This window comes from Populus trichocarpa, chromosome 10 (assembly GCF_000002775.5).
Source record: "Populus trichocarpa isolate Nisqually-1 chromosome 10, P.trichocarpa_v4.1, whole genome shotgun sequence".
In the NCBI taxonomy this organism is placed as follows: domain Eukaryota; kingdom Viridiplantae; phylum Streptophyta; class Magnoliopsida; order Malpighiales; family Salicaceae; genus Populus; species Populus trichocarpa.
Genome location: NC_037294.2, coordinates 19,713,533 through 19,988,723, shown reverse-complemented (window position 1 = coordinate 19,988,723; position 275,191 = coordinate 19,713,533). Strand labels below are relative to the sequence as shown.

General features: G+C 35.2%; 40 protein-coding genes, 3 long non-coding RNA genes, 3 other non-coding genes and 3 pseudogenes across 86 annotated transcripts; 25 read left to right on the top strand and 24 right to left on the bottom strand.

Moving 5' to 3' along the window:
- Window positions 1–1,106: 1,106 nt before the first annotated feature.
- On the top strand, window positions 1,107–11,125 carry LOC7458609 (protein transport protein Sec24-like At3g07100). 4 transcript variants are annotated; one of them, XR_002984277.2, is made up of 14 exons: window positions 1,107–1,391; window positions 3,209–4,323; window positions 4,430–4,568; window positions 5,386–5,576; window positions 6,293–6,400; window positions 6,501–6,704; window positions 7,220–7,451; window positions 8,143–8,292; window positions 8,412–8,568; window positions 8,910–9,037; window positions 9,137–9,459; window positions 9,542–9,730; window positions 10,053–10,524; window positions 10,647–11,125. XR_002984277.2 is itself a non-coding variant. In XM_024610368.2 (14 exons), the coding sequence occupies exons 2-13, from the start codon at window positions 3,265–3,267 to the stop codon at window positions 10,284–10,286; spliced, it is 3,114 nt and encodes a 1,037-aa protein (XP_024466136.2). In that variant the 5' UTR covers window positions 1,107–1,391; window positions 3,209–3,264; the 3' UTR covers window positions 10,287–10,319; window positions 10,647–11,125. The 4 variants fall into 4 exon arrangements, 3 of the variants coding, with proteins under 3 accessions (XP_024466136.2, XP_024466135.2, XP_024466134.2); XM_024610368.2 differs by having other exon boundaries at window positions 10,053–10,319; XM_024610367.2 differs by adding an exon at window positions 2,374–2,485 and having other exon boundaries at window positions 10,053–11,125.
- Window positions 11,126–11,450: 325 nt separating this feature from the next.
- Window positions 11,451–11,522, bottom strand: TRNAH-GUG (transfer RNA histidin (anticodon GUG)). Its single transcript has one exon. It is a non-coding gene; the product is annotated as a tRNA-His (tRNA).
- Window positions 11,523–14,889: 3,367 nt separating this feature from the next.
- Window positions 14,890–22,024, top strand: LOC7458608 (beta-hexosaminidase 1). The gene is made up of 15 exons (XM_002316279.4): window positions 14,890–15,393; window positions 15,567–15,650; window positions 15,956–15,991; window positions 16,546–16,657; window positions 16,768–16,838; window positions 16,971–17,101; window positions 17,425–17,441; window positions 17,677–17,725; window positions 18,018–18,118; window positions 18,469–18,528; window positions 19,311–19,344; window positions 20,339–20,437; window positions 20,632–20,691; window positions 20,786–21,036; window positions 21,564–22,024. The coding sequence occupies exons 1-15, from the start codon at window positions 15,079–15,081 to the stop codon at window positions 21,737–21,739; spliced, it is 1,596 nt and encodes a 531-aa protein (XP_002316315.1). The 5' UTR covers window positions 14,890–15,078; the 3' UTR covers window positions 21,740–22,024.
- A 6,014-nt stretch (window positions 22,025–28,038) lies between these two features.
- On the top strand, window positions 28,039–33,452 carry LOC7458607 (protein-tyrosine-phosphatase MKP1). The gene is made up of 4 exons (XM_002316278.4): window positions 28,039–28,318; window positions 28,595–31,289; window positions 32,200–32,382; window positions 33,244–33,452. Exons 2-3 carry the CDS (start codon window positions 28,782–28,784, stop codon window positions 32,254–32,256), a joined length of 2,565 nt encoding a protein of 854 aa, XP_002316314.2. The 5' UTR covers window positions 28,039–28,318; window positions 28,595–28,781; the 3' UTR covers window positions 32,257–32,382; window positions 33,244–33,452.
- Window positions 33,453–36,157: 2,705 nt separating this feature from the next.
- On the top strand, window positions 36,158–46,569 carry LOC18102738 (uncharacterized). The gene is made up of 10 exons (XR_008060349.1): window positions 36,158–36,956; window positions 37,091–37,163; window positions 39,258–39,802; window positions 39,922–39,993; window positions 41,762–42,138; window positions 42,229–42,451; window positions 42,571–42,621; window positions 43,464–43,571; window positions 45,435–46,078; window positions 46,199–46,569. It is a non-coding gene; the product is annotated as an uncharacterized LOC18102738 (transcript).
- On the top strand, window positions 39,071–40,240 carry LOC18109473 (uncharacterized; annotated as a pseudogene).
- Window positions 46,570–48,755: 2,186 nt separating the features above from the next.
- LOC7489596 (60S ribosomal protein L23a) lies at window positions 48,756–50,422 on the top strand. 2 transcript variants are annotated; one of them, XM_006378674.3, is made up of 4 exons: window positions 48,756–48,860; window positions 49,095–49,141; window positions 49,473–49,833; window positions 50,183–50,422. In XM_006378674.3, the coding sequence occupies exons 2-4, from the start codon at window positions 49,126–49,128 to the stop codon at window positions 50,265–50,267; spliced, it is 462 nt and encodes a 153-aa protein (XP_006378736.1). In that variant the 5' UTR covers window positions 48,756–48,860; window positions 49,095–49,125; the 3' UTR covers window positions 50,268–50,422. The 2 variants fall into 2 exon arrangements, with proteins under 2 accessions (XP_006378736.1, XP_002316310.1); XM_002316274.4 differs by having other exon boundaries at window positions 48,822–48,933.
- Window positions 50,423–50,843: 421 nt separating this feature from the next.
- Window positions 50,844–53,656, bottom strand: LOC7458603 (psbP-like protein 1, chloroplastic). 2 transcript variants are annotated; one of them, XM_002315210.4, is made up of 8 exons: window positions 53,453–53,649; window positions 53,233–53,341; window positions 52,553–52,633; window positions 52,319–52,401; window positions 52,041–52,163; window positions 51,824–51,895; window positions 51,467–51,563; window positions 50,844–51,198 (listed from the first exon to the last, which is right to left on the bottom strand). In XM_002315210.4, exons 1-8 carry the CDS (start codon window positions 53,513–53,515, stop codon window positions 51,095–51,097), a joined length of 732 nt encoding a protein of 243 aa, XP_002315246.1. In that variant the 5' UTR covers window positions 53,516–53,649; the 3' UTR covers window positions 50,844–51,094. The 2 variants fall into 2 exon arrangements, with proteins under 2 accessions (XP_002315246.1, XP_052312556.1); XM_052456596.1 differs by having other exon boundaries at window positions 53,233–53,656.
- Window positions 53,657–58,280: 4,624 nt separating this feature from the next.
- On the bottom strand, window positions 58,281–58,567 carry LOC127905811 (uncharacterized). The gene is made up of 2 exons (XR_008060230.1): window positions 58,467–58,567; window positions 58,281–58,375 (listed from the first exon to the last, which is right to left on the bottom strand). It is a non-coding gene; the product is annotated as an uncharacterized LOC127905811 (long non-coding RNA).
- On the top strand, window positions 58,509–66,568 carry LOC7489595 (ABC transporter B family member 20). Its single transcript, XM_002316273.4, has 11 exons — window positions 58,509–59,123; window positions 60,149–60,203; window positions 60,306–60,481; window positions 60,576–60,776; window positions 61,424–61,683; window positions 61,763–62,073; window positions 62,184–62,404; window positions 62,499–62,839; window positions 63,012–63,793; window positions 63,926–64,167; window positions 64,720–66,568. Exons 1-11 carry the CDS (start codon window positions 58,749–58,751, stop codon window positions 65,947–65,949), a joined length of 4,194 nt encoding a protein of 1,397 aa, XP_002316309.1. The 5' UTR covers window positions 58,509–58,748; the 3' UTR covers window positions 65,950–66,568.
- Window positions 66,569–67,053: 485 nt separating this feature from the next.
- On the bottom strand, window positions 67,054–69,161 carry LOC7458602 (photosynthetic NDH subunit of lumenal location 1, chloroplastic). Its single transcript, XM_002315209.4, has 8 exons — window positions 68,982–69,161; window positions 68,784–68,883; window positions 68,370–68,453; window positions 68,208–68,281; window positions 68,002–68,124; window positions 67,851–67,922; window positions 67,385–67,481; window positions 67,054–67,251 (listed from the first exon to the last, which is right to left on the bottom strand). Exons 1-8 carry the CDS (start codon window positions 69,033–69,035, stop codon window positions 67,148–67,150), a joined length of 708 nt encoding a protein of 235 aa, XP_002315245.1. The 5' UTR covers window positions 69,036–69,161; the 3' UTR covers window positions 67,054–67,147.
- A 2,981-nt stretch (window positions 69,162–72,142) lies between these two features.
- Window positions 72,143–73,717, top strand: LOC7458601 (aquaporin TIP1-3). The gene is made up of 3 exons (XM_002316272.3): window positions 72,143–72,392; window positions 72,775–73,025; window positions 73,146–73,717. The coding sequence occupies exons 1-3, from the start codon at window positions 72,260–72,262 to the stop codon at window positions 73,518–73,520; spliced, it is 759 nt and encodes a 252-aa protein (XP_002316308.1). The 5' UTR covers window positions 72,143–72,259; the 3' UTR covers window positions 73,521–73,717.
- Window positions 73,718–74,555: 838 nt separating this feature from the next.
- Window positions 74,556–77,123, bottom strand: LOC7458600 (pectinesterase inhibitor). The gene has a single exon (XM_002315208.3). It carries the CDS (start codon window positions 76,984–76,986, stop codon window positions 76,456–76,458), a length of 531 nt encoding a protein of 176 aa, XP_002315244.1. The 5' UTR covers window positions 76,987–77,123; the 3' UTR covers window positions 74,556–76,455.
- Window positions 77,124–80,821: 3,698 nt separating this feature from the next.
- LOC18102736 (phragmoplastin interacting protein 1) lies at window positions 80,822–83,384 on the top strand. The gene is made up of 4 exons (XM_006378673.3): window positions 80,822–81,438; window positions 81,752–81,923; window positions 82,436–82,482; window positions 82,578–83,384. The coding sequence occupies exons 1-4, from the start codon at window positions 80,876–80,878 to the stop codon at window positions 83,125–83,127; spliced, it is 1,332 nt and encodes a 443-aa protein (XP_006378735.3). The 5' UTR covers window positions 80,822–80,875; the 3' UTR covers window positions 83,128–83,384.
- Window positions 83,385–83,407: 23 nt separating this feature from the next.
- LOC18102735 (protein SOSEKI 5) lies at window positions 83,408–87,843 on the top strand. Of its 2 annotated transcripts, XR_008060405.1 has the most exons (5): window positions 83,408–83,541; window positions 83,634–84,734; window positions 84,890–84,959; window positions 85,121–86,279; window positions 86,871–87,843. XR_008060405.1 is itself a non-coding variant. In XM_052456713.1 (4 exons), the coding sequence occupies exons 2-4, from the start codon at window positions 84,518–84,520 to the stop codon at window positions 85,500–85,502; spliced, it is 669 nt and encodes a 222-aa protein (XP_052312673.1). In that variant the 5' UTR covers window positions 83,408–83,541; window positions 83,634–84,517; the 3' UTR covers window positions 85,503–87,843. The 2 variants fall into 2 exon arrangements, 1 of the variants encoding a protein (XP_052312673.1); XM_052456713.1 differs by having other exon boundaries at window positions 85,121–87,843.
- Window positions 86,680–87,843, top strand: LOC18102734 (protein ALP1-like; the record flags this gene model as incomplete). Its single annotated transcript, XM_024610719.2, is given in 6 exon segments — window positions 86,680–87,106; window positions 87,109–87,339; window positions 87,342–87,395; window positions 87,398–87,481; window positions 87,484–87,675; window positions 87,678–87,843. Coding segments are annotated over 6 exon segments (1,047 nt in total), but the record flags the coding sequence as incomplete, so codon positions are not given.
- An 852-nt stretch (window positions 87,844–88,695) lies between these two features.
- On the top strand, window positions 88,696–92,244 carry LOC112328866 (uncharacterized). 7 transcript variants are annotated; one of them, XM_052456864.1, is made up of 4 exons: window positions 88,696–88,864; window positions 89,011–89,096; window positions 89,997–90,056; window positions 90,971–92,244. In XM_052456864.1, the coding sequence occupies exons 1-4, from the start codon at window positions 88,787–88,789 to the stop codon at window positions 90,972–90,974; spliced, it is 228 nt and encodes a 75-aa protein (XP_052312824.1). In that variant the 5' UTR covers window positions 88,696–88,786; the 3' UTR covers window positions 90,975–92,244. The 7 variants fall into 7 exon arrangements, 2 of the variants coding, with proteins under 2 accessions (XP_052312824.1, XP_024465758.2); XM_024609990.2 differs by lacking the exon at window positions 90,971–92,244 and adding an exon at window positions 90,823–90,964; XR_008060448.1 differs by having other exon boundaries at window positions 88,725–89,096; window positions 90,971–91,058; window positions 91,375–92,244.
- Window positions 92,245–98,987: 6,743 nt separating this feature from the next.
- LOC7458597 (zinc finger protein ZAT11) lies at window positions 98,988–99,824 on the top strand. Its single transcript, XM_024609993.2, has one exon. The coding sequence runs from the start codon at window positions 99,122–99,124 to the stop codon at window positions 99,659–99,661; it is 540 nt and encodes a 179-aa protein (XP_024465761.1). The 5' UTR covers window positions 98,988–99,121; the 3' UTR covers window positions 99,662–99,824.
- Window positions 99,825–105,515: 5,691 nt separating this feature from the next.
- On the top strand, window positions 105,516–116,849 carry LOC7489593 (uncharacterized). Of its 7 annotated transcripts, XR_002984426.2 has the most exons (8): window positions 105,528–105,670; window positions 105,941–106,122; window positions 112,179–113,708; window positions 113,817–113,882; window positions 113,971–114,169; window positions 114,276–114,379; window positions 116,356–116,481; window positions 116,560–116,849. XR_002984426.2 is itself a non-coding variant. In XM_024610975.2 (7 exons), the coding sequence occupies exons 2-6, from the start codon at window positions 106,120–106,122 to the stop codon at window positions 114,344–114,346; spliced, it is 1,869 nt and encodes a 622-aa protein (XP_024466743.2). In that variant the 5' UTR covers window positions 105,528–105,670; window positions 105,941–106,119; the 3' UTR covers window positions 114,347–114,379; window positions 116,599–116,849. The 7 variants fall into 7 exon arrangements, 6 of the variants coding, with proteins under 6 accessions (XP_024466738.2, XP_024466743.2, XP_024466741.2 ...); XM_024610975.2 differs by lacking the exon at window positions 116,356–116,481 and having other exon boundaries at window positions 116,599–116,849; XM_024610973.2 differs by lacking the exon at window positions 116,356–116,481.
- LOC112328977 (WAT1-related protein At5g13670-like) lies at window positions 115,532–117,412 on the bottom strand (annotated as a pseudogene).
- A 1,987-nt stretch (window positions 117,413–119,399) lies between these two features.
- LOC7489592 (WAT1-related protein At2g39510) lies at window positions 119,400–122,112 on the bottom strand. The gene is made up of 7 exons (XM_002315207.4): window positions 121,842–122,112; window positions 121,623–121,685; window positions 121,416–121,532; window positions 121,019–121,256; window positions 120,364–120,525; window positions 120,049–120,200; window positions 119,400–119,722 (listed from the first exon to the last, which is right to left on the bottom strand). The coding sequence occupies exons 1-7, from the start codon at window positions 122,039–122,041 to the stop codon at window positions 119,509–119,511; spliced, it is 1,146 nt and encodes a 381-aa protein (XP_002315243.2). The 5' UTR covers window positions 122,042–122,112; the 3' UTR covers window positions 119,400–119,508.
- A 1,925-nt stretch (window positions 122,113–124,037) lies between these two features.
- LOC127905910 (uncharacterized) lies at window positions 124,038–125,395 on the bottom strand. The gene is made up of 2 exons (XR_008060447.1): window positions 124,849–125,395; window positions 124,038–124,676 (listed from the first exon to the last, which is right to left on the bottom strand). It is a non-coding gene; the product is annotated as an uncharacterized LOC127905910 (long non-coding RNA).
- Window positions 125,396–127,931: 2,536 nt separating this feature from the next.
- On the bottom strand, window positions 127,932–129,801 carry LOC18102733 (uncharacterized; annotated as a pseudogene).
- Window positions 129,802–132,403: 2,602 nt separating this feature from the next.
- Window positions 132,404–137,569, bottom strand: LOC7489590 (uncharacterized). Of its 2 annotated transcripts, none has more exons than XM_002315206.4 (9): window positions 137,403–137,569; window positions 135,266–136,933; window positions 134,872–135,098; window positions 134,452–134,784; window positions 133,982–134,228; window positions 133,540–133,668; window positions 133,242–133,457; window positions 133,020–133,143; window positions 132,404–132,749 (listed from the first exon to the last, which is right to left on the bottom strand). In XM_002315206.4, exons 2-9 carry the CDS (start codon window positions 136,814–136,816, stop codon window positions 132,511–132,513), a joined length of 3,066 nt encoding a protein of 1,021 aa, XP_002315242.2. In that variant the 5' UTR covers window positions 136,817–136,933; window positions 137,403–137,569; the 3' UTR covers window positions 132,404–132,510. The 2 variants fall into 2 exon arrangements, with proteins under 2 accessions (XP_002315242.2, XP_024465420.2); XM_024609652.2 differs by having other exon boundaries at window positions 137,298–137,537.
- Window positions 137,570–139,018: 1,449 nt separating this feature from the next.
- LOC7458596 (ras-related protein RABE1c) lies at window positions 139,019–143,942 on the bottom strand. The gene is made up of 9 exons (XM_002315205.4): window positions 143,799–143,942; window positions 143,622–143,707; window positions 141,251–141,323; window positions 140,749–140,849; window positions 140,481–140,546; window positions 140,017–140,114; window positions 139,715–139,777; window positions 139,540–139,632; window positions 139,019–139,398 (listed from the first exon to the last, which is right to left on the bottom strand). Exons 2-9 carry the CDS (start codon window positions 143,692–143,694, stop codon window positions 139,315–139,317), a joined length of 651 nt encoding a protein of 216 aa, XP_002315241.1. The 5' UTR covers window positions 143,695–143,707; window positions 143,799–143,942; the 3' UTR covers window positions 139,019–139,314.
- A 4,287-nt stretch (window positions 143,943–148,229) lies between these two features.
- Window positions 148,230–150,021, bottom strand: LOC7458595 (40S ribosomal protein S15a-1). Of its 3 annotated transcripts, none has more exons than XM_006378667.3 (4): window positions 149,877–150,021; window positions 149,100–149,243; window positions 148,847–149,007; window positions 148,230–148,542 (listed from the first exon to the last, which is right to left on the bottom strand). In XM_006378667.3, exons 2-4 carry the CDS (start codon window positions 149,230–149,232, stop codon window positions 148,444–148,446), a joined length of 393 nt encoding a protein of 130 aa, XP_006378729.1. In that variant the 5' UTR covers window positions 149,233–149,243; window positions 149,877–150,021; the 3' UTR covers window positions 148,230–148,443. The 3 variants fall into 3 exon arrangements, with proteins under 3 accessions (XP_006378729.1, XP_006378730.1, XP_002315240.1); XM_006378668.3 differs by having other exon boundaries at window positions 149,100–149,240; XM_002315204.3 differs by having other exon boundaries at window positions 149,100–149,237; window positions 149,877–149,976.
- Window positions 150,022–157,145: 7,124 nt separating this feature from the next.
- LOC7458594 (transcription factor bHLH113) lies at window positions 157,146–159,403 on the top strand. Of its 4 annotated transcripts, none has more exons than XM_024611259.2 (7): window positions 157,146–157,338; window positions 157,475–157,569; window positions 158,081–158,269; window positions 158,473–158,553; window positions 158,679–158,744; window positions 158,892–158,951; window positions 159,058–159,403. In XM_024611259.2, exons 2-7 carry the CDS (start codon window positions 157,528–157,530, stop codon window positions 159,154–159,156), a joined length of 537 nt encoding a protein of 178 aa, XP_024467027.1. In that variant the 5' UTR covers window positions 157,146–157,338; window positions 157,475–157,527; the 3' UTR covers window positions 159,157–159,403. The 4 variants fall into 4 exon arrangements, with proteins under 4 accessions (XP_024467027.1, XP_024467026.1, XP_024467025.1 ...); XM_024611258.2 differs by having other exon boundaries at window positions 157,156–157,338; window positions 158,072–158,269; XM_024611257.2 differs by lacking the exon at window positions 157,146–157,338 and having other exon boundaries at window positions 157,346–157,569.
- Window positions 159,404–160,014: 611 nt separating this feature from the next.
- LOC7489588 (actin-depolymerizing factor 1) lies at window positions 160,015–162,119 on the top strand. Its single transcript, XM_002316265.4, has 3 exons — window positions 160,015–160,212; window positions 161,281–161,546; window positions 161,661–162,119. Exons 1-3 carry the CDS (start codon window positions 160,210–160,212, stop codon window positions 161,809–161,811), a joined length of 420 nt encoding a protein of 139 aa, XP_002316301.1. The 5' UTR covers window positions 160,015–160,209; the 3' UTR covers window positions 161,812–162,119.
- Window positions 162,120–162,816: 697 nt separating this feature from the next.
- LOC7458593 (elongator complex protein 1) lies at window positions 162,817–168,590 on the bottom strand. 2 transcript variants are annotated; one of them, XM_024611253.2, is made up of 7 exons: window positions 168,439–168,590; window positions 168,240–168,405; window positions 167,819–168,158; window positions 164,606–167,666; window positions 163,952–164,050; window positions 163,546–163,864; window positions 162,817–163,234 (listed from the first exon to the last, which is right to left on the bottom strand). In XM_024611253.2, exons 2-6 carry the CDS (start codon window positions 168,396–168,398, stop codon window positions 163,549–163,551), a joined length of 3,975 nt encoding a protein of 1,324 aa, XP_024467021.2. In that variant the 5' UTR covers window positions 168,399–168,405; window positions 168,439–168,590; the 3' UTR covers window positions 162,817–163,234; window positions 163,546–163,548. The 2 variants fall into 2 exon arrangements, with proteins under 2 accessions (XP_024467021.2, XP_024467023.2); XM_024611255.2 differs by lacking the exons at window positions 168,240–168,405; window positions 168,439–168,590 and having other exon boundaries at window positions 167,823–167,971.
- A 1,546-nt stretch (window positions 168,591–170,136) lies between these two features.
- Window positions 170,137–171,391, bottom strand: LOC7489586 (CASP-like protein 2D1). Its single transcript, XM_002315202.4, has 3 exons — window positions 171,010–171,391; window positions 170,635–170,746; window positions 170,137–170,525 (listed from the first exon to the last, which is right to left on the bottom strand). The coding sequence occupies exons 1-3, from the start codon at window positions 171,144–171,146 to the stop codon at window positions 170,262–170,264; spliced, it is 513 nt and encodes a 170-aa protein (XP_002315238.3). The 5' UTR covers window positions 171,147–171,391; the 3' UTR covers window positions 170,137–170,261.
- Window positions 171,392–172,489: 1,098 nt separating this feature from the next.
- LOC18102732 (uncharacterized) lies at window positions 172,490–183,667 on the bottom strand. 8 transcript variants are annotated; one of them, XM_024609739.2, is made up of 11 exons: window positions 183,403–183,667; window positions 182,029–182,140; window positions 180,263–181,222; window positions 180,043–180,185; window positions 179,674–179,811; window positions 178,605–179,547; window positions 177,031–177,549; window positions 176,641–176,960; window positions 175,749–175,847; window positions 175,523–175,648; window positions 172,490–174,844 (listed from the first exon to the last, which is right to left on the bottom strand). In XM_024609739.2, exons 1-11 carry the CDS (start codon window positions 183,484–183,486, stop codon window positions 173,066–173,068), a joined length of 5,223 nt encoding a protein of 1,740 aa, XP_024465507.2. In that variant the 5' UTR covers window positions 183,487–183,667; the 3' UTR covers window positions 172,490–173,065. The 8 variants fall into 8 exon arrangements, with proteins under 8 accessions (XP_024465507.2, XP_024465511.2, XP_024465510.2 ...); XM_024609743.2 differs by having other exon boundaries at window positions 177,031–177,438; window positions 179,674–179,814; window positions 183,403–183,666; XM_024609742.2 differs by having other exon boundaries at window positions 179,674–179,814; window positions 183,427–183,666.
- A 5,140-nt stretch (window positions 183,668–188,807) lies between these two features.
- Window positions 188,808–190,786, top strand: LOC18102731 (phenolic glucoside malonyltransferase 1). The gene has a single exon (XM_006378665.3). The coding sequence runs from the start codon at window positions 188,876–188,878 to the stop codon at window positions 190,310–190,312; it is 1,437 nt and encodes a 478-aa protein (XP_006378727.3). The 5' UTR covers window positions 188,808–188,875; the 3' UTR covers window positions 190,313–190,786.
- Window positions 190,787–191,346: 560 nt separating this feature from the next.
- Window positions 191,347–194,488, top strand: LOC7489584 (THO complex subunit 4A). The gene is made up of 4 exons (XM_002316263.4): window positions 191,347–191,739; window positions 192,457–192,525; window positions 192,608–192,798; window positions 194,025–194,488. Exons 1-4 carry the CDS (start codon window positions 191,434–191,436, stop codon window positions 194,209–194,211), a joined length of 753 nt encoding a protein of 250 aa, XP_002316299.1. The 5' UTR covers window positions 191,347–191,433; the 3' UTR covers window positions 194,212–194,488.
- A 1,317-nt stretch (window positions 194,489–195,805) lies between these two features.
- Window positions 195,806–208,121, bottom strand: LOC7458591 (uncharacterized). Of its 4 annotated transcripts, XM_052456858.1 has the most exons (19): window positions 207,519–208,121; window positions 206,492–206,571; window positions 205,435–205,485; window positions 204,291–204,800; window positions 203,920–204,181; window positions 203,510–203,571; window positions 202,868–203,047; window positions 201,867–201,918; window positions 201,490–201,777; window positions 201,218–201,328; window positions 200,491–200,682; window positions 200,103–200,378; window positions 199,108–199,731; window positions 198,110–198,624; window positions 197,964–198,024; window positions 197,799–197,867; window positions 196,812–197,466; window positions 196,529–196,697; window positions 195,806–196,350 (listed from the first exon to the last, which is right to left on the bottom strand). In XM_052456858.1, exons 1-17 carry the CDS (start codon window positions 207,735–207,737, stop codon window positions 197,389–197,391), a joined length of 3,630 nt encoding a protein of 1,209 aa, XP_052312818.1. In that variant the 5' UTR covers window positions 207,738–208,121; the 3' UTR covers window positions 195,806–196,350; window positions 196,529–196,697; window positions 196,812–197,388. The 4 variants fall into 4 exon arrangements, with proteins under 4 accessions (XP_052312818.1, XP_052312816.1, XP_052312817.1 ...); XM_052456856.1 differs by lacking the exon at window positions 196,529–196,697; XM_052456857.1 differs by lacking the exon at window positions 196,529–196,697 and having other exon boundaries at window positions 195,806–196,286.
- Window positions 208,122–211,196: 3,075 nt separating this feature from the next.
- Window positions 211,197–212,168, top strand: LOC7489583 (enoyl-CoA delta isomerase 1, peroxisomal). The gene has a single exon (XM_002316262.4). It carries the CDS (start codon window positions 211,245–211,247, stop codon window positions 211,950–211,952), a length of 708 nt encoding a protein of 235 aa, XP_002316298.2. The 5' UTR covers window positions 211,197–211,244; the 3' UTR covers window positions 211,953–212,168.
- A 3,175-nt stretch (window positions 212,169–215,343) lies between these two features.
- Window positions 215,344–222,045, bottom strand: LOC7458370 (ACT domain-containing protein ACR9). The gene is made up of 6 exons (XM_002315198.4): window positions 221,596–222,045; window positions 221,214–221,441; window positions 221,006–221,111; window positions 216,559–216,910; window positions 215,868–216,152; window positions 215,344–215,790 (listed from the first exon to the last, which is right to left on the bottom strand). Exons 1-6 carry the CDS (start codon window positions 221,747–221,749, stop codon window positions 215,644–215,646), a joined length of 1,272 nt encoding a protein of 423 aa, XP_002315234.3. The 5' UTR covers window positions 221,750–222,045; the 3' UTR covers window positions 215,344–215,643.
- A 4,364-nt stretch (window positions 222,046–226,409) lies between these two features.
- On the top strand, window positions 226,410–226,866 carry LOC127903893 (ATP synthase small subunit 6, mitochondrial-like). Its single transcript, XM_024609737.2, has 2 exons — window positions 226,410–226,623; window positions 226,820–226,866. The coding sequence occupies exons 1-2, from the start codon at window positions 226,503–226,505 to the stop codon at window positions 226,864–226,866; spliced, it is 168 nt and encodes a 55-aa protein (XP_024465505.1). The 5' UTR covers window positions 226,410–226,502.
- A 1,063-nt stretch (window positions 226,867–227,929) lies between these two features.
- LOC7489582 (uncharacterized) lies at window positions 227,930–228,443 on the top strand. Its single transcript, XR_002984034.2, has 2 exons — window positions 227,930–227,975; window positions 228,171–228,443. It is a non-coding gene; the product is annotated as an uncharacterized LOC7489582 (long non-coding RNA).
- An 851-nt stretch (window positions 228,444–229,294) lies between these two features.
- On the bottom strand, window positions 229,295–231,045 carry LOC7489581 (F-box protein CPR1). The gene has a single exon (XM_024610418.2). The coding sequence runs from the start codon at window positions 230,564–230,566 to the stop codon at window positions 229,421–229,423; it is 1,146 nt and encodes a 381-aa protein (XP_024466186.2). The 5' UTR covers window positions 230,567–231,045; the 3' UTR covers window positions 229,295–229,420.
- Window positions 230,972–233,667, bottom strand: LOC127905870 (F-box protein At3g07870-like). Its single transcript, XM_052456495.1, has 4 exons — window positions 233,350–233,667; window positions 233,137–233,256; window positions 232,851–233,041; window positions 230,972–231,080 (listed from the first exon to the last, which is right to left on the bottom strand). Exons 1-4 carry the CDS (start codon window positions 233,665–233,667, stop codon window positions 230,972–230,974), a joined length of 738 nt encoding a protein of 245 aa, XP_052312455.1.
- A 1,168-nt stretch (window positions 233,668–234,835) lies between these two features.
- On the top strand, window positions 234,836–241,352 carry LOC7489580 (methionine--tRNA ligase, chloroplastic/mitochondrial). The gene is made up of 12 exons (XM_002316260.4): window positions 234,836–235,277; window positions 235,551–235,694; window positions 235,795–235,944; window positions 236,024–236,191; window positions 236,828–236,952; window positions 237,137–237,230; window positions 238,180–238,278; window positions 239,298–239,478; window positions 239,591–239,706; window positions 240,333–240,488; window positions 240,780–240,908; window positions 241,016–241,352. The coding sequence occupies exons 1-12, from the start codon at window positions 234,975–234,977 to the stop codon at window positions 241,181–241,183; spliced, it is 1,833 nt and encodes a 610-aa protein (XP_002316296.1). The 5' UTR covers window positions 234,836–234,974; the 3' UTR covers window positions 241,184–241,352.
- A 2,870-nt stretch (window positions 241,353–244,222) lies between these two features.
- LOC7458154 (UDP-glucuronic acid decarboxylase 6) lies at window positions 244,223–248,294 on the bottom strand. 4 transcript variants are annotated; one of them, XM_052456853.1, is made up of 13 exons: window positions 248,188–248,294; window positions 247,415–247,517; window positions 246,858–246,944; window positions 246,561–246,648; window positions 246,349–246,440; window positions 246,122–246,186; window positions 245,946–246,034; window positions 245,541–245,618; window positions 245,366–245,459; window positions 245,184–245,250; window positions 245,010–245,073; window positions 244,863–244,903; window positions 244,223–244,637 (listed from the first exon to the last, which is right to left on the bottom strand). In XM_052456853.1, the coding sequence occupies exons 2-13, from the start codon at window positions 247,502–247,504 to the stop codon at window positions 244,452–244,454; spliced, it is 1,041 nt and encodes a 346-aa protein (XP_052312813.1). In that variant the 5' UTR covers window positions 247,505–247,517; window positions 248,188–248,294; the 3' UTR covers window positions 244,223–244,451. The 4 variants fall into 4 exon arrangements, with proteins under 4 accessions (XP_052312813.1, XP_002315231.1, XP_006378724.1 ...); XM_002315195.4 differs by having other exon boundaries at window positions 248,085–248,292; XM_006378662.3 differs by lacking the exon at window positions 248,188–248,294 and adding an exon at window positions 247,692–247,856.
- A 2,930-nt stretch (window positions 248,295–251,224) lies between these two features.
- Window positions 251,225–252,792, top strand: LOC18102729 (dolichyl-diphosphooligosaccharide--protein glycosyltransferase subunit 4A). Its single transcript, XM_024609969.2, has 2 exons — window positions 251,225–251,401; window positions 252,463–252,792. The coding sequence occupies exon 2, from the start codon at window positions 252,463–252,465 to the stop codon at window positions 252,574–252,576; it is 114 nt and encodes a 37-aa protein (XP_024465737.1). The 5' UTR covers window positions 251,225–251,401; the 3' UTR covers window positions 252,577–252,792.
- Window positions 252,793–253,523: 731 nt separating this feature from the next.
- On the top strand, window positions 253,524–253,595 carry TRNAH-GUG (transfer RNA histidin (anticodon GUG)). Its single transcript has one exon. It is a non-coding gene; the product is annotated as a tRNA-His (tRNA).
- Window positions 253,596–254,792: 1,197 nt separating this feature from the next.
- Window positions 254,793–254,906, top strand: LOC112328837 (dolichyl-diphosphooligosaccharide--protein glycosyltransferase subunit 4B-like). The gene has a single exon (XM_024609845.1). It carries the CDS (start codon window positions 254,793–254,795, stop codon window positions 254,904–254,906), a length of 114 nt encoding a protein of 37 aa, XP_024465613.1.
- Window positions 254,907–256,036: 1,130 nt separating this feature from the next.
- On the bottom strand, window positions 256,037–257,604 carry LOC7489578 (CASP-like protein 4C2). Its single transcript, XM_002315194.4, has 3 exons — window positions 257,117–257,604; window positions 256,609–256,744; window positions 256,037–256,498 (listed from the first exon to the last, which is right to left on the bottom strand). The coding sequence occupies exons 1-3, from the start codon at window positions 257,323–257,325 to the stop codon at window positions 256,283–256,285; spliced, it is 561 nt and encodes a 186-aa protein (XP_002315230.1). The 5' UTR covers window positions 257,326–257,604; the 3' UTR covers window positions 256,037–256,282.
- A 2,919-nt stretch (window positions 257,605–260,523) lies between these two features.
- Window positions 260,524–264,282, bottom strand: LOC7489576 (dephospho-CoA kinase). Of its 3 annotated transcripts, XM_024611306.2 has the most exons (5): window positions 264,089–264,282; window positions 262,307–262,463; window positions 261,932–262,077; window positions 261,050–261,119; window positions 260,524–260,956 (listed from the first exon to the last, which is right to left on the bottom strand). In XM_024611306.2, the coding sequence occupies exons 2-5, from the start codon at window positions 262,412–262,414 to the stop codon at window positions 260,684–260,686; spliced, it is 597 nt and encodes a 198-aa protein (XP_024467074.2). In that variant the 5' UTR covers window positions 262,415–262,463; window positions 264,089–264,282; the 3' UTR covers window positions 260,524–260,683. The 3 variants fall into 3 exon arrangements, with proteins under 3 accessions (XP_024467074.2, XP_024467073.2, XP_024467072.2); XM_024611305.2 differs by having other exon boundaries at window positions 260,524–261,119; window positions 262,307–262,536; window positions 264,089–264,267; XM_024611304.2 differs by having other exon boundaries at window positions 260,524–261,119; window positions 264,089–264,249.
- A 602-nt stretch (window positions 264,283–264,884) lies between these two features.
- On the bottom strand, window positions 264,885–267,855 carry LOC7489575 (ubiquitin-conjugating enzyme E2 7). The gene is made up of 6 exons (XM_002315191.4): window positions 267,592–267,855; window positions 267,393–267,495; window positions 266,697–266,794; window positions 266,490–266,590; window positions 265,394–265,471; window positions 264,885–265,118 (listed from the first exon to the last, which is right to left on the bottom strand). The coding sequence occupies exons 1-6, from the start codon at window positions 267,635–267,637 to the stop codon at window positions 265,041–265,043; spliced, it is 504 nt and encodes a 167-aa protein (XP_002315227.2). The 5' UTR covers window positions 267,638–267,855; the 3' UTR covers window positions 264,885–265,040.
- A 1,601-nt stretch (window positions 267,856–269,456) lies between these two features.
- Window positions 269,457–272,974, bottom strand: LOC7458153 (ubiquitin-conjugating enzyme E2 7). The gene is made up of 6 exons (XM_002315190.4): window positions 272,763–272,974; window positions 272,573–272,675; window positions 271,802–271,899; window positions 271,541–271,641; window positions 270,217–270,294; window positions 269,457–269,789 (listed from the first exon to the last, which is right to left on the bottom strand). The coding sequence occupies exons 1-6, from the start codon at window positions 272,806–272,808 to the stop codon at window positions 269,712–269,714; spliced, it is 504 nt and encodes a 167-aa protein (XP_002315226.1). The 5' UTR covers window positions 272,809–272,974; the 3' UTR covers window positions 269,457–269,711.
- Between the last annotated feature and the right edge of the window lie 2,217 nt (window positions 272,975–275,191).

Genomic DNA, 275,191 nt, shown 5'->3' with positions numbered 1-275,191 from the left:
TATTTTTTTTTTTTTAATGTATTAATGTCAAAAATAAATAAATAAATATTATTTTAATATATTTTTAAATAAAAAATATTTTAAAAATCAATATTCAGCACAGATTCAAACAATAAAAGATGAAAATAGATAAAAGTACTGAGCAGGTGAACATGATTTTTAAAATAATAAGTGATGTGAAGTGAGATTAGCTGGCATAGATATGCTCAAGACTTTCTTGTTTATTGTCGAGTGTGAATTGGACTTTTCTTTGATAGAGCCTGTTTTGGGCTGGTACTCGTTGGCATCTCGGTGGGCAGTATTTGTCTTTCGAAGGCTCGAGTACATGCTTCTTCGAGTGCAGTCCACAGCCCAAATTTCGCAGGCCTGATTCGCTCAAAAAAACTGTAACAAGAGGCAGTGAAATTCGTAGCAATGAAGGCCGAACCCAATCCCATGACGTAGGCTGACCTGATGCAAGTACTGTTTAGGAGCTTAATGTAAACCGTGCTCTATAAAATTTTAATTTTTTTATATTTTTAAATTATTTTAATGTGTTAATATTAAAAATAATTTTTAAAATTAAAAATGTTATTTTAATATATTTTTAAATAAAAATACTTTAAAAAATAATAGTTATTACATTCTCAAATATTCTTATAACTGTCCTTTTTTTTATGTTTTCATTAGACTAGGTTGTGGGCATTTTACTTCTCACAACTTGTTTAAGGTGTAAATAGTGATTCGTGAGGCTAATTCTCTCACATTAATGAAATCCCGATCCTCCCTTTTTTTTTTTTTTCCCTGTTAGTTAAAAAATGTATTTATGAGCACTATGCTGGCTGAATAAACAGCACGCACAGATTTCATAAAGCAAAAACAAACCCTGGGCTAACCTCAATCGGGTCTATTTACAAATTTATTAAATAATATATCGCGGTTTTGGCACAATTAAGCCGTCAACGAATACGTATGGGGTGACTCAATCGAGGATTGTTGATACTTTGAGAAATAAACTGAAAGAAATTCTAGTTTTAGAATCGATTTAAGTATTAGTAGATAGGTGAGGGACTAAATTGCAGGTTTGCTAAAAAACTTTGTTTTTCGGGGGAAAAATTTGGAAACCCGATTCGGGTTCGGAAATCCAAATCAGTCTCCCATCGCTAATGCACGCTCTCGCATGAGTTGTGTTTTTATTCCTCTCTCTCTCTTAATTCGAAATTCCTTCTTGTCTTCTCTGCGCTTCTCTTCCCTCGCCTCTCCCTTTTTTTATTGGATCTATCCTGAGTTCCTTCTCACAATCTCTCGATCCAAGCTATCTCTCTCTCTCTCCAGCATCGCGGATTTGGTGCTTGAATCCTGCTTGATCGAGATAACTGCCCTCCATTGCGATCAAAAGCTTGAATTTTTCGGTAAGGATCTCTATTGCCGTCACTTAATTTTGAAATTTCTAGTGGAACTGGAAAAGGTGGTTGCTATTGGGTCTTTTGAAAGATGTGAAGTAATTGACCGTTAATAGCAATTTATTAGTTTGTTTTTGTTGTTTCAAGTGTGTATTGTTGTGATCTTGAATTGAATTGCAAATAGAAACGTGCAATTCTTGCTCTGATTTGTAAACTGTGCTGTTTTTTTAATCGAGGAAAGATATGTAATTCTTGCAGAACTTTCTATTGCATATGTTTATCGGTATCTTAAAGTAGTTGGGCTCGCTAATTATCTTTTGTTTTTATGTAATTGAGGTCTGAATTACGAAGCTTGAGCAAATATTAGGGCGTGAGTGGTCATCTGCTAGAACTTATCCTTGTGTTTATTTATTTTTTAATTATTAACCAAGTGGGCGATGGGAATGTGGCTTTTGAGATCGTAGGTTTGATGCATAATCACGAGTTACAAGATTTATGACTTCCATTGCAAGAATCTGGTCCAACTTGAAGGTGTAGCTAATGGAAACGTGATCCTTGTTAGAAAGAGATTTTTTTACTATCTTACCTCTGGATATCTTGATTTAACTAGTCACTATTGAGTATCCCATCTCGTGATGCATGTTGAAGTATGCCAGGTTACTAAGAAATCATTAGGAAAAGGCAAGAACATGTTATGTTAGTATTAACTCTTTATAACCCAAACATTTTTCATTTATCTAGTAAAAGAGAGAAGAGGTAAAACAATTGCAGTAAAGAGATGGAAGCAACAAGAATGCACAATTATGATTTTTAACATAAACTTGGTTGGCGGGGGACTAGGAAAATAAAGAGCTCATACTTTAAAAGCTGTTTGAATCTAATACATTAAAGTGAGTCATTTCTTGCTACATTGTTTGATTTCTGGGACATGTGGATAGTTTTTTCTTTTAATATTTCCTGAGAGTGGTCGTTATCCCTAATTGTGGTGCAGGATTCATTGACTATGCATTTATTCAGTTGCGGATGTCACGGACCATAATATCATATTGAGAAGTGGCATTTGGAGTATTTGGGTGGAGTGGAATTTGACAGTCAGTAAAAAAGTAAAAACTTTGTGCTTGTCGAAGTAATTCTTATGCCGTAGGATAATTGTTTTTGGCTTCTTCATCATGCTTCAGTTTGGCTGTGTTAATGGCAGTGTGTTTCTTTCATATTATGCAGGATTGCTGTGCCCTTTTTGATGCTGGACAGCGTAGGGAAAGTCTTTAGATGATCTATTTTAGGTTTAGGGTTGTAGGATCAAGGGGTTCAGGGATTCAGGATTTGAAATGCAGATCTAAACTTGTAAACTATGAATCAATGAACATTAAGCATTGCTAGCTTCATGTCAATAGACTTAAGGAATCGCTCATTGGAGAAAGCATCATACTTTCAACTATCTGAATTACTCAAACGCAAATAAGGAAGTCTAATTAATTCTCTCTATAGTTTATAAAATAAGGCAAATCTCACATCCATCTCTATAAATTTGATAATTGGATCAATCAATTCTTTGCAAAATTATTAGTCTAAAATTTGTCATTTGCAGTTTTTCCCATATGCAGTGGTTACAGTATTTCAAATAACTCTTTGCATGGCCTCTTGTGCTGCATGACATAGATGTTTGGTCTTCCGGTTTTGTCTGACTTTGATTGATGCATCTCAATTTCATCAACTGCATTGCTTGTTCTTCAACATTTCTAAAGTGCGATGTACTTCTATTTTAGCTGTGCTGCCTTTTGTGATTCTGTTTGATTATCACAACCTTCAACTACTTGTTTTGGCAGGTTTGGCTATGGAAACATAATCATCCTGGGCAGATAAAGTTATTTTGTTGAAAATCATGGGGACTGAAAATCCTGGCCGTCCAAATCCTGTGACTGGTTCACCATTTGCTGCTGCTCCTCCTACAGTTACACCATTTTCAGCATCTGGCCCGGTGGTGGGATCAGAGGCCTTGGGCTTTAGACCCCCTGCTCAACCTCCCCAAAACACCATGCTTTCTATGTCATCTGGGCCTGTGGCTGGATCACAAGCTTCTGGGTTCAGGCCTAACAACCCCCCAGCTAGGTTTAATGATCCTTCCGTGGCTTCTTCACCAACAGCATATGTCCCACCCACCAGCGGACCCCCCTTCCAGCGCTATCCAACACCGCAATTTCCCTCTGTTCATCAAGCTCCACCGATCGGTCAACCACCATTTCAGCCTCCTGCAGGTCAATTACCATCTCCAGCTTCCTTTCATCCACAGCCACAAGTACCTGTAGTGCCAATGGGATCTCCTCCATCAAGTTTGAATGTTCCTCAATTGTCATCGGATTCATCGTCTTTTGCATCCAGGATGAATTTTCAGCCATCTTTCCCACGTATGGACTCATCTTATTCCGCTTCTAGGGCCACTTTGCAGCCATCCTTGCCAGGATATGTAAAGCAGGCAAATGCAATTTCACAAGCTTCTCCAATGACGCCCTTTCAAGCTCAACAGGGAAGTTATGCAGCATCCACACCAACACCACCTCCCCCCTTTCTTCCTCAGCAAGGAGGTTTTGCTCAACCTCCACCAGTAGGCACCCCCTTTGGATTGCATTCCAGGGATCAAATCCAACATCCAGGCTCTGCACCTCCTATAGGTGGCATCCAAGGGTTGGCAGAAGACTTCAGCTCACTCTCTGTTGGATCTGTTCCTGGATCAATTGATTCAGGGCTTGATCCAAAAGCATTACCGAGGCCATTGGATGGTGATATGGAGCCAAATTCATTGGGAGATGCATACTCCATGAATTGCAATCCTAGATATCTTCGGCTTACCACTTCTGCTGTACCAAGTTCACAATCTTTGCTTTCAAGGTGGCATTTTCCTCTTGGAGCAGTTATTTGCCCGCTTGCAGAAGCTCCTGATGGGGTTAGTGTCTGTGAAATTGAATTCAACTGACAATCTGGACATGCTTTGTTTACTGCTTGTCTGATATCCTTTAATCTGACTTGTTCGTTGTTGTTCCTTTATTCAGGAGGAGGTACCAGTAATTAATTTTGTCTCAACTGGCATTATTCGTTGTAGAAGATGTCGCACATATGTAAATCCCCATGTGACATTTACAGATTCTGGAAGAAAGTGGTGTTGCAACATCTGTGCTCTGCTTAATGAAGGTAAATCTCAAGTGCGTTCTAAAGGAAACTGATATGATATTTATGGTAGTGTTAGGGGCCCCATAGAGAGAATCTGTTCGCAATCTGAGTCTACGTGTATCTTGTTAGATTTTGCCGATGGCTAAATGTGGATACTATCTATATGCTTTAAGATTTTAGTCTTCTAGAACACCTTTGCAAGGAATATGACAATAAATTGTGGGCAATGAATTCTACACGTGCTGTTTGAATGACCAGTTTCAAAATTCGTACAACTCAGCTGCTTATTTGTAATGTGAAAGGAAAACTATGTTTTTTTTTGGTTCATTTGGTATAATCATTGCTGATCTTGTATCCTGGGGTTTTTAGCTTTCCAGCTTATTGTTGGGCTTACCTCACCCAACTGCTTGTTTTTTAATGTTGTTTAGGTGGTCCTTTACTGGGAGTAGTATGTCTTCAATATATGCAAGTAAAATGCCATGAATTCTAAGACTGGGAATTGAAAAACTGTTCTAGCCAGCGTGCATAATGCATCAATTCTTCTGTATTTGGAACTCTTAACTATGACTTAGCCACTCTCTCCTTGATGTTTCTTTTCTTGGCCTTTGGAGACTGGCTGTAATTGCAGAAAATGAAAAAAATGCACTGGCTAATGGCTATTTCACAACTGTTTTTTTCTTCCTTTTTGTGAATTTTTTAAAATTTATTCCCCCCTTTCTGATCATGAGACACTTTCTTTTCAATTTTGATATATGGCTGCACATGTTTTCTTTCTAGCTTCTTCATTTATTTATTTTTGCTAATGGAGTTGCTGACATGGTTTAACTCTCATATTCAGTTCCTGGAAACTATTTTGCTCAGCTAGATGCCACTGGCAGGAGAATTGATTTGGACCAGAGACCTGAGCTTACAAAGGGTAGTGTGGAGTTTGTTGCTCCGACTGAGTATATGGTGCGGCCTCCAATGCCACCATTATTTTTCTTTCTCATTGACGTTTCAGTATCTGCAGTTAGAAGTGGTATGATTGAGGTAAGCTCTTGCAGCTAATGCCCTAATACATCTATATTTCTTTCTGATTGACATTTTAAAACTTGAAGTTAGAAGTGTTGTTATTGAAGTCAGTTCTCTCAGATAATGCCCCATGGCTTCTTGCCTCAGAGGACTAAATTTGTGTCTGTACCAGCAGATTCTTAAATTCAAACAATAAATTTGGATGCTGTTCTGTCTCATTTATGACATGCATGCATATGAGGAGTCTTATGCAGTCCATTTATCGGTCAGCCTCCAGATCACTGCTACATCCTCTTTGTGGATTCTAGAATTTGTGTAGTATGGCCACTTCAAGTGGTTTAATGCATGCTCTCTTAGACATGACTCATAAAGTCTTGGGTCAGAATTGTGGGGAATGTTTTACATATGTGGCCCATGATAATGGGGAATGATTTAGATATGGTTTTTGTCAGAGAAATGATGAGAGTATAAAAAAGTGAAAGTAAGGTTTGCAAGAATCCTATTTAAAAAGCAGTGATTTCATAGCATGACTGATTGATAAGTATTGGCCATTTTCTATTGATTCTTCTAATTGATGTATTCAAAATATATATTTGGCTTTTCACCCTTTCTTTTTTGGGGTAATTTTGAGGGAGGCCTGACCTGAGAACTAGGGCTACCATTGGGCTGTGTTTGTGTGTATACTTGCTTGGCTTTAATTTAAAACGTACATTCACCTTAATGTCCCTATGCAGGTTGTGGCCCAAACTATTAAGTCCTGTTTGGATGAGTTACCAGGCTACCCCAGAACGCAGGTTGGGTTCATCACCTTTGACAGCACAATACATTTTTACAACATGAAGGTTAGCTGCTGTGTGATCAGATTAAAGCTTATGCTATTGAGATTTTTTATTCTTCTTTCCACTAACAATTAGCTGATGTCTGTGAGATTTTTTGGTGCAGTCATCATTAACACAGCCTCAGATGATGGTGGTCTCAGATCTTGATGACATATTTGTTCCCTTGCCTGATGATCTCCTTGTTAACTTGTCCGAGTCAAGATCTGTGGTGGAAGCTTTTCTTGATAGCTTACCCTCCATGTTTCAGGACAATGTGAATGTGGAGTCTGCTCTTGGCCCTGCTGTAAAAGCAACTTTCATGGTTATGGTGTGTTATTCATTCTCATGGTTCATAACTTAATTTATATATATGTTGGTTTGGTGCTTAATATTCAAACACGCTGTTCGAGTTCCTATTGAGCAAGAAATTGCTTGAAAAAGCGGCAGAAAACAAGTTGATGATGAGGGTAATGGGGTTCACCAATGATTTGAGCTGACCGAACTTGACAGCAGTTATGATCTTTGGGCCTTATGATATTATTTGTTTCTTTCCTGTTCAATTAATGGAGAGATAATGTGGTGGTTTTTTGCAGGGATGAAAATATTTTCATTTTAGAAACCAACTTTGATTAAAACTCTAATATGTGTCAGCCTATATTCTTAAACTAGTTTTTGAGTAGACATTTGTGCTCACCTTCCTTTTGGTCACCTTCATAAGATATTTATTAGGATCTCACTTAGTTTGCTGTTGCTGGGAATGTAAGTGCTGCATGCTGTTACTTTCTCAACTCAAGTATTTTGGTCATCCATTCATTTTTCATTAATACCTCCGTCTCTCTGCAGAGCCAGCTTGGTGGGAAATTGCTGATATTTCAGAACACGATTCCATCTCTTGGTGTTGGCCGTTTGAAGTTGCGTGGAGATGATCTTCGTGTTTATGGAACTGATAAAGAGCATGCTTTAAGAATTCCAGAAGATCCATTCTATAAAAACATGGCTGCCGAATGCACCAAGTACCAGATAGGAGTTAATGTGTATGCCTTCAGTGATAAATACACTGATATAGCCTCCTTAGGTACAATATTTATCTTACATTGCTTGTTATCAGCCAAAGAAAAAAATGAAATGAAAAGAAAATAAATCTTGCTTGTTTATATGATTTACTTTGATGGGGCCAACAAAACTTCTTTTGCATCTCCTAGATTTTCCTAATCAATCAATTTCTTTTTAAAAATGTTTACTGTTGGTTTTTTTTTATTTATAGCAAGAGAACTGATTTTTTTTTTAAAAAAAAAAAAATCATCACACACAATCTTCTCTGGAGTTATATTCGAGTATGAGATGCAGTTTTAGAATTTTTGCCTAATGAATTTGAGCTTTAGCTCTTCTGGCGAACAGAGATTGATGAATTCATTTATGGCATTCTGCACTGTTGGTGTTAGCACAGTTCTCTAATTCCATACCTTCTGGTTTCTATGCTATTTAGCTGAAGAGTCAGTGTGGTGCATCTATGGGTTGTTTAGTTAGGTTGACACTTGTTATACAGAGGGTCTCATTTTTTCCTTTTATTTGATATGCCTTACGCCTGTGCTTAGCTATGCTGTGAGTGTCTAGTGCTTATGTAATGAAACATTTTTTAATTAATTTTAAAGTGAATCTTCAGATTTGTAATCCTGGTCATTTGTTCTTAAATGATGCTTTCAACAGTTTTACAATGTTGACTAAATATTAACAATTGTTATAAATTAATTTCATCTTTTTTACAGGAGCTCTAGCAAAATACTCCGGAGGGCAGATATATTACTATCCAAGTTTCCAATCAGCCACTCATGGAGAGAAGTTGAGACATGAGTTGGCTAGAGATCTTACAAGAGAAACTGCTTGGGAAGCTGTCATGCGCATAAGATGTGGAAAAGGTTTGTCCTTTCACGTTTCTTCTACAACCTTCTATATTTTAGAGCAGACACGTACAAGCAATACGAATATGTATAGGAAGTTGATTCCCCCACCATCTTCTATTGCTCTATGCTTGCAGGTATCCGGTTTACATCTTACCATGGAAACTTCATGCTAAGGTCCACTGATTTATTAGCACTTCCAGCTGTTGACTGTGACAAAGCATATGGGGCACAGTTATCACTTGAAGAGACATTACTTACAAGTAAAACAGTATATTTCCAAGTTGTTTTGCTGTATCCTTTTGAGCAGAATTATATAAAGCTAATTTTGCATCTACACTTGTAGTGCACTTCTGTTTTTTATAACTATGAACTCCAATAGGATATTTTGTTATACATAGGTCATTTCCTAATTTGACCACTTGTTTTATCACCCAAGAGTCAATTCTCTCTTTCCCCCTCCTTCCCTCTCTCTCTCTCTCTCTCTCTCTCTGCTGTTTGCTGATTCATCCAAGGTGGTCAAAATATTGAGAAAAGAGATATTGGATATACTTTTCCTCGTAGTCAAATATGGTACATTAAGGTTATTGAGTATGAAAGAACAGGTTTATGGAAGTTCTCTTAACTGTCTAAAGATACACTGCTTCTTGTGGAGAGAGGCGTATCAGAGTACACACAGCAGCAGTGCCTGTAGTTACAGATTTGGGGGAGATGTATCGCCAGGCTGATACTGGTGCTATTGTGTCTTTGTTTGCCAGGCTAGGTGAGTTTGAACTGGACATATTTCATTGATAACTCTGATTTTAGATATTGGGATAAAGGGGGCATTATGATTCTTCTAACGAAGTTAATTAATTTGCAGCAATCGAGAAATCATTGTCCCACAAGCTGGAAGATGCACGAAGCTCTGTACAGTTGAGGATTGTGAAAGCTCTTAGAGAATACCGAAATCTCTATGCCATGCAACATCGCTTGGGAGGCAGGATGATATATCCAGAACCTCTGAAGTTTTTGCCTTTGTATGGATTGGCACTTTGTAAATCAGCGGCTCTTCGAGGAGGGTATGCTGATGTTCAACTTGACGATCGCTGTGCAGCAGGATTCACTATGATGGCATTACCTGTAAAAACAATGTTGAAGCTTTTGTACCCTAGCTTGATACGAGTAGATGAATATCTTTTGAAGGTAAAAGTACTTCATGTATTCTGCAGTATCAATGATATTTTTGCATTGCACTAATGGTCAATCTCCCATCTAATTTATGCAGCCATCTGCACAAGCCGACGAATTCAAAAACATCATGAAACGGTTACCATTGACCTCCGAGAGCTTAGACTCCAGAGGCCTTTATGTATATGATGACGGTTTTCGCTTTGTTGTATGGTTTGGTAGAATGTTTTCACCTGATGTAGCAATGAATTTACTTGGACAAGATGCTGCTGTTGAGTTTTCCAAGGTGTGTGCACTGTCTCTATCTTAGTTTAAGTTACGTCATGCCCTTTTTTCACAATCATTCCGAGCTTGCATTATTTACCATTTTGTGTAAAGGGATGCTGTTGATCTTCAACATTGGTTTGAGGGTTTAACATGACCTTGTTTTAATTGAGCTTCAATGTGTGTACGCAGATCCAAAAATGTCTGCCAAATTTAGCGTGTGGACAATAAGCCGCTGTTTAGTTTGTAGATTAATTTTTAAACTGTTCTATAGTTGACCTTTCATTTGCTAGCTGCTTCATTTTGAGACTGTAATTGGTCCTTATATGCTCTGTGCTAACCAGGTTGCTCTCGGTAAGCATGATACTGAGATGTCAAGAAAGCTAATGGGGCTACTTAAGAAATTAAGAGATAGTGATCCTTCATATTATCAGCTTTGCAATCTTGTAAGACAAGGTGAACAGCCCAGAGAAGGTTACCTTCTTCTCACAAATCTTGTGGAGGACCAGATTGGGGGTGCCAGTGGTTATAGTGACTGGATGGTGCAAATACATCGGCAAGTCCAGCAAAATGCATAAATTGAAGCCAGTGTTGCTTTGTGCTGTTTCATCGTAAGGTCAATTCTTTGAAATTATTTGAACATAATTTACCCACCCCCGCATACACAGCAGTTCTCATTTAGGACATACATGAGAATAGTGGCTGCGTATGTGTGCTCATGTTCAATATGGCAAAAGAAAAGGCTTTTTGAATTATGCAGTTGTGTGGTGCTTCAGATACTTTTTTCCAGAGTGATCGTTCTGCTTAGTGGAATATGTAATGTTTCACCCCCCCCCCCCCCCTTTTGTTTTTTGAGATCTTGAATTTCTTGTGTTCATGGGTTTTCTAAATTTGACGGCTGTCATTCCTGCAAAAACTCGACATCTTTCATTATGCAGGCTTCTTTTTTTGATGGCTTGCCTGTCCCGCACCTGTAGAGTGAAACATGTTTTGTTAAAAAAAGCATAAATAATCAGCACTTGACCATGGCTTCCCGTCGATATTGTGGATGGTTGAGTTTGGACTGATCGCCCAGATGGACTTTGAAGCTACCATTTGGTTGGTCCTTAACAAGATTCGATAATTAAGGGAGATTTACTTCAGTGATTATTTTGGCGCTGCAGTTTTCATGTTGAAAAGCAAAACAGTATCAATATTTTTTTTTTTGTACTTGATGACAGTAATTATCATCAGTAATTGTTATATTTGTGTTGTATCCCGAGTCTTTTATGCACAAAATTTTTGAATGTCCATTAGGCATTTATTTATTCAGAGAGAGATGTTTTATGTTTGCTTAACGAACTGCTGTAGCATCATCTCTGAAGCTTTGGAATAATGTTATGTTTTCGTTATTGGAAGGCAATGCTTTTTACTGTTAGTCTGATGATTGTCTTTTTATTGATATATTTAACAAATGCAATTTACACTTTCTGAAAGAGGCTGGTGAATGTACTAACAACAGGAGTTGATTCAGGTTTTGAGAAGCCCATCAAGCTGTGAAGTTTATTTCCTGCCGAAAATCTTGTTCATTGCTGCTCCTTGCCGGGGGGGTAAATAAATAAATTTTCTTTTAATTTACAATGCAAACGAGGAGCATGCACGTGGACTGGTAAATTCTCTTCCTATCTAACATTTTTAGCTGTAGCAGACGAGAGAAAAAAAATGTATATTAGTGTGAGTAAAAAAGGAAAAATGTATTCAAGTGTGGCTGCTGGGATTCGAGCCCAGGTCTCCACGGCCACAACGTGGAATTCTTACCACTAAACTACAGCCACTAGATAATAACTTTCTCTCAGAATTATATATTAGTATAATATTAATTCTGTTTTTCTTTTCTTGAGGGTTCGCCGAGCTATTTCAAATTGCAAAAAACACTGCCGGACTCTTGACACGCAACTATTCTCTGCCATACATATTGCCTGAAGCGAGCAAGATCAAGATCCACCATTGTCCTGTCCCGTTGCCATCCCTCGCAACCAGCATGATCATACGATTCATTTCTGCTGTCATCTTAGTACCATGCAAGGTTGTCCCAGCTGAAGCTATCTGTTTCCCCATGTGGGATTTACTCGATGGTTAAGACGTTCTTTCTTTATATGTAATATATATGTCTATTGATATACAAGAGGCAATAAGTAGATGCCTTTTTGGCAGGTTCATAAGGTGCAGGGCTGTTTTGAAGAAACATAATGAGAGAAAAGCAATGAGAATAGTGTTTAAATTTTATGTTTTATTCAAGAGCATTGACCATCGTCTTTCACCAGCTGGTTTTCATTGTAAATAACTTAGGCATGTTTTTGTTAATTACTGTTTCAATCAGTAAAATATTCAGTCACAGGAATTATCCGCTTTTAATGTATTTTCAGGATTATTTATGCACCTGAGATTATCTGATTTTATTGAAAACATGCGCATGATGGGCGTTATTTAATATTTTATATCACTATCTGCCTATGGATTCTCATAGCTTCCATTCTTAGATTGTAGATTGAAATTGATACGATTTTGTCATTCTATTTCTTGATTTTTGTTTTCTTTTAGCAATGTTGGAGTTGGTAGCTGTTTGTTTTTTATTTTTTAAAATGTTTTTAAAAAAATTATTTTTTTTACTTCAAATTAATATTGTGTTTTATATTTTTATATTATTTGATTTGCTAATATCAAAAATAATTTTTTTAAAATAAAAAACTTTATTTTTATGCATTTTTAAACGAAAAAACACTTTAAAAAACAATCACTATCATATTTTCAAACACCCAACTCATCATCATTTTTATACTAATATTTTATGCGCATGAGTGTATGTGTGTATATATATAATCAATAATTTATGCACAAATAAAATTTGAATAGAACCAATCATGAATCTTACTCACACACAACATACATGCAAATGCTAAACAAATATAAAAAGATAGACAAAAATACAAATTTTATAATTTATATATAAATAAAATTTGAATATATATAATCAATAATTTATGTATAAATAAAATTTGAATATAACCAATCATGAATCTCACTCACGCACAACATATATGCAAATGCGAAACAAATATAAAAAGATAGACAAAAATACAAATTTTATATAATCAATAATTTATTTATAAATAAAATTTGAATATATATAATCAATAATTTATGTATAAATAAAATTTGAATAGAACCAATCATGAATCTCACTCACACACAACATATATACAAATGCGAAACAAATATAAAAAGATAGACAAAAATACAAATTTTATAATTTATATATAAATAAAATTTGAATATATATAATCAATAATTTATGTATAAATAAATTTGAATAGAACAGAACATGAATCTCACTCACACACAACAAACATGCAAATGTGAAACAAATATAAAAAAATAGATAAGAATATAAATTTTATAATTTGAACATAATCAATTATGAATCGCTCTCATACACACACAAGATACATGCAAATATAAGATAAATATAAAAAGATAGACAAGAATATAAATTTTTATTTTATCTTCTAATTAAAATGTCATTTTTTTATATCCATAGAGGTTGTCAAAATATATGAATTCTTTTCTACGTGGAATCAAAGATAATATAGGAAAGTCACCAAGAATCCCCTATAAAAAAAAACAGCAAAGATCAAATTTAATAATTTGTTGAATTTTAATATAATTATTTTAATTTTAGTTGTATGTAGTATTTATATAGATTAAAAATATGGGCATGAGAAAAAAATTAAATAGTAAAAATAATATAAAACCATAACAAAGAGTCTCAAACACACGCACATGGATCTAATTTAATATAATTTTGATATGTTTTTTTAACTGTTTTCAGATTTTAATTATAGACTCCGTAGACCTATTTTCAAGTAATTTTAGAATTTGAATGATGAATATTAATATTTTGATATGATATTTTTAATTTTACATTTTACATACAATTATGAATTATTGATCATGTAAAATTTATTTTCATTTTGTCCGATAAATATTAGATGAAATGAGATAACTCAACAATATATTATGATAATGTATACTATTGTAGCAGCGGTCGAGTTTTAAAATGTTTTTACTTGAAAGTATTTTAAGATAATTTTTTTTATTTTTAAAAATTTATTTTCAATATTATCATATTAAAATAATAAAAAAAACAAAAAAATTATTATAAATAAAAAAATTTAATTTTTTTAAAAAATACATTGAAACCGCAAAAACAAATATTATTATATAACTTGACAAATGTCGCTGTTGGTTAGCATCTCCATGTGGCAATGTCATTAGCCAGAAATTATTTTTAGGTAAAAAATAGAAAAAAAAATTAGGAGGATGAAAAGTTTAAGTTTAACTATTTTTAACCTTAAAATTTAAATTTTACTAATTTTATGAACATATATTATTATTATTATTATTTTCAGGATCTGGGGCGCCACTAACACTTTCCCTGCCACTGTGATTAAGTTTCATAATAGCAAATAAATGAGATAATCAATCTTAAATTGGTGTATGAAAGTTTGATAATTGTTATTTTTTATTTTAAAATATATTAAAATAATATTTTTTTTATTTTTTAAAAATTATTTTTAATATTAGTACATTAAAATAATCTAAAAAAATTAAAAACATTAATTTAAAATTAAAAAAAATTAATTTTTTTCAAAAACGCTTCCGAAACGCAATGTTAAACATTATCTCTAGAGTTTAGGTTGTTTTTGTGTTTTAAAAATATTTTTGAAACAAAATTTTATTTTTTTATTTTTTATTTCAAATTAATATTTTTTGATTATTTTAATTTGTTAATATTAAAAATAATTTTTTAAAAATATAAAACTATTTTTTTAATAAAAAAAACTTAAAAAAACAATTCCTGTCAAGCTTAACAGTAAAGATTTTCTTCGGGGGTGGGACCAGCGCCAGGAATTGGAAGTAAGCTACAGCCGAGCTATCTTGAATTTTTTTTTAAGAAAAAAAACAGTAAATGCCATCATTTTGACCCATATTCTTCCCTCAAACTCAAAGTATATGATATCAGCAGCCTACCTTGCAATCAATCCACTCAACCGTATGAAGAGAGGAATTATCCACAACAACTTGAAGTCACCATGACTTCATCACTGAATATGAAATAACAATAATGAATTTTACGTAAAAGTCTTCTCATTCCCGTAACAAAAGTTACTGGAGCATGAGCACTGTTTATCTTTCAGTAACAAAAAATGAGCTCACCTAATCACAGTGGAAAGAAAGAAAAACCCAATCATCATTACGCACCTCCTACTCCATTTGTCCACTCCTCCTCCTCCTCCTCATCTGCTCTCTCTGTTGACCGTGTGAGTTATCATGAAATCATATCTACTGCTTCTCTTCACAATCTGTACGTTTCTGCTGTATTCATCAGCTGAATTGGATGACAATCTCACCTATGTGTGGCCTTTGCCGGCGAAATTCAGTTCTGGAAATAACACTCTCTCCGTTGACCCGGAACTGTCGCTAGTTCTTGGTGGCAAAGGAGGGGATTCGAGTATTATTAAAGATGGGTTTGGCAGATATAAAAAGATTATATTCAAGCATAGTAGTAAGAGTTACTCTGTTAATAAAAGACTGGTTTTTGATATTGGGGTTTTGAAGATTGTTGTTCTTTCTGATAATGAGGAGGTAAGTTTGAGACTTTTTGATGTCTGGGACTGTTTGGGAAATGGGTTTTGGGTATATGAAAGATCGAGTGATAAAACTGAGATTTTCTCTCTTTTTTATGATGATGATCATCATCATCATGGGGACTGATTCATAATCTGGGTTTTTTTTTTGTTGTTTTGGGTTTGTTGCAGCTTCAACTTGGAGTGGACGAGAGTTACTTGTTGCTTGTGGAAAAGAGAAATGGGCAGTCTATTATCGGGGAAGCGTATATTGAGGTAAAGTTTCAATTTTGAGATTTCAGAGAAGTTGTTTTTGTGAGTCGTTGGAGATCCAGATGAATTCTTCGATTGTTTCCTGAAGAATAGGACACTGTTTTGTTTTACTGTAGTTTGGTAGAATGTAATGAAAAGAAAGGAGATGACTTTTTTCTACCAAATGTAGTGTACATGTGGTATGGGGATTAATTCTCAAGTCCAGCTACTTTATTACTGAATGTAAAGTTACTAATGTACGATCATATTTTCTGGATGGTTATGTCTTTGTTCTAGTGATGTTGATATTCTTGTTATTGTTGTTGCAGGCAAATACTGTGTATGGTGCATTGCGAGGGTTGGAGGTATGTGTGATTACTTTGTTCTAGTGATTCGTTAAATCTAAATTATTGAATTCAAATTGAATGAACATGATTTAGTGCATGATAAAAAATGATAAGAACTTAATTTCTTACTGTTTTGTTTTTTTCATCTAATCCAAATCATTGAATTCAAAACCAATGGTTAGTTTTGGAACATGAGAGCATCCAAATTTAAGCAGGTAGAGATTAACTACATTTTTTACTTCAATTCATCCACACACACAGTAAATGCATGGTCATTAAGAATAAACACCACAAATAGGTCAAATTCTCTGTTTACTTTTACTCTCTTGTTGTGCTCACCTTGACCTCTGAAAACCTCTTTGCCATTACTAAAAAAATCCAGCGTTGAATTTTTGCCATCATGAGTTCATCTTTATTGCATGGCTATTTGTGATAGTCTATGAAGCTGCATGCTTGTGATTTCATTGAATGTAAATATTGAACTAACTGCTAGAAAAGAATGATGAGTGTATGAGTGGTTGGAGTTGTGTATGATAATCATCCCTTTCATTTTCTTTGCTGTGATCTTTCAGACGTTCAGCCAACTTTGTGCATTTGATTATGAAACTAAAGCAGTGCAAATATACAGAGCCCCATGGTACATTCTAGACAAACCAAGATTTGCATACCGTGGGCTTTTGCTTGGTGAGACACATTTCTTTTGTTGAGGGAGATAGCAATTTGCAAACTCTTTACCTAAAATAATTTTTTTATTAAAATGTTTCTTAGTTCCCTTCTTAAATACACTCTTGCAGACACATCAAGGCACTACCTACCAATTGGTGTCATTAAGCAGATAATCGAATCAATGTCATATGCTAAACTTGTAAGTAATGTTGTTGTTTGAGAGCTTTGTATTCCACAACTGGAATTCATTCAGGCACGCACTTCTACATTACCATTCTTTTCTCCTTTTATTATTTTGTCATTATCTGATATTGGATATTACATTCAGTAGAATGTCCTCCATTGGCACATTATAGATGAGGAGTCATTTCCTTTAGAAGTACCTTCCTATCCAAATTTATGGAAAGGTTCATATACAAAATGGGAACGATACACATTTGAAGATGCATATGAAATTGTGGAGTAAGATTCCTTTGCTCATTCAATAACTTTCTTATTTACGTAAGTTTCATATATCTTATATAAATGGCGAGGGACTCAACTTTAATGGAATCCATAGAATGAATGGTCTAAGCAAACTAGACTTTTATGACTTGAAAATTTTGGTTTTGAACAAAATAATGCATATTTGTCTTTTTTTCTTTCCTAGAAAAATAAATAAATTCCCCAGCCTATGTCAGGGTCTTTATCATGTCTATTGAATGTTATGCTTCCTCAATCTGCCTGGACTAACATGTAATTCCTTTTTTTTTTCTTTGTTTGTGTTTCCATGGAATAACATGAAGCTTTGCCAAAATGAGAGGTGAGTCTCGTCATTTTATCTGTTGAAACTTTAGAGAGAAAATTTTTAGTTCACGTTTCAAAATGAGCAATTTTTTTTTCTTTTGTGATTGAATGTAATTACCAGAAAGCGTGACACTCTGAGTTTGATGGGAAAAACAAAGCGCAATTATTTCCTCAATAGGCCAATTCAGAAATTTTAGCTATAGCTTCTTGTGTGCATGCTTTTCTTACTATCTATGCATGGTTTATGGCAGGTATCAATGTCATGGCTGAAATAGACGTTCCTGGGCATGCAGAATCATGGTAAGGCAGTTCTTATCAAATTTTGTTTTTGACTTTCTCCTTGAAAGAAATTTTCTTGGTTTAGCTCAGATTTGGCAAACATTTCTTAATCATATTTAATATGAGGGATGTGATTCTTTCATCACACCAATCTTTAATATAGTGATGTGTTTTTTTCTTATCCCTTGTAAAAGGAGAATGAAGAAAATGCTTAAGCTTTCAATTTCCCTTAGAATTTAATTGACTGGTTGTATTTTCTTGCTCTATCAAGTTCTCCATTTTAAAACTCTAAACTTGTGGTCTTTTTTTGTAGGGGAACTGGATATCCTGACCTTTGGCCTTCTCCTTCCTGTAGAGAGCCACTTGATGTTTCAAAAAATTTTACTTTTGACGTGATCTCTGGCATCATGACAGGTTAAGCTCCTTTTATTCCTTTCTTTGCTAGTCGTCAAGTTCACTTTTTGCATCCCTGCAATTTTTTATGTTTACATGAATCTTTAGCACCTTTTTTATTTGAGGAACACAGTCAGGACATGGATATCTATGCTTGAAGATTCTGTATAAAGCAAATTAACTGGGTTTTAGCTCAGTTATATTTTCAGCAATCCAGTTCGTGGCCGTTATAGTAATCTCTGTTGGATTTTCTTGGCTTTGAGCTGAACCAGTAAAATGTTTTATGTTTAGTTGAAAATGAAATTAGTTAATCGTTTGAGCATGCATTCCTTCTCTTTTAATTGTTGACCCATGCTTCTTCTTTTTTACAGACTTGAGAAAAATTTTCCCCTTTGGGCTCTTTCACTTGGGCGGTGATGAGGTTAACACAGGTCAGTACAAGTGGTTTTCTTATTGAAAGCCAAGATTTTGCAACCATTTAATTGATTAAAAAAACTAGCTCTCATGCACAAAGCTTTCATAACTAGAGCAACAGGGCTTTCAGTTTTCAAGAGGTGTTTGCTGCTGCCTCACCAGCAAGCAGATTACACAGCCTTTTCTGACTTTCTGATGTGTCATTTTAGGTCGCATAGTTTTATGGAATTCTAATAGAAACAAGGTGGTTGTGTATGTGACTGATCTGGTCATGCTTAGGCACTTGATACTGAAGTGGACAAAAGAAAGATACAGAGGGAGGGGAAAGAAGAGGAATTGAAACTTAAATGGAACAAAAAACTCTGAAGTCCATTAGATATTATTCATATGCTATCCCTATGAAGTGACTAAATTGACATCAGATAATAATCTTGATATAGAAACCCCTCCTGTGACATTCAAATGAAAACTTGCAATCTCAAATGTCATTGGAAATCGCATAATAACTGATTTGTCCGAAACTCTCATTTTTCATTTTTAGTGTTAGAGTTCTCCTACTTTGATAAAGAAGCAGCCATTAACTTGACTGGCCAGAGCTTGAGAGAGTTGTGCACAAGATATTATTCAGCTCATTACCAATAAGCTTCAATTTCAAAAACCCATTTATTACCGATATAAATCGCTTATATTTGCTTTAGAAATATGCCAAATTTGGCTTCTAACTGCTCACACTGTGTGCACGTCTCAATTTTCATGCTTATGGTGTTTAGTGAATGCTAAATGGTTCAATGTCTGACAGATTGCTGGAACTCTACATCGCATGTGAAACAATGGTACATTCTTGAACTCATTTGCGTTATCATCTTCTTCACTTTTTATGTGACTATGTATAGTTCCAAACTAACCTGCTAAACTGAGCATGTAAATATCTTGCTAGAGTATAGCTTGAAGAACATGGATGGAAAACCTTTAGAATTTACCTTCTCATGCAAACTTATTAGTTAAATTTCTGCTGTGAGCACATATTACTTCATTTATCTCTGGTGTAGGAAGTTTGTAGGCAAAAATATTTGTACTTTCCAATTTTGCAGTCTGATGTCTCTCCAGCATTTTGCCTACAGCTTATACTTTAGGGGAGTGTCATACAGTCTCTGTGGCTCATTGTCGTTAAAAATAAATGGAAAGTACAAAAATTTAAACAAACAAGATGATGGGAGTTGTAAACGATCAGTTGAAGTCCAATACAGTGAGTCCTCGACATTCTCTACTTGTTAGTTCTCTACTGTACACGAAAAGTTTCTCAAATAAGGCAAAAATGCTTGTTCTGGAAGTTGGTTTGTTATCATGTTGCATCGTGCCTGACAGGCCTTTATAGCATATTTGTTTCCAAAGTCTGGGGTTTCTTTCTTTCTTTCTTTCTTTCTTTCTTTTCAGTGTTCGAAATCCATCTATTCCAGAAACTTGAAGTCGCAGGGTCTCCAGCTTAACTGATTTACATGAAAGATGAAAATAATAAACAAAGTGATTGGTTCTGCTCAGCATTTTAAATATTTTATGTTTAATTGTATCCTATAAATGTGCTTTGATGCGTACTTAGTTTCTGGGTGATCTTAATAGATCATGATTGTCATGTTTACATATTGGAATCACCCAAGTGCCAGGTATTGAGGCAGGGGACCTGTCAGTAATTTTCATATAGGTATATAATATGGTTGTTCCTCCATTTATCTGTTATCTGATTGAATGTTTCCTGCCCTTAATTAAGTGTGAAAATTATTTGGCTTCTAAGTTATATATTTATTCAAATGTTCATCAATCCAACTGTAGGCTTCTTGATCACAACATGACAACCAAGGAAGCATATCAATATTTTGTATTGAGAGCTCAAGAAATAGCAATTTCAAAAGGTTGGACCCCGGTCAACTGGTATGTTTGTATCTGCATCATATTAAATTATTCCAACACTTCAAAATCGATTTTGCTCTTGGATTTTCCTGTCTTCAGACATATCGTGACAAGATGACCTGTTGAAATAGACTTCCTATCCATTTTGTTTGTTCCTCAAATTAGAGATTTTTAGCCCTATAGACATTTGACAGATCTTTATTTTATTATCACAGGGAAGAAACATTCAATACATTTGCATCAAACCTTAATCCAAAGACTATAGTGCATAACTGGTGCGTTTCTGTTCCCACATACTTCCATTTTAGTATCATTCCAGGATAACAATATCGATCTTTCAATAATGAACTTTTCTTTCTGCTGCTGCAGGTTGGGTGGTGGGGTTTGTGCAAAGGCTGTTGCAAAAGGTTTCAGATGCATTTTCAGCAATCAGGGATTTTGGTATCTGGACCATCTAGATGTCCCTTGGTATGAAGTTTACAAAGCTGAGCCACTTGAAGGAATAAATGATACTTCTATGCAAGAGCTAGTGCTTGGAGGAGAAGTTTGCATGTGGTCCGAGACAGCTGATACCTCAGTTGTTCAGCAAACAATATGGCCTCGGGCAGCAGCAGCAGCAGGTATGCCTATAGTCAAATACATCATCATTAAGAGTGGTTGCAAAAAAATGAAGTTAATTTTGGAGTTTTTCAACATATTTTCACGAGCTTCTAATTAAGATGCAGACAATTCAGCCTGCATTTAAAATTTACAGTAGATGTCCTCTTGTCGATGTGAAAGAATGGGAGGTGCTTATTTGTCAACTGAAAAGCCTTTTCCCCACCCTTAAGATCACATTAATGGACGGCTACTTCAGAGTTTTAATAAATTAGTGATCTTTCAGAGATCATTTAAAGTTTCTGGACAATTGAATCACTTCATTGTGGCTATATGCAGTTTTTGACATTAGTTAATGGTTTGATAACAAGCCTCAGTTTGTTGCTTGTACGGGATCAGTATTTTTGTAGGATGATCTGTAATGACATTTGTGTCCGAGAGAAACGACTTGGTTTTGCATGGATTTGAATTATAATTTTGCAGAAATATATCTTATATTCGTGTTTTGTGCTCTTACACGGTGTTGTTGTCTATTTTATCTTATCTATAGAGCGCTTGTGGAGCAACAGAGAGACCATATCCTCAGGAAATATTACCTTAACTGCATTACCTCGCTTGCATTACTTCAGATGCCTATTGAATAGACGTGGAGTTCAGGCCGCTCCTGTCACAAACTACTATGCGAGACAACCTCCAAGTGGTCCAGGGTCATGCTATGAGCAATAATTATAGTCTTCTCAGATTAGGTAATTTCACATGTCTTGAAGCTGCATTTCCGAGTTTTTGTACATAAACACAATCATTTCAGCTGTCTGGTTTCTTCTAGTGTTTGCATAATAAGTTACAGGGGTTAATTTGATGCGGTATGTTGATGGGTTGCATGAAAAAGTTCAAATCATTTAAGTTTGTGAGATGAAACGAATCTCTTGTTCAGGCCATCATACTGTGGCCATGTTGTTGTAGTTTAGCATTTGGATTTATGAATTTGATCTAGTTCCTGCAGTTTTTTTACATTCCATTTGTTCCTGAGCATGTCTATCTGAAGCGAATAAGCTTCCTCAGACCTCTATATTCATATTCATCTTCAATGATTATGGATTTTCCTGCAAATATTGCCTAGAATTTGGTTGGCGTTTTACAGGGACAGCCCATCCCCTCTGCAAGTATTGTGGGTCGTTGTTATTTGCAATTGATTTCTTGCGTAGTCTTGGAGCAAGTTTTTCATATGAAAGGAATATTTTTTCACCTTCGATTCCCACTGATACTTGCAGAAATTTCAACTGAAACTAGGTTTGAGCTACTGCAAGTTTCCTTGCCCTCGTCAGTGAAAAATGAAAATGAAGAGAAACTTTGAAAAGAAGATATCATGGTCAATCGAATTCTCAGCTAACTGGTCAAATGCTCCATGAAAATTGAAAGATTCGCAACAGCTCTTCTTACAAAAATGAACGATCTCTATCATTCAATTTGTCATTGATTCTTAGTTTGATTTCCACCCACTGACATCAAATTCTTGCTTACATTTTGTTGACCAAGGCTCTAAAACTGTGAGGTTCTGAAGTAAAATCCAAGTTTATGGATCTCCTCCTAGATTAGAAATCAAAGCACAGGGCTTTGAGAACAACTTGATTCAGCTAAACCACAAGTGATGAACATGAAGTATCACTATTGCCTAAACCGAACCACACGTCTCTAGCTTTCATCCCTGTCCATGTTCAACAGCCATCTTCCCTGCTGCACGGGGAAATGATTGAACTTCCCAAGTTGCTTGCATGATCTTGAAACAAGACTACCGGGGTCCTACCATTTTGTTAAATGATGATTTCAGGAGAAACCCCACAAGTGAGATATTTTTCTCCTCTAATGTGTGACCCATGAGTCTCTTCTTTCCACATATTTTACCAGGTGTTGTTTTCACGTAACAGTGGAAAAATATGCTCATGAGTTGGTAAAGCTGATCTCATTTACCAAATTTTCCTTTTTTCATGTGTGTTTGGTTTCCTTTTATTCCCAATTCTCCACCGAGGCCTTGCACTCCTCTTCTGATTGGCCCTTTGTGAGCTGGTTCTTATTCGATTATCTGGCTCCAAGATTTGAGTACTTTTCTAGTCAAGAACTATGAGAGTGCTGCCTTTTTAAAGTAGTTTTACATCCCCAAGTCATTGCAGTATATAGAAATAATGCAGCTGAGCATATGCTGAAATATTTGGTCTCTTGCTTACTCTCTCTGGGAAAGTATAAAGGGCTCCGAAAACATACCACTCCCAGATAAGTAACAGCTTATGAGGTCAGTAAATTTGCTTTCCACGCCACACCGTTTGTTTTTGTATTTAAAATTGTATTTTAGTGCATTTTAAAAATATATTTAACTTGAAAAAATATTAAATTGATATTTTTTTTATAATTTTAATATATTTTCAGGTAAAAAAACATTTTATACCATAATTCCAAGCACACTACAAAACATCAGAGAAAGAGATTTCTTGTAAAAGTATCCAAAAGAATCTTCATGACCCATTTGACCCGTCTAGGAAAAGTCTTGATAGTTTAGTTATGAATTGATTTAAATGCTTATCTAGAGAATTAATGCGCAGAAGAAACAAGAGAATGATATAATAAATAAGAAAATTATAAGAAAGAAAATAAAATTGAGAGGAGCATATTATAAACAATAATTTGGAAAGATAATATAAATCAAATGGGTTGTTGTGACGGGTGATGAAGTCTGTTTTCTTCCTCGACTTTCCAAGTTGAAAACCTTCAAGTTAATTAAATTTCTCGAAACTATATACTATAAATGTTGTGTAATTAATATCGTTTGAAAAAAAATCGTTTACCAGGTAGGTAAGAAATTAGGCTTCTTCTGTTAGCTTATGTTTTTCAGACTATTTTTTATTTAGAAAAGCATTAAATTATTTTTTTTACATGTTCTTTTAATAATTTTAATATATTTAGTGATTAAAATAAAAAAATATTAATTTAAAATATTTTCAATTATAAAACACATTGGTTTGGTATTGCGTTTGTACCTGCGTTTCGTCCAAATTTGAATTTTTTTTTTTTTGCTAAAATTGAGTGTGGTTTGTATTTTTTGGATCGTTTTGATGTGCTGATGTCAAAAATGATTTTTAAAAAATAAAAAAATATCATTGGCATGCATTTCAGCACGAAAAGCTATTTGAAAAGCACCCGTAACCACACTGCCAAACACGCTCTGAAAAATACCATTCACCGTCGACCGCAACAACTTCTGAAACATCTCCTCCTCGTGACAGTCATTACTTCCCTTCTGTCCATGCATTGATAAGGCACATTTATTCTGTATGCATATTTTGTTTTTCTAACCACTCTACTTTTTCCCCAGGTCGTAGCCATTGTCGTGGCTAAATTAAGTGGTCAAACTAACTCTTAAAACCCGTAGACTATCTGTCACAAGGAAGAAAGTTGGGCTTCGTGACGGATTAAGAGTAGGTATGGAATTATCAGAGGTGTTATTTAATTGATCAGGTTTTAAATTTGTATTTTAAAAATTATCAATTTGAGTGTCACAAATCTTAGATTTACTAGAGACTTACATGGTCGTTAACTTCAGGATCTCGGGGAATTAGTCGAGATGTACATAAGCTACTCCGAACACCCACGATTACTAAAAAAAAAAAAAAAGTAGGTCCGGTAATGAGATTCAAATTGCGTTCCTCTAAAATTTCTCTAAAATTATTTTTTATAATTTTTAATTGTTTTGATGGGTTGATATTAAAAATAATTTTAAAAAATAAAAAATATATTATTTTAATATATTTATATGTAAAAATCATTTTGAATCCAATTTTACCACTTTTCTAAATACACCTTAATAATGAAAAAAATAAAAATGTTGAATAGTGAATAGGGTGTGACTATCACTGCTCATCTCAGCTCACACTGACTTGCTGTACAATCACAAGATTTGGCAAGTGCCACTCCTCTATGCTTTTCACTGGCTTTGATGTTGCTACTATGTTCCTGTGATAGTATTAAGAGCCGAGATCAATTTAATTAATAATTTAATTTTTTTTTATTGAAATAGTTTTTTTATATGTTACCAAAATCTAAATAACTAAACAATCATTGAAATATCATCATCTTTATTTTATTTTTTATTTAATAACATAAAACAGTGTGAATTTATACAAATACAGTAAGCTCGAAAGGGTTATGTCTTTTTCGCATAGAAAACTAGTAAATTCATATTGGTTGTCTATTTTTACTGTTTTTCTTTTTTTAAAATAAAAAAAACTAATTTCTATCTTTATTATTAAATTGAAAAGAAAGTACTCGTAAATGATACCAGAAAAAAAATTATACTCGTAAATTCTGTGTGCCAACATTTTCCACCATTCAAAGGAAATGAATAAATAAAAGAGAGTGGATAAATTGTTCATTCAGACAATCTATGTGATCACTATTCAATGGCTGAGATTTCATGGACCACTCCTCTGTTGACCTGGAAAGAGAATCTCAGTTTCACACATCTTGTGGATGTATTGCCAGAAAAAAACAAATACGGGGACTGGGTTGGAATTTTGTTTGTAGTGAAATTAGGTTTGGATTTCATACTTTTTAAGATTTCTTTTTCTCGAATTTTATACATGGAAACGATCTAAGAACAGTTTTTTATATATTAAATTTACATACAAATTTATATCTCAGTAAATGAGTAAAAAAAAACGTGGCATATGTTTGTATGAAAATTTTATATTAAATCTTTGTTTGCATGGCATTGCTTGTAAATATATTACATGCATGATTATCTGATGATAGATGATTTAAGTGGTTTAACGCTTGTTTTTTTTTAAATAAGATTTTGAGTTTGAATTTTATGTACGGAGCACATCATCTCAGAGCTTTATTTTTTAGTGAGCTGACCCGACTCGACTGAATTTATCAGCATCTAGTGAGTTTTTGGATACCGGTGTTTAGAAGAAAAAAATTACATGCTCATTTTTTTCTGTAACCATAGATGTCCGATTCAGCTTACGCGCACCTTGACTAATCCTCCGAGACCCTGAAGTTAACGACCGAGTAAGCATTCAGTGGCCTCGAGATTTGTGGCACTCGAACTAGTGATCTCTGCGGAGCAAACTCAAAGTCTAATCGGTTGAGCTATACTCCTCAAAGTTAGATGCACATTCTAATTTTTTTATTAATATAGATATTTGGGTCAGTTTGCATATATCTCGACTAATATTAGAGATGATAATTGTGACGAGCTAGCATTTTTTTTTTCCCCTAACAAATAGGCTAGTGGGCATTTGAAATGGAATGGGCCACGGTGCACTTACTATGGGAGCATGATGATGTGTTTTATGATACTGCCATCCTTAGAGCCAAAGGCTACCAAAAGCTTTGACCATCCAACACAATTGCTCCTTTTTGAATTCCAATGGAAGAGGGGAAAGGTCATGAGTTTTATTATGATACCGCCATCCTTGGAGCCAAAGGCTACTAAAATGTGTTGACCAGGTAACCCACCTGCTCTTTCTTGAACTCCAGGAGAAGGAGGAGGAAAGGGAAAGTAAATTACTCACAAGATAGGCATGATTATGGTTCGCTAATTGCACCATGTATAGTTCGTTAATCTCATTCGTTAATGTTTTTTTTATTTTTTCCATACTAATCTTTGATATAGTAATTAGTGAGACATCATTATAAAATTCATGGTGGGTAATGATATTTTAAATTCATGAAAGATTTATCATAATATTAAAAGATATTGTGTTTTTATTGTTAATCGTCTCATAAAATACTATTCATTTTATTAATATTTTTTGATTTCAATTTTATTCAACATTTGATTTGTTGAGAATTAAACTTTATGATTTGTTTCGGTTTGATTTGTATGAGGTTCGGAGGCTAAATTCTTTTTATTTTTAATTTTATTTTCATCTTTCAACATTTAATTTGTTGGGGATTGATTTTCATTATATGTTTCAATTTGTGTTTTTATGGGGTTGTCCAAGTCTTGTGACCAAGATTACGAGTTTAGTGGGTTAATTCTAGTTGGCTCATTTTTTTCCTTTCAATTTTATCATTCAACATTTCATTGACTATGATTATTCTTCCTGGTTTGTTTTTATTTGTTTTTCATGAGATTATCTCAGTCTCGTGAACACAACCACGAGTTTGATGAGTTAACTAGAGTCTTTTTTTAGTCTCTTTTAAATTGATTATTTTTTCAATTTCATTCATCAATATTGAGTTGATTGAAAATTATGCTTCAGTTTCGATTTATTTTTTATGGGGTTACCTCAATCTCATAATCCAAGTCGCGGGTTTGCTAGATTAATTAAGGTTGACCTGGGTTTGTTTTTTTTGTTCTTTCCACGAGGTTATCCTAGTGTCATGACCCATGTCATGGTTTTGACAGGTTAACATAGGTTGACTCGAATTATTTTTCTGTGTAATTTTTTAATTGTTTTTTTAATTTGATTCTTTAACATTAGTTGATTGAAAACTGAGTTTTATAGTTTATTTTGATTTGCTTTTTATGATAATATCTCTGACCAAGGTTATGAATTTGATAGATTAAGCCTGATTCGATCTAATATCTTGTCGTTTCAATATTAAAAAAATCACCTTGGATTATTTTTGTCAAATTATATTTTTATTGGTCATCTTAGTTATATTTGAACCTCTTAAATCAACTGAATCACGTCAAATTAACACTATACAGGTGAAAAAAATTACTAGAAAAAACATTAACACCTAAATAATTTTTTCATGTTGGAAAAATTTAACCATAACCACTTGCTCTGAACAATAATTCAGTGATAAACTATACAAGTACTCAGGAATTCCATGTGATTACATCAACAATTATTATTATTATTATTTATTATTCTTAAAATCAAATTAATCACCTAAGAAAAATACTATTCATCCTCAAATATTCACCATGAATAATTTTTCAAATATTATCAGTTATTTGAAATGAAAAGAGGCATGGTCAAGGATGTTATATAAATGCTAGCTGTGGCTGGCCGCTGAGTTTGTTTTTGTTATATTGTGGAAAAAAAAAGAAAGAAGAAGAAGAAGAGGTAAAAGAGTAGGAAGAAATGTTAATGGCTGTCTTCTCTCTCTTTCGAAATCAAATCACTAGTCAAATGAAGAAACAGAGTCACAACTGAAAACAAAAAAGAAAAATAAGAAGACTGTTTCTTTCTGCCCTCCTTCTCTTCCATTCACTTTCCCTCTATGTCCTGCTGCCTCCTCAATCTCCTCCCTTTCCTCATAAATCTACATGTCTTCACCTTCATATCTCACACTGTAAGTCTCAAATCTAATCTCTCCCTTTCTATTTGTGTGGTTTTGCATTCAAGTAAGTGAAAAAACACTAGATTTTATTTTTTTGGTTTTAATCCTTGTTTTCTGAGCATACAACCTGGGCTTGCAAATTTAAATTGGGTGTTTTTTTGTTTCGAATTCGTGGGTTTTCTCTAGTTGTAAGTTCAAATCTTTGATTAGTGTTATGTTGTTTGTGTTATCTTTTTGTTATCGACTGGGTAGTTTGATGCTGATTTGCTGTTAATTATTTGTCTGCAGTAACACTGTGTAACAGGACTCACACAGTTTGATCTAGTTAACCCCACCATGTTTTCTCTTCAATTGAAGTAGAGAGTAATAGCAAGAGATAAAAGAAAGACAGGATAAATTAAGGAGTCCTTGGATTTTCTGGGTTTGGTTTCAAATCCTAGGTCTCTATAACCTTCTGTTGAAGTATTGAGCGGGCATGGTGGACAAAGAAGACGCCTCTAATAATCCTCTGGCTCCATGCCAGCTTCCTTCTGCTGGTGGGTCCCGCAAGGTGTTCTGGCGTTCTGTGTCCTGGTCCTCTTCCAGGACTGCCTCACAAAACCCTGGAACAGAAGAGCAAGATCGTGTTATAGATCCGAACGGGAATCCTGCTGGTAATAACAGCGGTAGTGGGCAAAACCGGAGGTATCCTGCTCCGTTAACCCCACGGTCCCAACAGAACAGTAAAGCACGGTCTTGCTTGCCACCTTTGCAGCCGTTGTCGATTGCTCGGAGAAGTGTAGACGAGTGGCCAAAAGCTAGTTCTGATGATCTGGGAGAGTGGCCACAACCGCCTACACCTAGTGGGAACAAGAGTGGTGAAAGGTTGAAACTTGATTTGTCCTCGATTCAAAGGAACCCGGATAGGAATGTTGGGTTGGTGAAGAAGGATAGAATTGCTTTCTTTGGTAAGGAATGCTCAAAAGTTGCTGAACATGTGTATCTTGGTGGGGATGCTGTTGCTAGAGAGAGGGAAATTTTGAAGCAGAATGGGATTACTCATGTGTTAAATTGTGTGGGTTTTGTTTGTCCAGAGTATTTCAAGGCTGATTTTGTTTATAGGACTCTGTGGTTGCAGGATAGTCCATCAGAGGATATAACAAGTATTCTATATGATGTTTTCGATTATTTTGAAGATGTCAGGGAACAGGGTGGGAGGGTTTTTGTTCATTGTTGCCAAGGGGTTTCACGGTCCACTTCATTGGTGATAGCGTATCTTATGTGGAGAGAGGGCCAGAGTTTTGATGATGCATTTCAATATGTGAAGGCAGCGAGAGGGATTGCAGATCCCAATATGGGTTTTGCTTGCCAGTTATTACAGTGCCAAAAGAGGGTTCATGCTTTCCCTCTTAGCCCTAGTTCTCTTTTGAGGATGTATAGAATCGCTCCACACTCACCCTATGACCCTTTGCATCTTGTCCCAAGGATGCTGAATGATCCTTCACTATCTGCTCTGGATTCTAGAGGTGCCTTTATTGTTCATATACCTTCTTCAATATATGTCTGGATAGGTAAAAATTGCGAGGCTATCATGGAAAGGGATGCGAGAGGGGCAGTTTGCCAGATTGTTAGGTACGAAAGAGCTCTAGGACCAATAATAGTGGTTAAAGAAGGTGAAGAACCAGCTTACTTTTGGGATGCTTTCTCTTATTATTTACCTTTGATGGATAAATCTGCTAATGGAGGAGATAGTGGGGAATCCAGAACTAAGATTTTCCCTGGTGAGAGGAAAGTGGATGCATATAATGTTGATTTTGAGATTTTCCAAAAAGCCATCAAGGGGGGTTTTGTGCCTCCATTTGCGACATCAGAGAATGAACATGAAACCCATCTTCCTGCTAGAGAAAGCAGTTGGAGTGTGCTAAGGCGGAAGTTTGCCCCTGGTGACATGAAGGAGTTTGTCTCAGCACCGAAGATATTCCTTTCCAGGGTCTATTCAGACTCTATGATGATAGTGCACTCACCATCACCTTCTTCATCATCGCCATCATCATCTTCATCCTCTTCACCTCTGTATCTCTCTCCAGACTCTATCTCTTCTGATTCGAGCTCTAGCTCAAAGTACTTTTCAGAATCTTCGCAAGATTCTCCTTCAGCAGCATCATGTTCTCTTCCAGTATCGTCAACGTTGTCTAATTTATCTAACTTGTCTCTCACATCTAAATCTTCTTCCCAACCATTATCGAACACTCCTAGATTTCATGGTGTCAGCATGTCCCGGCAATGTTCGCTGGCAGCTTCCTCACCGTCCAAAAAATATTCAATTTCACTTGCCGAGCGCAGAGGTAGCTTGTCCAAGTCTTTGAAGCTGCCAACAGTGACTGATAATACAAGGGTGAGCAATACACCTCCAAGTTCTCTTGCCAGCCATGAAGAGGGTGCCAGGATAAACGAGAAAACCTTCTCTTGGTGTGATTCAGATAGTTTAGACATTGTTTTTGAGTCCAAGGATAATGTTAAAAAAGGTAGACATTCAATTCAACAGTGCATGCCGAACATATCTCTGGATAGAGTAGCTAGTTCTGACTTACAGCACAGTGAAGCCTCCATTGTAAATAATTTTGATGAACTGGGTAAAAATTGCCATGTCGAAGAAGGCTCAGGTTGTTCCATGTTGAATGGGATGGAGGAAAGTGTTGCTCTAAGTCATAACATAATGCAACCTCTGGTATGCCGCTGGCCCAGTTTAGAAAGGATTGCAGCATTGGGTACCGGTGATTTGGATTCTAAATCAGCCTTTGTCATTTTAGTGCCATCCAGAGGTATAGGCAGATGTGAGACTAGGATTCTATACTTTTGGGTAGGAAAATCTTTTTCTGATGAGAAAGGCCTGATTCAGTTAGATAGCGGCAGACTATTAGCAGATTCTGAACATATTGACTGGAGTCAAGCTGGTCATCGTGTTCTAACTCAAATGCATCTTCGGAAGGACGTCACCGTTAAGGTATGAACTTATATTTTGAACCTCAGGCAGCGTTACCTTTTGTTTGCAACTTTTGCAATGCCCTCTGATGTTTACTCTTTAGTTGCATATTTGCCATCAAGATTCTCAAGTAAAATAGAATTGCTATTAAACTAAATCTTTTGTTCACAATCATCTTTCCTTTTTTTCTTCTGTGGTCAGTATAATCACTTTGAAATTAGGTCACCTAAACATGAAAGTTGGTGATTAATATATGTAAGGGAAAGAACATGTCAGTAGTTCTTTCTAAGTATCCTATTGAGAAGCTAAAGTTGTTTAAATCTTTGTCACTGGGACTGAGAAAGTGACGCAACCAAAGAATCTCATACAATTAGATCCTTTCCTTCCTTCCTTCCTTTTCCCTTCTCTCGTGCCATTGGGGCTTATCCTATATTTTTTGTGTGCCTTGATGGTGCCTTTCCTGAACTAATTCAATTATTTCCCATAAAGAGCTAGTAAATATTTGGATGTGGACACATTTGAGCAATAAGAGTGTAAGGCTGTGCTGATTTACTAGTAAAAAAGTTTTACTTTTTTTATGAAACTTAGTTAGGAAGAACAAATGGAAATTTGTGTGGAATGCTTTCAAGTTCATGGGAAAATCTCAACAAAATATATCTCCTTTCCCTTTGGTGGATACTTCTATTGAAGCTTCTTGTCTTTACCTTAGCATCACCCGCTTTTATGTTCATTGTGTTATCGCTGTTACTCAAGTTGGTGGTTGTTACTGTGTCTGCAACTCCATTTTTTTTCATCTCTTATCCTCTGCCAACCATTGCTTGCATTCCTAACCATGCATTGGGGCCAAAATTTATTATTTATTTATCTTCTCGAATCCGAGAGAGTAGAACCATGCTCATAGTTTTGCATCATAATTGCTTGTTATTGACAGGTGGTCAAAGAAGATGAAGAACCAGCAGAATTTCTTGCATTGTTGAGTGCATTGTAACAACACTGGAAAATGGAGGGTTCTGTAATTCAGAAGTTTAAACCTTCTTCCAATTTCTTCAGCTGCGCTAATTTTCAACACGAGTATTTAGGCATTAAAAACAATTCTCGCAGCAAAACCAGTGAGGTAATTAATGACCTTCTGTGAACTCAAAACTAGCAAGTATCTATGCGTTATTAAGTTTTATGTGGTTCTGCACTAGGGATGTAGCTTTTAGGAGGCCTTTTCTGCCACACTGCAGACTGTTAGCTAATTTATGGCCTTTTGTGACATCCAGTTGAAATAAGAACTGTGGGTGTTATGTGAGGCACAACAGTCCCTTGTTTGCTTATGATGTAGTGTTTTGATCTGATATGTGTTTGTCTAGCCTGGGCATTTTCTTTTGTTGTTGGGGGGGGGGGGGGGGCTGCCAGTTTCAGGGAAATTCCTTTTCCTCCTGTTTTCTCTTGCACTTATTGGAAACTCAAATTTTGGGCAAATTAAGTTTGTTGCTTTGCTCATTGTTTAACAGCTAAACATACGTTTGCTTTTAGTGTTGATCATTGTGGAGTTTGCTTCAGTTTTGATAATTGCTAATTATACAGAGAGGATGCCTTTAATGTTGTAAACAGCAGTGAAGTAAAGCAACACATTAACAGTTAACCCCCACGTGGATACTTTAGAGAACCTTATGACGCTTAGGATAAATAAAAATTTGCAGAATGGCTCAACTGCAGTTTGAGCCATTTCTTCAATTTCCTCTTTTCTCCTAGTGAAGATGGTAGTGGAATGCAAGTGTGTCCACCACTAGGTCCTCCAGTAGAGAACTTGTGCAGTCCCTAAGTTACTTGCAAATGGGATCAACAATTCTGCTGCAAGTGGAGGAAAATATTAGAATCCTAAACTTGAGCACACTGTACCTGAATCTGCATATTTTTGTTTTATGAGAAACGATCTGAGTTTCTTCTCTTTTCCTTCCTAGTCATTGTTTTCTCATACTGTTTGCAGGTGGCTGCTTTCTAAGCTTCTTTGTGGCTATTCTCCTGGTTGTACAGTGCTGAAACACCCCATAACAGAATCATTTTGTCCGCCAATTGAATGTTCTTGTAAATTCAAATATTACCAGAAACAAATTCCTGAAGGCTTTTTCAGGCAAATTATATACTTTGAAATTTCTCTTCTGAGGTTAATTTACTTTCCTACATGGAATTTCTTTTTGTTTAGATTGTAAGATATGATTTGTCCATACTTATTATGCTTGTTGAAATTAATTTTGATTGAGCTTCCTGGGGTGCCGGTTGTTAAAACTAGTCATCCTTCTTTTACACGGACTGCTGGCTCTCGGATCGGGTGAGCAGAGGTATCTCATCCGGGCATCTGGAATAGAGGTTATGCAGGGTAAGTTGCTTGAAGGAGTAGCAATCATGGCCTTAATCAACCACATATTGCTTTTGCATTTGCATTGATAAATTAGTGGTGTTGACCTAGTGCCCTTTCGATTAGGAAATGCTGTTCTGATGAAAACTCTGTGGATAAGATAAGCAACCAAATAATTAAGCCATTGTCTTTGTAGTTATCTGATCATTTGTCAACAAAACTTATGATATTAATCTTGTGCAAGTTGATAAAGACCCATGATGAAGGTTCTGTTTGTTTTCCTGATGGATTGATAGGGACTTTCATCCATTTGTTCATTTAGCCGTCTTCTTTGCCATTCCCTTTGGAGCTCGCAGAAAATCACCCGAACTAGTTCTCGTTAATATCATCTTGGTTTCTTCATTTGCCCGTGAATTTGTCATACATTCGAGGGAAAAAACAGAGAAATGAAAAGAAATACGAGCTTAACTCAGACAGGCCATAGTTTTTGCTGCGAAGGTCCATGTTTTGGACATGTGATGTGGCCTTTTTGATAGATAAAATGGACAAAAATCCAAAAATTGAAAGATGCTTCAGTCCGCATAGTTGAATAAGATGAAACTTGATTGTGAGTTTTTCAATTATGAGAAGGCACACGGTATATTTACAGAAAGTACGAGGCACCATCAAGCATCGTCAAATTACAAAAAATTAAAAGAGCTCAGCTATTTACCGTATATTGGTACAGAAAGTAAGAGGCACTGTCAAGCATCGTCAAATGTTTACATTTTTATTTATTTTATAAAAAAATTTAACCCAGCACACAGCATAACGCGGGTCACTTCTCTGGAACGATACTATTATCAATTGGAATGTGTCTCTGTAGCAATAAACAAGAGATAAATGATGGACCCCTAATGCCGATTCCCGCCTGTCTTGTAGTGGTATGGTATCATGATCATCACTACATGTTTGCAGATTCATATGGGCATGTCTGTTTTTTTGTACTGAAGAGGCATATGCATACCTACCCACATGGAATTTCATGCTATGATTCACGTCTATTCATATCTTGGAGTGGTTATATAGTTGCAGGTCCAGCAGGTAAAGGGTTTTCGGAATGAGAAAATAATTTTTGATGGATATAAGAAACCGTTAACAAGTTTTGATGGATAGAAGAATTAGAAAAAATTAAAAATAAATGTGTTTTAAGAATGAAAAAATAATTATGAGAAATTAAAATGGATATGAGAAATAAAAGTTAAAAAAAAACTGCGTTAAAAATTGTTGGTGTAAACCTTAGTTAAAAATCAGAAATGTTATCATGAAGCTATAGTAAATATGTAAATGAAACAAATAATTAAAAAGACAAATATATTTTGAGATAAGAAAATATTTTCAAGGACTTATTAAAATAACTGATATGGTTTTAACAATAATTGAATAAAAAAATTTGGATTTTGATGTAAAATCATCTACTGACCAGTTTTACGCCATTGAACATAATTTTTTAATTTGATCTTGGATTGGATTGAAATTTGACGAAGATCCTCTTAACACTATCTTGAGTTAAAAATTTAGAATAATTGAAGTTTTAAAAGGCCATTAGAGAATAGCAACAGTCAGATAAAAAAAAACATGTAAACTCATTAATGGTGTTTTAGTAAATAAGCTAGAAAAACTGAAAATTTAGTTTCTTCTTCCCTTTTAAACTGCCGACTAGTGTTATAAACTTGAAGAAAACTTTGACTGATTAACATTTGAAGTTTTTATTATTATCGGGTAAAAAGTTATAAACTTGATTGTACAAGTTTAAGTAAAGATTAACAAAATTTATATAAAATTTTTAAATTTTAAATCAATATTTTTAAATGTTAAATCAAGAAAAAGTGAAATTGTGATGGTCTTGAGATGAAATAAAGCATAATTGAAAAGGAAAATTGAGTGATAATTCTTAAAAGTTCAAGAGCAAGAAATGGCCATCCTAAACAAATGATAGGTGCACGCCACGCACTTAGCTTCTGCCATGTTCAGCACCGTCCATGAAAAAGGTTAATGGCCACCGTTGGATGTAACCATAAGAAACAAACACTCTAGGACTAGAAAAAAAAGGTCCCTTCTTTATGACATCTCCTTCCTTACTATTGGTAAGCATATTATATAATAATGGTGGGGTCATGCACAATGCTACTTTACAAGTTAATTTCCTTTTTCTCAAAATTACTGTAAAAAAACATCTATTTTGTACACAGGAAAACCTTGCAAACCCATGAAAAGTAAATAGAATATGTATGTTATAATTTTGTTTCACAATATTTTTTTTTTAAAAAAAGAAAAATAGTCGGGCTAAGATATATTTTCTTGCTTAAAGAGATAAAAAAATAATTAAATTGTTTTTTAGATTGTTTTGAAAAAATAAATGAATGAAATTAAATAATGCAATAACAAAAAATTAAAGGACGAAAGTAAATTAACCAATTAGCCTATTTACATAACAACAGTGTTGTGTCCGAAACCATAATTTAAAAACATGTTCCTGCACCATACTTAGCATTAAAGTCTTCCTTTGGTGCATGCTTAGCCTTGAAGTCTTCCAGGCGCTTCCATTAAATCCTCACGCACTGAAGCCTCCTGATAGAATCTTTTCCTCTCTAGATATTGATACCTTCGCTTTCAAGTCGTCAACAAAAACAAAACCAACTTGTTAGTGATCATTAAAGTAGCTAACAATGGCAGCCTCCAAAATTAACTTGAAGCTTCTTATTGATTCAAAACACAACAGAGTCGTCTTTGCTGAAGCAGGGAAAGACTTTGTAGATTTCCTCCTTAGCCTGCTTGCTTTACCTGTGGGTACCGTCATTCGGCTCCTCACAAAATCAACCATGATTGGCAGCATAGCAAATATTTACGGGAGCCTTGAAAAGCTGGATGAATCGTACATGCAGCCTAACCAAAACAAGGATTCCATTTTGAAACCAACTATAACAACCCAGGTCACCAATCAAAATTTCTTGCTTCCTGACACTAAAAAGCCTGAAAACCCGAATTTATACTATTGCTCAAGCCATCCAGGGTACGTGTCAGATATTCACAACTCTGTTTGTAGTCATTGCAGGTCACAATGCTATACTCGTTATATGAATCAAAAAGTCGAGTTTGTTGGTACGAATGTCTCCGCCTCCACAGATACATCGGCTAGTGATCAGGCCGGAGGTTACGTGAAGGGCCTGGTCACTTACATGGTGACAGATGATTTGTCAGTGTCTCCAATGTCAATGGTGTCCGTTGTTGGTCTGCTAAACAAGATCGAAATCAAGGATTTTAGTGTGCTTGAGGAGAAGGTTGTTGAATTTGGGATCGATGAGGTACAGTGTTTTTTTTTAAAAAATTCTGTCTTGAATTGTTCAATTTTAACATGGTAGTTTTTGTTGTTGTCTAACGATAGTTTATACTACGTCCATGCTGCTTTTTTTGTCCCTTGTTCGTTTATACATTTCAGGGTCTTGAGTTGTTGAAAGCTTCTCTTTTGTCAAAGAATGCTCTCACTGCTGTTTTCCTTCCAAAGCTGAATTAAAGACTGAGATGGTGCGCTGGTATCAAATTAGAAAAAAAGGAGTTGATGTGCGATCTTCAATTTCTAAATTTACTGTGTTTGCTTGGCAGAAATTAGAAATTAAGTTGGGAAAATTCTAATTTTGTTTTTGGAATGAAATCGTGATCATCATATTCCTGTTGAATATGCTTGACTTTTTGCCTTTTTGTGCTTGACTTCTTTAACCTTTCATTTTCGCTTTTTTTTTATTGTTGAGAAATGCTACATTTCTTTGTCTGGGCTTTTTTTAATGTCAAAATTTTAATTATAAATCAGAAATTGTTAATCCAAAGAAAAGATAGCAGAGACTGATTCCTTTCAGATGTCTTGAATCTGCTTTTGCGACAAATTTTGGAACCGTCAATTGCTTTCGATACAAGGCATTCGTTAATTATGCAACACATAAAAATCACTAAATTTGTGGAAAAACATAAAGATCAAAACAATTAGCAGTGTAAAAAAAACCAACTAGAAGTAAGCAGGCCTTGCACCTTTTTACTGTGTTTGAAATTGAGTTGATTTTAATATATTTTTTATTCAGGAATGTATTAAAATAATATATTTTTTATTTTTTAAAAATTATTTTTAATATTATCACATCAAAATGATCCGAAAATATAAAAAATATTAATTAAAGCTAAAAAAATAAAAAAAAATTAAATTTTTTAATTTTTTTTTAAAATATAAAAATACACATTGAGATCCCAGGGGTAAAAAAAAAAAAAAAACATCTCACGGGATTGAGGACAACTTTTCTATAGTTCGGTCGTAGCACCAGAAATCAAAGAGTAGATGCCTGTTCTCGAGGTAGAAAATGCCCCATTTATGCTTAATTCGATATTGTTTTGTTCTGCCTTCTGTCCCTTCTTTGTCCCCTTGCCAGAGAAGAGCTCGACTGTCACATCTATCTATAGTTTCAATGACCAAAAGAATCAGAAAAATCATCACTGTGCAATTAATGACAAGCATGAAGCTAACCTCCCTTCAATCATATTTCATCTTCCCCTTGCATTAGGCTCCGTACAAGCTAGTGGTACGTAATATATTTGTCAAGAGGAGTATGAATCACTGAAGCATCAAAGAATTCGTGGATATCCTTCTTGCTTTGCCTCCAGAAAAATTCTACCTTGAATGGCTGCAATGGAAATCTGAATGGGAGCATTCAAACTTTTTTCCATGTAAAACAGAACTTGCTGAAAAAGTCAATTTCAAAGATGCTTTTAAATTGCTTCGTAATCTGCTAATTTTAATGCATTTTGCTGTAGAATGCGGAAAACTTCTAGGATGAAAGTAAGTGGAAAAACCAGGTAACTTTTTCTACGAAATAAATGGAAGTAAAAACTATACTCTTCGTGGAAAACAGATGCCCACAATTTCCAAACCCAATTTTAGTGGCTTAGACTTTATTATCATTTCATATTTTCAAATTTAGTCAGTACCATAATTTTATTTTACCAGCATCGTTCATCGCAGTTAGTCAAATACTATAAAACTAAATTAACTAATAGCTGTTCGTGGGGAATCGAACAACGTCTTGCATGCATGAACTAAAATGTCTATCATGGGAAAGCCAGAACTTGCTTGCATGGATTCGACCTTCTCATAAACTATTTCTCTTCCCCGTGCAGTGAAAGCCTCCTGATAGAATCATTTCCTCTATATATACTTTGATGATAACTTTGCATTCTAGTGGTCAATAAATCGAAAGCCAACTTGGTAGCCATGGCATGACCCTCCGAAACGAGCTTGAAGCTTCTTATTGATGCAAGCAAAGCAAAACGTTGTCGTGAAAAGATGTTGTATTATATTAGACTAATAAGTAAGGATGTTCAGTTTATCAAATCAACAACACACAAAACATAAAAGAATGTTCAAAGAAAGTTTCATTAAGCTCTCATCCATTATAAAACAATTAATGGCAAGCGTGAAGCAAACCTTCCCTTCAACCGTATTTCATCTTCCCCTTGAATTAGTCTCCATCTGGCAAGCAGCATGCGTATATACACACAGCTCTAAAATGAGCTTGAAGCTTCTTATTGATTCAAAACACAACAAAGTCATCTGGCTGAAGCAGGGAAAGACTTTGTAGATTTCCTCCTTAGCCTGCTTGCTTTGCCTGTGGGTACCGTCATTCGGCTACTCACAAAATCAACCATGACTGGCTGCATAGCAACAATTTACGGGAGCCTTGAAAAGCTGGATGAATCGTACCTGCAGCCTAACCAAAACAAGGATTCCATTTTAAAACCAATTATAATAACCCGGGTCACCAATCCAATTTTCTTGCTTCCGGACACTAAAAAGCCTGAAAACCGGAAGTTATACTATGGCACAAGCCATCCAGGGTACGTGTCAGATATTCACAACTCTGTTTGCAGTCATTGCACATCACAAGGCTATGGTACTTGTATGAGTCAAGAAGTCAAGTTTGTTGGTACAAATGTCTCCGCCGCCACAGATACACCAGCTAGTGATCAGGGAGGTTACGTGAAGGTCCTGGTCACTTGCATGGTGACAGATGATTTGTCAGTGTCTCCAATGTCAATGGTGTCCGTTGTTGGTCTGCTAAACAAGATCGATATCAAGGATTTTAGTGTGCTTGAGGAGGGGATCAATGAGGTAATGACTTTTCAACTCCGCATTTTACTGTTCGTTTTTAACCAGTAGCTTTAATTATTGTTTAACAATAGTTTATACTATGCGGCTTTCCTTTGTCCTTGTTCTTTTATGTATTTCAGGCTATTGTATTGTTGAAGGCTTCTCTTTTGTCAAATGAGGCTCTGACTACTGTTTTCCGGATAAAGCAGACGGTTAGATATTGTGATCCACCCAAATAGAGAGCAAGGCTTGTCCAAGGCAGACAGTTCTTACTGGTGTAAAACAGCAGCAGGACTTCCAGAATTATGCAGCACAAAAAAAAAATGTTGATGTGACTAGCGGGATCTCTCTAGCAATTCCCATCTTCTGTCTGTTAGTGATTGTGTTAGGTTCTCATCCCTTCCATTCTTGAGAAGAAGAGTTTGTTTAGTTCTGTTTCTTTACAGCCCTGGTTATCGACTACAGATGTCAATTCTATCTCTCAGTGTTTTATATTGTGCCTTGAAATCAATTTTTCCACAAATAGCAATCACACAAAAATGAGGGTGATAAAAGAGAATAAACACTTAATCTAACTCTAATCATGTGGAAATTATTGTTTCACTAACTTGCAAACTGTAGCCTTCCAGTTGGGCTTATGTCAAGACTTTAGATTAGCCGAAAAGGCATGTGGGAGTCAAGCCCAATACTGCAGATTTTTGTTTCTTGCCACAAAAACTGGAAAAAAGATATCCTTGTGTAGCTTCGGTTGATAAGAATATTTGGAAAATTGTTCGAAGTATTGGTGCGGATGGAAGATGGCACCGTATGTCCTTTTACACGGCCTGACAAATTGGGCACTGTTTATTTTAATATTGATGAGGTTAGGAACAGACTCACCTGCCTGTCATTACGAGATTCTGCTCATACTCATTTACAGAGTACTTGACCTTAGACATTGGAGATGTTTTAGTGCCCGTGCAAGACATTTATTTATTAGTTTATATATATATATATATAAAGGAGATGATTGAACTCGAGATGTTTTGAAGAAATGGAAAATAGTAATAACAATAGAGCTATAGTTCATTGGCAAGACCATTATTAGTTGAGAGATCGAGCTTCGCAATATATGAATAAAGTACATATCAAGCATGGTCAATCAGCAATGATCTCTAGTCCTGCTCTACAGATAGAGCTAAAGATCAGCACATTACCAATTAATTTCCTATTTTGCTACTTGGATTCTGCTGCTGGACTTGCAACAATCTGCTGATTAAAGGATCAAACTTTTTCCATGTAATATAGAACGTGATGAAAATGTCAATTTCAAAAATGCTTTTAAATTGCTTCGTAATCTGCCGCCGCTGCCCTTCGAGGGCTGGTCCGGGCTATACAGAAAATGCAAAGCTGTTCATGGAAGCTGCCGCTTTCTATATAAGATAATTGGATGTTCACACAAATGTTTTCTCATTCCTGCTGTTTTTTTTTTTAAAAAAAATATTTTATATACACAGATGCAAAGAGAGTTTGGCTCTTTTATTTTTATTTTTTTCTTGGTTTTGATTTTCTTCTCTCTATACAAAAAAAAAATGATGGTCGGGTTCGGTCTTGTTTGGTTTGGGACTTGCTAGTTTAGCTAGTAGTTTCTCAATAGTCAGAGAATACTAAATACTAATTTGTTCTGTGATTTTTAATGCCTTTTGCTATATAATGCAGAAAACTTGAGGGATGAAAATGAGTGGAAAAACTAGGTAACTTTTTCTATGAAATAAACGGAAGGAAAAACACAATACTCTTCCGGGACGTGGGGAATCCGAAACAATGGGACGCATACATGAACTTAATAAATGATCTTAATAAATTAATAGCGGATCGTGGGGAATCCAACAATGGGACGCATGCATGAACTTAATAAATGACTCTATCATGGGAAATCCAAAACTAGCTTGCATGGAGCAGACCTTCTGATCGAATCATTTCCTCTATATATGCATATCGATCATAACTTCGCACATTCAAGTGGTCAAGAAACCTAAAGCCAACTTGGTAGCAATGCCATCCTCCAAAATGAGCTTGAAGCTTCTTATTGATTCAAAACACAACAAAGTCGTCTTTGCTGAAGCAGGGAAAGACTTTGTCGATTTCCTCCTTACCCTGCTTGCTTTGCCTTTGGGTACTGTCATTCAGCTCCTCACAAAATCAACCATGATTGGCTGCATATCAAGTCTTTATGGGAGCCTTGAAAAGCTGGATGAATCGTACCTGCAGCCTAACCAAAACAAGGATTCCCTTTTGAAATCATCTATAACAACCCAGGTCACCAATCCAAATTTCTTGCTTCCTGACACTAAAAAGCCTGAAAACCGGAAGTTATAGTACTATTGCACAAGCCATCCAGGGTACGTGTCAGATATTTAAAACTCTGTTTGTAGTTTTTGCAGATCTGGTATTACTCGATATATGAGTCAAGAAGTCAAGTTTGTTGGTACGAATGTCTCCGCCTCCACAGATACACCAGCTAGTGATCAGGACGGAGGTTACGTGAAGGGCCTGGTCACTTACATGGTGACAGGTGATTTGTCCGTCTCTCCAATGTCAATGGTGTCTGGTGTTGGTCTGCTAAACAAGTTCGATATCAAGGATTTTGGTGTGCTTGAGGAGAAAGTTGTTGAATTTGGGATCAATGAGGTACTGCTTGTTTTGAACTCTGTCTTGTATTGTTCATTGTAGTTTTTGTTGTTGTCTAACGATAGTATATACTACGTCTATGTGGCTTTCTCTGTCCCTTGTTCTTTTATAAATTTCAGGGTCTTGAATTGTTGAAAGCTTCTCTTCTGTCGAAGGATGCTCTCTCTGCTGTTTTCCTTCCAAAGCTGAATTAAGGACAGAGATGGCGAGCCAGTATAATCAAATTAGAAAAAAAGGAGTTGATGGGCGTTCTTCAATTTCTAAATTTACTATGTCTGTGAGGAAGTAATTAGAAAATAAGTTGGAGAACTTTAATTTTGTTCTTGGACTGCAATGATGATCATTTGCCTTCCTTTTGAATATGCCTGACCTTTTCTTTTGTTTTTCTTTGTTGCTTTATTATGCTTTTCTTCTTTCATTTATCTTTCACTGTTGCTTTATTTTGAATTTTGTGAAATGAGAATGCGAGGGAATGAATAGTTTCCCGTCAAGATTTTTATATTATAAATCAGAAATGGTTATCTTGACTTGTTTGCTTTGCCTCAAGCACAAATTCCAACTTTCTTCTCCTTTCCTCTTCAAATTTCTTGTTTCTCTTTCTCCGAGAATTTGATCTCTTGGTTTCCTCTAACCCCGATCAAGTTTATGTATTTTTTCCTTCACCTAAGATGATTCAGTTTTTTTCGCAAGCATACCAAACTCAGGCACAATTAAACACTGTAGCTTTCTTTGCTTGCCAAGCATGCCAGGCATCAAGTTTCACAAGGCCCTTTCATATTCCACTTGACTGTGAATAAATTTGCCATCGTCATGAGCTCAACTAGCTATGATCCTGCAGGTCTATAATTGCAAAAATAAAAGCATCCTTTTTCTTTTCTGATAAACTTACGTTAGGACCGTCGATTACCGTCGATTTTTGCCCGAGTTCCACAAAAAGAATAAACAAGGCTTAAGATGCACCGAGGCTTGTAGTCCAGTGGTCTTGGTAAGGTTTCTTGTTTTTGTATTTTAGGTTCAAGTCTCAGCGTGTATACTTGTTATTCCTGCGATGCCTTACCTGTCTAATAGACTTGTAGGGTATTCAATGGATCCGGGGATTAATCGTGATGCGCGTAAGCTGGTCCGGACACCCCGGATTATCAAAAATAAATAAATAAACAAGGCTTAAGATATTTTCTGGAGCTGGTATTTTATATATATAAAAAATTGTTTTAAAATATTTTTTTATATTTTTAGATTATTTTTTATTTATGGATGTCAAAAATAATTCAGATAAAATAAAAATATATATATAATTTTAATATATTTCTAAAAAAAATCATTTTTAAAAAAATTATTATTATACTTCAAAAAAAAACACCCCGTAATTGCCTCACCTCTGTCTCTATCACTCGAGTTGCAGCTCCTGCTGCTGCCACGAAAGCAGCTTCCTCTCTTTTGCTCCACTCTATTTTTTGTGCTCCCTGTACTGCTGAATGCTGATAGGTGCTCTCAAGTTGGCTCTTTTTATAGCCAAAAAGGGCTGCTAAAAACAATACATTCCAGCTCCCTTCGTCCAGCCTTTGTGCCACGATCCTGGATAAATTGGGAAATTAGTACACATAAATAAAATAAATTACGAAATGATACAGGAATTTAACAAATTTGATAAAATAGTATATTTTTAAATATCATATTTGGAAATAACAATATTTAATTAAATATCATGATTCTCAATCATGATATTTAATTACGATGGTGTTTGGAAATTGTGATATAATTTTAAATAATATTGTATTTATTAATTTTATTTTTTTCTCATGTTATCTTCTTAATGATTAAATAATTAAAAAGGAGAATAAATAATCAACTTCGCATAGTGCATATTTTCATGTCAAATTAGCTTCTCTTTCTACTCTGATAGCACACAAAAAAAAAAAAAAAACTTTTGCTACAAAACTGGAATCAAGAAATTAGTGGGGCTAAAAATTAAGCAATTATCTATCATCTCGTAATATAATTATATATCTCTCATAAAAAATAAATTGATTTCACGGTTTGAAACCGCGACAATAAAAAATATACTATTTTACCTAAACTTTTTACTTCTTTGTCATTTCACCATTTATTTTAATTTTATATATTAATTTTCTATTTTATGCCACAATCCTAGCCATAATTTCAGCAAACTTTTGGTGCAGAAAGTTTTTGCCAGCATGATGCTGAGTCCATTTATTGTCTTCAAAATTCAAATAGTATGGCTCCTTTTTATCGATTTTTTTTTTTGCTCTGACACGGTGAAAAAAAAATATAATACAAAAAATATTTAAAAAGTTACACAATTTAAAAAATTATGTCATAACAACTCTCTTAAATTATAAAATACCCAATACAATTTACAATAAAAAAAAACTGAAACATATTAAAATTTTTATAATAAGACCATTGGTTTTATCAAAAAAATCTTGACGAGAGAAATTTAATAACACAAAAATTTTTTATTAAAAGTGGATAAAATGAACCACACGAACTATTTAAACATAGCCGAGTTTACTTATCTTTGAACAGCTCATGTGGCTCTTTTAAGATATCGATGATATCATTAAAATTATATGATTTAAATCTTTTTAATAATATCAATAAAATCGTATCTTCAATATTTTTCTCTCTTTTATCTCATCCTTGTAATTTGCAAAGATTTTATTTTTTGTATTTTATTATTTTCATAATTGTTTTTTAACTATGTCAGAGTAAAAAACAAAAAAAAAAACTCCTTTTTTGACCATGTAGTGGGCTCCGTCTCCACCATACCTTACAACTTAGCATCGAAGTCTTCTTGTGGTGCATGCTTAGCCTAGAAACCTTCCAGGTAGTGGGCTTCCATAAAATCCTCTTGCACTGAAGCCTCCTGATAGAGTCTTTTCCTCTCTATATATTGAAACCTTAATTTGCTTTCAAGTAGGCAACAAAAACAAAACCAACTTGTGAGTGATCATTAAAGTAGCTAACAATGTCATCCTCCAAAATCAGCTTGAAGCTTCTTATTGATTCAAAACACAACAAAGTCGTCTTTGCTGAAGCAGGGAAAGACTTGTCGATTTCCTCCTTAGCCTGCTTGCTCTGCCTGTGGGTACCGTCATTCGGCTCCTCACAAAATCAACCATGATTGGCTGCATATCAAGTCTTTATGGGAGCCTCGAAAAGCTGGATGAATCGTACCTGCAGCATAACCAAAACAAGGGTTCCCTTTTGAAACCAACTATAACAACCCAGGTCACCAATCCAAATTTCTTGCTTCCTGACACTAAAAACCCTGAAAACCGGAAGTTATACTATTGCTCAAGCCATCCAGGGTACGTGTCAGATATTCATAACTCTGTTTGTAGTCATTGCAGATCACAAGGCTATGGTAATCCCTGTTATCTCAGTGAAGAAGTTAAGTTTGCTGACATGAATGATTCCACTTCCACAGATACGCCAACCAGTGACCAGGGAGGTTACGTGAAGGGCCTGGTCACTTACATGGTGACAGGTGATTTGTCCGTCTCTCCAATGTCAATGGTGTCTGGTGTTGGTATGCTAAACAAGTTCAATATCAAGGATTTTGGTGTTCTTGAGGAGAAAGTTGTTGAATTTGGGATCAATGAGGTACTGCTTGTTTTGAACTCTATCTTGTATTGTTCGTTGTAGTTTTTTCTTGTTGTCTAACGATAGTTTATACTACGTCTATGTGGCTTTCTCTGTCCCTTGTTCTTTTATAAATTTCAGGGTCTTGAATTGTTGAAAGCTTCTCTTTTGTCGAAGGATGCTCTCTCTGCTGTTTTCCTTCCAAAGCTGAATTAAGGACAGAGATGGCGAGCCAGTATCGAATTAGAAAAAAAGGAGTTGATGCGCGTTCTTCAATTTCTAAATTTACTATGTCTGTGAGGAAGTAATTAGAAAATAAGTTGGAGAAGTTTAATTTTGTTCTTGGACTGCAATGATGATCATTCATCTTCCCTTTGAAGATGCTTGACTTTTTCTTTTGTTTTTCTTCGTTGCTTTATTATGCTTTTCTTCTTTCATTTATCTTTCATTGTTGCTTTATTTTGAGTTTTGTGCAATGAGAATGCGATGGAATGAGTAGTTTCCCCTCCTCATCTACATTTCTTTGTATTATACGAAGTCAAGATTTTTATATTATAAATCAGAAATGGTTATCTTGACTTGTTTGCTTTGCCTCAAGCACAAATTCCACCTTGGAAATCTGCATGAGAGCGCAATGAAACTTACTCACAGACATCACAATAAGTATTCGGTTCTAAAGCCTCACATACAAACCAAGTCTCCAAAATGCGTTTCTTGCTGCCTTGCACCAGTGCAAAGACTCCACGCCCGAAGCTTTACAGTCCTCCTGGTCCATGCAAATGCGTATCTACGACAGACGGTCTTAACGCCATTTGTAATGTTTGCAGATGTTCAATGAATCGAGAAGTGAGGTTCATTGGTGCAAACAAAACCACCACGGCCTCCAAGCAAGCTATTTCAGATCACCAGAGTACTGGTGGTTTTGTGCAGTGGCGGACTGGATTTTTAAATGAAGGGGTAAATTATTAACAAATATTCGATATTATATATTATGTATTATGTAGATATGCATTATATATATAGAGAAATTAATTTGAAATATATATACTAACTCATATCAAATAAAATTAATGTAAGAATACTTTCAAAATGAAAATACTAACTTGGGTTAATTTGTTTTTTTACACAGTTTGATTTTTTCGGTTATTTTTTTTTTCTCGATTAATCAGTTTTTCGGTTTTTTTCTCAACCCTAAAATTACTAATTTGAATTAATTGATAACCAATAAAAAAAATTATATCTGCTAGATATTATTAATATTAATATAAAAGGAATTAAAGGGAAAAAAAAAAGATTAAGAGGGCAATTGCCCCCTCATTACCCTATATGGCTCCGCCACTGGTTTTGTGTAGGGCCGAGGGCGTGGTTATTTTTAGTGCTTGTTTGGCGCCGCCATTGTTTACAAAAACTGTTGTTTATAATTATTTGGTTAGATATTAACAATATTTTTATTGTTGAGGGTCTCACCCGAAACTAAAGCTGGAACTCAGTTTCTTGAAAAGCAAATTGGATTTGTTTTTCACAAGGGAGTGTTCTCTTCTCTCCTTCACCGACAGTGTATATAATTAACTATTGCAAAATTTTCTCAAAACAACCCGAGAGGTCTCCTTTGTTCAGATCTGGAAAAATTATGTCATTTTCTAAATTTTCATCCTTGTTTTCCAAAATCCTGCTAGTAAATTCACTCTTTACTGTTGTTCACTTTGCAAAACAATAGAGAGCGTCCCCACTGTTCATGGGCCGGAACGAGTCCGACCCAAACCTAAATGCATTAGACCGGGTTCGACCTAGTAAAATAAAATAAAAAAATTCTCAGATATTGTTTTTTATTTGAAAAATTAGTGTTTAACATTATTCAATTGCACTATATAATTACATTAGAATGAGATCGCATGATGACGTAGCATTTGCACAATTTGAACGCAATCCCAATTTTGTTCCTGATGATATTTTACCTGATGTTGTTGCACGCTCAGGAAGTCATGGAAATTGTAGTCCTTGTCGGATGAATTTTGTATGTGATGGAATTGAATATAGTTTAATGTAACAATAAAAAATATTTTATATAAGTTATTGTTTATTTCATAATGTAATAACAATAGCTAAATCTACAATATTTCAATTAAAAACCATCAATATTAACATATCTTTTTTAGTTATTTTATAACCTTAATTTGAAAAGTATTCTTAACCAAAAACATTAAACTATTTTTTGTTCAACTTCAATTTCAATCACAGTTTTAACCAAACATATATTTTACCAAACTAACCTCAACTAAAAGTGTTTTTTATAAAACAATGTAACAACAATCACAAAAGCTACTACAATAAAAAATAGTTTTCATGGGTTTAATAATAATAATAAAATACATAATAAAAAAGTACTTTATCAATTGGAATAACATAGTGTTTAAAAGTATTATAATGGTTATTTTTTAAAATATTTTTTATTTAAAAATATATTAAAATAATATTTTTTATTTTTAAAAAAATATTTTAACATTAAAATATTAAAACAATATAAAAATATAAACAAAAAGAATTTCAAAATTTATTCCAAACAGCGTTTTCGATTAAAAAACAATTTGAAACCAGATGGATTAGTTATGGGGTTTAAAATCAAGCCCATTTAAAAAAAATCTTAATTTAAGCCCATTAACAACACTTCTCATCAGTACCCAGCCCAACCCATAACTAAGTAGGTTAAACCGTTAAATTAGTAATTGTAGAAAATTATATAAGGCACCATCTCTCCATCTTCCCCCCTTGGGAAAAACCCTAGTTCACAGCCGCAGCAACTAAGGTCTGTCATCTCATCTCTGTTGTCTCTTCACCATCACTTTTATTTGGTGTTCTCTACAGAACCCTACGTGCAGGTTTTATCAAATCCAAAACTCTGCTTTTTATCCTGAAATGAACTCAAGTTGTTATAGATCTTGACATGTTATACCCTTATGGTATTTTCTCTTATAAGGTTTTAGTTTTTAGGGTTACTTTTTTTGATACTGAAGTTTTGGTTTTGGGTTTTTGTTATCAGGTTTAGTGGTGTCTGTGAAGTGGTAGCTACAATGTCTCCGGCTAAAGGTACGTTTGTTTCTTACTCTCTTTTTGCTAACTGTTTTAATTATATTCACACGTGTTAATCTGTGTGATAGTGGTGGCCTTTGGCTTTGTTGTGATTTGACGTTGTTCTTGGTTTATATTCGCTAATTCATTTTGATGGTTTTCTAGCCGTTCCCTTTTTGTTTTGAAACCATGTTGCTTGTTTGTTCGTTGTGAATTTATGGTTTGATGAAGGAATTGAGCTATGAGGTGCTGATTTTGTAATCTGTAAATGGAAAGTTTTTGCTTCTTTTACATCTCTTCTAGTTGAGGAATTTATTGACTGAGAAACTTATTGTCTACGCCATTGCAGCTGATGCATCCAGAAAGCCTGATCCAAAGGCACAAGCCCAGAAGGCTGCCAGGGCTGTGAAATCAGGGCCAACATTCAAGAAAACAAAGAAGATCCGGACAAAGGTTACATTTCACCGTCCCAGGACATTGAAGAAGGAGAGGAATCCCAAGTATCCACGCATCAGTGCAACACCTAGAAATAAGCTGGACCACTATCAGATTCTGAAGTATCCACTTACTACTGAGTCTGCAATGAAAAAGATTGAAGACAACAATACCCTTGTGTTCATTGTTGACATTCGTGCAGACAAGAAGAAAATTAAAGATGCAGTTAAGAAGATGTACGACATTCAGACCAAGAAAGTGAATACTTTGATCAGGTAAATCTTAGTTACTTGAAACCAAGACGTTTTGACCTTTTACATTTATGATAAGGTGACTGTTGCTGGTCTGATCCTGATAAGTATTCTTGCCTCTTGTAACTGCTCCAAGAGGCAAGTTTTAGAATTGGTATCCTGTAATGTGACATGTAGTTGTACACTACATTACTCCATTCTTGTGAATTAGTAATTCTGACACCCGACCATATAATTTGACTGGTGAATTATCTTATACAACTCCATACAGAATCCATGTTTCATGATTGATAAATCTGCCAGGATCTTAACTCTGCTCATCTTGCTTAATTCGATTTTGAAAGTGGCACTAACTATATCTATTTTAATGCAGGCCTGATGGAACTAAGAAGGCATACGTCAGGTTGACTCCTGATTATGATGCCTTAGATGTGGCAAACAAGATTGGGATCATATAAATCTGTGTTTTTGCTAGCTATTTGTTCTGATGAGCAAAGTGATACCAAGCGTACTGTTGACAGTTTACAGTTTTGTTAGGAGCAGTGCAGTTTGTTAGGACTCCAATGTCATGTTTGTTTTTCTTTAATATATTTTGAGAACTATTTTTCTATTATACCTTTTGTTATGTTTGGCACCTTTGTTATGCTTGCATGAATGCCTTGTCTTTGGCCAACTCGATTTGTTTTCAAGATTTATCGGACTATAACACCCGACATAAATCAACATTTGCTTTGTCCAAATTTTGTGGCATTCAATCTCGGGAAGGTTCTTTGAACAGCTGCCTTTGAGGGAACTGCAAATTTAAGTTACTATCTCGGCGGTGATCATATTTATTCAGGGGCTATGTTTTCTTCTTCGAAATGAATCTAACCATTGGGTTTGCAAAAATATTTCTGGTCCTCTCCCTCGCTCTTTTGAGATTGTCTTGGATTCCAATTGACAGAAAGCACTGCGTTTTTCATTACGGTTTTGCATCATTAGAACGAAGAGAACAGCAATACTTGCACCTGTAATATGTTCATGACACTGAAGAATAGTGAAGGGGAGGTTTATTTTCATATCAAGACCCATAGAACTTCGTATATCAGATGTTCCTCTACAACAGAAAAGGGTGAAAGAGAAGAAAGAAGGGAAATGGGGAGGTTCCTCTACAACAGAAAAGGGAAAAGGAGAAGAAAGAAGGGAAATGGGGAGGAATACATGGTGATAAGAAACGTGCCTCGTACAACTCTTAAGAGAGGGTTGTTCCTAGCAGGAAAAGTGAACTGAAAACTGAACAACGACATCAAACATTGAAAATTTCGAAGGAATCAATGACCATCTGCAATTTATCCTTCATCTTCTCCCACCTTCGTTCATTGGCTCCCGTTGTCAAAGTGTAGAATTTACCTGCCATGAAATTTCCAGGAACACAAGCATTGCTCAATTTCTTTTTTAAATGGCCGAAACATGTCTCATTAATCAGTGAAGCATGAGGGCTCTGTCTCAGTCCCTGAATCAATAATCCCAAGTAATGAACTGATGATAGTTATCTGGAATCAAATTTGTTTTCATGAAATCATTCTGGAACCAAAGGAGTGAGCTTTGAATAATGGGATGGGTGCCAGAGATTACACAATCCATTTCTCAGTAAAATAGTAAAATATACATTCCATACCATTGCCAATAGCGATTGCACTAAGAGCATGGCGGGTAAAATTTGGAGCCTGAGCAACGAACTCAAATGTGTAATAAATTTTCCCATCAGCACCGTGCTGCACCATCAACGCACAATAATATCAGTCAACTGTTCTTTTACCAACAAAACCTTAATTGTAAATTTACATAAGCCTAAATTAAACGATAATCTGTTCAGCTACTCAAAGGGAGATACATTTGAATAGAACAAGGACATTATACATAATTGAACTGCCCCAGTTACTTGAAATGAAAACATGCTGCTAAACAGCGTTGAAACAGTAAAAGCATGTGTGAATTCTGGTAGAATTAAACTAGAAGACGCAAGAAATCAAACCTCTTTTGCCTCAATTAGTTTTGTTTTCTGTGAAGGAGGGGCCAAAACCTTTTTTATCAATGTTTCAGCAACCTGAGATAAATGCACGGTGAGCATTAGCATCCTCCATCACTTAGAGATATGAGCTAAAATTATAAACTGGAGCAAGAGCATAAATGGGAAATAAGGTTACCGCCTCTATAATAAAAAAGTGGGTTGTAATGTGTATATGGAAAACCTGTTGTGGAGGTCCAAAGTCTCGAATATCTTGTTTGACGGTAGGGATCACATTCACACTGATACTTTCTAAGGGCTCGATGACATCTTTAAAGACCTTGTCTTGTCCTTCGATGACAACTTCCTGCCACGGCCAACAGAGAAAATATGAAGAACCAATCTGAAAATGTTGTATCAAATATTTGTTGCTTGTGGCTAGCAGCTAGATCAACTAAAGAGAAGAATGCATGAGTTATGAACATGAGGGGAACAGAGAAGAAAAGCTTTAGGAAACCATACCTGCCACCCAAATGGGTAGAGAAATGAGTATCCATCCTTCTTGTCCGTGACTAAAAGAAATCCCTTTTTAGATTCTGCAGCAACTGAACCATATCAAGGATGTCCTCTTAGGATATCAGCAAACATGGTGTTATAAGAAACTCACAAAGTTCATTCTAAATGAGTTTATTTCTATGCTAAACTGCATTAGCTGGCAAGAACAACATCGAAAACATCCAAAAAATGATTGCTTACATGATGGAGGAGTTTGGTTAACCATGGATACCCAAGGTGCAATGACACTCACTGCTATCAATTCACGTCTCCCAAATCTAACTGCAGGAAATGAGAGTTCAATTAAACAAACCAAAACACAGAGAACGTTTCTTCGATACTGCTTCCTTGAACTTAAAGAAACACTTTAAGTTCAACATCTAAAAAGTATGGTTTTTCCCTTATATCCAGTAATCTAATAGTGGCTAAACATAAATCACTCTGTCTTGAAATTTTTTTTTTTTTTTGGTGTGTGTGGACAACTGCATTCCTTCAATTGATATTTAGCAGGTCCAGATCAAATCAAGACAATTTTGACAGAATAATTTATTTGTAATTATCACATAGAATTCAGCACGGTATTATTTCAATGGCATTTGTCAAGTTCTCTCCTCGTAACCAAATTGCCAGAAGAGATTTTCACAAGAACAGCATTCTCCGTAATTTCACTACAAGTACAGCGATTTCCTTGTATAATGACATTCTAGTTTCATTTTTTCAGTAACCGCTGAATTTCAAGCAAGAAATGCTCTAGCAAATCCATCAGAATTGCAACTCGCAGTAACTTTAACTAAGCCAGGTGCATCGACATTGTTCATTGTACAGAAATTTTAGCAAATAAATTGAAAAAAAAATGAAAAAGAAAAGAGAAGAAAACTCACCTTGAGAAAGAGAAGTTGAATTTGGTGATGATTGCTCGGCCCTAACAAGAAAAGAAAGGCCTCTTCTACAGAAAGACAACATTCCATGATTCTTTTGTGCTCCTCCGACCTGTACACATAAACGAGAAACCCATAATGTGACATCTGTTTTTCTAATAAAATTCAAACATTCACACCGACATGTATTGCTAATGTAGAGAGAGTCAGAGAAAGGGAGGACCTGAGGGAGAGAATATGGAGATAATGTATGATAAACTGAGGGTGAGTTTTGTAAAGAAGCCATTGTTGTTGTGTGTAAGAAAGGTGTCGTGAGAACAAGAGAGTCTCTTGTCCTCAGGTCTTGTAAGATTTTTTTTTTGTGGTGGAGAGCTTATCTTCTTTTCAGCTCTCCCGCTGCTTATCCGTTAGTAGTTTGCCTTTGGACTTTGGCGCGGGTCCTTGCAGCCATCGGCCCACCTGTAAAGGTCGTTTCTTCGGAGTTCGGAATTGAGAGGAATGGACTTTGTACTCTAAGGGTAAATTTTGATTTTCCCCCCTAACATTTGAGGGTTTTCTCGATTTCCTCCCTGTTATTTTGTGTTATATCAATTACTCCCCTGAACTTTCATCAAAGTTTCAATTCTTCTCTTCCACCTATTAAACTAACCAATTGGAATTCTTGGTGTTTCAATTGACTTCTTAAAGTCTTAAGAAAGTCTTAATAAAGCACGCATTCCTCAGTCGTATTAATTATCTTGTTTTTTAAATTAGGATTTTATATGTTTTCTTTTTTTATCTCATGTTTCTCGAATTTATAAACTTTTCACATGTAAAATATTTTTTATCCAAATTTCGATTCAATTTTCTTACAAGTTTTTTATTTAGTTTAAAATGTATGTATTTCCAGATATATTTATAACGTTATTTTAGTTAAAAGTAAAAAATAAGTGTTGAACCAACCATTTTTTTTATCCTTCTACTACTCTCCATCAATAAATTATCCTCGACCAGATTTATACGATCCATGGGTTTTTTTTCTCTTGCAATTTTTTTGGATTAAAACTTGAATAATAACGTGACAACAATCCCATCACCAATCTGAATCAAGTTTGGAAAAACGAACTATATTATCAATCATGTCATCTCAATTTCATTTCATTTTATTTTACAATCAATGCTTGATAAACTTAGGGTTTATTTAGGAGTATGGTTGCGGTTGTTTTTCAAAGTATTTTCCATACTGAAATGTATTAAAACGATGTTTTTTTTAAAATTATTTTTTAGATCAGCACATCAAAACGATCCAAAACATACAAAAAAAATTAATTTTTCATCAAAAAAATTTAAAATTGTTGAAAACACGGGCTGGCTCACGTTTCCAAACACAACCTGTAAAGACGTATTGTGTTAGAGTGGTGTGTGCAAGTATGTTTTAAAAATAAATTTAGTTTTAAAATATTAATTTAATAATTTTTTTTAATGATTTTAACATGATAGTATATATATATATATATTAAAAAATTATTTTAAAAAACGCAGGCATAATAATATAAAACGTGTATTAAAAACATGTCTTGGACTGAGCACTGAGTTTGAACACGTTGGAAAAAATGGAACATACTGAACTTGAAAAAAACTGTGAAGTTTTGTAATTTTAACATAAAAGATCTATGTTTATCAAATTGAAAAGAAGAATCCAACTTACATCGTGTAATCGCATCAGAGGTAATCGTTTGATAATTTTTATTTTCCTTTTTGTGTTTCACTTCTTTTTTTTCAATTCCACGAGAAATGTCAGCATCTTTAGTTGACCACAGAACGATGCAGCAGTGCTAACCCAGTCGTAACGAATACTCTTCTGGGCCGATCACTGGTGAGCTGCTAATGAGATTTACGCCTGTTTGACCCTGCATTTTAAATTAATATGTTTTAAAATTATTTTGATTTGTTAATTTTAAAAATAATTTTTAATAAATAAAAAAATATTATTGGCATACTTTTATGAGTGAAAAACACTTTGAAAAGCAATCACAATCACACTCTCAAATACGCAATAAAGTTTTGTCTAGTTTTTTTATTTTTAAAATTAATATATTAAAATCATCAAGATATATTAAAAGTATTTTTAAAAAAATATAATTAAAAAACACTTTAAAAAACATGTTGCAACGTAAAACACTTTATTAATCTGCTCCTACTTGGCTACCTATCAAATACTGTTTCAATCCCCTCTCCTTGTATCCTTTAAAAATATTTAGTAATTCAGTATAAGCTGTTTTTCAATTGAAAATATAAAAAAAAAATTAAGATTTTAATTTTTTTATATTAAAACATTAAAATGATTAAAAAAAACACATAAAAAAACATCAATTTATTTATTTTCTAAAAATCAAAAAGCAGGAAACCTCTAAATAGCAGAACTGCAAAAAAGTATCAAATGGCTTCAGCAGTCCCAGATAGATATCAACGAAGACCACAGCAATTTACGGAGAAAAAAAAGCTGTGGTGTCTTTCAACCATTCAATGCCAAAATTGCGTTTTAATCGAAGCAACAATTCCAATCCATCAGTGATGCTGAGATTTCACTTTTATGCTTGGAGTATAGTCGCCCCGTCAAATCCCCTCCTCCTCCCCTTTCCTGCAGTTAGCCTCACCCATCATTTTCCTGATATGATAATGTCATCACTCCGTCACCAGCCTTTTCCCGCAACTTTACTTCACTGTCATGCAAAGCGGCCTCGTTTTAGCCATGGCCCTCTTGTCTCATGGATGCTCCTTCCTGACACAGACGGCTCTGTTGGAGAATTAGCTCGATCCATCCCGTCAAATTACACCCACAAAATCTGCATGTAAAAAGCTACTATACATATGCGTGGGACAATTAATTATCCTGGATTAGTAAGAGCTACGCTCGTCAGAGTATATGGATTTAATTTTCTTCGTCCAGTGCAATCCAAGTAGCAAAAATATTCAATGATTCAAATTAAGTGCCCTTTCAAATCAAGGGAGACATGAATTGAAATCCAATTATCAATCTCTCAACTAATTGTGTGGCCTTAAAAGCAAAGCTATTATTAATTAATGCTAAACACTGTAGCTACCCTAAAACCTAACCATAATTGATGACTTTGTATTATACACAAAAGAATGCTACCATTTGATTATTATCTCTGCGACTAGTCTAAATAAAATAAACTCAAAAAAACCCTTTAAATATACTTACAAAAAATTCTTCATAATAGATTAAAAAAAACAACATTATTTGAGCTTTAGCTTTATAGCTCGAGCCCAATATACAATAAAGGACTTGGGGGTGAGTTTGGGTGTGATAGCCCAAGCCCCACTCTCTGGGAGCATGCACCCCAATACCCTTGCGAGCTCATGAGTACCAGGTCCAAGCAGTGCGCTTAGACTCATTTCTCATTTTTAATGGGTTCGAACCCATCACTCACTAAATATTTTTTTAAGATTTTGCACGAATCTTTTAGTATTTTATATTGACTTTTATTTTGAGTGTAATAGAACTCAAAATATCATAATAATAAAATTACATTTTAACTCCTATTCTCCATGGAATGATAAGATTCGTGAGCTATAAAATACACCATGAAACTTTCAAGTCAAATATTTGCAATCTCTTAATTCTCGATTTTTTTGGCATATGTTTTTAGAATTTATCTTTCTAAAATATCGTTGTATTTTCTCTCTCTATATAGTTACTGATTTTATTATCAAAGAGTTCTTATGTCCATGAAAAAATATATATATTTTATAGGCACCAATTACCAATTGTCTGGCTTACTAGGCATCACTCGTTACTATCATAACTTACTAGTCACCTTGATTTTACCAAGCATCACCTGTTATTAGTTACTAATCTTCTGAACTTTTTATATTATATCACTAAATACATCGAATACATTGTTTAAATTAAGATATTAGTTAATTATTAAACATATCAACTTTATGACTTATCTCTCTCTCTCTCTCTCTATATATATATATATATATATATATATATATATATATAGTGAAATTAGATAGGGAGGAAAGAACATGTATTTCTTGTACTTTATATTTTAAAAATATTAAAATCTTAGTATTATTTCATAGATAAATTTATTTTTATTTTTATTTTTATTTATTTAACTAAACCTGATTATTATTTTTGTACAAAACATTAACCCGAAAAAACCTTTTATCTAGGATCCCCCCCCCCCCCCCCCCCCTGTTATATGCCCTATGAACCTGTTCGTTTTAAAATTAACATCTTATACATTTGGTATTATCGATGAAGAAAAAGTCGCATCGAAATCAAAACACAAAACCAAGAAATTTGAAAGAAAGGCCCAAATGGAACAAAGAAAATGCCAGAAAAAAGCTTTCCATGCAACCCAACCCACCATTCCCTCCTCAACGATCAATGATGTCTGGTGCCCACACTCCCACTCTTCCCATTGGCCATGCTACTGCGCTACTGTCATAAACCTTTTTTCTTTACTTGCAAAGCCACGCTAATCTCACCAACCACTCTCCCATTTTCCCATCGTGTCACCTTCTTAACAGCTCAAATCAGCTGCGTTTAACAGTGTCCAACTCAAAATATCTGGTTTCAATTCCCAAAAATACCCCTGCAAAACACACCTGCTATACAGCATCCATGCACTGATATCACGAATCAATATTCATATAATATTGACATGCGTGGTTTGGAAAAGCGTGATAATAATTGTTTTTTAAAATGATTTTTTAAAATATATTAAAATATTATTTTTTTATTTTTTAAAAGTTATTTTTTATTTTAAAAATACAAAAATATAAAAACTAATAAAACACAAAAATTTGAGTTTTACTATAAAAAATCAAACCCGTCTTTTAAATACAAGATTTTATTTGAATGGTTTATGTAAAAAAAACATGATTAATACTGTAATAACTTGGCATAAAAGTTATGCTAATCAGCATTATAATCCGAGAATTAATAATGTAATATGAGATTTATTAACTTGAAACTCGAACATACCAAAACAAGATTGCTTCTAAAAACTATAAACACAAAGAACATAAACTTGGTCAAAAGAAGAACAATTTCATAAGTTTAAACACCGAAAACCCCAGAGAGATCCGTGGCAGTTTATTGTTGTTATCCTCGAAATATAGCCGCCTGGTGACAGTTAACCAAACAGAAATCACGACATGCAAAGAAATAAAATAAAAAAAGAATTGAGCAATAGTAAAAGCACTTTCTTTCTTACAAGCATTTCCAGTTGGGTACCTCAGTTGGTGAGAGCTAACATTTTCTTTTCGCTCTCTCTCTCTCTGTCTCTCTAAAAATCTGCATGTTGATTTGACCCAGTCACCCAAAATTAAAAGAAAAAGGCTCCCATTTTTATTTTTATTTTTCTGCCCCTCAAAATAACACACAAAATCGAAATTTGGCCTCTAAATTTGGCACAGATCTGCTGCTAAACTTAGAGGTAAAGAGGATCAATTAGGGTTTTTCAAAGACAGAAGAAACAGATAGTTGCTCTCCCAAGATGATGATCCCCAGGGGATTATTCGGATGGTCCCCACCTCATATACAACCACTGACGCCGGTATCGGAGGTTTCCGAGCCGCCGGAGAGTCCTTCTCCGTACTTAGATGCCAGCGCGGAGGCGGCCGCGGCTGCCGCTCAGGCGGAAGCGGAGGAGGAGATCGACGAGGCTGAGGAGATGGAGGCGCCGCCAGCTGCTGTTCCGTTCTCGAGGTTGTTTGCTTGTGCTGATAGGTTAGACTGGGGGCTCATGATCGTTGGTTCGCTTGCAGCTGCTGCGCATGGGACTGCTCTTGTTGTTTACTTGCATTTCTTTGGGAAGATTATTGGGGTTTTGAGGATTCAGCAGGGGGAGCGATTTGACAGGTTTACTAATGTGAGTCATTTTTGCAGATCCTAACTTTTTGGAATTTTTGAAGGTTTTGGTGAAGAATGATTCAAAATTTGCTTCTTTGACGAGGTTGTTAGGTGATTTTAGCTAATAGTGAGGATTTATTAGCAACTGCAAAAGTTACCTATCTGTAACTGGCAAGTTTATTTATTTGGTTTAGGTTTGCGGGGTTTGGTTAATTATGGTTGTAATTTGTTCTATTTTGAGAAAGTTTCAATTTGTTTTTTGGACATGCTATGTTTTAACTGTTACACATGTTTAAGTACTGTTTAATCAGTTTAGTTAGCTGCTTGGAAATTGGTAATGTTAGTTAGTTTGGTTAAGAAATGGAAATTCTATGTTATGCCGCTGGAGACAATGATAGAGAGTTCTGCTTAGGAAGCAACTACAGTTTATTATTCTTAATATTGTAAATTTTGTGTAAAGCAACTAAAAATATAGTCTAATTGTAGTTTACCATGGTATTCCATGTTAATTTCAAATCAAATTATTCTACCCTGATAAAGAATTTTAGTAACACATGCTTAGTCCCTCCCTCTCTCTCTTTTCCTGTTCTTTTGTAATTAGTAAAGGAGTACTGGTAGTTCAGGTGGAAGAAAAAGATGTATGACATAGACTGTTAAAGGAGCTGAACCTATAAACAATTGTGTTTTCATTTGTTTTCCAAATTGAGTGGTCACTTAAAAGGTTTCCCAAATAAGGCAACTAAGTGCACTATATACCCCTGACACCGCCCCCCTAGTTTGGATTGTTCATATTCTCGAATTGGATATGAACTGTCCCCATATCTGAAAACTTGATCTTCAAGGAGTCTGATATCTAACAGTCAGAGATGTAACTGAATGTGTTCATGAACGTAGGCTAGTTAGAACTTCATTTTTTGTATATATGTCCATTGTGAAGGTTTTAATCATTCCTGACTGATTTACTGGTTCTAGCATGTTGGTTTCCTGGGGGGGGAGGGGTTTTTTTGAGCTATTTGATTTAACCATGGTGTGCTTTTTCTGCAGCTTGCCATGCACATTGTATACTTAGCTGTGGGTGTTTTTGCTGCTGGTTGGATTGGTAAAATTCACATTCATCATATTAGTTTATTCTATTTTTGCTTTTAGCTCACAAACAATGGCTTCTTTAGAGACATCAATTCTAACTTGTTATCTGTAATAGAGGTTTCCTGCTGGATTCTAACTGGGGAACGACAGACTGCGGTCATCAGGTCGAAGTATGTTCAAGTATTACTCAATCAGGACATGAGCTTTTTTGACACCTATGGGAATAACGGGGATATTGTTAGCCAAGTATTGAGTGATGTGCTCCTCATTCAATCTGCTTTGAGTGAAAAGGTATTTTAGAGCTAAATCTACTGCTTCTCCCATCTACTTCTATTCTGTGCAAATGTTTTCTGTAACCTGATGCGAGGGGACCTTGATGATGCAGGTTGGAAATTATATTCATAACATGGCTACGTTTTTTAGTGGTCTTGTTATTGGATTTGTCAACTGCTGGCAGATTGCACTCATAACTTTAGCCACTGGCCCATTCATTGTTGCTGCAGGAGGTATCTCAAATATATTTCTTCATAGGCTTGCTGAGAGCATTCAAGATGCATATGCTGAAGCAGCTAGCATTGCTGAACAGGTTTTTTTCCCTCTCTTACACCTCTATGACACAATCATGTGAAGATGCATGTTTCTATTACTCACCATGGTGGGCCCTGTAATTGCTTATATTTTTTGATTTCACTGCAATTGAGTAGAACCATAATCCTGAAAATTAGAAATGAAATGAGCTATATTTCCACGGGGATATGTCTGGTAAATGAAGATATGTGTTTCTGGCACTGTGCTCTTAACGCTGTTAATATCTTTTTTTGATGATTTACTCAAAGAGGGTTCTTATTAAACTGAATATACCTCTGAAATACTTCTTCAATTTGTATTTCTGTTGTTGTTTATGTTGGCTATCTATACCTTTAATTTAGATTTACTTTTGGATAGACCAATTATGGAGGTGTAGTCAAACTGTTTCAGCTCCAAGATTTGAGAGGCTCATCAAGCACTGAACCGATTTTCAGTTATGCATGAATTGAAAACACATGCCTGCCTGTCTGGGCTTTGTAGTATCAGCATGTGCCCATGCAATGTAGGTGCATTACTTTTTTACATTATACCTTCTTATAGAAAGTTCAAATACCATAAGTTTAACATTTTCATGTCATACCATTATTCTGGTGAATTGTCACATGCTATTGATACTGAATACTAGTAATTTTATAAACTTTGCAGGCACTGTCTTACACTAGGACCTTATATGCGTTCACAAATGAAACTCTGGCCAAATATTCATATGCAACGTCACTACAAGCAACTTTGAGATATGGTATTTTAATTAGCCTTGTTCAAGGACTTGGGCTTGGTTTTACATATGGACTTGCAATATGTTCTTGTGCCTTGCAACTTTGGGTTGGAAGGTTTCTGGTTACAGATCATAAAGCTCATGGTGGTGAAATAGTGACAGCCCTCTTTGCTGTAATTTTAAGTGGCCTGTAAGTGTCTTATTCTCCTCTTTCTCAGTGCTGTAAACATATTTTTATGGTTTTATCATCTGCTTTCTTGTGTTTACAGTGGGCTGAATCAAGCTGCAACCAATTTCTATTCATTTGATCAAGGACGGATCGCTGCTTATAGACTTTTTGAGATGATAAGTAGATCATCCTCCACAGTTAATCAGGATGGAGACAGCCTAGTGGCAGTGCAAGGAAATATCGAGTTTCGGAATGTTTATTTTAGCTATCTATCTCGTCCTGAGATCCCCATCTTGAGTGGATTTTACCTCACTGTACCAGCTAAAAAAGCAGTTGCTCTTGTTGGCAGAAATGGTTCTGGAAAAAGCAGCATTATCCCACTCATGGAGCGCTTTTATGATCCTACCTTAGGTACTATGGCCATTTTATTTTTATGTTGCCTTTTGAACTAATGCTATTTCATTGAATTTCCTTTGCCATGTCCACATGTGGATTCCAATAGTTCTGGTCTGTTCATTCAGGAGAAGTTCTTCTTGATGGAGAGAACATAAAAAACCTGAAACTGGAATCGCTCAGAAGCCAAGTAGGACTGGTCACCCAGGAACCTGCCTTGTTAAGTTTGAGTATAATTGATAACATTTCATATGGACGAGATGCTACTATGGATCAGATTGAAGAAGCTGCCAAAATAGCACATGCACATACATTTATCAGTTCACTTGAGAAAGGCTACGAGACACAGGTAATATTTCAAGGACAGAATATCTATTCAGACTTGTTTATCAATTGCTTTTCTCTTTTTTATCCTTCTGGAAAGTAACCACTATACATTTCAGGTGGGTAGGGCTGGTTTAGCATTGACAGAGGAGCAGAAAATTAAACTTTCTATCGCCAGAGCAGTGCTTTTGAATCCAACAATTCTTCTGCTTGATGAGGTTACTGGTGGACTTGATTTTGAAGCTGAGAGAGCAGTTCAAGAGGCACTAGATCTTCTGATGTTGGGCCGTTCAACCATTATAATAGCTAGACGTCTTAGTCTAATCAGGAATGCTGATTATATAGCTGTAATGGAGGAGGGCCAGCTTGTTGAAATGGGTACACATGACGAACTATTAACCTTGGATGGTCTGTATGCAGAGCTTCTCAAATGTGAAGAAGCAGCAAAACTTCCAAGGAGGTATAGTATGAGGACAACTATGCTTTGCTAGTATAGTGAAATTTTCATTTATAAATGGTGTAACTTCTGTTGGTTGAATTATAATGCTTGAATTATAAGTTTCCTAAACAGTAATATTGCATGGCATTATGCCACTGCAGTTCATGTTTCTGACGTATGCACCTTTATACAGGATGCCAGTTAGAAACTACACAGAGACTGCTGCTTTCCAAGTTGAAAAGGATTCTTCTACGGGCCATAGCTATCAAGAACCATCCTCTCCTAAAATGGCAAAGTCACCATCGCTTCAGAGGGTCCCTGGTATATTTCGGCCTCCAGATGGCATGTTTAATTCACAAGAATCACCAAAAGTTCTCAGCCCACCACCAGAGAAGATGATAGAAAATGGTCTTCCCTTGGATGGTGCTGATAAGGAACCATCAATAAGAAGGCAGGATAGTTTTGAAATGAGACTCCCTGAGTTACCCAAGATTGATGTCCAGTCTGCACATCGACATACATCAAATGGTTCAGGCCCTGAATCCCCTGTTTCTCCACTTTTGACATCTGATCCTAAAAATGAGCGTTCCCACTCACAGACTTTTAGTCGACCCCACAGTCACTCTGATGATGTTCCAATTAAAGTGAAGGAAGCAAGGGATGTAAAACATCAGAAAGAACCACCATTTTGGAGACTAGCAGAGCTTAGTCTTGCAGAGTGGCTTTATGCTGTGTTAGGAAGCATTGGTGCTGCTATTTTTGGTTCTTTCAATCCACTTCTTGCTTATGTTATTTCACTGATAGTGACTGCTTATTATAGACAAGAACACCACTTGCGACAGGATGTAGACAGGTGGTGCTTGATGATTGCCATCATGGGTATAGTGACTGTTGTTGCCAATTTCTTGCAGCACTTCTATTTTGGCATCATGGGAGAGAAAATGACTGAACGAGTCCGCAGAATGATGTTTTCAGGTAAAATGCTTTAATGTCTCTGTTAGTTTCATTTAGAATACAATGTCCGGTGTCACACCCGACTCAAAGTTTCATGATTTCACAGAGTTCTGTATATGGAGTATTAACTTATTAATGGCCATCATCTCACAGCAATGCTACGGAATGAAGTTGGATGGTTTGATGAAGAGGATAATAGTGCTGACACATTATCCATGCGCTTAGCAAATGATGCTACTTTCGTACGAGCTGCATTCAGCAATCGACTTTCAATATTTATACAGGACAGTGCCGCAGTTATTGTGGCTGTTGTCATTGGGATGCTGCTTCAGTGGCGATTGGCTCTTGTGGCATTGGCAACCCTGCCAGTTCTCACTGTCTCTGCAATTGCACAGGTTTGCATACTTTCTGCATGATTTTTAACCTGACATCATTTTATTATCAGTCGAAGTGTTCCATAATGTTTGATCTGATTCATATAAATCACATGTTTGAATAAAACAGATCATGTGGTAATTAATGTTTCTATGAGCTTCTTTGATGTCATACTTCAGTCAATTCCCTCATTTATTATTTTCTTTGGATTAGTAAGCTGTTAACCATCAAACATCAGCCATGTGGCAATGATTGTGCCAACCAGTGAAAAGTGAATGCTACCTTTTAGATTGTTGCATTCTTTGCCTTGCAATATCTTGCTTGTGTTTTAATTTTCCGTTGGATTTGGCACCAAGGATCTAAGACCAATCGTTCAAATTTATACTAGTTCTATCGGCACATTCTATGGTCTTACTAGTTCCACAAGCACACACAGATTTGCTATTTTCAAATTACCCCTTAATTCCATCAATCATTTTCCATTTTAAACAGTTGAATCATATCATAAACACTACAATGTTTATAGTTTGCTGTGCCAAAGTCCTGAATGGCTGCCAACTTAAAAATTGCAGAAGTTGTGGCTTGCTGGATTTTCTAGGGGCATCCAGGAGATGCACAGAAAGGCATCACTGGTCCTTGAGGATGCTGTTAGAAACATTTATACTGTCGTGGCATTCTGTGCTGGCAACAAAGTAATGGAGCTCTACAGATTGCAACTGAAGAAAATATTTAAGCAGAGTTTTGTCCATGGAATGGCCATTGGTTTTGGATTTGGTTTTTCACAGTTTCTTCTTTTTGCCTGTAATGCCCTTCTTCTCTGGTACACTGCATACTCTGAAAAGAATCTCCATGTTGATCTTCATACAGCTCTCAAGGAGTATATGGTTTTCTCTTTTGCAACATTTGCACTGGTGGAACCTTTTGGATTGGCTCCATACATACTTAAGCGGCGAAAATCTCTTATTTCAGTATTTGAAATTATAGATCGAGAACCTAAGATTGACCCAGATGATAACTCAGCACTGAAGCCTCCAAATGTTTATGGAAGCATCGAGTTGAAGAATGTGGATTTCTGTTATCCAACTCGCCCAGAAGTGTTGGTATTGAGCAATTTCAGTCTCAAAGTTAATGGAGGACAAACTGTAGCTGTGGTGGGAGTTTCAGGGTCTGGAAAAAGCACTATAATTTCTTTAATTGAGAGATTTTATGATCCAGTTGCTGGTCAGGTCCTGCTGGATGGTCGGGATTTAAAACTTTATAATTTGAGATGGTTGAGGAACCATCTAGGTCTTGTTCAGCAGGAACCAATTATCTTTTCAACAACTATAAAAGAAAATATTATATATGCCAGGCACAATGCCAGCGAAGCTGAGATGAAAGAGGCTGCTAGAATTGCTAATGCTCACCATTTCATCAGTAGCCTGCCTCATGGTTATGACACCCATGTAGGAATGAGGGGCGTGGACCTTACCCCAGGACAGAAGCAGAGAATTGCAATTGCTCGAGTAGTGCTCAAGAATGCACCCATCTTGTTATTGGATGAAGCCAGCTCATCCATTGAATCTGAATCAAGTCGTGTGGTACAAGAGGCACTAGATACTCTGGTTATGGGAAACAAAACTACCATTCTGATAGCTCATAGAGCGGCAATGATGAGGCATGTTGATAACATTGTGGTTCTAAATGGAGGGCGAATTGTTGAGGAAGGGACCCATAATTCTTTGATGGCAAAGAATGGTTTGTATGTCAGATTGATGCAGCCCCACTTTGGAAAGGGTTTGCGTCAACATCGACTAATTTAAGGTTTGGTTTGCAGTGTTGAAATTTGTATTTGGTTCTTCTGTATAGTTCTTATCCTGGGCCATCTAAAGCCATCTTAAATTGCCGGAAACATTTATATCTGCCAGTGTGCCTTGAATATTATTTGGTTGGAGTTTCCAGAGTACACAAGAAGCTAATGAGAATGATGAAGCTTGTAACATTCTTTTTCATGGTGGCAGTGCTAGCTATGTTGTTCAAATGTAGGATCTAGATATAGGGATCTTGGATTTTGTTGGCTGGTGAGAACATGGTCTTGGTGCTAGATGCCATATTCTTTTTGGAGGGAAGCATTACGTCTTGGCTTTGTTTCCATGATTGATTTGTTCATTAGTCAGAGATCGGGCAGAGGAGATAATTCTAGTCCTAGTGGGGTGTGCTTCTTGGTTTTTGCTCTCCGTCCTTAGTATTTTCCTCCTTGATGAATTTATGCCAACTGACTAGCTTGGGTGTGTTTACTGTAAATTTTACAACTGTGAACTTGAAAGTTTAGAATAGGAAAAGAGGTGAGAGAACTTGTTGTAATCTTTGTATATAACCACGCGGTTAGATTGTAACCTGTTAAACTTTTACTGGCATGAATCAACTGGCTGGCTTTCAATCGGTTGTTTGTCAATTAGATAGGCGCCATTGTTATGTTTTTGCAGGAAACCAATACGATGTTTGATGTTTTTCTTTTCTTTTCTCAGAATGGATGTTTGATGCTTTTTATTATTAGGATGGATATATTTCTGATGCCTAGAAACGTTACTATGATAAATTCGATGAGGGATATGTAGGAATTTCACTTTCTGCATTTACCTACTGCTCATTACATCGTAATGAATGTTTTACCAGGATTGTCATGTTTTTCAGATGTCTGACTGATTTGATTCTGAAAACAGCCTGCCGGCCCTGAACCTAGTATTGGACAATTTCATTTTCCACGAGTTTTTATATCAATCATTCGGTGTTCATGTAGGCTGTAGCTTCACCTTTGTCTATGTCAATTGCAGTCTAGTTTATTGACAAGAAATGGAGGCGCGCACCATAGCATCATCATCATCAGTTTTATTGCCAAGGCAAGAGCCAAGGGAAGACCAAGCAAATAAATTAAAGCAATTTCATTCCAAAAATTTGCCAGCCAAGTATTTACATGTTACACATGAAAATTTCTCGTTCAACATTAACCAGTTTAGCATTTTAGATGTCAAGCACCTTGAAAGAGTCTGCTACCACTTTAAGCTGACTGCGATATCTTCTCCACCGTCTTTCATTTGCGCCAACTATCAGAGTGTAAAATCTCCCTGTACAGAGATACAACCATTGAACAATCCAGATTCTGAAAAGCACTTTCATCTATATCTTTTTCCCACTTCTTACACGTTTTCCTTCACTTCTGTCGGCACATGGTAACAATTCAAGTGATACGATACTTACCATTGGCAATAACTATGGTTGCAAATGAAACACTTGAGTAGTTTGGAGATGTAAGTTCGTACTCGAAGGTGTAGTAGTTTTTTCCCTCTACGGTTTTCTGCATTCAGAATAAAGCCATCAAAGAGATTCAGTGTGCCAGTAAAGAATGTCTTCACTGACCAAAAGCTGGAACTTTTCTCAAACTAAAATCCATCATCACAAGCTAATTCACATGAAGTTATACACCTGGTTTTCAAGAAAATTTGAAAGTTTCACGTTCATAATTTCTTGCTGCATGTGACTGTCATACTTCACAGAAGAATGACAGATCATTGATTTTCTGAGCAAAGAGCAAGTTAAAATCTTTTGCGCAGGAAGTAGGAAATCAGCAAGCATTAAGAGGGTCTAATCTTAGCCAGATTTGGAAGGAAGGAAGTATTTTTAGCTAATAGAAATCAATAAACTGGAAGGATAGACAGGATACAACCTCCTGCATGCTGTATATGGTTGGCATTTGATTTGGTGCTGCATACCTGTGCTTCACCAAAAAGTATATAGCCTGACATAAGAAAAGCATGTCAAGTACCGTGCTTAGGCTTTAATGACATGAAAAGGGAATGAAATTAAAATCTTTCTACCTCTTCCATTGGACCCAATTCATGAATGTCTTTTTTCTCGGTTGGTATAAATCTCACCCTAACATTCTGCAATTGCTTCGTTCTGTCCTTAAATGCAGAATCGTGTCCCCTGAAGTCAAAATCCTAAGAAATGGACAAGACAGGTTGTTGAGTCTTGGAGAGCTGAACTTCAAATTTACACAGTATCATATGATTGCATAACTTACAATCCAGTCTGAGGGGTAATAATATGAATACCCATCTTCAAAGTCCACAAAAGATGTGTAGTTCTTTGGTATCTCTACACAGTGCCACAGTTGAGAAAGCTTCAACAAGTCATTTGCACACTAGCCGCTAATAGATAGAGATAACTACCAGTCTATAATTACCTTCAGCAAAAAGGAAATTTGCTGGGACTAAACTTGTCGTTAGTGCTCCAACTCCTAGCAGTAGCAGACGTCTCTTGCAATTGCCTATATCACATGGATAGCATCGAGCAACATAAGGGAGATGAGTTGGTTATATAGATTACAATAAAATGGCAATATAAGACAAAAGTTTATTCAATAATTATTCGAAAACCCCATGACAGTGCTCATATATTAGGAAGATAACTCGTAGATGATTCGCATTGTTCATGCAAAATATCCTAATACTGGGAGGTGAAGTCAAATTCATGAGTGATGATGTGGATTCCAGTGGACAACAAACACGATTCCCGTGTTGAGACGGTGTCTGACTCTACACACTCTACCATGGTACAGGCAGTGAATTTGAAGAGAATACTTAAAAAGGTATCTTACTTTCTTCATTGAAGGTTGCCTCTGCCGTGCATGTTACAGAGTTATTGCCAGAAAATGCTGCTACTCTAGGCAATATTTCATTTGAACCAGGGACACTTAACTGGAAAAATGGAGAGATTGAAAATACAAGAATTAGCTTTCATAACAAACACGCGAGAGGAAGATGAACAGTAATGTGAGGAGAAAATTGACACTGACCTTTTGGGATAAGGTAGTGGAAGCCCAACTCAATGAGAGTGAAGATATTGCCATTGTTGACTACAAGAAGCAGCAGCTATAGCCTCTCATAAGGTGATAAATACTGGATAGTGTGGTTTGGTTCTTGATGTGATATGCAGCCTGTGGTCATGTAGAGGCTATAGTTTCCCTCTCTGTTTTTTTTTTTGGGGGTATTTATCCCTTTTGGATTTGCATTAAAATAATGAATGGATATTGGATAGTACAGGTAGCGTGACTGTGTACGATTCTTTCACGTGATGGGCACGTGATGATACCGAATGGATTATGTGTTTGGGCTTTAGTCTATTGGATTAATACAATTCAAAGGCCTTAGGACCATGGACCGACATGAGAGATTCTTTGACAAGGCCACGGCCATTGCATATGTTTTAGATCACGAAGAAAGAGGAGGAATTTAATGGGCTTACCAATGGGCTTACCTTCACTGACATTGCCATTCATCTTGCTGGGTTTCGAAAAATTTGCTTTTAAAACATGCAGAGCTGGTCTCTTTAAGCATAATGAATTTTTTTTATTTTTTTTTCTGTTTTGAGAAGTAATGTTCTAGTGAAGACTGTTATTACAAGTTAGCTATAAAATATTTTTAAGCCAACTTTCACCTACTAGCGGAGCAGAAGATTTATCTAAGGGGCTAAATTAGGAAATTTCTTCTTGAGGGGCTAAACTTTAATGTTTTTTCTAGTCTTAGGGTTAAAACTATAAATTGCTAGAGGGGTGGGAAAAAAAATTATTGCAGTTAGCCCGCTTTGTGTATGAATTTGGGCTCACAAGTAGGAGCCCAGCCCACAGAAATGTTTGTGACAAAATCCAGTGGTGTCAGTAGTGGAGTTCTTCAGTGGAAAGTTGGTGACAATGGAGAGACGAAGCAGCTAGAAGAACGCAAGAAAGGACGAATCTCAATCATGGCGAGTGATGGGAGATGATGGAGGCGACACATAAATTTTGGGGCAAGAAAGGAATGGTCGGTCCAATAATGAGAGTTGATGTTGTCCTTTGCCGGCAGCAAACAAAATATAATTATTTGAATGGTGCTCATAGATTTAATTTATCACATGATAAAAATAATCAACGAGAGTGATATGCAAACAAATTTTTTTGAAGGCTGCCTCTGCTTCTTGACTTCAAAATGGGACCTCGTCACAAGAACAGAAAATAAAGCTTATTACCCAGATTAAGAGATGGTTTCGGAACGTATTTCAAATGATATTTTTTAAAAATTAATTATTTTATATTTTTAATGTATAAATATCAAAAATTATTTTTAAAAATTATAAATATATTATTTTAATATATTTTAAAAATAACAACTACATCACTCACAATCACCACCGATATATTGCGCTGAGGCTTGTGCATGATGTAATGACAAATTTTAAAGGGAAAGCTGTGTTGTCACGTGGCGCCTTCAACGTCCAGCATGGATAGTTTTTAAAAGTCGACCAGCTTTTAGTCCTTTTGAATTGTTTAAATATTAGGTGCTTGGATTATTTAATTAGATGGCAGCCTAAAAACTATCTAATATGGGATATATGCACCAGCTAGCCACCAAGCGTAATCTTTAAGATTATATTGGATTTATATAAATAATTAGTAATTAATGGATTAACATATACTATCATATGCCTCTGTCGGCTTCAAAATAATATAAATTATATATCAATTCTTATCTAATAACTCCAAGTTGTAGTTTTAAGCTATAATTAAATCATATATAGACCAGTGATCGCCTTAGAATAAATAAATAAAACCACCTCAAAAATAAAATAATAATCAACCCTTTAACAGAAGTTTGTGCAAGTAATAATCACTCATCGCTATCCAGTCAATATTCGTTTTTCAAGCACTGTTCCTCTCCATAATTCTCTTTTACCCTGCTGGGAAATCCAAGTCGTCGATCTCCTCCATCTCCTACTGTGAACAACCACACGGATTTTCAAACGTGGGGTCCTATGATTTCTGTTCATCCCACTTGCTAGCATCGAAGCTTACAGAAGAAAACCTCTGTGACTTTGAGTATATATAAACGCTAGTGCCGAACTAATCAACGCCTGTATATATCTTGTTCTCTGGGCTCGATCATCATTCATCCGATTCCTCAGACAAAATCTACGTTCGAGAGACAATTAGCATGGTGACTCCAAGAGGACCACTCCTACATGGCATTGATTTGCAAGGTTGAGTTCTTTGCTTCCACGCCTTTTCTTCCGATTGCTCTTCAATGATGGTGCAAATTATTGATGTTGGACCCCTTAATTTATTATTATTTCCACGTGTTAATTACTTTATCAACAGTATAAGTTAATGATGTTTGGAACCAAAGTGAAAACATAATTATAAGTTTTTTTTTATTCAAATACAGTTTTATAAAATAAAAAATATACTCGAGAGTTTAAACTATATGCTTAGATAGATATAAACATGCATATTTTACGAGGGAAAAAAAGTTTCTATAAAATATGAATTTAGACGTAAATTGTAACTCAAGATTTAACAAGAAGTTATTTAATTTTTAATATTTGAATATTAATTCGAGATTATTGTGACCATCCAGATAAAATATAAAAAAATAAAAAAATCTGTCGATATAAATTCATAACGTTCCCTTTCCACCGATAATACCCAAAAGAATAAAAACAATAATAATTCAGAGTCAAGACATTAAAAACAGTCAGCCAACAGTAATACTGATAGGCCCGAAAAAAAGGTCCCACAAGCCCATCACCTAAAACGACCCACATTTGATTTTGAATATTCAAAGGTCGGTCCACGTCCCAACTCGAAAATCTCGCCGTCCAAATCGCGGTAACCACACCACAAGATAATAAGATCTTAGCTAGTGACAAGGCACTAACGTAGGACACCATTAGGCAAGTGGGCCCGCCAGCCACCTCTGTTGGTCGGCGATTCCAGATCTCTCTCGCCAAGCTACATTCAATCTCCACCACAAACGTGTTACAATCTTATCCACCCAAAAGTCGCATTCACTAGCTGTAAAGTCACCGTCATTTCGCCTTAATCAAGTGCCCCTCCCTAATGGTTCTCCGCTCCTCCTCCGTGGTTTTACCGGGTAACCGGTTGGACCAGTTCTTTAGCCGTTATTTCAGGTATATATAAAGGGAAAGTGTCACTCGAGACCAGCTATTAAAGAAGGAACAGCAACAACAGAGCTCCTAAAAAATCAAACACAGTGCTTCGGGCTTTGAGCAAAAGTAGAAACTAAGCTCAGATTCATCAAAATGCCTATCAATAGAATAGCGTTTGGAACACCTAGAGAGGCAAGCCACCCAGATGCACTTAGGGCTGCATTGGCGGAGTTCATCTCCATGCTTATTTTTGTATTTGCCGGTTCAGGATCTGGCATGGCTTTCAGTAAGATATCAACTCTAATTATATGTTTTTATTGTTTTGCAATTAACTTTATTTACATATTTGGATTAAAGATCAAATTACACGATGGGTTAATTAAATCATTAATGTTTTGGAATAATTAATATTACATAAGATTTGTTCATCGAATGACCAGGTGACACTTGGTAATATAATGATACAATCAAAGTAATATTATCACCACGTAAGCTGATTTAATTAACTAATGGTTGAAAATTAAAATGGTTTTGTTTTAATTTCCAAATGAAAAAAATTAAGAAATGCATTTTTTCCCCATAAGTTGCTCACTTGTGGTAGTGGGATGATAAAGTTATATTTGCTTTCTCGTGCTTGACGAGGACTAATTGGCTTGATATCTTGGCAGACAAGTTGACCGACAATGCTTCGACTACTCCTTCTGGTCTAGTAGCTGCCGCACTGGCCCATGCATTCGCACTCTTTGTGGCTGTTTCGGTTGGCGCTAACATTTCTGGTGGTCATGTGAATCCGGCTGTGACCTTCGGTGCACTTATTGGCGGAAATATCACACTGTTGAGGAGCATTTTGTATTGGATTGCTCAGTTGCTAGGATCTGTTGTTGCTTGCTTGCTACTTAAATTTGCCACTGGTGGATTGGTAAGAGATTAACTTGAGCGTACAAATTTTCTTATCAGCTTAATGCCAACCAAGAATACTTGACATGTTAGCAGGCCTAAATAGGTTCTGTTACCATTCTAATTTTTTTTTCTACTGCAGGAAACTCCAGCTTTTGGATTATCATCTGGGGTTGGCGCATGGAATGCGCTAGTTTTTGAGATTGTGATGACCTTTGGACTGGTCTACACAGTGTATGCCACAGCAGTGGATCCAAAGAAGGGAAATTTGGGCATTATTGCACCTATTGCAATTGGTTTCATTGTTGGTGCCAACATCCTAGCTGGTGGTGCTTTTGATGGTGCATCCATGAACCCAGCTGTCTCTTTTGGTCCTGCTGTTGTGAGCTGGACTTGGACTAACCACTGGGTTTACTGGCTTGGTCCATTCATCGGTGCTGCCATTGCTGCCCTTGTCTATGATAACATCTTCATTGGCAGTGGTGGACATGAGCCACTTCCCACCAATGATTTCTAAGAACTGCATCATCCCATGCTGAAATATAAGTATCTCTCCCCATATAGATTAAGGAGGCATAAAGTTTGGATTTCTGGTAGTTTTGATGTTGCTGTTTGTATTATTTTTGTTTCCACTTATTTTATAGAAGTGGATGGTACCCTGTTTAATTGCCTTTTCCCTGTTGGATCAATGGAAATGCTTTGTTTGCTATGAAATCATTTAGTATGAAAGTTCTTTCCTTTGATGGCTGACTTCCTTGGACAAACTTAATCATATCTTGTTTGCTATGAAATCATTTAGTATGAAAGTTTTTTCCTTTGATGGCTGACTTCCTTGGACAAACTTAATCATATCAGAGAATTGCTTTAGTGAAAAAAAGTAAGAAACCAATACCAAAACCCAGAAAGTGAAAAACATGACAATTTACAAGAACAGGGCATTAAGCACGAAACGATGACATCATTCCGTCATATCCTGTACTTCCTCGAATTTATAAGAACATTTACTTTAAGGTTGCTGGGTGCTGCCACGTCCAAGTTGTGTCTTCTGTTCTTCTTTGGCTGGTTTGAAGATGCGTAAGTCAAACTTCACAAGCAAATCCCACCTGACGATGCTAGAATTAGTGAGCTCAACGGTGGCCACCCTTCCTGTACGTTCTGCCGAGAGGATTTCATCCTCTTGATTTGACTCCATCAAGATGAAAAATAACATACTGGACCTATGGACACGGCTTGCATTCGTTTCTTATTTATTTAATATGTTCTATCATCAGGTGTGAGATTGTGGTGACCTCTGGAGTAGTCTACACCTTGTATGCCACGGCAGAGGATCCAAAGAGAGGAAGTTTGGGCATAACTGCACCTATTGCAAGGGCTTCATAGTTGGTGCCAACATTTTATCAATTGATGCTTCTGATGGTGCATCAGTGGTTCTACTGGCCCGGTCCATTGATCGGAGCTGCCATTGTATGAAAACATCTATATTGGCAGTGGTGGACATGAGTGACTTCCTATTAACGATTTCTAAAGAATTTAAACCCCTTGATACAAATATCTCTCCTCTTTCGGGTTAAGGAAGGGTAAAAGTTTGGATTTCTGCTACTTTTGCTATAATAGGCGTTTGCATTCTTCTTATTTCCACCAATTTCATGTCAGTAGGTTAGATTGTTTTCGCTTTTTGAATCAATGGAAGTTTTTCATTTCTTTGCAATCATTTAGCCTGGAAGTTTCTTTCTTTTGTTGGCTAACATACTGGACAAAGTTAATCATAATAGATGGCATATCAAAATGAGCTCAAGTAAAAAAAAAAACAAGTAGAAGCCAATAACAGAACTCAGAAAGTGAAACAAGAACAGATTATCAATCACTAATATTTACATATAGAAAGCCAGGGGCAGGCTTTAAAGCACCATACCTTCTTCGATGTCAAAACATAACAAATCAGCGCAATTTTCTTTTTCAACTTCTTAACTCTCGAGTAACTGAAACTCTGACAACATAGAGGAAACCATGTCATATAGTGTTGTTCAGACAAACCAGTGCCCTCATCGTTTACAAGAATAAACCTCTGCCTTGTAGATTCTACAGGGCATCATGGACTAAAAATAGGTGGCTAACTTGAAAAGTAGTCTAACAGTGTACAGAAATTGTTTTCACAGAGCCATATGAACACGTTTGATATACAGTTCCTTCATATCCTGAACTTCCACAAATTTGCAAGAACACTTCCTTTCACATGACAGGGGCGCTACCGCTTCCAAGTTGTGAGTACCGTTCTGCTTTGTGCTTACCTCAGTCAAACCTTGCAAGCAAATCCCATCTGATGATGCTAGGATCAGTGCCTCAGTAGTAACAACCTTTCCTATACGTTCTGCGAAGAGTATTTCATCTGCTTGATTTTCAAATCCATCCAATTTAACCAGTTTTAGACTATGAACACTTTTATAATATCGATGAAGGATATGATGTCTGATTGGGTGTCCGTCCATTCATTTGCAAGCCGAATGCATGTATGTCAACTCCTCGGGTTTGATCAAATTGCATATGACATTCATCAAAAGTTTACTCGGAATCTTGTGGCTGGCTATCCATTGCAGCCGCTTGGATTTCTACAGCTTCTTGTACTGTTATTTGCGGACTTTGAAATTAAAGGCATAATACCATAGCTTAATGGCATAATCCATACCTGAACATATGTTTAGGCACTAATTTTGTTGAGAAACAAGCCTGTATTTTGTTGGTGCCCTTTTAAAAAATCCTATAACTTCTTATAAAAATAAATAAATAAAAGAAAATTCATACACTTGAATTAATTTCTCATAAATATTTCACATTTTCGAAGCACAGCTTTTGGGCTACCTTTCAATCTGGTAAATTAAAAAAAAAAAAAAGTAAACACAAGAGAAGCATCGCACAGCAATTGGCTTGACGTTAGTTTGGAGGACTTAGTCTCATCCCACTTGCTCTTTAATTAAAATGTTTGTGCAGCTGAGATTCGTTTATATATCATAAACTGTTTTTTCTATATGTACAAATGCTAACAAGAAATTTTATATTATTTATTGCCAACAATTAAGCTATATATATATATATATATATTGTTACGATATTTTCTTGTTCATGTTCATTTAAACAAGAAAATTAAAGTCACTTAATTATATATAACATATAAAGAACTGATCTAGAGAGAAAGTCCTTATTTTCCAGTCCAACAGTGCAATGGGAGAAATAGAGAGGACGTGTCTATTTCAGACATGGATACGAACCGAAGCCCCAGAGCAAGAAAGTAATTAATTGTAGATAATCACGATTAATATTGCTAAATATCAAATATGACTGCGTTTAAATGAACATGAACCAGTGCAATATTTGACCTAAAGACAAAGTGAAATTATTCTGATTCTAGGGCTCGGTGGCCGTGCATGGAACATTGTATTATTGGCAACAAGGTTGCATCAACCGAGATTGTTTAACATTATGAGAGCTGTTACAGAAAGCTGCTCAAAATAATCATTCAGCTTGCTTAAATCAGGTGGTGCTTGAACGCCTGGAACTTCCGAAAATGTGTCTCTACAGTTCCCTGGAGCATCAAAAGCAGCGCTTACATGAATTTTTGCTGTGCCAAGATCATTTATCTCTAAACTTTGTATTGCAGTAGGAAAATCATCATTGGCAGCCGTGTCGTACTCCTCTGCGCACACGTCGAGGCATTTCTTCAAGGCTTTATCACTAGACTCTTTAAGCAGTTTGCTTACTGTGGCCAAAGTAAGTTTACTATTTGCCAAGTTAGCTTCTAGCATTATATGAACAAGTCCTTTGGCATCAGCAGTAGAGCTTCGTGGGTTTGACTTTAGGGTTTTCACGCAAAGAGCAGGGTACCTGGTTTTCTGGCAAGTTTCTTGTATAAGATCAGCCCCTACCAACGTCGTAGGTTGATGCAAGAAATTGACTAGAAGGAAAAGGGGAAGCCAGGCAAGAAAATTCATTGTTTTTTCCCCCCTTCTACCAACAAGAAATTGAATGTGCGGATGTGTACGATGGCAAATCCCTCGCCCTTTATAACAGCATTATTGAAAAATGGCTACTTATTTCAAGATATGAATTAAAAATCGTTGAATATCGTTTCCCGAAGATCTTTAAGCTGTAAATGACAATGAATTTATGGGGCTTTGATTTTAATTCATGGCAAATCCGTTTCAGTTTCCATGTTTGGATTATAATTAATTTGTTTAATTTATTTTTAATTTGTTTCCCAATTAAACTAATTCACTGAGAACATAAACATTTGATTTTGGGTGAGGTGTAAATATTCCATTTATTTCGTGGAAATAATAGGAAAGAGTTATTTCAACATTTTATTGTTTATTTTCGCAATACAGTACCTAAATGAAACTCATTAATTAGTCATTTTCAGGACTTTTAAAATTAACTATCATGATAAATATCTTTTTGAGCAAAATTTATTATATATGAAAAAAAAACGATTTACCAGTGTATAAAATATGATGGAATATATCATGAATAGGAAAATATCTGTAAATAAATACACACACATATACACTCCATGTATATTTGCAATATATTTAGAATCTATGTATAACAGGTTTGAAACACTCTAAATTGAATTTAATTTAAAGGTTTTAAAGAATTATTATATTTGAGATCATTTGAGTGTCAAAAATTGATTTTAAAATGAATTTTAATCTCTGAAAATAGTATAAAATTAAATGAAATGTCAACCTCTTTAATTTACTTGCAATAAATAAGAAAAAATTAATATTAAAACTAACTTTTTAAAAATATTTATTTACCAATTTTTAAGGGACATTTGAAAAAAATAAGATGAAGATTACGATGATAATATAGAAAACAAAATGAATTGAATTCTATATTTTTAAGAATTTAAATTTAATTTATTTTTTAATTGAATTTAAATTAAACACTATAATTAAATTTAATTACAATAAAAAGTCATCCCAAACAACTTATAAAAAATGGAATTTGATATATAGCAAATCTTGCATTGAAATCACACCCAACATTTTCAGAGAGTTTTTCAATAACAGAAAATCATTTTTCTCTTTTATTTTCAATGTTTTTCTCGTTTTTTATTTCTTAATTAAAAAATAAAAAGTATTTATCTATTGAAAACAGAAAATAATTTTTTTATAAAAATAAAACAAAAAAATACAGAAAGATTATTTTTATTTTCATAGAAAAATCAAAACCATAATTCCCAATAGTCATCTTAATATTTGTATTAATGATAACCAAATTATAAAATATTTATTTTATTCTATTAAGATTAAAAATAACAATGAAAAAGTTAAGGTAAATCTTTTATATCATATATACAATTAAGAAACAAATCTATGACCATAAATTCCAACTTCCTCTGCCCCCCTCCCCTCCATTTTTTTTTTTGTTTGTCTGTGCTTCTTTTCATATGAATAGCAGAATTAATTGGTAAGAGTATCATTTTAACAAGGAAACAAAAATGAGAGACCGATCCAACACCATAAAAGAAGAGAGAGATTTTCGCTGGAGAGTTGACGGAGGAAATTGTCCAAATCCATGGCGGATTCGTTCATTCGCTGGGGGGATATGGAGCCGGCCAGCCGGGTTCAACGCCATAAAAGGAAAACAAAACAAAGGAAAGGGAAATCAAGGCAGATTCAGTGGTAGATGATAGATATAGACGCCATTTAACACTATCTACATTAATGTCTTTTAACATAAAAATAAATATCGTTAATGTTTTTCTAATTAAAAAAAATAAACTTTGCTGTAGTTGTTTCAATGTCACCAGTTTGATTTGGTGAGTTTAGATATAATATATATAATTTATAAAAATATAATTTAACTCGAAAAAATCAAAAATTATTTTTAAAAAAAATATCAAGACAATAATATCTTGAATTGACGTAAGTTAATTTTTCAAATCTACGATCAAAGTCATGAAACCATGATAACCCAATATAAAACAAATTAAAATATATTAAGAAGTTCAATTCTTAATAAACTCAATGGTGTAAGATAAAAATAAAAAAAAATAGTTCAAAATTTAAAAAAAAATAACATAAGTCAACTCAAGTTAACTCATGAAATACACGACTCGGGTCATAGACTATGATAACACTATAAAAAATAAATTATAAATTTAATTTTCAATCAATATAATATTAAAGGGATGCAATTGAAAATTTTTAATTTTAAAAAAGACACAAAAAAATGATATGAGACAATCGATATTAACTTACCAAACACAAATTGAAATAAATTATGAATTCTAATTTCAAATAAACTCATTATTGGATGATAAAATTAAAAAAAAAATACAATAAAATAACTCAAGTTTATTTTTGTTAACCCACAAAGCTCGTAACTTGGGTCACGAGACAAATATAACTTTATAGAAAATAAAGCAAAACAAACCATAAAAATTTAATTTATAATAAACTCAATGATGACTTGAGTGGAATTGAAAAAGAAAATACAACAAAAAATAAAATAAAATAAATTTGATTAAATCAGGTTAATCTGTCAAACTCACAACTTGTATCATAAGATTACGATACAAACCGAAATAAATCAGGAAACTTAATTTTCAACAAATCAAATATTTAAGAAGAAAATTAAGGGAAAAAACAGAAATTTAAAAAACAAATGTAAAAAACAATACTATGAATAATATTTTGGAAGGAGATGCATAATAAGAACACCTTCTTTTTTAATTTTTGTTAATAATTAATTAACAACTAATATTCTCCTGGGTTTGTGTGGAATCCAATGGTCCCTGAGGCCCCGAACTTAACTACGTACAACAAAATCACAAATGGGCTTTTTGCTGTGGGAGTTTGCTTTCCACTGACAATGTTTACTCACTTTTTAATGCTCTTTACTGCTTGTTTATTTATTAACAGACTGATGGGCTCGGTCTTGGGCTTGGACGACTCAAATATTGGGCCAGGCTCGATCCTTTTTTTCACGCGAGGGGGCTGCTAAATGCCTCCGCCTTAACCTTCTCTTTAACGTCTTTGCCATATGGGATATGGCAGTGGAATCACTTTCTTTTTTACTGTTTTACACGTAAGCATTTACGTCAGCATTTGTGTAAAAATGAGTTTACGCATATTTTAATTAATCCTATTATTTTTGAATTAATTTTAATTAAATATATTTTAAATTTAATTTAGTTTATTATAAATTATTAATAAATAAATAAAATTTGAATTATAACTCAATTTAAAAAGCCAGACACTAACAATTTAATTTAGGGTGGATAAGTAAAAAAAATAAATGGGCCCTTCCTTCTCGTAACCAATTAAGGTGCAAAGTTACAATTTGGACCAACTATTTAATTGTTTATTTTTGCCTTTATTTCACATTAATAAAAAATGCTTGGGATGGATTTTTATTTTTCTTCATGTTTTGGATTTTATATTATTACCCACTTAGAGTTTTCAAAACGCTATCGTTTTATACTTTGAAAATAAGCTCTTTAATTTTTTTTATTGGCTAAAATCATACACAACCTTTATTTTCTACATTTGGTTGAATAAAATACTTTAATTACTTAAAATTGAATCATATTAATGCCTTCTAGGTAAACTTAAGGGTGATATTAATCCAATTTAAAACAACATAATAACCAAATACTCCTTTAATCGAAACTAATTATATGAAGGATGGTATTTTTCCTTCAACCGAAATCAGAGGATTGATGATAACGGTCACGTTATTTTTCCTTCAACCAAATTTACGAAGTAGAACGACCACTCGAGGCGTCGTTTAGTTTTTGCTTTTAACGGTCACGTTTAAACAGATAAAACTATAAGCCCTCAATTAGGGTTTTTGGGTTCAAAGCGAACAACAATGGTGTTATCAAACAAGAAGCTAAAGCAGAAGCTGAGAGCTGTGAAGGCTGAGGCTTTAGTATCCAAAGTGTCTAATGGACCCGAACGAGATAGCAAAAACGGATCTTTAGGAAACCCAGAGTCGAACTCGCAGCTTCAAGAGCTTCTAGAGGCAGCAAAACAGAGACAAAGATTGTCAAAGAGAGAACAAAGAAGAAAGACTCAATCGTTACAAGGGATTGATAGTGAAAACAAGAGCCAAGCTGGTGATAATGGTGAAGAGGACAAGAAAGTTGAAGACATAAGGGAAGGGGATTTGTTAGTGGGTGAGGACGGTGATGGTGAAAGTAGTGAAAAGAAGATAAAGACGAAGAAGAGGAAGAGAAAGAGGGAGGAGGGAGAGAGTGAAAAGAAGGGTTTAGAGGAAGACGTAGAAGTGAAGGAGGCAAAGAAGGCGAAAAAGAAGAAGAAGAAGAAGAAGAAGAAGAAGACTAAGAAGAAGACGAAGGCAAAAACTGAGGAGGAGAAGGCCGGTGGTGAGGCAGAAGGGGTTGTAGAGGCAGCAAAAGTGGCCGGAGAAAGGTAATATTTTGAAGCATTCCCCTGTAGTTAAATCGGGTTGTTATTCCTGCTTGTGTTTGATTATTGGTGCCCATTTTCTTCAAATCAGGTTTTTATGTTTTTTCTTTGATTATGGTATTCATAACGTGTTTGGTAATGCAATTGATCAATATTTTGGATAATTTTTTAGTTGGGTTTGAAAATAGGCTGTTGTATTAGGAACAGGGATAAACAAATGGTGCTATTTTAGATAGGATTACACTCTCTATCTACCAACATGATGGTTGTTTTGAATGCTAATTCTGTTTCGTTTAAATGTATAATGCTTTTGCAGTAAAATAAGTGAGGATATTGCTGACAGAGTTTATGTCGGAGGCATTCCATACTATTCGACTGAGGATGACATTCGTAGTTTCTTCGAAGGCTGTGGTACCATAACCGAAGTTGATTGTATGACATTTCCTGACAGTGGGAAGTTTAGGGGAATTGCCATCATTAGTTTCAAGGTATCTACAATCATCTAAATTTAAATTACACTTACTTCAGCCTGGTTATCTATTTCATAATACATTTTAATATTAACTTAAATTTGACTCCAATGTCAACAATGTCATTCCTTAAATATTTTTTGCTCTCTTCTGTGCTTTTACAAGCTAAGGAATCTGAAATTTTGATGACTGGCTAACCTGTTTCCTAATAAACTAAACAATCGCAGTGAACCACTAATTTGTCCGGTTAATTGTAGTCTCTGGCCAAATTACAGGAATTTTTCTTCTTAAAACAATAGGAAATGGTGGGTTACTGTGAAGGAAGTCACAGCTAAAGATGAAAAATGGATGGAATCAGAGCAATGCTAAGACAACCCTTTGATTAGGCTGAAGGCTGATTCTAGGAAAGGCACCCATGTTAAGATGTTACTGAAATGAAGTTCCAATATTTTGAACTTCGAAAATTTGAAACTTTTCTCCTGAACTAACTTGGTTTCCTTTATTGATTCTACTGCAATTCTTCCTTGCAGACTGAAGCTGCTGCCAAACGAGCCTTGGATCTTGATGGATCTGACATGTGAGTAACTTGTAGATACAATGCTACTTAGCTTTCCATTATCAGTATTCACCCATTCCTCTCATCATGTTCATGAAATTTGTAATACTTTTCAGGGGCGGGTTTTATCTGAAAATTCAGCCTTACAAGACAACTAAAGTCAACAAGGAACCCAATTTTGCACCAGGAATTGTGGAGGGTTACAACAGGATCTATGTTGGAAATTTGTCTTGGGATATAACTGAAGATGACCTGAAGAAATTTTTCTCAGATTGCAAAATATCATCTATACGTTTTGGTATGGACAAGGAAACAGGGGAATTCCGTGGTTATGGCCATGTTGATTTTTCTGACAATGACTCGCTGGTGAAGGCACTAAAGTTGGACCAGCGGATTGTCTGCGGGAGACCCATCAAGATAAGCTGTGCGGTTCCAAAGAAGGGAGGAAAACTCCAGGAAAACCAAAATCAAATAGTTGAAGAAGCAAAAATTCAATCAACTGCTATGCCTATGATTACAAGTGATGAAGTTAATAACGGTGTGCCAAGCATTAGCAGTGGTAAGATTAAGAGGAGGACCTGCTATGAGTGTGGTGAAAAGGGGCATATTTCTACGGCTTGCCCAAAGAAGCTAACTGCTGATCCAACAGATTCCAATACAAGTTAAATAAGTGGGGATTCTTTTCCCTTTTTTTTTAATTTGTTTTTTTTTCTTATTTACTCAGCTAGGCAAAGAGTTTTACTTATTTTTTTTTATAAAAATTTGTTGGAACTCTTTGACGTCTCATCAGTTTGGACGAGTCATAGACGCTAGCTGTTACATTTTTGTATTCCAAGTTCATCTGTTAAATCAGTCGAATTGAATGCCCTGGATCATTACTCAATGTTTTTTCGTTAAAATTCAATATCAAATTCCGTTGCTCATTTCAGCGCCGCATTGGAAGTCCTTTCTCTGTTTCTGACTTCCTGAAAGGTAGGAAATAGTTGAATGTGACCTGGTTCAAGAGGAATAGCACAGACCCTTAATATTGCTGTGGCAGGAAGCATCAGAAACTCCAGCACGATCACTAATACCCCGGAGGTTGATTTTGTTAATACATGAGCAGTTCTGTGTCTCGTGTTTGAAACTGCAGACAACGTAAATTGTGTTTTTTATCTGGTCTCTGAACGCAGGCTTCTATTTATGCCCAGTCTATAAACCCGATCACAATTCATTGTTTGCGTATTCAAGCTCAACAGGAGTGACCTGCAGCACCCTGCGTCCTGCCCGTTTCGCTTCCTAAATCCCACCAAAATGGTTGGAGCATCCAGATGTTGAACTAGAATCAGGTCTGTAAGGACCATTAACTACTTGGGATGAACTGTAGATATAATAAAACAGCTGTGAGACTGAGTTAAGAGTGACTTGCAAGTCAGGGTATATTTCTTGCTTGGAGCTAGCAGATTCTACAGTCGCCTCCCACAGGTCAAGACTTTCGGTTTGGAAATTGTTGTGAACTGTCAAATTTTGTGCCCCTGATTAGCATTTCATGGTTTCACGGGCTAGGCTTTGACTTGTGTCGAAAATGGGGATTTTGTCTTAACCTTCAATCTGGTCCGTGAGCAGATTGTAAGGGATAATGTGCTTGGGAAACATTTTAACTCTTGGCCCTAAATTTAATGACCATTACCCATTTTTTATCCACAGAATTTACCTGATTCTAGTGGCGTCTATTCATTGCCTCATCTACAAATAATCGAACAGCATGAAGGTTGATGCAACTTCTATTTGTTATTCCCATCTCTGTTTGCTAGCAGTTGGTCTACTTGTCTCTATCCAAAATTCCAAGCCCTTCGAGATACTCAAACTTCCATTCTTTCCTCTAAGCTGTTCCCTCTATTGAAGCAAAGACTTGTACATCTTTCTTTGCCTGCCCAAAATTTCCAAAACCTCTACTATTCAAAAGTCAAGATCATTGAATACTATATACTGATCAATAACTCGTCTCCATCTTATATCAAATTCTGTTGGTGCCTCAACCTTTCAACTGGTAGAGTTGCTTCTCTTTATACCTGTAATGGCTACCAATTCCGCAGATAGAAGAGAGTTACTGATGCCAACGAAATATCAAGACAGAGAAAACAATCCAGAAAGAACCAAGATGTTAAACCTACCAAAATCAAAATCCGAGCAGAAAGTAGGTGTTGTTTACTACCTCACACGGAATGGCCAATTTGAGCATCCTCATTTCATGGAAGTCCCTCTCTCTTCTTCCCAAGGACTTCAACTTAAAGGTAGTACTTCTCATTAAGAGAAAAACACACATTTTTTGTGAAATTTTTTCTTAAAAATTTGCAAGCTCAAGATCCCATTAGCACAATAATGTTGAATATAGTACTACTGCTATGTGTGTCTGTTGTATGAATTAATTTCAGCCCTATTTTTTCAGATGTGACAGATAGGCTAAACCATCTCCGAGGTCGGGGCATGGCTATCATGTATTCCTGGTCATCTAAAAGGTAAAATGATCATTCTTTCAGTTACTCTCAGTTTTTTAATTGTAAGAAAACTAAGAAAACAACTATATTGATGTTTCAGACTTTCAGTTCTCTTGATTGCCATCATTTTCCCAGCAATAATGTATGCTTGTGCTGATTTTTTTTTCTTTTTAAAAAATCAGGAGGTACAAAAATGGATTTGTGTGGCAGGACTTGTCCGAAACTGACTATGTACAACCTTGTCATGGCCATGAATACATTCTTAAAGGATCACTACTGCTAGAAACTTCTCTAAGCTTTCGGTCACACAACACAACATCATCAAGAAACTCCAAAGTTTTCTCGGACATAATTAGCAGCTCAAGCGAGGACTCAAATTCTCCAGTCATTAGAAGAAAAAACTGTTCATTGACTACATTTGATGAACTTGATGAATACAAAGTTTACAGGGCCAGAATCACTGGAGAAATTGCTAGCAAGGGTACTTCTAACGTGTCAACACACGCGACTGATAAGAGAAGAGTGAGTATTGGAAATGTGAATTTTACTAACAAATCTCATTGATTCAAGGATTGAAGTTTTGAGCATTTGAAAATCGAGGGAAGAAAATATCAATGAGATTAGCATTATTTTTAAAACTAACTTGTTTCCGGTTATCCATCTCAAGCATGATTGATGGTGGCTTAATAATAATAATAATAATAATTCCTTTTGTTTTGCCAGCATAACAAATAAGTGGATTTAATTAAGATGGTCAAAGCCCAGTAGAAAACCATAAACAAGGGTCTATTTGGGCTCGGAACAAGCATGATTATAGCAGCACTCCAGCCATGGTCCCAGCTGGTTAGGGAGGAAGGTTATATGGGCTGGGCTCCATCTTTTTCAAATCACCTCCTGTAGTTTCACAGGAGTAACATTTTGTGCCCTTATTTCTTATAAATCACAAACAACATTTTCAATTTGCGTCATCTAAGAGTTTGAAAATACCAAAACATCCTCATTTCCCCCACATACTCTCTCCCTCTCCCTCTCCCTCTCCCTCTCCCTCTCTCCTCATTTTTCTTTATCTTTGTTAACTTTAAAAAACATCATTTCCTCCATCGAATCAACCATCTACCACCACCATCCTAGAGGACGGTAGCTGATGGATTTGCCTTGTGACAGGGCTATGAGGGGCATCTTGGATTATTAAGAATGAGCTGATAGTTTTTTTATAATTCTCTTGAATTTTTGGTGGATGAGAACTTGGAAAATGTTCTGCAATCGAAATAAAAAAGAATCTAAATCTTGCATTTTGATAGAGTCTAACGAGGAAATTTACATGCTGATCAAGATAAAACTGTATGTATTATGTGAGATTAAATTACAAAATATACTTATGTTTAATTATTTGTAATTTATGAGAAGTGGGAATGTAAAGTGTTGTTGTTATGAAACTATAAAAAGAATTAAGAAAATATATCCATTGATTTTTCTGCTATAAAAGACGAATAACTTTTACCTTCTCCCTTGTCTTTTTGTTTGTTTGTTTTTTTCTTTCTATTCACCTTTGCTTATTGTGATTGTTCTGTATGATGCAGCTTTTGATTTATCTCTATGTAGCCTTGGATTTGGTATTTTATCAAGCATGCTAGAGGCAGAATATCCCTTCATTTGGCAAATTGGCCTAAACATCCCCATGAGTTTATTGTTCTTTTGGACATTTTGATGCATGATGATTCGAAAATCACTTGGATGACTGATTGCTTTGTCTCCACTTTTAGGTCCTTTTTTTGAATCAAAGAAATTTGAATCTTTTTTCAAAACATCAAGAAAGACATCCAACTACATCTGCTCCCTTGTGAAGGGAGACCTGCGGGCAAGGCAATCAAACTTCACTGGTTCAAATGGGAAGCCACTGTCTGTAACTGACTAAGTAACTTTTGCTCTCAGGAGGCTCGGCTCTGGCGAATCATTGTCAAACACTGGCGACTTGTTGGGGATCAACCAATCATTTTTTTCTCAAATAACCCGGCGATCTGTGGTAGCAATGGAAGAAAGAGGTCTGCACCATCTTTGCTGGCCTTTCACAGTAACAGAGATTGAAGAGATTAAATCAAATTTTGAGAAAATATGTGGCCTGCCTAATTATTGTGGTTCAATTGACGCTACCCGCATTACCATGACTCTGCAACAGTGGACCGATCAAATGGTGTATGGATTGATCGTGAGAAGAACCACAACATGCTCTTGCAAGCAACAGTGGACCCTGACATGAGATTCTGTGGTGTAATTGTTGGGTACCCAGGTAGTTTAAGTGATGCACTTGTACTGCAGAACTCGAGTTCCCACAAGCTATCTAAGGAAGTGAAAAGGCTAAATGAGAAAAAAATAGAACTTCAAGGAGTGGAGTTGGGGAAGTATAAATTGGGGGCTCAGGTTTTCCCCTATTGCCATGGCTTCTTACTCCTTATCAAAATGCACTCTGGCAGAGTATAACAAGCCACATTCTGCAACTGGAGTTGTAGCACAGATTGCGTTAGCTAGGCTGAAGGAAATGTGGAAGATATTCATGGGGTAATGTGGCTGCCTGGTAAGAATAGGTTGCCAAGGATTATTTTTGTTTGCTGCTTGTTGCACCATATTGTTATTGACATGGAGGATAAGGTGCTTGATGAGCTTCCTTCATCTCATCAACATGACACAGATTACCGGTAACAAATTTGTGAGACTGCCAGCAAGACGGGCATTGTTATGCGAGAGAACTTTCTCTCTACCTTTCTCGAAAATCATCATCTTCAACACTCTCTTCCTCATGAGTTCTGCCATATAGAAAGAGCTGGATGCCCTTTGGTTAATTTGTTTAACAAAAGCTTTTGTGAATCCTATGATGTTAATTCTTATAGGGTAACCAGTTCGAGTTGAATTCAGAAGTTGTTAGTTTGAATAATTAAATTATTTAGATAGTTAACCATGAAATGTTGAGATCGTTAACTTGTTTAAAGATGAGTTTTAACATGTTTTCTATTAAAATTTATTTATTTTTTATTTTAAATTAATTTTTTTTAATTTTTTTGAATTATTTTAATGGATTAGTATTAAAAAAATTAAAAATAAATTTTTAAATTTTTTTTTTATAAATATTAAACACTTTAAAAAATAATATTATTATTTTCTTAAACACACAGAAGGAACAAAATTCTTATAAACAAAAACTTTAAACAATGTTAGATCGATGAGATTTGGGCCAAAAGCCCAAAAAATCTGGCCCGAACCGATACTTAAATTTGAACTGTAAAATAATATAGGATCATGAATGGAAGAGAATCTAACTCATCTCAACAAGAGACTCTGCTTGGGATAGCGATTTTAATCTGAATTTGATGTATATTGACTTGAGTTGAGTAGATGAATATTTTTTAGGTAGTTATTTTATTAGATAAATAATAAATAAAATATAAATATTATAAAATTCAATTTAATTTAACTCAATATATATATATATATGGAATATATATTTTTTAATATTTTATAAATTATAGATAAATATAAATATATTCTATAAATATATTTATATAATTTAAATATTCATCTTGAGTTATATTTTGATAAGTTTTAGATTGTGTTTGATAATATTTATATTTATCTATAATTTATAAAATATTAAATATATATATATATATATATATAATAGATAATGAATATTTTATATGAATACCTATATTTTATTTAAATTTTTTGAATAACAAATTATAGATAAAAAAATGAATATAAAAAAAATCCAACTCCACTGCTGCCCATTGTCATCCCTACCTCTCCTCTTTCACGACTCAAAAACCCAAAAGAATCTCTAGAGTTTAAAGTAAATAATGCTTGACAAAACGGAAGCAAAGAAACAAGAAATTATGGTTGCTTCTTTTTTTATTGCCTCGACTGCTGCTCTCCGGGTAAAGAAACAGCCTTTGCAGATGCACATAATGACATAACAATAGAAACACGTGTTTGTCTGTGCAATAAATTTTTCTTTCTGGGTTTTTAGTTAGCTTTATGGGTTCATTCTATTAACGGGTTTTTGTTTTTCTGGGTGTTAAAGGGTCCCGTGATGTTGTTACAGACTCTTTCGAGCAGAAGTTTGGATCACCAAACGAAGATAATACTGATGTTGTACAAGAGTGATCCGTAATTAATTGGTTTTCAATTTATTTTTATTTTTTTTAGAATTTTGAAGTTCAAATATTTTGTGTCTGTAAAGAAGCAGGGAATGGTGTGGTTTCGAATTTTGCTTGACTGGGTTGGCAATGTAGTTTTGTGGCCTTTGTAATCTGATTGTTGAAGAACATTTTGGTATATATGAATTGTGGGTAATCGATTTTTGAAATTGTGCAAAGTAGAGGTCTCTTTTCTCAGAGTGGGAGAGGATATAAATTGAAGGAAATGACAATATTATGTATCTTGATTAGTGTTAATGAAAAGCAATTTGACTTCTTGAAGTTGATTGAATTCTCTGCTTTTTAGTGGTCCTTTTCTGATTGCATAATTTGTAGGTTTTTTATTTTGCTATAATTTTTATGCTGACATTAATTTCATTCAGTGGATTAGGATGTCAAACTGCATAGTCACATGAGTTGCCGTAATTGACGTGGGATTTTTATTCAATAGAAGATATTTCCTAGATTTTGAAGGGGTGATCAATCTGCAAGTAAGCATTTTTAGTTAAGTGGATTATGCTTTTTTTTCAAAGAAGTGTTTCAATTGTTTGGAGAAAGTGATATGAATAATATTGAAATTTAGTTGGGTTTGAACTCTTTACTTGTGAATATCAAGTGGAATCTGGAGTTGATATTTAAGTTGTATTAATAGATGGGCATTTTGATCAATATTTATGGTTGTTTTACTTCTAATAATTGGTGTGTTCACGAGCAGATCTATGAGACTCTGAGGTTTTATTCATGGATTGATGTTGAGATGTGACTGCACGGGTCTATGTGTGTCTAAAGATGCAGCCTGTAATGGAGTGGCTTTTACTTTCTTTCTCGTCCACCGCCTGGAATGATGTTCTTTGATTGCTTTCTAATACAGGAGTGATTACAGCAAGTGGATAATCATTAAAATCTTGCAGTACTATTTTGTAGTACAAAGGTACCAGCACTCACTGAGACTGGTTCTGAATGTCAACTTTTGTATCCCAATTATCAAATCCTTGGAAAATGGTTTCTGACTAGACGGTGCTGGAACTGTTAATAGCTGCCTTATAATATTAATCAAACTTAGGCACAATTTTGATCCAGTGTCAAAGATATTTGGGTATGAAGAAGAAAAGTTCAGCAAGTGTTTCAGAACTTTCAGCCAAAAAAGGCCATTAACTTTTGACAGGAAGTTCAACCTCGTAATTTCTACTTATGGAAAATCATGCACCATTAGCATACATAAGCCTTGATTATTATTGTGATTTGGCAGCCTAACATTACCTTCTGTTTTGTTATTTCAAGCCAGGGTCAAATAGGAGAATGGGAGAATAGAATTTTAGAATTAGCAGAATTAGTATATTTCTGATATATCGTAATGCATCATTGGGATCTTAACTTCTGAGTCCAGGCCAAAATGGATTTACCTGAGGATTCTCATCTGCATGTCTGTTCTTTCGCTTGTGGCTGGTGAATATAATTTATCTCTTGATCACTAGGTAGTTGGGGATCGGTTATCTGAACTTTTTTTCTCTGTTTTATTTTGTTCAGAGCCAAGCTTCTTTCGTGAGCTGTGGTACTAGTTTACCCACAATTTTAATACTGAAATCAGTGTGTCATGATAGCTACTTTGTATGCATTAAGCAGTAAAGTTTTCTCCTGAAGACCATAAATTGGAACAGGATTAGCTCTTACAAATTTGTTATGTCCAACCTTTTCAGGCCTCTGCTTTGCCTATTCTATTTATGTTGTGGTTTTGAAAACCAAGGGACCTTTTGGAGGCAGTGTGCTCCTGAAGACCCTAGATCGGAATATAATTTTCAGGTAACATTTTTATTCATGATTTAGAAGTTATTTTCTCTTTGGCAGATAAGAGCCAGTGGTGTGGTGGATGTGGAAAGCTAGAGCTGCTTCTGAAGAACCCTATACAATGAGAAAGTTGAAAGTATTATCTGGGGTATGTTCTCTGTTAAATATAAAAAAAATAAGAGAGCAGGAGACTAGGATTTCATTGATATTGTATAATGTAATCACACTAATCTAAAGTAATATGATTAACTTAAATACAAAGAGATTATATATAGATTAAACTAAAAAGAAAATTAAAAATATTTTTTTTTTATAATCATCGAGAGTATAGAAAATTAAAAATATTATTCTACTTTTAATAAATAAAACAAAATAATTCTATATTTTTTAATATTCTCGTCATAAAGAAAGTTTAACTTGTTTGAATATGAGCACAAAAAGGAGAAACTTGTTTGAATATGCAGCTAGGTGGCTGCTAATTTAAATATCATCTACGGCAACTGGTATGATGATTTTTTGTAAGTTATTGTAATGCTATTCTTCCATGTCTGACTTCGAGGTTCATGAATGCAACCCCCCTTGTTTTTACCGTGAAAATGTGATCCTTGGGGCACCTGAAAACAATTAGGTATTGTGCTTGCTAGTCGTAGCGAATTTATTAAAGATTAAGCAATGTAAAATGTGAATCACCCTGATTAAAAAACACTCTATATTGTGGTTGCTAGTCTAGTCACCATCTATTGAAAGTCAATACTCCTCTAACCAGCAGTTTGTGACATTACAACCAGCCCGATCACTCCTGGTAACTCTTTTGTTGAACATTGTACTGACTTTAAATGCATTTCTTTGACTTCTGAATTGATTTCTTGTAATGCTTTTAAGTCTATCTACTTCTTTATTTTGATTCTACGATACAATTTATACGGGAAATTGAAAAGAAATTGCACTGGACAACGACAGAATACTACTCTAAGTGTGGCAGCGGTGTGTTTACACGGCCACACCACAAGCTAGATTTCTTGCAACTTTGGCAGCTAAACAGAAATTATCTATCAAAAACGTCACCACTTACTTGATCTTGTGCGCTGTTGCCTTGTTTAATATTATTCTTATCATATCCTTTCGAGGTAGGTGTAAGCACTGACTTGTATATTCATCAAGATAATAATTCAAGTTTGAACTTGGAGCTTGCTGGATATGACTTTTGTTTATTTTACATTTTTTTCTTTCTTTCACGTCATGTATATGCATTGTTTTTCCTGGATATGTACAAGCACCCGTGTAAAACATATCAGTATTTATTTTCTTCAGGAAATATTGGAGTGCACATTTCACACCATCTTTTTATATATATAATTGAATCCATTCTCTTCATTACTGAAACAATAATAGATAATATTTCACTTTGACATTATCGATGATGATCAGCTCATGGTATTTCAATCAGCCCCGCATATCAACCGTTTTCTTGCGATTATTCTTATGGATACGTTTCAAGACAGTATATTCTGGACTTGCAGTGGATTTTCTTATTTCTAAGGGTTGGGGTGGGGTGGGGTATTTTTTTCTTTACACGTGAAGTAAAATTATCATTTTACTGAAAAAAATAAAAGCTTTAGATGTAGAGATATTTTGGTATTTTTATATAATTAAAAGTTTTTAAATAGTAAAAATACTTTCCTTGAAGTTCATAAAATAATTGAGCTGTTGGCAAGGGTGTTTAAGGGTTTTCACTTGCTAAGCTGCAACAAAAATATGCATGTATCCTTCAAAAAGACAAAAGATTAGTTATGTATTGAGAGGTGTTTTAGTAATTTTACATTGATTTTTTTTATTTGAAAAGGTGTTGGCGTATGTGGTTACGCGCCGATGTATTGGTGGTGTCCGTGCTTTTTAGACGGCATATGCAACGCCACTGGTTGTCCAAACTTGGTCTTCCACCGTGTGCCTAGAAGCACCATCGAGTCCCCTTTCTCTTGGTGTGGCGTGTGATGATGGTTGATGGACGATTTATCGTTGATCGATTTTTTTTCTTTCTCTCTCATAATAAGTACATGTCTGTTCTCTTTTTTTCTTTTTCTTTTTTTCAATTTCAGTCCTTATGTTTTGTACGATTTTATTTCATCCTTGCCCCTTTTACAAAAGTTTTTTATGATTTCAATTTAGTCTTTAAATTATAATTTATCATATATAGTTTTTTTCCAATTCGATCTTTATTCTTTTGATTTTTTATTTTGACCCTTGGCTCTTTTGTTAGAATTTTATTGGTTTTTAATTTTGTCATTCAATCAAATTTTAAGTTTTTTTTTCAATTTAACCCTTCAATTTAATTTTTTTAAATGCCCTTTAAGTTTTTATTATTATTATTTTGGTTTTCACCCTCAATGATAAAATCATAAAAGAAAATGAGGGGGAAATAGATTCTTAACTACATTAACACTTAAAACTTGTGACCTATATAATTAAATTGAAAGTATGACAAATAGAAAAATAATGAAACCTAATCCAAAACAAATTAAACACTGATAGATGTAATTGAGAAAAAAATCGACCACATAAAAATATAATTAAACAAGTTTAGTGGAAAAAATCGAACAAATATCTTATTTTGTGTAGTTGAATATCTTGATTTATTTCTTAATTTTTTTAATTTTTTTTTGTTATTGTTAATGATTTTATTTATTTATTTACATAAATAGTTATCGATTTATGTAATTAAATGTTTGTATTAACCTTACAACTTACATTTTAATTTTTTTGGGGATTTATTCAAACAATGTGTGAATACACAAACCTTTGAATTGAAAGTCCGACATGATTATTATTACCAAATTCGAATCCTATGCGCTACCATGGGGAAGTCAATATTGGATTGGGATTGACCAGAGAAGCAAAACAGCGCATGGGATCTCTTGCTGGGAAAATTTCAAACCAAAACACCAAACCAAGAACTTTTCGTGTGTTTCAGATTGCAAACGTTCACTGTTAACCGATTACCTGCACCTCCCTCCGTATCCTGGACAAGTAGGGGTGTTTGAAAGAGCTTTTGCTTGCTTTAAGGCCACGAGGCAAGTCTTTGTAGGAAGTCAAGCAAACGTGTCAAGGCTTATGTCCCTCACATTCGGGCGCAATTTCTTATCGTGAACCGACTGGACCTCACGAATTGCAGTCAATTTTAACCAACTTCGGGGGTGAGGGAAGCTGAAAACTGGTCCCACATGGAGACATTTGGGATTTTGGTTATCTAGTTTCCAATCTCCATACTTTTTCCTACGAGAAATTTCCCTTGCAAATTGCAATAGTTAAAGGCTAAGCTTAATGGCGTTGGAAAAACACCGTTTAATGATAATTTTGATTTTTCACTTACAAAAATTAAAACAGAGTGTTTAATAGGTTTATTTGTCATTATTAAATTAAACAGAGACGAATAAGTTTTTTTTCTTTTTAATTGTATGGTAAAACGATCAAAATACTATTGAAATAAAAAATTTAAAATACTTAAAAAAGGATATTTTTGTATTTTCATAATAATTTTTTTTTTGTTATTATAATGTCAGATGAAGAGCAATTTGGTATTTGAACAAATATAAAAAATTAAAAAACACAATAAAACGATGAAAATACCAAATTACAAACTTTTTATATCTACATATTATGTTGTTTTATGCAAAGATATTAAACTCGGCTTAGCCCATGATCTTATCCAAGATCCAGGTCACGGGTTATGAGGGTTAACCCGAGTTAATTAAAATGATGTCGTTTTGATTTTATTTTAAGTTGAAATTAATTAATTTTGAGTGGATCGATAAGAACGCAGGTTGACCTAATAGTTCGACCGAGTCAAACTCGGTCAACTTCAAGTTCAATTGTTTTTTGAAACTTAGAGGTTGGGTTAATCGTGTCCCGATTCAACTCCCTAGCCAGACGGGTTTAATAACTATGACTTTACCAAACTTTATAATTAGTTAAACTATACAAGTAACAATTTTATTTTAAACTTATTTGGATGTACAATGAGTGGTAGCCTATATAATGGATGGGTGGTAATTTTTCAATGCTAAATTCCTGGTTGTACTCTATGTTTAAAACTCAAAAGAAAAAAAATCCAAGTTTTAGCTATTTTGGTGACCCTTTCGAGACTAAACAATACTAAATAAGTACTGTTTAGTGCTTACGAGTTAAGATTATGGCTCAAGTTTATTAGAGCCGGTCTTCCTCTGAGCCGAGCCCTGTTTGGACACAAGTAGAAGTAGTAACCTTTTCATGCACGCTGCTAGACTGGATCGTGACGGCTAAAATTGACGGTTTCTGGTGATGACAACAGATCTAATTTTAATATCATTTATAAGAGTCTTCAACAAAGTCAGTACTACTTAATTACACTTATTTTCTAAGTTAGCGGGCCTTCCCTCTCCTAGTAACCAAGAAGCGTTGTCGTTTTCCCATTTGGGACAAAAACACATCAGCGCATTCGCTGGTAGAAAATGATATTCATTTTCCAGCAATAAGTATATATTAATTATTAATTACTATGCAATTTTCCTAATCCAACAAAACGTCTCTTTAATGTATAAATGTGAAAGGTTTGGGTTACTTTTCTGAAAACAATTAATCATGTGGGAACGACGTCTTGGTGAAGAACGTATTTGCTATGAAATTTTCCAAGTCCAGCAAATGGATTAATTAATTAATTTGTTAGCGTTTTTATGGTTAAGCCAATTTTATCAATGGTCAAAACCTAAATAAAATCAACTCTATCCATTAAGTCAAATACTATACCGTTTGTGTACACACTCTTCCAAATTGCTGCAAAATATTTTTACAAATAAATAAATAAATAAAATGTTGTGTGAAGACCATGAGGGGGGAAATAAAGGTGTATTGAACCGCACGGCATTGCACGTTGGAAATTAAACCACTACTTTACTTCTGGAACCGTGGGCTCGAAGAAAAATGCTTAAGTCGTGCCAGTGGAAGAAATCCGGTTTCGTGACATTTAATTATAATAACCATCCGCCACGCTTTCTAGCTCTGCGAGGAGCCATCCTACGTGTAGACTTCGGTCTCAAAGAGTTTTTGTTTCCATGTTTGGTCACATGTTGCAACATCCCAGTATGCCCATTATTTTTCCTACACTGAAAAAAAAAAAAAAAAAACGAGGAAGGAAACTTTCATACGTACAATCTATTGACACACGAGTGTGTTAATGTTGTAAAACCAATGGATAAGGACTCTCTCTTTAAGAAAAAAAAGAGCTAGGGTTTGGATCTAAATCGTGTGTGTATGTTCTTGCATTAAAATTAAATTAAAAATAAAAAACGAAGATCATTATGAAATTAGCACATGATATATCACTATTCACTAAAAAAATATAATTGCTTTTTTTCTCTCCTAACAGAAAAAACTTGGGTTGTTTTTGGGGGGTAATTTGGATTTTTTCAGTCGATCAATTTGTTATTGAGTCATTGATCTAGAATAATTTGATCTTTAAATCTTTCAAATAAACAATAAACTAATTTTATTATCTTTAAAAATTAAATTTGTTAAAGAGTTGATTGGGGTTGGGTTAGAGGTGATCTAGTCTTTTATCAATAAAAATATTAATAAAAAAAGTAGTTGTTGGTGGGTGAGTAGCACGTGCTAGCAAGTGAGTGGTGCATGCATCATCGCTCCATACCTAAACACCGCCTTCAAAGATAATGTTTGAAGCGGCTCACTGCGGACTTTCCGATGGTTCCAGTGAATTTTTTCTTTTCCTCCCTTTTTTTTCTCTTTTCTCATTGTCAAAATATAAAGGTGTCATCTTGTTTGTTTTTTGTATCTAATTTGGTCCTTATTCTTTTAATTACTATATAATTTATTTATTTTTTCTTTGATTTTGCTTCTCATCATCTAATTCCATTTAATTTTTATGTCAAATTTAGTCTTTATTCTTTTTATTGCTATTTTGTTTTAAAATTTTCCTAATTAATTTTTTTAATTTAATCCTTACAACATTTAATTTCAAATTATCTTTACTTAGTTTTCTTATTGCTATTTATTTTGTTTTGGAGCCTTTTTTATTGTATTTTTTAACTCATCCCTCACTTATTATTGATTTATAATTTTGCTTTATTTTTTTTTTGCTTGCATTCTATGGATCACCCTAGTATCGCAATAAAGTCATATGTTTTGCATGCTAATCTAAATGGGCTCGAGTGAAGTTTTTTTTATTGGAGATGCATTTTTTTTATTTTGTATTATTTAAATTAGATGAGCTTATTAAATCCTATTAAGTTGATAATCCAAAGTTTCAATTTTTTTTTTACTTTTTTTAAACACTTGTATTGTCTTGATATTTTTTTTCTATTATTATGTTTGGAAAGATTTGGATGGCATACGATGTAGTGCGTGCCCTATCTAGTGCATGTATGAAATTTATGGAGGCTTGAGTTGAGCGATATATGTTGCCAGATATATTTTAATTCAATAAAATATTTAAGTTCAAATTTCCATCTCTTGAAAAATAAAGGGGAGTATATTAATTGAATAAACTTTGACAAATTAAAGCGAAGGGATATTATTAATCCAGAACTCATTCAAGTAGTACGTGCAGTTGGTTTACTCGGCTCTAGCTAATCTCTAGAGAAGTCAATTTTTTGTGCTATTAAAAACATAAACTAAGTACAAAAGGCTGATAACACACACTACTCTGAGTTTTCATAACGAAACGATGGTTGACTAACAACATTTTATAGCTGTAAGCTTTTGGAGTGTTGTATGTTTAATTATATTAATTAACTTTGCTAAGCTGCCCTAATACTTTTCTAGTCATCTTTAAGTAACCAAAAAAGAAGAAGAAATAATCAATATTCCAACATAAAAAATACCTCCCCGTTCGAATTTTCTTTTGAAGCAGAAAGTCTAGTTCACAGAAACTAGCTACCAACCCACGGCTGTTCCATTGTTGCCGAGCATGAGGGATCTGTAGACTTCTCTACAGTAGTACAATCCAGACTTTGACATGTCTCATTTCCCTCTCTAATTAGCAGGCCCGCCCTTATCTAACACCCTTGAATATATAGTAAAAGTCACGTAAAGATAACTCCATGATATATATTTCTTCTGCTTCAAAGTTCAAAGAGAATTCTAACATCTTCACTACAAAGTTAAAATGGTCGAAAGACTCGAAACTATTAGCTAGCGGGGGAGCTTGCGTGCAATTTGTTACTTAATCAGGACGTTTTCCAGGCGTCTAGTACAAGTACAAATTCAAACCCCATTTATTACACACAAAAAAAAAAAACCAATGTATATCTCTTCTTTTTTTTTTGGATAAAGTTATACTCGTCACGTACTTTGATATATGATTCTAGAAATAACTATGACTTCTCTGCAAGCTGATGGACATGTTTTACATTTCTTTGTTCAGTTTCTAGGTCATGTAATGAGGCAATCATGCATGCCTTCTCACTTCCTCATCATTTTCCGAGCATGAGAAAATTAGTTTAATCCTTAATTAGTTTCTTTAATCTTGTAAAATAATTGTATCAATTGAAATCTCAAGTTCAAATTAATCTCATGTTTATCAATTAATTAATCACTAATCTTAAAAAAATGAGCACTTGCTTGTGAGAATATATACCATATAGATAAAACATTGCAAGTAGTTAATTTTTTTTCCTTAATTGCTAATCTGAATTAATGTGAATACTCAATAATTAAATATATATGATCATCACTTGCGGAAAAAAGAAATTGTCCAAAAAGTCCAGCCCAAAATTTTTCTATTTACTATCCCTGTTGCTTCCTCGTTCAAACTAATTAGCAGACCAAACCCGTGAGAATCTTCTAGAAAAATGAAGATTCCAGGAAGGACTCACTCTATCCTATTGGCTCAGCCTCTCGGTCATGCTTACGTGCCAATAGACGACTCATTTTTACAATCAATAATTAACCCTCCATTTGAAGTTATTATTATTTTTTATTCCCCCATCTCTTCTTCGCTTTCGTATCCATCAAGTACAAGGGCAAAGATGTAATTCTAGGGAAAGTCAACTATAAAAGTCAAAGGATAGGCGTACCACTTACACAATTTACACAAACCATACAACTTATAAATACCACACCGATATGACTCCTACATGATTCCATCTTCTAAGCAAATCCAACATCCTTTTCACATTTGAAACCAAAGGATAACAAAACCCTTATTGTTCATATTCTTATACCATGAAGAGAGGTCTGCACGAGAGAGAGATTGATAGCATAACCATGGCTAATTGCTTGATGTTTCTATCTAAAGGAAGGGAATCATATTCTTTTCCTTCATTTGATCATGCCATGAGCAATATTTCTCCTGCTCGTGTTTTTGAGTGCAAAACATGCAATAGGCAATTCCCATCGTTTCAAGCCCTAGGTGGTCACCGTGCAAGTCACAAGAAGCCAAGGTTGATGGGAGGAGAAGGGAGCTTCGAGACTCAATCGCCAGCAAAGCCTAAAACGCACGAGTGCTCTATTTGCGGACTAGAGTTTGCTATTGGACAAGCTTTGGGTGGTCACATGAGGAGACATAGAGCTGCCTTGAATGATCGAAACCAGGTGGATCCTCTGAACCCTCCTAGCACTGATGATCAAAAAGCAGTTCCTGTCGTGAAGAGATCTAATAGCAGGAGGGTTTTGTGTTTGGATTTGAATTTGACTCCTTATGAGAATGATATGGAGTTGTTTAAGCTCGGAACGACAGCTCCTATGGTCAATTGTTTCTTTTAGATCTTACATGTGTAATCGCATGAAACTATACCTATAGCTAGGTTTTTTCCCCTTTCCTTTCGTTCTTCCTGGATTTAGGAACACTCGCTATACATCTTGTATTTATATTTGTTAATTTGTTCATATACATGAAATAAGAAGCTAGATCATGGTATTAATTTCATTTTCATTTAATTACTTAAATGATCAGTTTTATAACGTCATCATGAGACAAAGATGAGGTATAACATGATAATTAATCTGGTGATGAGTTGGTGATTACAATTAAATGACAGGCATATTATTATTATTATACAATTAAAGTATTTATCTTTGGATTTTCCATATTCCTAATTAAATGGAAATTAAGGGAGAAATTTTACAAGTGCGATCAAGTGGCTTTCTCAGGAGCTGGTCCAGTAGTTCAAATTATTTTGTTTGAAATTTTTGATTGGGAAAACTCAGATTCAAATATTTCTAAAGGTCAGCAGAGACTCGTTCATGCATGAGGGATGATCGTTGCATATGTAAACCTAAAATGAAGCCCTCAAATCTTATGCCTTTAGGAGCAGAAAACAGTAATGAACAGAGGCGCAGCTGATATCAAGCTTTGGTGATGATGATGATGAGATAAACTAGGGTTTAGCTAGCTTCACGCTACTACATATTTTGGTTTAAGCATAATTTTAGGAGAAGGAGAAACCAACTCATGGAAAAATGTAATTCTCCAAAACAAGGAAGAAATAAAAAAAAATAGAGAGAGGGATTGGCTTCTTATTGTTTTTTTTCTCTCTTGCCATGGGATTTTCATGACATTAATTATCTAATTCAGGAGTCAGCAAGAGACTTTTTCTTGAAAATTAACTTCAAGTTTTTACTTCTATTATTGTTTTTTTCTCTCTCTTGCCATAGGATTTTTATGACATTAATTATCTAATTCAAGGGTCAGCAAGAAACTTTTTCTTGAAAATTAACTTCAAGTTTTTTACTTCTATTATTGTTTTTTTCTTGAGATTTTTATAAAATTAATTATCTAATTCAAGAGTCAGCAAGAAACTTTTTCTTGAAAATTAACTTCAAGTTTTTACTTTTATTATTGTTTTTTTCTCTCTCTTGCCATGGGATTTTTATGACATTAATTATCTAATTCAGGAATCAGCAAGAAACTTTTTCTTGAAAACTAACTTCAAGTTTTTACTTTTTATTTTTATTTTTTTTTATTCTGAGAGACTTAACTTCAAGTCTATTCATACCTAAAATCACTACTACAAGCTCGTGTGTCAATGACCCATCATGACTGATTGTCAAGATTAGGTTCAAACAAGGACTCCAATCAATAATACGCTTATGAGCTAGGTAGGAGAGTAGTTGGCTCCTAAATCAAACTAATTTAAAATGAAATTAAGATGGCGAAAATCTGCACATTATTAATTTTACTGAAAGCTACTAGCTAAAAGGTGATCAGCAGCTCACGTCGATGATCTGCTTTCAATTTAAAGTTTCCATTCGGTACGTAGTGGTGTTTTTTTAATCTTTGTAAACATTGGTCCAGTGCTACTGATTTTATAGCAATATTGCAGCCCTAGCTCCTCATTTAAAATGAACCGTTTCATATAGCTAGCCCTAGCCTCTCTTATGGTCAATTTTATTTTTTATTTTTAATGACACGAATCGATTTTTATAAGAATTTAATTATAGGTTAATTATATGTATATATCCTTGGAATATCACTCCATCAAGTGGCAGCGTGTAGTTGAATGTTGTTGGCTTGAGACATCTTGCAATCACAGATATTAGATCTGGTCAATTCTTAAAAACTTGAGTATCACGAGTTGTCTGTCGATGGACGAAGCAAGTAGTAGCAAGTGGTAGATTAAATTCCTATTCTGAGAAAATATAAGTTAGGTAAATCATGTTTTCGAGAAAAGCAGAGGGAAAAAAAGAGAGGCTGCCCTCTATTCTGCGTGAATAATCATCATGAAATGTAATTAAAAATGAGTTTCTGGCATCATCAACCATTATTATCAATTTCACCTAATTGTTTTCAATCTTATTTTCAAATAATTTTCCGCAAATAGTACTTAAATAGAGAAAAATCAAGCAATATTCATGTCAGAAAATAACAGAAATCAGCGCCTGTTATAGCCCGGTTTTGCACATGGAGGGAATTGCTCATCAATTTCTTAATCTTCATTTGATTTTTCTTTTTTATAAAAAATAATAATTTGTGAGCGATCTTTCTATCCCTCTATGACCATCTTGAAAAAAAACCATAGGCAGATGGGCTTGACAATGTTTGAGATTTCAAAAAATCAAGCTCGAAACGTGTAACAGGAAAGGTATGGCCTTGTGGCTTCGTCAATTGTTGCTGCTCCACTTTGTGTTTGTTTTCAAGTAGGCCCATTTATTGAGTAGTCTCACTCTGCTGTAATCAGAGCGTATTTATTATTATAATGTATAATATTTTTTTAAAAAATATTTTTCATTTAAAAATATATTAAAATGTATTTTTTTCAGATTTATTTTTTATTTTTAACATCAACCTTTCAAGAATATAAAAATATTAAAAAAATATTAAATTAATATATTTTTTTTATGTCGACACAGTTTTAAAAATCATCAAAATGTAGTTTTGAAACTGAAAAAAACTGCCTCTACATTTGACTTTTATTAAAATATTGTTCTGTTCGTATTGAGTCCCGGACAAAAGAACAAGATTCTTGTCCCATTAAAACCTGTTTGAATCTAGAAGTTAGAAGAGAAATGTGAGGCTCAACATGTTTGGAGTGTGATGGTTATTTTTTAAAATATTAATTATTTATTTATAAATATATTAAAATAATATTTTTTTATTTTTTAAAATTTATTTTTAATATTAGCATATTAAAATATCTAAAAATATTAATTTGAAATAAAAAAATAAAATAAAAATAATTTTTTAAAAAATATTTTTAAAACACAAAAATAAATAAGACTCAATATATATTTTGACAGTGATTTTGACTGTTCGTGTTCTACTGAATTTAGCAAGCTTTTGAATAATAATAATAATAATAATTGAAACTGTAATTGTAATGTTTGTGGTAGTTGGATAGACTGGGCCAGCTAGTTAAGGATTTTTTTGACCTTTTCAGTTTATATTGTAAAGTCAACATCTAATTTTTTTTATTAAATCTATTTTAATACATAAGGTTATCCGAGGGTGCTTTTTTAGATTATTTGGATAACGATTTAATCTCTCGGTTAATGTGTAAACTAATTCGATAATATTTTTATTATTGGAAAAAAATGATTTGGCAATGTTTGCCTCGTTGGTTTTGCTATGATTTTAAAACATAGTTATTATTATTTTTTCCCTAAAAGCTATATGCTAATATCAGACCGTTTAAGAAAATAATTTACCTCGACCAGAAAAAAAAAGGAAGAAGAAAAGAATTTACCCTGTCTGAAAAATTGATACCTCAGCATTATTTTTATGAGTTTTATGGTGGCTATAGTCCCAATTATTATCTCTTCCTTCCGTTTGGAATAACTAATACTGCTTCGTGGCAATAGGCACTTCGCAGTAATTCTACGCAACATTTTACTAGTCAAGCTAATTATTATTCAAAATTCTTCATGTTTGGTTTGGTTGTGTTCGTTGAATTTATATCATTAAATTCGAGAAGAATGTACATGACTTGCAAAAAAAACAGCAATAACTTCACTATTTATTGTCATATTTCTCTTACTTGGTTTAATGAAACTCAAATTTAATGGAGGATAATCATTAAGTAGTGGTCAAGTGATAAAAACTTGGGATCAAGGGGTTTGTTTCATTGTGATCTCAAGTTTGAGCCATGTGGTTGCTAATATGATGGCTACTGGAAACTTACAGAGTCATTAACTTCAGGACTTATGGGATTAGTCGAGATGCGTACAAATTGGTCCGAACAGCCATGTTAATAAAAAAAAAAATTTAATAGACGATGAGATTTGAAATGTGACTGGACAACTGATTTTTTTATAAATCATTTTATAAATTGGTCCATAACAATTTAATGTTGTAGCTTGGTTGGTAACACTTGAGAAGAAGCCACGAGATCACAGATTTAAATTCCATTGACAACGTTATTTTCCAACAGATTTGAATAACTTATACTGCTTCGTGGCAATAGGCACTTCGCAGTAAATCTACGCAACATTTTACTAGTCAAGCTAATTATTATTCAAAATTCTTTATGTTTGGTTCTGTTCGTTGAATTTATATCATTAAATTCGAGATGAATGTACATTATTTGCAAAAAAACCACCAATAACCTAACTATTTATTTTCATATTTTTTTTTTATTTAATATGTTAGTTATAAAAAATTTACATGATCTTTAATTTTAAAATTTATAGAATTAATTAAAATACGTGTAAGTTGATTCAAATATTTATATTAATGAAAAAAAAATTAATAGATGATAAGATTTGAAATGTGACTGCAACGGATTTTTGATAAATCATTTTATAAATTTGATCAATGAGAAAAAGCCACGAGATCACAGATTTGAATTCCATTGACAACGTTATTTTCCAACGGATGACATGTCCTTGATGGAAAAGGAAAAAACAACAGAATCAGGCTTATGCATACCTGGCTTCCGACTGTGGGGCAGACATTGGGCTTGATTCTTTTTTTTTCCTTCGTTTTTCTTGGCATTCTTAAAAAAATTATCAAATTCATTTACTTTTTAGTTTTAATATAATGCTTAAACACTATTATAAATTTATATTCAAGTTTTAATATTTTTTAAAATTATTATGTAAATAATATGAAAATCCTAACACTAATAGATCCTCCAGTCATATATAAAAAAATCCTTCGAAAATATTACATCTAAACAAATCATATCTATACGTCGGAATTACATAGGTTGCCTGAAAAATGAAAGAAAACAGAGGTGGTAAAATAATGTGCTCATAATAGTAGTCTCTTCATATGAACATACATTCATTAAATAAAATCAACAGATAAAATGACACGAACTCAATTATTCAGGAAGACACGCATTGTCCTCGTGTCATTGCCTAGTACGGGCTCATTTCAACACACGAGATTTTGTTTTCTTAAAAGGGGTTATCTTTAAGTTATTTTGTTTACCAATTAAGACTAATATTTTTATTTAAATAATCTCAAAAACACATTTATTTTACGTAGATTTGATACATTAAAAATAATTAATTACTATGCTTGAGGTGGGTGTGCCCACAACTTTGAGTATATCCAGCATGTGAGCCTCTTGGTGCCAAATTTTACTCTCACCATAAATAACTATCTAAATAAAGGCTAGGCCATTAAATTACCTCACTAATAATGGTGATTGTACTTGCCAAAGTTAATCTAGAGCATATTTAAAACAAATCCAGACCCCTCATTTTTACCAAATTTAGGCCCATGGACTAGCCATGCTGATTACACCCTATTTTACCACAATGCCCCCTCACCAATTTTCTAAACATGGCAAAACTTATATTTTACCCCCTAGGAGACAAGAAAACACAAAACACTGAGTACAAATTGACAACAATTCTCTTCAACCAATGTGCTTTACTAGTTTAAGAAACTCATAATTCTTACCATAGACCCAAACCACTAGACCCCTACCTTCTCACTGTGAAACACATTACCAGAACACCTTGTAATCAATAGAAAACTGACAAGTGGTATACCTATCTTGCGTTGCGCTGCACTTACCTTTTACAACAAGAGTGAAAGGCTCCTCTCCTGCACGTTGCCATATAAGGCTCTTCCGTATATGGCAATTCGTTTTAGCGGTCCAAAGCCTTTATAGTAAATCAAGCCGTTGATTCCAGCTCCATCGTTCCACGTGTACGGATAAGATCCTAGACCACCCGGCATTAGTTATGTTTCTCCTCGTAGTTAAAAACCAAGCTGACATAAGTAATTTTCTATTTTAATTCTCTCTCCTGAAAAAAGAAAAAAAAACACTCACTCACTCTTGCAGTTGCCGGGAGTTTCTCCGGCGATCTTTCAGGCTAAAGGTACGCTACCAGTCTCACACGTATTTCTCAGTTTTCATGTGTAGTGACCGTCACTATGCATGCCTTTCTTGCTGTGTGTACTTAGTGCGAGTGGATTTTGAACTTTGATGATTACAGTTTTGATAATTTTGAGCTTGTTTGTCTCACTATAATTGTTCAATGTTTTCTCTCTAAACGGTCTTAAATGAATGCTATGCATGATCGAAGTTTGATTTTCATGGTTTGTTAGTTTAAAACGGTTAGGTTTTGGCGTTTGAGTTTGTGCTGCAGATTATCTGAGCTTGATCGTGATCAATGGCGTGAATGAGCGAAACGGCGTAGTAAAGAGTGGCGTGTGTTAGTGAAAGTAGAACTTCGAGTTTCGAGTGGAGATCACCTGAGAACGAGTTTTGTGAGTTGGTTTTAGTCTTGATTCGGCGAGTCTCTGTGAACTTGGCTAACGGCAAAAAATGGTAGGCTTGGAATTTTCTATTCAAGTTTTTGTTTGTTTTATTGAAAATGTTATGTTCAAAGTTTGGTTTCGCTTAGATATGGTGATTGATTATGGTTTTTCAAGTGTTTATATGTTTTGTGATTGTTGTTTGGCTATTTGGTATTAAATTTTGTTACTTATTTTCATATCTGCTTGCCAGATCCTTTACTGTATTTGAATGCTATCTTTCTTTGTTTATTTTGTGTGTGTTTCTGTATTGCAAATTCTTTAAGTATATCCAGCCATGCTGATCCACATTTGGAGATAGTTTTATTGTAACTTCATTTACTACTACAATTTTGTGGAGTGAAGTAGAGGAGGAGGATTATATTATCCTTAATTTTGCTTTGCCTTTACTAAACAAAGACATGAGGGCTATCGTGTTCTTATCACATTAAGATAAGATAGGAGTGGTTAAGGCCTCAAACGGAGCTAGAGATCGGAGCTTTAGGGAAGAATATAGCTGGGAAATCTGGAGTGATCTGAGCTAACAAGTGAGTGTGCTCTGCTCTCCACATTCTTGACCTGGTTTCGGACCCATGGACTCACCTAATGCATTTGTAGCATTTAGGTGCCTGAGGGTTTCTTATCTTAAGTGGGATTCCTCGTCATTTAGAAAAAGTTCTCTGTGAGAATTATCTTAGTAATTAACGAGACATATTTTTTAACAAAGAAACAAATCTTTTCAAGTGAGGGAATCCATTGAAGATACTCACTTGACTGATATTAGGTATATTCCTTCCTAATAAAATTATGTCTCCTGATACAGTCAGAAATTTCCATATATGAGAACCTTTATTCCTTCCTAATAAAATTAAGACTCCTGATATAGTCAGAAACAACCATATATGAGAACCTTTATCCCAAATCAATGCTTATTTCTACTTCCTCACAAGGCCATTTTAGTTGAGAACTTACAAGTTCTATAGTCCAACCTCGTTCCACTTTAAATGTCTTCAAGATTGTGTGACCTGTGCCTTTGGAAGTCTTAATATTTGATTTCCAACATTCAAACATATGCAATGTTCATCAATTCTCCTGCATGGAAGTTGTCTTCAATTTGCAAGGATGGACGTTGATTTGTCTCAGCGAAGAACTAATTTAAAGGCTCATGGCTCAACCAAGGGCATAGTTCATTGGAAAAACTATTCAGCTACAATGAAACCTATAAAGAGAAGTTCGAGGAGAGTGTCAGCCCCTTTTGGAATCCTATATACTTACTGCAATGCTGACTGCAATTTGTAACCATATAAGGTTAGAGCAAGTGCTAAAAGGAGGATGGAGTGAGCAATGGTGTAGGAAGAACAAATTGCGTTGCTTAGAGTTGAATGGAATGACAAATCTGTATTTGAACTTGTCATTTGTTTAAACATGGATTTACCTTCCTAATATGATTAAAATTCAATTGTTCAATGTGCAGCTAAGGGCAACATTCACACATTTATTTCTGTACCTTTTCTTGAGCCTTGACGTTTTCAATAGAGCCTGAAAGAGCATTTATTTCATGGTTACTCAACTATGTCCTTTCATTGTGAATTCAAACTTAACTTCCCATCATAGAAATGTTAAGAATGTTAGTCATTTAATTTAAATGTATTTAAACTTACATTTGCTTTTTTGTTACCGTAATAAATAATAAATTAATCATCCACTAATAAAATCATAGTAAACATGGTACATGGGAAAAAGCACGAAAAGGAAACTAAAACCTAAAATATTTTTTATTGAAGAACTCCTCTTAAAAGAGACAAATCAAACACGTAGGAAAAAGATCCTTAAATAGTTTCGAGTAATCTCAAGCACATGAAGCTTGTGCCATTGTTGAAGGGTTTTTAGGTGTACGCTTGCTAGGTCTTTGTCTGGCCAACACCCTTGAAGAGTTGCCAGTATAATTCTTACGGGCTTGTTAGGCCAATACCATGGCCTTTTGTGTCTTGTTGATGACTTTTGGGAGCCCATGCCTAACCTTTCCTTGAAAAAAAAACCGCCAATCTCAAAGGAGCATCCCAAAAGGTAGTAGGTGGGCTATAAGTTTGTCAACAAAGCATGAGGGTTTAAGGCTACTTGCCAACATTAGGAATAGGGGTGGGGGGCTTCATGATATTAAAGGTCTATTCCATCAAAATCGCTAAAATTCTTCTTCGTGATGAGCGTAGTTCATTTCCATCTATTGAGCAACAACTCAAGAACCAACTGAAAATCAACATCATGGAAGTACATGGTCATAAAGTTTCTCTAGTGATCTTTCAATAAAGAGAGAGGCTCATTGCTTCTTCATCTCATTTATATGTAGCATCAATATGCTAGGATTCTCATTTGTACAAGAATAGAAACTTTCATAGCAACCCAACTTCCTATAGATTCTTCTTTGGAGTAACATTATTGAAGAGGTCTAAAAAGATTTCATCTCATATAACTTATTACTAGAGGTCTTCGACCTCTGACTTGTATGAGCTTTTATGTCTTTGCTAACTATAATGCCATCTATCAGTGGTTACATTTTGTAAAAATCACTTGTTTAGAAATCGTGGCATTAATGTATCCATTACGGTGATGTATTTTGTGTCATGCGCATAATTTTTTGTTCTACTCATATCAAATACTAGTTTCCCAAATATATCCCTTATTTCCGAAAGAAAAGTTGATTTTAACATGTACTTAATATTTCTCATCTACCTCCACAACATGAAATGCATGACGCATAATGGAACGTGCTCTTTTTATGAGGAAAGTCATTCTGATGCTCATAAAGGTTTTATAACAAATCCTTTTCCAATCTTAAAGGAAAAATGGGTAGTACTACTTGCACTTATTGGTGTCGCCCACCTTCAAAGTGATTCTTGTGTACACTACACATGTGCACATCGATGGTGAGTCCCATTTGCACATGCAAACTCTCAAACCCTATAGGTGCTCGTTGGTTGCGAGTGTTGGTTGCATATTTGAAGGGTAATTGCTATAAGTAAATGCACATGAAGGTTTTCCTACACACCTTTTGGCCACCACATAAATTTTAAATGCTTATGGAATACATTTGTATTTGGCTCATTGCATAAAAGGTAGTTTATTATATCTTTCAATTGTTCTTTTTTTGATGAATCTTGTTTTTGGTTTTCATCCCTAAAGAAATGGTATCCAATTTGGAACAAAAAGAAAAACATCACAAACTAGCAACTTTGAGAATGTATTTGTAGTCATTGACAACCTATAATTGTAAGTGCTAGATAATTGATTTACAATAAATGACTTTCAACAATCTTGTCAATGACTTTCAAATTCCAATTGGCCAATATTCAATTGCCTCATCAATAGTTGAACGTGGTCATCGACCAACATGGTGATTGACAATCAATCATTGTTAATACCCAATGGCGTCATAGATGGTGGTGGATGGTGATAGGGTGATTGGTTATTAGTGGTAACTTACCAATAATATATGTAGTTTGAATCCAATTATGATCACTTTTGAGACTTTCAAACAAAATGAGGGCAATGCAAAACAAAACTTAGTGAGCAGTTAAAATTCTTGAGAAAAAAAAGATGTAAACAAAATAGCAAATAAAAACTAAACCGAAATTCAAGTGAGAAAAAGGTGCATAGAAAAAAAAATTAAATTGACACATTTTTTGTAATGTAAAGAGAATATGTACTAAAGGCACCAACCTAGTCTATATAGTCTGTAGGATAAGAAAAAAAAATCAATATTGAAAATTGCCAATTGTACTTTTAGCACTTTCCAAATAAATCATCAACTAAATTAATAAATATCCTTGCTTAATGGAATCCTTTTGGGCCATCCATTCAGCATGCTCATTCCTTCCTTCTTAATCCTGCTACCCGACTTGCCAAAGCACTTTCCTTCCCAGGATGGAATGTCCCCGTCTATTTTACTTGCAAGGCCTTTTTTTTAACAGTTTACTTGATTTCCTTTCCAAATTCTAAATATTTCTCATTGAAATTAGTGTAGTTGGCCTAAATCCATCTACTTTCAACTTAAGAGTTATGATTTATGTTGGCTGTTACTATTACGTAGAGTATTTTCTGACTATTAATACGGAAGAGCATTTATGTAGCATGGCATGGACAAGTTGTTTAGACCCACACCATTGCAATTTGTATTTTCATTCTTGGTCGTGCATGGAATCAGGACAATAATTTAACACCATGCCTTAAGTATTATTGGGTTCAACGTGGAATTTCATCTTCGTGAGTTGTTGTGATTCCCTACAAACCTCTCCGAGGTTTATGTGGATCCCTCTCCTTGTATTTTTTTTTTCAAATAACTTAGAAGTGAACGAATCTTTAAAAACTATCACGAAAGGGATATCACTTATTTGTAGGATTAGCAAAAGGTATAAACACAACCTGCCATTGAGCTACATTAAAAACAAATACTTATGAAAGCCTAAGAAGTCCTCTCATGAGCAAAAGATTGCCTTGTCTTATATGTGGTAACGCATGCCCCAGGCATATGCAAGGACATGAGATTATAGAGAAAGTTTTGAGCTTGTGAATCATTGTTTCTTGGTTTCCAAATCTAGATTTCATCAAAAGTTTGGGAATGAAGATGGCGAGTTTAATACAACATGCACTAGTTTAAAGTACTCACCATGATAACATTGTTGTGGTTGATAGAACATATTCAATCTAAGTTGGCTGTTTGCCAGCTAGGCCTATTATCCGTGTATATGGTGCATATATGGTGCCTGTCAATGGAATAAAATAACACGCTAGCTGATTATAGAATTTGAAGTATGCTCAAAAGATTATTGATGGATCCAAGTTGTGTTACCCACTTTTTTTATTGTCATATACTCTGCCTGGTTCATGCTTAGAAACTTGCTTTTGACTTGGCTTATTGTTGATGTTTGAAAAAAAAAATGTACTTTTGCTTTCATCATGGCTGGACCTTTTCCTGTCATGCCTACTTAAGAAATAAGTTAATATTTAAGAAAGAATGATTACATTAATTAAGCATTGACAGTCAGCTCATGCACTTAGTTCCTTGCTTGGAAATCAGTTCGTTTTCTTGTTTAATTTTACCACTTCAATCGGCCAAGGATATTTTCCTTTGGTCATTTGAGCATTCAGGTGAGGATTTGAGAAAAGTTGTGATATAAAGTTCTATCACTTGAAAGTCGTCTGGAAGATCCATAATATTAGCAGGGCTGCTGAATCTTATCTTAAGTAGGTTAACTTTGAGAAAATTTGTGGATCTAAAATTTCATTGCCTACTATATTCACCTTTTAAATTTAGTTCTTCTAGTTTATATGCATTAATGTGCTTATGATGATTGTAATCCATTATTTACTCAACAAACCAAGCAGAGTTGAACATTGAATATGACCAAAGGGAAAAATGGGAAAGCTTTAGAAAGTATTTTTGAAACGGCATGAAATTGGCCTTGAGGTCTTAAATTGCGTACCATGTTCACTGCAAGTTGACTTCTTTGTCTCCGAAGAAGGCACCCTCTGTGTTATCTGGGCATCTAGTAATAGTGTTAGATTTAGGCTCTAAGATGTGGCTCCCCAAATCTGGACAGCTCTTATCTTGAAAGATTGGTCAAGAAGTTTCATAACAACTACTACTTTTGGGCACCTTGTCAGAGTTCTCACTTCTGTCAATGCCCTCTACCCATTTTATATGTATCAGATTGAGAGAACTTCTGAAAGACCTCTTTTTTCTTTGATTATTTGGGAGCTAAAAGCAAAGTAGAAAGGATCTATGAATCTAAGAATTTAACATTATGGACTGCATGCTTGTATTTTGAAATGGCTATTGATTGATGTGTTTAACTCCAAAGAATAGAGGATCAATAAATTTAAGAATTTAACACATTATGGAGTGCATGCTTTTTTATTTTTTGAAAGTTTCTATTGATTAATCCGCATCTGCCTTTAGTTGTTTGTTTGGCATTATTTCATGTCCCTTTACCCTCTGCAATGCATTTTTGGAATATTGAATCCTCAATTTCTGTTCTTCTCTAGTCCTGTTGATATATGATTGTAACTTGGACGGCTCTTGTTTTTTGGCAGTCTTTCCAGCAGAAAAGCTTTTGGATGACCAGAGATGTGGGGTGTTTAACTGATGGAGATATAGGTTTCGATAATTCCTCAAGAATGGAACCAAAGCGTGGTCATCAGTGGCTTATGGATAGCACTGGACCTGAATTGTTCAGTAACAAGAAACAAGCAGTTGAACCATCTAGCAACAACAGGCCAGTAATGGGAATGTCGCACATGAACATTTCTCCATGGAATAACACTTCCTGCTTCCAGTCGGTTTCAGGGCAATTTAATGACCGTCTGTTTGGGTTTGAACCATTGCGGATTAACAGTGGTAGCAACGTGCCTTCTGCCAGCAATGGAAATATGAACATGGAAAGAAAGGATTTCAATGACCTATATGGCAGCAATTGCTCGATGGGTTTGTCTATGTCTCATAACGTTGAAGATCCCCCTTCATCTTTTAGTTTTGGTGGCCTCAGAAAAGTGAGAGTCAATCAAGTTAGAGACTCAAGCAATGACATTTCTTCATCTGTGGGGCACTCCTATAGTAGAGGAGATGACAATATAATTTCAATGGGTACTGCCTATAATAAGAGGGAGAGCAATGCCATCTCTTTGGGCTCTACTTATAACAATGGGGATGAGAATACCATCTCAATCAGCCCCACATTCAGCAAGGCAGATGGCAGTTTCATTTCAATGGGTCATGCATTTAACAAGGATGATGACAATTTCATATCAATGGGCCAGGGTTATAACAAGGGAGATGAGAGTATCTTATCAATGGGTCAGCCGTTTGACAAGAAGGATGCCAATTTCATAACAATGGGTCCATCTTATGACAAGGAAGATAACCATTTCATATCAATGGCTCTCTCCTACAATAAGGGACATGAGAGTTTCATTTCAATGGGACCCTCCTATGATAAAACGAGTGAAAATTTCATTTTGATGGGCTCCTCATTTAGCAAGGGAGGAGATAATGTCATATCAAACAGTCCAATATATGACAAGGCAGATATTGATATCGCATCCATGACTCCTGCCCAGGACAAGGGGAATTCTGGTATTCTATCCATTGGTCACAACTACAACAAGGGTGACAACAATTCCATTTCTTTTCAAAGCTTTCATGATGAACCTGAGACAAATATGTCTGGCAATGTTATTAGAGGCTATGACCTGCTAGTGAGCAATCAGAACACTGCTCAAACTTCAGAAGTACCGGTTCAGAACAATTTGCCTCAGACAAATGTTGATCCACAATTGAATACCAATACTGCATCAAAGGTCATTGCAAATACACAATTAAATAGTGGTCTGGAAGCTAATTCCAAAACTGATACTGACACCAAGGGTAAAGAGCCAAAGACATCAATCAATGCAGCCCCCAAGAATAAAGAGCCAAAGACAACAATTGATTCTGCATCCAAGAATAAAGAGCTGAAGACATCTAAGAAGATCCCTCCTAACAACTTCCCCTCAAATGTCAAGAGCTTGCTATCAACTGGCTTGCTTGACGGGGTTGCTGTGAAATATGTTTCCTGGTCGAGGGAGGTGAGATTGAAATATTGTGCTTGAGATGTCAATATACATTTAGGAATGATAAATATTTCTTACTGATTATGGTTCCCACATTAACATGCATAACCTTCATCTTGGCAGAAAACTCTTAGAGGAACTATAAAAGGGACTGGGTATTTATGTAGTTGCAAAGTATGCGGCAATAAGGTAGGCAACTCTAAATATAGTCTAGTGTCTTGAAACAAAACTAATGAAATGTTCAAAACTATTTCATGACTTGGGATGCGCCGTGCAGGTTTTGAATGCATATGAATTTGAGCGACATGCTAACTGCAAGACCAAGCATCCCAATAACCATATTTACTTTGAGAACGGGAAGACCATCTATGCAGTTGTTCAAGAACTGAAGAACACTCCTCAGGAGATGCTGTTCAATGCGATCGAAACTGTTACTGGATCTGCTATTAATCAGAAGAATTTCCTTAGCTGGAAAGGTAAGGAGTAGTTTTAGATGAGTTTATGTGACTGCCTTACACAAATACAAGAGATAAATATTAGTTATTTATTCTCTCTCAACAAATTTTCTTCTCTTCTCGTCAGCATCATATGAAGCTGCCACCCGTGAACTTCAGCGCATCTATGGAAAGGAGGAAGTCACTCTACCATCTTGAGATGAAGACCCTGCTTTTAGAATAAGTGAGGTGGTATGTGTTCTGTCCATAGAAGCATATTTCTCTGGTAATTATAGACTTGTTTTGGGATTTCTAATAATTTTGAGAGGAGGAATGTTTCTTCAACTTTTTTATCCTTTCGCTATAAGAATTTAAGTTTTTGTTTTGGACTTATTCTGTTATTGGTAGACTACTGTGTTTGTGCATTCATGACGGGCTAGAGGTGCTTTCTGCATGTTAGTTGATGAAGTTGTGCAACAAGCGTCTTTATACCTCACGCCGTGCTCTATAGAGGCTTGGTTGCAAATATAGGATAGAGTAAATGAACTTTATGGAGATGTGTAGAACTCCAAGGATTTTGACAATGCCTGTAGCTATTGACATACACCATGTCCTATTAGTTGAAGATTGAACGCAAATCCCTACTTTGCATCACCACATGGATATTCTTGTCCAAAGTTCCAAACCTTGTTTCTTAACATGGATGAAACAGCCACGTGCAAGTGTTATAGGACACATGCGCACTCGTGCTTGGACTAATCTAAGCTCACTTGTGCAGTGGAGTAGACTGAGCTATATTCCTGTTTTGACCTTTGGCTTTTCCAGTTAAAAGTAGGCATCTGTCCAATTTAGGTCCAGTTTTGTTGCATGCGGTTTCATTGAAGTGATTGAGAATAACAATTCGTGGTTGAGGAATAGCATTACATAGGCAAAGGGCAAAGGTCTACTGGCTGACTCATGATGGAAGCAGCAGTCCACTGTTTTTTGCTTCCATCACACGAGCACTTGTGGTTTTATTCTAGTTCTGGTGGTAAAGCACAGGTTGATTGTTCAGACTGCTCTAGATCTATCTATAAATCAGTTCCATATGGTTGTTTATTGGGGGAAAAAAACACTTTTGCTTAGTTTTGCTCATTAAAAAATTTGAAGGTCTGTCTCTATTTTGTTTAGGTTTTAACATTTTATTGTAGCAAAAATCTTAGTAATCATTCTGGGAAACCTGTTATTGTTGAGGTCAATTGCTATCTTAACTTCCATCAGAAGTTATACCTCTTGAACAATGAAGCCATGGCGGAATTAGATACAGTAGTAACCATATGTCTATAGGGTATTAGGTTTACTGCTTACATGGAGCTTGCCTAGAAAACTCAGATTCCTTGAGTATACCTAATTTGGTTAGGTTCCTTAAAACAGGTTCATCTGTGGCCCTGTGGGTCCTGCCACATTAGCATTCCTGCAACCAAGTCATGATTAGAAGTCCGTACATTTCCTTCTGTCCTGGCTGTTTGCGCAAATGGTTTGATGTTTGTAGTTTTATCCTTGCATACCTGCCAACGTACCATTTCTCTTTGAAGATGAAAGACCCCAGAATTGCAACCATAACCATGCTTAGAGGATTAGAAGCACACAGAAATACTGGACCCCTTTCCTTGGCCAACAATTCGAGAATGTAATAAGCAGTCTCCTGAGAGTATTCCCTGCCTGGAAAGCATGGAATTGATCAAGGGAGTGATGCTGCTTTAAGTTTAATCCTTGGAGGGGCATGGTATGATGCATAAATATTACACCAAATTATTTAGATTTTGAAGATGATTTTGCTCCAACTTAGAATTTCTTACACCATAGAAAGCAGCTAAAAGTCTGACATCCAAGTATTTAGACCAGATTGCAGTGTTAGCTCGTTCCACCGCAAAGGTTGGTATGCTTTTTCCTCTGTGCCCATTATGCACATTAAAGCAGCAAGGGGGAGCTTAGCTGGGTACGATTTTGGAACCATTGCCTTTAGGGAAGTAATATTGAAAGCATTGTAAGCACTCAGTAATTAATTGAATTTTGCTCGTAGTTATTTATTTTATTAATTATAGGCTCACGATGGTATAACTACAGCCATCATAGTTTTGAATTTTGATGAGTTTTTACTTAATAATAATGAAACTTGGCCAGCTCATACACCCAAACAATCTTAACAGCACCCTTCAAATGATCTTGGATGTGTGCACTGGGTGCAGATTGACAGCGACAAAAATTGCCCTTCTGTGAGCAAATGTGAGTAGCGTTGCTCCTCCAATGTTTACCAGTGTCCCAACCACCTTTGACTGAGCGTGCAGCCTCCTAATATCCACCTCCTCAAGCCTGTAAATCAGCCTTGCCTTCATAGTCTTAGATCAATCACTAACTCATACTACTAACTAATGCACAGATGTGTATTGAAGGTTACCTGAAGATGCAAGCCATTCCAAATGTCATGGCAGGAAGAATATTGCACACGGCAAACACGAAAGGTGGCGGAGGTGATTTTCAGCTGATTGTGGAACAATCAAGAACTGGCCTTGTAAAGGTAACAGATACCAGAATTATGTCAGCAACTGCATAAGTTCTATAAAGAATGTTTAGAGATGATAAATAAATACATCCTGTAGTTTACTAATTTGATTGTCATTACTCAAAGTAGCTTAGTAAGTTTATCTTGGAGAATGTCCACAGAGTCATCTTTGGCCTTGAATTCCTGTTCAGAACTATTAAACCAGGATGATTATAATTAGATTATGCTAATTATTCACATGAAAATACATTTAGAGAAAGACATCAACGAGACCTTTCTAAGACGCGCAAAAGGAGCAATGAGAATAGAGGCAACAGCCATTCTGTAGGCTACTAATACTTGTGGCTTCAACCCTTGATTCAAGTCAAGCTTGACTGGTATAGACATTACTGAGTAGCCACATTGCACCAAATCACAAGCAAATATGGCCTTGCTTGATTAAGCAGGCTACTAAAGGACTCCATAGACATAGCTAGAGTACTTTGCTCTGCTCAATGGTGTACAAGACTGTACTAGCTCGATAGCTAATGCAAGAGAAACTGCTTGTGCCTTAAAGCTCTTTATAGAAGCTTCTTAATTATTATTTTTCTGCCGTTCATTTTTTCACAAGGAGATGAGCATAAAACATCACGTGAATAATCAACTTTTCCGTACCAGGGCAAAACCCAGTACACAAAACATCAAAACCAGATGCTATTTCCTGAAAACGTATCAGGAGAAATTTGTTGCTGGCTAATATTATCTGCGATCATTGTATGTATTAATCTCTCTCTCTCTCTCTCTCTCTCTCTCTCTCTCTCTCTCTCTCACACACACACACACACATCATCATCATCATCATCATCGTATGCATTAACTGGCATCCTCTGCCATTAATTAATATAATTGAAAGAGATTGGAGGAAGTATCCTACCGAGGGAATCGATCATCTTTAAGTAAGACGTTTCAAAATTAGCTAAACATTACTAAATCCTCGACCAACTACTTCAATCAGAACGAATAACACTGATAGTAGAATGCTGCTTGTTGTGAGTAATTACCATTACAAAAGCATTTTTTTCAGTTAACATTTTTTTATGAGTGATTATATTTTTTCGAGGAATAATGCTTTACAACCATTAAAAAAAAATGTACGAAGAAAAAGCCACGAAAATAACCAGAAAAAACCGAGCCAAACCAGAATCGGTCGGTTTGAACCGGTTTTTGTTGTAAAAAAACCGAACCAAAACCGGTCGGTTTGAATTGGTTTCAGTTTTTTTAAAAATAACCAATTTAATTATTTTTTTAATAAAAATCAAACCGAAACAAAAAATAATCACCCCTAATTAATACCAAGCAGCAAGCACCTCCATTCTTGTCGGGTTATGAAGCGTTCAGCAGGCTCTTGAATCTTGACCTAAGTAAGAAAATACAAAATGACGGGAGAGAGCATACTGGTTGTGTGCGGTTGTTGGGCTCTGGGATGCGAGGTCATTGTTTTGGGCCTAGACTAGTTAGAGCCCACCTGTATAGTAAAATGGACTCAACCAAATTGAACCTTTTCTTAGATCCACTTATGTTTCTATTGGCTTGGATTGAAGTGGCCCATTGATAATCTAGCCCAATTGCCTTCTGTAAATGGACAGTATGGGCTCATATAACACAGTAGTTCACCGTTTTCATTTCAGAAAGATCCTCTGCTTAAAACTAGTTTTAACAATGCTAGTACAACTCTCTCTTATCAATTGGGGTAGATTGGAGTGCCTTTAGCTAGATTGGGTGTAATTACATTGCAGAAATGGTAAAGAGAGCAAGGTGTAGCATAACTTGATGACACAAAATCAACACGGGCTAAGAAATTGTTTTTTTTTCCCTTCTAGAAATCTATTGACTAATTAAAATATATTGGTGGAAATCAATGATAATATGTAGGTGAAATTAGAAGAAAAAAATCATGATAAAAAAATACAACAAAAAATATTTTTCTAAAGATTGAAAAGGAAAAGGATGTGTTGATTTGTGAAAAACCCCTCAACAAGAACCATCCAAATAAGCATTATACACACACACACACACACTCTTTCCATGAACAGTTCCGTAATTGGATGGTCATGAGCTTTTTTTTATTATTTAAAAAAACTTCAACCCTTTATTTAGGTAGGCGTGCTTTATACTGTGGTGTGTGTATAATGTTTTTTAAATATTTTTTATTTGAAAATATATTTAAATAAAAAAATCAGATTTTTTTTTATTTTTGATATCTGCACATCAAAACTATCAAAAAAACAAAAAAAAAATATTAATTTAATATATTTTTTAAAGCTAAAATATTAAAAAAAACACCTAAAAATAAAAATAAAAGTAGATTATTCATGTGATCACGCAGCTGCTAATTATACCTCTTCTTGTTTTTTTCGAGTCTTCATCTGCTAATAATTATCACAATGCTAAATTAAAGAACAAAACAACAAAGAAATTTTTTGATTATCCAATCGTTTCATTCTTTTAATCTCTTAATACAGCAGCAAACCTACTCGTTATAAGGAGGAAGGTCGGGGCAACGAGCAACGACCTCCACTAATTAAGCGAGCACTAAAGAGTGGTGATCGAAAGGAGAAATTTAGACATTGTCTTAATACTAACCAGAAAAATAAATCTTAATTAATTGTGGTTATAACATGGTAGAATTTTTAGATATTCATGACATCTCCGCAAGGAAAAATACAAAAAAATAATAATAATAATTCTTAGTTGAAATATCAATATGGCAATTTCGCATTGATATAAGCTTGGTTGAGAATTACAACGAAGCCCAGATTATGAGCGATAAACTGTATCCTTTCGAAGTTGCATAATTCCTTCAATCAGATTCATCGTTAGGTCTAACTTTGGTAAGATCTAGAGCAACAAAATCTTGATTCAAGGTCTCCGTCCTCTCCTGCGTTTTGGTAGCCATTTGTGTAGCACTTGCTGCCACCTTATGATCATTGCTTGAATTGGATGGAGGTTCATCCTTGCTTTTGCCCCACAACACTAGATATAGCCCAGTAACGATGACAACTGCTCCAAAAACCCTACAAAGACAGTGGTCTCTTCAATTAGCCCGCAGCCGAAAAATTCTTGGAGTAACGTTTTTAATTTATTACTTCCCATTTTTTTAATTTTTTTTTTTTGTAAGAGAATTTTGCCAACATGCCTAAGTTAAAAGTTTGACAATGTATGACCCCATGTCTCACTACTGATCGGTGGAAGTTTCCGAGTGTTTTTTTATTATTATTATTACAAGGAAAAGGTTTGGACTCGAGATCTCTCAGGGAAAAATAACCTTATTGCCTAGATGTTCATTGAATCAACCTATGATATACACGACTGTTAGCTCAGCAATACTTTAATTCCTTACCTTCCCAAGTATAATATCTCTTTCAAGAAAAAAGAGCCTAAAATGGCAACGATAACCATGCTTAAAGGATTGAAGGCAGTCACAAAAACAGGTCCTCGACGCTTCATAATCAATCCTTGGACATAATAAGCAAGCCCAGAACAGAATACGCCCTGTATTTTAATATCATAAAGCCAATAAAGGAAAATGAAATCAATATTCTTTAATTCTCAACTCAACTGGAAAAACAAATTAAAATAATTTAAAAACTTTTAATAAATTATAACTCAAAAGGAAAAAGAAAGATGTTGTTAATTAGAATTAAAGATTACTTACGCTATAAACAGCAGCCAATAGTTTATAATCCAAGGCTATCGACCAAGCTGAGGGATTTCCTCTTTCCATTACAACTGCTAACACAGTACCTTCTATAGTTCCCATGAAACATATCCAAGCCGTAAGGGAGAGCTCAACTGGGTATGATTTTAATGTTATTGCCTGTAAATAAAATGAAATAAAACATAATTCTTACCGATAAGAATGGCCCCACGAAAATAATTAGCTATGGTATACTAAGACGGAATTAATTAAGACTATAAGGTAGTTTTTCTTGGTAGCTAGATAATCTTGTCATCGATATATTCTTCATGTCATGCTAGTTTTGGATGGCAACAAAGACTTTGGGGATGTATTGAAATGTGTTAATAATTATTTTTAATTTTTTTTTTAAATATATTAAAATAATATATTTATTTTACTTTTTAAAAATTAGTTTTGACATTAATACATTAAAACGATCTAAAAATATAAAAAAAATAATTTGAAATAAAAAAAAATTAAATAAAATTTAATTTTTTTAAAATATTTTTAAAATATAAAAATAAATGGAATTCGTTAAAAAAAATTAATTACCCGAAGATTTTTTTATTAATGATTACGTAAATGTTTTTGATCTGATATGATATATATTAATTGCAAAAGGTCAAATCACCTGGAGAATTATGAAGCTAGCCCAACAGGCACAACCTGTGGTGATCATAAGAGCACCCTTAATAGGATCCTGCTTGGTTAATCCACCTGTAGATGCATGTTGATCATACCCTTTTGTCCACGGCAAATCCAACTGGGTCCCCTTGACAAGAGTCATAAGCATAGCCCCTCCCACTGTGACTATGGTCCCAATTATCTTTGCCTGGCTATGCATTTTCCTTATGTTAACCTTCTCAAGCCTACGAAATCATAAAAACAAAACCTTACTATATATATATATATAAATAGCTAGATATAAAATAGTTAGTATATACGGCCCTCATATGTATTAATGCACATATAATTTGCGCGAGGGTCATGCCTACAGATTAACAAGCAAGTTGTGGCTGATGCACTACCTCAAGGCCCAAGCCATCAAAAATGCAAAAGCCGGAAGAATATTGCACATGGCAGAAGCGAAAGTTGCTGTGGTATATTTCATGCCAGTGTAGTACAAGTTCTGGTCAATCGTTGGCCTGCACAATATTTATTACAGTTTAACAAGGTTGAGGAGAGAAAAAATGCTGGAACAAGCTTGTAAGAGGTAATTAAATCAAGATTCTCACTCCAACAAGCCCATTAACATTATCTTGAAGAAGATGGAGAGAGTCATCTTTGGCCTGACTTTCCTGCATAAAATATTGGTGAATATATAGATGGTTAGTTATTAATTAATTATATCATATATTTTTTTGGTTAAAAAATGATAATTTTTAATATCAATTAAGCTATCGCTTAGTACTGGCGTATATTTATGATAGAAAGGACCCACAGAAACCCCATACCTATCAAAAATAAAGGCAAATGGAGCTATGACAATGGTGGCAACGGCATGCCGGTAGACTACCAATACATGCTGGCTCATCCCTTCATTTAGGGCATGCTTAGAAATTATGGACATGCCTGCATAGCCAAACTGCATAAGTACCACAGCCAGAAATGGCTTTGCCTTATCATAAGGCGAATCCGAGGACTCTGTTGCCATGATGATTGTTCTTCTCTCTCTCTCTCTCAAGATGTCGTTCTCTTTCTCCACACAACGCAAAGAGCTTATGAGTTAAGTGAGGATGGGATAGCTTGGTTATATAGCGTTTTTCACTGATCAATGCAATATCCACACGTCTTTAGTTTGTTTAAAGTCTAGGGACTCCACTAACTAATCTTATTACGAAAGACCACCTTAATTTGGTTTCCATTACAACCTGAAAACCAGCAGTCATTTTAATTACACAAAAAATACATATATCAAACAGTACCATTAATGTTGCTGACTAAGGATAGGAAGAAAAGAGGGCTGAACGCAACAAGCAAAACAATACCTAGGAAAGTGGTGGGGTTTACTTAAACGTAACCTTTGCCTTACAGCATTTTTTTTGGGGGGGTTCAAGGTTATGGGATGGGATGGGATTTGATTTGTTGCTGAGTTTTTGTCACCTTTCCATTTTCCGTTACAATGCTTTCGCCAAACAAAATATATATTCGCAGCTTTCTGGAAAACAATAGCTTAGCTAGCTAGCATGTAAAAAGAAGAAAACATATGCAGCTAGCTAGCTCGAGGATAAATAATAATAATAATAATACTGTGGATGTTATTATTTGTGACTAGACTGATGTTGCTTATACTGGGTACGTTCTCATTCTCGTTAATTGGATAGCTAGACAAATCAATTCCTTATATATATATATATATATATATCACTCAGAACTTGATAATTAATTTGGTGAGTCGTGACCTAATATTCCATGATTGAATAGTTTAATCTATACTTGGAATTTAATTAGCAAGATTTACCAGTGAGAGATGAGGTCAAGATATGATGAGAAGCATTTATGGCCTCAAACGTGGATGGTGGGGGTCGGGATTAGTGGCTCTAGCTAGACTAAAGAGTGAACAGAGCCATTTTGTTTCACCTTTCCACTATATATATATATATCTTTTCTATCATGGTGGCCATATTTTACTTATTTTCAGTAACAAATTGCAATCCATCTCATACTCAAATAATTCCATGCTGCCACGAAGTGATTTGCCTCTAAATAGGAACCAGCACCTCCTTCATATTTCCGTGTCTTGTCATGATGTGATTTAACCATTTTAATTACATGTTATTTAATTCAGATTTTTTTGCTGAATCCAATAGGAATTTATCTTTTATTTAATCAGATCATATATAAATATAGCTAGTATGGTTGAGAAAATCATACTGAATTCCACTTGTAGTAGATTTTGTTACCACTTCATCCGATTACTATATATCGAGACTACTTTTTGAAAGCACTATGCAGAATTACAGTTTCATATAGCTAGCTAGCTAAAAACCGGCCATATATATATATATATATATATATATACCTGTAGTCAACTCCATTTCATGCACCATTAAGTAATATTTTAATTTTATCTGATTTTCTTGAGGGAGAATTTACTTTTCTCTTTAGTAACTTCCAACTCATTCGATGCCCACAATATATATTGTAAAACTGCAAATGCGGTCCACATGCAAGCAGACCAAAAACTTTGTTCCTAATTAAAGACAGAAAACAAATTAATGGTTTTAATTCGTGCTGAGTTCGATCACCATCTGGGAGCCCATGTTAATGATGCTGATCTGTATCTCACCAAGTCACCATTATTATTAGCTCAACACTTACTAAGAACTACGATTAACTAAAGAAACGACTTGGTTCTTGATGACATTCGTTAGGGTTCTTGATAAACCAATTACGATGAGCTCAAGTTCTTGCTGTGTGAAAATCGGTGAATTCACTTTTATAATTATTGCCTTCTAAGATCGATGGATATCCATCTTGCCAAAAACAAAGAAAGAAAGAAACTTCTCTGATGCATTCCCATTAATTTCAAGTCGACCTCGCGCGGCAAGTGCAATCAGCTAGCTAGCAACAAACATAGAGATCAATTTCATTTGAGACTCATAAATAATTAATTGACCTACGTAATCATATCTATAAGACTCCAAATATAGTTAAAGCAGTACGTAGCATTTCCTCCAAGGCATGTCAACACCCCAATGATATATATAGTTCTTTCCCGAATATATATACATCTTTCTTGTACGTCTACCTTATGAGCTAGCTAGCTAGCAACCAGCCACTCCAAGTCTACAATATGATTGATATGCTGATAAAATCCAGGACTGTTGCAAATCCAAGCAAACTTCATACACGTATTCCAGACAGCTCGAAACATTATTGTGCCATGTGCATGCATGCAGATATTGGCAAGTAATGTTCATTTTTAGTTTCGAAGAGGACACAGCTCTGTGACAGACGGAAAGCTTTACTTGTTGTTTGCCATATCCAAAATGAAGTCATGAATCATTTTCCTTTCACGTGGTAGTGCCATCTGCCTTTTCATTTCAATAAATAAATAAATCTTCCTAGATAGATGTCATTTCATTAGTGTGTGATATACATGAGGCGATCTGAAGGGGTTGGTGTCGTCTCACGTGACTTCTAACGCAGCACCAGCACGTAAGAAAAGGCCTTGAGATCAGCCCATCGGTATTTGACCACCTGTGTTGCTTGTATCTGACGTGTCGTCTCCGTCTGTTCATGGGCCTCTTGTTTGGTACCAGGTAATCAAGTTCGGCTTATTATCGCTGGTGGGTCCAAAAGAACAAAAAAAATAACTAAATTATAAAGAGATTTAAGAGTTCGGGGACCGAATATAAGTTTCTGAAACAGTATGGACTAATTAATTAGTTAGTTTTGTTAATCCAGAAAGTCGAAAGGCCCAATTACAGGCCCAATAGTGGAGAAGGCGACTAGTACCTGGAAAATTAATCAAGTATGCAGTCCAAGGAGACCGTGCATGGACCCCTGCCAATGTATTTGATATCCTCCCAGGATCCTCCGCCCATCGCTTTCATAGCTGTGCAAAGACGGGGTGCAGTGTAACTGTAAGCACCGGTGTTCATCGGCTCTTCCTGGCAATTCCTGTAGGGTAAATCTTTACATGTTTAATAAAGATGATTTCAGCCTTGTACTCCTTAGAATTCCCACCCGCATTTGAATCTATTGGGGATTCCAATTACTGAAAGCATGCTACATTTCTGGATCTTCCTAGATTTACTATAGCCTGTAGCACTTCTCAGTGCATGATGGAGAAAACCAACTTCTATTTGTTCTCCAAAGAAAATTATAGCCATCCAGTTGAAACATAGAGGATTGACGAGCCATTTCCTTACTGTATGGGCAACCATTTTCCTGTGATTGAGAACATACTTGGATAACGCCTCAGTCCTCGTTGGACGAGGTCATATGGGAAGGGGCAAAGCTGTTCTAACCTACAAATTGCAATGTCTTTGCCATCGACCCTTTCCCGCTCTTCATCAAGCTCATAATAAACCTGCAATATAGTTAAAGAATTTATAGAACTTGCCATGCACAGCTGAAATCATCGAACGAATACAAGAAAAGGGGCAACATTTTTTCGACAAAGGTACAACGTATTTCACAGAGGTGCTCGTCTAGTAGTCCAGCACTTGTAAGAAAAGGGAAGGAAATTATTCTTATTCATCATTAGAATTCAAAAGTAAAACAAGAACACCTTTCCAGAGCAAAGAACCAATCGTCTGATGCCTTCCTCTAGATCAGAGTGGTCATTCCGGTCCTTTATAAGTTGCTTGAATTTGGTGCCCTGCTTACCAAAACCTGGATGGCCTTCAACACCATCGAATTCAGAAAGATTTGATTTGCACAACTTGTGTCGAAGAAGGCTTTTTGGTGACATGACTACCAGAGGCTTACGGAAACCCCCGTGTATCTGGGAGATGGAGCCACAAATAAGAAGGAACCCTAAAAAGTTAACGTAAAAGACAAGATTATTCATAAATCATAACCAGATCTTGCACTCTCACCTGGCGTCGCAAAACATGGAAGTAGTTGGCTGGAGTGGTGACATCCACGACCTGCCAATTGCTTTCTTGTATCTGTTTTTTTAGAGTTGGTTCCATCTGAGGCATAACATAAGGGTTGATATCACTCATCTGCCATAAGATTTGAAACCATTAGTAGTTCCGTAGTTGCAAAAACCAAATGCTATCCTGAAGGAATGCAGATTAATGATCTAAATGCAAAATAAAATATCTACTCTTTTGGAATGTGATGGGCCACCAAAAAAAAACAGCTTCCTGTCAGAATGTATTGCTTAGGGAACGAGCAGAGGGTTTTCCTTGGCAAACTTAAGAAATCACTAAGAAAGATCGCATTATATCAAAGAAAAAACCTGCAAGCTTACACGGAATGAATAAATAACTTTTGTAGAAACTTATCTTATGAAGGGCTAATTCAGTTTTAATGTGAGTTGTTTCAGCATTTCCCTAAACTGACTTTAAGAGAATCCAAACAGACCAAGCAAACAATGATTGTAGATAAGGCAGATGCAAGGTCGGCATACAGGATTCAAAAAGGAGATATTTGAATGTTTAGAACAGATTCTTGAAGCAATATACGAAACATATCCTTTGCTGAGTTTGTACCTCAAGGAAACGCTCCAATCGAGCACTTGAATGTTCAGAACCCCTGGCCATCATAACCATGAGGAAGTAAAAGAACAAGCCCATTTTGACGCAGCCACTTGCCTCATCAGCACTCAAGAACTGATCAAATATCACTTGAGCACCATTAGAAAAGTCACCGAATTCAATTCAAATCCAAGAACAACATACTCTGAAAGAGAGCTGCTCACAGGAACACATTGCTCATGTTTGAACTTCATATATCACAACTATACACAATTAGATGAGAAATGTCAAGAGCTGCAGTCTACAAGAAGGGAGGGATAAAGTTGCTACAACAACATGCTTTTACTGAAAAAAGAAAGGCACTAATATAAGCGGGATTGTTAGACTTTGTCCAGAATAGACATGTAGTGGCATATCACTATATCTCATCTCAAAAGTAAACAATCCGATCCATTAGATTGATTTCACAATAAAAGTTTAGAAGCAGTTGGGAAACGATTCGTAACAATCCAGGATTTTTATAAAATAAATAAATAACTTACACCTCATTTGGAATTGGAGTAATAAACACAATAAGCTCCAATTCGAAGATTCACCAAAGATGAGGACTTGGAACACATTCAAGTGCTTGCAGAAAAACTAAACGCGCAAAAGTTTCAAATGTTACCTGTTGCTCACAGTAAACATCTCCTCGTTTTGTCCCTTCATAATATGGTCCTGAGGGCAATACTCCCTCCCCGTCTCCTGATCATGAACCATAGCATGCCGATGACTGAATGTACCTCTTTCAACATCCTGACCACTGAGTCAAATATGGCTACCTTCTACTAGCAATGTTCCAAAAGCAAGTGCTTCTGCAAGTGCCCAGTCAATGCCTTCCCCTGTCTCAATCATCCGTGCTCGATCATCATAAACCTTTTTTACTTGGTAGTGAGACTAGAAATTATCTGGAAGGACTGTGATTGCTTTGCCCACTCTCTTCAACAACTCTGGTTGGACCCTGTAACAGCAAGAAGTTTCAATATAGAGCTAGAAGGCACAAAAGCTAGAGAAAACTGGCAAACAAATTAATAACATACCCTGTGTTTTGGATACGTGCAAGCTGTTCAGGCGACTTGAAACCAGACCAATGAGATGATAGCCAGTCTCTTCGGTGAGGAACATAATCTTTTCTGTTCAAGAATTCTTCGTTGAGTATTAAATTCACCTTTTTGTGTATGTTATCAATATCTTCTTGAGTGACATCTCCAGATTATAAAAGTTTGTTTTGGTATACATCGAGAGACGAAGGATGTTTCTGAATGACCTGTTACCACAAACTCCAACTCAGTAACATAGTCCTGAAATATCCAGCAATGAGAATAAATGGGAGAAAAGCTGTGACGGGGAGAAATATAAGAGCCAGAGTAAATATTATCACAGATTGTTTCTCAAATCAACCAAAATAATTTGTTCTAGACAAAAGGAACATAAATATGATTCCTTATACATTTTAGGCTGTGTGAAAAGTGGCTCATCAATCTCATTATGCCCAAATCGATGATAACATACTATATCAACCACCACATCTGAAATGAATGTCTGGCGCCACTCTGCTGCAAGCTTACAGACCATAACAACCGCCTCCATATCGTCTCCATTTACGTGAGAAATGGGTGCGTTGAAGGCCTTGGCAGCATCAGTGCAATACTGTGAAGATCTACTAGACTTTGGATCCGTAGTGAAGGCTACTTGATTATTCACTACTACGTGTACAGTACTACAGTCCCACCGGTAGTGTAGTTAGGAAGTGCGCTAAGATGTAGAGTTTCATATAATACACCTTGCCCGGCAAAGCTGCCGTCCCCATGGATCACGACAGCCATATTCTTAGTCCTGTCAACATCATTAGTGTAATACTGCTTTGCTCTGGTTTTTCCAAGGACAACGGGGTCAACAGCTTCCAAGTGGCTTGGATTTGCGAGCAAAGATAAATGAATTCTACTCCCACCTCTAGCTGGTCTATCATAAGAAGTTCCCAAATGATATTTAACGTCACCAGTACCTGTGTAAAGCCCAATCTCATCGACAGGCTTTGCATTATAGTCAAACTCGATGAATATCAGGGCAAGTGGTTTCCTGGAAACATTGCCTAAGACATCCAACCTTCCTCTATGAGGCATTCCAACAACTATATTCTCAACTCCAAGATCTGAGGCCCTATCGAACATCTTCTTCATCCCAGGGATTAAAGCCTCCCCACCTTCGAGCCCAAATCTTTTAGCTGCTTTCATTTTAGTGGCCAGGAAATTCTAAATTTGTGTACTCCACGTCAGCCTATCAAGGAAAACCTCACGCCGCTCCCTATTGTATGTCATTGGTGTTGATGTTTCAATCTTTTCCCTTGACCAGTTGCATTTTTCTTTATCAATGATGCGCATATAATCATAACCGATGCTCCCACAGTAGGCCTGCTCGAATCTAGTTAATATGGACCGCAGGGTCATTACTGGACGATTGTCAGCTAAAAAACCAGGCACGTTCCACATTCCTATAAAGAATCCCTGTCAAGATCAGTTTCAGTAAACCCATGAAAAGCAGGGTCCAAATTATCAGGGATTTCCCTTTCTTCCAAACCCAATGGATCTAACTTGGCTTTCATGTGGCCATTAACCTAGTAAGCTTTAATCAGCAACAGCAAACGCATACTCTCTTGTATTGTTTGGCCTGTAACTCCAGTTGATGTTGCTGTCTGTCCTACAAAATTCCTAAAGAAATTGTCCCATGACTCGCCCACGCTATCCAGGTCAGCTTCCCGGGCCTTTTGAAGCTCTTCTATGTACACACTACTCGTGCCTTCTAAAAAATTACATGTTAGTCTGGAGAGAGGCACAAGAGGAGGGACGAGTGCAGTGTTTGCAGTCGCTCTAAAGATTGTACTGTGAAAAGTCGGATTCCTCGAGGGCATGGCCTGCCTTCCTGTCAAATATGATCCACCCTGGGACAGAGTTTTCCTGATGGGAACCCTTGCCACACGACAACCTGCTCTAAACCACCCCATACTGATGGATTCAAAAGTATCGGAGAGTGACAGCTGAACGAAGATTGCACCTCCCAAGCTCAAGCCTCTGCCATTAGCATCAGCATTTTGTTTCTTAATAGAGTCCTGTATAAACAAATCAGGAATACTTGTAAGGCAAAATCTCAAACGCCGTAACTCAAAACGCTTAACAATACAGATTCCCTAAACCTTCATGCTTCAACAGATTGAAAATGCTAGAAAAGCTACTATGCTAATAAAAAAGAAAAGAAAAATGAGCTTCAAGAGGGAAAACAACGCATCAAAAATCTCGTTTAAAGTGGACAATAAAAAACAGACAACAAAATAGAAAATGAGGTTAACAGTTTGCCTTGGTGATAAATTGAAAAAACCTCTATTGTACCATTAAAAGCCTAATACAATTAATATCTGAAGCTCAAGTGTAATTTTTTTCCCAGGAAACAAACAGATTTAATATAAATATACATGGAAAAACAGTCAGCCCATATCAATTAATACAGAATTCAAGTTATAACAAATATCCAAACACGTGCATAACTTTAAAATATAATATAAATATGGAGACAGATTCACACAAACGATTTCATGTTATATAGTATATACGTTCGATCCATATGACGTCTCAAGATTGAAAGAGCCATTGCCATTTTGTATTACAGAGACGTACCAAATGGATTGCTGGTTGAAGAGAGGCCAACGAGGATATATATATATATATATATAGGGGCGGAATGAAGGGGTGGCAAGCAGGGGCCCGGGCCCCTGCAAGACATTTTATTTCTTTTATTTGGTAATTAAAAAAAAATATAGCTCTAATATAAATGAGATGAGTCTTGCAGGACGGAATGAGGAGCTGTAGTATTTTTTTAATGAGATGAGTCCTTACAGTAAATATATTTATTATCCTTTGTTTTACTTTTGAATTTCTTTGACTTTGCCTTGATTTTATGGTAACTACATGCGGAAAGAAAGAAAAATATAAAATTATCAATGTGTTTTGTCACCTCTTCTCTCCCCCACATCTCTAATATAAATGCATGCAAGATTGAAGTAAAGTACTGATTAATTCATTTTTCATTAAAAAAACCAAAGTAATTGGGTATTGATAACTTAAATTTAAAATATATTTCTATTTTGTTTTGAGATGTTTATTAAGAATTTGATAAGGTTTTTATTATAAATTTTTTTTTTTTATTTTTTTTTTTTTCAGATCTGCTAGTTCTAACAATATTTTTTTTTGAATTCTTGATAGTGATTTTTTTTCTAATTAATTAGATATATTTTATTGGTTTGTTTTGATTATACTTGAATTTTTTTTTTATGTTTTGTTTTTAGCATAGCCATCAAAATTAACAATTTTTTATCACGATATATGTTTTGATTTTAGATTGAACCATGAACAAAATAAGAAGAATTGATTTTTTTTTTTTAAAAAAAGAAAAAATATTTATCCACTAGCTGACAGGTTAATTCGGTTTATTTTGACTCTTCCTGTTTCGACAGCAATTACTGAACGAGCTTTCTCAGCGATGAAGATTGTTAAAATAAGCCTTCGCAATCGGATAGAGAATGATTTTCTTGCAAATTATTTGAATAAAAATAAATTATGCTGGTTTTTTTAAAACTAAATCATGCTGGGTTTTTTTACAATTCATGTATAATAAATTAAAATAAATATTATATCTTGTTATATTATTTTTGACCACCCCTAACAAATAATCTTAACTCCACCCTGTGTATATATATATATATAGCAGACAGGAAAACTAAAGCTACGAAACTATATTATGCTGGAGAGGAGATATCACTAGTGGGTGATCGTTTAACGCCATGTGTCAATGTCACCTACACCTGACACGTGGGACTTGAAGATTCCAAGAAGTCAAATCCTTTCCCTGACCATTAATTCTGAATTCTCAAGTTGGAAACTACACTAGACGTCGACCCGCGGTGTCCACTACTCCGCGGTGTTGGATTATTATTTTTTTATAAAAAATAATGTTACAAAAGCTTAAAATTATTTTTTAATAAAAGTAATCTTAAAAGATGAGGATGAACGTTGAGATTAAAAAAAAAATAGAGTATAACTAAAATTTTCTTTTTAATAATGTTGACGCCAACCACTTTTTTTTTAATTATAATTTATATTTATTTAAATACTAAATTGCATCTAAACCAACCTGATAATAATAATAATAAAAAAAAAACAATATGAAAATACAAAAAGGTTATTTTTTGCTTTGAAAGGTAAGTGAGTAAATCATCCTCAATTAATTTAATAACAAACAATAAGCCTTATAAAAAAAAAAAAAAAAAAAAAAAAAAAAAACTTCACTGTCCTAGTCCAGTTGAATAATTTTCTATAAAAAAGGCAAAACTGTTAATACACTATCATTGAATCTGGATTAGCAGTGTTTTTCCATGGGTTTTAGCTCTTGTTAATTCAAGAGTCGTTAGCTACCAGGTAACTTTGAGTCCAATAACAAATGGTAAAATGATCATAATTGATGATGCAAAGAGAGGTTAAAACGAGTTAGGACGCCTCTGCACTGGAACAAACACATGTACCGATTAAGGAATCGATATTCGACTAACGTGTCTCTCCAATGCATTTCATGGTAATAACACGTGAATACCCAAAACAAAAAAATTGCAGAACACCCATGTTACTGTGAATCGTGCGGCAATAAAGACGAACATTTCCTTCCGCGTTATTGACGACAGTATCTCGAAATGCAGCTCAGCTTGGGTGTAAAGAAACCCAAGGTCCCTTGACTAGAAGTTTTGAAGGAAAGGGGAAAAAAAAGATGAACAGGCATCATAAAACAAGGCAAGATATAAATGGTATCAAAACTTCACAACATATTTTTAATGTATAAATGTTTGATTGTTGTTCTTAGACTTTATGCTCAACAGTTCGCAAGAGCTTCAGTTAGGAAACTTTATTGGTTCAGGCTGCATGGCCATTTGCACAAGTTCAGTCTGTTCCTTCACATGCACCTGGTAGAAACCAGTGGCTGATGCAGCAGATGGCCCACGTCCAACATACTTGATGTCGTCCACCGTTCCTCTTTCCAGTGCTTTCATGGCAGTGGAAAGTCGTGGAGCAATGTAATTGTAAGCGCCCATGTTCATTGGCTCTTCCTGGCACCAAACAATCTCCGCATCTAAAAGAAACGCAGACAAAAAAGAGTCAGGATATAGTTGCTCGTGATGTCAAAAGATAGGTAGCTCAGTAAAAGAGAAAAAAGAAACTCAAGTTTAGCCACCCCGAATATGAAACCACGCCCAACTACAATCTCCCCAAAGAATGAATGTTCGAATTTTATAAGAAACTGATAAGATGTTTCAATCTATTGTGCAGTAACTAAATCTCATACATTTGTGTCTCTAGGAGACTAGACAACCCATTAAACCATGAAGGTAAAAAGACTTACTTGGATATCGCTTAAGCTCACGCTGAATAAGATCATATGGGAACGGGCATAGCTGTTCCACCCTACAAATTGCAGTGTCCTTTGCCTCAACCTTTCCACGCACTTCATCAAGCTCGTAATAAATCTGCAAGCAAGGATTTCAAATGCCATAACTAACATCCTCTAGGTCTGCATAAAAAACAGAATTCAGAACAAGCAACAACCAGAAGCCGCGTATCACACCTTTCCAGAGCAAAGAACCAGACGCCTGATACCCTCCTCAAGGTCTGAGTGGTCATTCCGATCCTTTATGAGACGTTTAAATCTGGTCCCCTGTTTGTCAAAACCAGGATGGCCTTGTACATCATCAAACTCTGAGAGATTTGATTTGCACTCCTTGTGACGAAGTAGGTTTTTGGGAGCTATCACAACGAGGGGCTTACGGAAATCTCTGTGTATCTGTGAAATGAAACAATTGCACATGAGAAATTGCAGACAGCTGTCAGGATGGTGGAAAGGGATTTATAATAGTTGCCCTCACCTGACGGCGCAAAACATGGAAGTAATTGGCAGGGGTTGTAACATTTACAACCTGCCAATTGCATTCTTGGATTTGCTTACGAAGAGTTGGTTCCATCTCAGGTATAACATAAGGATTGTCATCGCTCATCTACAATAAGATTCAAATAGACATTGGTAAGGACTATGTTCGTATAAACCAGGACAAATGAAGAAGACACATTTGAGATTGTATAACAAAAGATTATAATAATTTAGGGGAAAATATTTTGAAATATGAAATTCCTTCGATGTTGTGAATAATCTGTAAGAAACCATTTGTTATTTGTTATGCTATTTGGTATTTAAAACTTGTGCTATTTGTTATTTGTTGTGAATAATATGTAATAAACTTCCTGGATTAGGGAGCCATATAGTCGACTGCAAGGGAAAGAAAAGGGGATAAATGTCTTTGTTGCGAATACCTGAAGGAATCGTTCCAACCGTGCACTAGAATGTTCAGGGCCCTGGCCATCATATCCATGAGGAAGAAGCAAAACAAGACCAGTTTGTCGCAGCCATTTTGATTCACCACTGCTCAGGAACTGGTCGAATATCACTTGAGCCCCATTAGCAAAGTCACCAAATTGAGCTTCCCAGATTACCAAAGAATTTGGACTTTCCATTGAGTAACCCAATTCAAATCCAAGAACACCGAACTCTGAAAGAGAGCTGTGCACAAGACAGAACTGCTATTAGTTAAATGAAAGTCCAGGATACAGCACCAACTCGGCGAGAGAAATACTGTCTCAGTAATCACATAGTGCAGACTCTTAAGTTACCACAAGCAAGTCTTTGGCAACAAAATATATCTATTTAATTTAAGGGATTCTTGAGGCATTTTCTGCCCAGAAAAGTTCAACACAAGAAAAGAAGGAAATATTTGGTATATTACCTGTTGCTGACAGTAAACATCTCTTCATCTTGGTTCATGACAACATGATCCAGGGGGCAGTACTTCTCCCCAGTTTCCTGATCATGAACCACTGAATGACGGTGACTGAATGTACCTCTTTCAACATCCTGACCACTCAATCGAACATGGTTGCCTTCTACTAGAAGTGTGGCAAAAGCAAGAGCCTCTCCAACAGCCCAATCAATTCCCTCCCCTGTTTCAATCATTTGTAGACGTTGCTCATAGACCTTCTTTACAGCTCTGTGAGGCTTAAAATTTTCTGGAAAGGTGGTAATTGCTTTGCCTACATTCTTCAAGATCTCAGGTTTCACTCTGCATAACAGCATAAAGATTTCAATATAAAAATGCAAAAAACAAGGCAGCCAAACAAAATCTAGAACTAGTAAGTTGCCAGCATACCCAGTGTTTCTGACACGTGAAAGCTGTTCAGGTGACTTAAACCCGGTCCAATGAGATGAAAGCCAATCTCTTCTTTTAGGAACATAATCTTTGCTTGCCAAGAATTCTTCATTGAGGATTGAAAGGACCTTCTCCTGTATCCTGCTAATATCTTCTTCGGTCACCTGCCCAGATTCTAAGAGTTTCTTTTTATAGATCTCCAGTGCTGATGGATGATTCCGAATAACCTGGTAGATCCCCAATCAGAAATGTCACAAGTCTGATTGACACATCTCAAGAGAGAAGTTGAATGGGTAGTACCAACAGAAAATAGGATTATATTGCCACAACAACAACGAAAAACATAATGCAAAGTAATATATATATATACATATATATATATATATATGCTAACCTGATACATTTTGGGTTGGGTAAAAGATGGTTCATCGATCTCATTGTGCCCAAAACGACGATAGCACACTAAATCAACCACAACATCTGAATGGAAAGTCTGGCGCCACTCAGCTGCAAGTTCGCACACATGAACAACTGCCTCCATATCATCTCCATTTACATGGAAAATAGGTGCATTCAATGCCTTGGCAACATCAGTGCAATACTGTGAAGATCTTCCTGCCCTAGGATCAGTTGTGAAAGCGACTTGGTTGTTCACCACAATATGTATGGTCCCACCAGTTGTATAGTTTGGCAGTGCACTAAGATGTAGAGTTTCATACACTACACCTTGTCCAGCGAAGCTACCATCGCCGTGAATCAATATTCCCATGTTCTTAGTCCTGTCAGAATCATTGGAGTAATATTGCTTGGCTCTAGTTTTTCCAACAACAACAGGATCCACAGCTTCTAGATGACTAGGATTTGCAACCAAAGATAGATGGATTCTCTTTCCACCTCTTGTTGGACGGTCATAAGAAGTTCCCAAGTGATACTTGACATCACCAGTTCCAGTGTAGAGCCCAACTTCATCTACAGGTTTTGTGCCACCACTAAACTCGCTAAATATTTGACGGAGTGGTTTCCGAACCACATTACCCAGTACATTCAATCTTCCTCTGTGAGGCATTCCAATAACTATGCTCTCCACCCCAAGATCAGCTGACCTATCAAACATCTCCTTCATTCCAGGAATCAAAGTCTCCCCACCTTCGAGTCCAAACCTCTTAGCTGTCGTCCACTTAGTGGCCAAGAAGTTTTCAAACTGCGTACTCCATATTAACCTATCAAGAATAACTTCACGCCGCTGACGGTTGTACTGCATAGATGTTGGGGTTTCAATCTTGTCTCTCAACCAGTTGCATTTTTCACGATCTGCAATGTGCATGTACTCATACCCAATGCTCCCACAATAAGCCTGCTCAAGCCTGGTCAATATGGCTCTAAGAGTCTGCACTGGACGGTTTTCGGACAAAAATCCAGCCATCCTCCACACTCCCAAAAAGAATTCTCTATCAAGATCAGCATCTGTGAAACCATATAGAGCAGGGTCTAAATCATCTGGGATTTCTCTTTCTTCCAGCCCCAATGGATCCAGCTTGGCTTTCATGTGACCATTAACCTGGTAAGCCCTGACAAGCAACAACAAACGCATACTCTCCTGAATAGTTTGGCCTGAAATTCCAGGAGAAGTAGCAGCCTGACCCACAAAGTTCTTAAAGAAATTGTCCCACGATTCATCCACGCTGTTTGGATCAGTTTCCCAGGCTCGCTGAAGCTCCTCTAAATAAACACTACTGGTCCCATCTAAGAAGTTATCAGTTAGCTTAGAGAGGGGCACAGGACGGGGGACAGGGGCAGCTTGCGCCTTTGACTTAAAGACTGTTGAATGAAAGTATCTATTCTGAGGGGGTATAACCCGTGATCTCGTTGCATATGATCCACCCTGAGATAAAGTCCTCCTGATAGCAAGCCTTGCTACACCAGAACCCGCTCTAAACCATGCCATAGCTGTCAGTCCACACAAACCCAATACCACCAATTCTTCAAAGACTATATACTATATACCTCCCAGGCTCAAAAATCAATCATAAAAAACATGCACTTCTGCCTTGTTGAAGAACACCTGTTAAACAAAGAAACAAAGAAATTAAAGCATTACTATCAAACAGTAGCACTTAACCACTTTAACAACTGAAAAACGACGGCACTGGACGCTGAAAAAAACATAAATAACAGTGATTAAATCCTCTACTAAATCTGGCTTTCAAATAGGAGATAAATAAATTGACTAATAAAAAAAGGTGAAGCAAAAATAATATCAGACAATAGTGCTTAATCACTCAGCAATTGAACAAAAAGACTGGATTCAATCAAAGTCAATAAATTCTCAAACATTTTGGATTCAGGTAAAAAAACGCAGGTTACAGATTAATCATAACATTACAAGAAAAGGAAATAACATCTGCATATCACTGTCAAAAACATACAGAATAAGCACGATTTGAGCTCGAGTGCTGTAGATTTGCAGGGAAACATTGTGATGGGAAAAGGCGAGAGAGAGAAATGCGATTGGACAGAAATAAAATGCGTACCGGAGAGAAAGGGATGGAAACCTGACAAAACCCTAGCGCCGTGAAAAAGCGATTATGCTGTCTTGAATTCAACAACAGTGTGCTCTCGTTTTCTTTCTTTCCCAGTATTCTCGAAGCTGATTATTATTATTGTTGTCGTTGTTAATTCTTTATTTATTTGTTTCCATTTATTATTTGCTATTTCCTTATTTATTCATTGCTCTGTTTTTGACTGATATAAGTTCGTCTTGGGGTCAGGCCCATGAAAGCCCAACAGGGTTTTCAGGACATTTTGTGCTGTTGACCTGGCTTTTCATGTACACTAATAGTGCATGCTGGTATCACATTTTCGCTTTATTTATCTTTAAAAAATATTAAATTAATATTTTATTTGTTGTTTTTTAATAATTTTAATATACTAATATTAAAAATAGTTAATATCAAAGCGGTAAATAGTTAATTTAAATGGTGAATATTTCCTATAAAATATCAAAGCTAGAGAGGAGCTTGGTGTGCTTAATTGCAAATCACCAAATTTGACTTAAAATCAAATCTGTAAAGCACATAATAAGCACTAGTTTTTATCGTGCCTTAATTCTGTACCAAATAAAAGTGATGGAAATCTAAAACACGAAAAAAAACACCGTGGTTTTGAATAGCCAGCAGGGTAATAGTTTATATTTTCATTTTTTTAGAATAATAATGATGTTTTAAGTTGCGTTTGATTTTATAATAAACATGATAGATAAAAAAATGTATTTGGTTTGAGAAATAAAAATCAAGATATAAAATAAATTTAATTTGAAATAATTTTAAAATAATATTTATTTTATTTTCAAAACAAGAGATAGACATTGTGAGTTCTGACTTGTAATATTACTTGTTCAAACATTGTCGGTGCATAAATTAACATCGAATAAATGGGGTTTTTATTGATTAATCAAAAGTCAACAGGCCAAGCATACGGTACGCATGCTTCGCGTATTGTTCGATGATCAAATAACCGAGCCACTTCACAGGTCAAATCTAAATTCCACAACTTAACTCAAGGAGCAGTGCAATATGGACTGAATTTTCTTGGCTGCGAAACCTTTATTGTTCGCTCGCTCACACCTTCTATCAGGTTCGACGTGGACATTCTTGTGTTCAACCTTTGCAATTATGGTGTGTAGCGAGTAGGTACGTGGTGTCGTTAAACCCAAGAATTAAAGATGGTTTACCACTGAATTTAAGGTGGCCTTACTCGTTAGGTTTCTGGTAAGCATAGGCATAGCCGATTAAATGATTTTGCTATTTTTTTTAAATGAAAAAAATAAATATAAGATGATGGGATACATTATCAAATCTATACAAGATGATGTAATGCCTCGTCATTCTTCAGGGTCCCAACTCGAAATTTTTGGTCATCTATCATCTATCCCTCTCCTCTCCTCCAATAATTCAGTCTTTCGGCGGACTCGTACGCGAACATTCAGTATGAAACGGCCAATATAACCGGCAAGTAGCCAGCCACCGATGGCAGCAGCAAGGCAGGCTATCGCACGAATAAATGAATTACATTTTATTTTCCCAGTAGAGTGTTTGGGTGGTAGCATTCAAAGAGGCGCACGCACGAAATTACAAATTCTAAAGAAACATAAGAGAACACCAGGCATCTTATAGGAGAAAAGAGCTAAATTTGAATTATCCATCTACATCAAGTCAGTCATCGAGTTGAAGCCCCAAAACGACAGGAAGGGAAAAGGAGTGATATATTATAAATTCCACATGTTGAGAGAATAAATACTGCTTTAAGCACACTAACGTTGGTATTCTAGAAAAATAACAGGACACAAATACATGTACCCAGCACAACGTCATCAGCATTAGTCTGACACCGCAATGGGTGCCACTTGCATAACCTTCACCCTTGGTTCATATCTTGATTCTCCATTTATGATCCACAGCAAGCTGACTTTTGGGCAGCTTGGCCACCATTTGCTGCTTGATCTGGTTGGTTAATCCTGATTGTTTGAGGCTGGTACCACCAGACAAAGGGAGAAATACATCAATATTTGTGAAGAAACATGGGGGCAGAAAACAATTCCCCTGGAAAATGGTACTATAAACCCATTTTCCAACTAGGGAACTAATTGAAGAAATTAAAAGCAAACGTTACCTCTGCCCTGGAATCAGTTTCTGAGATCCTTTGCTTGATATCCCTCGCAATTGAAAAGAAGACCTCCTCCACGTTCAAATTTGTCTTGGCACTCTGCAGAAAATACTCTGGGTATAAACAGAAGATAACAGATAAAGCAGTGACGATTCCAGTCTAGAAGCATATTTGCACTTACAGTTTCAAAGAACTTGATCCCATACTCATCAGCAAGAGCTTGGCCCTTGGAAGTGGGCACAGCCTGGAGAAACACAAGAGGAAAGTCTTTCCTAATTATCATCAATGGAGTATATGCACAAACACTTACAGGAATTGAATGAGGATCCCTAATGTAACACCCTAAATTATAAGACAGAACAAGACTCCTCCACACTTCTAGGGTGCAAAAGAGGGCTCATCCCATAATTAATGAACTTGCAATCCAGCCCACCAAGTTAATGAAACAAACATTTCCTACAGGTAGTAAAATACAGTACATACCCTTTTGCTTTCATCCATGTCTGCTTTGTTTCCCACCAGTATCTTGTTGACATTGTCAGAAGCATGTTGTTCAATGTTGCGAATCCAGTTCCTAATATCTGATCATAAACAGAAACTAGCTCTATCAGAAATTCAAGAATAAAAAACAACAAAAGAAAGACCCACAAGACGAAGGAGAAGCTCTGCTATATCAAAAAGAAGATCTTCCACAAATCCACCTCGATGAAACAGTTATCAAACAATAAACAGATTTTGCTGGGTACCCACACCAAGAAACATAAAATGCGAGAAACACACGATGAACAGAAATCAAGCAAAACACAAGAACAGATATGCTGGTTACCCACACCCAAAAACAGAAAATGCAAACAACACACATTGACAATAAAACAATAGCAAAATGGATAAAATATTGAAATTTCTTCAAATCTGAAGGCTAAAGGTAAGGCAATAAGAGAATTTACTATTGAAAGATGATTCATCAGTAACATCATACACGAGCAAAATCCCCATGGCTCCTCGGTAATAAGCTGCATAAGAATACAAAGCACTTAAGCAACTCCAGCACCATCTAGAGATCAAAAGAATTATATTAAATGAACTGACATAAGCCTCCAAACTCAGGCCTCTCCATCATGTCCGCAAGTTAATACAATTATTTCACCACCAAAAATCTATGAAAAATGCCATAAATTTTACAATAGAGAGAATTTGTAAATGCAAAACACATACCTGTTGTGATAGTTCGGAAACGCTCCTGGCCTGCTGTATCCCAAATTTGCAATTTAATCCGTCTACCATCAAGCTCGATGGTTCTTATCTTAAAATCAATGCTGTTGAAGAAAAGTACAGATAAAGGATAAGATAAATGCTTAACAAACAGAATCAAAATGAAGTTTCTAGCCATCAGCACATCATGATTGGGCTCTTATACCAACAAATTTACATATATATCCAGATCCTCAGCTAAGGAAATTGTCTGGAATGGTTATGAACACAGCCAAAAGTGGGAAGTTAATTTTTCAACTTCATTTGCATCACTACATTTTAAGTTTTCCTCAGACATAATGAAACTAACTGGTGACTTGAAATCCCCCTCGATTCTTCCCTTGTAAATTACATGAGCAGTCCCACAGTGCTTCTTATCATTAACCTAAATCTCTATATTTACATGTCCAGAGATGGTAAAATATTTTCACAATATAAAAATAGCAGAGTTCTCAGGAACGCAAACCCAATGGTGGTAATGAAACTGGTTGTGAAGGAACCATCAGAAAAACGCAAAAGCAGACAACTCTTCCCCACGCCTACAAAGACATTGACAAGAACTGGGATGTCAATTAATCACAAGAGACAGAAAAACAAAACAAGGCATGGTATGTAGATCAGCCCATGATGCCGGGATTAAATTCCCCCAGAAACCACATAGATTCACATTACTTTTAAAGTCAGATGGAAACAGACAGGAAATGAAGCAGCCAGCAAATACTAATGTAAAATATTAGGTTTAACTTTAAAACAAATCCAATCAAAAATCGGTATCACTGGTCAAAATAAAACAAGTGGGGCGAAGGACATTTTGGGGACGTTTGATGGATTCAAGAGTGAAAATGAGATATTACATTTTAAATGAACTAAATCACTCTGCTTTTCGTGCTATTAAGACTCTGTTACAAGTAGATTCAACTTGTAATAAAATTAAAATATAAATTCCACTTGGGATTGCAAAGAAATCCTATTTCCATTCCATTCTCAATACTTGGAGATCCAGATGCACCGCTATTCTAAAGAAACAAGAAAGACAAAGGGTGGAACTTATACAAACTAACCTGTGATGCATTTAACGCAATTCAAGTCATTCAAAATAGAAAGAATCATAATTTACCAAAAACTACTGAATGACAACTCAAGTATGTCTAATTTTGTTGTCTTTAATCTTCAAATACTAGCATCTACCAATTTCTCCAGGGAATCAGCATAAATGACTCTAAGTTAGGAAGACAAATCAACCGGGCAGCTGGCTACTATACAGAGACAGTCAGAGTTACTGCTTTGTTTCTTTTACATACTAAACTCAATTCTAAAGACCACGTTTTGGTAAAAAATATCTACCATATCAGTTACATGCATGCCTGGGGTTATCTGCAGCTTCTCTTCTGGGAAAAGTTGCCCGCAAACACAGATAGGAGCTCATTTACAGGTCCACATCTTCTCTACCAACGAAGCAGAAAAACCACAGACCATCTAGGATTCATTACCACAAAGAAATCTCCTTCTCCTTGAACATTTCTTTTATTATTATTATTAACTTTAAGCCACTTATCACCCGGTTTTTCTTGATGGTTTCCATGGCACCAAAAAAATCAACTGTGATCCGACAATTGGCCATTAGATTATGTTGAACTTGGGCTGTATGTAACCACTCTTGAATTTATCTATTTTATTTTTTATTTTTTGTATGAATTTGCATCTGCAAATGCAAGTTCAAACAAGGATTCTGCGTGCTCCAAACAGAGAGCACCATCTCTAACTACATGAAAGTGTCTCTTCAAAAAGGCCAACTCTTGGCAAATGTAAAAGTCTTGCCTTGCAGTTACAATGGTGCATGTATGGGTCTAGATTGCTACTATTTCTTGCAAAAAGGCTAGAGTATAGGGGTATCTTTATAATCCCTCACTCAAAACCCCATTTTGATGGGGAAATGAAGCAGATAAACCAAGTCAAAATGCGGGATCAAATTATTGGCAAGTTAAAACATTGTTTTTAACCCTCGTTGTGACACAAATGCTCCATTCCAGCATCACCTGATCTAAGACATGTAACCAATCTAAATAAATAAAAAATCAAAACTGCCTGGACACGATATGCTCATACTTCAAAGCATAAAAGGAAAACCTGTGACTTAAAATTTGGAAAGGATGATGACAGTACAGACAAAGAAGCTTCCAGGTTCTCCAAGCATATGCACATACAATGTAAATGAAAACTAAAATAAAATAACATTGTCATCCAAATATATGTATTATGTATGGAGCCTTGATGCTTTCATAGAGTTTCTGTCATGCCACGCACATCCAGTTAAGACCAACTGCCACAGGCTCTATGATCGATTAAAACACTACATTAAGGGTCCTGCTTACCGAAATTCAATTCACTACTCACGCAAACACAGGTTTTAAGGGTACTCAGGCAGACATTAAAAAGAAAAACCCATCACTTGTCAATTTCATGCATGCAATCAAACAGCAATGTGAATGCTATGTACAGCTATAAACATGACCAGTGCCGTCTTTTGATGCAAATGCTTATTAAAAACCGATCCCCACATCACCAGATCATAAACAAACACCAATTAAGCAAACCCTCAAATGGTTACACCCATACAGATCAACATTCCTTAAATCCAACACAAGATCACAAACACCATACGAAACCAAAAAATAACATTTGTCAAAACCTTTAAAAAAAAAAAAAAAACTTAGATCACCGAATCACATTCCAAATAAAAAACCCAGTAGGGGAGGGGAACCCTTTCCAATCCAACAAATCAAAACCAAAACCCACAAAAAAAAAAACAAAATAGTAGAGAGAAAGAAAAAACTAACCGCTGTCACCAATCAAGAGAAGCTTAATCAAGTAATCATAATCAGCACGAGCCCTTGCTGGTGGTGCAGCCATCGTCTGTTTTCCTCTTTGAATTCCAAAAAATAAGAATAAGAATCCCTTGTAGATGAAACAAAAACAGGATCAAAAAATCGAAAGCAGAGAGAGAAAGAGAGTGCCTTTTTAGGTTAGCAAATGAAGGGAAAGAGAGACTGTCTGATTCGTTTGGGACTTCTTGTATCTCTCCGCGTGGATTCCGTTTCCAATTTTCTACAGTTGTATTCTGCCAATGACAGTTAACGTGGACTTTTTATAAGGAGGGCTTGGCTGTATTAGATCGTTCCTCTTTTTTGAATATTTTAATCATTATGTTAGATTCAATCATGCTGTCTTCGTTGAAAAGTTTTTGCCCTGCGCTTCGAGGACTAACATTGTAGATGTGTTTTCTAGTACAGTGAAATTTATTTTTAAGAAAGAAAAAAATAACGTTTGTGATTAATGCGATAAATTAAAAACATATATAATATAAACCGGTAAATTGTAAAAATAATTGTGAATACTAGTTATAGACTACAGCAAAATATCTGTCTTTCTAGTTAAGAATAAAAATAAATACACGTGCAAATATTCGTGTAAATATTTTATGTTAATTTTAATTTTATTTTAATTTTATATATTTTTGGTTATTTACATTTGAAGTATATAATTTTTATTTTTATAAATGCATCATTCCATTCATACTAAACATGAAAGAAAACAATTAATGATGAGTTACAATAATATTTTTAAAACATCGTGAAACTTTAGAAACTACCAAAAAGATTAATTACTGATTTTAAAAACAGTTAAATGAGACAAATTAAAAAATATAAGAGAAGGGATATTGATTAAAAAATAGATTATATATATATATATAAAGGAAAGCTAGTGTTGTTGAGCTTTAAATGACTTTTGGTCTAGAATTAAAATATTTAGGCACTTTGTATCCTCATCGGAATCATTACTAGCAACTTTTTTATTATTATTTTTTGAAATTTAATGGGTTTTTTCTCTTTTTTAACCGAAAAAAACTAAAAAATGAGAGAAATAAACTTTAAAATTAAAATTAAAATTTTGAAAAATAAAAAGGACCAATTACCTATAAACTAAAAAATATAGAGATTAAAATAAAAATTTTATATAAAATTCTAAAACACCACTTATTTTATCCTTTTTTCTATTACATTCTTTGACTTTCAATTCAATATTTTATTTTGCAATTAAGTGCTAATAGAAGACTCAAAATTATTTAATTGTGCAAAGAAAGAGTTCGAGAATTAAATTGATTTATATATATATAAAAAAAAACATTACTCCAATTTTAGCTTTTGTGACCACGAGGCTTAGTTTGTGTTGATAATTATACAATAAATAATATAATGTATAGTGTACATGAAATTACTGTAGCTCCTTGTTTATACAACAATTTTTTTTGTTGTTGGGATGATCGACATCTGACTTTACAAGCTAGCAATTACATCGAGATCATTTTAATGATCGGTAGAATCATGGGATGTGAATTTCCATCAACAAATCCAGTCTTCTTGTCATCTAAAGTTTTTCACCATGAAAAAAAGGGTGATGATATTAAAAAAAAAATTAAAATAATATAAATCAGATTCAAGAAAAAAAATTAAAAAATTGTTTTGAAATCTAAAGATTTGTGCATAAAAATTATCGAGAAGAGAGCAAATAAAAATAAAAATCATCAATATTAAATCAAATATTAATAAGTTACACAGACTTTTTAGAGATGAAGAGGTCATCGAGACGATTTAAACGCTAGTTTGAAAGTCATCATTTGACCATTGAATATTTTTTTACAGGTTATTCAAATAACATGACCATGTCCATGCTATTATATATACAATGCTCTCGTTAGCCTACTTTTATATAAAAAATATTTTATATGTATATATTAAACTATCAAATTAACCAATTATGATAAAAAAAAACCATAATGAAAATATAAAAATACCATTACACGTAAGATAATTAAAATTTATTTTTAATAATAATTTGATCATTTGAATGTTCATTAAAAAAGCTAGAATACAAAACCAAGCTTTATTTTTTAAATGTTTTTAATTTTTCCGATGCAATGTTCACAATTCAAACAAGATAAAGATATACATGTTCTAATAAAACTTTTAGAGTTTTAGATTTTATACTGTGAAAAATAATATACATATCTTGATTTTTAAAAGTTTTTTTATCCAGTAATCCAATCAAATTGAGCGATTTAAAAAATTATCGTCGCAATCAATTAAAAAAAATCAACTAGATTATTTTTCCTTTTCTTTTTTCGAGGGGATTTACTGGGGCCTTCAGATCACAAAGGCCCGCTTAAACCACGAAGGCCATGGACTTTCTCGAAACCATATCAAGTCCAAAGCAAGAACGAGGCCCATTGATACTGGACATGCGAGCTCAGGTGCGCTCCTACTCAAGCACAACCTTAAATGGCCCAGCGACAAAACCCAGGCTCATAACCTTTTAGTCTGGTCCAAAATTAAGGTCTCCCCGTGTACTCCATAGTTGTTTTTCTCGACAACAACCAAGCACTCTGTTTCAAATGAATGAACGATTAACGTAAGCAGGGTAGAAACCACTGGCCTGTACGATGCATGTAAATATTTCTTTCAATTCTCTATTCATTCAAAGAGAAATTGCGTGGTGTTTTTATAAAATTTAAAGGTACAGCTCGTACTGCATTAATTTAATTCATAGCAGAAATTCCCACTCGTTTAAATGGCCTATAGTACATAAGCATAGGCTATATTAGGGTGAAATGTCAAACACGAAAGTTGTTCGAACTTGAGGCAGGCAGAGTGAAGCACAATTTCTAATTTTTTCGGACAACAAACGAAGTCCAATTGTTAAGGTTAATTTGATTAATCACGTCAGGAATTACATCAGACCAACAACAGGCAAAAAAGCCAAAAACTCTGTACGATCAGCAATGCAGCGTATATCCACCAGCTCCTGACGCGAAGGAACACCGAAGTGACTAGCCAGAATATCTTGCGTATATTCCACAATTGCCTGATGCCTCTCTTGAAATATTAAAAAAGTGGGCAAAAAGTAAAGCAATGACACTACAAAAAAGTTGTGCTTCAAAGCATATGCTTAGAAGATCCTCTCCCACACCACCACCACTACAAAAACCCCACCACCCCCCCAAGAGATATCCCTTCAATCCTTTCCATGGCTCTTTCTCTCCAATACTTCGGTCTCGGCATGAATCCTTCCTAGAGCCCCTATACATGGGCGGTTTCAAGGCTGGTGGTTGCGGGGAAGGTGGCAATGGAAGCGGCGACAACGAGGAAAATGAAGAGGATTATTATGTTCAAGTAAGGTCATGATGGTTTTCACACCGTTAGGGCAACTATTACCTTTGGCAATGTATCCACATCACTATGGCTTGACATATTATTAGGCCATTTTTAACATATTCTATCATCCTTGCATTTACTCGTATATACTGCAAAGGAAACGCTCGAGTTCAATTTCCACATGCCTTCTTTTATTTCATTTCTGTTTTGTCTAGGGTTTGAATTATGCCACTGTTCCCCGATCGATAAACAGCTTATGTTTAAACACAGTGTGAATAGGGACCTTTTTTGTCACCACAATTTATTTTTCGTGTCATCCCTGTTTCTTCTTGCAAAACTGAAAACATAGACAAAATAAAGAGCTGTAGGTTTTACAACCATCCTCTGTTCCCGATTGTCATCTCAACTCAAAAGGCCATTGGTGCGAGGTGGCCAATAGACTGATTCACTGAAATGCCACTGGGTATTTATTGGATTTTACACGATCGCTATTTAACTCGAGCTCTGCGGTCGACAATTGCACCGAGTGATTAATGGAACAAAAATAATATAGACGTTGCTTCCATCAATTATAACCTACCATTAAGGCGACATCAAGAGAAAAATTCATCCTGATTGGTTCTCCTAAAATGGTTTCAAGGATAGCATCCAGCCAGTTAGATCACTTTAATTAATCGTTATAGACAAATGGCGGTGCTTCAAGCGAGAGGAATTTATTAACTCACAGGTCACAAGTGCATTAACAGGGCTACGCAGATATTGGGTTTCGAGTTCTCTATGCAGACCACACCTAATTAGAAGATGCATGCGGATTGCCATGGAAGCCCAGTGGCTTTAACTAAAGAGAAAACCCAGCCCCACTTTGCTGTGTCAATTCTCTAATCCGGTAAATCATGCATTTTCGCCTAATATTTCATAACATTCATCCCTCCAATCTCTGATTCTAAACGATAATTCACTACCAGAAAAATAACACAAAAACCTACTTGCCTCACACTAAAGAAGCTAGAACACGGATACCATCAAGCACGGTCAAGTATAGTTTAGGTAAGAACTGTTTTCCAGTGACGGTTTAAGACAAGTTAGCATGTAAAAGTGCTTCCCTGTATGAAAAATGAAAGCCCACCACTCCATGGGAAGATGAATATGCATTAGATCCTAAATTCTGGAAACTAGAACCAGTAACAAACATCTCAATACTTTTCAAGGATCAGATTCAGATTTCAATTCCCCGCATGAACATGATAACCAACGTAAGCTGCTATTAGATAGATGAGAGCTACAAAACACATCGGTGACTTAATCAATGTGAACACAACATCTAGACTATGGAAAAAGCATAAAAACAAACAACGCATGGGACAAAATCCTATTGTAAACAAGTCTCAACATACATCCAAAAAGTTCTCATAAATGGGACACCTCGCTCTCAAACCAGGGTAAACCCAGCTTAGTAGAAGAAACCAAGCACTTTCCCACCAACATTCTTCCTTCTAGCTTCCTCATGGTCCATAATACCAGCAGAAGTTGTGAGCACGATGTATCCAAACTGCAATGACAAAGTCATTAATGTACAAGTCAGCACAGCAAAGCCATGGACAGAACCATAACAGGAAACAAGAATAATCACCATTGATTAATTATAGTTTACTTATAGATTCCATCACATTACATATCCTCATACAGATAAATACTGATATGAACCTCATCAAAATTTAAATCGGTTTTCCACATTGGTATGAAGGCATTTGGTTGCATGATCCTGATGCACCCCGTTTGCAGACATGATATTTGCAGAAAAAACAGATATTGGAATAGAAATTGAAGTGAACTCATACAATTCATGAACTGACCTGTCTTGAGGGGAGCAACCTTGCAGTCCAGGTTTCAATCTCCTTAACACCAACATCAAAACGAGGACTGATAACCCCACATTTGTTCAACCTTCCATTTAGTTCGACAACGATTTTACCAGCCCTGTGATCATCAACGAACTCAAACTCACCAATATAACCTACAGAGCAGGAACCAGAAAGAATTACATTTTATTTACAAATCCAAAATGAAACAACAGCTAGAGAATACGAGTAAAAAATGGATCATTACCATGCTTTTGCATCACCAACAGAAATTTGATGATCACCTTTGAGGAAGGCCTGATCATGACTTGCCGCTTCCCACGTTTCTCTGCATTGTACATGCTCTTCAGAGCATCATTCAAAACACTAACTCGCACCATTGTTACTGCTGCTACACAAATTTAACAAGGACAAAGTCAATGACTGCCTAAAGATTTTGAAATGCACATTACAAAATGTGTTACAGAAAGCAATTACAAAACTTTGTTTTCTACTCTTCAATCACAGCCATTTTAGGACAAGGTAACTAAACCCAAATCTCAATTCTACCTATTTGCAAACTTTAAAAAGAAAAAGAAAACAGAAAATAAATTGGAAACACAGAACAGGCTATAGAACAAGCTGGAGAAAACCAAAAAAAAATATTAAATTCGAATTTTAGAGAAAGCTGATCACAAAAAACCAAAAGAAAACATAAAAGAAATCAAGTTTAATCAAAACTGCTCTTTTGTTAGCCTTGGATGGCATATAAGGAGTTGATACAAGAAACCAGGCTTCAATATTTCCCTTCTCATTTTCTATCACCAACAGAACAAACAGAGCTGATGAGATCCGCCTAAACCACATGACTACACAAGAATCGATCCGGAAGGAATCTTTAAAGGGAAACACACACACACAAACAGAAGCAATACTCAAGTCTGTTGAGCTACGATGAGAAAAACAAAATAAAGGACAATGCCATATTATAAAGATCAAATCAAAGAAAAGATTGGTGGAAATCCATGAATTATCTAAGACGTACCGGGAAGAGAGGCAGAGAGCGATCTGCAGAGGCGCCTCCTAGTGAAAACAGCGAGAGTTAGGGTTTCGAGAGACTGAATATGCGAAATGTTGTGTGTGTATAAATGGTGGGTTTTGAGCTGATTTACTGGATTGCCCTCGTATTAGGTTTTTTTTAAAATTGGGCCGAATTTTACATTGTTGTTCGTCGATCGAGAAATATCGGGGCCTAACTAATTAATCCTCTCGTAATGAGTGGATCTTGGATGAGACTTATTAGTGAGGCCCATTAATCAATCGTATGGTCGATGGGCTTTAGGAAACTGATTTAATGAGTTTCCATGGGCAAAGCATATATTTATCCTCTACTGTATACATTTTTTTGGACTTCTTTTTAAGCATTTTTAGACTTTTAATAGGTAAAATAGAGTTCTAGCAATGTACTGGGTGATTTAAGAAACTTATTTTTTTTCGGGTTTAATGTGATTAATAAATAGCAAAATAATAAAAAGTGATATCAACCTATTTTTTAGATTTTAATAAAAAAATAAAAAATATATTTCAGTGTTTGCTTTATTTTCTTTCATTCGAGATGGATAAATTTGCATTTTACATATTAATGATTGATATATGTTATAATGTTAATATTATATTAAATATACAATGGAAATCAAAAGTTTTAAAATAATCCATGCCTCTTGGCGAATTATATATCACATTTTTTAAGTAGTGTTTTTATGCTAGGTTTGAACGTATTATTAAATAAAACCCGGTGTTTAAGGCTGAAATTGAGGGGGGAAAAAGCAAGGAAAAAAAAAATTGAGCTAACTCAGGTTAACCCACCAATCTCTTGTGGAAAGAAAAGGAGAAAAAAATAAAAATTAATTTTTAATAAATCAAATTTTGAAAAATAAAATTTAAAAAAAACCTAAAAAATACTAAAATCAATTCATATTAACATTCAAAACTGATAACTATGATCATAAGCCCATGACCAACCTCATGGAAGGCAGAAACTAAAAAGTAAAGAAGCAAAATTCTAAGTCAACAAGAAAAGAAACGCAATAGAAAATATCCAAAGTAAGAAAAAGCAATATCAATAATGAGGACCAAGTCTGATATAAAAATAATTCAAAATCAATTTTAGATGATGAAATTAAAAACGAACTCAACTATAAAAAGGATAAAATAATCAAAAGAATAAGAACCAAATTTGATATGAAAATTAAATAAAATCAAATGATGAGATACAAAATTGAAGAAAAAATATAAATATCAAAACAAATAACAATCAAAATAATTGTAATCGAATGGGATAAAAAACACAAATAAAATGACACTTTTATACACTGGCAAGGAGAAGAGAAAGAAAAGAGAAAGCAAGAGGAAAAAAGTCAATCGGAGCTCAACCATTGCATCGATGTGTACACGCACCACATTACTAAAAAGATCATGATGAGACATTTCTAACGTCATCATGGAAGGCGAAGTCCGGACATGGGATTACACCGAGCGCGCCAACCACTTTTCTTTTCAAATTAATATCTATATTTATAAAAAGATCAAATTGCCTCAAAGTGAACTTGTTAATAACTAAAAAATCAGTTTGATATATCTGCACCAACCACTTTTATTTTTAAAATAATATGTATACCTACGAAAACATCAAATCATCTCCAAATCAACTTGCTAATAACTGAAAAAATAGTTTAAAGATACAAGAATATCCCTGGTTGCTAGTTTATAAAATTTTGCTTTTAAGAATATAATAATTTTTGCACGTGCTTTTTTAAAATATAAAAATATTGAATTGCTTTAAATCAATCTTTTAACCAAATATGTTTTTAAGTGTAATATAATATTTATAAGGTGTTTTTAAAAAGCCAAGAAAAGAGTTATTATAGATTAATATGATAATAATAAAAAAAACTAGATTATCTCAATGGCAAGCTAAATATTTTTTTTGTTGGGAAGTGCAAAATAGTAATTAAAATATTATGATATATATATATATATATATACAGTTAATTCACCTTACATCTTAAGTTTTCTTTTTCTTGGCGCGTGAGTTAAAATGATCAGTATATGGAGTATCCTGGCCTAGCTAGTCTTGCAGCTCGGAGGAATTTAATCTTTCTTAATTTATAAACTAACTCGAAAATGTTATTATCATCGAACTAAAAAATATATATTAAAGCATATCCAATGCTAAGAGTTTTTAAGAGTCTTGAATTAAACTATAAAAAACAACCCCTTTAATTCATGCATTCAAAAATCAATTGTTTTATTTCATATTTTCATTTGCAGACTTCTAGGTTTTTTATACTGATCACTTTGGCATTGAAGGAATAAAAGTAACCTCAATATAATCTCAAATTATACACTTATTGTTTTTATGAATACTAAAAAATATATTGTTTCAGTTGGGATCCCATAATTTTAGAAAATTTTTTATCGAATCCCCTGTCTTAATTTATCCAGTAATGAATTTCATCCTACCGGTGCATTAATTTCTCAATGTGTTATTCTGTATATATGGAGCTTGACATTCTTCATTACAAATTTTGATTGACATGTGGAGCTTGAAATTCTTCATCCGATCGAGTAGCACTGTCATTTGATTGATATATTAATTGGTTTTTATTTTTATTTTTTTGACTATGCTTGTTTTTACTGTAATTATAGAATAAATATTTCCAGCTACAAAACATGTTAAAATCATACTTCACGGTAAAATAAAAAAAGATTTTAAAGATTTTATAATAATTTACGCTAAACAAGAGCTTATTAAAAATATTAATTCAGATTTGATTATAGATAAATTCTATCTAACAAAATAAAATATTGAAGGGTATATTGTAGTTTATTTTTATTTTCTTTTTAATTTTATGTATTTTTAATTTAATTAATTTATTTATGTTTTATGTTGTGTATTTGAATTTAAATTTTACTGTTAACAATACAAATTTAATTTGAATTTAAACTTTATTATTAACTATATAAATTAAGAATTAATGATTGATATTGAAAAAAAAACAATTACTTGCCTAGTATTCCAGGACGAAAAAATTCCTGCCTCCGTACATTTTAAATGCCATCTCCAACAGGAAACAGCCGCTTCTAGCTAATTCTGATCCCTTTCATTTGGTACTTTCAAAAACTCGATGCTCCCTTTCTTAGCACAACTACGCATGAAAATTTACATGCTCGGCAGTCGGGCTCCTTGAATTGATCGAAATTTTACCAACTATACATGCACATAATTTTTCAGGCACTGGTTCATTATCTATACCATGTAAAAAAATATTGAGACAGGAACAGGATGGAATCCACACATTTAATGCCTGAAACAGTGGAAGCCATCATGTCACAACCTTTTCATGATCAAGCTGATAGATGCATGCACATGTTAACTAAAAACATAAAACAACAACCATCTAGGTGGTGGTCCAGTAATAAAAACTTGGGATTAAAAGATTTATTTTTTCTGTGGTCTCAAGTTCGAGCTCTGTGGTTGCTCATATAATAGCCACTGGAGGCTTACATGATCGTTAATTTTAGGGCCCGTGGGATTAGTCGAAGTACGCGCAAGCTGGCTCGGACACTCACATTAAACTAAAAAAAACATAAAGGGAACCAATATTTTTTTTAAAAAAATAAAAACAAAAGAGGTGGAAATTATTTCAGAGGCGACTCGAGGATCCCAGATTATCGAATGAATTCCACACGTCATCTCGATTCAGAACCTGCAACGAGGATTAATGTTAGGAAAATAGATGACAGGCTGACCCTCGAGGATTAAATTAAAAATTACAGGAGACCAGGGTGATTGGAGAATAATTAATTGCACGGGAGTCACCAACAATCCTAGGTAAATACAAACGTCATGACATTGACAACATATATATGGGCATAATTACAGGTGTTAATCACCGGAGAACTTCGTGTTTATTATATATACTATAGGTCGCAACCTATAAACTCGTGCAAAGACAAAGAAATATATAGTATATACATAAGCTTGCATCTTGACTGTTTAGGTTGGAATCTTTGTAGGCATGCTTGTTTCCCCGTGATGTTTTATTTTTTTACTGGGCTAGTAGAATATTCAGTGAATTCAAGAATTAATTATGGTACGTATAAACTGGTTCAGATATCCCGGGTTATCAAAAAAAAAAAATACCAATATAAAAAAATATCGGGTAAATAACAAATAATTTTGTTCAAAATTATTGACAAAAAAATAAAATCAGTAATATATAAAGAAATTAAAGGGCGACATAATTTTTTTTAAAAAAAACAGTATTTTTTCAAAAAATTACATCACCTCGATTTTCAAATAGGTTCTAAAAAATTTACTGTTTTGAAGACATTTTTCATCATTGATCAAGTTTTGTGACACCGACTAAAAATTAATATCATTTTCTTCGTTCAAGGTTTCAGGGCATTCTCAAACTTCTTAGGTTTGATGCGTGACCCACCAATACAAAATCAATTTTTATATATTTAATTTTTATTCTCAATAATTTCAAGCAGGATCCAAAATCTGGTGGATTAGTATGCGTGGCCACGTATTTGAGCAAAGGTATAAGTAACCGCACAGGATCAAAATTTGACGTGTAAAAAATAAGTTATTGGTGCGACCCAAAATCTGTATGTTAGTAATAATTAGTTTAAATATATTATATTTGTTTGATTTCATTCAATAAATTCTGATCAAGTAGATTAATGTACGTGGATTAGTATGCTTAATAACTTATCCAATGACAGAATTGCCACGATAGAAAGGGCATAGGTCAGCATTCCTTGTGTCCAATGGCCAGGAGGATTAAGCCTCGCCGGGGCATGAGCCGACAAGCAGCAAGAACCATGCAGGGAAGACAAGATAACGAGCCTGGCTGGTCGATTCTTTTTTATATTTATTTCGGAGTCAATATTCTATCCCAAATTGAAATTTATTTGAAGGTCTAGAACTCAATTAATTTTAACAGAAATCCAAGTGCTTTAGCTGTCTATATTATTTAACGATTAGTCCGAACACCCCGATTTATATAAAAAAAAATAACACTTAATTTGACTTTTTATTTATTTATTATTATTTGTGTTTAAAAACCGAGGCTGTGAAAACAAAATATTAAACATCCCTATGGTTTTCCTCGTCAAAGCATTACTAATATTTAATTTAAGAAAATAAGTATATTTTAACTTTTATCCCGAGCCAAGACAAGAACTCGCAACAAGCCGAATCCAAAACATCCAATGTTGTCTTCATAACATGCCAGGTTGACGCCAGTGCCACACAGGTTTTTACTGTGTTTCTCTAATCACACAATTAATTAACTCATTGAATCTTAATAGAATACTTAATTTCCACTAATCAAAACAAGTCAATATGAAAAGAAAGGGACAGCATGGAAGAGTAGTTAACTGCCATTCAGAGCCATTCCACCTACTTATTGAGTTTGTTCTTTCTCCAGACGAGTCACCCTGTTCCTCTCACCATGCAGTAAATAGACTCGAGCTTTGCTGTGACCACAAAACCACTAGATCTCTCTTCGAAGGGAAAGAGTCGTTGCTATACTCAAACAAATCCTACGCGATCATATTTACATCAAGACAATAATTTCTCCACTCAAGAGTCTTTTTAATTAAGTTGTTAACAGCAGGCAACAGAGCAAAGGATACCATCTTAGAGCTAGGAGGCATTTTTCTGTCTTTCAGACTGAGGTGGTGAAAGCTCTTGATTTATTTACGTACATTACTACTATCTTTTGATCATTTTCTACTCAGTTTTGGTTATGGTAATTGTTTAAGGATCTACGAGAGACATTTGGTCAAAACCTGTTAACATGAGAAGAAGAAAGCCTATTATTGCAATGCACTAGGCTTAATTACTTGAATTTATTTTGTAAGTTATAGCATGTTCACATGCACGTCAATTAGCAGTTGCTTGCTCAAAACTGATTCGCATGTTCAAATTTAATTGTTTTTTCTTCTCTTCAAACATCACAGCATGCTTATGCAAGGCTGGAATTTTCACTTCTCCTTAATTTTCAGTCATTGTTGGACCACTTTTAATCCTTTTCCATGAAAATAAATCTCATCTTCCAACTAAGAAGAGCTTTAACATCGTATGCTTATTAATTTTATTGTATATATGCATATATATGTTGCTTCCAATTTGGTTTAATCATAATTTAATTAACCTCTGCGCCCTTATTTTCACTCTTGTTTCATCAGGTCACTGCGTTTAGAGCAGAAAACAAGCCTTTGAGTTCAGGCTTCTGGTCAGGAAACATTGATTCTTAAGAAATCTCATCGCAGAGAACATATAGTTATAATTTATCAAAATGAGGAATGCTCTTCTTCCACCAGTATCTTCACACCTTTACAACTTCGGTAATCATCTTAATCTCTTACGAATTTCAAAATATTTGGCTAGCTTAAACTGTGATTGAAGAGGCTCTATGTGAACAAGGTTGAACCGGACCAGAGTCCATGATCATCAATTGCCTAAAAAAATTAGTAATATACTCTTGAAAGAGGGATTCGGGCTATCAACGATGTGATGTTGTTTGTATATAACCAATTTGTTTCAGGTTCAGAGGCCAAATCTGGAAGTCTCTATGTCAATGGATGCCAAAATGTATGTGTTCTTGCTCTCCTTGATTTTTTTTTTACGAAGAAGAATCTTAAACAAGAAAGGTGCTTTCTGTTTGTTTTATTTGTCAGTGGTGAAAATGAGTTGTTAAAATCAAGATCCCATTAAAGAAAGACAAGTAGAAAGATACCAGTACGTAGTTCTTTCAGTTCATGACCACATTGCTGATACAAAAGACAGTATTTTTCGAATTTCCTCAGGATCATGTTAATTTAAACTATTGTCCCCTGAACTTTGACTTCGAGTTTCCGTGATGCTGGGCTGTATTGACTCGTTGTAATCAGTATCTCTTCTGTACGGTTCTATGAGAAGTGATGGCATGAACATACATGAACGAACGGAATCTAATAGACTCATACCATTCAAATTTAGACTTACATGATGTTACAGAGAAGTTTTCTTTTGTTGTTTGGCTCAAATACAATTAACCACATTCAAGGTTAGACTTGAAAGCACTTGATGTAACCCTTGTTTTGTCTATGCGATTTATTACATCACCCTTTACTTGACAGGCTTCTTGTATGTCTTGTTGTGAACATTCAAAGTCATTTTTTTTCTTAACATTTGGATTAGGTTAGAATTTATTTGGCCAATGTGAGCATTCAAAATTGAAGCTTAAACTTTTATAATAGGAAAGATGCATCCTTATTTGTGCAAAAAAGATTAGGCCCACCTCTTGTTAATGTTGCTTTCTGATTTCCTTTTAGCAAAAATGTCCATGGTACTAGCTTTTATTTGGACTCCAAAGTCTTCAATGATGGCCACCAGCTACGAGATGGAGGCTTCTGTATTCCTTATCAATCCCTTGCTAGCTATCAACCAGGTTCAGTGAATCTCCATCCATTATAAACTTTAGAAAATATTTCTCAATTTTGCCTGATCTTGGAGTTCTCTTTCCACCCTGCTAACCATCTCAGTTTCCTATATCCTCCATTTAATGGCTTGTTTACCTTGTTTAGTGGCAGGCTATCAATCTGTATCCTCTACCTGCAGCAACATCCCACAGCAGTCAATGCTATTGAGCAAGGGAGTCTCTATTACAGAGGTTCAAATGGTAAACAATACACCGTTTCCTGTTACTAATTTATGTGTGATGGGAGAAAGATTTGAAGTAATATTTTCTAGATGTTCTTGTACGTTAAACTAATTCTGGCTTAATTATTATTATATTTATACAATGTAATGTCTCTAGTTCATCTCCGGCCTCTTAATAAATCTTGTCATATTTTGCTAAACCACTAGTTAATGATCATTTGAAAAGATTAGTGACAATCAATGCATGAACAGAAAACGATTGAGTGAATAAAATAGAAAACAGGTCTAGCTTGCATATCCCTCATGGACAATAAAATTCATTGGATGTTAGATAATATATAGAGCAGTCCTTGTCACATATGGACCGGAAAAGAATATATTATGAAGAACTTGATGGATAATTTTTTGTTGTGGCCATCCTTATGGACTTGCCTGCACTGCACCACCAAATTTGATTTAATAACAGTCTGTAGAACAGCAAAGTAGAGCATCAATCTCCTAATCTTACCCTTGTTCTTCAGGACTTTCAGGCCATGCAAATGAGGAAAAGGTCAATTGATGAGCTTACAAACCTACTACCCCAAAGAGAACCTAGCGATCTCATTGAAAACAAGACTGCTTTGAGTACATGGAAGACTAATAAGAGAAAGAAGGCTAATTCCCCTGAAGAACCATGGAATCACCAAGCCAGAGAATCAATCAGCATCCAAGAGCAAAAGGTAGGAAGTGCATGTCAAGTATTAACAATAAGGGAAATGCAAGACCAAAATATGAAACAAACCAGAAATAGAACCAAAAGAAATGAAAACTGACAAAAACTTTATCCATTTCCAGAACATGAAAAGCACAAAGTTTTTTTTTTTTTCTCTTTCTAACCAAGCATCTGTTTTAAGTTCTTAAGGTTTTCTTTTTTGGCTGGCAGTTGCAGGTGCCTGTGAGGAGAAGCCAAAAGCTGAGTGACAAAATCACAGCTCTTCAAAAGTTGGTCTCTCCATATGGCAAGGTTAGTTAATCTATATGTAAATAGATAACATTCGTTTTATAGTTGCTGATTTTCTATTCCTCAAGTGGAAACATTTATTCCCTTATCATCTTAGAAAACCGATTATGGTTCTGGTTTTATTGCAGGCAGACACTGCCTCTGTTCTACTAGAGGCTTCTCTTCACATCAAGCTCCTTCAAGAGCAAATCCAGGTATAAATCTGCCCAGCTAATTATTATCTATTACTCAGGCAGCATGAGATCAAAGTAGAGAAATAACACCCTTGAATTATTTAGTAATGAATCATTCAAATGTTGATTAATCTTTTTTTTTTTAAATTATTCCTGGTTCCGGTACAGAATCTGTTTCAGATGCTGACAAGCTCACGCAATAGTACAAGACCTATTCAACAGTCACAGGTTGCTAGATTTACATGAGATCTTTAGCATTTTAGCCATAGATTAATTCATGCAAGCATATCTCTATCACTCTAATACTTCTGTTAAAAACTTGCGCATATCACAGGAAGCTGATGGTGAACTGCGAGACCTACAAAGTAGAGGACTTTGCTTGGTTCCCAGATCGTTTATGCTGAAAAATGACTCAGCAGCCAGACCAAGTTGATCCTAATTCTGATCCAAGGAAGATCGTCTATGCCATAAATTCCTAGTTTCTGCCCCCAATTACACATATTCAGCTTGACCTCAACACAGCAGAATTTTCTTCTTAATCCACTTTAAAGCTCCCATTATCAAGGAAACTAGTCGCTTTCATACTTAAGGGCACCAATTTTGATTGGTATTTGGTGGGATATTTAGTTTTTTGTTATGTTTGGGGACTTGACCTATAAAGAGATCTGATTTCTTGTTCATCTGCTACTGCCATTTTACTCCTTTTCATCTTTTTTTGTTAGCCCTGTGTGTTTCCCTTGTCAAAGTTTCATGAACATGTGGTATTGATCGATTCAAGTGGGCTGCCCTCACAATTCACAATTAATTTGAGGCCATCAATTCATAGCAGCAGCATTCCCTTTTTTCTTTCTGGATCACAATCTCAGATGCATGAAGTTTATAAATTTTGATTGTCTGAATTTTTTTTTTATTGTTCAACAGGATTTTTATTATTATTAGCCTAGGCTCAGTTCAAATTTCTAAAGACCAAAAACACGGGGCCAACCCTTAATCTTGACAAAACTCGTCGGTTTGGGCCTCAAAGCCCATCACAGAACCATAAAACATGGGCTACAGCAGTCCATCATAACTCAGCATAAAACGTAGTCGTACTGACTCAATAAACGCTAGTTTCACCGCCCAAGACGCGGCACTCTTTCCCACCATATCCCAAAACGTGGCACCATATCAATGGAGCAAAACGCCAGCGATCAATGACCGTGACGGTAATACTAGTGAAAGAATCACCACAGACACACATACCAAACGTCGGAGAAAGGAAATAAGAAAAAAGGCCACCACAACTTTAAATTTTTTCAAGCCCAACAAAAACAAAAAAGTGGAAAAAAAAATAAAAATAAAGGAGAGAGAAAAAAAAGAAAAAGAAGAGAAGTCTATCTTTATCACCTCCTCCACCTCGCCCCCCCCTCCCTCCTCTCTCTTGGCCCTAGATTTTCTCTCATTGGTTTCGCTTCCGTTATTTTTATCAAATCAAAAGGAGAAAAAAATGGTAAGCACTTGGATTACTCTTTGCTCTGTTTCACTTTACGTGTCTTCATCATTTCAATTTTTTTACTTTTTTTTTTCTGTTTGGGGATTTAGTGTGGATTAGTGAAATCGGTGCTGGTTTTGTGCTTGATCTATGAAATTTAATTCGTAATTTGATGATTTTATTGGTAGATAACAAGTTTGATTTTTCTTTTTATTTACTGGTTCACCGATCTGAATTCTTCTCTCTCTTTTTTTTATAATTATTTTGGCTTTTTTCATATGTGTTGGATTATGATGTTTGTGATGTTGATGGAATTTTTTTGGGTAATATTCTAATTTAATTTTAGAGTTTGTTTTTTGGTTCAGTTGGCAGCGGGTGATACTTTGTGTTTTTTTTTTTTTTTTACTTTGTGTTTTTACTATATCTGCAGTTGTGTCGGGAAATGACTTTTTTGGGTTTTTTATAGAAAAAAATTATTTCCTGAATATATATATATATATAATCTTTTTTCGCATTTGGGTTCATATTTTTTTCTCTTCTCGGTTGGATGAATAAAATAGGATTTGAAAGCAGGAGTTTTTGGGATAAATTGAAAAACTCGTGAAAAAGTGGGATGGATGATTTAGATTGAAGGTTCTGGTGGTTTGTTTACTTAACTGTGAAGGATGTGATAAAAGCTTAGAAATGAAGTTGGGAATTGATCAGAAGTGTATTTCTCTTTAGGACTTTGTCGTCATTGTGAACTGTACTTTGATGATTGTTATTGATTCGAAGTATCTGTCTATGAAAAAAAGATGAGGTGTAATGTGGGAATTTATGTAGAGGAGGAAGGTTTGTGAGTATTACCAATTCCTAATATATATAGGGGTAGGGCATTGCTTAACCTGGTCAATAGTTATAGGTGCAATGAAGCATTCATTTTCTTTGATGAACTACGTCTCAAGCTGTAAAGCAGCTGCATTTTTAAATAGATGGTCCCACAGGAATACACTTTGACCTATAGTACTTTATCAAGCAGGTAGCAAAGTTTAATAGCTTGTGGTGCAGATATCTGTGTTGCTTACTAGTTGTTCATCCCATCTGCAGGCAAACGCAGCATCTGGGATGGCTGTGCATGATGACTGCAAGCTGAGGTTTTTGGATTTGAAGGCAAAAAGGACTTACCGTTTCATTGTTTTCAAGATTGAGGAGAAGCAAAAGCAGGTGATTGTGGAGAAGCTTGGTGAACCAGCTGATAGCTATGAAAATTTCTCTGCCAGTCTGCCCGCTGATGAGTGTCGATATGCTGTTTATGACTTTGATTATGTAACAGAGGAGAACTGCCAGAAGAGCAGGATTGTTTTTATTGCATGGTGATTGGTTACCTTTCATAGAATTTATCAACCACTTATGTTACCATTCTTCTTTTTTCTTGTCTGATTTCTGTTCGTCTGTTTGCTTCATCTATTGCTTTTACATGTATGAAGGTGCCCTGACACGGCTAGGGTGAGAAGCAAGATGATTTATGCAAGCTCCAAGGACAGGTTTAAGAGAGAATTAGATGGTATTCAGATTGAGCTGCAAGCTACTGATCCTACAGAGATGGGGCTTGATGTTATTAGAAGCCGTTCGAATTAAAATACATTGCCTACCATGCAAGGGGTCCATATCATTGGGTTCATTAAGTGTAATGTTTATATATCTGCACCTAGAATTTGCCTTCTTCTGTTATGTTTGTGGATTCATGGGGCGAGTATCCCCTCCAGTGTGATACTTGCATACAGTTATATGATGTTCTGTGGGGGTATAGTTCAGTTTGATTTCTTTGAAGGCTTTTATTATATGTTGCACTCGTAATAGTCTTTTACCCTACTTTCAATTAAATTATGTACCATTTCATTGTCCATAATGAATAAACCAAAGAGAGTCATGCATGATTGTGATAATTTCAATTATATGTTGAGCCTTGATTATGGATTAAGAGGTCACCGAGTGGTATCCCCAAGCGTTGAATGGTCAGATATTATCACCTTGGAGAAATGAACCTCAATCTTTTATCTAAGACAGACAGACATTGGAAGTTTGATGATGTGTGCTTGGCTAGTAAATTTACCCATGTAGCTTTTGCTTGATGGTGTGTGCCAGTCGCTATGTCCCTGTCTTTTCCAATTCAAGCTCGGTCTTCTTACTGGCGCTGTCTTTTAATTGGCGTGCTGCTTTTTGAATTTTTTTTATCAATCACTGTCACGGTCGGTTCTTGGTGCCACCAGGAGTGGTGAAGTTGTAGAAACTGAGATTTTGAGAGCAAGCATCTGGAGATGTGTGGACTGTGCAGTTGTGTAACGGCAACAATGGCAAAACAATCATGTTTCTACCAGATTATGTCTTTTGTTGTAGAGTGGACCTCACAGAATCGCATAAAAAGCCAGCAAGGGATGCAACTCGTCCTTAAAAAAATATAAATTCTGTAGTCAGAGCAGAAATTAAAACATAAGTCGGTATATTTCATCATGCTCCAGCCTTTCTGATGGGTCGCTTCTTAATCTTTGCAAATCAATTCCCTTGGCACCAATGAAATGTCAAAAACAGAGCACATCACTCCTTGCTGACTACTTGGGTTTGGATCGGTGCTAAATTCATGACTAGCAAAATCTCAATTTTAAGGCTTTAAGCCCACTTCAAGACTAGCAAACTACTAACTAGTTTAAAGGGGAAATCCTCGAGCACAAGAGTAGGAAGTAGCCACGAAGGCTTTCATAGCTACTCATAAAATAAAAACACTAGTCACAGTAAAATGAAAACTACTCAGCTACTAGCCACTAGTAATAAAATGATACATCAAAAACAAACACAAACACGGCCGAGCCCAGCTGCAACGAAAGCACATTAAGCAGCTGACACAAAGCCAAGAACGAAATTATTTATAAACTTCCAGGAAAACAATCCGCCTAATTCTTCGGTATTCCTCCCTCCAAAACGATCTTCACCACCGATTCCTCACAAGCAAGCATACAGGACCACCATTCGGATTTTGGAACTACATGGCCAGCAATAATAGCACCTGTACCAACAGGGTAGGTTAAGTTGTGATGAAATCATGTTTAATTATGAGATATAACCCATTATCGATAAGAAAGCAAGGTATGCATGATTTAGAGTAAAATATGTAGATATACATTTGACACATGTTAATTTAATTATATCAGCTGCATAAAGGGCATAGTTGCAGGAGTCGAGCATCAATTTTGGTTAAAACCATCGATTCACTATACACTTGCACGCCTCGTCTACAAGGTAGCCACACAGAGGAGCAAATCCACGTATATCTAACCATAAGCTCATAGGTATTGTTGGGGCATTTAAAATACTTACCTCTCAAGGAGAAATGAAAACTTTAGATCGCCAAGAAAAATAATCCAAATTTGGCAGTTCACTTCTCATTTTCCGAATGTAATGCTCCAAAGTGTGTGCCTTCTCATTTATGATATCAGTAGAAATTGTATCTTCTGCTAGTTTGACTGCTGCCATCTGAGTAAGTTGAAAATTCTCTCCAGCCAATTGTAGCTTTCTTGCTATTTCTTCACCACCAAGCTTCACAAGGGTAAACAATAAAGATCTAAGCTCATTCTTTGCTCCAGCTGTTAGAGACATGCCTTTCAAATGCTCTACCAGTGCTAACTCCTCATCAGGGCTACAATGTCAAGAAATATTTCATGCAAGGGCTCTTGAATAAGATAAGAGGGAAAGGAATCTGGGAATTAAGAATGAAGATGCATACCTGCCAGGGCGAATTTTTCCTCTCTTCCGCTGACGCCTCATGTCTCTTGCCTTGCTAGTGACACTGGAGGTTACAGAAGCAGCAGAGCCCTTCCTTGTTCTGTTCATGAGATAAAGCAACCACATGAAGCGACTTGGATTGGCAAAACCAGAATCATTTGGATGCATGAGAAACTAAGTAGAAAAACAAGTAACTTGGCATGCCAGTTGGGATAAATTGATCACGCTAAACTAATGTAGCTTCAAGACTAGTTCAAACAAGAGGTTGCGAGAGAGACAAAATAGAGCAGTTGCATTAAAAATCTAAAATGGCAATTCGACAGAGACAAGCAGAACAGGCAAGACAAAAAGTTTCCAGGAAAGCTAGGTTGAAACCACTCAAATGCAAGAAGAAAAGTTGAATAACAGATATGACAGATAAATATGACAAGGACACAATGAAACTACATGCTCTGCCACCAATTCTAACATTTTGCTGTTTATAAATTGACGTGAAATGTTTTTTCTGAAGAAAATTAACTTAAGGTGAACTATCATAATATTCGTGGGCATGAAAATCATAGGATTGTAGCAAAGTGCATGCATCTGAATTACAGCCAATAAATAAGGCTTTGAACCACTAAATTAGTAAGACACAAAGTTCAGAAAGAGATACCCTGTGGTGTAGGCACTCATGCCACTGAAGTTACTGCTAGCTTCTGAAACAGTATCATCATCCAGATCATTTATTGACCGTTCCTCTGACTGAAGCTTTGCTGCCAGAAGTAATCTTCTCTGTCGAACAGCTAAATAGCGAGTCAAGTACTTCCCTACCTTCTCCAAGCCTTCCTTGTGTTCACTGATTAGTGTGCTTGCACAATCTAAAGCTGCATTCTTCACTTCCAATACCAGATCCTCTTGCCTATGCATGAAAGCAACCCTCAAAGCCTCCTCCCAGTCCCTTGCACTAATTAATAAATTAATCCCACTGTTAACATCTCCACAATACTCCAGAGCAATTTTGGCAGCTTCTCCTGGTTTACCAAGTGCTTGGAGCTCTTCACAAAGATCATGAGCAAGTTGCATTAACTCGTCCTTTTCCAGTTTAAGGAGCCCAGCAACAGTAAGCACCCCACTCCAATCACCACAAGCGCGATATGCCTTCAAGGCATTTTCCAAACTGGAACAACACAGATAAGTTATCGCGGCATCCTCAAAGCATTTTTCATCACTAAGATGATCGCCCCAGGCCTCAAGGACCTGCATTTTCTTTGCAGGATCAGTGATCATTTGAAGGCCAAGAGGAAATAATTGAGGATTTTTGTTCATGAGGTTCATACAATCTGAATAATATGCATCACCAGCGGAAACAATGTGTCTGAGAGCCTTCTCGTACCGGTGTAACCGAAGGTCAATATTGTAGCACATTACGAGGCTTGGCATGCGTTCTAATTCTTGTAGATAAGGAAGAAATTCCTTTGGGTCTCTTTGAGAGTTCACTGCCACAATAGCTGCAAGGTTCAAATCATAAAGTCCTAAGGCAGCTTCAAATACAGCATCGGAATCAGATAACCACAACAGATGCTTCAGAGCTTCTTCAGCAGATGGATAAGAGTTTCTCCTAGGGTCACTTGAACCTAATAATTCCATTTCACGAATAACTTTGATTCTTTTCAAAGCTTCTTCGAGCATAGGAGGATCACTGCGAGCTAGAGTGGTTAGAATGCAAAGCTCCCTTGCAGGGCTTTCGGTGACTTGTTCCTCAAGAGCCTTCCTTATTGCCAGGAGGAGAGAAGAAACCTTGCTGGAACTATCAAAGCTCATGACATCCTTAGCTTGAACATCTCCAGCTCTGTTTTGGCAGGGTGTAGAGATATAATTTTTGTATAGGGTTTCCATAATGTTTTCATTCTTTATGGAACAAATGAACTCGGTTATATAGCTCAAATTGTTAACCTGTTTGACAAATTCTGAAGCTGACTGAAGAAAAGTTTGCCATCCACAATAGTCAACGATAACATTGAAATCTATTCTATGCCTTCTGACCAACAGCAGTGCATCCCTAAAACGCCTTTGGATCAAAGCATTGACAATTGAAGCAAGAACCAGCTTTCTAGGGTGAATGCTTTCCAGATTTCCCCGAGTTGTCTGTATAATAACAGCAGCATCATCACCATGCAGGACACCAATAATTTTGGCACCTCTTTCCCAAATATTTATGAAGTTCATATTTTCTTCTTTTCTTCTGTTACCGGTGTGGACAAAGTTCTCGTATTTTAACTCTATTTCTCCATGCAGTATATCACCGATTTCCACAACAAAGAGAAAGTCTTGTTTGGTTGAAAGTATCAAATGAGTGACTACTTGGTCAGCCAAATTTGAGTAGCATGAGAAACTACTGCAGTTGTTGCATAGTACTTTCCCACCAAAATGCAGCCTCCCAATGTCATCAAGACCAAAAAGCAAGGGCTTTAATGACCCACTGTCACTGGCCTTAGCCACACTCATCCAAGGGCAAGATGATGAAAAGCTCATATCATCATGTTTTGTTGAACCTCCAGTAACAGCCAAGCCCAACATTGAAGTGTACTCAACAACATTTCCACCGTCAAACTGAACAAAAGCTGAACGTTTCTTGGCAGGATTAGGAGCAATGCCAATCACAAGCCCTTCCAAATAATTTCTATGGGAAATCTTTGCATGCCAGCCTGATCCTGTTACCAAACTTGGTACATGATCCTCGGAACACAAAAGTTCAATTTCCTGCAAACAAAAACCACTAAGTCCATCCTCGCCCATTGAACTGTGGGATGCACAATTACTATGAGAGAAGCCATAATGAGAAACAGCAAGTAATATGTGTGAATCCAGCCATGCAAGGTTCACAAAGGATCCAAAACCTGTCTCAGAAATAGAAGCTTCAACAGTAAATTCTTTTTCTTCAAGATCCTCCCATGTATCTGGGTCAGGAAGTTCTACAACACCCAAAGAGCCATCTGATAAAAATGCAGCTACTCTATTCTTAGAATTATTGGAATATAAAGCCAGGTCCCTCACTGCACTTGGAAATTTGAGGCTGAATAAATGAAGGGGAGGTGGCATCAGGGATAAAGAAAGTGGAGTTACAAGTATTTTGGAGTCATCAATGACCAATGCTGTCGAGTTCTCTGTCACAGCAGAAATCCAGGTGAAGTTGTAAATTGTGATCTGGCCTCCAAAAGTCCAACAAATCAACTGTAGTGGCTTTACTGGATCCCACATGAGCCTAACTCCATCCTGTCTCGAGTATCTAACTTCATGTTTCAAATACCAATGGTTGTTGCTCAAAAACCAGAGCTTAACAGCATCATATTTCTCACATCTAACAACAGATGCAACAAGATCCGAACCACAATTCCACTTAAGACTTTCAACTGTTGCATCAACTGCTTCTTTAATACTAAAAGAACTCCTCACCAACCCATTCCTCTCATAGAAAGCAATATCAGGACACCTATTCTCCACTTTTCTATCATACACAGCAGCAATTTTCGCTCCACTTGGCATCCATTCCAAAACCGCCCCCATAAATACCTTAGAATCTGACGTGGAATGCAATGCACCCGAATCCCGTTCCCAAACCTTAATCTTCTTAAGCAAGGCAGAAGATTCACTCGCTTCACTTATCGTAGCAAAATATTTCCCATCACCTCGCCATGAAATAAAACTCCCAAACATATTCTTTCCATCCAATTCACCTAAAATCCATAATACAACCAATCAATAAAACATTCCAAATCAATCTAACGATATTATACACAAATTAACACTATCGCATTTTGCAAAATAAACTTAAACCAAACAACAAGAATACATACTAAAGTAACAAGAGAGAAAGGTTGGCCCTTACGTACGTCAAGACCATCACCGTAATTTTCCTTCTCCTCAACCGCGATTTCATACAACAAATCCCAATCATGAGTCATAACTAACACTTGTCTGAAACCAGTAAGAATAGCAAGCAAATCTCCATCGGGACTCGGCGAGATACACTTAACCCCGCCTTCAACTTGACCGACGATTTCAGTAGAATTATCATCAATATTATGCAATAATAAAAGTCCATTTTCAGTTCCAATAATTAAGGCTTCTTTCTCCATCAGGTAATCAAATGCAGTGATTAAGTCTCCGTCTTCCAATTCAATTTGATTAATCTCCGACGGTAATAGCAAGCCTTTTGATTTTCCATTCTGTTACACAAATAAATAGACACGTAAAATTACAAATTTGTGGGTGCAGAGTGCAAATAAAAGGATTGAGAGAGGAAATACCTGGAAAGAAGAAAGGTGAGCTGTGTAAATGATATTGGCCGAAGAAGCGAAGAAGAGGCGGTTGCGTTCGATATCGAAAGCGGAGAAGAGGATAACTTCTTGTGGCGATTGTAATTCCAGATTCTGAGAAATCTCCCCGTATAGCTTCAGGTTTTTCATCGTTTTCCTCTTTAGCTACCTTACAATCTGTCTCTGTCTCTGTAAGCAGAGAATTACATGGAGAAATGGAGTTCTTAGGGTTTTTTTCGAAGGGTTTAACGTTTGTAACTTTGGCGGTTTGATTAGCTAGCCTTTAGTGGGGCTGGGGAAGAAGGTAAAGTTGGACTCGGCACGAGTGTTATTTGTCTGGGCTGTGAAATTATTCACAGATGGGCCTAGCTCATTTCAGTGGGTCAGAGTCCGGGCCTTTAGTGGATCGCTGTTTGCTTTTGAGAAGAGTTCAGTAGCAGCCTTATATGGACGCTTCGACTGTGAATCGAGCCAGTTTTTCATTTACTTTTATGCTTTATAGTTTTTACTGCAATGAAATGATGCCAAGCCCAAGCCCAAGAACAAGCCCAAGCCCAATCATAGATCTGTGTCTCCAGAGATTTGTTCTTTCATTCTCCTGAACACTTTAAATCTAGAAAGGATTATTTTTTAAATTATCTGAATTTCTTTTTGTTTCAATTGGTATATAAATAATATTGCAATTTCTGTATATTCAAGTTTAAAACACATAAAAACTTAATCCAGATATTATTGATAAAAAAAAAAAATTAGGGGTGTTATCAAGTTTATTTATGACTGGAGTGATGCCCGCATGAAAAAAAAAAACAAAATGATGCCAAATCGAACTTGTTTTTTCCGTGATATTTTTAGTGCATGAAATGAAGACTTTGTTGGATTGTGTTTAATGTAGCGAAGACTACACGTGTCGCAATAAGGAATCGTGAAAGATTTTCTCCAGCAGGTCTGCCTCTGGCGTCGACGTCAGTGGAAAAGAGGCTACAAGGCAGATTTCTTTCTAGGTTAGGTAAAATGGGCCATGGCGGTGTTATCTTTTTATTTTTTAAGCAAGAATCTTTTCACTTTATCTTGTTTGAGGGATTTGTGTTGGCGCAGCATTCACACTTGTTCCCACCACACATTTTTTCTTTTGTTTAGTAGTCCTCCGTTTGTTTTTGTTTTTTTTTTTTTTAAGTATTTTTTTTATTTTAAAAAGATAGAAATTGGTTAATTACAATTCCAATCTTTTTTAGCAAGACACGTATGATATCGTGAAATATTCAATATGATTCTAAAAGATTTAGTTTCGTTAAAGAATTTTAGCCAATTAAAGGGATCTTTTGATTAATCCAGAGATCATTTCGATTTCATTAGTAATGAGGATTCAGAATATCACACATTGATCAATCAAAAAGAGATTCAACAACTAAAAAAAAGATCGATTCTTTGGAATCCTTTTTTTCTTCAAACGAAACGAACAGAGATAGAATCAGACCGATTCTCTAAATGCTTTTCTGAATATTCCTCAATGTCCCGGCTATTCAAGAAAGGTGCAAAGGAGATGAATAATCATCTACTTTCGAAAGAAATTGAAGAATTTCTTAGGAATCCTACAAGATCCATTCGTTCTTTTTTCTCTGACAGATGGTCAGAACTTCATCTAATTTTAAATTCTACTGAGAGGTCCATTAAAAATCATAAATTGTTGAAAAAATAATAAGATGTTTCTTTTGTCCCTTCCATACGATCAGAAAATAAAAAAATAATTAATATATTCAAGAAATAGTTAAACATAAATTTTTTTAAAAAAAATCATTATTTTTTAATAGGCCAACCCAACGCTTATTCGGCATATGAACACAAATGTTTAATTACCATTTTGAAAGCAAAGACGGTAAGGGAAAACAAATAGCAAATTTATCCATGGCTTTCATATCCATGTTATTTAACTGAAAAGCGTAGATTGTCTGCGACGGAACCCTATTCAATTACATAAACAGATCAACAACATGACCATTAAAAAAAAAAAGCCATTTAAGCTCTATCTTCTTCAACTACTTTAGAAGGAACAAGAGGAGGTTCAAATATGCTAAAAGCTCTATAAGCCGAGATTACAGCTAAAATAATAGAGCAGGAAAGAGCCAAAGCATGGAGAATCACAGCCAGCTTCATTCTATAGCAAAACTTCCCATAAGAAGTGCAGGCTTCACTCCATGAGACTTCTCTATCACCATTGTAAGCCAAGTATAATATCTCTAAGACTGCAGTCCCGGATGTAACCATCAAGTAAGCTACAATCTGCTCAAAAACACCAAAACAACAAGCATAAAAGAAGTGACAGAAACAATGATTCAATTCCTAGGAGAATTTTTAACACTGGAATTAGTTACGAAACCGTGAAGTAAACCTGGTCCGAGACAAAGAACAGCCAAGTTTTAGTAACAATGCATCGGATCCATGTGGAGACAGCGGCAATAAAAGCATAGCTAGCACAGATACCACTGATGAAAACCATGTACCTGTAAAATAATTCTTCCACAGTTTATGATCTTGTAAACAAATACAACATAGATAAAACAAAAGGAAGTGAAAGAGTAATGCAAATTTCAACGAATATTAATTCTGGAATCACTCCTGATAAAATCTCATGTATCGAACAAGAGGACACTATTGATAAATGTCATAAATCCAATAATTGGAAGAATTTCAGGAAGTGATTTGAGGAGCAATATTTCGGCAAGACAAGCATTATCCGGAGATGAAAATGGAAAGGAGGCCTCACTTGAGTCCCGTGAGATCGCTGTATTTCAGATAACCATAGATGCTATTATCCTGCTTGTTGGTAACAGTTAACCATATGGTGGCAACACTAAGAGGAATAACAGAGAGCCTAAGAGAAAAATCCAAGAGCTTGAGCATTCTCTCAAGTGACTCGAAATCTACTGGGGCTACGAGTAAGAAACGAGATTAATTCCAGTAGGAAAACTATGGGGAGAAAGAATGAGAATTGTTTTGAACTGAAAGTGGTGGGTGCCTATGTGGGGATAGATATACCGCTCTAGTGCCCTCGGCTTCTTGTATGAAAGGGACATGCCTGGAAAGAATGTGGAGAGGTATTGGTACTGGAGCCTTGTTGGTAGGAAGAGTGAGAAGCAGTGGCGCTTGCTTTACTAGCGGATGAAATGATGGTATTTATTTGTTTGGTATTATCTAGAGGACTGGGCATGATTGATTCCATCCAAAAGCAATTTTTTTTCTTCTAGCGGTAAGCCTTACCTAATGGTGATGAAACAAGCACAACATCCCAATCTTTTTTTTTTCCTGATTTTAATTTCCATTATTTTCAAACAAGTTCTCAGCCTACCTCTGATAATTTGGCTCGTGACATCCCGAGTTTCAAGAGTCGAGTCAATTTCAAAGTTTGCTTGAGCTTCAATCTGACGACTGGCGAGTCAAACTTGTCGGTGCACATGATATGCAGCTCGAAGATGCAAAATTAAAAACGTATTTGGAAGTGTGGTTATATAAGTTATATTGTTTTGTAAAATATTTTTTGTTTAAAAAATATATTAATAATATTTTTTATTTTTTAAAAATTATTTTTAAAATCAGCTCATTAAAATATCTAAAAATAAAAAAAATATATTAATTTAAAATAAAAAAAAAATTCAATTTTTTTTTTTAAATGCAGTTCCAAACACACTTTAAAGGCAGGCTCGCATCAACGAAAGGCCCCTCCCTCCTCCAAGAGTGTAAAGAGTAAATTGTCAGTGTCTGTCCTAAAATTGTATTGCACCTGTCTCCTCGCTAAAACCAGAGCAGAATCCAGTCGCATCGAATTTCTCCGATCCATCTCTCATCACATTCTCACATACATTGGTTTTCTCTCTGTCCATCCGTAAAACCGTTTCCTGCCATTCCTTTGATTCCTCCTGATAAGGGAAGAAGATATGTTTTTCAGAATTCTGCACTAAACAAAGCATTCCCCCTTTCTCCACAACACCAACGAGCCTCCTTGATCCTCTCGGCAGAATCGCAAATTCCAAAGCAACTCCAATCAAATGAAGGGAGAACGCCGAATGACTTCCCTGAAGCCCACCATCCATTGCATTCAAGAATGCATTCCGGGCCCATCCCCTGTTTCTCAAGCCATTCGAGTTCTTTTTCTACAATCCACCACATATAGAGAAGCAGCAGAGGCGCACTACACCCAGAAGAAATCGAATGCAAGAAGAAGGAAGTAAAGGCGACACAGAGGAAACTTTCAAAAAGATCCTTTTTAATGAAACTATAATCTTTTCAACTATGTGAATTCTTCCGTATAAAAAACAATGGGAAGAAATGTAATAACAACAAGAGACAGAAGAGGAATGAAACAAAGAATGACAGGGCTGTAAAAAAAATAAGGGGGGCTGAAACCCTGACCTACAAGGCACTTCTTCTCCTAACATATGCTACAAACACATTCTTTCATCATTGTATCCTATGTGTATTTCTATAATTCCTAATTTCAGATCTTCATCTAACATTTTACAGTGAACAGGCACCCAGAACAACTTGCCAGGGATTGTCATGCAAGCCAGCACACCATCTATCCATACCAAATCCTGTCCTCCTGTGGCGTCAATCAGCAAAACTGGCCTAAAATATCTCTTCAGCAGAACTAATTCTATCGAACTGACAACTATCTTTAAGAAGAAGACATCAACCAACTTCAATACCAATCTATACATACCGAATTTTATCCTCCTGGGGTGTCATTCAGCAAAACTGGCCTCAAATATCTCTTCAGCAGAACCAATTCTATCAACCTGGCAACTATATTTAAGAAAAAGACATCAACCAACTTCAATACCCCTCTCTCTTGCTTTTTGGACAACAGTGCTTGCATATCCCCTAGTCTTTGATAGATTATAATAGCAAGTCCACAACTTCACAGAGAATGGATGTGCTGATAAAGCTTTCTTGTAAAAACTATCAGAAATGAGCTCGATACCTGAAATGTCACCCAAAATACCCGCAGCTTCAACCCATGCATATTCTGGTGGTATTGGAATAGCATGAAAGATTGCATTGACCAAGATTGAGCATGCCCAGTACAGGACACTATCAGAAGTAACATTAATAGAGCTGTAGCCTCTGCACAAGAGCTTACAAACAGAAAATGCTAACGGGTAGTTGGATGGCACTATCTCAAAGATGGCTTCAACAAAATCCACCAAATCCTTTGGCTGGTTTGACTTTGGGGGTAAAAGAGAGGGACCATACCACGCTTCAAGTACAAAATTCACCAAAGAGAAGTCAGATGAAACTGGACTCAATATGTTACGGATTAGCTGCTGAACTATTGGCTTCTCAATGCTGTCAATGAATCGTCTAGATAGTGGTTCATAAGCTGAGAGAGCCTGGGCATCATTCAAATAACCATTCAAAATTTTTAATTGCTCACTGACTGGAGCATCCTTCTTTAATTGTGACCCATAGTTAAGCAGGAACACAGCATGTTCTCTCAAGCAATGTTTGATGTACTGTGGAGGTGCAGCCTTCAGTGCCCTGTCAATGGCAACGTGAGCTTCAATGTGGTCATTGTGCAATAATTTGGCAAGAGAGAGATTAATTAATCCAAACATTATTTCCATCTGATTAGAACTGGATGTCAGAAAGTACGGATTTGATGCTGAAGCCAATTCCAATAATCCATGTGAGCTATTACCATCCACTGTATCCAAAATTTCATTCAGAGGATATCGAACTTTTGAAACGGAGTTAAACCAGTGAACAGTCAGTTCTTTTGCAAAATTGGGACCTTCTTTTTGGAGGGCATACTCAATATATTGATTCCAGATACAATGAATTCCAGGGACTTCTTTTGGCCAATTACTAATGGCTCCCTCAAACCCTTCAAAACTCACACCACCTGTGCCATTTGTTTGAAGCCTTGATGACAAAAGAACAAGTTCTACACAGGATGGGCACAACTTCATATACTTGCCCAACAAATTCTGACAGCAAGCTGGACCATCAAGAACTAGCGTACACCTAATATGGCAGAGAGCAAATTGTTGAGCCAGTCTGACATTTGTGTCACTATCAAGTGATTCACTATTGACAGACACTTTAACAGAATCCACAGCCATCTCAACGAGCTTAACAGCCCTCTGCTTCTCTTCATTTTGTAAATGAACAGAAGGCCATTCAATTGCAAGGAGTTCTTTCTCACATTCAAACTGCTGTACAATAGCATCAGGTAACTTCCTGTAAATAACTAAGTACACACAACAAACCCAGAAGATATATTTGTCAGAAATCGTTAAGCATGTGAGGATATCAGAGAGCAAATGAGAGGGAGGCTCATCTGAATTAGCTGCCACAGGGAAGAGTCCTTGGATTTTCTGAATGGCCTTGCCAACATTCCCAGACATGCACAAACAATCCATCATCTGTAAAAACAGATCTAAGATGCATGCACTAGCATACACATTGCCCCTATCAAAAGCAGATGCATGGTGGCAAAGCGCTGTGAGGGCAGCATTATACGCAACCAGTCGATCATCAAGATGTATACGACTGTCAATGTACACGAGCCAAAGTCCATAGGATCTGTTGCTGTTTTTAACCTGAAGAACAAAAGAACAAGGGTTTCCATACAAAAGTTTTCATTCCGTCAAGTAAAAGGAAGAAAGAAGAAAAGTTTTAAAAGACAAGATGGAAAGACGACCCATACAATAACAATAAAGAATAGCGAGCACATTTACATGGAACAAAGGCAAGGGCACATAAACTAATCCAACCAAGTCTATATCTGATCTGCTTTCATAATGTCCTTATCTACAGATTTATCTATCTATTTACATAAAGGGAACATTTGATAGAAAGAAGGTTCCCTGATTAGAAAAAATAGCTGAATTATAAAAACTGCTCCTCTCTTTTTTTAAAAACTCCAACCATTCACCTAGACCATGCAGGCACAAATGACTTGAAAAGAAAGTGTCTAATAGTATCAGCCAGAATAGACTTGAGAAATCATCTAATTACAAAATTTTGGAAAATCTTTTTACTGCAATAGAACTTTTACATGCAAAACAGGAGGCTATGGATATAATTTGACTTGCAGGTTCACATAGTCAAAGCTGCTTTTTTCTATGACATCGTGTGCTTTTGAAAGCATGGAAATATCTCAACTGTAGCTTAATTATAATCTCAAATCCAGAAAGCATTAGACCAGTCTCAGACTCTCAGTTTGGGCAGTTTTGTTGAGAGTAGGGAGGTTTAACACCTTATTTTTTATAACATACCGCATAGGAGAACATGTCATCCTTCCCAACAGACTCAATGTTGCTGTAGTAAATGAGCAGATACATCATCCACAGAGCTTCAGATGTTGGATCAACCTCAATAGCTCGTGACAGCATGGAGAGAGACTGTAGAAACAAAGGTTTTGAATCAAAGGTTTTGAATGATAATTAGAAGTTTCCGAACAATTAGGATAGTGCAAGTAAAAACTGAAACCATAAACTTTACCTTTTTCATACCCTCCAGTTTGTCAGCCTCCTGACTGAGAATAACGAGAGCCATTTCAAGGGACAGCACGCTGCTGGTTAATGCTTGATTGAGATGATTCTAAGTATACATCAAGCAAGAAGGATAACATAATGAGAGGATGGACCAAACAGAAGAAGAAAAAAGCACACTACTACAAGAATAAAACATGAAGCAAATAAGGCAATATGTAAAACATGAAGCAGATAAGGTAATATGTAAAGGAGGCAGAACTCTGAACGCATAAGCTGAAGAGAACAATAATTGTTTCCGAAATTAGAAATAATGAGAGCAGAATTGACAACAAGAATCTTTTTATGGGCTGTCTTCCCTTTTCCTTCCATTAGATGGAGAGAGGAGAGGGATTCCTCAGGAACAGCAATGTTTAGAATGCAGTAATACAAAAATAAATACATGCAACTTGATGTCATAATTGGAACGTAGATCACCCAAAAAAGAGAGTCGATCAGCCTAGGACAAATAAGAGAGGTGGACAGTAAACCATATCTTCACACCTACACACTACATTGCAAGTTAAAACAGATACAACAAGAAGCAGAGTCTCCAGCAACCATTTGAATTAGACAATGAAGAGATACGATTCACTCCACAAAATTTTCATGACTAGATAAAAAATAATTGAAAGAGAGGTAAACAGTTCATCATCAGTTGAACATACAGCAAACTGTAAAATCAATGATAAAACACAGCAAAATTATATTCCCACCAAAGGCATAATTAATTGAAGAGAATGTTGAGACAAGAAAACTGCTGTGCATTGAAGGTACTGGCAAAATATCTTAGCAATGCAACAAAAGCTAGCAATAAAATAAAAACTTTAGGTCAGGAATACAGAAAACAGTAATAAACAAACCGCTACGCTCTTTCTACTCTGAAAGTATGATGCCTGTCCATTCCAACTCCCACGGACCTCAATGCAACCATCATTAGCACGGAAAGAAGGCTGATCAACAAGTAAATCTTGTTGAAGCAAACTTGATAGAGCTAAGCAAATACTGAACTGTTTTTGCCAGCGCTGACCATTTCTCGGTGCAATGACAGATTTATGTGAATCAGATCTCAACATATTGAAGCCAACAAGATAAGTTGGTGGAATCAATGCAATGTGACACTTGGAAAGTTCTGTTCCACCACTACTTTTTTGTTGATGCAGTGTTAATCCAACCTGACAATCTGCACAAGCAGTATTTTAAGTGTAAGCAGCAATTCAAACTATTCAGAATTGTCATAGGTATAGTCATACCGGCACTATCAGAATCATCGTGCTGATTTTGATGCGCATTTTGATCAGTGAAGTCCCTAGCATGTTGCCAAGGGCATTCATCATTGTTGCATTTTCCTCTAAGTTCATACATGCAGAGTGGCCAAAATGGGTCAACCGCAACATTGTGGGTAAATGTGCCAATTTCAATTCCGCATATATCCTTTAGACCCTCATCCTTTGAGCTTGCTATCGCCTTGTCACACTGGATTTCCTCAGAATCCATGCAACCACCCTCTCCACTGAAACCACCACGGGTATAATTTTGTTGACTTTTTATATGTTGTGATTCTATTGAAGTCATTGGGTACATAACTTTCATTTGAGCAAATGCACTCCTCAAAACTAAAGGAGGTGAAGATATGATTGACGTTGTCAACTGATGACCTCCTGTGAAATTGTCCTTGGAATCAGCAGCAGAATGAAAATTTGAAGAATTCTTTTCATGGCTCTGAATCTGAACAGGAAGCTCAGACATTATTGTTTCAGGATTATCATTGCCTATATAAAAGAACAAAAATTACGAAGAGTTTTTCAATAAAGAAAAATAATAGTAAAATGAGATGAGAACAAGCAATCATATAGAATAAAACATCCACACCACTGCTATTCCTTCTCTCGCCAACCATATTAAGTGTATTGCTTCCTTTTATACTTGTCCCAATTGCATGCCCACAATGAAAAATTCAAACTCTTTCCCACATTGCACCATGTAGTAATTTTTATAGAATTATAATATCCCTCATAATGAGAGAAAATTTGGAAAACAGCAGTACAAGATGTTTTCCACTAATTGTTATCTGCTAAAAAATTAACATGAATTATGAGGATAAATTTCGGAAAACAGCAGCGCAAGATGTTTTCCACTTATTGCTATCTGCTAAAAAATTAACATGAATTGTGGCATTCCCCAATGGACAGCATCTTAAAATTCTCAGAATTCTCCACACATTTAAGTTTGCCAGGTAATTTCATACTAGAGGCAGTTCTCATCAAATTTCAACTCCGCATGCTAAGAATAAAGAGCAACATTGTCAATATCATGATCAAGTGATCACATTCCCAAATTTTAGATTATACTACCATGTTCTGGTGCAGCTAGTTACAAGACTCCCAATCATAATCTTTGCTGCAAATTGCAGGAATACAATGGTATTATGTAGATCAAATTCCACCTGTAACCAAGCATATACTTGGGGACGCAGGAGGAAATTATGGTAATCAAGCAACAGACATTTGACATGAGCCCAAAGCATCTATTTTACATCAAAAGTCATTTATATCTATTTGCTAAACAAGTTCATTAGGAAAGACTGAATTTTACGTTATAACAGTAAGTTGCAAGAACAGCATTTATCATGTTTGTGTGTGCATGAAAATGTAAATTGCCACAGACCAACATGGTGGTGGCAATAAAGCCAAACAATCATATATTTGCACAAACAATGTCAGTAACTAGGATAATTGATCACTTAACATTCAGCATGATTCTAAAAACTAAATACTTCATGACCAAAAAAACTGCTTAAAATATATTTCCATTCAGAGAGAATTACCTTCAAGGTCATAATGTTGATTTTTCTGTGCTTCTGACAATCGCACACTGCCATTGCTTCCCTGGGTTCTTTCACTTCCGTTGTCAATTTCAGTCCCTGGTTCATCTACAGGCTCCATGGTGGATGAACCACCATTCTTTGAAAAGGTTCTGATTGGTAGTCGTGCAAATAGTTTGGATCTTAATTTTGATTCAAGAATCAAAGAATCCTGAGGTGCATGAACAGAGGGATTTTTGTTTGGGGGATAATCTCTGTGGTTTTCCCTTCCCACAGAATTTTGATCTCCTTGCTGAATTTTGAAGCTATGCTGATCAGTCTCATGGTCCAATGGAAATGTTTCTTCATCTTCATCTGCTGAAATATTAGAATCATTGGATTGAAAGCTTACTCCATTAGCAGCAATCAGGCTGTTGCGGGGCAATGGCTCTGATGTACTAGCATCCAGTTCACTGCATGGCTCAGATCCCAAACTATGGCCATTTACATGCTGATAAAGTAAATTTGAGAGGGTGACTGAATCGTACCCAGGCTGGTTACAGCCATCATACTCAGGCTGCATCTGATCATTTGGCGAGGGTGTTAAATTTACATTTCTAGATACATTTCCACAATTCACCCCAGTTCCAACGTGCTCATGCTGCCTGGAGGGCAAAAACAAATTGGAATCATTCACAATGAGAGATCGAAAATGAGTAGAGTACAGTTCCCTCTTGCGATAAAGTTCTGTACATCTAGAATTAGCCTCAATCAAAGCCCTCTGTGATTTTCGATAAGCTTTAAGTGCATTTATTTCTTCAATTTCACATTTGCGCCTGTGCTCTTGTGCTTCATCCAGCTCCTTGTCTAATGATTCCTCCATTTCAACAAGATGCATATCTATGCTTCTATGATCTGCCACATTTACAGTTCCCAAACAATTCCAAGGGTTTAAATTCAGAGATGCCTGTTAACAAGAATAAATGCAAGTCCAACAAAATGAGTAAAGGAGAGGTAGGGAGGAGAAATTCAAGAAACTTTAACATGATAAATCCCAAGACCATCATTTTAACATTTGACTCGGGAAACATACTTGACAAGAAGGCTTGTCACCGTATATGCCTTGCAGATGCTCAAATTTGTTTATTAAATTCTGTCCACTAGTTGATGTCTTTAACAAGCAAGCTGGTGGCTGGGTTCCACAATTCTTCACTGGATTTGATTCAACACTCTTCTGGAAAGTTACGGTAATATCAGTAAAGGAATGAAAGTATCTCCGAAGGCAAAATTTGCAGCAACTAGAAATTTAATCAAGCTAACTGCTAGATTCACTATCAAATTTTTACTATCCTCAAAATTTTCATCCATACTTATTTGAGAAATACATGAAATGAAATAGGTCCACCACAGAGTGCAAGGAGTTGTCATGAAAGCAACATCAAGTCAATCAAATCTTCCTTACTCTATTCTCTGGTAAAGTATTAGTATTTGCATTAGTCAGTGGTGGGGTCTGGTTCAATACAACAGAAGGATCCACCTGCATTCTGCTCATGTCAGACTGGCTGGAATTATGATTGACATTAGAAGCTGCAACGCATAAAAAAGCTGTAAGTGAATGATAGATTATACCAGAGGACAATATTTAAGAAAAATAACAATGTTTCCTCAATCTTTCAACCCACCAGGTAGCTTTGCTGATGAAATATCCACCCGCCTACAGTCTTGCCTTTCCCATTTAACTACACTTGACTTTGTTACTTTCATCAGCCTTTCGTTCTGGCTATAATCGTCCATATTTCTATCCTGCAAACCACTGCTCTCCGGTGCTTGTTCCTTTGAAGGTAAATTATATGTTGTTGCAAGCATTTTTTGTTGGCCATCTGAATTTAACTGTTTAGAATAAGATCCACCAACTTTTAAGCGTTTCCTGTCCGGTTCTTTTGGGGCTAATTGCCCAACTTCATAAAAAGCTGCATTAGACTTCCTGGCTGCAGCAATAGAAATGTTTGTAGACTTGTAATCCTTGCCAGAAACTGAAGGAGATTCCTTCTTTTGTGAAGCTGCCTTAAGCTTTAGTTCCCTTTCCCGAAGTGCAATCTGCTGCCTCAAGTCCCGAACTTTAGTGCTGTTCAAATCCACACCTAGCTCAAGACCATGCTCTAGGCTTGCAAGATTTCTTTTGATGGAATTAAATTTTTTTACTTGAGAACCTTGCCCAACAGATGAGGAGCCAGCACCCCTGGAATTGGCAACTCTGTTTGTCTTTGTCATTGATGAGTTAAATGAGCAACTCATTGATGATTTCTTGGGAATACTGTTCACATTTCTTGTAGCCTGCTGTGACATGCTTGATTTTGTTGATGAAGTGGAGGGCAGCCTTCCATTTTCATTAACCACAGTCATGTTGAGTTTAGTTTTTAAAGATTTGTCTTCTCCATCTTCAGATTCACTGCCACTTTCATCATCTGAAAAAAATCTTATCACTAGGCTATCATCAGCCCCTGAAGGTGCCAACTTTCCAGGATTAGCAGATACATGTGGCACTCTGTTTTTGTCAAAGCTCTTGTTATTATTTGGTTGTTGTGATGTTCGGAGATTGGGATCAGCAGATCTTGCGGGATTGGTGCTAAAATTGGCCTTACCTGTGGAGGAGATACGGCTGCATCAAGAAACTCTCTATAGCAGGATGTATAGTCCTTACCATCAATTAAATATATCACCAATTCTTTCTAAAATGCAAATGTTGTAAATAGGTGTAAGTTGGCAAAACAAAGTTATCAGGAAGTCCACATGTGACTGAGTACAAAACAACATAAATGGCATTTATGATTGATAGAAATCAGATTGCATGGAGTTTACAACTTAAGTGGGTCCTGTTCCTCCTCTATATATGATCAATCAAGAATTTGTGATCGTAGATCTCTCTCAGTTGGCAAAAAAACTTGAATTCTTTGTTATACAATATGTGGACAATAGTAAACTTTAGAAAAGTTTACAGTGCTAAGGAAGAAAATGATAGCATGAAGCAAAAGGCAAGGATATTTTCTGAAAAGCTGAGAATATATGCTTCTATTTAAGGATCTATACAGGTAACTTTTATAAGTTTTAGAATCAACTGGCAATAGGTTAAATAATATGTTATTTTCCATCCTAGCCATGCCAATTTGAGCATTTAAATCATATTTACTTCCTCGGCATAAAAGACTACAAATAAATATAGTCATAAATTATCATAATGAAGATAAAGATCAGAGCAAGTGGCAAAAAACAGCCCCTGATGAACCAGTTTAGATCAAAACAGAAGTGAGAAACACCACTCTTTGTGAAAGACCAACAAGCTAAAATATTATTAAAACATGAACCCAAACACAAGCAATGAACACTTGGCAGTTGGGAAATATATTATAGGAAACCGAGTTCCTTCCATCAGATGGCACACTAGACTTACCAGCCCGATTGGCTAAAGTGAATTTGTTCATTGGAGGAACCAGAATGGTCCTTGCAGAAGCAGGTGGGTTAACAGCATCAGCAGATGGTGCAGCAGAGCAAATAGGATTTTGCTGCGAGAAGAAAATCAAAATTCAGTTAAACATATTCTACTAGAAATGAAAAGTTGAGCCACTAGAATTTCATTTGTACAGACAAAATTACGAATGTAAACACATCAAATTGATGGAACCTGATGTAGTAACTTTGAAATGAATTAAAAATGCATTGAACAAAAAGTATATCATGCGATAATCATAATTGCACTTTGCAAAACTATAGTGAAATGCAGTACCAAAATAAAGTGATTTGTAATTATTCAATTCTCCCAGATTTGATAATCTCTCTCACTTACACAAACACATGTATGTGAGCGAGGTAATACCAACTCAAAGAGAATAATTCTGCATGACAGTCAGAGCGACTCTACTTCACAAAATCAATTTCCAAAAGGAATGAGAAGGACCTGTCTGGCAAGGTCATTGACCATAGAATACAGCATACAAAATAAAGTGATCTATGGACAGGGTCATTGTGGTAAGAGGAAATATTCAGATCCCCCAGCTTTTATGCTCTCTCTCTCTATCAAATAAACACTTAAGGCCTAGAAATGGTTAATACAATGGGGCCCAGGGAGTATCAACTCTGTGAGTATTGAAAATTTATCATGGTAAAGGACCATTAAAGCCAGAGGAATCATTACCGCAAGCTTAAATGGAAGGCCACGTGCATCTATATCGTAAAATCGATTTCCAACTGAATGTGAGAGACCCATGTGGTAGAATCATAAGAGTACAGAACAACCCTATCACATCTGCGTATAGCAAACTGAAAAACCTAATTATAAAACATCTATACGCATCGTTGGGACACTAAGCCAGAAAAATGAACTTCTTAATCAGTAGATCTCAGGTTTCTCCTCGTAGATAAATTACAGTCAACACAAGTTGCCGGCTCAGAGAAGGCAACTTGAAATCGGAAAACAAACTGATAAATCAGTCAGTGCAATAACTTTCTTTTCTTTTACTTTGTTTTCTCATTAACCAAACAGAAACCTAATTTGTTACCACCAGAAGTAGCATCTAACTTACATCGGTAAGCAAAAAATCCAGCAAGCAAGCTAACAAATGCAGCTAAAAATGAGCACAACAAACTGAAAACCTGAGTAGAGAATTTCACTTGAAAAATAAAAATAAAATAAAAAGCATGAGAAATGCGATTGAACAAACAAACTCATTTTCATTTCTCTTACTTTCTATTGTTTTCTCGGCAATCAAACAGGAAAAAAATACATAAAAAAATAGAAAAGAGATAGAGTTTTTTAGAGAGGCAATACGTCGTCGTTGGATGAAGAAGAGACCTCTCCTTCTTCTCTTGCTTTAGTCGCGAGCTCTGGTTGACTAGGGTTATCTGACGCCATTGATTTAGTCTTTACATTATTAATATTATCTCTTTCTCGCTCTAACAAAACCTTTTTTTAATGATTTTATCTCTCTATAAAAATCGACGGTTGTATGGGACCATTTTAGATAGAGAGAGAGAGAGAGAGAGAGAGAGAGAGATTGGTTGCGGAAAAATAACGGAGAAGGGAATCGAGAAAACGAACTTCAGGGCAGCCTTGTGCATGCGTGGGCTTGACTAAAGTGACGGCAATTTCCTTGACTGAGTCGTAAAATTACGACCTCTGTCATTGCTTTTCCTTTTGTGTCAGTTGGGGGCCAAGCTGGATTATGTTGGGTTGTTGTGTACAGTACATTTTTTTGAAGAGAAAATATCAGGCGTAGCTGACACGTGGTGTTTGCGTTAAGTCGTGACGGGATTAAAGAAAAGTAAGGTACAGAAAATACCCTGCAAAAAAAGATTTTCTAGAAAAATTAGTACAATAAATTATATATAATGGCGAAATAACATAAAAAATTGATGAAATATCACAGTTTCAATAATGTTGTGAATGGGAAATGCTATATTAATAGATTATTATTATTCAAAATAACAATCTTTTACAAAAATATTATGAAATAGACAGCAGAAAATAAAAAAATTTCAGAGACATTAAACTACAATTATAATATTACTATTATCATAAAACAAATTAACGGGACAAGTTCATCGATATTAAAAAACATTGTCAATAATAATCTAAATAGTTTACACTGGTCGTTTAAAAATAATGAATAACTTATTCGTTGTTAGTTATTTTTTATAGTGTTATTAGATTTGTATTGTCAAAAATCTTTTTTACAATACCAATAATATTATATTTTTCATAATAATTTGTTTTTTAGAAGTTATTATTTTAAATAATAACAAGCTATAAATATTATATTTTTTAATTATGATATGTACCAATCATGTTATTTTTGTATTATTTCACTTATATTTTTTATTGTAGAAAAAAACTGGTAAGCTGAAATAGCAATAAAACAAAAGGTGAGCAGGAAGTTTGTAAAGAGGAAACCTGCGGTGATGAAACTTTTGGTGAGATATGTGAGATTATAAAATATAATTTTACTGGTTAAAATACATTAATCATATTCAAAATCTAGTGTAATTTTAGACGTGTCTCAGCCTTGAGAAGATAACTGAGAAGTCAACTCTTTCCGGGACAGGTGCAACCATGCAAGAGGTCAGGAATCTTAGAAACTAATCAACTGTATACATGTAAATTTAAAGCTTGGAGGCTAACGTAGATTGAAAGATGGTATTAATGCTTAATTTATTAGGTCTGAAAAATAAGAAATGGAGGTGGTCTGTGATAGAAATTATATAGCATTTCATCATCTTTCGTTGTTGCCTTCCTTTGATTTAAAACGAGAAACTCAATTGTTTTTTCGCAAGTTCTTCTACTCACACCTTACTCTTGTTGCTGGCAATCTAACGAAGGAGCCACCACACATTTATTTGGAAAGGTGAGTTGTCTCCCTTTCTATAGGTTTAATCCCAAGCATCTTGATGATCCTCTGGAATCCAGTGTAATGGGAACTTGTGTTTTGTATTGTTCTGATTACGGATGGTCACATGTTCACGTCAATTAATTCCCTACAAAACAGATATTGTTAGTGAATTTAGGAACTTTTTAAAAATATTTATGATTTTTATTATAAAGAATCGTAATGAATAAGTATTAAATTTTAAAAACAAAAGTTTACCTTTTCTTTTATGTATGATAAATAAATGAAAAGTGTGAACTATTTACCTAGATTGCTCTTTGAGTATTTATAACCTTTTTTTTTTATATTCAACGTATCACTGAGTTTTTTTTAATTTACATCAAATTAAAAAGGAAAACTCCTACATAAACATTAATATTAATACAAGTGTCTCCTTACACTATATCAATATTAATGAAAGTATCACATGCCTATAAAGAACGTTCCTACATCCAGTGGCGGAGCTAGAATTATTTGTTAGAGGGGGCCAAAATTAATATAATAAGATATAATATTTGTTTCTCTGAATATTCAAACCACGGATAACTTTTGACCCAATGAAACTGAAATTGACGAGGATGTTTTTTACCAGTCAGCAGATATTCGGACATTAAAGGTTGATATGGTCCCAGATTAATGTATGCCCTTTGAATTTTATCTTGTTGATTAACCGAGTATTCCTAAATTTGAGGATGATTACTTGGATCTTTAATTAAATGAGCAATGTCAATTCTGGTAAGAGGTTGCTCACTAATCAACGCAGATTTTTTGTAAATTGAAGCACATTGGGGCTGCTCAACCATAACTTCAACATTACACATTGGGGCTGGTTCATTAGGCTGTGAGTCATAAATATTTTTTTTCAAAAAAAGAATCAATTCTTCTTATTTTGTTCATGGTTCAACCTAAGATCAAAACATATATCGTAAGAAAAAATTGATAATTTTGATGGCTCTGCTAAAAACAAAACATAAAAAAAATCCAAACATAATCAAAACAAACCAATAAAATATATCTAATTAATTAGAAAAAAATCATTATAACAAGAATTCAAAAAATAATTGGTAGAACTAGCAGATCTGAGAAAAAAAGGGAGCAAAAATGGTAGAATTATAAAAAAACCTCATCAAATTATTAACAAACATCTTAAAACAAAATAAAAATAGATTTTAAATTTAAATTACCTTGTTTTGTTTGATGAAAGATAAATTAATTAATGACTTTGTTTCAATTTTTTTACAAAAAAATTTTGCTCGTAATTTATGTTTTTATTTTTCTATTTGATCGGCTGCAGGATTTATATTAGAATATATTGAAGGCTGCTCGGCTCTGTTTTTTATTTCACAAAGTAATTTTTTTATATTTTTTTCTGTCCACCTATGCCAATATGCCAAGAGTAAATTGAAAATCAGTAAATTGAAGGCTTGGCTCTACTCTTTATTTCACAAAGCAATTTCTTTATATTTTTTTTTTCCACGTATGCCAATATGCCAAGAGTAAAATCACTGTAATAAAGCGACCTTAATCTCTGGGTAATGAAAAAAAATTAAAATGTTTTAGGGGGGCCCGGGCCCTGCTTGCCCCCCTTGCTTCCGCCCCTGTCTACATCATTTTGTACAACATATGAATGTTGATGAAATCAACTCTTATAATTATTTTTAATGTTAATTGATATATAAACGGTTTTTAAATGACTTTTTACATTTATATGATGTAGGGAATTAATAATTTTAATTTTTCTCATTAAATGTTTGGATTTAAAATAATTATAGAATCAAGAATATAGGATATGACTTGGTGTTAGACTCACGTACATTTGAACTTGACATGTAGTTAGGTTTAAAAAAGTTAGGTCTAGCATCATGCTAACTCTTTTATCCATGTGTTTTAACTTGCTTTTTTGTAAAATCCTTTTTGTCTTAGTTTCTTTAGCCTAAAGGTTTTTTAAAAAAAGATTTTTTTTTGTACGAAATTCAACCAACAATCGCAACCTGTCCTCTTTAAATTAAAAGATTAATTGCTTGACAACGATGTAAATGCAATTACAGTGAATTTGGGCCACCCACAAACATTACAGCATTAATAACTCCCACTCTTACCGTTTATTTTAAAAGGGTGCGATTTAGGAAAAAAATCGAAAATTAAATGGGTAATATATATACGTGTCAACCAAAAAATATTAAAATTTTAAAGGATTTGGTAGTTTTAAGCATGGATACCTATTCAACCCTAATGCTTAGTTTAGCGATAATATTTTGATTTTGCATCAGTTACACCCTTATTGTTTTCCAATCAAGTATTTTATTAATTAAAATATGATGTTTTGTATAAAATAATAAGTCAATTATTTAACAGTCTTCATTTTTATATATATAATTATGTAGATATTTTTAATTTATACATCGTGGATTAATGCAACAATACAAGGAATTCATACAAGGAGTTGAAGGGACTGTGATCTACGGCAGCTTCGTTACATAGTTACGAGTAAGTAAAACCAGACGAAAAAAGTAATCGAATCAGGAAGTATTTTTTTTATTTTTAATTTAATGTAGATATTTAAATCAGTTTGTGCACATTTTAATTAATAAAAAATATTTAATTTTATAATTACGTTATTTCATTAGTCTATGCAAGTTTTTATTTTATTTTTTCTCCTCGTTACAAAAGTCCAAAAGGGGCCAAATCGAGGCCCGTCAACAGCAAAACAGTTACCTAAATTCTCCAATATGTTAACAGGTATTGTTACACAGTTATTAACTTATTATATACATATGGCTTGACAGTCTCGACTGGAAACCCAATTACCGATAGAGTTTTTTGAAATTGATTTAATTTATGTAAATTGATCTGGTTGGTCAATTAATTATCTAATCAAAATATAATTTATTTATTTTTAAAAAAATCTCGAGTAATCAACCAAGCAGGGGTTAATACTTTTTTTTAGATTAACGTGGGTGTTTGGGTTAGCTTGCGCGCATCTCGACTAATCCTACGAGCCTTAAAATTAACGATCATATAAACTTTCAGTGGTCCTGAAATTTGTAGGACTCAAACTGGTGACTTCTGTAAAACAAATTTAAAATCTAACTAGTTGAGCTACACCTTTCAAGATTAGAAGTTAATGTCTTTGCTATCGTAATACGGTAGCAAATCTTAATTTGCATGATTAAATTAAATCTATAAATCTACTAAATATTGAGCCAGTAGATAATAATAATAATAATAATAATAATAAAAAGTCCATCACCTGACACCTCGACATTCAACGAGTAGCTGCCCAGACTGCTGTCACTCTAATGGCACAACCAACCTCAAGGGTTTGGGAATAAGATTGCTGACCAATTAACTTTAAATACAAGCTTGTGGTGAGCTATATATCAAAGCAACTTCATTATTGCTTTGGTCCACCATTTTTTACCAGCCATGTATAACTGTATTTTTTGTTAAAAAAAAATCTACACATGTTTGTATACGTGTGTATTAAATTTTTTTAGACACAAACCAGACAATTGGTCTCCATCGGATCAATTTTTTTTTTAATATAAAAAAATATTTAAATATTACTAACTTTAGTAGATTTTTTTTAATAAATTCATTATTAAAAAATAAAATCTTTATTTTTTATTAAAAAAACAAAATATTGTTGAAGTGAGTGGTTTGCTAGAAAAGAAACAGTAATTTCATTGTTTTACTTAAAAAAAATCCGGGGCTTAACGGACAAATTAGTTGGTGTTAATTATATTGACCTGCCTACTTTTTTAAAAATCCACACATACACCTTTAATTCAACTATATAAAGAGGTTGTGTGAACAAAAGAAAGAAGCACCCGGAGAAGCTCAAATAAAAAAAAAATTACGACTTCTAGCTTCTCATCCATGGCACCACCCAATTCTGTGAAAATTCTGGAGCTCTGCCAGGTTGCCCCAGCCTGCAGCTCAACTAATCCTTCAAACACCGAGTTCACTCTCCCCCTCACTTTCATAGATATCATTTGGCTCAAATTTCCTCCAGCCGAGAGCATTTTCTTTTATGAACTCACCGAGTCAAGTCCTACTGTTTTCAAATCAATTATCCTTCCAAAACTCAAAAAATCACTCTCTCATGCGCTAGTCAATTTTCTTCCACTAGCTGGCAATCTCATATGGCCTCAAGATTCTCCTAAACCCATAATCTTATGCACTCCAAATGATGCAGTTTCACTAACCATTGCCGAGTCCAGTGCAGAATTCGGTCGTCTCTCGAGCAATGAAATTCGTGAAGCTATCGAGTCACGTCCTTACATACCCGAGCTGTGTATATCTGACACTAAGGCTTCAGTTCTTGCTTTGCAAATAACATTGTTTCCTAATAAAGGGTTTAGCATAAGCTTCGTTACCCACCATGCAGTTCTTGATGGGAAAACTACGGCCATGTTCATTAAGGCATGGGTTTATATATGCAAACACCAAGAACTTGAAAAAAATGATCAACCACCCTTGTTGCCTGATGAGTTAATCCCTTCTTTTGATAGGTCAGTTATCAAAGATGTAGCTAGGGTTGAGACGGCACACTTGAATTACTGGTCAGTAATGAACGAGTTGGTTCTGAAGTCCGATCGTAGAAGTTTGAAGGTGTTGCCAAACATGGGAGAGTCAGGGCCATCCGACTTAGTTCGAGCCACCTTTGGGTTGTCTCGTGAAGACATAAAGTTCCTAAGGAAAAAAGTGCAGTCCCAGTTCGATAGCATCCTCAAAGAAGAGCAAAACCATCCGAAACAAATGCATTTGTCGACCTTTGTGCTCACATGTGCTTACACTTTAGCTTCCATGATGAAAGCAATAGGGGATGGTAGTAAAAAAGTTTACTTCTTGTTCACTGTCGATTTGAGGAGCCGATCACTGGACCCTCCAATTCCAAACAATTATTTTGGTAACTGTATTGCTGGCCAACACGTTGCCGCTGAAGCAAGATTTTTTATGGAAGAAAATGGGGTTGCCATGATAGCAGAGAGGTTTAGTGAAATTATAAAAGGAATGGAGATCAGGGGATTTTTTGAAGGAGCTAAGGAGAGGCTAGTTGACCTGGCTTCTTTAGAACCAGGAACACATTGCCTTGGGGTTGCTGGATCGACCCGTTTTGATTTTTACAGGTCAGATTTCGGTTGGGGAGAGCCCAAGAAGGTGGAGATTGCATCCATAGACAGGACAAGCTCTATTTCTCTGTTAGAGAGCAGAGATGGAATAACAGGAGGTGTTGAGATTGGTCTGGTTTTAAAGAGGCATGAAATGGAGACTTTTGCTTCTCTATTTGTTAATGGCCTAAAAGATTATTAAAGCTGCATTTGTTTCTCTGATGCTCAACAGATCAACTCCGATATCGTTTCTCTGCATAATCATTTTCAATTGTTCAAATAAATGTACTGTTCATCGGTCTACTACTGCTTTGTTATGGGTCTACATATTCTTCGAGGCCTTTAAACTCTTTTTATATACTACTGTACGAGCATAAGGGTGTTTATTTGTGCTCTCACGGTATCGGAGTAGAGGTTAGCTCTCTTTGTTCTTGGATATAACATGTGGTTTTCTTGTCTTCCCATTGCCATTCATTCATGGAGTCAAATCCATGATGGTTATCGTTCTTTGTCTCTGCAATTCGCCTCCTTGATACGATGAAGTGATTCATCGTGCACACCGTCTCCTTGCTTGCCCTTTTGCTTCATGCTTGATAATCGGGGTCTTGAGCCCTTTTTGTATGTATCCATATACATAAATACATATAAATATACGGTGTGAGATCCATTTTCTTGACGTCTTTGTGCAATTTGCTCTGCCTTGTGATATCAGATAATTTTACCATTTTTGTGTGTGTAATTTGTAGCTTATTAATCAATTAAACACAATGGGTTGACTATACTCACACAAATATGGAATGAGTTGAATGCACTTATTTGAAGCATCGTGAATTAAAGCACCAGATTGAATTTTCTTCCCAGTAAATAACTTGCAAAATCTCTCAAGCATCTTGCTTTTCTAAGTTTCTCCAACTCACCATAAATGCAATTCTTTTACTCTATTTTCCATAACTATAATCCAATGTAATTAACAATTTAAAATAAACAAAATAGAGGGGAAAAAAAAAACTTTGATAAGGAGCCTATCTTAGGTGACCAAATCCAATTTTCCCAGGCCGAAAAAAACGAGTCCACTGGTCACCGGGGGTTCCAGTATGATGTAGGACCAAATCCACTAGCCCTATCCGGTCAAAGTGGGACCCAAGTGCATCTCATATAAAATACACGTGGCACTCAGCTAGGCACGTTTAAGGAAGCATTTCGGGCCCTCCAAAAACCCGATGCATATATATCCACTTAAAACCCCGCTCTCTTCTTTCACTCTGTTTCAATCTACAAAACCCTGAACTCCATAACAAGAAGAAAGCGGATAAATATCCGAAAATGTCCAGCTTACTGGATATGTCACTTGACGACCTCATCCGCAAGGGCAAAGAAAATGGAGGGCGTGACAGTGATTTCAGAGGCAGTGGCAGAGGAGCAGGCTCCGGTTCGGTTTTGGGTCCGGGCCCCGATCGTTTGGTCTTCCGTCGTGACCCGACCCGACCCAAACCCTACTCAGTAAGACCAGTGCAGGTAATGCAAGTGCAGCAGGAGCCATTAATGTTAGCAGCAAGTGAAGGGTCTAATGGAGAGGCTAAGTTATATATATCAAACTTGGATTATGGTGTTTCTAATGAGGATATCAAGGTACTTAAGTTAGCACTATGCTGCTTAAGTTTTTAATTGAAGCTTTTTTTAAGTGTTGTTAATTATGTTTATTTTTTTGGGATATTATAATTTTGATGTTTTGATGCGTTTTACTATTATTTTGAATTATATAAGCAATTAGGGTTTTTCTAGGGGTGTAAGAATTTTTTAAAAAATTCTTTTTAAAATTTCAACCCATTAATATGTGTCCTTAGGGCTCATTTTAGAAAAATCCAAGTAATTTTGGTTATACTGTTGTTTATGAGTTTTTTTTATACATATTCATAATCTTGACCTAATAAGGACAACGTCCCTGTGCCGAATGTGAATGGCAGTGGGTTCTGTAGTTATGTTCGGGGGTTGGCAACAACGGTAGTGAATAATGATGATGTTAGGGTTTGGGGCTAGGGAGTCAGGGAGTGAATGTGTGCAGTACTGCAAGTTGTGATGGTAGAGTATCCATGTGAGCATTTGTTTTTTTGGAGGAGCTTATTAATGCAGTGTAGATTGCTCTTTAGCATCGCACTGCTTGATAGTAGCTTTTGAGAGGACTTGAAGAGTCTTGTCATGATCATTGCTGAAGTTGTTTTGAAAATAGGGCAGTAGGCACTATAATTTTCATGTGCTATACATTATGGTGAGTCTGTTTAAATCATCAAGATGCAAGAGTTTAAGGACTGTCGATACATCATTTAACATAATGTAGTCCCTATACAGGTGCTTTTCTCCGAGGTTGGTGAATTGTTGAGGTACTCACTTCATTATGATATGAGTGGGAGATCAAAGGTATATATTTAAACTGATGTTTGACTCTTTTCAAGAAGTTTTAGTGTGTCTCGCTGCGGCTGAAAAAAGTTGTTTCTTATAGGGAACAGCTGAAGTTGTATTTTCACGCCAAACAGATGCTCTAGCAGCTATCAGGAGATATAATAATGTTCAGCTTGATGGGAAGCCACTGAAAATTGAGCTTGTAGGAGTTAATGTGATAACCCCTGTCCCTGTTACCGTGCCTGTAACTGCAATTACCAATGTGGCAAACCCAAATGGTGCTGTTAGAAGGTAAAACTTTACTGGTGTTTGTTCCAGTTGTTTTTACATATTTATTAACAAACAATATAAAGCATGATAAATTAACAAACAACATGCGTGTGGAGAAACTATGGAAAATTCTTAAGTTTAGGATGTCAAACTTCGACCCAATACTTTCATGCACACACTGGGTCTTTTCTATCGAGGTGGAAAAGGCAATTGAAAATAAATTGTTGATCAGATATGCAGAGACATTGAGTCTGGCCTTACTGTATGCGTGTCTGTTTGATGCTAAGTTCACCACATAAAAAAAAAGACGACAAAAATGAATATATTAAAATTCTTACAAATAGTCTTCCTAATCCGAGTTTGAGATGAAATAAGACCCAGATGTAGAGTCCCGCTAGCCAAGAAGGGATTTTTTCTATTGATTTATTGACTCCCTTCTGGAAAAGCCCTTTTCCAAATGGAGTGGTGCATCTCTATCTTGAAAGCCTGCGCTATAGATAGGAAATCCTATCTTTACTGGCTATCCAACCCAAAATTACGAGCTCTGTCATCCAGTTTATGGCCTTTTCCTGGATGATGGTATGATATATTTAAGCATGCTTTAAAACTTGTGATTCACTAGCATTGAATAACCTCAGTGGATTCTCCGTGTAGACAGGCCTAATTGACTCAAGTGCACCTAAACATGTACCCTGTCTATTTTTTCGATCACTAGAGTTCCATGCTGTTGCATATATGAGTCGTTCAAGTTGCTGCTTCATGAAGAAACTTTAGGAAACTTTGATTAACTCATTAAATTTGCTTTCTTCAACTAGGGAAGAAAAAAGAAAAGTTTAGAAGTGCTAACCAGTTGCATGATGTAATTGCATTAGCAATATTTGCATGCATGCATGCATTTGATGCAAAACAGAGACATAATCCATCACGTGAGTAGGAATAATGCAACATAACATCTCATACTCACTTATTGGAAAGGGTAGAAAAAAAAGGGAATAAATGAGAATTACAGGGTTTATGAAGATTCCATTTTATTTATCTACCACTTCTCTGTGTGGGGGTGGCCTGGCCTTAGTTTTCAGGGGAAATTGCATCTTGGTGCTTTTCATTGGTAGTATATTGATGCATGTGATCTTTGAATTGTGAAGGAGAGTTTACTGTTTTTAATCTTTTGTTTTGCATCTGTTATTATTGCTAGTAGTACAATACTTCTCATCTCAATGAGCTAATTTTTGTTTTTCACTGGACAGTGTTCATGAAAGAATTGGTGCAAGGGGAAGAGGCCATGGTGGTGGTGCTGGCGGCAGGGGCGGTGGCAGTGTTCAAGAATTTGCCAGGGGCCAGGGGCAGGTGAGACGCCGTGTCGAGAAGCTAACTGCAGAAGCACTTGATTCTGACTTGGACAAATACCACTTTGAAGCCATGAAATTAAAGTGATCTCACTGACTAGTCAAGGATATTCGCTTGCATATTCGTCTTTCATTACACTATGTTTGTAGGTGCTACTAGTCATATGGTATAACCAGGGGACCTTTGGTTAATAGTTGCATTTAAACACCACCATTATGTTCGGAAAATGTGCAGTGTAGTGCTATTTCTGTTCTTGAATTTGGCAGCTAGTGCTCTATCATTTATGCTGCAGGATAAAAAACTTGAAACTACAACACCCATTCTCCTGACCGTCAATATTTATAGTAAGAAAGGTTTTGTGAAAGACGAGCGACTTACATTGCCATATTTATGGTTCTTCTTTAGCTTTATGTGAATGGTGCGGCTCATTTATTCTGGGTTCATTTCGCTATAATGTTTTGGTACTGTGAAAATATCATCATCTTGTGTCCAGAGCCTTTAATCATGCATTTTGCTTGGTTGAAGTACTTCCCTATAACAGATACCAACTTGTGTTATTGCATGCCTAAAACATCAGGCATAATCCAATTATGGATCTTCAAGGCTTTGTCAAATGTCCCCCGGATGAGTGAAAGATCACGGGTGACGAGAGTGAAGAACTTCGAATGGCTCATCATTGCGGTGTCTCCAAGAGTCATTGTATTACAGCCCATCATTTGAGAGTTGAAGCAGGCCACGCATATGAAGGTATGGATTTTCGGATAAATTGGCACAAAATAGAAAATGTTGGTGGATTGACATAGAAACAAAAAGTTCTGGTGAAATAGTAAAGTGTGGTCATTTTATTTATTAAATAACAAGATAATTAATTTTATGGGACTCGCTTTATTTTCTTAAAAATGGACATGTAATATAATTATAAACACTGAAATAATTGCATTGGAATATATTAAAATTCTTACAAATAGGCTCCCTAATCCGAGTTTGAGATGGAATAAAACCCAGACGTAGAGTCCCGCTAGCCGGGAAGGGATTTTTTCTATTGATTTATTGACTCCCTTCTGGAAAAGCCCTTTTCCAGATGGAGCAGCGCATCTCCCTTCTGGAAAAGCCCTTTTACTCTATTTTCCGATCACTAGAGTTCCATGCTGATGCATACATGAGTTGCTGCTTCATGAAGAGACTTTAGGAAACTTTCGTCTACTCGTTAAACTTTCTTTCTTCAATTAGGGGAGAAAAAAGAAAGTTTAGAGGTGCTAGCCATTGGCTTGATGTAACTGCAATAGCAATGTTTGCGTAAATGGATTTGACACAAAACAGAGACATAATCCATCACGTGAGTAGAATAATGCAACATAACATCTCATGGTGACTGAATGGAACGGGTAGAAAAAAAGAGGGAATGGAATTCATTATAGGGTTTAGGATAATCCCATTTATTGTTACTGGTATTTCATATGATAATTGTTCACGAAAGAATTGGTGCAAGGATAAGGGGCCATGGCAGTGGTGCTGGCGGCAGGGGGCTGCGGCAGTATTCAAGAATTTGCCAGGGGCTGGGGCAGGTGAGACGCCGTGTCGAGAAGCTAACTGCAGAAGCACTAGATTCTGACTTGGACAGATACCACTTTGAAGCGCCATGAAATTAAGGTAATCTTACTGACTAGCCTGGGATATTGGCTTGCATATTTAAATAAGGTACCAGCTGACACTTTTATTTAAATCAGCTTGCACGCTCAAAACTCGGTAAAAGAAAATTCTCAACAGCAATTATACAAAGAATCACACCAAGTTGGAGGAGGCGCACCAAAAACGATGAAAAATTACATCTTTACAACGTAAAAAGAAAAAAAAAGAGTAAGAAACAACACAGGCCCAAAAGAAAAAAAGGGACACTCTGAAGACGGCCTAAATTACATTTCCTAAACAAGACAGCTGGAGAGCCTTGTGATCCAGGTCAGCTAGCACCTACAGGTCCTGGTCACTGAGCGAACATAATTCAGTGTCTTGTCACGACAAAATTGATAGCCTCCCTTTGAGTTAAAAACGAACTCCAAGGTTTATATTAAGAATGATGGCTGTGTAAAAAAGGAAGCCTGAATTCAACACTGCCCTTGGGTATACAAATAAAATAAAAGAAGCCTGGATTCGATTCAATGATTCTGCACAAAAGAAAGATTGACTAAGCTGCCTGAAAGCCTTCTCTAAACAGTATGCACACAATAACTGCATCCACATGAAAAGGATTCATTCGTTAGTACACGTAAATGACAACATGGCAGCACAGATGAACTCTCTCTTGCACTTAAATTCCATGACAGAAATCGTGCAAGTTTCATTCAAGTTGTTAAGCATCTATCAAGATTATAAGTTTGAATATAAAAACAAAAAAAAAGGTCATTACTGAGTTACTGTGCCACAGCCAAAGCAAGGCCAGTTAGGAACCACAGAAAATAGTGTATCTTTCAAAATGTTTGCAGAAAGTGATTGGTTTAGAGCTTCGACCACCAAAATCTTGGCTTCAAGCCCAAAACAGTTACGATTACATCTGACAATGGCCCTTGAATGTGAACCTATAAACAACTTTTAAGGTTTCATCACATGCAAAGATGGAGGTGGTGTTCAGAAGCAAAATAAACAAGTGAAAAATACACATAGCGATAACAATTAAGGACTGAAGACAATACCTGATCATATTTTAAATCTCTGAACTCTGTTAGATTTAAGTGGAAAAAACCAATGACCGGAATTGTTGAATAGGTTACTCCAAAAAATATTCCTGAAAATCTTTTAATCTGGCCAGTCTTTTAGTGTCCGTGCCAGTTCAAACCTTCAGATATATTTCAAACTTGGTCCTCCAGTTGAAAAATTCTGTCTGGTTAACGCACAATTATCTTAGGCATCTTGTTGCAACAATTGAAGAGGCAGCTGATCTTGGAACATATGTAGTGCACAGAAATTTCTCAGCTTCTCCAATTTCTCAGTTCATCTTGTGTCCAGAGCCTTTTTCTTATTTCACTGGTAAATGGTGGAGGAGGGTCTAGAGACCTCATACTCCACTTTAATCAAATATTTTGCCTGGTTGAAGTACTGCCATATAACAGAAACCAACTTGTGTTATTGCATGCCTAAAACATCAGGCATGATCCAATTATGGATCTTCAAGACTTTGTCAAATGTCCCCAGGTGAGTGAAAGATCACGAGAGACAAGAGTGGAGAATTTCAAACGACTCAGCATTGCAGTGTCTCCGAGAGTCATTATATTAGAGCCCATCATTTGAGAGTTGAAGCAGGCCACGCATCTGAAGGTACGGATTTTCCAACAGCTTCTCATTGTTGCTCTGCATAAAACAAAAGCAAGCACACAAGTGATGTTTGACCTCTGCTATTTCATGATTAGAGCAACTGGAATACAACAGAACTAGACATTGTCATAATGAAACTTTATGAGAACTTGTCAATATTCTATGCCAATACTTCAAACACAAACTGGTCATACAATGGTCTCCTCTCATACATCCCATCCCCAAATCAGCTTACCATATTGGCATTCCCAACTGATAATATTCTGAGACAAACATTCATGGGTTCATTCACATATTAACAACTTTTTCCATATGGTGAGCATTCCAAATTTAAAATTGCATTATTGAAAGCAAAAATAACGCTTTACCTGCTGTGCTTTAAAGATGAGATTCTGAAGCATGTGCTTGTACTCATCAGGTTTTTCTGTCATCATTCTCTGAAAAATCCAGATTTGAAGGAGTCAGCAAAATTCAACTAACAATAAAGAAAAAAACAATTCAAGTTTTCTAGTAGAGGAATGACAGCATCTTGCCTTTAAAAGAAAAGCTGAAGAGTAATACGCTACCCTTGAATCTGTATCATCTAAAAGTTCCCTGCCAGAAACAAAGAGCCAAAAGTGTTGGCACAATTTAAACAATGGCACAGCAAATCATAGTAGGAAGTAGAGAAATGAATCACCTAAAAAATTCTTCTCCACCGACTTCTTGGAAAGCAGAAGGATCTGCCGTGCATTTACCGATTAGAAGCAACAGAAGAGTTGCCCTAATATCTGACGCTGCACCAGGAAGGTTTCCTCTTCCTTTGCTTCCAACAGCAACACCCAAAGCAATATTGTCTGTTGCTGCACCAGCTAGCTGAATAAGTGGCCAATAAAACAACGCAGCAGGAACACGTGCAACTAATTGCATAGGAACAATAGCCTGTCCTTGGAGAAGCAGTGCTGTCATTGATGTTGTATTGCACATGAGAGAACTATTAATGCTGTAGCTGGATCTGCTATCAGCTTTTTCCATGAATTCATTCCAGCGAAAGTCATCAATTTTTTCTAATCGAGAGATGCGCTCACCGGTATCAATTTTTTTATTTTCATCCGCTCCACCATTAACTTTACTCTTTTGCATTCCTTCACCATTTGGGATTGCAGTTGCAGGGAGAACTTTCAGGCACAATTGAGAGAATAATATATCACACATCTGCTTAGAAACACCAATGCAACATTAGTGGAAAATAAATCTTATAGGAGAATTTCAATGTGGTACATATTATGAATTGAAAGATCAAAAAAGCAGATGCAATCAGTTTAGTTCCTGCAACCAAGTCAATTAAACAGAAGAACCTAGTTGCTTCCCGAAGAGAAGACCAGAATGTAAATAGAAAACATTGTGTTATATTGCATCTTTTATTTACTTTTTTTATTCCTGGATACTGGTATCAGTGCATTCTTTATCTTTTCAGAAACCTTTGAATACAAGGGAAGATGCATCGTATTAATCTCCAGGGCATCCAAGGCAAAACAAATTGCTAGCAATGCCAGCTATCCAGCCAAATTATTCTAAGAAGAAAAACGATGAGAAATATATTAGGCCGATCATTTCTTCTTCCTTTTTGGCATTGTCCCTGGTATCACGAAGCTATTTAGGCTGGTTAATTGCAGTACTAGTTGATCAACAAATTACCTTCAAAATGTTGATGCGATCTGTTTCATTTATTTGAGCCACCAAGGATAGAGCACTGCTCATAATGTCTATCACAGCATTTGCTTTATCAAGTCGGCTATCTGCATGCTCGTGACTGGCATCATTGCTCCTTGAGGATTGCATTTCATTCTCGTCTAACAAAAATTTGCAGCGCATGAGAAGTCTCTCTAGAACAAACAGGAAGCCCCATCTGATGATATTATGTTTGGACTTCAAAAGACCACACATAAGCCAAATTGACACAGGAACATCTGACGAAACTGAAGAATCATGTACACCAGCATAGGCAATTTTACCCTGCAATTCTTTGACATTTAACCATACATTCACATTGCTTCCCTCGGTAATTTCAGCAATAAGCAAATCACCCAACCAGGTATAGCCATTCCGACGGTAAGCAATCCTTTCTGAGTGAAGAAGAGAATGCAAAGTGGCCCAAGATAGTTTTGATTTCATGCCGACACCATTTGTTAGTATTGCACTCTCCAAACTTTCCAGAAACTTGTAAGATTGGGTTATTTCAATTAGATGAGAGAACTCTTTGTCCAAATGAGTAAAGGAACTGATTATTGCATTAAATTTCTCTGCTATATTCTCCAAGAGCTGGAAGAAACAAATTAGATTCAGAAAGAAGCCGATAATAAACAGACTGTAATTGATCAGCATTTCATGGAAAGATACATGTGCCCATAAAGTCTATGAACTGGTGCAATATATATCAGCAATTACATACCAAAACCACTGAAATGAACGAGGATAAATGCTATGCAATTTAATGTGATGAGCATAAATTACGTTATACAAAGCTTAAGATGTGCCTGTTCATGTGTAAACACGAGTGTGCACATCTGCACCAATCCAAAACCAGCACTGCATAGTAACATTGCTAAAAGCTAGGCATTGAATATCTAGATAATGTAGCAGAAATATATATATATATTCCTTACTTTCAATTCATTCTATCTTCAGCTTACCAAATTCAGTCGTTCATTGTTGGGATATCTAGATAATGCAGAAGAAATTGATCTTCTCAGAAGCTCCCCAATGCCTTCAACACCCAACTTAACAGACATGTAAAGAGCTTCAGGTGCATTAGCAAGAGTGAGGAGAGTTGCAATAGGTTGAATCTCATTGTCACCATATTCAGACAGCCCAGCAACTATGCAAGCTTCATTTATTTGATGCAACACATATTCAAAAAGAATCAAGTATAGATTTCTCCTCTCTTCTCTCAAGTTAGCCAGAGAATACTGCAAAACATAACAAAGGATATGGGTCAAGGCATAAAAGGTGCAAAAGGATTCATTATAACTACTAAATGCCTACAGTTTATATCAGCAAAAGGATAGATGATTTGCACACCTCATAGAAAATGAACTCAATTCCCCCAATCAGGTCAAGCTGGTCTATGAGAAACACCGGGTTTGTTGAGACAAACATCATAGACCCATCAGAAACTTGATAAAACATATTTGTTAACATGCAAATGAGCTTGCTATGAACCAATTCTGCCCAAGAATTCTTCCTGCTAGTCTCTATTAAGGCTTTAATGACCTGAAAATGGACATTAAAATTTATCAATCAAACTCCTGAAGATGTTTAGCTAAGCACAATATTAAGTAGGAGTTTCAAACACTAGATAGGACAACTACATACTGTTGCAGCATGCCATAAAAAGAGGAATCTACATCAAGCCATAAAACTTCACTAAAAAAGGTGGACCTAACAGCTTATGAAGTTAAACAAGACATGAAAATATTATGTCCCCCTAGTTTACTTTTACACTATTTATAAGTCAGGTTGCAATTCACCATCCAACAAAAACACAAATATGAACATGACTACAGAATCAATAAACAGAGACAAAGGTATTAGCTGGTCGAAGCAGGTAATAAGAGGAAGAATAAGAAAAATCCATTCCCATGACAGTAGCATGGGGTAGGAAAGTTTGGAGGATTCCTTCTGTGAAGCCAATATGCAATTGTTGCAAAAAAAATAGACAAACTTAACCGGAGAGGGAAGGTAAGAAAGTTGCATTTTCATGATAGTAACCTGAAGTAGTCAAGCTAGGAAAGAAATACAAGCTTACCCTTATGTCAAGGCCTTCTAATCGGTTTCTTAAGATTTTGCCTCTATCACATACAAAATAAAGCAAACAGCTTAAAGCAGAGGCCCAAACAGATTGTTCTTTCTCCTCTGTCTGACAAAACAAATTCAAGGCATAAGATAGTAAAGCATCATGCATCATACAAAGTCAACAAGGGAATACAAAAATCCAAGACATTACCTCTACTTTACATAAAGGTGAATAAAAGTGAGTACATCAATTAACCAAAAACATGGTTCCAAGTGGAACTTTACCTGGACAAGAAGAAGAAGTATCTCGTATAAAATATTTAAAATCCATGACTCAAAGTTATCAATTGCTGATGAAGTGCCCAGCTTGTCAACAGAATCGGCTTTCTGGTTCCCCTGTGTTGGAAGTTGTTCTTCACAATCATAAAATGATTCTTGTGAATACTCTTCTTCAATTGTAGTAGAAGTATCATTGATCAACATTGGTTCCAACAAATGAGCATGAACCCCGAGGTTCAGAATTAAATCAAAGGCACGGACCCTACAAGCAGCTTTTGAAGAATTAAGCATTTCCTGAAAGGCAAATTCAAAACAAATAAAAAATCAGAAGCTTCCACCATGTTATCAAAATAAAAAGAATCGATATTTTATTCATGCAGCACCTCAAGCATTGACAGAGTGAGAGGAGCAGCTGTCCCAGAGTCCAGAACATACCTACAAAAAAAATCAAGTGACCTTCTATAAGCAGTTCATGATCATCACAAAATTCTTTCTTGAATAAAACACATTAAAGGAACCCCGGGCCAAATTAAAGAAGTGGTTGAAAAATCCAAGCACAACTCAACCTGGCATCAGAGAAGGACTCATGGTAACTTTTTATGAAACATTTGCTTCTGTTTGCCGTATTCTTGGCTCAAGAAAAGTTATGTTTAAGTCAATTTAACTGCAAGAAATGCTTGGTCAAATTTAATTATTTTAATCTGCTTTGACAGATTTCATACAATTTTTGTTACAACTTCTATCTCCAAAACTACAATGGATCAAGAGTTAAAAAATAGATGTCCATGTTAACTAAACATTAAGCACATTATTGGAAAAATCAAAATTTGCACCATTTACAATCACAAGTTATCCAACTGAAGCGCTTAATTTGAAGATTAACTTTGCTCCAATAGAATTTTGCAATTATAAATCACATTTTTTTTTATCAATGGTTCATAGTTGAAACAATTCCATTCTAGTATCACTGATCACAGTGAGCTAAAAATTTTCCTGTTTCTTAGCCCGTCTAATGGCATTAACTTCCAATACCAGCTCTCCTTCCCAGCAATATTGCATTTCACAGAAGTACATATTCTAGGTAACTCAGTTCTCAGCATAGAATCACAAAAGCCACTAATATATGATTATTTCCAGGGCAATTATAATAACATATAGTCACCATTGCAAATTTGAAAAGCTCCCACCCTTTTCATGTAGATGACAATAATCTGAATAGGATATGTAACATATGACTGCATTAATTAATCATGTACAGAGCATAAGTTAGTATGTGTGTGCAGATAGATAGCAAAGGATGAAGTGCCAGGTTGAGAATCGAATATACAAGAAAAAAAAACATGCAAGCTAATAAATCATAAATGAATTAAAACTTAAAACTTACATGTCAATGACAAGTTTAATAAGAACACTCACAGCCACATCCATTGACGGCTTTCCACTGTTATTACTTAATCTAGATGATATAGTCAAATGATTGGCACTAGAAGAATATGTCTCTGAGCTAACTGCAGCAATGACCTCACATACCTCAGCAGGGTTTAAACGTAAAGGTTGTTGTTCACTGATAGCAATTAAGAAGAAAAAGATGAGAGAAAGGAGAGTGGTCAAATAAAATACCCTGAACTCATAACAGAAAAGGAACTTGGGTATTAAAATCCAAAACAGGAAAATGAAGCCACCAGCAGAAAACTATTAATTTAACACCAAAAAGATAAAGATGCTAGTTGAATTTCAAGATTCAACTTCAAAAGAACATTATGCATTTATGAAAAATGTGGTAATACGACTGCTTATAACAAGGGCAAGGGTAGAAATGCATAGGATTAGAAACAACAAAAAAACACAGGACATTTCATGTAATTATGGAAAATGCTGATAGAGGTTATGTCATAACAAGGGAAGCAAAAGTGATTCCTGTCGCAAATACATATCCATATAAAGTCAAATACAAAAACCGAGACCAGGTTATCTAGATGTGAAGAGAACACTGGAACCATAACGGAGAGGATCTGTCCTTTTGTACCTGTAGTGACGATATTGGAAGAGCGGTCGAGCACGTGGGCGAAACGTACTCACAGGAGAATCCTCCCTGCAACAAGAATGAATTTGCTCAGAAGTATAATCAGCATTTTCATACCAAAGTTATGTTTATATCATCATCTACACCATTGTAAAAAAAATTCAAGCAAGAGGAAGTGGTATAAAGTTCAATCAAAACTAAATGACGAACAACCACCCTACTGCCCAAATTAGAGCACAGGTTACTTTACAATCACATGAACTTGGCAACCTTTATCACGCAACTTTTCCATAGCACAAAAGTCACCAGTATATGTATAGAGATAAAATGAGTTTACATGCAAAGGAAAAACTAATCTTAATTGGAACAAAATTCTCCTAGCTTGACAAAGCAATAATTTGAGTAAGAAGAACATGCCAGATTTGTCGAGGTCCTGCTTTACTGCGCTTAGATGCTGTTATTGCTCTCAGGTGGGGACGAGCTGAGGTTGAATTGGTAATTGTTGTGGCTGATGAAGGCTGCAATAATTGATCAAGATAAGGCATATCAGATGTTCCAAAATATTTCCAAGGCTGACCCTGCATTTTAGCTTCCATGTCTCCTACAAGCAGAGCTGCAGCACCTAATTCTAGGAATTTGCATATGCTCACATCATGGAGATCCACAGGACGATCACTGCATTACCAAATAGCACACATTCAACCCATGCCTAAAGCAACAGAATACAAGACATCACCAAAATTCAACCAAATAGCTGAGAAAACAGTACACAAAAGTTGGTTACCTCTCAGTTGATAGAAATGGTCCCCCAACCCAACGCCACTGCAAAACATCAACCGCAATGTAATCAAGATCCTCTGCCATCTCAACATTTTCAACATTTGATAAGTTTGAAACAGGTAAAGTAGTAGTGTCTTTCTTCTCCGAGGATTCCACCCCATTTGCAGGGCTTAATTGGGAATTAAAAGATCTACTCAACAAAGATGATAGAGTTGGAAGTGACTGCCTTGACACAGAGGGAGCTCCAGCAAAAGCTGCTGGCTGGAAAGATCGCTTTGGAATATGTTGGCCCACAAGGGAACGCACATAATTTAATGACTTTACAAGAGCTCCAGAAGCAAAAATGCACACAGGAGGAGAAGGTGAATAAATTGTAGATGTTGATGAAACAGATTGTTGATTTGGAGATCCAGACCATGTTAACGATCTTCGTTTTAGGCTAATATCACACTCGGCAATTAAGCTCACACAAAACCGATCAATCTGAAATAATGTCTCCTCACTTGGTTTATATCTGTGGCAAAAGAAAAAAAAAAAAAGATCATAAACTAATCATAGAATCTAACAGAGCTTGACTACTTCATAAAAGGGCACATATGTGGCAGAGAAAACACTTTCCTATGAGATGTGCCCGATAGGGACATGCATTCTGGCCTTCAATCCAATTATGTATTAACAATATAATCGACAAAAAAAAAAAAAAACTTCTTCCCAAATTTAAAAGAGTTGACTAGGATGCAGATCATTAAGATTCACTAGTCTGACAAGCAGCCAGGGAGGTGTTTTTGGCAGGGAATCATTGAAAGGAAAACCCAAAACTTCACGTGTTTGAATAAATTCTAGGGCAGATGTGGGAGAGAAGCACTTCAATCACCAGTGATTTCTCTCTCAAATCTTTGTTATAAACCAGCGAGTGCACTTATATTTTGAGATTGACTAGATGGAAAATTTCACAAGCTTATGCACCACATAGCATAGTGCCCCTAATGTCTTCTTTAGTTGTGTAACTAAAGGGAGAAAAATAACATAAAGAAGAACAAGATACTCTCATATCACCAGCAATGGCACAAAGATGAAAGACTGCATATTAAAGATGATATTCTACACACAACAAGCTAATAAAACAACTCTGTGGACACACAACATACCGTAGAAGGTGTCGCTTCAAAAGTGCCACGCATCTTCCAACTACTGCTGGACTGGTATGAATTAAAGCCATGTTAGTGGTAAAAGACTTGAGATTACAACAGATACCACGCTACAAAATATGCTCAAAGCAAAAGAGAAGAAATAAAGACTGAAGTTTGTATCAGGAAACAACTCAGCTCATTAAGTAGAAAAAAAATGCACAAACTTGCATCAAATATTCAGCAGCATGGTATAACTAAATTGAGAACACAACCATGACGAACAGTTTTTTAGCCTTGTGTAGAGTTGAATATACCAAATTGAAGAAGTATCATAGTCTTAACATATTGAAAATGAAATCTCAATAATATGGAAACTTGCAGTCGATGATGTGATTAGTAAGTTCCGCAATATTCCTAAACTGATGGTTGATTTCGCACATTCATTTAGTGAAAGAGAAAAGCCTTAAAAGGAAGAGGCGAGTTGAAAATAATAGTGTCAATAAGGTCAACTCATTTCAGAGTGCTTCACTTGAAGAACAGATGAACACAACATTTTACATTTGGCATTTACAAGGACATAGACAATCTGGTATGTGAGATTGCAACAATTTTGAGGGTGTGGAACTTATCATGCAGAGACTTGAGTTGCTTATCTTAAGTTTATTTTTAGGTTGGATGTCTTCCTTCTCATGCTATTTTCCCTGTGGACCTTTTTTCCATTTTAGAAACCAGAGAGTGATAGAAATCAAGATAGTTCAGTGCAATAAGTGCAACCAACTGTAAAGTTGAAAGCTTACTGTTCTCCCCCCTCCCCTCTCCTTGACCCCCAAAAATGCGTCCATGCCAAAAATCTCCTTAATGTATGCACCTGATCATCCCTTACTCATATTTATACAAACAGGACAGCACATCAATTTCATTTCTTTCTCACGAGATATTTACCATTCCTGTTTCTCTAATTCCATCTAATGCATTAAAAGAGAATAGGATGCCATGTCACTCATTTCTATGTGCAAAGCAGAAGAAAATAAGTTGAGAACGTAAACTGTGAAATAAAAAGAAATGACACACTCACCTGCGTTCCCTCTCTGCAATTGTATGTTCTAGAATTACACCATAAGCCAGGTCGGTAGTTGTAGGGGCTGCCAGATAATCCTGCAATTTGTTCATTAAGGTAGTAAATTCAAAACTGCATCCCATGTGCATCATGCCTGATGGCTAACTGTGATGAATTATTCTTAAGAGTGCCATGAGGGACAAAACAAGGTAAAGGAAGTGCTTTGAAAATCTAAATATGGATATTAACAAATGGCAGATATATATGTATAAGAAAAGATGGTACATCTAAGGCTTCATCTGGGCTGCAGAAACAATGATTAAATCCAAAGAGTCACTTGAAATAAATTTCAGTTATATGGTTTCGCAATTCCCTTTCCTTTCTCTGATTCTTCACAGGATTTCAACAAAGGTAAGTCTAATGTGAAAATCAAATGCATTCAGGTTAGACACAACCTACCAATGATTGTTTTTTCATTGGACACTAAATAAAACACCCAGCAACTGTCAATGAATCTGATCCAACTTACACTAAAAGTTACTTGAAACTACAAAAAGCAATAAATAATTCAAGCACCATCAATTGTCAAATACCACAAGAGGCAACACTTTAGTAAAGTAGCAATCGAAAGCTAACAAATATGGAAAAAGGTACAACAAATGCCAGCATTTTTCATAAAGTCAATCACGCAAAATTACTGAAATTAGAATACGCCAAATTTACCACTCCCTCTCCAAGCAAAAAACTAAATGCACGCAAATGCAACCCACTTTTCTCTTAAGAATCTCACCTTGCACATGAATACCGTGTTTGGCTCCAAAGAAAATACAAAACAAATCCAAATTAAAACCAAGTGCACATTTTCTCTCACTTGTAACTTAAGAAAGTAACAATCTTTTCACTCACTAAGCCTAAAAAAACCCAATTCCCTCGTTTTAACACATAAATCTCAAATTAACAGCTAAAAATAGAAAACAAAATTAAAAAAAAAAAACTCAAATAAGAAATCAACAACTTCAAGATCCAATAAAAATCAAACACTTACACGAAGCGTTCTAGGGGCATCAGTCAGAGTAACGGAGGAAATTCCATGTTGAGAAGTGGAGGCAACAGAGGAGGAGGACAAACAATCAGCAACGGCACGGCGGAGCGGCTCAGGCGGCTTCTTTAAAGACGAAGATCTCAACCTAGAAACAACACCAAGCTGGAGCTGTAGCCTGGAGCTGCCAGGACTATTTCGTGACGGACTGAAGGTAGACGACATTGAAATTGACGGAGATTAGTGCACTGACTATCGGAAGAAACTAGAATTTAAATTCAAATTTAATTTAATTTAATTTAATGTGAAAGAGCGAGTCTTCTTCTCCCATAGCGAAGCATTCTTCTTCTCTGCATTCGTTTCTGCTTGAGTGAGAGAGTGAATGGAGAGAGGGAAAGGAGCGAGGATGGGGAATGGAAGTTAGGAGGAGGAGGAAGGATTGGATTTATTTATTTTTAATAATAATCTGGAAAGGAAATTCGTTGGAGATGTGTAATATTAGCTGTAAGAATATGCGTAGTTTTATGAGGGGTATGTATTATTAGCTGTCAAGCGCTAAATCTTGTTGTTTTCACTTTTTTGAGTGGGGCGGAGGAGAGGAGAGGGGAGGAGCGGAGAAACCCCAGCAAAAAAAATTATGAAATCTATGTGTTTAATTGATGTGGAGATTAGTGATTAGGTGTAATTAAGCATCCATTCTGTTTTATGAGGGTTATTTTTTAAGAAAAATAAAAAAAAGTCAATAAATAATGCGGTGTTAATTTTGTTTTTTAAAAACGAAGTGATAATTTCGAAACAAGATCAATTTATCATGATGCATAATATCATTTTATAATTTTGAAACTCGATCTGACTTGACGGATCAATTCAAGATCTGATTGACTTGAGACTGAAATCAGACCGGGTTAAGAAAAAACAGGAAAAGAAAAAACTCGATGTGACCCGGCAAAATCTAGTTGTAACCCGTTGACTTTTATTTTTTATTTTTTTATTAAAATGACATCGTTTTGATTTAAAAAAAATTGACTCGAGCGACCCGGTGACCCAGTCAAAACCCGAAATCCGGGCCTTGGATCGGGCCGGCTACCGGACCAGGTCTAAAAACTATGTTTGAGAGAGAGAGAGTAGCTTTTTTTATTTTATTTTACTTTAAATAAGTAGTATTGTTTTGTGAAACATTAAGACACAACCCTTTCTTCTAAGTTAAAGCAAACCAGTAAGATAGAACTAACACAAATGAGCACAGGAAAAGAAAACAGTTATTCTAATTTTATGCAACTTGATACATTTTAAAATTGCTTTTCTATTTTACTCTAGAATAAGAATATTATCAGCAAAATATGGATGCTCGAAAATATATTTTATACTAAAAAAACTTAATATAATATAGTTTATTTTTATCTTTTTTATTCTTAAACTGTATTATTTTATAATTTTCTCCATTATCTTCAGTAGATATATTTAGTGTAAATGAGAGGAGAGGTTGGTGTGGATAAAAATGGAGAAATTCTAAGATGTCGTGTGGAATGCAAATAAGAAAATGCTAGAATAAATTATTTTAAAATGCTAAAAACTATTATTATATAAAAAGAATTAGCATGCATGTTGCAATCGATTTTTCCATCATATTTATTGTTTTTTTTAATTAACATGGGTGTCTGGACCAGCTTGCGCGCACCTTGACTAATCTCACAGGCCCTGAAGTTAACAATCATGAAAGTCTCAAGTGGCTGACGATGAGTCTAAACGGATTGGATAGTCCAAGGCTTGACGAGAAAGACTATTGGATTAGACACTGGGGCAGTGACAACCTATGGGACAATGATAGCACATTTGCCATCATATTAGCAATAACATGACTCAAACCTGAGACCACAAGAGAGCAAATTTTTTAATTTCAAACTCTTATCACTATACTATCTACTAAATAGTTATATTTATTGCTTTATTATTTATATTAATAAGGAGGCTTTTCAGCTTATTCGATCCATTTAATAAAGCTTGAATCAAAGTATCAGACTTCAACTGTCCTCAGGTTCATATGACGTCTTTCAATGTCATGAGGTTTTTTTACATTAATTGTGTTTTGAATGCACTTCATGTTTATTGCTACTGTAAAACATGTTGAACGGTTTCTGAATGTCTTAGTTTCTAGGGTCTGTTTGAACAATCGGCAGATCCTTTTGGTATTTTCAGTGCATCGGCAGCCTTGATGTTGCTGTGACAGTTTATTTCTCTAATTTTTTGAATTTCCTTTAGCTTCTACGTTTTTTTTTATTGTTTAAAGTAAGGGTGTTTATTTTTTATTTGATTTGATTTTTATCAAAAATAAATAACAAAACTGAATTTAAAAAAAAAAAAAAACTGAAACCAGTTCAAACCGACCGGTTTCGGTTCGGTTCGGTTTTTTTGAGCAAAAACCGGTTTGACTCGATTTTTTTCCAGTTTGGCTCGATTTTTTTCTGTTTGGGTTATGTTCAGTTTTTTCGGTTTTGGACTTATAAAACCGAACCGAACCGGTCGGTTTTTTTAAAATTTTAATTGATTTTTTTCACGGTTCGGTTTTTTCAGTTATTTTTTTTGTTATTTTGATTTTTTAGTTTTTTTCTCTTCACCGTTTAAGGTAATTATATATATATATAAACACATGCATGTTGCAAGCGCAGATGAAATGCTTGGGTAGGGAACTGATATTTCATAAGAAATTTAATTTTGGTAGCTTAAAATATACCGAACATGTCATGCGAAATACACGGCACGTGTTATGGTTGCCAGACCTGGGGAACACCTCTTGTCATCATATTATGAGTCAATAACTTTTTAAGTGATAAAAAAAATAATAACCTCCATATCCTATAAGTAATTTGATTTTTTGGTAAAAGTTGTTTTTTTTTAATTTCCTAGATTTTAGATTTTCAAATGGAGTTTCGATTAATATAAATAATTAATATTTTGACTCCTTTTTTAGTGGGATGGATCATGGAAGAGAGGAGAAAAAGAAACCCAGGTAAAAAAATATGAAATCTACGTCAAATTAATTTGTGTTTAATTGATGTGGAGATCGAGAAATTTAGCAATTGACAAACTTGAAATCATTAACTTGTCAAATCTCCCAGAACTAATGCAACGCTTTTGTTTTATAATAGTATTTGTTTTTTTAATTATTTTTTGTTTTAAAATAATATTTTAAAATTTATTTTAATATTAATACATCAAAAAATCATTAAAAAAATAAAAAAAAATTAAACTAATAATTTTGTCAGAAAAACACTGTCAGCCACGGAAAAAACATTCCATTTGAGTCCATTTATTTATTAATATAGGAGTAGTTTCTTTTTAAAATATTTTATATTTAGAAATATATTGAAATAATATTTTTTATTTATTTATTTTAAATTTATTTTGATATTAATATATTAAAATAATAATAAATAATAAATAATAAATTTAAAAAAAAAATTGAAAGAACTTTCTCGCAGAATTGCTTGTTTAAGGACAAAAGGAATCATCAGAGTTTCTTCCAAGTTATAATACTATTTATTTTTTTATTGGCTTTGGTAATCAATCACAATCACGGAAAAGAAACACCGGCTGTTTAGAAGAAAACGTCTCTGGTTTTGAAAAGTCAACGAACATGGTTGGACGACTTGTCTTGCACCGCCTTGGTTATTTTCTCTATAAAGCCCGGGTAAGCAGTTTGGGGCTGATCAGGAGAGGACCAGAAACAGGGAAATGTGTACTCTAGAGAAGAGGGGCGATATCTACATCCTCACTTTAACTGGCTCAGATGAGCACCGGTTAAACCCCACCCTCATTGACTCCATCTGCTCAGCTCTGCGTCGTGTTCGCGCCGAGCCAGCTTCCCCATCCTCAGCTCTCGTCACTATAGCCGAAGGCAGGTTCTTCTCCAATGGATTTGATCTTGCCTGGGCGCAATCATCCCAACCACGTCGCGAGCTCATGTCTGCAAAGCTCCAGTTACTGGTAAAGGAATTGATATCTCTGCCCATGCCAACAATAGCTTCAGTCACGGGCCATGCGTCAGCTGCTGGAATGATCTTAGCTCTGAGCCATGACTATGTGCTCATGAGGAAGGACAGGGGGTTTCTTTACATGAGCGAGCTTGATATTGGACTTGTGTTGCCGGATTGGTTCATGGTATTATTGAAGTGCAAGATTGGAGATGCCAGAGTCAGGAGCGAGGTAGTTTTGACAGCAGCAAAATTGACAGCAGAGATGGCTGCAGTGAGGGGGATTGTGCACTCGGCGCATGACGGTGCAGAGGAGACAGTTGAGGCAGCGATTAGGTTGGGGCAGGAGTTGGTGAAAAGAGGGTGGGATGGTAATGTGTATGGGAAGAATAGGATGGTGGTTTTGAAAGAGGTTCTGGAGAAAATAGGGACTGTGCCAGGGGAGGCTAAGACCATGTCAAAACTGTAATGCAAGGTTGAAGCTATGGTGGCAAGCTGAGAACCATGAATATTTCCAAATTAAATAATTAGGAAGCGGCATTGGAAATCAACTTTTGTTATTGGAAGTTAAAAATGTAACGCTGCTACTTATTTTGTATTTATTTCTTTTTCAAGTTCTTATTGCTTGAAACGTCCATTCTTGTTCCCCACTTCTTGGAAGTTACAACACACATGTTTCAGGCTCCGCAACAATGTTGTACATCAAACCCTATCTTTAACTCCCTTCTAACTTCCAAAAATTTCAGTGGTGAATGTGAGATGACGAAATACTTTATCTTTAAAGATAAAGCATGAAAAATAAAACATTGTATCATTTGATGTAGAGTACTCTAAGCTAAGGAAATTGATTAAACTAAGTATATTGAAATCGATGATACTGTCTCCTTGATTTAGTCATTTGATACTCTGCTAATTTAGGTTAATATGGATCCATTTTGATATAAGCTTTTCTAATTTCATCTTATTGATTAATAGGATGTTTCCACGCTAAAATTCGTAACGCAGGATCTCGTTCAAGAGTATTAACGTCAATATCAACTCTTTGAGATTTGAAAGGGGTTGTTTACAACGATTTGAGACATCGACATTGAATGAAGAATACCCTTTACTGGTTGATGTTTGTTTGTTTGGTTTAAAGAATGCAAACATAGTTTTTTCTCTCTTGCTTCCTTGATTTTCCATTATAAATTATAACTTATTCAAATAAAAGAGATTAGAAAAGTCAGGTGCAAGATGAAAATATACTAATGCCACAATAAAATATTCATGAAATGCAAAATATACAAGGATAAACTAGTGATGCAGACTACTAGGAGATTTGGAGAACTTAACTTTGAAATAACCAGTAAATTATTAGTACTAGTGTGTTAGCATCCGTCCATTTCCAAGGTACAATTTATTGTTTACTCCACTAACAATCTACTGTAATGAATGTGAAACATTGAATTCAAAATGAAAAGTCATATATTGTAAATTCTTACCTGATGATTTTACACTCTTGCGGCTCTCTGTATAGATTCTTCTTTAAAATCTAAGCTAAAATTGTATATTGTTGAGAAAAAAATGCTAAAACTTCAAGTTACTTAAAAGACATGTGAATCAATTAATTATTTATATTTAAATAGGTTTGCTGACTAATTAATTAACGTTGCAAGGGAAATTAATTCTATAATTAATAACTGCTAATTAATTAGTAGGCAGCTAATGGCTGTTAATTAATTAGAGAATTGCTAGGGAAATTAAGTAGGCGGCTAATGGCTGCTAATTAATTAGTAGTATTGCTAGGGAAATTAAGTAGGCGGCTGCTAATAACTGCTGATTAATTAGTGATGCAAGGGAAACTCGGTAGTGTTTAGGTTTGCTATAACTAATAACCATGAGTGATTGTAGCTGCGATCAGCAACGGCTGAGCGGCTCAGGCGGCTTCTTTAAAGACGAAGATCTCAACCTAGAAACAACACCAAGCTGGAGCTGTAGCCTGGAGCTGCCAGGACTATTTCGTGACGGACTGAAGGAAGACGACATTGAAAAAAAATAAAGAAAGAAAAGTCACTGCAAATAATAAATTACAAACTGGCCATTAATCATGTACAAATGCATGCAAACACACGCAGGCGTATAAAACATAGTAGTATACATGTGTGCGTGTACATCGAGTACCTGGGGAGAGGTAACAGAGCATGAGAAGGCTAAACCCTAGCTAGCTTAAGAAATATGGATGAATTTGGGAAAACTTTTGACACCGAAAGGAAGACAAGAAAAATAATATTTCACACGTCAAGAATATGACAATGATTCTCGATCGTGTTGAATAAGAACTTGCTAGCATGTTGTCGTTTAGGTTTTTGTTTCTGGCTAGTGGATAAACAATTTTTTTTTCCTTTGTATGGTAAATCCGTAAGTGTGGAGAAACTGTAGTGATCAGTACAGATACAGTAAAGGCCGTTGCCCTTTACCATGGAAATTTTTAATCTTTTCGATTTGGATTGCTTGAAAAAGATTCATTTTAAAGGGTTAATGTGTTTTAAAAATATTTTTGAAAAAAATTAAAATTAAAAAGTTTTTAATTTTTAATTTAAATTAATATTTTTTTGATATTTTTAAATTATTTTAATGTTCTAATATCAAACAAATTCATATGATAAAAAAAAACCGTTATAAAAACCAAAATCAACCCAAAATTAAAAATCCACTCTAGCTAAGATTTGGCTTTTCATGAGCTTTCAAGGTTAAAAAAAAACACCTAATATAAATTTTCTTCATCAAATGAAATTATTTGACATAAATATTAATTATTTTGATGGCTTAAATAAGTGTCAACAATATTTTTTTTTCTCTACAGCTGAAATTCAACTACTCCTCTTCCAATTAGAGATTAAAAATTAAAAAAAAATAAATTTTTATATCAAAATTGAATTGAAAAAAAATTAAAATGCTAAAATTGTATAATTTTCATAATATTTAAAGTTAAAAGAACTAAAGTGTAGCTTTTCTAAACATTTTAACTCGTTATTGACGTCTTTTTATTTGAGCGAATCCTACAACATAAAACTGAGGGCCAAAATAAAATATAAAAAAATATACAGTGTAATTCATAGTTTTTTTTATCTAAGTGAACAGTAGTGACGTCTCACGGTAAACATACAACGCTTTTAGATTTCAGGTAATTTTACAAGTGAAAAACTATTAGAACAACTTCTCCAAAATCTCTCAGTAAGGTGTTGTGGATAAAAGCAAAACACAAAACTAGGACCTCAAGAACTCAACATCAGTCGTATCTCCGGAAAGAATAGAATGGTACCAGGAGCATGCTGCCATATACATACACCCTCATCACCATGACCCCCAACCTTGGCCAAGAAATCAGCGCCTCGGTTTCTTTCACCAAGTTGTGAACACTGGCGCCCTCATCAAGGAGAACACAAATGTCACCAGCTAGAGCAAAACAAGGAAGAGCTGGAGACGTAACCTCGAAAATGGCATGCACGGCTTCCTTAAAGTTAGTGTACAGCGCCACTGATCTGAAGCCTAAATTCCGTCCCAGTCTCCCAGAGACAGGCCAGTCCGGATGGCTTGAACTTCAGCTATCATGATGGTTGCCGCTACAAGATAGCCTGGAAAACCCAACAACCAAACATCACTGTGATTGTGAAAAAGACCACCCATTCCAGCACCTCCCAGATTATCCAACGAGCTCCCAATGGCAGATTTGTTGACCTAATCGTCTTTCATATTGAGTGCTCTTACCTTTGCATCCCTTTGTTGCATCACAAAAGATGCAAAAGCGTTATAAGATCTGGTACAACTACATACCGGACCTCATCCTAGCAAAGAAAATAAAATAATAAAGAGGGAAAGAGTTTATAGATAATCTACAATTTCACTAGAAAGGGATTGCCTTCTGCATTTTCCGAAGATGCCACAGATGCTTCTTTGATACATTGCAGACGATGGAAATGAAACACTACAAATTTTAATAGCAAGAGAGAATAGTTACAGCAAGAAGCTTGGCTACAGAGAATAGGCTATCTTGCTGCATGATCTCAGTAATCGGCAATTAGGGACAACATTGCAGCGCAGATATGTCCAACCAGAGAGGACGGTACACCTTGGAGAAGGCAAAACTATTTTCACCATCAATGTGGTTTGCAGTGGATCATCTACCAGCCCATTAATGTTCTCCTAATTCCGGCTGCCATTTGATTTCTGGCTTGACCACTTGCTAATGGAAATTCACCATTTTCAACCAAGAGGAATCTGTAGACTTCCCACTGGCGATCCTGAGTTGAGTGCCTTCCGATTTCAGCCTACAAATTAACAATGAGGAGAAGTTACTCAACACATTGTGAAAGATATAAGCTAAATGCAGATACTGAACTCTTACCGAAAAAATGCATATTCCCAGCTTTTTCAGAGCTAAAGTAACATCATAAAATACACGCGGTCTTCCCTTGCCACATAACTCAACAGGGTTAGCAACTAAGAGCTCCGTATCTGGGCCTCTGTTGGTAATGATCACTCGCAATGGATGAAGCATCTCCTCCTTCAATCGAGAACAAAGATTGTCTAGAAGCTTAGGATCCAATATCTTCTTCCCGTCTGTTTGCTGAACAAATAGATCCATGTTACGGTATCCTTTTATGCTAGACGAGAATCTTCCATAAGCTACCTGCATTAGAAACAAAAGCAAACCATGTATTGTTAAAATACTAATCGCAATCACATATCAACACAAACAGCCATTTAGTGCCACACCAAGGCCCAAAAGAACAATAAGCAGTAATGCTGTGAACTTAATGGGACAGATTTCATAGCATTAATGGAACAATAGCAAGCTATCTACATTAATTCCAGAAACAGTCAAAGGAAAGTAAAGAAAAAGTTCAGCAAAAAGGTTTTAAAGGAGAAGATTCATGATACTGGATAATGCTTGTACTAACATGATTTCTGAGTCTGTAAGCACCTTAAATGGGAAGGTGATAACTTAATCCATTTTAAGATGGTCAAGATCAATGGCATAGCAAACAAATTAACAAGAAGAATTGTTCTTATTAAGATGCTCATGACCACTGTACCTGGATATTCAGGTCCTTTGAAATTCTCAAGATGTCATAAAATAGACCTTTTTGATCAACACATTGTATTTGAAGCAATGTATGAGCTGGGCTCAAAAGATTATCCACTGTAACGATGGCCTTCTTTGGTGATGTTGTAGCCGTCCTAAGTGCTTGCATACAGGATTCCTTTTCTGATAGCTCACAACTAAACAATTCTTCTGCAACTACCAAAGGGAGGGAAGATAAATTCCGCTGAGTATCACATTCAGGACCTGCCAACTGAAGTTCACACCCAATACAATATTCTCTGAAGACATCATACAAATATCGACACGTGTCATCTCGCCTTTTTTTCGTGTGTAAGAGCTCCCTGAAAAGAGACTAGCAAATATCAACTGTGAACTGACATTTTATTTCTGTTCTTTTTTTTTTTTTTTGAAAGAGCAGCTGTGAACTAATACATAACCAGATAAAAACAAGAATAGTTTTTGTCCCATTACGATGCGTGCTTTCTGGAAATACTCATCATACTCAAACAACAAGCCGCCCCAAGCCTTGGCTCGGGCAGTGCAAGACAGCAGGGTTGAAGGGGACCAAGATTCGGTCATGCTTGAATAGAAGAAGATAAAACACGACATGTTACTAAGAGAAAACTTCATCCAAACTAATCAGAAGAGAATCACCGGAAGGTTTGATTAGAAGCAAGTCAGCTTTAAAACTTACGAGAAACATGCCATGTGGTCAACAATATAACAAAAAAAAACAGCAGTTTAATTTCTGAAATATGCTTCATCTATTATGCCACGGCGATATAATTGCGATACTTCAAGTAGCAAATAGGCAACCAAGAATTGTTAATAATGTGTTTCATATTTATTGCACTCCTTTCTATAGATAATGTTTTCCTGCTCCGTGGATAGTTATAGCTCTCAGTTGTTGGAGTGTGTGGCAAATTTGCAGCAAATGCTATGCGCCATGTGCCACCATTGAAATGGCTGGTGATGAGTCACTTGTGGAGTGATGGCGCATAAATACTAAATAGGGATCATTTATGAAGACATTGAGCACACTTTGAGTTCGAGAAAACAAGTGTGTAGACATCTTACACACCTTTATTTTCCCAAAACACAACATTGCTGTTCATTTATGAAGACAACTACTCTGCATCAAAATGAAAGAGTACATTGACAAGACAACCCAGTTTCACAAATAAAAGGATAAATTGGGAAATAACAAATTAATATAGCAGCAAAAAGTTTTAGGGAAAAAACATATTTTCATCAAGGTTAAGAACGTATAATTTAATTACTATCGTGATTCAAAATCATGACATATGATTAGATGTTGCGTTTCTGAACCATAATACCAATTAAATTTTTATTGCGGTTTAAAGTATTCTGCATTTAAAGATGACAACAGTTAGGGTGCTCATCTCGCTGGCTGTAAGGTTTTCAAAATGTCATTTCTCCATGGTCTCTGGATACTCAAGCAAAACATACATGATACGCCATTGCTTAAAAAAAAGGCACGACAGGAAGGAAGACCTTCACCTTTTTTGGTCGAAAGCCCAGTGAAAAGTGCGGAGTTCCTCAATAATGCCATCCAGTTCCCTAGCTCTTGATATGGAAGGTATACTACAACCACTTCTACCGCTTCTGGATCAACAACTGACTCAACCGTATCTACTAGTTCAGTACCATTCCTTTCTTTATTGTAAAAAAAAAGGCTATACCGGTACTGATGCTACCACTGGTGCTTTGCCTCCTCCACTACTGGAGGTATCCAGGATAAGCTAATGGAGCCCCTACTCGTGCTACCATAGTGAAGGTACGAGTGCTAAAGAATCTTCCGCTACCCCTACCTGAATTCCAACTCTTACCATAATGAAGGCTTAGATTGCGTTGTGGAAGATGAATAGGGAGATGGGTTTGGGTTATGAAGGCTTGTGGAATTTAATTGAATGTGGAGGCTACTGTTCTAGTGTTCTGTGGATGAAAGGGAGGCTTCTGCCTTCTGGTATAGTGGTGAATAAGAGGTTTTTTTAAAAAATTATTTTCCCGTGGGTGTCCGTGATTCTTTTTAAAATAATGGGGAGGAATAACTGACTTTTTTGGAATTTAATTGAAACAGCTTTTATTAACATACCAAGTTGTCGCGCTTTGCATGAAAAAATATACTTTCATGAAAAAATTTCCCATGTTAAGTTTTTTGTTTCTAAAACATTACATCTAGTAAATATCATGATTTAAAAACATGATCATATAAAAATATATTATTTTACTAAAAATTTTAATTTATTGCACTAATTATTATTTTTAAAAAACAAATAAAACCTACAAGAATTTTCAGATTTCACCAAAGAAACGCGGACAAGTACACAAACTACTTGATAAATGTGGCCTAGAGCTTCATGGGTGTTTGGAAGTGTAGTAGCGGTTGTTTTTCAAAGTACTCTTCATTCCAAAACACATTAAAATAATATTTTTTTTATTTTTTAAAAATTATTTTTGACATCAGCACATCAAAATGATCTGAAAACATCAAAAATATATTAATTTAAAGCAAAGAAAAAAATAAAATAAAAATTCAAATTTTTTCAAAAGCGTTTTTCGACCGCATTGCCGAACACTGCAATAATTAGCACAAAAAAATATTTAGATATTAATAACATATTTTTAAAAAAATAGATTTTAATCAAGAATTAAATGATATTTTAATCAAATACTGAGATGAAAAACATTTGATCCACTTGAATTAACTCAGGCTGACATGCAAAACTCGGAGGGTAATCTTGAAAAAAAAAATTAGAAAACTCAATCCCAAATTAACTTAATATTAAAAGAAAAAATTGATTAAAAAAAACATTTGATTAAAATAACAAAGTGAACTCAAGTCACCAAGCAAACTCGCGATGAAAGTTATGAACATCATTGGATTCAATAGATTTTTTATATGGAAGATTATTTTTCATTTAATTATACAACAATAAAGTGCATAGTATTTTTTTGTATAAAACAACAGTTTTTAAAAGTAAAAAAAAAATTATGATAGGCACGTGGAGCCGAGATAACAAAAGTAAATCATTGACGACAAATGGTGAACTTGTATTTTTTAAGGTTCGAGTTACATTTTTTAAAAATATTATTAATAAAAAATGGTGAATTGTAATTTTTTGAATTAAGGAACATAAAAAGCATTAAACGAAAAAAAAAAGCCCTAAATGTCGTGGATTAACCTGTTAAACATATTACCCGGATAACAAAATCAATTGGATTTAATGATTAGTTTTATTAGTTTTTTTAACCAATAATAAAATAGGAGGGCTAGACGCACGGGCCTTCTAGCCTAGCTTGTGCATCCAGGTCTATTTTTTTTTCTTTTTTTTTCTTAAAAGGCCAAATGACTTGTTGCCTACCTCATTTCTTATAAAAAAAAAACAAGAGACAACAAATGACACATCGTCTGCTTTCTGCAAGTTTTGGCGATCAAGGGTTTTCGAAAAATTAAAGGTTCAATTTTTTTTCAATTTTCAACCCATTTTTTTATCTAAAATACTCATTAAATACCTTAAACACCTTGATAAATATATTAATGGTCATTAAAAAACAACTCAAAAAACCAAAATTAACCCCAAGCAAAAATGATTCTAACTAGGGGTGATCATTTTCGGTTCGATTCGGTTTTTTTTTTTTAAAATAACCAAACCGAATTAAAAAAAAAACCGAAACCGGTTCAAACCGACCGGTTTCGATTCGGTTCAGTTTTTTTGGATAAAAACCGGTTCAAACCGGTTTGGCTAGTTTTTTTTCGGTCTGGGTTTGGTCGGTTTTTTCAGTTTCAAGCTTATAAAACCGAAACCAAACCGATCAGTTTTTTCAAAATTTTAATCGGTTTTTTTCACGGTTCGGTTTTTTCGATTATTTTTTTTTCGGTTTTCTCGGTTTTTTGATTTTTTTTCTCACCCTAATTCCAACAGTCAGACCTACCTACTCGAACAAAGAGAAGAAAAAAATATGTTGGAAATGTTATCAACGATGATTTTTTTTTACACCGGAATCTAGTGGGTTTCTCTCTCCTTTTAAAAAAACTAAAAATAAGTGAAATAAAGTTTAATATTAAAATTAAATTTTGAAAAACTAAAGGGACTAATTGCCTATTAGCTTAAAAAAAAATAAGGGTCTAAATTAAACTTTTCAAATAAAATTATAGGATGCCATCTATTTTGTTCATTATTTTCATTTTAGTTCTGTTCTTTAATTCAACCATTTTTTTCAAAAAAAAAGTAATTAAATGTTAATTTGAGCTTGACTAGATTGTGCAAAACAAAATATTTAGGGGTCAAATTAAGTTTTTTTTTAATTACCATTTCAATCCACAATTATTTATGTAATGATTTGTTAATTCAAGTCGTCGACGACGACGACAAAAAAAAAAAAAAAAAAAAAAAAGAGGAAGGAAAATTCACCTTCCATCTGTAATGAAGAACAAGTCTACAACTTTCCCATCTGGTGTTGTCATCACTTTCAGTCTTTGAATTGTAAATTCAAGCTCAGTTAGAACTTCAGTAACATCTACGTTAAAAAAACAAAGCCATGTTATTTCTATTCCTTGAATTAAACAAAGAAAAAGAAAGATTAAACATCAAGTCTACCATCCAAATCTACATTACTTACCATGTAATAATCCTTTCCGGTCAACACAGCAAAACTTCAACAGATATACAGAAGGAGCAGCCGAGGAACCATTCAGTTTCTGATCATAATAAAGGGGAGTCAAACATGGAGGAGACACTCTCAAGAGCCGGTTTTTCAAGCTATCCCAATCAAGTCTAAGCAAATTTGAATGTTGAAGTTGAACCACCCATAATACTATGTAACACCACTTTCCATCCGTTTGAAAATCTGACATCATTAAAAAAAACAATCTTCCATCATATAGAATCACCGAATATCCTCGAAAAATTCACGAGAAACAACCTCCGTGAGTAACATCCGAAAACGAAAAGAAAAGGGCAGAATTTGCTAAAACTTAAACATGAGCACAAAATGTTTGTACCTGCACGAGTAATGTGCAGCCCAAACTCGAGAATTATTCTGCAGAGATCACATCCAAGGCCAGACTTGTCAGGGCAATTGACGGTGACGATGGTGGGGTCATGAGGGCTGTTACCTTGTTGTATCAAAACGACATCGTCAGCGGGAATTCCCATGCCTGGTAGACTCCTGGAGGAAATTGCAGGACTGCCTCAGGGGAAATGTGAAAGGTTCTGGTCTTTGGTTTCGGGTAACGAGGGAATTTTGCGCGGAGATTCAGGTGAGTGTTTGATTGTTGGCTGCGGATGTGGTTGAGTTGAGTTGTAATTGGTACAGGGACGAGTTAGAGCTTAAAGAAACGCCTGCTGTTTTCCTTTTTTATTGTTTTTTTCCCTCCTCAGTTTCGAGGATCAAGGGAGGGTTTTTTTTTTTTTTTTTTTTTTTTGCGGTTGTTGGGTTACAAGGGCCCATGTGTCCAAATAATCGAGTTCAGGCGCCCTCTTGGCATTTTGTATTAAGCGCGCGTGTGTGTGAAATTTAGGGTACTATTAAATTATTTTTTATTTTAAAATATATTAATATAATATTTTTTTTTAGTTTTTTAAAAATTATTTTTAAAACTAACACATCAAAACGATCCAAAATATATAAAAATAATAATTTTTAACAAAAATATTAAATTAAATTATTTGAAAACTCTAGTTGGCCCGTCTTTTTAAATGTTCCCTTGGATATGTGGTTGAATTTTTTTTAGATATAATTTTTTTAAAATATAACTATATTTTATAAAAATAAAAAATATATTTTTTTTTATATAAATTTAATAAAAAAAACATCAACCACACTTTTATCCCAAATACCCTATAATACCCTCTAAAAAAGTGTCCTAAGTGATTGTTCTTGTTAGGTCGCATTTGCCACGGCAAAAGCTAATGTTTTTTTTTTTTTTTTCATTGCCTCATTTTAATGGTAAGATATTAGGTGCGATTTGAAGGGGTCCGAGAGTAAATTTTAACTTGTTTTTTTTTGTTAGAGTTTGATTTTTATTATTATTTTAAATTAATTTTTTAATATTTTTTTATTTTAAAATTATGATGTTAAAAACAATTTGTTTTCAAAAAATTACCACTATTATATTTTTAAATAGCTGTTGCATGGAGTAAAGTGTGCATCTTCAGGGTGTGAATTCTAGCGCTGCCTTAAGAGCGGTTTCGTGGCAAATCATTCCAAGAGGATTGTTCATGGCATTTGGCTATGTATTTTAAAGCAAGATTGTTTACTTCATCTTCATAACTCATTGCTGTGGGATTCATTCTTGTAATGATTACTTGATTAGGGCAGGGATGAAGTGTTATGTGCTCTGTCAAGACCTTAAGTTTATCAGTCATTGCATCTATTTCTTCGCCAAACCAATATAACATGACTAGTTAAATTGGATTTATTTTGTTAGAGAAATAGGTTTTAGAATTTGTTGATCAGTAATTTTTGTGTGCTAATAAAATTTGAAAACTTAATTGGTTAGGTTTTGAATTTATTTCTCAATAATCACGAGTTTTAATCCTCTCAATGCCACTAAAAACTTATAAGGTTATTAATTTGAAGGCACGTAGAATTAATCGAGATGCATATAAGCTGGTCTAGATATTCATATTGATAAAAAAATATTATAAATAGGTCATCCATCTCTAGTTTCCGAATAAATTCAACATTAAAAAAAGCTTTTGTTAAAACACTTGCCTCTCGTTTTATTAATTATTTTGCAAGGCAAAGTATTCAAAGGATTAATCATGATTCATCAACCGGAGTGAAATAAAAAATATTTTGCAGAATATTTTATGTAGAGTATTGATCAACCTGTCTATATAAAATATACTTTTTTCTACATTTTATCACCGAGTCTAGCTGAAAAATCTTTGTAGTTTTACAAGTGCATGTTCTTGGCAATATATTATATATCCTTGAATAACAAGAATGTAATTTGAATTCAATTTTTTAAGATTATTAATTTTTGAAGAATAAAAATCAACTCACCTTGCTTATTCTTTGATTTTCTTTTTATATCCTGCCACCCCCACAGGAGTAGATTCATGTCATGCTTCCAGACAAATTCTGATCATGGTTAGAGGGGTGAGACAGAGACCGTCCATTTCGATCACTTCAACGAGTTAAGGTGATGTCAATAACAAGTCAGGCTAATGTCTGATTCCACCCAAAATAACCACACGTGGCAACCACGTAATATTTGTTAAAAGTGGTAAATTGTAAGAGGACAACTAGCCATTTTCATGTATTTTTGAGATTTTTATTATTGTAAAAATTAATTTTTTAAATAAAAAACACAATATATTTTCAAATAAAAAAATATTTTTTAAAAAACATTCACTACATGCTCAGACATATATTTATTATTATATTCGCACTGACAAAACAATCAAGTGATAACGTATGTTGCTATTATATTAAATCGTATGTGCCATCTATTATGAAAATAATATATTTTCAAATAAAAAAATATTTTTTTAAAAATATTTACTACATGCTCAGACATATATTTATTATTATATTCGCACTGACAAAACAATCAAGTGATAACGTATGTTGCTATTATATTAAATCGTATGTGCCATCTATTATGAAAATAATATGATTTTTAATGCGTGGTTTAGGTGTCAGGTGAGCATGTTATTCATATTATTATTTCGAGTACAAATTTTATAATAAACATGTTAGGATAATTGTGAATAATTTAAATTATTAAGAAAAAGTCATGATAATCAAATCAAAAAGGAAAACGGTCGCATTCGTGGCTTCGTGCCACAACTTGATGGGTATTATTTTTAATTTCTATAATTATGTTCAAAGAATCTGTCCCGACAGAACAAGTGCAACTTGACACAAATCATTCATTAGATAATTGGAGTTGATTGATTGGGTTCTTGTCGTTCCGTAAGCATGTTTGATAGATACGTCGGCCATGCCTGGATTTCCAGTTGATTTCTTTTCAGCCTGCTTGACATTGCATTTTAATTTGTGTTTTTGATAAGGTTTAAAAATGTACTTGACATAATAAAATATTAAAAAATTATTTTTTAATATTTGTTTTATAATTTTGATGTAGTGAAGTCAATAGTAAATAAATATTAAAAAAATATTTTAATTTATTTTTAAATAAAAAACACTTACTGCATTACCAAGCAAACTTCGTCCCAAACCCTTCCTATAGATAAAGTTAATGTCACGCTCGGTGAAGGTCAGTGGTCACCTCATGAACAATACAATTGGACAGTGTAAAAGTATATAAAATGATACATTTGTAATTTTCCCTTAAAAAAGAAGGGAATGGTTCATTTTTTTTTTACAATTGATGTCTAAATCAGTACCTTCACTAATTTTTTGAAATTTCAAAGTTAATAATCATATAAATTTTTAATGACTCTAAGATTTGTGATACTTCAATTAATAATTTTTAAAATTAAATTTAAAATCTAACTAATTAAACTAAATCCCTCGTAATTAAGTTTTCACTTGGCAAGAGGTTCGGTGGTTAGGCCAGGGGTTCGGCATCCAATGCCGAGCCTGAGAGATCGTGGGTGCCGATGGTTCAACTGCCCAGGGATAGCATGGAAAAACACGACTTGGATCAGAGATGGTGAAGAGACGGGTTTGGACGGGAGGATGCATCCCCTTCCCGTGTCCTTGACCATTCCGGCTCGTTTACGGACGGAAAACTTCCTCTAATCATACCCGCTTCCTGAATGAATATTTGCTTTTATTTATCAAAACGAAAGCGGACACAAGAGATTCATGCTTTAAAAAAGACAGGGATAAAGACGAGTAAAAAAATATATTTAATCCATTCGAACATGGTGGTGGGTGTGATATATTCCAATCAAAGAGAGTTTTATACTTGAATTTATATGCAAAAACAATTTATTATACTTGTAGGTTTTTTTATATGTATCTGAAACAAATATGTGATCTTTTAAGACTACTTTAATTAAATTGGCTTAATAAACGCAAAATATTTTTTCTTAATGGAATATGTATTCTATTTAACATGGATTAACTATTAACAAAACTATATGAATCTTTAATGGAGGTTTTAATATTTAGAAGTGTGGTAGCAATTATTTTTTAAAGTGTTTTTTGTTTTAAAAATCATCAAAATAACATATTTTTTATTTTTAAAATTTTATTTTTTATATTAGCATATCAAAACAATTAAAAAAACTAAAAAAATTAATTTTAAATAGAAAAAATTAAAATTTTAATGGAAAGTCATTTCTAAACATATACAAAGAAGGGTATGAAGTGTTGAAAAATACTTCTGATGTAGATGAAAATGGAGATGAAACCTGATAGATTTATATGAAAATAAACTTTCTGTCTCTCTTGATCTCCATTATCATTTTACTTTACACTCATGTTTATTGATGCAAATACACATGAAGTGTGAGTCTAATTAGACTAACTAATCTTGTCATCTCAGTTCTGGATAAAGATTATCCCTTAATTTTTTAAAATATTAATAAATTATTTAACAAATTATTTTTTATGACATAGATAAACAATAAAAAAATATTTTTCAAATCATTATCATGACGACATCAAATATTAAAAATTATTTATTTTTTAAAAAATTATTTTTCATAAAAAATATTTTAAAAAACTATTTTTTAGGAAAGATTAAATTTTAATAAAATAAAATAAAACATGCCCAAATAGCAAGTACCTAAAGCCCAATAAAACAAAGCCATCAGAAAGCTGGCCCCATACCGCCCTGCGTTAACTGCGGCCCAGAACGGGGTTGCACTTAAACCCGGTATAAGAACTAAAGCATTGTCAATCACCAAACAGACCTCCTCTGCATCACCATCGATAAGTCGCAGCCACTGAAAGATATTGGCGTAGAAGAGAGAATCGAAAAAGATGAGGAAGTTCGATCCATGGCCAGTTTTCTTCAGGAGAGAATGGAACCGTAACTGGCCTTTCCTTGCCGGCTTTGCCATCACTGGCACTCTTATCACCAAATTTTCTCTCAGCCTCACCGGTAACCCCTTCCCTTCCCTTCCCTCTCCCTTACGATTTCAGACCTAACCTATTAATTTTTGTTTCAATTAAGCTATTTTATCGCAATCAATTAGAATTACGTTGAGCAAAATAAATATAAATGTCACGAAATCTGATTATTTGTGCTTTGGGTATAAATAACTGAAGAGTAATGTAGTATATCCGTGTTTTTGCAGAGGAGGATGCGAAGAATTCTCCATTTGTGCAGAGGCACAAAAGGTAAGCGTGCTTGAAACCCTAGATCATGATATTTCCACTTCATTTTCTTTCTTTTGCTGAAGTTTGAATAATAGATGTAGCTCCAGCGTGTGTAGATTACAACATTATTAATTGGGGCATTGTTAGTTTTGGTTTGCTAGATGCATAATTAAGGCTAGGATAAATATCGATAGTCAAGAATGGGGATCGAATAAAAGTTTTCTTCTTTTTTTTCTACCCACACATAAAGATTTTTCTTTTTCTTCATCTTTTTTTTTTTGATAATTTGGCTGATATCCAGTCATAGTTGTTAAACCTCAAAACATTATTTTCGGTTATGTTGATTGAATCAATTCCATTGGTTTTTTTCTTTTCACCAATATAGTTCTAGAGAGTTTTCGGCTGCTTCAATGACCCAACTCCCTGATCATTTTCCAGTATTATGATGCGTTTAAAATGGTAGTAGTTTCAATTACTATTCAATGACAAAATCTTCGTTGCGCCTCTTTATAGAAAATAATCTTGTCCCGATTTATCATATCTGATCTAGCTACATTTTATTTTGTGCATGGTTAAAAATGTTTTTTCCCTGTTAAAAATACATTAAGTTTATGGTTTCTGGGGTTTTTTTTTTTAATGTAATTCTGGAATGAAGATAATAAAATTATGAAAAACACTGATAAAAAAAAATTGGTGCCAAGAAAATACTTCAGAAAATATGTCAGTTGCCATACATATCTGAATCCAAACTCTTTCATTTTAGAACTCGGGAAGCAATACTTTGTTGATGCTTGTCTGTGCCAAATTCTTGTGTTGTCATGGATTTACTAGATTTGTGTACAACCTTCTTGCATGCGCACTTTTAATATATATTTATATATTTGAAACAAAAGAAATTATTTCTGCAACTAGTCTAAAATGGGTGCTACTAATTCAGAGAACTGGGGCACTTTCCTCTTCTATTACAAGTTATGAACTGACCCAAATGACTCTATACATGAGAAAAGAAGACGAGAAATTAAGTGGATCATTTCGTAATAGCTTTGTTCCAGCCTAAAGTCCTTGACCTTGCTAACATGTTTTCTTTCAGGCACTGATGCTTCACAAATCCAGTTCAAGATGAGCAGGCTTCTGGTAATTTTTTGCGCTTCCTTTGCCTCCTTCTCATATGTATAAAGAATAACCAAACCCAACAAGAAAATAGTAGTTAAAGGTGCCTTCAATCAGGCTTTTTGATAAAGTAAAAATGAAAGTTGCGTGCCTCTAGTCCCAGAAAAACAAACCTGGAACCAACCCTCGCTTCTAATAATGCTTACCACGCCTTCGCAGGTGAATTTGGAAATTTGCTCCCCAGGTGCCAGATCAATGCTCAATCTGGAGACATTTAGCTTTGTTTGAGTTCATCCTTTTTCTTATTATTTTGAAGAATTTTTGTTTCAGTCACTTTATGGTATGGTTAAATAGACTGATTACTTCTGGAAAATTGGGCTGTGTCTAGTTGAAACGATTCATTGCATGCTACTGCTGTTAGCCCCTGCAATGTAACATGCAAGTGTGAAAATAAATGCACCTTCTGAAAATAAAACCGTTTTTAGTTTCCAAGATTGTGCCAGGGATTGACCATCCGTTCTGGAGGGTGATTGTGCACTTCTTCTTGGCTCGTAATGTTTGATTGAATGGGCTTTTGCCTTTTCACTTAATATTGGGCGCATAAATTTACTTGGGGAAGCTCGGAAATTATTCGATCCCTAGGTCGGAAAAATCCAGTTCTCGTCAGATAAGAGGAAAAGGAAAAAATCTTTTATACATGCTGTTTTCCACTTTTTTATCCCCTTCTTTCTTTTAAACCAAACAAATTTCTTTTCATTTTAACCATGACCATTATAGGTTTCTTAGGTTAAAAAGTAGTAATCATCAAATAAAAAAAGAACCGACTTATCCTGCAAGTTTCAGCTGAGTCTATTTTGGTCTAAGATTCCCAACTCAATTCGCATCATCAAGAAGTCTTTAAAAATAGAAATCACCAAGAAGTCTGGAAAATTGTCTTCCCAGATTAGTCCCAAGGAAAAACTTTAATCCTACGCGCCAGGGAACCGGATGCACGCTTGCACCCAATTTGAGTTGCTATCATTTATCAAGTCACCATGTAAAAGTCGTGGATCACCCGGAACTGTTTTATTAGTTTGCTTTGTGTAGCAAACATGGGAAAGTAAATTTTGTTTACAGAATCACTCAGAGCAGAAATAATTAATCAATATCTTTAGCATGAAACATGAAGAACCAACTAGTAGCTGACTGATGCAATGAATTTTGAAAACAAGCTCGACAGTTTGAATACTCATTATCAGTAACAGGAAAATAGGAATGTCTTGTCAACCACAAGAGTAAAAGGAAAGGAAAGGAAAGGAAAGGGAGGAAGAAAGCACATTCGTGGCTTAAATTCATAGTTCAAACAGAACAGCATCGTCACAATGATGGAGAAAAAGATGAAGGGAAAAGGCAATCACAGATCATATCAATCCCAAAAGATACGAGGGCACTAGCATAGATACCTTATCTTAGCAGGTGTTCATGCTTGTCTAATGAATGCATTTAAAGGATGGAATTGCAAAAGTGGCTGAGTGAGTGATCTCTACGTTTTCTTTTTCAGTCTCCTCTTTTAATTCATCAAGTAAAGCTAGGCTCTCCACATAAGAATCAGCATAGTCACTTAGCCCTAAATTTTGCAGATCATGAATTTCGTTCCTCTGAGGATCACATGAAACCACTTCGTCACTTGGATATCTTGTCATTAATATTTCACCATTCTTCCTACAGACCATTGCCAATCCTATTCCGACTGCCTTAATCCTGAGTTTTCGGGCCCATAATTTCATTGCATCATATTTTTTCAGAGCCCATATCTCAATATACTTGGTATCGAGGTCGTTGAGAAACAAAGAAACGGAGTTATCATACACCAAAATTGCCATCCACTCATCGAGTTTGCTAGCTAAATATGGAGACAGCATCATCTTCCCAAACGAATCATTTCTTAGATCAAAAGATAGCACAAACCTACTGCCAAACTCCTCTCTGTCCACAAGCCAATGAAGAACCCCATTCAGGAAAGCATAGTTATAAGAACTGGAACGTCCCCATAAGACTGAAGGTATGGGGTTAATGTAACCAAGAGCAGGGCTAACATCAATGGCCTTCCAAGATCTTTCTTTGACCGAGTAAACCTGGCATCCAACTGGGTAGTGAGGTGTGGCAACTCTAACAAACTTGTAGTCATTACTTTGCCGATTGAAGCCAAAACCAAAAATACCGTGGAAAGGATCAGATAACCTCGGAAGTACAAGATTCAAAGATTTTCCAATTGATGGATTCCACAAAATTATGCTGTGACCATGATCTTGCGGGCTATTTAAAAGACATATAACTCCATTACAAGAACCAATTATTTGGAAGTCATCATCTTCTCTTTTAGAAGGCAACTCGAACTCTGAGTTTGACCACATGTCTAAAGACTCATTATCCAAACGCAGAGAGTAAGACTGGTTGTGGTGATGAAAGAGAAGCAATGGCTTTGCCTGGGCCAAATGGATACTGATAAATTCAGCGCCAGTGATGAGAGAGTTCCAATACTTTGATACAGACCTGAATCTCACTAAACATTTGGCAGGTAATGCCATGAGAATCGTGATCAACAAATCTTCTGGAAGACCGCCATCCTTTTTCATCGTTTCTGCCACCTTTATATGTCTAACGCTATCAGGCAACTTCAACTACTATTCAAAGACTGCTTGCGGAGTTTGTAAAGTGTGTGCGGCAATTTGGTGGTGTTTATTGATAAGGATTAAAGGTTTTGTGAAACAGAGAGAATCTTTGATTCTTTTCTTTGGTTTCTTGGTTTGGTGGAGGAGATGAATTGACGGAGAAAAAGTTCTCTCACTGATTGTTTTCTGTAGCGTTTTCTTGGTTTTTTTTATGTTGATGGAGAGTTTGGTTTCTCGGATTGAAAAAACAAGAACGAAAATGTGAGAGATATAGTAGGGGAGAATAAAGGTTCAGGGAGAGAGATTTTCAGTCATTTCTCTGGTAGTCAGCTGGGGCTGTTTTCTTGGTAGTTACAATTGTTTCTCGGATTAACGTAGTCTAAAATAAGGAAGTGGGAATTCCTCGTGAATACGGAATTGTAAGGCCCATGATTCTCTCACACCATATTGGCTCATCATCCATATCTCAAAACTCAGACTGCCATCCAGACAGTCATAGGGATTCACAGTAAGAGAGTTGTTAGAAACTGAAATTGACATCCCTGCAATAATTCTCTTCATGTCAAAACGTTCAGGGACGGAACTGTGAGTATTTTCTTGGCGGTTGATGTCGAGAAAGAAGGGAAAAGGTGGGAGAAACAGCAGAGAGGGTCTCAAGTCTTTTCTTTCGCTTCTTGGTGCGATCAAAAAGGTTTTGAAAGAGAGAAAGAGTCTCAAAGATTTTGTTAATTTGTCTTCTCTCGGATATTACTCACTTGATTGAGAAAGGTCCTCACTGTTTGTTGTTGATGTTAGAGAGCGTTTTGTTTCTCATTCTCAGTCTGAAATTCAGAATAAGTATTGGTTAATATTGTTACGGTTTCTCCTCCTCCTCCTCCTTCTTCTTTCTCTGGTGTAGAAATTAAGTGGGAGGCCCAGAAGACTAAATTACCCACAGACTCTAGCTAGCTATTAGTATTAACACTAAAACTGTGTTAATACAACGAAAACCGTGTTCTTGATCAATTTATATGTCAATAGAGATTCAATCTCTCCTTGAACAATAGTTCAATTGATGCAATTGAGTAAATATCAAGTAGGAAAAAAAGAAGCAGCTTGGCATTGAAGAGTATGAGGAGCAGACATGAATTGACAGTGTTTATTTACTGAGTATGCATTATCTGATCTCGCGAGACTTGCATACTAAAGAGAGCCAATCGCGTGCCTGTAAAGTTGTGGATCCTTCATAGGTTCACCGTTATGAAAACTCAGTCCTGTCACTCAGGTTACAAATATCTTCTACTTATTTCTAACATGCTTACCGTTCAAACTAAAGTCTAAAATCACTCACAATCTTCGAGACAGAAGAAAGCAACAACGGTAAAAAAACCTTGTATCATCAATGTCAGCATATCCATGCAGTCTTGCGCATAATTTGAGTTGTTATCCAGTCACCAGGTAATGGCAAATTATATATAATTCTGCAGAATTTGCCAAAACTATCATCGTAGACCAAGAAATAGTTTCATCTGTCCATCCAACCTACAATCAAGAACAATTATATACATGTGAAGAAACATTTAGCTATATACATGTGAAGAAACAATTTTCAGCTTGGATCTTACATAATTTCGCATTGGTGTGCACTCATCATCTAGATGAATGTAGCAAATACCTCCTAGCAAATTTTGTATAGAGAATGGCATAAGGACTTACAGAGCATAATAATCAGTATTTTTTGCACAAAACAGAAAGAATACCAGTACTGGTAAATGCCGGATGGAATAAATTTGAAAAACATGATTCAGCAGTTGGAAATACTTATTGAGTAATAGGGAGTCTTGTTAATCCAGATGACCTTCTGCTGTTTCAAATATAACACCAATCACAAATTCTTATTTTCAAGTGTTTCAAAAGCATAGTGAATACTTCGAGAGAAACAAGAGATCGAATTGCCAAAAGGTGGGAAGTGATTCGTACCTTTTGCTTCTTCTTTTTTCTCCTGAGTCGATCTCATTTGATTCATTAAGTAAACTTAGACTCTGAACAAAATATTCTACATAGTCTCATTGTTGTAGCCCTAAAATTACGACTTGCTCGAGTCTGTGGATCACATGAAACTACCTCATACGATCCATGTTTTCTCATTAATATTTCACCATTCTTCCTGAAAACCATTGACCTCGTGAATCCATCTACTTGAACCGTGTATAGTCTGTTCCATGAATTCCTCACTCCATATTCTCTCATAAACCATACGTCAACATACTTGGCAGCGCACCTACAGAAAAGCGCCGCAAGGGAGTCGTCAAACTCTGAAATCACCATCCACTGAGTGGCCACCCGCAACATTATCTCCCCGAACTTATCATTACTTAAATCAAAAGAAAGAACAAAACTCCGGCGGTTGTCATTCTCCTCACGATATACAAGCCAATGAAGGATGCCATTAAAAGCAACCTGATTGCAATAACCAGAACTCTTACAACGCAAAACGGACAAAGAGTAGGGCTAAAATTAATGCGCTCCCAGTATCTTCTTTTAAGCGAGAAAACCTGAAACTCCATAGGGAATTCGCGTTTAGATGAAACTTGTCTCGCAACTCTAACAACCCTATAGTCATTACTTGGTAAATCAAAGCCAAAACCCCAAGTAGCACTGTGTGGACCGCATAACTATGGAAGTGCTAGATTCAAATGTTTTCTAATTGATGGATTCCACAGAATAAGACTCGTAGTGCGACCTTGGTGAATATCTGAAAGACATACAACTCCATTGCAATAACCTATTATATCAAAACAATCAGCTTCACACCGAAAGGGCAAGTTCTGGAACTGTAAGCTCCTATCTAAAGATTCATTATCGAGATGCAGAGAGTAGGATTCTTGACGATTTTGCCATCGACGAAGGAGAAGCGATGGTTTGGGTTGGGCCAAATAGGCACTGATGAAGTCTTTGTCACTGATGTGGGAGTTCCATGATTTTGATAAAGATCTGAATCTTAATAAGGATTTGATAGGTAATGCTGTGAGAATATCTATCAACACATCTTCTGGAACACGATTCTTTTTCACACTTTCAGCCATCTTTTATGTCTAGAATCACTTGATCAGGTAACTGCTCGCTATGAAAACTAAGACTGTTGAAGGGTTCTACGAGAAATAAAGAGTACTGTCAAAGATTCTTTATTTTCTTGATGGTTGATGTTGAGAGAGTTCTGTCTCTCTGATTGATAAACAAGAGGGGGAAATTTGAGAGAAAAGTAGATACGGTAGTTGCTTAGGTGTTTTCTTGGTAGTTAATTCTGTTAATCAGATTAAAAAGCTAAAAGAGAAAAGTGTCAGAGAAAAACTTTGGAACCAAGCTACTAATTTTGGATTAAAATTGAGTGGTTAAAATCCTTGATCTAACTCATTCATTAACCAAGTAAATCAAACTGAAAAGCAGATGTGAAGTTTGATAATTTTTGTGAACAATTTCAAACATTTAAAATTACTCCAACAATCGTTTGGAACTGTATTTCAACAGTTGTTCTATGAATTTTGATTTTTTTTAAAAAAATTGAGTTATTTTATTGTTTTGATGTGAAAAATTATTTTTAAAAATAAAAATTATTATTCTAATATATTTTTAAATAAAAATTATTTTAAAAAACAAACACAATTTGAAAATCATTTAAATATAATATTTTCAAATAAAATATATTTTTAGTCCTCCGTGTTTGTGAGAATTGATCATCTTATACCTCTGGCTTTTAAACTTTGTTTATCGATTCCAAAATAGACACAAGGCTGGCCAATCTATTCCACAATTAAAAAGAGATTAAATTGCAATGGCTTACAGATTAGGGATCGAACTGAACTTTGTAGGAGAATATCCCTCGTTCTCGGACTGAGGCACTTGTTCCTATTACTATTCGGCGTCAAAACAATCCTTTCAACTAACACTGAACTGTTTCATAGAAAAGTTAAATTAAAATTCTTATATTCATAAAAAGTTTAATCTCGGTCCCTTCGAAGGGTCTAGTGGCAGACTTGGTGGGGACAGATTCATCAATTTCTTGCAATGTTTGTGTCAATTGACCACTTTTGAAATACAAGGGATATGAATACCACTTTCCACAAATATGAAGGGCCAAAAACAGTGGTTCTTTCATTTTTCTTAAGTTGAAATCAAGGAGTCCAATTACAAATAAATTTGACTTAGGGAAAAAATCGAATTATTTGAAACGATAGGGACTTAAATCTGTAAAATGGTTCGGAGGGTATGTTGCTGCCTTCCCCTGTCCCTGTGAGGATCCACCACTGCAGATAACCTTGTTGTTCTCTGCAATAGAATACTAAGAAAGATTGAAACTTTATTGTATTTTTTTGCAGTTAGAAGATAAAGAGAAATGGCAGCTAGAATCAACTACTCTGTACAAAACACACTCTGTCTCCTAAACCCTTTAAACTATTCCATCAATGCAAAAACAACCCATTTCAAGACCGGTATTAATTTCTCTAAAAATCTCATCTTTCCTCGTAAATTAAGGAGACCCACGTTTTGCACTTGTGCAATAAGCAATAATCATATGCAAAGTAGTGAAGCAGCTGAGACTTTTGTCCTTACAACTCCACTTTATTACGTTAATGCACCTCCTCATATGGGGAGTGCTTACACCACTATTGCTGCTGATGCCATTGCTCGATTTCAGGTTTGATTTCATGTTTTATGCAGTTTTTTTTTTTAATGGGATTTAGTGAAATTTTTCTTTCTAATATTTTTTAGCTATAAAGTTTGATTCTTTATGCTCATGGTTGCGTTAGATTGCCCCTGATTATTAAGATGCCCAATTGAATTCATTAAAAGAAGTTTCATTGTTGGGGTTTTGACAGATGTTATTATCTCTTTTCTATCCGGATTTTTATAAAGTTGGTTTAATAGATTGTACGAAAGGGTTGATTATTTCTGCTTATATAAATGGCAGAGGCTTTTAGGAAAGAAAGTTATATTTGTAACTGGAACGGATGAACACGGGGAGAAGATAGCTGCTTCTGCTGCTGCTGCTGGTTCCACACCGAGTGAGCATTGTGATGTCATATCTCAAGCTTACAAGACACTTTGGAAAGATGTAAGCTTTTTCGACTAGGATGATTTGCTCCTTCAATTTAGTAATTTGATCATTGTAAATGTTCTAATGGTTGCGAGTTTGTGCCTTTTCTGGTTTGCAGTTAGAGATTACTTATGATAAGTTCATTCGGACAACTGATCCTAAGCATGAAGGAATAGTAAAGGAATTTTATTCGAGGGTTCTTGCCAAGGGTGACATTTACCGAGCTGATTATGAGGGATTGTACTGTGTCAACTGTGAGGAGTATAAGGTAGTGCCTTTGCGTTTCTATCTATTCTCTGATGTTGTATTGTGGTCGAATGACAACATTAGCATTGTAAATTCTACAGGATGAGAAGGAGCTACTTGATAACAAATGTTGTCCTACACACCTCAAGCCATGCATTGAGCGGAAGGAGGATAATTACTTCTTTGCCCTATCGAAGTACCAAAAACAATTAGAAGAAAATTTGACACAGAATCCGAAATTTGTGCAGCCACCATTTCGTTTGAATGAGGTTAGAAACAAAGCAGTTTCTTTTTTTCTCTTGCTTCACATGATTTAGATTACTATAAATACTGTAAAAACTTTTTTTTTTTAAAAAAAGGAGCTGATGAAATTGTTGTATATTCTCATGTCATGTGAATGTCAAATAGTGATATGTAATCTATCAATTTTTTGCTGGGGAATGAAAAGAAAAAGTTGATTCCTGTTGAAGCTAACCCACAAGGAATACTGTTTCAAGAGTTCTCTGGCCTGATTGCTAGGAACAGTTATATTCATGGTGTGCCAAGTTCAATTCTTTAAGATATGTGTTTTTTTATCTTTCAGTTGAAGTGTTCTGGACATTGATCTGAAAGCAAATCCAATATTTGGTTATTGCAGTCTAATGTTCATATGGTGCTTCTGCCAGTTATTGGTGCACCTGTTCATGTTATCAATGCACCGGGAATCTAGTAGTTCCACAAGAACCTGACTGTCTTTTAGTTTGTGATTTAATTTCTTATATTGTGTTAGAACCTAAAAGTAATTTCTTCTGCCAGGCAGTTTGTTGTTTAAGCCGTCTGAAATTCCATTAACTTGGTGTTTACATAAATTTTACCCTGTGCATGACACTCTTCCAAATTCTCATTATTGCTACCAATACTTTCAGGTACAAAGTTGGATCAAAAGTGGTTTGAAAGATTTTTCAATTTCTCGTGCATCAGTGGATTGGGGCATTCCTGTTCCTAATGACAATAAGCAGACTATATATGTTTGGTTTGATGCTTTACTTGGGTAAAGTTTTGGTATTCACCCTGATTTGTGTTCTTTCTCTGATTACTTGTTGATGATCTTATAAGTATGCTTCATGTATGCCTTCTTCTTTGTTATTACTTATTGACTGCAAAAGTTGGAGAGTATCAATTACCTTGTTTCTGCCTGTTTTCTGTTTGACTGAATTTTACCTTTTATTGACCAGCTATATATCAGCTCTATCAGCGGAAAATGAGCAACCAGATTTACAAACTGCTGTTTCTTCTGGCTGGCCGGCTTCACTACATTTGATTGGCAAGGTTTGACTACTTTTTCTGCTCTTGATGTTTTTTTTTATCTATAAACTTTATCAAACTTTTGCCTTGTTCCCTAAGTGAAATTAGCATTGAAACTGTCATAGCTAACAAAATTCCATATATTATTATATTTACTTGGTATCATTTCTTTCCTTTCTCCATCCTTCTGGACTGCGTCATGATTATACTATGGTTTATGATTCTTATGTTATTATTTGGACTGATAAATAAACAATTCCTATTAATCCTGCACATGTTGTACATTTATGCAGAGTTGATTTGTTGTCCAAATACTAAATTATAGATAAAAACATAAGAACTGTATGAGCAAGAAAAGAAGGGATTTTACTTATTATTTATTTAAAGCTCTGAAATACTAAATTGAAAATAAATAAATAAATAAAATACCCTCTTTACTTCCCGCATCAGCTATCATTTATGAATGCTTAGCAATTTTTGTGTTAAGTTAGCATCTATGAGCATCTAACAATATATTTTTTTTTCCTGACTGGTGGGTCAGGGGTATGAGAATTTACATCTTAGCATTGACAAGAAATGTTAATAAAATTGGCAGTTCTTGGCTTTCAAAAGGTTGAATTTTGAAATAATAATACGTATTACAATTTTAATATAAGTTGAATTCTTTTGCAAGTAGATTAATAGGCTTGTTCATATCCTATTCCTACTGAAGTTTCTTGTAACCTCGAATAAGAATCCATTTTCTTGTTTTACTTTCGTGTATGCCTCTATCCAGAGATTTTCCCTGCTTATTTTGTTTTCTCCCTTAATTCTTGCTTTCTTTGTTATTAGGTGATTATTGCTTTTATCCTTTTATTAACTTGTTAAGTTATTCATTGATCCCAAATGGTTGATTTCTTTCTCCAGATATATCTCTGCAGACTTCAGTTGATATCAATGCTATTCCTCTCATGATTCTGTTAATCTTCTGTAGGACATTTTACGTTTTCATGCAGTTTATTGGCCAGCTATGCTAATGTCTGCTGGAGTAGACCTTCCTAAGAAGGTCTTTGGGCATGGATTTTTGACAAAGGTATTAATGTCGAAACCTAGTATACTGCATTGTTTTATTTAAACTTCTTTGTATGGTTTGCTTTGTTTGCTAGACCTTCCTAATAACTTCTACCGCTGTGGTGGACTTGAGGCTTGAGAACACCACTTCATACAAAATCTCTGAATGGTTACCTTCCCTCCTAAGAATCCACACAGCAGGATAATAGCAGGGTAATGACCTTCCAACTTAAACAGACGGTGCTGGGCCCTTTTTCTCCACCGTTATGATGTAAACTATATCTATTTAGGGCCTGGGCAATGTTTGAGTTCTTTCTCTCTCCTTTTTCCTTTCTTTCCACAAGTTAGCAGCTTAATCTCTTTTAGAATTTGCTTCTCTGTATTGAATTGATGTGAAGACATACCAAAGTGAAATTGTGGACCTTTGGAATTAATTTCAATAGATGATGTGTAGGAATAATGTGGGGATCTTGCTGGAAATCATGATCTATGAAAGGTAGAAGATTGGGTAGTGGAAGTTACAGGAGGGTGGTCGTACATTGTAGATGTTAATCTAAATATAGATTGAGATACCAGTGCTTTAAGTCTGGATATCATATTGGGTGGCAGAGTAAAGCTATTTCAATCCATCTTATTAAGTGTTAAATGCTAACCAGCATATAAGGTAGCACTTGGGCCTACACTCTGGAAGTAAATGAGGTTGGCTGGCTCTAGGATGAGTTCTTTATCAAGAAAATATCAACAAAATTAATGATGGATAATCTAGTACTAGTAATTTTGACATTTTTTGTAGAGGAAATTTACTTATCCACAAAGAGAAAGAGAGAAAAGGAAATGTTCTTCATTTTCTTAGCTGATTCTCTCTCATGTATTTGAAATGCCTTGAGATTTGAAGTTATGTCAATGTATATTTTTGGATGTAAAATATGATTCTGGCTTTAGTACAGTGTTGCCTGAGTGAGCCGAGCCAGTCATTAGTTTTTTTTTTCTTACATCTAATTTTATTTCATGCAGCAATGCTTTTTATTTTGAAAATTATAGGATGGTATGAAGATGGGGAAGTCACTGGGGAATACGCTTGAACCAAATGAGTTGGTTCATAACTTTGGGTCAGATGCGGTTAGGTATTTCTTCCTTAGAGAGGTGGAATTTGGTAGTGATGGGGACTATTCAGAAGAACGTTTCATCAATATTGTCAATGCACATCTCGCAAATACCATAGGTATTTCTAGTTTGAATATTTATAACTTTATTCTAGCCTTTCTGATTTTGCCAAGTGCATGGTTTTGTTCCATTTTAAAAAGGTGTGTGTGGTCTTAACTCATTCTGTACAGGAAACCTTCTTAATCGCACACTTGGACTTCTTAAAAAGAACTGCCAATCAACGTTGGCGGTTGATTCAGCTGTTGCGGCTGAAGGAAATGCATTGAAGGACACCATTGAGAAATTGGTAAGGCTGCATGAAATTTGTGATATTAATGTAGTCAGCATGTTGGATGAACTCTTGCTTTTCCAATGTAAATGGTAGAGTTTGATTGTGCTTCTAACATAACCTCACCAGGAACCTTGATTGCAGCTTAGCAATATGGTGAACTTTTTATTGTCATCCCAATTTCTCATTCTAGGACTGTTAGTGTAAACCTTGACTGCAGCATAATTTCAGCCAACTCTAGATGCTGTAATAAAGATGCATCAAGCTTGCGGGACTTTAATAGACCATGATGATATTTGCGAGCAGTCAATGAATATCAATTAGTTGACAGTAAATTTAAGAATAGTGGATCTATATAAACCCTGCTTCCAAAAATGTGCTTAGATATTAATAATCAATATATTTTTTGTATCTAAAAGCACTTCAGACATTCATTTTGAGTGTTAAGAGGTTCCCATTCAATGGCATAGGAGAGTTCTTGGTTGTTTCTATCAAAGTAATCTATGATTTTTGCACACTAGCTAGTTTTATTACTTGTGCCTTGGGATTCTCTCTGGAAACTCACTCTCCCTGACTGTTGCTGCGCAATCCTAATTCACTTTACAACAATTCTTTTAATCTGATCCAAACAGTCGCATTTGTAGGTTGAAAAGGCTCGAATTCATTATGAAAATCTCTCACTATCGTCGGCTTGCGAGGCTGTACTAGAGATTGGTAATGCCGGGAATGCCTACATGGATGAGAATGCACCTTGGACCCGTTTCAAGCAAGGGGGTGCTGCTTCTGAAGCTGCTGCAAAGGTTTCGCATGTTAAATTTTTTTTCTTGCAAAAACATCTTCAGCGTAATTTGGTCTGGCCATCATTTGAAAAAAAAGAAGTTACCCAATTTTTTAGAGAAGAAATATTTCAGTCTTGAATGTCCGGACTTTCTAGTTACATATTCTATCGTAAGACAATGGGTTAACCTGTTGTTCCAGATAATTCTATTTACCAGCATTCAATGGTATGAAACAAGGTAATCATGGCTTGTCAACTTAATGACCTAGATATGTTTTTAACTGTTGCTTTCTTTTTGGTTGTTATGGTTCAGGATCTTGTAATTATATTGGAAGCAATGAGGATCGTAGCAATTGCTTTATCCCCTGTTGCCCCAAGTTTCTGTTGGAGAATATATGAACAGCTTGGCTACTCGAAGGACCATTTTAACACAGTCACCTGGGTCTCTCTCTCTTCACAAACACACACACACACTTGCACACAATCTCAATGTATGCAAGTACGTCAACTAGTTGAGTTACTAATTTATCCTATGCTTTTGCATTGTAGAGCGGGACAAAGTGGGGTGGCCTGAAGGGTGGTCAGGTCATGGCTCAACCTAAACCAGTTTTTGCAAGGATTGAGAATAAAACAGAACTGGAAGACGAAGCAGCAACTAAGAAGCCTGTGAAAAGCAAGCAGAAAAAACCTCAGGCTCAAGTAGCTGCAGAAGCTTAGAAATCTCATTTCAAATCTTATTAATTGAAAGCCATGTCACTTGGTAGTTGGTACACTGTCATACCATACATAGCCAATCTTGTTGGATTTTCAAAAATGGCACCAGAAGTTACACAGATGCTAGAAAGAAATTTGCCCTATAAATGAACTTTCATCCGTTGCTCTTTTATCATGCACTTCTTAATTACCAGCCACGGAGTCTCTGATTTCCTTATTATATTTTGTTAATATTAGTTGATGGCTTCTTAATTTATCATATTGAGCACAGACAGACATCCATATCAATCCCATCCATCCATCCATCCATCCATAACTCTCTTTAGAAATAAAATAAAAGGGAAAAAGAAAAGGAAGGGAAAAAAGAGAGCTTATGCTGCACCCATCCCATGCATCCACAATTTTTTTTTTTTTTTGAGAAGTAATGCTTCCAATCTCTCTAGGAAACAACAAGAGCAGATCATTCTTTTTAGATGATGTCTCATCTGAACCAATTTTCGGGATAGATGCTGCATGCACTTGTTTCCGCTCAGTGCGCTCGCTGAACAACTCCAGCCAACAACTTATGCTCCCTGCAATAAGCCTTGACAGCTTAACTTTTTGTAAACCTCAACACAAGTAGAGGTCTTCCGAGATCAATGCCTGTAGCTGCTTGCAGGCTTGGTGTGCGATCCGCAGCACCGGGGAGCCATCTTCATGACCAGAGATGGAAAGGATATCATCATCATCTGTGTGTGAAATGCTATGAACAACAACCATTTGAGCCATCTTTGGAGGATGTAGATTCCTGATGAACATCTTGGGCCATAGTATTACCATGCTAACTTGACCAGCTTCTCTTGCCTGCTATTTGTATTTTGTTAATTAGTTTATAGTGACAAAGTCTGGTTTATATACCTGTACTTGGCTGGGAAATCAGAATCTCCTTGTTCCAGGCTGTGATTTATTCTATTAAGGCATCTTTATTCTGTATTTACTGTTGTAACTGTTCTTCATGCGCAATCTGTTCTGTTGATCTGCCATAATTAAGCTCTGTGGCATCCTTCTGTATTGCCATCTCCATGAAAGAAAATTGCCCAACCCCAACAAATAAAAATAAAATTAAAAAACGGTAGCTGGGAATTCAAATTGACAACATTATTTACTATATAAGAATTAAGAGATTTTCAAGATTAATTGTTATGATTTCTACAATCTCGTGAATTTAATTACACTGAAATCATAGAAGATATTTTATTCATTAAATTTTTCTATTGAGGATTTTAAAAAGGTTTTTGTGAATGTGGTAGTGATTATCTTTTAAAGCATATTTTTACTTAAAAATAAATTAAAATAATATATTTTTTTTATTTTTAAAAATTATTTTTTATATCAGTATATCAAAATGATCCAATAACATAGAAAAATTAATTTTCACATTTAAATCGCAATCAAATTTTTTATTAAAAAAATTAAATATTTAAAAAATACAATTTCAATCGTATTTTTATATAATCCTAAAGTTTTAATTTGTAAATAATGTAAGTATACTTTCTTTTCTTAAACTTTTTTCCAGAGATAATCGTAGCTGCAATGTAATATTTTTAATTTTTATAGATTCTGTATATATTGAATTGGGAATTGGACGAATTGATTTTTTTTTTTTTTTTACAATATCAACAGATTGGTTAGGTTGGACTCAACTTGTAGGCTAGGACAAGCTGATTGTTAGTCTATATTGACGTGCAAGATCAGTCGGGTGCGCGCGCGCGGGGGTCTATATATTATTATTATTTTCAATGTTAGAAAATCAGTTTCATTTGCAGGAGTCCAAAGCCAAAAATTGACTTGTCAGTTGTCACTGAAAAATGTGAAAATGAACTGCCACTGGAAGCTAACGATGTAGACTGTCAGGGAAGTTAGAGAATACAAATCTGGGCTCGAGACAAAAACACCAACTCATTTCTTTGATAGAAAATAATTTTTTTAAAAATAATTTTTTAAAAAATAAATTATTTTTAATATTTGATAGTGTAATGAAAAATAAGTTGGAAAATATTTTCCAGTATTTAGTTATGTCATGGAAAATGAGCTGGAAAATAAATTATTAATGTTTTATTTTTTTCAAGTTTATTAAAATAATGAGGAACAAATCTTACAAATTAAAAAGTTAAATGAGAATAAAATTGAAAAAAAATATAATTTCATAAATTATCTCAAATAAAATAAATAATAATCAAAATAATAGAAATCAAATCTAAAAAATAAAAAAAATTAAAAGATAAAAAAATAAAAATAATAATAATTAACATTTCATAAATTATTTTAAATAAAATAAATAACAATCAAAAGAATAAGAACCAAATTTAATAGATAAAAAATTTCAATTAAAAAATAATAAGGGAAAAACAAATAACAATTATAAAAATGAAGACCAAAATTAACAGAAAAATTAAATTATAATGGATGAAATTGAAAAACAAATAGTCAAAACAAAATATATATACCAATCAAAAGTTTGAGGATCAAATTTGATATAATCAGCAAATAATATGATATTTCTAAATTTTTCACAACTTCCGGAAAGTGTTTTCCGCCCAAAATAAAAGGAAAACATTTTCCTGAAAATCAAGTCAAATTTTTCTTTGACTGAAAAATGTTTTCCGTTGACCAACTTTTCTAATGATAAACAAACACCGGAAAGTTTGGAAAGTAATTTTCCGAAAACCACTTTCCGGAAAAGCAGCTTAAAAAGCATTTTTATTTTTACATTTAAAAAAAAAACCAAAAATTTTGTATTTTTTTAAATTAATTTTTGTATTTTTAGATATTTTGATATGTTTATGTTAAAAAGCATTAATTTTAATATATTTTTGTAAAAAATATTTTAAAAAAATAAATGTTACCTCAACAGGCTCAAGGGGGTAAGACTAGCTGTGGAGGAAGCTATGAAAAATGCAAGGCAATCCGTTCCACCGTCACCTGGTCTTTTCATTCTTATATATTCATTCCAGAATAGCTAGAAATGCAGTAAGCACTTGGAAAGCAAATAGAAGAACTATAAACTCAAAAGGGCAAAATTAATTTCCTTGTATTATGCCATAATCCTTCACACTGCAACAGGAGTTGATAAGTTCCACACATCATGCGATTGGCTCCTTCCAATTATAAAAATTCCAACTATTTATTCAAAATCATAATATAATAGGATAAAAAGAAAAATGAGACCCCGGGGGGGTAAGGGAACCCAGAAGCTGAGCATGAATAGCTGCTACAGACAAATTCACTTGGTTCAGTTCTTTCTGGGAACTCCAAGCCTCTGTCGGAAATCTTCCTCCATGAGAGGAAGACCATCGCGCAGCTTGATCTTTGGTTCCCAGCCTAACAATTCTTTTGCTTTTGTGATGTCTGGCTTCCTCTGACGAGGATCATCTGGTGTGTTCTCCACTGATATGATCTTTACTTCAGGATTGATAAGCTGGCAATGAACATGATAAGGTTAATCAAAGAGCCAAATTTATGTATGAAAAGTTTGATTTGAATAAAATGTTTATTTTTTTTGTTTTCAACTCATAGCCAGTAAACCCCACACGTGGAAAATACAACTCGCCATGATAAGGACTAAGAAGCAATGTGCCACAAAAAGAAAATAGACTAAGCCAGATTCACATCCAGGAGGAGATGCAGACAAATTGAAACTAACCTCCTTGACATTCTCCGCAAGCTCGATCATGGTGAATTCACCTGAAAAATCAAGCATTGGATTAATATGGGAAACAGTTTCCATTTTTTTCATGAAATGCGTCATTGAAGAACACCAAGTGATTTGTTACAGAGCTTGAGGAATAACCTGGATTTCCAATATTGATGGGCCCAGTGTTCTCTCCTTCCATTAGTCGGATAAGGCCATCAACCTTCAAATATTTGATAATAAAGAATTTAGGGGAATACTAATATTAAGACCCAATCAAGACAACTTAAATCGTCTACCATCATTTAAAGCACTGGACAATTTCTTGCCTACCATGTCAGACACGTAACAGAAACTCCGGGTTTGGGTTCCAGGTGCTTGAACAGTCAAAGGTTCGTTACTGCATAAATTCACAGAGCAATTGGCATTTAGTTGTAAAGCTGCAACAAGAATATAATTACCAACAGGCTTAACCGTTTCAAACAACTACAGGAGCTGTTGTTTTAACATCTTACCGGATGGCTTGGGCTATGAAATTGCTGACAACACGACCATCATCAATGTTCATTCTGGGTCCATAAGTGTTGAAAATTCTGGCAATTCTTATCTCTGCAGAGGAACAAATTTTATTTTAGATATTTTAGACATGGGAAAATCACAAACAAAGAACGTACTTCAAAAGCTATATACCTATCCCATGCTGCCTATGGTAATCAAACATCAAAGTTTCAGCCACTCTCTTTCCTTCATCATAGCAGCTTCTGACTCCTGCAAAATTTTACCAACACATCAGCAAAAGTTAATGTACAATTTGCATTTTTCAAATAGAGAATGACAACAAAAATATTTTCCATGTAGTAAAATTCCAGACACTAAAGCTCTCCTGAAATTTAGTATATATGGCATCTTCAATCAAATAAACAGCTGGAAGAGAAGATTTCACATATTAAATGCTAAGAGCTCATCCCCTACCCCATACTAAGTTGCACGCTAAGATTTTATAAAAAGAAGGTTACGAAGTTGCATGAAAAACCTTTAAAGAGAATTACTTCACATATTATAAGTTAATAGAAATCTAAGAACAGTTAAACGCACCAATTGGGTTGACATTTCCCCAGTAGCTTTCATTCTGAGGATGGATGAGTGGATCTCCATAGACCTCAGAAGTTGAAGTAAGCAAAATCCTGTTTGTCAATTATTGAAGCATCAGTAACAGGGGATCATACATTATGAATAATTATTAACTAAGAGATAGTATTGTGGTCTCAAACCTTGCCCCAACTCGCTTGGCAAGTCCCAACATATTCAATGTCCCGATCACATTTGTCTTTATGGTCTGTCATGCATAGCAATTTTACAGGTCAAATGGCAATGCAACGGTCAAAATCAGGGTAGCTCACAGTTAGAAGAACTTAAGAGAACTGCTTTCACTAGAGAGGGAGGGAGGAGAGAAAAAAATATATAGAAAGGGAAAAGAGAATGATATACACATGCATACCTTTACAGGATTGTATTTGTAGAAGATTGGAGAAGCAGGGCAAGCAAGGTGATAAATTTGATCAACCTCAACTAGCAATGGCTCAGTGACATCTGCACAAAAATAAAGCATCATCAACACGGCCCTCAATTAATGGAAAACAGAGAAATTAAGACATTATCAACATGCATTGGCTTTGAACTGCTAGACGCATAAGTCAAAATCAGCAGTACCATGACGAATGAGCTCAAATCTTGGATGACCAATCCATTTCTTTAGGTTGTCCTTTGAGCCAGTGAAATAATTATCCGCCACGATAACCTAAGAGGCATAATAAACATTATTAGAATAGACCAACCATGAAATTCAAATGTTATTTACAAATTGTTTTTACATTCTATGCATGAGTGGAAATGCTTTCCTTTCTTTATTGGCTGAGCAACTGTATTTTCTTATTAAAGCAAAACACCCATAGCCAGATGATAAAAGCCTGTAAATCTTCAGATGATTTTGAAACAAAATGTGCTCACCTCATTCTTTTCATTTTCCATCAACCTGTCCACCAGGTGGGAGCCGATAAATCCAGCTCCTCCAGTTATCAAAATCCTCATATTAGACTGCCAACAAAAGGAAAAAGAAAATAATGAAGAATCATATAAAAAATATTTGTTTCTGATAATACTACCAAACAATCACCCTCGAGCATAACCAAAAACAATCTCAAATAAGATCAGGTGCTAATGCATAAGTACACGATCTGTAAAACAGAAACCATCTCATCAAACGTGATCTGGCAGTGGCAAGCATTTTCTCAGAATCAACTAAATAGCACTCAATTTTGCTATTACAACTTCTTTTTCTCACAATCCAAAACTCAATGCAACAAGAGGAGTTACATTGCTACCCAAAAAGACTAGAACTAAAGGGGGGGGAAAAAGTAAATCCCAAATTGGGTATCAATATGTAGGTTGAAAAAGATTTATCACGATTTGTGTCATTCAGGATCATGGATCGTACCAAATAGGAAGGAAAAAAAAGAGAGATCACGCCAATTAAAAATGAAAAAAGAACTGCCAAATAGTTATACCTGAAAGAACTTAGAAAATCTTAAAGGAGATGGAGTTGGTGGAGCTTTTGCTGCAGAATTGTGATCTCCATTCGATGCTTCCTTAGACATTCTTGTCCAATTTCTGAAAATCATGAAAATTAAAAAAAATAAAATCAATCCACCATAAATTTTATAAACAACCCAGAAACAAAACATTGCATAATCCTCACATTCATAAATAACCCACAAATCAAAAACCTTAAATCAAACCAGCCAACAAGTTTCAATTAAAAACATGATAATAAATCCAGTTCACCTGAGTGGTGTGAAAAAATAGAGTCAAAATCTCAAACTTTTTTCGCTGCGAGTCATGAAACTCAAAGACTACAGCTTTATATAAAGAACTCGATTGTAACCAATTAGATTAAAAAATAGATGGTTAACAACTAATCATGATAATAAACACACCAACAAACAACACCAGCTAGTGAGAGAGAAAAGGAGAGACGCATAAATTAAATGAGACTTCAAAAACACGAAATGTACAATGCTTCAAATCAACGAAAAACCATACCCCACCAGTTATTGAAAAAATTAAAAACAAAACTTCGGATCTGAATCTCAAAATCTCTCAATCCCATGACCATTATTTTTTCTCCAGACAACCAAAAATCCCTATAAAAGCGAATGGAAATTGAGATTTAATTACCACGTAGACTTTTGCTGATGAAATAATTTGAGGGAAAAAATATTTTGTTGTGATATTTTGAAGCGATTTAAGGACAGCGGATGATGAGAGACAGGGCATATACTTATATAGTGTTCAAGGTTAGATTGAAATTTCGAGGAAGCGTGATTCGCGGTCGTTACTGGCCAGAGAGAAAGAGAACATGTTCTGTTACAATCGAAAGACTTTACTGTCCAATGACAGTAATGGTAACGACACGTCAGACCGAGTTTTCTTTTATTTTGACTCCATCTGTCGTTGTACATGGGGTAACTATGAGTACACTATTTATTTCTCTTTTCGATATTCAATCCATATTTATTATTTAATAAAAAATAAAAAAATATATTTATTTAATATATGCATTATCTTTATATTGTATCATATTCAAAATATAAATATATTAGATTGGGTTTCGAGTCATATTTGATAATATTTATTTCAAATTAAATATCCTAATATATACAATATTTATTTTCCATGAAGCAATACAACTGTTTAAAAAAGAATATTCATTCAAGTTAGTTGAGATGATATTATCAAATTCTAATTAAATTGTAATCCCTGGGCGACGGGGTCTGGCCAGGTAAGGTAGCGTCTACAGTATGCGTGTGGTCAGACAAGTGTTGACATTTCCTTGTGAGCTACCGGCATCGTGCATGGTTCAATTTCTTATCTCAAAAGAATAAACAAGCTTGAAGCGCCTTCTTTGTCACTCTTTCTCCCTTCCTGTAGATGATTGCAGAGTTCAAGATCGATCATTGTTTACTGTGCAAGATGAGTGAGGAGTTGGGTTTCCCAAGGATCTGATCTCCCTTCAATTCTCTCCGTTCTCCCGTAAACTGTGTTTAAGGAAGTTGAATCTGATAATATGGTGAAAATTCTACAGGGTTTGGATTTTATCGAGATTTGGCTGTGGAAATACGTTTTTTACGACGGTGGTGCTTGTGGTTGAAGGGACCTAAACATGATCATTGTGGTTGAAGGGACCTAAACACGTAAAATCTACGACGGTTTTTTATTAATTCTTTAAGTTTGTAGGAGGATTTAGATGTTTTTTTTTTAATAAAAAAATTCCAATTCTTTAAGTTTTTGATAATTTTAGACGGGTTTTAGATCCTAAAACTCAATTTCACGTAGATGTTTGTTTTATGTGTGACAAGATTTACGGTCAACGTGATATTATAACGGTGATTTGAGGGCAAAAAAATCATAACACACGCTATATAGCAGCCCTCTAATATTAACAAAAACTACAAGAGTTGAAAGTGGGACACCTTTTATATGAACCTCTTTTTTTTAATTTTTTTTAAACTGCATCAATCTAATTATATAAAATTAAATTAAAAATTAAAAAATATATATGGCCCGCCTTACAACAAGTTTAATTTTGGTTTGAAAGTTTATCGTATTATTTTTCAATTATGAGTTAAAGAAAAGCATTAAAAAATTATCAAAGAAGAAGAAAAAAAATAAAAATGATTGGTTGTCCCAGTACTAACAACAAAAATAAACAAATTTTATGTTAATAAATTTCACTTGATAAGAGTAATTCCATGGTAGTAGGTTTTTTCGATAAACATATATAAAAAAAAAGATCAAGTTTCATTTTAATTTTTTAAGTTTTGTTGATTTTGGTTTTTATGTGACTTTAAGGTATATTAAAATTAGTAGGTGATTAGAAAGACTTTTATGATACTTAATATATTTTCTACATGGAAATGAATTGACGAGTGGACCTTATGATTTCCCAACCACTACAAAGGTAGTTAAAATTCAAGTTGAACCTTCCCCTGTGGTCTCAGGTTCGAGCCCTGTGGTTACTCATATGATGGCCACTGGAGGCTTACATGATCGTTAACTTCAGGGCCCGTGGGATTAGTCGAGGTGCGCGCAAGCTGGCCCGGACATCCACGTTAAACTAAAAAAAATAATTCAAGTTGAACATATTAACTTCAAGTCCGTGAAATTAGTCGAGATGCATGTAAACTGACCCGGCCATTCATATTAATAAAAAGATAATTCAAGCTGAACATAGAAGGTTAGGCTTCGTACACCTCACTTTCTATTTCTTACTTTTTAAAATAAGTTAAATAAAATTCTAATACAACTCTCAACACAACATGAAAAGTAAACTAGTTTCAAAATACAAAATATTTTCAGTAATTTATTTTTTATATTACTGTTTCTAGGAGGGCTCATTTGACGAATTGATGAGAACGAGTGAGCTGTCTTGGGAGTTTTTTCAAACAATCTGTATACATGTGAAGCCAGCAGGGGGGGGGGGGGGGGGCGAAGATATGTGGAAGTCTACCGAATTGAATTACAAAGTAAGCATAGACCAAGACCCACGTGGCCATATGAAAAAAAAAAGAAAAAAAGGAAGAGGATTTGATTTGATTTTACAAATTGCAAGAGGAAACTCGAGAGTTTAAAATATATTTTTTTAAACAAGAGACGATGATGTCACATTATGAATCTAGTAAAAGAAAATACAATAATAATTAGCTGCTAGGTAGTGGAGGGAGACTTTTTTTTTTTTAGTTTAATGTGGGTGTCCAGGTCCAGCTTACATGTACCTCGACTAATCCCACGGACCCTGAAGTTAACGACCATGTAAGCCTCCAGTGGCCATCATATGAGCAACCACAGGATTCGAACCTGAGATCACAGAGAAAGTAAACCTCTTGGTCCCAAGCTTTTATCACTGGATCACCATCTAGATGGTTGTGGAGGGAAACTTTATAAAGTCATGTAGTGGTTATTTGTGTGTTTGATACTATCACATTGGTTATTTTTAAAAGTATTTTTTATTTAAAAACATATTAAAATATTTTTTAAATTTATTTTGATATTATAACACTAAAATAATTTTAAAAAGTTAAAAAAATAATTTTAAACAATTATTTTTTGAATTTTAGCCAATTTTCATTTAGTCGGGAGCTAAAAAAAACTGAGTTAATTGAAGTAATTTTCGAAATCCTTTCATGAACAATAACATAAATTGTCAAATTTGATGTCAATCACAATCACCTTGGGCTTTGGATAATTGGAGAAAAAATCCAATCCCTTTCACGGGGCTTTCAATAAGAATGGGCCATTAAACCCATATAACACAAACGACCTATAGTCAAAACCCCATTGCCTTGCATTCGTTCCAAAGCTGCCGCCGCTGCTAAAAACTGAGAGATCGCGAGAAAGAGACGGAGTCGAAGAGACCAGGAGAGAGAGCAATAACTCCCATCGTTTGAGATTCAGACACACTGTCTTGGCCTCCTCGCTTCAGATCAGCTGAAAAGGTATGTCATGTAATTTTCTCTTCTGTTCTCGACTACCGGTTTCTGCAACCGCAGTAGAGATCGTAGATCTATATGTTCCTGTTTAGTCATAACAAGTAATTGCATCGAAGTTAGCCTTTTCTTCTTTTTTTTGTTTGAAATTTTATTGTGCTGCTGTATTTGCATGATTTTGCCCGGAGGAGAATACGACTGGTATAGAATTCATTAAACACTGATTAATAATTCAAACAGCGAGAATAAAAATTCTCAAGTGATCTCATAGCGGAGTGGATATGGCGTTAGACTCCGGATATAAAGGTCGTGGGTTCGAATCCCACTGCTATCGCATTCTTTCCCTTCATTTCCCTTAGAGTAAGGATAGGTGCTGATTTTTGGAGGCAATGCCTCTACAGAAACATGGAAAAATTGTGTTATAGTTAATCTAAGAAATTAAACAATACATACATTTGAATCAAAGAAGCTGATAGATTTGGTTTCGGGTTGCAAGCAAATTACGCTGAGTATCAGAAACCTTCTTTAGTCTAAAAAGAAAGAATGTCAAACGCAATCATCTAGGTTGCTGTAAACTGATAAGAACCGTGCCATGATACCAAATAGGCCTAGTTAGTGATGATATTGATGGGGTTTGATTAGCCGCTGCCAATTTTGATCTGCAGAGCATAATTGAATGGAGTAAAGTGATGACTGTGTCACATGTTTGTACTGGTTTTCTTTGTATAGATTGCTATCCATCTTGTTTATCACATGCTTGCATTTCTGGGATTGCTAAGATGTCGACAGGGAATATGATCATCTAAATGGATCTTTAAAGACCTTGATTACATCCATTTCCTTAGATATACGAATTCCCTCATACTCGTCTTTTGAAGAGTAAAACAAGAAGCAGGGAGGGAATGGAAACAGTGAATGCTACAGGGTTTTGAACTTAATGTCCTTGAGGCTATCAACCTTGTGACCATAGTATAAAGAGCTTTTTGTGCAAGTCGGATAAAATCACAGACCTGTTGTTACAAACTTTGTTGTGTTGCTGATACATTTGGCTTTTATTTGTGCTTCTGCAGATGTTTGATGATCAAGATCTGGGTTTTTTTGCCAATTTTCTTGGCATTTTTATATTTGTTCTGGTGATCGCTTACCATTATGTGATGGCTGACCCAAAATATGAAGGCAACTGAAACTAGCGCGGTACACCCAAACAAGAGTCTTCATGATAGCCAAACGGTGTCAATTTTAGCTTAACCACGATGAAAGCCTTAAATAGATTGCCTCCATTCCTTGATGTTTTGAATTTCTTTTTAAGGTTTTAGAATATATAGAATGTGTTCTTAACACTGTTGGATAATGTTATGCGATTGATGTGCAATATTTTACGCTGGTCAGTATGAACAAAATTCGCACCCTCCATTTAAGAGGTTTCATTGGATAGGGAGAGTGCTCAGGAGGACATTCTAGTAAAATGGGTTAATGATAGTTGCTAACTGCAGTCGTCAGTTTTCGTAAAAAAATAGTTTAAAATCGAAGTGACTCCATTTTCAGTATTTATAATGCGGACAGAAAGTTGAATGAATTGTTTTTTATTGGACGAGGCTTGTAATTGGCCATGGTGCGGCAACAGATAATCTTCCATAGCTCATAAGAAGAAGATAGTAAATATTATTTCTTTTCATGTACACAAAAAAAAAGTATTCTAAAAATAAAATGGGAAAGTCACTACACAAAAAATTACTAGATTAGTACCTGTTTATCTTGGACCAACGCATCACATATCACAAAATTAATAATAAAATAATGCTATGGGGTTATTTAAATTTAAACAGGGTGGTTTCCAATATTCTTTCTAAAATATTATAAAATTATAGTAATCATCTAAAATCTTGAAAATAGTATCAAAAATTCTTTTTATATCCAAAACATCTTTAATAGTAAGGGAGTGATTGAGACAATATTAGGTATGTAAAATAGGGTTTTTATAATATTCATTTAAATTTGAGTTTTTATATTATCTTCAAACTCTTGGATGATGATTATGATTTTATAATATTTTAAGAGGATTTTTGTTTAATGAAACTAAAAACTAACCCTGTCATTTAAGTTGATACAATTATAACACCACAGACAGCTTGTGGCTGTAGTTTAGTGGTGAGAATTCCACGTTGTGGCCGTGGAGACCTGGGCTCGAATCCCAGCAGCCACAGTCATAAACTTTCTTACATTTTTAATGCATTGACTTCTTATCGAGACTCGGCAATTCCCATTCCCCCCCGTCGAGAGATTAGCGGTTTAAACTTTCGTTCCATGTTCTTTCGAAACTTCAATGGGATTATACGAGCTGGCAGTTTTTCTTTCTTTCATTGTATTATTTAAGGATTCGCTTAAAAAAAACTATGGTTTTTTCATCCTGACTTTTAAAAAACTATAGATTGTAAAAATAATATATGAAAAAAATTATGATATCAGTTCTTAAAATATCAACAAATACTTAAAAAGTCACAGTCACAACTAAAACACAATTAAATTAATTATTTTCAAATGAACACTTAATTTTATTTCCTGTTTTGCTATATATATCCTCAATCCTTGGTGCATGCATGGCTATTTTCACTATCTCTTGCTTCACCTTTCGTTAAAATGATGGCTTTGGCTGCTAACCATCAAACCATGAAAAAAAAGTAAGTATTTAAAGGATGTTTATAATTATGGGCATTGACTAAAGAATAATTTTTAAAAAAAATTATATTAAAATATATATATTTTCAGAAAATACTAAAAAACTATCAAAGCTATAGATGGTTAAGCCGAGCTTAAGCCGGCCTTGAATCATTACCCAAGTAACCCCGACTTAAGCCGGCGTTGTGCTTAGCTGTGGGTTCTTTTCTGAGTTTTTGTTTCTAGAATTGATAATTGCTTATTTTCATCTATAGATGGTTAAAATGGAATGTGATGTCCCATTAATGATGCTATCAAGTTTTTTTGAAATTTTAAGGCAAATAAATTTTTTGTTCAGTCCAGTTTCTGCAAATTTCGCTATTGTGGTCTTGATTGAGCACTAGGATATGTTTTAACAGTAGAGCTTCAAAAACCGAAGGGAGTTGGTGGGCATCTATATGCTCTCAATGGCATTTTGGATAACATTTTGTTTGGTTTTACGTTTCAAAAATATTTTAAAAAAAATTTAAATTTTTTTTATTTTTTTATTTGTTTCAAATTAATAATTTTTTTTGTATTTTTAAATCAATTTGATGCGCCGAAGTAAAAAAAATTTTAGAAAATAAAAAAATGTATTATTTTGATACATTTCCGAGTGAAAAACACTTTGAAAAACAACCATAATCACATACTCAAACACGTAAATTTCAGCCGACGCATTTTGCTTTTATTTATGCCTCAACAGATGTTTGGTGATCAAGACCTGGGATTTTTTGCCAATTTTCTTGGCATCTTGATATTTGTTCTGGTGATAGGTTACCTTTTTGTGATGGCTGGCCTAAAATATGAAGGCAACTGAAATTGGTGGTGCCGTACACCCAATCAAGGGTCCAAACGATAGTCAAACAGTGTCAATTTGTCCAGTTCGATCATTATGAAAGTCTTAAACAGACTTTTCAGGAGAATTCTTTAATGCTCCAAACTTGTTTAAGATTTCAGAATATTAAATGTGTTGTTAGTGGAAAGGACAGTGGCCCTTCGTGGAGAAAACCGATTGCTCCACCATGCTGGATGTCTCCATGTGCTAAATATCCCTTATTTTACCCTCATTAGTGACAAAATCTGCATCGTCTTTGTATGTTGGCTATCATGCTTCAGTGGCCGAGGAGGGTTTCTCTCATGAGGTCTTGCCAGTAAAAAGGGTCTGCAACAGTTACCAATTGTACTTGTAAATCTTCTTAAAATTAGATGGCTCTTGACGGCAGGTGATTGGCTACTCTTCCAAGTGAATGCCCATTTTGTGATTTTTTTTTTTTTAAAATCTCAATTTATTCTAAGCAGCACTAAAGCTTTCAATACCCATGGGGATCTTGATGTTCTTCTTCTAGTGATTGCAGATGTCACTAAAAAGGAGGAACAAACAGTTGCAAGAGAATGTTTTCTTTAGATAAGGCTTCTAAAGTGACCACTGTGCTGCATATTTATATGGGTGATTTTAGCCAACGGTTTTTATATCGAATTTGGGCCAAAATGTCACTGCCCGTATGATTGTTCCTCGGTTTGGTAAGAATATTAATAGCATTGTCATGAAGCTTCGGCACTTTTTATTTTTTGCGGCTCATCTGGTTTATTTTTAGAAAAGTTATTTTCTTATATTTTTAAATTATTATAATATTTTGATATCAAAAATAAATTTAAAAAATTTTATTTTCTTATATTCAAGCGAAATAATCTTTATCATAATATCAAATCCTAAATTCATTGTACCAATCCTCTTCTTATATATATATATATATATATAAAAGTGAATACACCATTCGAATGTGGATTGTGAAATGCTGTCTAAAATCTGAACAAGATGATTGTTGAGATAGAGAAAAAAACAAAAACATTGCCGGAATTCACATGCCATGACGGGGAAAAGAGGACATGAAAAGAAATCCGAGTGGTCGTACACAAAGCGCTTAGCTCAGGCTCCTGACAAAAACCTTATTCAAACAGAAAATTAAATTAGCGAGGAATCCAATAATACACAAACCCATGTACACAGTACTAAATGTACTACAGAACACCATCATCTCTGCCACAAAAATAAACATCAAAGGCAGACAGACACGCAAATCAATCTCACACAGTAAAAACGTGAAATTGCTCACACGCTTTCCCAAAATATTCCCTCATTGTCTGTCCAATCTTAATTAATCTCATACAGGATTAACCTAATCTACTATTAATCTAAACATAAAAACGAGAGCCGTTGATTATAAAACAAACCACCCGAAAACCCGAAAACAGGGACGAGATGCCCAAGAACAAAAACCCGGCGAAACCCAAAACAATCGCTATATCAGATTGCACACAGAACGCTTTATTATCCGTACACGTGTCCTTCAGTGTCCTCGCCAGCTCCGTACCCGCGGTGTTAGCTGACAATAGCAGGTACGCAAACACCTGCACCACACACACACACACACACCATCAAAACCCTCTCACTCACTTCAATATGCACGCGTATACGTACGGACGGACGGGCAGAGGGATACGAAAACGTGTACGTATACCTGGTCGTGGCCGAAATCGAACCAGACTTGGCAGATTTCAGGGAAGAGCGTGGCATTTCTTGAGATTTCCCAGACGGAAGCAGCCATCTCGAATAGAGAGTATATGGCGACGATCGCATTCGCAGCGAAAACGTATCTGTCAACATGTTTTAAATCATTTCAGGAAAGATTTTTTTTTTTTTGATAAAATCAACACTGTTCTTTTCAATACATGTAAAAACTGTCGGGGAAGTACTTGGGTCAAATGATAACAAATAAAAATCTCAAACAATTTTGAACTTTATCAATAAATTTCTGAAAAAGGCATAAAGCGGGAAGATATAATTTGAAAAATAAAAAAAATTGAATTAAAAGCATAATTTTCAAACTTGGAGAAACACCCTTTTGATTCCTTGCATTTTCTTTCTGACGAACCAAACAGTAATTTACAGTAAATAATTGGACTTAGGAGGAAAAAAAAGAGTGAATTTTGTGATGTGTTTATATATATATATATAGAGGTAGATACCTGAATGCGTCAAAATTGTACCAATGAAGGGAATCAGATCCTCTAGAGTTTGTGAGCATGAAAACAGCAGAGGCAAGCGAGAAGCAAAAGGCAGCGAATCGAAAAACAAGAATGAGTGAGTTGAATCGTTTCAGCTTCTGTACTGACACGGTGGATTGGAAGTGTTGTTGGGTGTCACCGCCGCTACGGTGGGGCTGTGGAGACCGCATGACTGTTGGTGGTACTGCTGGTAATTATTTTCCGGTTAAAGAAATAGGGCGGAAGGGGGGGAGAAGTCATGAGAGAGGAAAGGGGTGAAGAAGGTTGCTGTCAGGGATTGATTGTAAGGGAGACACGGAGAAATTGAGGTGGGGATTGAGAGGACGAGAGTTGTTGAAGTCACGAGACATGACATGGGGCTTCAATGTTTCATGGAGAGAAAGGATTGAGAGGAAGCTAACGTGAAGAGAAGGAGAGGGAAAAAATCTGAGCAATGTTTGGGGTTTATGTATAGAGGCGCCGATCAGGCTTTGAGGAGGGAGAGTTTGAAGTCACGAGACATGACATGGGGCTTCAATGTTTCATGGAGAGAAAGGATTGAGAGGAGCTAACGTGAGAGGAAAAAATCTGAAAAATGGTTATTTATTTATGAGGGGGTGATTAGAAGTTAGAAGAACAGTACTAGAGAAGGCGCCGATCAGGCTTTGAGGAGAGATTATTGAGAGAGTTTTTGTTTGTTGATTTGGTTCGAACAAGGGAGAAAAAGACAGAGTGAGAAGAGAATAATTTATTTATTTATTTATTTATTTATTTAAAAAAGGAAGAAGCACAGCAGCCAGACAGGAAGCAGGGAGTCAGAGTCTGCTTTAACTTTCTTTTTTCTTCTTTTCTGCACACCATCTTTTCGTTTCAAAATCCTTGTTGCTTTTTTATCCTCCGCCCCTTGATCTACATCAGGGCGATAATTGCACTGTAAGTATACCATTTCTTTATATTTCTTGCTTCAGTCTTCTGATCAAGTTTTTTTTTTTTTTTTGTGTGTTGTCGAAATTCTTTGCCTCTAACTACTAAATTATGATCTTGCCCTTTTATTTCTGGGAAGGAACCTTTCCTTCCTTTCGAATTAGTAAATATCTGAATTATCTTTGTATCGATCTAAGAGATAGGAAGAAGAGGGGAGCAATGTAATATGGGAGGGAAAGCTCATTCGAATAAAAGGACGAAATCATAATCTAATAATCCAGAGCAAAAGGCACATCATCAGATAACGGAGCAATATATGGTAATTGGATAGAGAATACTTGTTTGAAAAATTGCTCTGCTTGAAACAAAAATTAAAATAAAATTCATATTGTGGATTGAGAAAATGGAAAGAGTTGCTGTGCTTATAATGTAATTATCCCATTTACATTATAATGATTCACGCTCTTCGATAGACACGGTGTTTCTCACTGCATTTCAACCGATTTCACCTTGAGTTTTTTATATTTTTTTAATTTTAAATTAATATTTTGTATTTTGAATTATTTTAGATTGGCTGCTGCTGCTTCTTGGTATGTTTTTGGATGAATTGAGATTGGCATTTAGACAAGTGAGTTAGATATTTGTGGATCGGCTTATTGTTGCTCGTGTATATTTAATATTTATCTTGTGTTATTTGCTCACTTGACAATGGAAACTCACCCATAAATTATATTTTTCTTTTCAAGTGGTAATAAGTGATGGATATGTGAACTCGTAAATTCAATCATTTCAATGCTGCGTTGTTAGAATTCATGGTGCTTTCTTTTTCTAGCCGTTTGGGCTAAGATTCGGCTTGCCAAGACTCTCTTTCCTCCCCTCGTATTTTTCTCTCTTTTTCTCACCGCAGGGCCTATACAAACCAAGCTGAGTCACCCCCTTGATATGTTTCCGAGTTCGAAGAAGTTTGAACATGTAACTGCACCTCTTTCACGCACATAAAATCTTTAAAGTTTTGTTTATAAATTCTCTGCAAATATATTGAACTGACGCCACATTTTAGTCAATGGTTATAGTGCAAATACCATCATATTTTTCTATTTGTCTCATATCTTGTCTATGATTATTTTTGTTAGTATAACACTGACAATCACCGAATTATCTACCAATAACAAATCAGGTTTATTACAAACGTGACCTATTAATTTTTATACAACTTTTTATATTTCAAATATGAGCTGGTATGATTAAGGTCTATAAATATTTTAGATCACTAGATAAACATGACAACCTTTCACATTTAACACTATTTTATTTCTCGTATATTTATTAATTTAAGATTAAAAAAATCTCTTTTTCAACAAAAAAAACTTGTTTTTTCAAGTGAATTTTTAGCTACAGCTCATGTGCAAAGCTTACATTTTAAGTCCAAGTCTAAAACCACAACCGATAAAAAGCTAAATTTTTGTGTGAAGTTTTTTTATAACTTAAATCAATAATAAACTCAAAAACTTTCATGGTCATTTGTATGATGAATTTTGAAAACAAGAGCAATTCTGGTAAATATGAATTTATTTGCAAATATGCATGGTTATGTTTTGAGACTCGCTGGCCTTGATCATCACGGGGCATTGTGCTTTGCTTATGGAAGTTTGACAGAGATGGTAGCTGACTGATTGATTTAATCTTTGGCACATGGGTATAAACCCTCACCTAGCCTATGATATGATATATTGGTTATAGATTAAGTGAGTTGATGCATGTTGATTAAAATATTATTATTTTATTTTATTTTATTTTTAAATAAAGTTAATATTATTTTGATTTTTTTTTAACCGGGTCAATAATATCACAAGTTGACCGACATAAATCAATTAGATTTGATCAGATCAACTCTCAACCAATTTGATATGAAATTTTGCTCGAGCTAGGATCTTTATTTTTTAAAAAATAAAGAAATAATGCACGCTGAAAATGTTAAGGTGTGGCTGAAACTCTGCGAATGAATTTCATTTTTATCAGGGGAACGGCAGCACCCATGAAACTTTACGTTCTATGAGGATTTATAGTTTTTGTGTTGGGATTGGGATAGCTAGGAAGCATCTTCGAGGGACTAAAACTCATGTACTATTGTAGTATCTACAGCTTAGGACGAAACACAGCATAATATATTTGGATAAAGTGTCACGAGAGATTAATCAAGTCAGAGTCATTTAATATTAACAAGTCTATCAAATTAATAAAAAAAAGGGAACAGCCACCTGCCTTCTCTCTTTTTTCTACCTCTCTACCAAAAACCCTAACCATATACTATGACTTATTCAGTACTTTGCTTCAATACCTAGTAATTATTTTCTCACTTTTCAATCCATTTTTCTTTTGCCTTTTGGTCTATAACCATTCAAAGATTAAGGAGGAAAGGAAACTAATGGCGAACAAGACCAATCAATGACATTTGCATGGGTGGGTTAAGGATAAAAAGCACTATCTTGGGCGTATCTCCATTAAATAAATATATTTCAAAACAAAACCAAATCTATTTTTCGGGGGGGGGGGGGGGGGGGGGGGGGGGGGGGGTTGCATGGCAAATGTCAAGCAATAGAAATTAAGAATTTGGACTATAATTTGCTAAGAACATTTTTTGCCAACAACAACTCCGATAATAATGGACGCAAGAGCCGAGAAGGCTCCCTGTCTTGAAAGCCAGAATTCAGTCCACGTCAAAGGCTCTGTAACCTGGACTAATACCTTCTGAAACTGTTCCTCCAGGTCTTCTATGGTGCCAGAGTTATCAATGACAATGTCAGCCTTGGACCTTTTCAAATCCAGGGCCATCTGAGCGTTCGTTCTGTTTCTGGCATCTTCCTCATTGATTCTATCTCTTGCCATGAGTCGCTGAAGCTGTGTTTCAGTGTCAACCCAAACAACAATAATGGGTTTTGTCCACTTATCCATCTTGGCTTCAAACAACAAAGGAATGTCTAGGACAATTACCTTACAACCCTTCAACCACAACTTTAAAATTTCCCAAAAGATGCCAGAGGATATAAAAGGAGCCAAAAGCCTGAAAGTATTCAATAGGCAAAGCATTAGAAGGAGCGTAACATGCAATTCTGTGACATTGTTCCATAGAACACCATCACAATCTAGAATCCACTAGCAAATTTAGGCATGGCCACTAATGCTCTTTTTTTTTTTGGCATAATACCCCAGACATAGAGAGATAACGAGATTAAATGCTGGATACAAGCAGGACAAATCAAGTCACAGGTACTATAACTTCAGGGGTATGACTTCACAATTTAAAGGAAATTTCTTTAAGACATAAAATCTGCTTGATGAGCGTGAACTGAGTTTACTTTGGCAGGCAAAAATGACATGTTAACCTCATGCTTCTTCATAAAATAAAATCAGCTCATATTTATTTATCTTCTAATGATTATTTTCTGTCAACAAGCAACCAATTAAACAGTACCGATACGACTAAACAAAGAATTTGGTTCCTATCTCACTTGATAGACAGGGAAAACTGATGCAAACTATGCTTTGCATGCTTCCTCAATCTATACATTGCAACTCAAGCCAAAAGAATGTGCATTTCCACAGAGAAATTTAATATATTCTTTCATGTACAAGTTGAGCCGATCTAAATTAGAGCATAGACATGAAAATATGAAAAACTTGAGATGATGTCATTTCATTAAACATTCAGTAAATCCAGTTTAGCAAGCTACGACTTCAAAATTAAAACACAGCCATTCTTTTCAATAATTTGTTTCATACATATATTATATTCTATTCCATATAACCCGAATGCTATAAATATAACATATTTGTTATTCATCAAACACACATACGCCACTAACTAAACTGTACCTATTGAGAAGCTGGCGCTTCCCAGGGTCAGAGAACACAATCTGGCCCAGTTTTGGCCTATCAACTTCCCCGTTAGCTTGCAATATGTCCTCTCCAAACGCTGCAACTACCCTCTTATATCCACCGGCACCTTTCTTCAGTACATCCTGCAATCCATTTAATTCATAACACCAACTGAATCCGCTTTGAATAATTCTTTTAAGTAGCCATGAACAATTATAAAATTTGACAGTTTTGCCCATGAAACTGATGCAAGAATCAGATTATGCCATCCAAAAAAAGGAATCATTTGTCAAAATTACCAAATGATGAGATATATATGTAATGCAACCAAAGGTAAAGATAAGAAAGAAAGAAAAAAAAGGGAATACTCACCCTAGCAACTATATCAGCGTCAACGACAGGAATGTCATGGGACTTGAAAAGATTTGAGACAGTACTCTTTCCCGACGAGATTCCACCTGTCAATCCCACTATCCTCATTTCCACACACTCTATTTTCGTATTGTCACTGATCTTCCTGTCCTTATGCCTGCACAGATAGGTAGATATATGTAATTAATTAAGTGGCATCATTTGGGTCGTGCAAGAATGCGGTTCCACTTCTGCAATCACATAAACATATAGGATTATTTTCAAGCATGCTATCATTACTTGAAAATCAACTCTAACTTTAAGAAATTCATTTCAATACATACTCAAAATAACATGATATGATGTTTATTAGTTTCAATCTATAGGCCTTTAATAAATATAACCATGAAGAAATATTTTGGATGCCTCCAATTTTATCTCTAACTTTTTTATTCCAGCCTCATCACCTGCCCAGCTAAAATTGATGATAAGGAAATGATAGCACTATGTGCCTAATAGTCAAGGTTACAGGCTAAGGGTTCAAATTAAATGCAAAAACAACAAATGTGCAGCGCTGGAAGTACAAAGTTCAACCAAAGAGGCTGCATGGGTAAGAAGCACATCATGTAGTATAACACTAAGATGCAACAATCAATTTTACATTTCTATATGCATGTGAAAGACAAACTCAAGTGTGCTGGAGTTCCAACAATGTGTTTCATTGCAGTGTGGCAATGAAGGCATTCAGTATAGGTAAACAGTAAACAATGTTGCACATACTCCAGGTCACTGGTTCAACATGTAGGATATTTAGTTATCAACTATATTGACATAGAAATGCAACTTGCAGGTTGGAACATGTTGGAGGCCAACATGATCCCAGCTTTTTAAGTTGAGTTTTTGTGAAGCCAAACCAACCATAAACTAAGGTTGGTTAACATAGTGTCTAGAGTGCATATGCAGTACAACAAATGTGCGGACAAAATGAGTCAGATATGGATTTCCGATCCCAATTCTGGCTCCATGCCTAAAATGTTCTGAAGTGTGTGCCATGGCTCGTTTGGTGAAAGGTCCATAGCATCTAAATTCAAGATTGGAGAAAAAAAAATGGACACAAAGCAGCACCCAGCTCCCCAGTACCAAATATAAGAATCCTAACCCAACCATACTCCTAATTTCTTTCAGGATTCAGTAAATAAATTCAAAGCAGAAGTCTTGGGAGCAAGTGTTCAACTTCTGTATTCAGTTTATGCTTACTAATGTCATACTCTCTCTCATGTCACTCAACAAAACCAACTCAGCACCTTCAATCAGTGAACAATTTGCACAAAAATGACAAAGCACACCCAAGAAGCTCAAAAAATCTCAGACCCAGATTTCATAAAACAAACCCCACATGAGCACAAACACTTAATACAATACCAGATGCAGTCTCACTGAGTATAATAGTAGAACCGTGCATTGGCGAAAGTAAAGAATGACACCCATTTAACTTGCCCCATTTTGAATAACTACAAGCCATAGCGCTCCACGAAACAACTGTTCGTGCTGGCATTTTATCGAACAGGTAGAGAGAAATGTCCAGTAGTCCAATTTTCGCATATGGAGTTATTGCAATGTTTGCAGGAACTATGTGAAGGTGATGGGTTTTGGTGTTTGGTAACGGGTCGTTAGTTTCTCTAAGAGCATATTCAGTTTATTCAACATCAAAAGCAAAAATCTCCTAACAAAAAAAAAAAATTCTACCAGCCATTAAAATAGTAGTGGGTATTTAACCACAGAACATGAAGGAGAGAAGCTTACTGGGGTGGAGGAGGATGAGGGAGAGGAGTGGGATGCTTGTTGGGTTTAGCCGATATATTTTTGAGGAACACAGTAGTGAGATCAGACACAAAGCCCGAGTTACAGTCGCCGGAACTTGAGAGAGTCAGAGAGGGGTTTTTTTCGTGATTTGCTTTTAATAGGAAGGAGGGTAAACTTCATTTTCGTCCTTATAAATTTACCAAAGTTCAACTCCCATCTCTGTTTTGTTTAAATTTCCTAATGGCAACCTTTTAATATCCAAAAGTTTCGATGTTATCCGACCTAATTTCCTCCCACAAAATTTCTTTGAAGACATTTTAAAAACTGGAGTTTTTATACCAGGCCTGATTTCTGTAATTCGGCTGGTGCAAGAATCTGGCATCGGACCATGTTTATGATAAAAACTTTTCACTCTTATTTATTACTCCCTCCTTCCTTTATGTCCATAATCGGATATTGTACTATTTATCAAAATATCATTTATTATTATTTTGTCTGACGCAAGTTTTCAATAGTATTCATGGTTGAAGATAATGTTTGGAAAATTAAAGAAATTGCCAACAAACATAGTAATAAAAAACTAGTTTTATTTTTATAATTTCTTTTTACAAGCGGAGAGGGGGAGGAAGCGCTCTCGCCAAAGGCAACTGTCAAAATCAAGGCGTACACATCTTGACATCCGGTGGTTGAAGAAAGGAGAGGAAATGCATGACGTTGATCGATTTCAACATAACGAAATTCAAACCAAAAGATATAAAGAAACAGACGGGTTCATGCAAGTTCCAGAACAGCCAAGTTTAAACCAAAATATGAATATCTAAGCCTGATGATTGTCACTCAAAACATGTGCACAAAGAGTTCGGTTATAATGGATTGAGAACAAAAGGTGAACGGAATTCTACAAGGTACATTGCTGCCTCTCTTGAATACAGACACCAGAAGCACTGCAGCATTACATCATTTCTTGCGACTTCCTCACGCATCGGCTTACTTTCTTCTTGAACTCGTCCCTATTCTCTCTCCATTGTTTCTGAAGTTGTTCGATTACAAAAATGTTAAAATGTAAGCGTGGAATTTATGTGCGTCACTAGCAAAATATAAAATGCAGCCCACATTCATCACTAAATATTTAATGGTGGCGCTATACACAATGCAATAAGATGTAGTTGCCTGCACTGCTAATTTTGAAACTTCTTGTGAAAACATATATTTTTGCCATTTCAATCTCAAAAATTTCTCAAGAAAAAAAGACGGTGAAAATAATGGTACATGTTCATGGACAAATAAATAATTATATACACCTACCGCAGCATCGACATTTGCAGGAGACTCGTCATTAGGACTAGAAAGCATTGATATGATGCTCAAAACAATGCTTTCAACCTGCAAAAAACAGGACACTAAATAAGAAAGGTTTTAAAAAAAAAAAAAAACTCAACCAAAATAAGGCACAACACCAAGTAAAATGTTTGGAGCCTAATTGGCCTCTACCACACTGTTGTACAGTCCTGAGTTGTGAGGTGAAACATACAGAGCTATTTGGTGATCAGCACAGTACAATTACAAGCTGTGCTTCTTGTTCTTTGCAATCGGAATACATCAACTGATATTTTCCTTTGGCAAGTGAAACATGTTGAGCTTTTCAACAAGTGTTGTCTAAATTTTAATAGTCATCTTGTCTATTTATAAAGCCAAAATGATCCCCTCACTCCATGCACTCGAGTTTAAATCCTTCATCATGTTATTTACTGACACTACCACCTTTGCTGGCTTCTCTCTACAGTGAAGAATGGAGAAACTTGGAGTTGCATAATAGGCTAAACGATATTAATCAACCCAGCCTAAGCGATCTATTGTAACCTAAAGTTGTCCCAGAACCGGAAAAAAACACATGATCTGGGCTAGAATTGAGCCCCTCATAGCTGAGTTGCCTTTAAGTCTTGCAGTCACCTCAAGTTTCAGTTATAAAAGATGCTGATCACTGAGATGCATTAACAATCCAAACCACCATCACATGGTCACCACAAAGTGGATTGGAATTATGCATAAATGCAAAGAGCTACCATTTCTATATCTCTCTCTCAAATATTCATCTTTATCCAAGACAAACCTGTAATTCAGAAGAGCAAGTTACAAATTGCTTGTCCGGACAATTGCAGCCTTCTTAGGGAGTCGAAAAAAGCATATCTAAAAAAAAACACGAGTATAGAAAGCGCCTATCCTCTTTGCAACTCTTAGTGTTTACATCAATATGAACAGAGGAAAAAAAACAATTCTGAACTGACTTCCACTCTATGGTTAATAGGATAAAGAAAAGGCAGGAAAAAACAAGCACCATATTTATAAAAACTGCAAGCAATTTAATAGATGCAGTAATATAAAACATCAAAGAATCACATACTGTATGAACTGGACTCCAGCGCTCAGTTGCAAGCTCATAGCCATTTGGGTCGTCACCAGGTGGATGAAGAATTGATATGCAAACTTTTCCATCAGGGTAAACTATAGTTCAGAGACAGCAACATTTTAGTAGTTTTCCATTTCAATGGCACGGACGCAGAATAGCGCACGCACACACAAATATAATAAAGAAAGAAAAAGCACCCACCATTTGGATGCCACACCTCCGAGGTAAACCTGACAGTTGGAGGACTGACTGGATAATTCTGTGGAAAGCTCATGATGGCATTGAAGAAACCCCCTTCACTGTGACATGAGAATAAGTTGTTAATAAACAACACAATGTCACCTTTAATTGTCAGAGCATATTATACAACAAATTTGAATGCTACTAAAAGCTCTGGATATAATTCTCAAGAACAAAATACATCCAAGATTTGGTTCCAAACTAGTCGGGGTATAAGTAATTGGACCAGCCTATCAAGTTACCAGAAAGCACTGGAATGAAACAAAGCAGAAGACTCAAAATCAATTAAAAACTGAATGCATTCATAGCTTAATTATGTTCAGCTGATAATCCAATTGATTAAAGAAAATCTAACAGGCTCAAGAACAACATATTACCAGTCAGCCATTACCAAAACCTTTAAGTAAACTTCATAGAAAGAAATCCAAAAATAATTACTGAAAATCAGATAACAAGAAAGGTCCAGACATGAAAAGGAGCCTTTCATAGCATCATCGCGATTAATAAAAACCCTTTAAACCAAATTCAAACCCGAAAAGCAACACAAGATTTTAAAACCAATTACTAAAATAAAATAAAAAAGGTGTAGCCCTAGAATCTGTTAAAAAAAAAACAAAAGAGAGAAAAAAAGAACTTAAAGAATGGATGAAAACTCACTATAAGGTATCGGGGGGGCCTATAATTGTAACGCTCCATTCAAACACGTTGGTTTCATCAATCAAACCAGCAGAGAATCCATCAACTGGGTTCTTGCATAGATCTACAAAATCAATAAACAAGAAAATAAATAAACCATCAAAGATTAAAACTTTCTACGAAAAACAAACAAAAAAAGGATTGATGTGGGGTTATTAACCTCTCAGCTGCTTTTGCAGGAGAAGACTAGCTTGAGAAGCGGCCATTGATTCTTTGTTTGATTTGAGCTACGGATAGAGAGAAAGGCCGTAATAGAAGGGAGGGAAAAAAAATAGAAAAATTAGAGGAGTGAAGTGTAAATCTATTTGGTTTAGGAATGTGGGTATTGGGTTTTAGTTATTTAATTATTTATTTATGTAGAGGAGAGGAGATGATGAGCAAGGAGATTTTGACTTCTATGATGGAGGCCATGTTGGATACTTTTCCTGTTTCAAAATTGAAACTTATGATGTGACCTAGAACATTCTAGGTTATTTGCTTATTTCTAATGCACTTTTCCTTGGGTGTATTAGTTGATATGTTGATATTAAAAATAAACTTTAAAAAAATTAAAAAATATTATTTATATATATTTTTAAGTAAAAACACTTTAAAAAACAATTTATACCACATTCCTAAACAGGTTTTTAAGCAATATTTGTTTGAGATTCACCAAACTCTTAAACGTGACTTTAGATAGTGTTTGTTTGAGGGATTGTACCTTGCTTTTTGGATTAATTTTTTTTAGTTTTAAATTGTTTTTTTAGTATTTTAGATCGTTTTAATATGCTGATTTTAAAAATAAAAAAAATATTTTGATGTATTTTCAAGAGAAAAACACTTTGAAAAACAACCTCTACCACAATTTCAAACACGCTTTTAGTGAGTGTTTAAGAGTGTGGTTGTGGTTGTTTTTCATAGTGTTTTTCACTCGGAAATGCATTAAAATAATATATTTTTTATTTTTTAAAAAGTATTTTTTATATCAACAAATTAAAATGATAAAAAAAACATAAAAATTTAATTTTAAACAAATTAAATCAAATTTTATCTCACCCTGTTTGGAGCGCAATATCAAATGGGACTTTAATCAAAGAGAATTATAATATATTTAATAATTTAAATTAATTTGAGCACGTGCATAGCAATGAATTGTCATCATCTATTCGTGTAAATTGAGGTGATTATTTTGAGCTTTGGTTATTTAATTATTTAATATACTAGGCTATCTATTAATAACCATGTTTTTTTTTAATTTAGTTTTCGGTGGATTTATTTTCACATGGATTTAAAATAATCCGTCTATGTTTAAATTGATACGCTTCTTTAAAAAAATCCATGACATTTTTTTAAATTTGAAGTTGAGATGATAACTTGGAAAATCAATTTACACAATTATTAACTGTATGGTTTAAAGATATTCCAAGCTAACGACCGTTTTACAGTCAGAACCAAAATAATTGGTCACGAAGAAATATAAGAAAACGAAAGCTACACTTATCCTTTGTAGATTCATGGCTGCCTCTGCATAGGTGAATTATATACATGTCGAGATATCATTCCCTTCATTGATTTAGTTGCAAGACAGGTAGTGATTGCTATGTTTACAATGCTGTGTCAACAACTAAATGACTAATAATAAAAAATAATATATATTTTATGATGATTATTTTTTAAAATGTTTTTTTATTTAAAAATATATCAAAATAATATTTTATTTTTTAAAATTTATTTTAACAATCTAAAAACACCCAAAATATTAATTTAAAATTTAAAAAAATCATTTTTTCAAAAATTAAAATTAAAATACAAAACTTTCCAGTCCAGTTGAACAATGTTCAGTATTTTTCTTTGCCTTAATGCCGGGTCAAATCATCAGAGCCACGTTTCTAACAAAAGTTTCTAATAAATTGTGTTTTCAGAGCTGTCTGGGGGGGATTGCTGGTTATCTCAACAAGGTAATTGTTATATGGATCGTAACTTTATGTAGTAGAAAGAATCAAGGTAGAATTAACAAGTAAAACTACTATTGAACTCGTTTCGAGATTAAGAAAACAAAACCATTAAGATATAAGATATCAATAAAGTTCATACAAGTTCAGGAAATGCCAATTTCAAGCCCTTATATAGTTATCTAATACTAATGATTGTCACCCAAAGATATGCGCACAGAAAGTGCAGGTTACAATGGAAGGAAAACAAGAACTTGATGAAATTTTACATGGTTCACAGAAGGGTCCATTGGCCACCAGTTCCTCCCTTGACTGGGGATATGCAAAAGCTATGCAGCAATATACACTGTCACAACATTTCTTGTGATTTTCTAACACATCGACTTACTTTCTTCCTGAACTCCTCCCTACTCTCTCTCCATTGTTTCTGAAGTTATACAGTCCAGCAATTGTTAGAAAAGAAAAGGCGCATCAACCAGATTAGTAGAAAGCAAAAAAAATAAAATAATGCATGATCCTCGTGATCCAGTCATGACTAGACTCATGCAAGACACAGAAGCATCTCATGTGAGAGCTTGAATGGTGGCAATAAGATGCATACAACTCGATGTGATGAGATATGTAATAACACAGTTAAACATATTCCAATCACTGCAAAGGTCAGGCCAAATGTGACAGGTATATATTGATTGCAGTATGAGACTTGGAAATTCTTCGAACGCGATTGTGAAATTTCTCAAATGCTTAAAATATTTATTTTAACCACTTGTTACTCAATACACTTATTCAAGAAACTAATGAATTTGAGAGTAAAGATTACATATTTATGGCAAAATAAACAAAACTACACCTACCGCAGCATCAACATTAGCAGGAGACTCGTCATTAGGACTGGAAAGCATCGATATGATACTCAAAACAATGCTTTCAACCTGCAAATTAGAATCACATAAAGTCAACCTGTCTCAACATAAAAAGGCAGAAAAAAGCGTCAGGTACAAGTTTTTGAGAAGAACATGTCTGGTGATGCAAAGGACCAAAATCTTGGTTATCAAAGGAACAAGAAACATGTGAAATTATCATTAGGAATAAGATTAGAGTCATGCATGTAACAAGAGAGAACACGCATGCTATGTAATCCTGATGTTAGCTATCAACAATTTCAATCCTTCAGCCTCTAATATTCCTTCACATGCAAACTCAATGAATGTTGTCTCACCTCTGCTGGTAATCCTTCTGGTTAATTTTTTCTCACTGTTTACACTGTAACCTTCTTTTCTCTAGCCTTCCTTCTCTTATAAGGTCATATGCGATTGAAGTATGATGGTTCATATTTTACTTGTGCACTCAAAATATGTTAGTTGTTTCAACAACATTTCAAAAATAACAGGTTGCATGGATAAAACCAATATGAATTCCATTCCATGCTGCTCTGGTTTTACTCTTTATTTACCACGTAAACCTCCTACTTCTGATTTTTCATTATTTCTCAAATTGATTGGTTTACTTTTTTCACGTGTCCAATGAGCCATGCAATGCTAACCAACCCCGACACAAGCGACCTCTTCTAAACTAAAGTCGTGCCAGGGCTCAGGAAAAAGCACCTCAATCTGGGCTAGAAATAAGCCCCTCAGAGCTGAAATGAAATTCAGCTTGCAGTCATCTCAAGTTTCTGTCCTTATAGTTGCCCATCACCAATATGCACTGCCAATCAGAACCACCATCACATGATCATGCCACAAAGTGGGTTAAAATCATCATGCATGAAAGCAAAAGAGTTACCATATACATATCTCTTCTGACATTCATCCTTAACCACGAACCAGACAGTAACTCAGAACTGCAAGTGACAAATCGTTATCCAAACACTTGCAGCCTTCCATTGGTAGATGTTAGATAGGAATAGAAAGCAGCATGTCATACATGTCACTATATATATATATATATAAAAAAAAAAACATATGGTTGATAGGATTTCACAGTGCAGCTTCTTAATGTTCGCAACAAATGCAAACAAAGAGAAAAAACAGTTATCAAGCCAAAATCCTACCCATGTTTGTAGGATAAACCAAAAAGACACAGAAAGCAAGCAATGTACTTAGCAATAGCCAGAAATTTACACGCACACACATATATACTGCAACCAAAAAAAATAAAATGCATAAAAGCATCACATACAGTATGGACTGGACTCCAGCGCTCAGTTGCAAGCTCGTATCCATTTGGGTCATCACCAGGTGGATGAAGAATTGATATACAAACCTTTCCGTCTGGGTAAACTGCAGTTCAGGGATAGCCAACTACATTTTAGAACTTCGCTCGTTTGAAATATACAATGCAAACATGTAGAGACATGTGCCCAGGCACGAATCCTAAGATAAAAATGTAGCTAGACTATGAATATAGATATTGGATTGAAAACAACAGAAGAACGCTCACCATTCGGATGCCACATCTCTGAGGTGAACCTGACAGTTGGAGGACTGTTTGGATAATTCTTTGGAAAGCTCATGATGGCATTGAAGAAACCCCCATCACTGCAACAGGAGAATTGCTTGTTAACAAACAACACAGCACCAGCTTTCATATCCCATGAATAATGGAATAACTTGCATGATAAAAAACTCCTATATAATTCTCTAGAAACAAAATACCACAATTTAACCAAGCCCTGGTTTCAAACATGTAGCAGCAGGCCAAAACTATCTTTCTCCTCGTCAGGATCATGACATGTAAGATTCGACTACATCGATGTAGGCCATTAATCTACCCTAAGCCTATATCTGGCGAAAGATCAGCTACATAGGATCAGGCACAAGGTAAAACCAACATAGCCACAGCTCTTCCGTTAACAAATTTTGATTGTTTTTTTCCTCCAGAAAACACACCATAGAGAAGGAAACACCCAAGCTCAGTGATGTATAATGTATAAAAGCAAATTAAGTTCAGTTAATCATCCAAATGAACCATTAACCAGCTAATCGTACGCCTTTAGGTAAGCTTCTCAAACAGAAACTCAATCATCACTCAAATCAATTAACCATTATTCAACTGAAACAAGACATGGAACCATCATCAACATCAGACAATCAAAACCCGTAAAGTAAACTCGGACAAAAAAGAAACAAAATCCTTAACCCCACAAAACATGAACAATTATCAGTCTTGAAACATCTAAAGATCAAAACTTCGAACTCGTAAATTACTCACTATAAGGTATCAGGGGGTCCAATTATTGAAACGCTCCATTCAAACATGTCGGTTTCATCAACCAAGCCAGCAGAGAATCCATCAACCGGGTTCTTGCAGAGATCTGGAAAATCAATCAAGAAATTATCAAAGATTAAGACTTTGACACGAAAAACAGAAACCCAATTAAATAATTGTTTTTTTGGCTGACCTCTCAATTGCTTTTGCAAGAGGAGAATTGCTTGAGATGCGGCCATAGATTAGAGCGAGAGATAAAGGGCCGCAGTAGAAGCGAGCGTGGATGGGAAAGATTTATCAGCAATCAAGAGAGAGGGTTTTATATATATATATATTCTTCGTTTAGCAAATTGCCTTAGATATTTACAGAAGAGGGAAAGATCAAAGACTAGGAAAAGGGCATTTGTCTTTAGTTCGGCCACAATACTAAAGGAAATCGAATCTATATGCGCATGCCACGTAGGACAATTTCTCTTTTTTTGTTTTTTATTTTTTCTTTCCGCAAACTATATTTTTATCCTTGCATATTCATCAATGATTCATTTCTGCCTTCATAGTATCCATTTTCCCGATGTGACCTCCATAGTTTTTAAGAGGTTTTAATTTTACCTTTTGCTACACAGTTTTGGTCTGTTTGGAAGTGTAGTTGTGATTGTTTTTTAAAATATATTAAAATAATATTTTTTTATTTTTTAAAAATTATTTTTGAAATCAGAATTATCTTTTCATATTTTTTTTATTTTTTTTTATTTTTTCCTCCCAAATCCCCATGTAAATTATGATATCTCAAATAACTCTTAAAACATTAAAAAAAAAAAATACATGTCTCTAAAGCTAGACTGTGGGTAGAAGTGCAAGATGGATCAATATACAGGGACAGAAATAAAGTTTATTTTTTTATTTTTTGCTTTTCATGAAAAAGAAAAAAGAAAATGGAAGGGGAATCTAATTACCGAAGTGACCTGTGGCACAAAAGAATTGCCAGTTTAGTGCGCACGGTAATGGAGAGATCCGCATTTACTTGATGGAGATGGATGCAGATACAGATTTTGATACGTCATTCATGTTAAAGTTTTTTTAAAAAAATATATATAAAAATAATCTTTTTTATATATATTAATATATCAAAATTATTATAAAATATTTATTTAATGTTTTTTAAAGTCAAACATTATTTTTAAAACTCACTCAAATATAATTTCAAATATAAAAATAAACTGTGTGAAAGTAAATACAAAATACCAATACAGAGATAAAAAGATAAATAATAAACAATAAATTAAGTCGATTGGTTCCCATGAAATAGTCATTTGTGGGCATAAAATGGAGGGCGGTATGTTCTCCTTTCATAATTTTTTATTCAATTTAAGATATTTTGATATTATTTTTTTTAAATATATTTCATTTAAAAAATATATATTAAAATAATTTTTAATTTTTTTAAATTTATTATTTACATTGACTCATCAAAAAAATTAAAAATACTAAAAAAATAAATTTTTAGTGAAATAGATACAAAAAAAAAACTCAAATTGAGAGAAATTAGATTCCCAACTTATTTTTTACCCAGAATACATAGCAAACACTTTATAATCCGGACACTTTTATAGACTCGTCAATGACCTTGAACAATCCAATCATTCGCCAAAAAATACAAAATTAAAAAGCTTTCCAAGATTGTTAAAATCGCGATTTTGACGCGGCACAGAAAATACAAAACAAACTCGGATCGTAAAAACGGATCGTAAAATCATAAGAAAATTTAAAATACATTAACAAAAAATTCATGTTTCAAGTGTATAGTTCAACAATTCAAGAATCAACTCAAATCAGCCCTGTAATCAATCCAAATATTTTATGATTGTAATTAACTTTTTGTTATACATAACAATTCACAAAACTATAATACTTTCAATGTGCTTCAATACATAAACTATACAATTAAATTTTTTGTAAAATCATTCCATCATTCCATTAATAAAATCAATTCCATCATTCCATCCTATACTGAAATGGCATCCTAAAATCATTCCAATTTCCACAGTCCACATCCCACACTACACAGACACAGAGCAACAGGCAACAACTAATCAATTCAATTCAATTCAACAGTCCATAGTATACTGATAAGGGACAGAAAAACATTCCATCAATTCCATTTAATTCATTCCATCAATTCAATTCAATTCAATTCAAGGGACAGAAAAACATTATAAATGGACAAATTACAGGACCGACATAATCATTCCATCAATTGTTATTCAAAATCACTATCAGGACCGGCAAAATCAACATTCAAAATTTGTAATTACAGGATGAGGGGAATGTACAATTACAGGGCAAAATCAACTATTGCAATTTTACATTTTAAAGGTTGAAGATACAATTACAAGGGAACAACTTACGGTGAAGAGGAGTCGTTGATGATGAAGGCTGAAGAGGAGAGTGATGTTGTCTGTTGCTATTGATGAAGAGGAAGTCGTGAGTTGTTGATGATGGAAAAGAAAGGAGATCGTTGCCAGCTTGCTGCTATTGATGAAGATTGAAGAGGAAGCCGTGAGCTGTTGAGGAAATCATCGCCGCTGTTGGTGAAAAGGAAGCTGCGACCGTGAGCACTGATGA

Coding starts and splice junctions, on each gene's coding strand:
- LOC7458600 (XM_002315208.3), bottom strand. CDS start 76,986: ATGAATTTTCTTGCCTGGCTTCCCCTTTTCCTTCTAGTCAATTTCTTG.
- LOC7458153 (XM_002315190.4), bottom strand. CDS start 272,808: ATGGCCGCATCTCAAGCAATTCTCCTCTTGCAAAAGCAATTGAGAG. Junction 272,676..272,762: donor CTTGCAAAAGCAATTGAGAG/GTCAGCCAAAAA, acceptor TTGATTTTCCAG/ATCTCTGCAAGAACCCGGTT. Junction 271,642..271,801: donor AGAGATGTGGCATCCGAATG/GTGAGCGTTCTT, acceptor CCTGAACTGCAG/TTTACCCAGACGGAAAGGTT.
- LOC7489578 (XM_002315194.4), bottom strand. CDS start 257,325: ATGCGGTCTCCACAGCCCCACCGTAGCGGCGGTGACACCCAACAACAC. Junction 256,745..257,116: donor TACAATTTTGACGCATTCAG/GTATCTACCTCT, acceptor ACATGTTGACAG/ATACGTTTTCGCTGCGAATG. Junction 256,499..256,608: donor TCGATTTCGGCCACGACCAG/GTATACGTACAC, acceptor TGTGTGGTGCAG/GTGTTTGCGTACCTGCTATT.
- LOC112328866 (XM_024609990.2), top strand. CDS start 88,787: ATGCTTGACAAAACGGAAGCAAAGAAACAAGAAATTATGGTTGCTTCT. Junction 88,865..89,010: donor CCTCGACTGCTGCTCTCCGG/GTAAAGAAACAG, acceptor TGGGTGTTAAAG/GGTCCCGTGATGTTGTTACA. Junction 90,057..90,822: donor TACTATTTTGTAGTACAAAG/GTACCAGCACTC, acceptor CAACCTTTTCAG/GCCTCTGCTTTGCCTATTCT.
- LOC7458595 (XM_006378667.3), bottom strand. CDS start 149,232: ATGGTGCGAGTTAGTGTTTTGAATGATGCTCTGAAGAGCATGTACAAT. Junction 149,008..149,099: donor GTTGGTGATGCAAAAGCATG/GTAATGATCCAT, acceptor CCTGCTCTGTAG/GTTATATTGGTGAGTTTGAG. Junction 148,543..148,846: donor GGTTGCTCCCCTCAAGACAG/GTCAGTTCATGA, acceptor TTGTCATTGCAG/TTTGGATACATCGTGCTCAC.
- LOC18102729 (XM_024609969.2), top strand. CDS start 252,463: ATGTTTGATGATCAAGATCTGGGTTTTTTTGCCAATTTTCTTGGCATT.
- LOC7458154 (XM_052456853.1), bottom strand. CDS start 247,504: ATGTCTAAGGAAGCATCGAATGGAGATCACAATTCTGCAGCAAAAGCT. Junction 245,619..245,945: donor GGGAAATGTCAACCCAATTG/GTGCGTTTAACT, acceptor AAAATTTTGCAG/GAGTCAGAAGCTGCTATGAT. Junction 244,638..244,862: donor TTGCGGAGAATGTCAAGGAG/GTTAGTTTCAAT, acceptor GTTCATTGCCAG/CTTATCAATCCTGAAGTAAA.
- LOC127903893 (XM_024609737.2), top strand. CDS start 226,503: ATGAGGAAGTTCGATCCATGGCCAGTTTTCTTCAGGAGAGAATGGAAC. Junction 226,624..226,819: donor ATTTTCTCTCAGCCTCACCG/GTAACCCCTTCC, acceptor GTGTTTTTGCAG/AGGAGGATGCGAAGAATTCT.
- LOC7458597 (XM_024609993.2), top strand. CDS start 99,122: ATGAAGAGAGGTCTGCACGAGAGAGAGATTGATAGCATAACCATGGCT.
- LOC18102732 (XM_024609738.2), bottom strand. CDS start 183,486: ATGGCGTCAGATAACCCTAGTCAACCAGAGCTCGCGACTAAAGCAAGA. Junction 180,186..180,262: donor TTCATCAGCAAAGCTACCTG/GTGGGTTGAAAG, acceptor ATTCACTTACAG/CTTTTTTATGCGTTGCAGCT. Junction 176,961..177,030: donor CGATGATTCTGATAGTGCCG/GTATGACTATAC, acceptor CTGCTTGTGCAG/ATTGTCAGGTTGGATTAACA.
- LOC7458603 (XM_052456596.1), bottom strand. CDS start 53,515: ATGGCTTCTTTACAAAACTCACCCTCAGTTTATCATACATTATCTCCA. Junction 52,634..53,232: donor TTCAACTTCTCTTTCTCAAG/GTGAGTTTTCTT, acceptor CATTTCCTGCAG/TTAGATTTGGGAGACGTGAA. Junction 51,564..51,823: donor AACTAATTGAGGCAAAAGAG/GTTTGATTTCTT, acceptor TTGATGGTGCAG/CACGGTGCTGATGGGAAAAT.
- LOC7458608 (XM_002316279.4), top strand. CDS start 15,079: ATGAAATCATATCTACTGCTTCTCTTCACAATCTGTACGTTTCTGCTG. Junction 15,651..15,955: donor TCGGGGAAGCGTATATTGAG/GTAAAGTTTCAA, acceptor TTGTTGTTGCAG/GCAAATACTGTGTATGGTGC. Junction 21,037..21,563: donor TCGGGCAGCAGCAGCAGCAG/GTATGCCTATAG, acceptor TCTTATCTATAG/AGCGCTTGTGGAGCAACAGA.
- LOC7489581 (XM_024610418.2), bottom strand. CDS start 230,566: ATGAAAAAGGATGGCGGTCTTCCAGAAGATTTGTTGATCACGATTCTC.
- LOC7489580 (XM_002316260.4), top strand. CDS start 234,975: ATGGCAGCTAGAATCAACTACTCTGTACAAAACACACTCTGTCTCCTA. Junction 237,231..238,179: donor CACTACATTTGATTGGCAAG/GTTTGACTACTT, acceptor AATCTTCTGTAG/GACATTTTACGTTTTCATGC. Junction 239,707..240,332: donor AGGACACCATTGAGAAATTG/GTAAGGCTGCAT, acceptor TCGCATTTGTAG/GTTGAAAAGGCTCGAATTCA.
- LOC7458594 (XM_024611256.2), top strand. CDS start 157,453: ATGGCTTGTTTACCTTGTTTAGTGGCAGGCTATCAATCTGTATCCTCT. Junction 157,570..158,071: donor CTATTACAGAGGTTCAAATG/GTAAACAATACA, acceptor CTTGTTCTTCAG/GACTTTCAGGCCATGCAAAT. Junction 158,554..158,678: donor TGGTCTCTCCATATGGCAAG/GTTAGTTAATCT, acceptor GTTTTATTGCAG/GCAGACACTGCCTCTGTTCT.
- LOC7489575 (XM_002315191.4), bottom strand. CDS start 267,637: ATGGCCGCTTCTCAAGCTAGTCTTCTCCTGCAAAAGCAGCTGAGAG. Junction 267,496..267,591: donor CCTGCAAAAGCAGCTGAGAG/GTTAATAACCCC, acceptor TTGATTTTGTAG/ATCTATGCAAGAACCCAGTT. Junction 266,795..267,392: donor GGCCCCCCCGATACCTTATA/GTGAGTTTTCAT, acceptor CTCATGTCACAG/TGAAGGGGGTTTCTTCAATG.
- LOC112328837 (XM_024609845.1), top strand. CDS start 254,793: ATGTTTGGTGATCAAGACCTGGGATTTTTTGCCAATTTTCTTGGCATC.
- LOC7489588 (XM_002316265.4), top strand. Junction 161,547..161,660: donor AGGATTGTTTTTATTGCATG/GTGATTGGTTAC, acceptor ACATGTATGAAG/GTGCCCTGACACGGCTAGGG.
- LOC7489592 (XM_002315207.4), bottom strand. CDS start 122,041: ATGGCAACAGAGTCCTCGGATTCGCCTTATGATAAGGCAAAGCCATTT. Junction 121,686..121,841: donor TTTGCCTTTATTTTTGATAG/GTATGGGGTTTC, acceptor TATTTTATGCAG/GAAAGTCAGGCCAAAGATGA. Junction 120,526..121,018: donor CTAGCTTCATAATTCTCCAG/GTGATTTGACCT, acceptor TTTTATTTACAG/GCAATAACATTAAAATCATA.
- LOC7458607 (XM_002316278.4), top strand. CDS start 28,782: ATGGTGGACAAAGAAGACGCCTCTAATAATCCTCTGGCTCCATGCCAG. Junction 31,290..32,199: donor GGAAGGACGTCACCGTTAAG/GTATGAACTTAT, acceptor TGTTATTGACAG/GTGGTCAAAGAAGATGAAGA.
- LOC7458602 (XM_002315209.4), bottom strand. CDS start 69,035: ATGGCAATATCTTCACTCTCATTGAGTTGGGCTTCCACTACCTTATCC. Junction 68,454..68,783: donor GGCAACCTTCAATGAAGAAA/GTAAGATACCTT, acceptor CATGTGATATAG/GCAATTGCAAGAGACGTCTG. Junction 68,282..68,369: donor AAATTTCCTTTTTGCTGAAG/GTAATTATAGAC, acceptor GGCACTGTGTAG/AGATACCAAAGAACTACACA.
- LOC7489593 (XM_024610975.2), top strand. Junction 113,709..113,816: donor ATGTTTCCTGGTCGAGGGAG/GTGAGATTGAAA, acceptor TCATCTTGGCAG/AAAACTCTTAGAGGAACTAT. Junction 114,170..114,275: donor GAATTTCCTTAGCTGGAAAG/GTAAGGAGTAGT, acceptor TCTTCTCGTCAG/CATCATATGAAGCTGCCACC.
- LOC18102735 (XM_052456713.1), top strand. CDS start 84,518: ATGGCTACCAATTCCGCAGATAGAAGAGAGTTACTGATGCCAACGAAA. Junction 84,735..84,889: donor CCAAGGACTTCAACTTAAAG/GTAGTACTTCTC, acceptor CTATTTTTTCAG/ATGTGACAGATAGGCTAAAC. Junction 84,960..85,120: donor TATTCCTGGTCATCTAAAAG/GTAAAATGATCA, acceptor TTAAAAAATCAG/GAGGTACAAAAATGGATTTG.
- LOC18102731 (XM_006378665.3), top strand. CDS start 188,876: ATGGCACCACCCAATTCTGTGAAAATTCTGGAGCTCTGCCAGGTTGCC.
- LOC7458591 (XM_052456858.1), bottom strand. CDS start 207,737: ATGTCGTCTACCTTCAGTCCGTCACGAAATAGTCCTGGCAGCTCCAGG. Junction 205,486..206,491: donor ATTGCAGAGAGGGAACGCAG/GTGAGTGTGTCA, acceptor AATTCATACCAG/TCCAGCAGTAGTTGGAAGAT. Junction 200,683..201,217: donor TAGAAGGCCTTGACATAAGG/GTAAGCTTGTAT, acceptor GTCCATTTTCAG/GTCATTAAAGCCTTAATAGA.
- LOC7458601 (XM_002316272.3), top strand. CDS start 72,260: ATGCCTATCAATAGAATAGCGTTTGGAACACCTAGAGAGGCAAGCCAC. Junction 72,393..72,774: donor AGGATCTGGCATGGCTTTCA/GTAAGATATCAA, acceptor ATATCTTGGCAG/ACAAGTTGACCGACAATGCT. Junction 73,026..73,145: donor AATTTGCCACTGGTGGATTG/GTAAGAGATTAA, acceptor TTTCTACTGCAG/GAAACTCCAGCTTTTGGATT.
- LOC7489596 (XM_006378674.3), top strand. Junction 49,834..50,182: donor AAAGTGAATACTTTGATCAG/GTAAATCTTAGT, acceptor ATTTTAATGCAG/GCCTGATGGAACTAAGAAGG.
- LOC7489583 (XM_002316262.4), top strand. CDS start 211,245: ATGTGTACTCTAGAGAAGAGGGGCGATATCTACATCCTCACTTTAACT.
- LOC7489586 (XM_002315202.4), bottom strand. CDS start 171,146: ATGCTCAAGCTCTTGGATTTTTCTCTTAGGCTCTCTGTTATTCCTCTT. Junction 170,747..171,009: donor AGCGATCTCACGGGACTCAA/GTGAGGCCTCCT, acceptor ATTATTTTACAG/GTACATGGTTTTCATCAGTG. Junction 170,526..170,634: donor TGTTCTTTGTCTCGGACCAG/GTTTACTTCACG, acceptor GTTTTTGAGCAG/ATTGTAGCTTACTTGATGGT.
- LOC7458593 (XM_024611253.2), bottom strand. CDS start 168,398: ATGAAAAACCTGAAGCTATACGGGGAGATTTCTCAGAATCTGGAATTA. Junction 167,667..167,818: donor CGGTGATGGTCTTGACGTAC/GTAAGGGCCAAC, acceptor TATGGATTTTAG/GTGAATTGGATGGAAAGAAT. Junction 163,865..163,951: donor GGAAAAATTCGCCCTGGCAG/GTATGCATCTTC, acceptor TTGACATTGTAG/CCCTGATGAGGAGTTAGCAC.
- LOC7458596 (XM_002315205.4), bottom strand. CDS start 143,694: ATGGCTGCACCACCAGCAAGGGCTCGTGCTGATTATGATTACTTGATT. Junction 140,547..140,748: donor TTTCCGAACTATCACAACAG/GTATGTGTTTTG, acceptor ATTCTTATGCAG/CTTATTACCGAGGAGCCATG. Junction 140,115..140,480: donor TGATGAATCATCTTTCAATA/GTAAATTCTCTT, acceptor GTTTATGATCAG/ATATTAGGAACTGGATTCGC.
- LOC7458609 (XM_024610368.2), top strand. CDS start 3,265: ATGGGGACTGAAAATCCTGGCCGTCCAAATCCTGTGACTGGTTCACCA. Junction 6,705..7,219: donor AAGCAACTTTCATGGTTATG/GTGTGTTATTCA, acceptor GTCTCTCTGCAG/AGCCAGCTTGGTGGGAAATT. Junction 7,452..8,142: donor CACTGATATAGCCTCCTTAG/GTACAATATTTA, acceptor TCTTTTTTACAG/GAGCTCTAGCAAAATACTCC.
- LOC7458370 (XM_002315198.4), bottom strand. CDS start 221,749: ATGGGAATTCCCGCTGACGATGTCGTTTTGATACAACAAGGTAACAGC. Junction 221,442..221,595: donor GCTGCACATTACTCGTGCAG/GTACAAACATTT, acceptor TAATGATGTCAG/ATTTTCAAACGGATGGAAAG. Junction 221,112..221,213: donor CCGGAAAGGATTATTACATG/GTAAGTAATGTA, acceptor TTTTTAACGTAG/ATGTTACTGAAGTTCTAACT.
- LOC127905870 (XM_052456495.1), bottom strand. CDS start 233,667: ATGGCTGAAAGTGTGAAAAAGAATCGTGTTCCAGAAGATGTGTTGATA. Junction 233,257..233,349: donor TAGGTTATTGCAATGGAGTT/GTATGTCTTTCA, acceptor GCACTTCCATAG/TTATGCGGTCCACACAGTGC. Junction 233,042..233,136: donor AATTCCCTATGGAGTTTCAG/GTTTTCTCGCTT, acceptor TATTGCAATCAG/GTTGCTTTTAATGGCATCCT.
- LOC18102736 (XM_006378673.3), top strand. CDS start 80,876: ATGGTGTTATCAAACAAGAAGCTAAAGCAGAAGCTGAGAGCTGTGAAG. Junction 81,439..81,751: donor GCAAAAGTGGCCGGAGAAAG/GTAATATTTTGA, acceptor ATGCTTTTGCAG/TAAAATAAGTGAGGATATTG. Junction 81,924..82,435: donor TTGCCATCATTAGTTTCAAG/GTATCTACAATC, acceptor TCTTCCTTGCAG/ACTGAAGCTGCTGCCAAACG.
- LOC7489584 (XM_002316263.4), top strand. CDS start 191,434: ATGTCCAGCTTACTGGATATGTCACTTGACGACCTCATCCGCAAGGGC. Junction 192,526..192,607: donor ATATGAGTGGGAGATCAAAG/GTATATATTTAA, acceptor TGTTTCTTATAG/GGAACAGCTGAAGTTGTATT. Junction 192,799..194,024: donor CCAAATGGTGCTGTTAGAAG/GTAAAACTTTAC, acceptor TTCACTGGACAG/TGTTCATGAAAGAATTGGTG.
- LOC7489576 (XM_024611305.2), bottom strand. CDS start 262,414: ATGAGGATAGTGGGATTGACAGGTGGAATCTCGTCGGGAAAGAGTACT. Junction 262,078..262,306: donor ACGCTGATATAGTTGCTAGG/GTGAGTATTCCC, acceptor AATGGATTGCAG/GATGTACTGAAGAAAGGTGC. Junction 261,120..261,931: donor AAGCGCCAGCTTCTCAATAG/GTACAGTTTAGT, acceptor GAATACTTTCAG/GCTTTTGGCTCCTTTTATAT.
- LOC7489590 (XM_002315206.4), bottom strand. CDS start 136,816: ATGGCATGGTTTAGAGCGGGTTCTGGTGTAGCAAGGCTTGCTATCAGG. Junction 134,785..134,871: donor TCACGTGTCAGAAACACTGG/GTATGCTGGCAA, acceptor GCTGTTATGCAG/AGTGAAACCTGAGATCTTGA. Junction 133,144..133,241: donor TGGTTCTTTGCTCTGGAAAG/GTGTGATACGCG, acceptor CCTTGCTTGCAG/ATTTATTACGAGCTTGATGA.
- LOC7489595 (XM_002316273.4), top strand. CDS start 58,749: ATGATGATCCCCAGGGGATTATTCGGATGGTCCCCACCTCATATACAA. Junction 60,482..60,575: donor AATCTGCTTTGAGTGAAAAG/GTATTTTAGAGC, acceptor TTGATGATGCAG/GTTGGAAATTATATTCATAA. Junction 62,405..62,498: donor AGAAAGGCTACGAGACACAG/GTAATATTTCAA, acceptor TATACATTTCAG/GTGGGTAGGGCTGGTTTAGC.